Raw genomic sequence first — 275338 nt, 5'->3', positions numbered from 1 at the left:
CTTTTCAACCCAGGCCATTCTATGATTCTGAAACATCCTGATTGGCCCTGGGTGTGTGACCAGGAGCTCCACCAGCTCCCAGAGTGCCCCGAGTTTCACCTTCCTCCCCTTTGTGCTGAGGACAGCCCAGACAGACCTCAAAACTTGATCCCTCATGTTGCCACCATTCCTTCTATGGCATATTCTGTTTTTCCACTTTGTGACAGGGAGATTTTTGCTCTAATTCACTTCAATGCATACTTTTTTTTTCACATTAAGTAGATTCCTAAATCATGCTGACGTGTAGATAAATGAGAATAATTCTAATTATCTCTGGTGTTTCAAAGTGGAAAATTAAATTGCACTGGTAAATATTTCACTTCTGCACTTGCCTCTGGACCCTTTCACCCGCTCTGTTTTAAAGATAAACCTATGCTTCATATTTTCATTTCTCTCATTTGATGATATACTCAGTATCTGTAACACAAAGAGGATCTTTGGCAAACATAAATGGAACTCTTTGCTGGCTTAATTAGTTCAGCATATTAGCCTGTAATTCCAACAATTAATTCGAGTTCCATCATTATTCATGTTTAAAATCTTTACTCTTGGATTTGACTGAAAGCGATTTTGGAAACAAATGACTGTCCCTTTTACACTGCAAATCAATTTCATAATAACTTCAATTCACCGCCTCTTTAATTCAAGGATCTGAAAATATTTTCCAGATGTCGATGCAGAAAGCTTCACAATACACAGCGATGAAGGGATTACTACTATCTTCCAATAAAGAAACTGAGGCATAGAGCGGCTCATTACCAGGATTATTCTGTTAGATTGATGTCTTCCAAAAACTGGGTAAATACTGATGCCAAACAAAACATGAAAGTGAGCCGGAGCTGTAGTGGAAATTAAAAACCAGTCACACACAGTTGAATAAATCTGTGTGAAATTACTAATTTCCACATAATAAAATTAATTTAACGAGGAATAATTCCAAGTTGCTGGGTATCTGTAGACATGAGACAGATCCTACGAATGCCATGAATAGGCGGGTGGCATTATTTAAAACTATATCAAAAAAGAATTTGAAAGAATGAAATAGTCTTTAAAAAAATAAACACCTTCAAAGTTATCAGTGTGAAGCTCACTGTTCAGTTTCAGTCTGAGCCCCATCGCAGTGTGGGACATGCAGTTATTCACTACATGACCAGAAGCTGTTTCCCCCGATCCTGGAGGTGTTCAAGGCCAGATTGGATGGGGCCCTGGGCAGCCTGGTCTAGTATTAAATGGGAGGTTGGTGGCCCTGCATGTGGGGGGGTTGGAGATTCATGATCCTTGAGGTCCCTTCCAGCCCTGGCCATTCTGTGATTCTGTGATTCTGTTTTTGCTTGCTGATTGCTTACTACATTCAGTTCACAGAACAGAGAATACCAAAGGAATGAAAAATGCTGCTTTTACTTTCCTTTGGTTCCCTGTGGGATCCATCCTGTGCATCACCCAGGGGATGCACAGCAGATAAAACGCCATGCATTTTGCAGTCCTTTCAACTTATCCCCACTGTACTCTCTCTTCCCTTGCCCTGTCCCACAAATTATCAGATCCAGAAATGCTATCAATTCCTTTTACAGATGCGGAATGGAGACATCTTTCAGCTACAATGAAAAGAATTTACAGGCAGGAGATCTGTTCAAAGCTGTCAAAAGCTGTAAGCAGCCCTTCTGCAGGGGTGTGTGGGACAAAATGGGGGGAGCAGGCATCAGGCAGCAGAGGGCCCTCCTGACCCTCCTGGCTGTGAAAACATTTGGAGACAGTGGAGCAGAGAAGTATTCCAATTTGAGTACAACACTGACACAAATCTATTCTATTCTAATGCATCAAAAACTTCTACCTGCATCAATGCTAAGGACAAACCCACCTACTGTAATAGATAAAACAAGAAGCGTTTTACTTTGCTATTAGCTTTATACTTTTTTTTTCTGTGTAATTACTGGAGAAGTTTAAATGCAAGCTTTCTTCCTTACAAGCAGATTTTTTTAAAACGTTTAATTCTATGCTTAGAGAAAAAAGTTTTCTCTAGAATTTCCTTTTGAAACCTGCATTGAATACTTAATCCTGTCTTCTGAGAATAAAAGCTGCTGCTATGGATACAGTGAGGTCAACTTTTCATCATTATTTTACTGTGAAGGGTTGGAGGAGATGGTAAGATAACATTTTTTGTTTCCAGAAAAATAACTTAAAGTGTGATATATTTTAAACATATGTAAAGCATTTCATTTAATATTTCTCTTTTCAATATGAACCTAGGATTTAGAACAAGGTGCAGACTGGCAGCATTGAAGAAACACCCTGTCTGCACTAGAACGGTACTTCCATTTTCACCTGACACTCTTGCAGTGTTTTGCAAATACTCATTAACCTGCACAAACCTCCTATGATAATCCTCAAGGTGACTCCAAAAAAAAAAAAAAAGAATGCTTTTCACAGAGCAAAAGGAGCTTTTTGAAAGAGCCACAAATTTCTACTTGTTTCTTGCAACAGAAGAATGAGTAATGTCAATTTTTATCTTTCCTCCTTTTTTTAAGAACTCCAGAACTAGAAATTCTTTTAACTGAAAGGCTATTGCTGAGGAAAATCTCCTCCAAATTGGCTGTTAGGCAGCTGAGTTAAATTACCATTCAAACTCAGTTTTAAAATTGTCACATAGAAACACCTTCCCTTTCCATTACTCTGTTTTTCACTTTCTTTTTATCATGTTATCTCAATCCTTCTAATTTTTCTGCTATCCACAACATTACAGAAAAGGAGAGACAAACTTAAATAGCACAGATTTTTAAAAGCCACACGCAGCACAATATATTCAGACATTTCTCTTGTATAGGAATAAGAACAAACTGTGGAACACGTAACTGTTTCTCCGTTTTTTCCTGTTACTGAACACATTTAAGATGCACACTGTGTTGAATCTTCTCTCCCCCTCTTCTTCTCTCCTCCCTTAGCACTCCCCCCCACCTTACAGCATTTTCTTATTCAGCCTTGTTCAACTGTTCTGTACCAAATTCCCCATCTGGGACAAATATATATCCTCAGGTGGTTGTTGATAGGACTCAGTACAGTTTCTTCAGAACTTTAAAATTCTATTTACCATAGTGACAACATACGTAGAGGATTTGTTGGCATTTTAGAATGATGTGTAAAAATGTTGTTTATAGTACCGTCATACTTATTTTTTAAACTGGCTTTTTTCAGACCAAGGAAGTTCTGGAGACATTTGAACAATAATTTTCACCCTCAACAATCTGCAATGTGTTTTTCTTTGGCAGAAGTTAGAGCAGTCTCAAATACTAGCTTCCACATGGAAGTGTAAAAGAACAAACACAGTGATGATTTTAGGCAAAAAAAAAAAAAAAAAGAAAATCATAGAATCACAAATTAGAATGATAGAATCTTTGAGTCGGAAGAAACCCTTAAAGTCCATCTGATCCAACTCCCTTGCAATGAGCAGGGACACCTACAGTTGATCAAAGTGCTCAGAGCCCCTCCAGCCTGATCTTGTATGTCTCCAGGGATGGGGCATCCACCACCTGTCTGGGCAAACTGCTCCAGTGCTTCCTCCCCTTTATGGTAAAAAAAATCTTCCTTATGTCCAATCTTGTATCCCCTCTTTAATTTGAAACCATTTCCCCTTGTCCTATCACAACAGACCCTGCTAAAGAGTCTCTCCTCTTCTTTCTTGTAACCCCTCTTTAGATCCTGAAAGGCTGCTCTCAGGTCTCCCCAGAGCATTCCCTTCTCTACGCTGAACAGCCCCAACTCTCTCAATCTGTCCTTACAGGGAGGTGTTCCATCCCTTGGATTATTTCTGTGGCCCTCCTTTGGGCACACTCCCACAGGTCCCTGTCCCTCCTGTGCTGAGGACTCCACAGCTGGATGCAGTACTCCAGGTGACATCTCACCAGCACAGAGTAGAGGGGCAGGATCACCTTCCTCACCCTGCTGGCCACACTGCTTACGATGCAGCTCAGGGTACAGGTGGCTTTCTGGGCTGCACCGGCACATTGCTGCCTCATGTCCAGCTGCCATCCACCAGTACCCCCAAGTCCTTTGCAGCAGGGCTGTGCTCAAATCCTTGTGTTCATTCAGACATTAAGCCATTGACAACCATTCTCTGGGCAAATCTCAGTCTCAAAACCAAAAACTCCTTTTTGTAATTACAAAACCAATTTTAAAATTGCTCATAATGCCCTGTCCCTGGAGGTGATTAAGGCCAACTTGGATGGGGCTCTGGGCAATCTGATCTAGTACTTGATCTAGCGTTTGGCAATCCTTCCTGTGGCAGGAGGGTTGGAACTTGATGATCCTTGGGAGTCTCTTCCAACCCAAGCCATTCTATGATTCTATGAGAATAAAACTCTAGGATAAAGCACTATCTCTTAAAGAGATGCTAGAACACTACAAGCCTATCTACTTTTCTAATCAATAAGAAATTTTTGAAAAGCTAGAAAATTCCCAACAAGCAAACTCAAGATTCTTAATCTCCTTCTTAAGAAAGTACCTTTAGTACATTTAATTCCTAAATACACATTTTAATTTTTAAAATTTAATTTTCAAATAGTTGAAAATGACCTAAAAATGAAAATGATAAAACACATTAGAAGTTAAATGAAGTTGTTTAGTTAAGACCAGAACTGAAATCAAAATGTTTAACAACCAGCAATTGATTGAGTTATTGCAAAAACAGAATTTAGTGGAAAAGAGATATGATCCAACTGAAAAGACTTTCTTCAGTTATTGTACATCCATTTGCAAGATCAAACATATCTTCCAAACTTGCTATTGATTGCAAAGTAATGTCAAATGGAATCTGAAAAACAGGAAAATAAATATCCAAGAAGTAACTTTATTAAGTGCATAGCTACGAGAAAGTACATACATACAATATTCAAATATCTCATATTAAAGATGTACAAGCAAAGAAATAGAAATGTTTACTGCCTCAATATAAGTTTGTGATTGATTTATCACATTTCTAACTTGCAATTAGAAGCTTAGGGTTAAGAGGAGGAAAATTCTGTGAGTGGTCTACTCACAAAGTTTCTTTGGATCATCTGTAGGTAAAATGAAAATATTAGAAAAGAGCAGAAAGAATGATGAGCTATTTGGAAGGTTTTTCCGAGGATGAGAAATAGGAAGAACTGAGGTAGCTGTAACCAGTGAAACAGTGGGCACTGATAAGTTGTGTTGTGTGCCCACCAGACATGGAAAAGAGCTATTTAGCTGATTTTACAGCAAAAATGATTATTATGATATTAAAAAAACTAACTGTAGGAAGAGAAACATTAAAAGAAGCTATCCAGGGAGGTTAATTTTTAATGCAATTATTTTATTGAGACATTTGCTTTTAACAGTTAAAATTGGAACTCCCAAGCATAATACTTTATTATCTCCCTCAAGGACATAGTTATTCATTAACTAGCTTTAAAAACAAGCTAGTGAATCAATTTTTATCCTTAGAACATGAACAGTAAAATAATTTTAAATGAATAATTCAATGAAAAGGCATATTTTCTCCTTAGGAATGTAACTCAGTGCTAAAGCAAAAGCACCAGAAGACACATGAAGAGAAAAAAGAGAATCAAAGAAGAGAAACTGGAAACATGAGAGAAGTTGAAGTGTGACAGCTGAGAGAATGAGAAAACAAATACCACAAATTAGAACCGACTTTGCCCAATTAATTCACAAAAGATCAGCAACAAAAAAAGTGTACAGTGAGAAAAAATCAATGTAAAACTGCATATAAGCAATGTATTTTCTGCTTTTTCCTGTGTGTTTGAAAACAAAGGGAACGTATTGCCCTATAGCATACATAACTCTATGGTGAGATTTCCACCCTTTGCAAAGAAGGCTGGGTAGTGCACACACACAGCTTATTTGAAAATTTGGAGACAGTACATAGAAATATTCTATACATAACAAATTGCTAAGGAATCTACTACTTCAGCTGGCTCCAGAGAAGAATGAAGATACTCCAAGTTTTTAATGATAAGGCTTCACTGGCTCAATCAAATCCCCCATATGTAATAGACAGAATAAAACAGAGCACATAACACCATGTCCTTACTGGAAGGACACTGCTAAATCTTGCTCTCTCATTTTCATTACAGACCCACAAAAAGAATCTATGTGAAGGATTCATGAGAATTTACAAGTCTGGGAGGTCCATCGGGTTCTAGGGAAGCTCAGCTGCACCTTTGCCTAGGCTTTTGTCAAATCCATACCATGGGAGGTGTTTCAGTGGGACTGTAGAAAGTACAGCTTTGCACAATGAATGTGCATGGACTTGGGTGAACAGAGTGATATGAAGGTCTGGGAGACAGGTGGGAGAGACCTCCAGGATAGATAAAATAGCAAGAATGGTGCGATATATGTAACAGGGGAATAGAAAACTTGCAAGACCAGCCTGCGGGATGCACAGAGCAGCATGACTGATTTTCTCTTCAATAACAGGCCACTAGCCAAACTCTAGATATAACTAGGTATTTCCTTTCGGTAAAAAAGAGCTACCTGACTACAAAGGAGTATAGTTGAAGCCTTATCTATTATCATTCTATTTTGAACAATTATAGGCAAGATATTTGAGGATTACTCAGGTGGTATCATAGGTTATGGGTTCAAAAATCTCCCTTGGATCTTCTTGAGCCTTAGCAGCTCTTCTCTACTGATCTTCTGGAATGGCTGAGAACACTGAGCAGAATTGTTGCTGCTATGGGCCAGGTCCCATCATCTCCTGTTCCCATGGACTACTCTGGGATACTCAACTAAAATAAGAATTTGAATACAACAGCATGGACAAAAAAATGGTTTGCTGACTCTGTGGACATGTCATTGAAAAGGCAGAAAAAGCTAGAGAAAATAGATGGAAAACCCAAATAACTGAAAAAAGACAGGGATGGAAGTAAATTGTGTTTGGCAATTGCATCATGGAAATTCAATGGAGGCCATGTAAACAATGACCAGAGAATGGTGGATAAACTAGATAAATTCATTGTGAGTGAGATTAATTTTGAATGCATTTTTGTATGTATAAAAAGGTGGCTCTAACAGTGACAGTATTCACAGTTGGTAATCATGCACATTTATATTTTATTTGTAAAGATAGAAAAAGAACGGAAAGCCCAACAATGTATGAGAAAAGAACTGAAAGATACTTAACCGGTAAAACCCATGCTTCAGCCTAGCTAAATAATTGTTTTTACTTTAGAAAACACATTTTTACTATTAGTGGGAATAGCATACCTCAGTTAATGGCAAGGTCATGACTGGAACAGCAGAGAGCAGGGCTTTGACTTCAGATAAGCACTTTATAGCCATTTCCTGGTGGAATACACAAGAAAAAATGGACCTACTATCAGTCTCTTCTGCTAAGCTAACAAATGGTTTGGGTTTACAACATTTTCCAGAATGAATAAGATTTTCCTTTTTCTAGTTGAATTCACGGAAAAAAAATTGTATATTTTCTTTTAAAAATTAAATTTAAAAAAAAATGTGTTTGTTGTTCAAAGATAAGACCCCAAAACTCACTGTTTTTAGTCAGGTAAAATTACTTCTGGCTCAGATATAAAATCCAACACACATACTTCTGCTACTTGTTTACTGAAGATGTTATAAACTCTCTGACAAGATGTTGTTTATACACGTCTAATACATGGCATGCCAATCTTATTAGTATTCAAAATGTTGCTTTTCCAATTACTGACATATATTAGTGAAAGTTTGAGCAAAAACCTTCAGGTAATCAGAAATATCCATTAAAGGACAGCTCTGTCTAGTCTCCCGAAAACACTATATGCTGTGATTGGCCAAAACATCATTTGTTCTCCAAGCTGGTAAAAAATACAGCTTCGTAATAATGGCACAGTGCACAATTGTCACTGTTTCATAGCATCCATCAGACCAAATGACAGCCTCTACATCATTAATCATTTCATATAATAGATATAAAGAGAATCCTGTCACATGATAAATGTCTCTCACTTTGAAAATAAACGTCTATTTTGCCTTGGCATTTATCAAGCAGCAGTTATGCTGTGGCAACATTCTATTCCATTGACATTATCTCAAAGAGACCACATGGAAAATTCTGAAATTACCTCTTTTGTGTATGTATGTTGGGGGAGTTATTTGGTTGCGGACCATATTCAACCTTTTTAATAATAAAAAAAAGAGGAAGGTGGCATAGAGAAAATGGAAATAAATTCACTGCCAATTTTACTTCACTCTCAATAGTGTTGTTACAAGGTTCCTATTTCAGAAACCATCACTGCCCACTTTGCATTGAAGATGCATAACTGATTTTTAAAAACCACTTTTGGGTTGATCTCCATGCTAATTTAACACCATGCCAAGCATTTTCAAATGTAGATTGCTCTAAATTAGGCATGATTTTCCAATTTCTCTCCCTGAAGATGTAGCTTGTATTTTCAAGGGGAAGGCTGAACACGCCTGGTATTTCTGTAAAGCACTGAGCAATATGTGAGGAGAAGAAAAAGTAAAACAGTAAATGAAAAGTGAAAATATTTCAACATTTCTTGAAAAGAGAGAGGCAAATTTAATCTTCTATGTCTGCCTTCCAAGTTACCTGTCATTTATTTTCCCAAAATAGACATTTTAAATAAAACTGTCAGACATATTTAAGAGCAGAACTCTTCTTACATACTTCTGTTTTTTCATCAAGATGCACTCTTGCAATATTCATTTCAGTTTTCTCTGAAGGAGTTCTTTTCAGGGTTTCATTTTGTTCAAGAAAACCTGTAGGTTCTGCAGCTGAAGAGTTTCCCAAACTTTGCATCAGTTTTTCAACTTGATGTTTCAGATTTGATAATTTCTCTTTCAAAGAAATAATTCTGAAATACAAGATTTTTTAAAATTGTTTTAATAAATCAATGGATTGCAATTAAACTGGCCTAGCTTGAATTATGTATTGATTAGGTCGTAGATTTTCCTTCATTTAAAGATTGATCTCGTAGTTTTACAATAAGATTTACATTAAAGGGAGTGGAAATAAGGAATGTATTATCTTTTTTGCATTAAAACAGTAGGAAGCAGCATTTTAAGAAAGTCTCTCTAATGAAAAACAAACAAACAAACAAAAAACCCTCATTCAACCAGCACAAGGTGGGTTGGCAAAGGGCTGGCTGGGTGGCAGAGGCAGCTGTTAGTTCTTGTCCCATTAGTCCTTCCGCTCCATCTGTTGAACAGTTCCAAAAATTCTGGGGTAGATGAGTGACAAGAAAGAAGTCAAGAAAAATGCCATTGAATATTCAAAAAAGGGCTTTATCTGGGGCTACAGCTGAGATAAACTCTTGCAAACTGAGAACTGTATGGGAAGAAGAGAGTGGCTGATCCTATGAGAGACTGGCAATAACTGCTTGGACTGGTTCTTAAATTTACTAGCGTTTTCTTCGGTTGCTATGCCAGTGTAATATAATTAACATATGCTGCTCAGTTCCTTGAGAAACCAATCTAAAAGACTGCAATACTCTGAAGACACATGTTTGGACAGGTTTAATTCAGTGCACGCCTTACATTTTTATAGACAAAGTCTCCAAAAAGCTAGAATGGATGCTTTTAGAAGACTTACAGCTCTTTGATATTTTGTATTTTATCTTTTCTAGTCCTGAATCATTGTCTGATATTTAATATGGCATGAAATATCAGGACAAAGTCAGTGATTACTTACCTCGCTAATGGAATCCACAACTGACCTGAAAACACAGACATTGAACTGAAAAACTTGACATTGCTGATCTTGACAGGCTCTGTATTATAAGCATAAAGCAGCAAAATCTGTAAAAGAGATGAAATAGGTAAGCTATAATGTCCTATGGTGTAGTAGACCTGAGCTATTTCAGTGATACTGGATCATAATTACTATCAAATTCAGTGTACTGATAAAGATTTAGATAACTGACTTTCATAAAAAAAGGTAGTGGCTGGGATCCTCTGAATTTGTACTACACAGTTTTTATAGATGCTAAAGCAATTTATTAAGGGATATAATTTATATGGCTTTGAAAATGAGGTGTACTCTATAGAGTTGCCATTAAAATCTCAGTCTAGTCCTGATCCTAGTCAATCAATTCTACTTACATTCAATTCAAAAGTTCCTGTTTCAAGTAAGCTGAACGGAGAGCTTTTACTGAGTTTCAAAGGGCAATTATTTATGTTTCCCATATGACCTTGTGCATGGCTGTCATCACACTAAAATTAAATCCATGAACTGCATGTAACTCACCAGCCTAATACAGCACTATCAAGATCAGAGCAAAAGATGATAAACTAGAATGTTCTATTCTTTCACTGAATTAATCTTCTGTACGATTAAATGTATGCTCCTCGTAGTAGCTGAATATATTGGCTATATGGACAGTGTCAAGAATATGGCATTTATAAGCAAGTTATTTTCAAGGGTTGTCTCCAGATCTCTACTGATCTGTAAGGCCCAGTTGAAATAACTTAGAAAACTTAGAAAACAAAGAATAGGATAGAATTGCATAACTTCACATAGCTTTAAATAGCTATGCTATTAGCCAAATTTCGAAGAGGGGAGATCTCATCCAAATTTCACATAGTGGAGGTCTTAAAGACTTCAATGTCTTGCAAAAGGCATGAATACAGTATGGCCTGGAGGCTCTGCATCACCTCCAATATTTTCCTTTGGCCTGTCACCAAATGATCGTCAGAGCGTTCTGCGTCTTGGATAGCAGTTTTGTGTCAGAGTAAATTAATAGCTCCCTGCTGTCCAGCTTGATAACTGACATAGGTATAACTCAGTTAAAAAGCTGATCGTTCATGGCACAATATTGATTAGAAATGAGACTTAATTTGTTTTAATACATAAGGAACTGCTTTTGTGTAGTTGTACCTTAGTCTCTGTATCATTGGTTGGCTTTGCCAGAGAAGGAATATACCACTGAATGCTAATTTCTTTATTTGAAGCATTTGTTGCCCTACTCTCCATCTGACTGGCTGCTTCTGTGATGGCAGAAACTGAAGAAGCTATCTTCACACACAAAATTCCAGAATTTTCAAGAGACACCTGAAACACACATACACAAAATAGTACTAGTAATGTTGATGATAACTTTTTTGGTGTAGCATGCATTTGTTTATAATAATTTACCATCCCTTAGTATCAGTATGACTTTCAGTCCTGCACAAACATATGCTTATTTAGATAAACAGGTCATTTTAAAAGGTGTCAATTTTACCAAGTGAGAGCTTTGCAAAGTTCACACGAAGAGATGTTTCTAGTGAAAATACAAAGGACCTCTGGGCTGACTTAGACAGCTACGGTACCTGTGATTGCTATATCTGACTTGTTTTCCTTATGATTTTATCCTTTTTGTTAAAAAGTAAGATATGGCACATTCACCATACCAGAGTTATTGCTAAGAAAGCAGTTGGGCTGCTAACCATATTGATAATTAAAAAACAGATCTGAATGCCAGATGTCTTATTTATGCTTAACTTTCTTTTTTTTTTTTTTTTTTTTTTTTTTGGTCATTAGCTGTACTACTAACAAACAGTGATATGTGTGATATTTACAAAATTGCAGTCATTTAATTTGTGAGGATTTTTCTTATATACTAAAATACTTGTGGAACATTAGCAGGCATCACCATTTGGACATCATTTACCAAGGAAACAATTGGAGGAATATTGGCAGCCAACATTCATTTATGAATAAAAATCTTTAAAAATTGCTAAATATTTTATTTAAAGGCTGACCAGTGCCATGCCATTTTTAGTTTTAAAAGTGTTTTGCAGGTTTGCAAAGAGTAGAGGAGGCTAAAAAATGACATTTTGGGGAGAATACTCTTTGAAGACATAGCGTTGCCATCACTGATTCCAAAATATGAATACACCTGCCTGGGGCATTAGTTCTGGTTTTTGAATACTTTGAATATTCATTGCTGAAAAAGCCTGAAGAATTTTACCCAACTCATTTTCAGAAAAATGCAGCTCATGACTGACATAAGGCAATAAATCTAAATGAGTGGAAGATGGATTTTTCACTCTGACCTAATCTTACTTCATTGATGTGGCTTTATGAACTGAAGATAAAGATGGAGTCATGCATGCTATTGTCATGCATTTGAGCACATCCATAGACCTTCATTATGGCACGGTGCAATTAACTGGGGTTGATCCATGCTGCATAGACTGAGAATACCAAGGCAGTGATAACAGTGGCTGTATCCCATAGCCCATCACAAGTAGTGCTAGGTAATCCATCTAGAACAGGAATATTTTGTATTCAGGATCTTAGATTTTAGCTTTGGCAATGAATCACCCATGATCCTACTAACATGGAATGTGAAGAAAATTATACGAAATAGACATACATCTACATGAAGGTGGAACAATATCATCTGAGACACATCCTTCAATTAAAGGTCTCAAAAGTTCATTTTATGATATATAGAATCATAGAATGGCCTGGGTTGAAAAGGACCACAATGATCATGTAGTTTCAACCCCCCTGCTATGTGCAGAGTCACCAATCACCAGACCAGGCTGCCCAGAGCCACATCCAGCCTGGCCTTGAATGCCTCCAGGGATGGGGCATCCACAACCTCCTTGGGCATATTTGTTTCTAAAATATGTGGTAGACTTTCTTTCTTCATGGAACTACATCTTTTGTTATTTATATCAGATTGACTCTTTTTGAGGAAAGATACTGTAACTGCTCTGGTCAAACTGGAGGGTTGCTGAACTACATACAACTATATCTATTCCACCCTCTTGAAAGTCTGAGAACAACTAGCTGACTTCAATTCCTACACGCTATCATGAATTGGAAGGGGAAAAAAAAAAAAAAAAGTATGTGAAATGCCACTGGCACACAATTTTAATTGTAAACACCCTAACATACTTGGATTCTTTGTCCAGTAGAAAAAAAAAGTGAGTCAAAAGCAGTTACAAGACACATGTAAGTGAAACAATTTCGTACATAAAATTTACTCTTTCTGAAATTATTTGTACTGTTAAAAATACCAGTATCAAATTACAGTAACATTAAAAGAAAATAAAAAAAACTTATACAGTTTTCAGAATAGTTAAAGGTTCTAAAAATATTGTGATAAAAATCAATGAAGCTTAGAATTTAAAAAAGTAAGAGCTTTGTGCTTGTTAGCTGTCTGCAACAGTGAAGCTAACACGCGATTATGCGGCTTGCACCTGTCACGAACATGACAGCAAGCTCTGAAGCTTATTATTCCAGGACAGTGTAATACTAATTATGTCAAAAGAAGAGCAGACAGAGTAAAATAATTTTTGATATATGACGGCTGTTACAAATGTCACATACCATATATTTACAATATATTCAGTGGCACAGTCAGCTCTTTGTTGGAAAATGAGTAATGATATGCTGTCCAACACTGCAGAAAGTTCACCAACTCTAGAAGAGTAACTTTCAAAAAAGTGTTTTTATTCACTTTGATAAAATAAAAAGTTCTCAATACGCAAGGCTCCCCTGCCTCCATCTAACCCTGAGCAAAGTAGACAGAAACTAAACCATAGAGAGTAAGCTGTCATTTTAATTTTTTTTTTAGTATTAAGATACTTATTAATATGAGAAGTGGAATGGAGAAACTTGGAAGCAACTTATTTTGAAATTGAATCTTCAAAGTCTTTTCCCATTCAATGTTCAATAAATATGCCATGGTCAGCGTAGACTCCAGAATTTCAATTTAGTATTTCTCTCAGTGGCATAGCCTGAGGTGCTTACGTATTTGAAAGCTCAGATAGGCTGTTTGGAAGCCAGAAAAGACTGATTTTCTCATCCATCACTAGACAGTGAAAAAATTCAAACATGAATTAAATTTGAGACACACGGCTCCACCAAATTTTGAGAAAATATACCTTCTGGATAATTAATTTCTTTCCTCAGCAGTGCTCCCAGAAACATCACCCCTGGAACTTGCGAGAATCTGAAGTTACAACTGTAATACATACTTCTAAAAAATCCATGAGAACAGCAAATACCTTTGAAGAATCAGGTGGACTACCATGTGACACTTCTAAATCTTGTAGCTGTTCTGGGAAGCTCTCGAGACAACACACTGAATATTCAAATAAGTGTTTTTTGAGAAAGGAATGCATTTCTGCAACACGTAGAACAATCCACGAGTCAAAAAGAGAATTCAAGTGTCCATCTCTTTCAGAAAGTGATCCAAGTCCTGATTTATGGGCAGCTTTGAAAAGAGATTATTTTTATTACGTTATCATTTGCCATTTAAAAGTAAATTCTTTAAAAGTAAATTCATACCTTTTAAAATACAGTAAAATGTGTAGATTATATAAATCAATTCAATAGCAAATAAATGCATTTCCAACAATTATACTGATTGTCCTTGAATATTGCTACAGTTTTTGTACTGCAGATTTTCAATGGAGATTTGATCATTAACAAAGCTCTGCCTAGATGCAGTAAGCAGTGTAAAGAGGAAGATGCATATTTGGGGTTTAGCAACTTAAATTAAATGTGTAAGCATCAGTGTATTCACTAGACTTCTAAGCACCAACTAGTATAAAGGCATATTTAGTCATGATCATGAAAAGTAGCTCTTATGCTCACCCAAATTTAGATAGCTAGTGGCTGATGAGCAACTCTTCAGGCTGCATCAACAGTAACTGCAGCTGAGATACATACACACATTTTGATGCTTACCTGTAGACACCTTACTGTCCTTATAGTTCTGTGGTGAGGCACAATACTATTCTTTCATATGATGCTACAAGGAAAAGATTCCAACCCTCTCTGTAATGATTAATTCAGAGTTGCTAAGTTTCTCTCCAGAGAAAGTCTACTACTGAAGCCTCAAACAAATCCCTGTATGTACAATCTGGTCTGATTCTTAGTTATCAAAGCACCACTTCCATATCCAGCTCTGAAAGTAATAGATTCTTACTCATTTAAAAGGTTCTGTCTAGGTTTGTAGCAAAATAAACCAAGCACATAACATCTGGGCATTTAGCCCAAATGCTCAGTAATGTTCAGCATTCAATTTAAACTACAGTCACTTTCCATCTTCACAAACAGACCTCCAGACTGAACTACTCTATTTCTGATCTGATTTAAGGCTGACGTACCTAGAATTAAAATAATACACAGCTTAAGTTTGTGTTTATTGTTTTTTTAATGCTCCAGAGATAGTGCAATGCTATAGTATGATGGAGAACAAAGCAATGACAGCAGGTAGCAGAGCCCCAGGCTGCAGCAAGTGAGGATAAGCCCAACTGCAGCAGCTGTAAAAGGAAAAAAGCTGTTTACCTTCAGAAGGGCTCAGGTGGGCAGAGATCTCCAGCAAGATCCCCTTGCCTCCACTGCCAGCCATTACAGGAAATGTGGGAAGGGATAGATCCTGGCTCCACTCCTTCCAGTCACACAGGTAAAATTGCATGCACCTGAACTCCCCTAGGTTGGCCCGCCTTCCCACCAGGTGTTCAATCACTGCTTCAAGCCCTGACTTAGCATTTCTGCTACAGATAGTAACAGAAATTAAGTTTTGAAGGATTCTTTCCATGGTATCCTTAAGGTCTGTGAATAACTATTAAAAAAGGCAACGATACCTTTACCTACAACACTTGTACACTGATATAAGTCGTGACTTCAGTGAAGACTTTTCACTCTTATACAATTTAAAGGAAATAAAAATGAAACTTTCTCAGATTTTGGACTTAAAATCTGATACTTTAGGCCCATAAAAACATTGTGTCATCTACAGCAGTTTTCCAGAAGGAAGAAAAAAATCATACCAAATAGTTTTGTGTGACAAAGCCCTTTTATATAACTATGGTATCGAATTAGGTGAACCCATGTTATTATCTCTTTCTTCTGGCTGGAGCTGGTGTCAAGACATTCTGTTCCTTCATTTTGGTTCTGCTCCTTTATGATTTGTTTATTTTCAGTAAAAGATGCTGTATGACTTCCACAAACAACATTGTATCCATCTGCAAAGCCAGTAACAGATCAAAAATAGATGTTAAGCCAAAGGTTGCAATTCAAAACCTGTTTCTGCATTGTGTTGGAACTGGCTGCCTGCAACTAAAAAGGGAACTTGTGAACTCAATTATGTTTTTCATTAGAGGAATATTCTTCATATTGTTTCAGCACTTTTTGAGCATTGTAAAGAAAATATTTCTCTGATCATAGCCAAGAATCTGAGTGATCCTGGCAAGAAAGATAGAAGGGCAGAGAGAAACAGCTTTCCTCCCTCTCTCTCTCTCTGAGCTGTGGAAGAGCCAAGCAAATGCAGAAGTCACAGTGCTTTGTCTCCAATCTGTGGGCCACACAGCCATCCATCTGCATCACAGTGTTCTGACTCATTAACAGTATAGCTATACATCGTGTTTAGATCTATTTACAAATCTTTGTTAATTGAAACATTTAAATAAACCATTTAACTTAAATTGAGATCTGTGTCTACTCTATGTCATCTAACATTTACCCTGAATCCTTGAAATCCACAGCAAAATGCAATCCTACTCCTCTCTATTAGTGGAATCACAAAAGGCCAAATTAATTACACTACGTGCTCTCCTGTACAACTGGAGCCCGACACCACAAGTGAAGTTCAGACAAAAACCTATAAAAAATCTGTGTATGTTTTGCCAGCACAAAATCTTTGCAAAGACTGGATTCCTCACTTCTTGTTCCAATCCTGAGCCAAACTGAAGTTCCTAAGGGACACGATGTTTTAGGTTTTTTTTTACACATTCTTTTTCCCTCCAAGCAAGATAAAAACCAAGAGACAGTAAAGCTTAGCAGGTAGCACTGTTACTCGCTGAGGAGCAAACCAACATGATCAGCCTGAGTGGGAAGGATTTCTGTTGCTCTTATGCGGAAGAAAAAGGTCTTGTAAGATCTAAGGAAAGCTCAGTAGTGTAGAACGAGGATCCAAGCACTGATAACTCTGCTCCACTCAAAAGAAATGTCTTACATTATACACGTAACAACATGTGAACTGGAGTAGTAAAAACATGATGAGCACTTAGTGAATCACAGGCATCCTTGCAGATGCCATCAATTGCAGCTTTAGCAGATGAACATCCCAATTAGCCTGATCTCAACTTAGAACAGTTAGGCACTCAAAAATGTTTATTGTCAACTTCAATCCAATCCAGTTCCTTTTAGATATTAGTGGATTATCAATTAAATAATTTCTTTTTGACTATGTACTAAAAAATTGTCTTTGTTTGATGCTGCCTAAAAATCATACACAAAAAGAGGGGGAAAAAAGCAGTACAATTATCATTATACTGTAAACTGTGATTTATACAATTTTATACTGTATCAGTATTTCTCTCTCAAAAGCCTACATACCTCTTCTGATCTGTTTCTCATTTCAAATTGAACAAATATTTTATTATTGTAATTCCTAATAGTAAACTCCCAGAAAATCGTGTGTGCTTCTACAAAATCTGAATGCCTTTGTTATTCCTGACATTTCACAGGTAATTGTAAAAGCAGAATTTACTTAAAATATCTACATTGTATATTAACAAAACTTAAACATTGTGTTTCATTAATGGCTTTAAACAAAATATTTGTCATGCTGTGCTGATGGTTTCCATTTCAATTTGTGTTTGTATGTTTTGGCCTACTTTGCTTTCCTACAGTTTCATTTTTCCCTGGACTGCCCAACAGTACTATCAGGATAAACACCTGCTGCATTTGCTACAATAAAAAAAAAGTAGCTGTAATTATAAGCAAATGGTGCTAGCACTAGGCAATCAGATTGATGGGAGGTCTTAGCATAAAACACTTGATTTCATAAACCAATCAAAACACATATGTTTAAATGCTGTAAAGTAAGCAGTCATCGCTCAGCTTTGCCAACAACCATCAGGCAGAACAGTTCAATCAAGTTGTCAGCCATTTGAGATGACTGAAATGAAGCCATAGAACCAAAATTTTGTTACTAAATGTTTCCAGGTGTAAAAATAAACAGAATTCCTAATTGCATTCAATTTATATTTTCTGAAAAACTTTCATTCCATCAAATCCAGTCATTATAAAACAACTGTTGCAGTTGGAAATAAACTAGGCAAAGACAGAGTTCCACAGAAAAGCAAGTGGAACTGTTTCTAGTAGATAATACATTGAACCTGAAAGGCACACTCTTATTAGTCCGAGTTTGACTTGTAAAATGATGTATTAGCAAGAGGTGGGGTTGTTTGTTTGGTTTGGTTGGTTTGCTGTTTTTTGTTGTTGTTTTGTTTTATTTTAGTGGAGAGTTATTCAACATTAACATTTCTTTGTAAAACCATAAGAAAAAGTGAAAATCTCCAAGGAAAAGCTATATAGCTACGGAAAAAAATACATTCTAACTGAGTGCTTGATTAATAAAACTGTGATGACTGACTGGGGGCCAAGAGCTAGTAGAAGCCTAGGGAAGCCTTGTAACAAAAGTCCATCTGCTTTCTTAAAAGATGTGCTCTATTCCTTTCACTTTCTTTCTCTGATCCACAGGATGCAACCAGTGCCATTCTTAACCTATCAAACACATACAATGGCTGATATTGAGGATCCAAATAGAGGATTAGTCAGGTCACCTAAACTGCTTATTTCATGCTGTCAAGATTCAGCTTTTCCTTTCTAAATCTGACTTGCAGTTTTTATAAATGAAAATTAGGTGACAAATATATTACTAGATTATAAGGCATATATTATTTCTTATTTAATGTTCTAATATTACTAGGCAGAAAATAATACCAGACAAGTAATCTCTGTATGAAGCAAGGAGATCCATCAAAGCAAATTCTGGGATTTTCTGCTGTACTGTATCCTCCACGTTGTTTTCTTTAATGCTCTCCATTCCAGTTAATAGCTGAGAGGCAACCACTGCTTCACTGACCTAAAAATAATATTTATTTTATTTAAGACCTGTTCACTGTGATATTTATACAGATTTTAAAATGTGAGACCAGCAAGCTAACAATGAAAAATTAATTACCCAACATATTATATTTTTTAAAGCATCTGTCATATGGTACATACTGTATTTAAATAAATCATTATTGCTGGCAGCTTAATTACTCCACAAGTGATTTCAAATCAGATATCTTCACCTGGGTGCCACTGATGTCTACCCACACGTCAAATACATATGCACATATCAGGCACTGTGCTGTTATATTTGCATTTAATCAACATAGAGGCAAACAGGGTCATATCTGTCCATGAGAGATTAAATGCACCACTCACACAGTGTCCATTCTAATTTCCTCAAATTAAGACCCATGCCAGAAATTTCAGAGAGCCTTAATTCTTGTCTTGTTTTTGTGTGTACGTTGTATGAGATAAAACTAGACAAAAAAATTAACTCTTTAGAACCTTGTACCAACCTGTCTGGCTGCTCTTACTGCAATCCAAGCTCGTACTTTGTAGCCTTCTGATTTCAGAGCCTCACCAGCAGAGGAAGAAAGTTCTCCAGCAGGGATCTAAGGTTATACACACATTCTTAATTTTGATTCTAAATGTATTCTGGTAAAATATACTTTGATGGTAGCAAAAGTTCTCAGACTTACAGAATTGTTTCATTTAAAACTAAAAATCAGCATTAATTTTGTAAATCCATGGATTGAATGCTAAAATTTAAAAATTTGCTCCTCTAAAAGTTTTCTCAGAGCAGCTTATACTATTACCCTCATTGTTCTATGGATTTTTGGTATAATTTTCCATTTTATACAATCTTAATTATTCTTTTATTTTAAACATTGCACACTTAAAATGGTTACTAGCTGCTTTAATGTGGTTAAAACCTTTTATATTCCTCATGTTTGTACTGGAAAAAAATGAAATCTAGTAAAGTATAAGTATTACTACATAAAAATCATGTTAGAATGTTCCATGTTCTTTGCAAAGATAAAATTAACTAGTACAGAATCAGGAGTGAAACCACTTGATTCTGTTTCTTCCCATTTTATAACAAAAAAAAAAAAAATGTTTAAAATGTTATCATATTCAGTAAAAAATGACAAATCACATCAGACATTATATAATTCTACTGCTGTACTACGTGATTTCCTCATGTGGTTTTTCTAGTAGGATTTTCATACCAGTATTTTTTACAGGTCACACTAAGTAATAGCTTGGCAAGATGAACAGTGCTCTAACAGAAAGATGCTTCCTGCTTTGAAGAGGCCACTATGCAAAAGACAGAAAACATACCTCTGATTTTGAAGCTACCATCTTATCTCTTTGTGACAAATTCTCATTATTTGTGGCAAAATGCAAATATAATAGTGCTATTTCAAGATATGATCTTCTTATTAACCTGTAAGAGACAACACACAGGTTAATCAGTGTTACTATGAAAGAAAGTATTCTGATGATAAGTCTTGTCAGGCAGCATCACCATATAAATCATTTATCCAGTCCAAATCACCTACTTAAAACATATCTCCTTTCAGAGAGCCAAGTAGTCTTGCTTTGAAGTCTCAGTGAGTCTAGAACATCCCTACAGTATGCTTAACATATAACACAATGGTTTATGAGTTTGACAAATACAATTTGTGCCATGAGCAACAAGTAGTCAATAAATAAATGGCAAATGTTTAGTAAGAAAACTGTAATTCTAAAAGAAAAGTGATCTTTCAGTATAGAACTGACAAGGGTTGCTCTTCCTTTCTCAAGTCAAGGCATATATCTGTTGTCCTGGTTTCCTTGACGTATGTATGGCAGAATTTGGATGTGGGTCTTCAGTCAACCCATAAAAAATTTTTCTCTCTTCCAAGAACCAGCAAAAATGCTAAGGGTGATCAAAATAATCTTTGGACTCAACCGAAGAACCTTCTTAGTTCTTAGTTCTACACCAGAATATTCTACATCTTCAGACAAACTGCCCTTATCAGCTCCTTCCAGTACTTCTTTCTCCTTTGTTCACTTTTACAGTAGTATTATAAACCAGGCCAAAATAAATGTATCTGCAGAACTTCTTCTACATTTATATTCACTGTATGTTTCTACGTCTTTTTATGTAGATTCCTCCCAGCACTGCAGAACTCTGCAGATTTCCCCTAAGAATTGGCTTCCTTAATCTTAGCAACAAACTCCTGCACATGCAGTTACTCTTTTGGACAGACGTATTGCACAGAGTTGGCTGCTGAGACAGTCCCATAAATTCCAGTGTGTGTGACTTGTTGAAGCAAAATATGAAAGTTACAGAATGATGTACAGTTCAGGAAGAGGAAAAGTAAGTGTGAAGATGACAAGTTCTACACTTGGTTGGCCACAATTTAATTAACTTTCTTGTCTCACTAATAAAAAAAAAGTATTTCAGGCATGAAGACATGACAATTCCATAGATATCTGAGGGCTTATATGAAGATGATTGGGATGTTTCATTATCTAAAGTAAGACAGTCAGGGTTCACTGATGTTGTTGTACAGAATTTTAGAAAGAGTGTAGCAAATTAAGTAAGAGTGTAGCAAATTAAACTTGGAGAACATCACCACAGCCCTTTTCTCTACCATCCTCTATCATGCTGATGGCTTGTAGAGGATTTCACTTTGCTACTGCTCTGGTGTTCAGAGTTCTGGTTCATTAACATAAGTAACAGAATACCCCACACAATCAAGGTAAATTGCTGTCTTTACACTGTCTGTAAACATACATGGCACATTATTCATTAAAACTGGTCGAGAATCTAAAAAAACACTAAAGTACAATATGTCAGAGTTGCTTGAAAGAATTTATTGGCTGGCTTGCCTCAGTTCTTCAGGCATCTTCTATGCAGATAACTAATGCCAAAGTCAATGTCCTGATATCTGTTACAAACATATTTCCTACACTCCTCCTGCCTCTGTTCTGCTTTTTTTCTGGCTGCTAACCTTTTCAAGCTGGATTTCTATTATCTGGAAGGGGGCAGACCACAGCTCATGTTCTGAAATATGAATAAAACTCCTCTTTTACTAGCACTGTCTCTGGTCTTGAGAGAAGGAGAAGAAAATTGGAAATAAAAGCAAAAGCCATAGATTCATATACTCAAAAATATGCTTTAAAATTGTCTTCACATTTGTTTTAAGTAAGAGAATGAATATACTGTAGTTTTACGCTACAACAGTAAAGTAAACAGTCCAAAACCACAAGAAATCCAACATCAAATCTTACAAAAGGGTCATATTTTGATAATTATATATATTTTCTTACTCAAAGTTTTGATCATGTTTCTGGCTCAGTTTTATAGCTTCCAGCAGGGTTTCAACAGCTCGATATGACTTGTTATTTCCTGCTTTGGCTATCTGACATTCCACCTTACCTAAGAAAGAAATATAGAAAACTAGTTTGCAAGATTTTTCTGGTTTTTGTTTGTTTGTTTTCTGTAAGATCTAACCCACTTGCCTCCTAGGAAAATTCAACAATGGATTGCATTATGATTTTCTTCCCGATAAGCAAAATCCTTTCCAGATTTTTTAAAATGTTATGCACAAATCCTGTATTAGAAGTTATTTCTTAAAGTAGCTAAAATAATCAATCTTTGGAACCATAATGACACCTAATATGCAGCAATCTTAACCAGAAGATCATTGTACATTGTGGGGTTAGAGATCCACATAACAGTCATGTAGGCCTGTACATGGCCAGAAGGATGTCCCCTGGCCACAGGATGAACTTAGCCAGTCAGAACAAAGAGAGCCTGTTGGCATCAGCTTTTTCCCACCAATGATTATCCCACCTGCAGACCCTTTCCTTTTTGTAAAATTGTAGGAAAAAAGTTATGTGAACGTGCTTTTTGTTTGATAGTAGAAACAATGAATATAATTGTTTTCTTTTAAGAAAATTCTTTAACTGTTCCAAAAGACAAAAATTAGGTAATCCTTTCACTGATAAGATGTTTATGGTGTACTACACCTTGACCGAAGGCCCACTCAATAAAGAACAACTTGAGATTCTCAGCATGTGAATGGATGTAAGCTCATTTGCACTATTCTCATCTTTATAGTGTTAATTCTTGCAAATGGCATTTTAAGTGTTACTTTATAGAGTCTGAGTGCCTTTCTGGCTAAGATCCTAACAAACCAGCTCTTCATGGTGGAAAACATAATGCCAGTGAAGTCCAAATGCATGCAGACATTGTGTAACTCGTTAGCTTTGTTAAGTCATTTAGAAATACTATATGAAGCTCTCATCTTCTTTACTTCAGACTGATGCAAATAAGCTAATTAGCTTTCTACAGTGTCTTAAACCTCATCAGCTATGCCCTTTGATCCCTGATAACACAGAGATGGAAAAAGTTCTACTGCAGTTTTGAAATTATTCATTGCATAATGCACCTTGAATATGCTATCATGATATGAAACACAGGAAAGAAATCTGCAATTACAGGGATACGTATCCACATCTGTTCTATTTTGACAGGAAAACATCTCCCTTTTAGGAAAGCCCACAAGTATAAGATTATCATACAAATGCTATCATGATGAACAAACAGGATTTTATTTACCTATCTGAAAAAGAAGTTGAGCTTCCATATCTAGTGCTTTTGTTGCAGATGCTCTGCAAAGCTTCAGTGCTGTTTCTAAATGTTTGAGAGCATGTAACCATTGCAGCGGATCTTCTCTTTCAGGTGTGCAAGCTACTCTTTCAGCTAATGTGTTTCCTAAGGAAAAACAAATAGACATCTCTTAGTAAATGATTTAATAAAAAAACAACTTATGCAAAACAAAGTTAATTTCCTAGAACAAATACTGTTATATATTTGCCATTACAATCCAATTCTCAAAAATTTAAGTGATTAATGGACATAGATGTGGAAGTATCATACTATTTCACTACTTCACAATGCTAATAAGGTTTACTTAGACAATTCAAAATAAGTTTAGGCTACACAAATCAATCTGTCACAAATGATCTGTAAGTACTGGCAGTAAGCCACTTCCTACCACTGTTCCACCTGACAGTTGCAGGTAGAACCCACCCCTCTGTCAGCATTAACAAACTCCAAAATTCCTTATCTACTAACCAGATCCAAAGGCTTCTCTGAAATAATTGGTTCATTATCTTTACTTCTGACATATCAGCTTATCTTATCTGCTGATGTATAAAATATGAATGAAAATGAATGAAAAAATATATATATTAATAAATTGCATTTTTTCTTACCAATTCTCATTTTGACTTGGGCCAGAAGGTTTATATAGGGCAAGTAGATATTTTTTGCAGGTAGAACAAGGCAGGTCATTGTACTGTCTTCTATCTGCTGTTCAATATATTCTCCACAAAAAAAAATCTATGAAAAGAATATGTTTTGTAAAACTGAGTTACAGATAGCAAATTAAATCCTTTGAAGAAGTAAGTTAGGTACTTGTAAAACCCTAGAACTCAAGAGTTTCTTATAAAAGAGCACTAGAAGATGATCTGATACTCTTGAACTCCTTTACTTCAATTTGTGATTGTCTTCTTTGCAGAGAAGTTTGGTATCAAACGGAGAATTTCAATGAACTCTTAATCAGATTTATTAACACCATTTTGGTTTCTAAGAGTAAATTCACTCAAAACAAGTTGTCTTTCAGAAGCAGAACTCCCAAGTAACCTTATTATTAGAAAGAAGCTGTTATGTCTGGAAAGAAATCTGACATTCAACAAAAGCCAGAGGCCAGAAAGGAAAAATAACGTACCTATGGACCAGTCAAACTTTTCATTCATAAAAATAAAGCAATGGGGAACGCATTATAAATTGCTATGTCTGTAAGGATTTTCTAAGTCAGATGACTCTAAGTTAAGGAATAAAGCTAAATTCTTAAACTTCAGTGCTCAGAAGTCAGGAATTTTATGAGATGTACATTTTCCCTGAGGTGCTCAGCATAATGTATCCCTCAGATTCAAGTGGGAAAACTGAGCCTTCAGCACCTATGAAAAATGAAACTCCCTATTTCAGTTTTCACATATGAATATACATTTGCAAGTATTCAGGATTTTTTAAGCCACAAAAATATCAGGCTACTTAGGACCATGAATATGCAAGATGAGTATACAAAATAAGCTTGGCAAGGTGAATTACTTCTTTATACTACATAATCTTGGGAAAATTCCCAATTAATGGGAATAGCCCTTTAAATAAATTGTTAGAAGAGTTACCAGAATCGTTGTAAGAATTTGCAAATGCTGTATAAATTGTATACTCACTTCCTTCAAGGTGATTTCATGTGCCAAATTTAGTAAGTTTAATGGTTCCACTGAAGAAGAACAATTTTCCATATTCTCTATTGTTTGCAGCGCTAGTACATCTGTCATCAGAAGCATACTTTTCACAAGAGTCAAAGAAGCTGGAGGAGAAATAAATTTATCCTCTTGGAGTAAACTGATGATATTCTGTTTGGACATAGATAACAAAAACCAATGTAGTTACTACTTTTGATGTCTCTTTATGAGGACAAATCGCACAAAGTGAAAAAAAAAATCTACTGTGGAGTCACTATTTCAAGTTTATTTAATGCTGGCATCAGCTGTTCTGACTCTACCAAAAAAAAAAAAAAAAAAAGTATCAAAGAAAAGCCAACAGTTTCTCTTTTGTGCTCAAACCTGCAAAAGAAGTTTAATGTCAGCTGTGGGACATCCTTCTTGCAGGTCAAGAATTGCTGCTTGCACCATCATTTCAGCCTGAGTCTCAATATCACCAAAGGCTTCTGCCTCTAATATTACTTCTTTTATAATACTTCTGCATTCGGCCACATAATTTTCTAAAACAAGGAAATATGTGATTAATAAAATATAACAGAAAAGACCACATTGTCTTCTTCCATTTTAACAAGTTGATTCTTCTCTAAAAATTTACAGGAAATCTGAAAATATGGATTCCACATTTTCCACTTCATAAATTCTGTGCCAAATTTGCTCTCAGAAAAGAAGAGAAAAATTATAGTGTTTAAATCATACATTCCTTAAATTCATCAAAATGCATTTTTAATATGTAAGTCACCAGCAATTAATAATTAAATTTTGCAGAGTAGATGTCATATTCAAAAATCTGATCTTAGTTAGTTAGCATTCCAAAATAGTATCACAGAAGAGATTAATATAAAAGTTTGTCTGCAGACCTGGACTGTGATTTTGATACTAGAGCAAGCTTCAGAATTTATACTGTTTATAGAACTAAGTAGGAAAAACTTTTTCTTTCATCATCAAACAAATCTTTAAATGTACTTCATAGGATCTCATTTAAAATCTTAAAAAGAATCAAGAACATGATATTTTCATTTATAGGCAATATAAAAAGTGAAAGAAGAAAGCTTTTATATTTTTAAGACTAGTGGCTTGTATTTTTAAAACAGACATAACTATTTAATTTGATTTCACTTTTAATTACCTTTGAACCTTTTTACTACATGATTATCAAAAGATAATAAACACCAATGTAATGGTTTGTGTTTTCAACGCTCTGAGGAGAGATTATACTCAGAAATACAGTACAGTATCCTTGCTGCACAGGATGAATTTATTACAAATAATTGCACAGGACTGTTAGTATTTTTATTTATGAAAAATAATTGAGTCTTCCCATTATACTCCAAAAGTCTAAATCAAAAAAGGTTAATACCTTCCTTATCACCAGCACTGCGTAGCTGTGTTGCTAGTGTAGTCACTAACATTTTACGACACCTTAGCCACAGATGTATATTCAGATGATCTTCTGCTACAGTACTATGAGCCTGTTGAACAACTTCAACACAAGAATCCTAATATTTCCAAAAGCAAGAGAAACGTTAATTATGGAATCGATTGCTTTACTACAAACAAAGCAACAGGACAGTATCAGTTTAAAATAAATCAAGTTAATGCAAATATATTAAACATAAATTCATAATCATAACTAAAATTTTATTTGAAGAATAGATACTGTTACTTGCTTGTTTTTTTTATATATATAGCAGGAGTCCATTTATTATTTAAATTAAAATCTATGGAAAAATTGAAACATTAACTAATTAAACCAGTTTTTATGGGTGTGTGCATAAATATATATTACTTGTAAGTGAAAAAAACTGAAGCACCACATGATGAGCAGCTCATGGAGAATAATTCTAAGAGTCTGGACTTTGCTGGTATCAAAAAGAAACCATTGCACTGAACTCTAAGGTACAGAATGGCCTACTGTAACTGTTCAGTGGGGTAATATTGAGTTCTGATACATAAGTAAAGATTAGAAACAAATTTCTAGTCTTTGATTTCTAGTTCTAAGCATTTCTAATGATTAGAAACAAACACCAATTTAATGTAGTATTGGAAACACCTAGCAGAATTCTCAGCTCAGCTCCCTGTGCCATTTTCACATACTATAAGCAGTCTTTTTATTACTAAAGCTCTGCAGTCCATAGCTAAGATTTGCCTCAGATATGCTCCAGAAAGCAATAAAATGACACTTTCTCTGTTCATAGGATTCTATTTGCCTTATTGTGCAAATGTAAATGTGTGGTGTATAATGAATAGGTTTTGCACACTGGTTTCCCAAAGCATAAGTCAGTATCTTTCCACGCTAGCCAACAGAATTTCACTGATACCTTGCTAAATTTGGAATACAGCAATAATGAGAAGTGTTCTGTTTGTCTCTTAAATTAGAGAATACTCTGTGGAAGGTTTTCAATTAAAAAAAAAAAAAAAAAAACATAAATTATCTCAATTGAATTGTACACCTGCTATCTATTTTTTCATTTTGTATCTTGTTTTTTATAAAATAAAAGGAGATTTTCAATGCTGTCACAGGAAACTATTCATACAAAGAATGCAATTCCTAACCACATACAACAGAAATGGTGATTATAGAGATATGTTGAATATAGTACAGCTAATCAAGCAATTGAATCACATCATATACCATTTTCTCCCCAAAATAACAGCAACCGTGTGATATGGGTGACTGCTGTGTTCCAACATTCTGAAAATCTCCAAACACTTAGTACAAGACTTCATATAACAAAAAACAATATAAATACTAAATCCACACATACCAAACTCTCCCTTTTATCCTTTTTTTCTTGAAAATTTGTCGCTGTCATCCTAAAAATATCTGCATCTTGGAGAAGTCGAATTGCAGAGAAAGCCAAAGCAACGCTATGAGACGGAAGAATATTATTAAAATCCACTCGTTATACTTGTCATTATGTTTTCATTATAAGAGATATTTCACTTCTGACTCTATCAGAGATATTTATAAGCAATTTTTAATGATTGCTTCATTTGAACATAAAACTTGCATTAAAAGTATATTCTGAATTTGTATGAAAGTGAGAAAAGAGTAGGAAGAGAAACTGTGTTGCCAAGAACAGATATAACCTGATAATAATGGGTAAGTTAAGAAATACAATCTTCTGTTGGAGCAATTAAAATGTAACTCCAGTCAAAATTTCTGTTATCCACATCTATCTCCAGGGATAGGCTTTTAGAAATTAACAGATGTAAAAATGAAAATTATGAACTGGGAGAGTTTTCCAGACTATATATTTTTCCTTTTGTTACATCCCCATAACTAAATAATCACAGAATTTCAGTAAACACCATCTATCAAAACTTGAACAAGGTGCCATGCTGGGATAACTTCATCAGAAAGCAATCATGTGATATTGACTCTGAGTTCCCACTGCCCCATCACAAATCCTTTTCTGGAGCTCTCCAAACAGCATCTTGAATGATACAGGCATTACTAGGACTACTGCAGCAATTAGCTGAACCTCACATGACTCCGAAAAGTTATGACTTGGGATGTCAATATATTGCCAGTTTTCTTAAAATACTTACTGCCATGCTTTTATCCATTTTCACAGTTTTTTTGAAGCTTTCAGATACAATTTTCAACTTTTATGACATCTATGAAAATGTAATGCTGTAACATAGACTTGGTGAATAAAATTATTTTCAGGGTACACAGACACTTGCAAAACCAACATAATGAGAACTTTTGAACAGGACTTTTTCCCAAAGAAAATGCTGCTCCATATATTCTGAGACTGAAAAAAAAAATAGCAGTGTCTCACAGTATTAACTTTCCATCTGTAATTGTACATTTTCCCCTGAATCTGTATCTCCTCTTTTCTTGTTTTGCAATGCTACTTATTCTTCACCCACTGAAGCACATTCTCCTAATGATGCAAAAGTACTTGGGGGTATCTCTAGGTCACCTCAAAGATTTTTCAGTTAATTGTTAAAGATGTATAACCAAAATCCAAATCTATACTGAAGTCTCTTTACATAGAGAGATTTTACATACAGAGACTCTATACAGAGACTGGCTGCTATAGAGCAAAAGGAAAAAATAATTTATGAATGCCTTCAGGTCTTCTTACTTACACTACCAGGGTAGTATAAAGAGCTTACAATGCAAGAAGGATTCAGATTGCTTGAATGTATTGCTTTTGAGAAGTATTAGATTAATTGCTATAAAGGCAAAGTTCTTGATTCATGAAGAGTTCACTGCTCTGAAATTACTCACATTTAAACTCACTACTCACAAATTACTCACATTGTTCTGCCAACATGTACATGACCACAGGATATATAAGCTCCAGAGGGTATTGAGAAGCCCTCCTGCCATTTCTAACTCTATCCTCCTTGTTGTTTTTGTGATGCAGAATCGGATGGATTACACCAATTCACCACAAATAGGTCCAAAAGTAGCAGTGAGAACCACAACTGTTAATATCTTGTCTTTCAGCTTTCAGAATTCAGTCCTTATGAATCTCCTTCATCATCCTTTTACCTCAGTTTTATTCACTGATGTGAAACTAGAATAAATCAGTGTTGAATTTGATGACAACTCTCTCTCAAAAAAAAAATGGAAAAGATGAAACAAAATTTGCTTATAAAAGCAAAACGAACACTATGGATATTGCAATGAAATATCCCAGATGCTTTTCTTTCTTTTTATTAAGAAGAGTTTCCTCCTGAAACCAGACATCAAAGTTAAAATTACGGCAAAAACTGACATTATTCAAAACGTTTTTTGAGGTGCTGTGACTAACTTTTCTCATATAAAATGGAGAAGGTGCCGCACTCAAGAGTATATGCAAGCTTCTAAGAAATATTAACCTACCTTCCCAAGCCCTATGGCCCCCAGCTAACTGTGTTGTCAACACTCAGAAATTCTGAAAATGAAGTGATTTATTTTAACATGCTTACATACAAATCACAACGTTAAAACGTTAAAAAGGCCTCAAGACCAAGACTTCATATACATACTCTTTTAAGTAGTAGTTTATTCACATAAACAGACAAGTACATATTTAGATAATCAGAAACCTCACAAACTTGGGGGAGATACTGTCTAGGTATTTTCATTGAGGCCAAATATTCTTATACATACAGTTATACTGAGGGATTAATTTTGTGCAAGGCAGAGGCTGTAATGTAGAAGTTTCCCTTGATGAAATTTTTGTGATCCTCTTTTGCTGCCAACAAGAGTGATGTGTCTATATATTTCCCCTGACAAAATACACATCCTGTCATCAGCCAACTCAGAAAGTGGCAAGATGATCAAAATAGGAAAGTACAGCTGACTGTATCAATTTCACCACTAAATCATTTCACCAAAGGAAAAAAAAATGATGAATTTCTGAAATATCATGCAAAGTTTGATTTCTAGTTTGGCAGGTAGGAAACATTTAGCTGTCCAAAGGAATGTTTCATTTCTATCTGAGGCAGATAGATCAGCAGTTTCCATGGAAGGCATTGCAATAAAGTTGTAAAATAGTGTAAAAACAACAACAACAATAACAACAAAAACTCTTGCTTTGTCTGTAGATTTTTGGGTTCTTCTCTGCTATCTGACCACTGTCAATATATAAGGCCCATTAAACAGCCTTCAAAAATTTGCGAGCCCTAAAAAAAATTGTCCATAAAATGCTTCACATTTATTGGAACCACCGATACTGTGAAAAAATGTCTTCAATCTTAGGCAAGTTACAAGACAGGAGAGAAACTACATTGTAGTATATACCTACATGTCAAAAAGAAGGGAGCCAATTTAGCAGGATGAGTATGCTAGAGCCAGTGTTCTATTAACACAGATTTTTACCAAGCCTAGTATCAAGATAAGCCAGGATTATTTACAAAATATTGCATATATCTATGCATTGGTCCTTAGTTGCTAATACGAAAACTTTATAAAATCCACATTCAAAAACATGATGAGACTACTGTTCAGTGATTTGTTGTTTTCTCTTTGACAAATGACAAACTAGTGTAATTCAAAGAGCACTCAAATAAATTAATATTTCATGGTGAGAAATGTAGAAATGCCTACAATAGCCTACAAGCTCTTACTTCTCATCTTCACTAATGGCATTACTAGCTTTGATATAAATTATTGTAGTCCTAATTTGTGAACTTTAAGGAGACCTCTAGGTTTTAAAATAACGTAACAGAAACTCAGGTGATAGATTGAGCAGCAGTACTATTTTACTGCTTTCATTTTACTGCTCCATACAGCACTCTGAAGCTCCTGTCCTCATTAATGTTTTTTATTGCTATAATATAACAGCTCAAAAGGAACTGTGCTACTTAAAAGCTATCTGATTTGGAGCTATGTTTGTTTGCTTAAGATAGCTGGGTGAAACAAAGTAGTTTGCCTTTGACATAGTAGAAAACTTTTTTTTTAATTGGGCATAAAGGGAAAAAAACTCCTTTGAGATTGATTGGCCACCTGAAAAATCTACAGCTTCAGCAAGAGTGTTGCAGGAATCCTCACGATAAGAGTATTCTAACGATAAAAGGAAACATTAATTTGCTTTTTGGCTGGTGCTCACTGTAATGTTTGATTTTATGTAATACTTTTGGTGTTGTTTAGCCAGACTAGACCTAACGAAAGTGACAAACAGGGATTACTTCCTATCTAAACTCAGTACAGGCTGACAAGTAACAGTGCTGTGCCTCTATAAGTTGCTTGTATCCTCAAAGAGTTTTTACTTTAATAAAAAATGCCCAGAAGGAGCTCGTCACTACTGAAAATGATGTATTTTTAAAGTATTATCCTTTTTATACAAATTAAAATTACAAGTATACTAAGCAGAAGAATCCTCCTAGACGAAAGATCAAAACAATGGTCAGATTCAACATCTGTAAGTAGTTAATATATTTATGTATGCTCCGTATATTCAAAGAACAGCAAAAAAAACTGTTGTTTCTTGAAGTTCTCCAAAATAATTGAAAACCTCAAAACACTTTAAAATAGTAAAAAATGCAGGACCTAACAAATCCAGACTCTAAACAAAGAGAAAACTTCAACTTTTTCTTTGATTTTGTACAAAACTGTATCACAGAAACACCTCACAGAGAAATCACAGGCTTATATCTGATGACCTTTAAAAAAGTAAGATAAAGCAATAATGAAAAATAAAATACCAGTATAAATTATATTTGTGAGTGCATTAATGGGCTTATTATGGTTAGCTACTAAAATTTAGAAAATTACTGTAACTTTGTAGACATAAAGGATTTAAAGAAGAAGTTGCTAGATTTTTATTTATTCAGTTAGTTTACATAAGCAAGGCTGTATAATACACGGTTGTTCATAAGGATGTTTACCTGAAAGCTGCTCGGTGCCATTGCTGAGAAATACCTGCAAGCTGAAGTTTGGCTTCAATAAGAACCTCTAAATCTTCTGCAGAACACAGAGATATCTTCCCATCATATTTGTCCTGTATGTTCTGCACAAGACGGTTAAGACTTTCTTCAGCTTCTGTTAACAAAATTCCCTAGAGAAGAACACAGCATTGTATAACTTAAAAAAAAAAAAAAACCCGAAACTTTTCTTAAAAAGTGTTCTATTCCATTATAGCCTACTACCACTACACCCTGGAAGAAACTAACATTAAGACAACGTCCTTTTTCTATAAGTAGCTAGGGCTTGTAATTTTGATTTTGCAGATTTATAGGTTCTAGGTGCTGAAAATAGCAACATCTTAACTGTGCCTGTACTGTTTTAATTTATGAGCAACTGCATTATATACCATAAGAGAGTACTTTATAGCTTAACAGCAGTGCTCAATAATTTTAATTCCTCTCATTATCTCATAGCTATACTTGATAATTTTATAGTGTACTTTTTACATGCTTAGTAATTTTAAACAATAAAATACAATATCAAAATACAATATGAAAGACACTGCAAGACATATTACAGTCTTTTCTATCTGTACTCTGATAGATCTTTGAGCACAGTATGTATACTGAAATTTCAGCTGTAATTTGCAGTCTTTCTAACAAACAGAGTTGTAAGAAGCCGGGAAAGCCAAGTCTAAAACAAAGTAAACTTTAAATAAAAGCTCAATCATGGAACTTTCAGAAGAATTCTTTGGCTTTTTTTAGGTGACTTCTCTGATAAATTCGGAGCTCTACTGTAAGAGAAAGAATCAAACAATTAAAGAAAAATCAAGAGCCTAAGAAATATATTATGTCTCTTAAATGAGCCCGATTCAAATTAATTTAACATTTCTATTGTAGTTATCTTCGAGATGCTATGTTCACATAATTTTAAAGCTATACTAAAACTTCTAAGTTTCTAATTCACAGCATGTAGCAACTGCCATTCAAAACCAATCCCCATTTCACCAGATGTATTTCACATACTACTCTGTTTGTTAGAATGGCTAAAAGCAGATACTTCTGAAGTGGAAAGCCACTCTGAAAGAGGAATATGTTAGCTTTTGACTTTTCATGACGTGGATCTACCAAGCATGAAAGTTACAATTTATCAACAAACAAACCACCTAAAAAAAATAACCTACACTATTTTTCTCTAAATAAATTATTGGAGAGAGCAAGGTAAAAAATTTGAGACATTTCATATATGATAGAGAATTCATTTCCATTTATTTGTAGAGCATACTGCTCCATCAAAGTCTCTGACATGTTCTACAACTGCCACCTCTGAAAGGAGATAGTTTGTTCCTGAAAATTCATTCAGTCTCTACTCTTGTTGCTGAAACCGCCATACTGAGATCTGATTGTGAAAATACGGACATCTATGTCATAAATTTAGTTACACTGAAAACATTAATAATGTTTTAGGAACCATCTGAAGTTTATTAAGCCCTTTTTCTAGAAAAAAAAATTACCTTCAGCATGGTCATATTTAATTCAGCTTTACAGTCAATGAGCTGCATCACTGTGTCTCTTTGTTCCCGTTGTCTTGAATTCTTAACAGCATCAACTGTCAAATGCATTTCAAATGAAATTTCAGATAACAGAAGCAGAATCAAAGCTATATTTAGATATATTAGCTAAAATTACTTGAAAGGTCTTAATGTTGTTTATTATTTCCATAAAGATTGATATGATCAGCAACAATTAACATTAATATTGTTTAAAATGTGACAGTTTAATGCATGTGCAATTGTTAAAAGTAAAAAAACAATGTTTCATAATTTGCAGAATAAATCCACTTTTTCAGCACCCTTAAATTATTACCTTTTACATTTGATGGTGTAACTCCATCTGGCTTGTTATCAACAGAATATATGTATTTTTCCACTTTTTCAGGTATATAATTTATTGTGGCAGAAAGGCAAATGATGAAATGCATTTTGGCTAAGATTAATTTGTTCATAATTTGTTGGTCGCACAGTGGCACTACTGTTAAAGACAGACTCCAATTAAATATGTCCTCCAGTACCTAAAAAAAAAATCAGTAATTGTGATCATTTCAAATGACATATTTTATATTTTTATTTTTCAAGGGATATTTTACTTCTAATAATAATAATGTTTATCAACAATTAATATGAGCAGCATTAGCAATGTGATCTTGGTCATAGTCATAGTTGATTTTTTTCTTCCCAAACTTAATTCTCTCCCTAGCAGCTACTGCTGAGGCTATAGCCTCAGTGATCAATTTTCCCACAGAAGATGCATTTAACCCTTTGTGTGGGTTCTAGTTTTCTACATTGTCCGTAGCACTCTTTTAGCTAAAGCTACAAAAAGCACGTAGGTAAAATGTAGTTCATAAAACAAAGTCAAAGGAAACTCTGCTACAACTTCCCCTAACTAGAAAGGTGAGGCAAAGAAAAAATGTTCATCATTCTATCTAGAGCTCATTACCCTCACTTCAGATTAATACATTTAGAAGTACGAAGTCTATACAGCTTTGCAAAATGAGGAGACCAATAAGAACTGCGTATAGACTGTGAAGTGTTCAAATCAAAATCTCAGGAAAAAACACAATTTAGAAATAAATCTGAAACAAGTGAAATTGAAAGCTGTCAAGATAGACATTTCATTTCTATCTTCTAATATCAACTGTTGTAAGAGACACATAACCTTGCTGTAAATAAGAGATGAAAGTGAAGGGAAAAAGTTGTTGTTCTTTTTTCTATTTTATCAGTTTGGTTATATGGTATGGCTTTTTTGCTGTTTTCTGCTAGCATCTACTTCTACTTGCTCAACGGATCTGTGACAAAGCAATTAAAAATGGAAAACAAAAAAATCACTGATAAACATATAATTTTAATTAAAATGAGAATTAATTAATTTTCAGATTCACCTTTTTCTTTCAGCTTCAATCTAAATTAGGATAAGCCTATGAAGAGAACTCAGAAGGTCAAACAGCTGATGTTCTTGCTATTTTAGTAGGATGAAAAACAGTTGCTATTTGTTGCAATGAAACTGTTGAGGAGAATAGGTTTTCTATTAACTTGTGTTTACCAAAATATGTTTTCTGAACCAAATAATCTCTAACTAAAGCCACTGAAATAAATCTATATGTCCAGCATTAAAATTTTGGTACTTTCAGGTTATTTTTTTACCTGTAAATTTGTAAAAGTCAGGAGAGATTTTGAGGAGTCAAAGTACAGTAAGGTCTGTAAAAATCAACAGAATAAAAAATTAGTAATGCGTTATAATAGAAGTATGAGATAAGCATGTCAGCAGAGAAGCAGACAAGTATAATGCATTTCCAACTATTTTTTTATGGCCCGGAAAATATCAACAATTGGTATCTATGGGTTTCACATTTCTGAACAACAACCTGAAACCAAGATCTACCCCTACATCTCCTATGACATTCACCAGGACTCTTCAACGTGAATCGAAAGAAGGCAGAGAAGTAAACCAGCAAAAATCCTCTTCCAACAAAGATATTGGCCACCATTTGCCATATATATTCTTCACATTCCTGAGTCCCAAAGCTAACTCTAGACTTAGCACATACCTCCACTGCTATTCAGCAGAACACAGACCTGTGAATGTAATGAAAGGGCAAAATACAGATTAAGACAAACTGAAGACTTCCAACTCCTTTTGAGGGCTATAAAAACAACAGATATTCCTTGACTTACACACACTTTGTTTTCAGAATCCTAACCCGAATTCCAATCCCTGCTCAAAAACTCTTTACTTTTTCACTAATCTGTCTACAGAGGGGAAGGAAAAGATAGAAATAATTTCCAGCCTTCATCCTTACTGAGAGCTCTGTCTAACAGTCACTTGTGTTTTATGTGATTTTTATTAATTCTTTCATAAAATCTAACTCCAAATGTAGCCCTACACTATCTCTGTCAATGCCTGAAAAGTGGGCCCTTCTCCTCAGTCTGAGAGTCTTACAGAAGTCCAGCAAGAATTTCTACTTGAACCACATTGTAACAAGAGTCCTAATGCTGAATTTTAATCTCATTAGCATCAGTAAGGATTAAATACATTCCTTACTGTAGCCATGAAGAAGGGAGATTTGCAGAATGAATTCCAGTGAGGGTGTTAATAACTCTGTATGGCTCAACTTTGTGAAAATGGAAAGAAGCTTGCGCTCTAAGGAAAAAGACTGAGTTTCAGGTTTTTATCTTTTCTTGTAGTTTGTACAAAAGAATTATTGGTAGGTTCAAAAAGTCTGACTGCTTATCAAATATATTAAATGTAAATATTTGACATCATAAACTTAGTTGCAATTTCCCCTATTAGTTCAGACAGTTGGCTACTGTGAAAAAAAGATACTGCTGCTTTGTGCTCATTCTAGCCATTGCAAGGCTGCAGGATAAGGCCAGTCAGGCCATTGATCTCACTGGCCCCATGTCACCCCAGGTTCCATCAGCCCCTGTCCCAGTGAGGCCACAGGAGGACCAGACACCAGCTCCACACAGCCCTGCCCTGCCCAGCCTGGGCTCAGCCCATTCCCAGGGAGTTGCCCAGTGCCTCTGGTGTCCTGTCCCTGCCTGGGTGATGGGAATTTTGCTATCCACCTTAAATGGGCTGAGAACTGAATCAATCATATCTGAATCAATTATATTTCAATGTTACATTTAACTGGTGTTTACCTTCATTTCTTCGGGTTTTTTGTACCCTGCCGGTATTTTCCATGGGATTCTTTCTCCACAATTAAGTAAACACAGTTCATGAAAGGCCTCTGTAAAAAATCCTATATCTGTAAGTACTTTAATCTGTGAAAAAACAACAGAGGCTTGTGTTTAAAAAAAAATTTTAAATCCAGCTTTTTTTTTTTTCCTCTATATGAAATATATTTAAAGGTAATTTTCAAGAAGATTTGACTACTGAAATAATACACTGATGGAGAATGTTCTGTAATGAAAAGAAATCACTAAGCAAAAACTCAAATATGGGTCTTAAAAGAAAAATGAGGTAAAAAAAACCCATAACCTTCTTCAAAAACTCCTGAGAAAGGAAAAGGTCTTAATTCATGCAGTTATAACTATGAATCATAGTCCAAGATCAGCCACTTATTCCTGTTAATCTCATAGTACTCAGCTAGTCTCCCTAATCCATTTCAGCATTTCCTGAAAATATCTAAAAGCAATAATATTTTGACTCTTAAAAGTTACATTCCTTGAAAAAAGAGAAAAAAAGTGAAAACATTAGTGAAATCATAAAAGTCTGACAACTGGGTTCCACTATGAGACTGATAACAAATCTGAAAGTGAACATTATGAGTAAGTAATTTATGTTTTGCACTTAGGAAAACATAAGAGAACAACACAAGAAGATAAAGCATGAAACAATGAGTATGGATTTAGGAGAGAAAAATCTTATATCTTTAATGTTAATATCTGCTAAATGGAAAGTAGAAAAATGATATTTAGCACTTACTGTAAGTCACCAATAATAAAACTTTCTAAATAACTCTACATCCTACAAAAAATGAGAATATTAATATTGTTCATTTAGAAAGTATTCCTATTCTGCAATCTGTTTTATTAAGAAATACTGAGGATCAGCTCCACTTTAAAGCACCATTTTTCACAGTGGTTGTATATCGAGACATATTTCATCAAATATATTTAACAAAGAAGTGAAAAGTTTATTTCATTTACAATGTGCCATGAAAAAAATAAAACTTCTTTGATTACCTTGAAGATTCTTCCTTCAATGCATTTAGCAGGGTCCTTACAAATCTCAGAAACAAAGTATTGGTATAATGTGAACAAAGGTAAAATCTGTAGGAAAATATTAGGTCATCTAGTTATGAATGGTATAAGGGGTTCAATTACAGAAATGTATATCACAAGTTTATATCACAAATAGATTGATAATAAAGCAGTACTGCTTTCACTGCCACATGCTAGGATGTCACCACTATTTCCCTTGCGCTGTATGAAGGACAAAGATTTTACAAAGTTTTTCAGCTGGCTAAATGCAACCCCTAATTGTTTAGCACTATGTTACGTGAGATTTACAAAGTGCAATGTAAAGTTTCTCCAAAACTTCAGATTTTTGTTCTGCTTTTTGATACTGTTGGTGAGTAAATCTACTGGAAAGATACTGATATAAGGGGTTTCTAAAACTGTCTGCATATTTATGCCACAATTGTTTCCATATAAGCAGTAAAATGATGGAATGCTGTGAGCTTTAGAATATAAACACTATGGTGTCTAGCAATTGTGTAGGTGAAAATATATCAATTGTAAAATAAACTAGATGATGAGGAGGCTTTTTGACCAATTCGTTTCTGTTCAATTAAATGCTTTTGTGGGGAAAAATTACATGAATGTTAAAAAAAAAAAAACTTTCTAGTAAGCACACTGTATAAAAGCCTTCAGAAAAGACAAATTATAACATCCTTGTTACTTTCTTGTGAAATGTGCTTTTATTTTTTCATAGAATAGCTTCAAAATTTGGATTACAAGAGCTTCAGACAAACATTTTAGTTGTAGCCATACTGTTTCTAACTGACATTTCTAGTGCTTCTACAAAATTAGTATTTGAAGTCTTTTTTTTTTTAAATAAAATTTTAATATTGATATATTATGATTTACGTCAAATCATCTCAATGCTCATCATCCAAAACATTCCTACACATTAAGCATTCAGTGGAAAAGAAGCTCTCATTCTGCAGAATTTGTTATTGCTTTGATTATACTCTATGGCCTGGATCTATAATCTGCCAGAGCAGGTGCAAAAATGCAAGCAGCCAAATTAAGTATCCCTGCCTCCAGGTAAAGTTCGTTCCTTGATCTCACCCCATCTCCCATAGTGAGGGCAAGTTAGATTAAGATGACTAACAAAGTGAGCTCTAGTAAAGAAAGGTAGAAAAAATCATCAACCAGAGACAAAACAGACACTCTGCCTGAAGAAATCAATCCAGTGAATGGTTTGCTGACAAGAAGGAGTAACATGTTGTCACCTCACCTCCTCTCTAACCTCTCTTCTATCTCCACCTCCAAACTAGTCACAAAATCTTATCCCCTCACACTGGCTCTGCCACTTGTAGGACCCTTATCTAATTGGATTCAGCTCATTAAAACAGCAGCAAACTATCTGTATATATATAATTGTTTTGATTCAAAGGTTTTTTTCCAGCTGGAAGTTGATTTATAAAGGTATCAAATTGACAAGATGTAAGAAAATCTATTGGACCATACAGGTGCTAATAGGAACAGATACAGAACTGCCCCTTTTCAGTACTAGTAAGCAACAGAATCTATTTATTCCACTGTATGGTACTGCACCCTCAAAAGAAGTTAGATTAAACCAGAAGAGGTCAGTCATTAAATGAAGGCAATAGCCACATGATCAACATAAGAAGGAAAGTATAAAAGTAGTCCATACAGAGAAATAACAGAATGTGAGAAAGTTGCCGTAGAGCATAATGCAGAGATATTTTACTAGAGCTTCCATGGCTTGTCATAAGTACATCCAATAATATAATAAAATGTTATAAACTTATAAATAAATAAATAAATGCTATTAAATTATACTTACTGTTAAATTTTGTTTTGCACAGTGCAATTCAAACATAAGGAAATTCAGACTTGCAACTACGGTGGAGATGTCAGCTCTGTAGCGATCAGAGAACAAGTCAATTCCAGGAATAAGTGTGTGTGTTTCATACTGTGCAAAGTCACAGTCAGACGTGGGATGTGGGAGAGAGGCCCTAAACAGAGTCTAAAAGAAAGCAATGAACTATATATGAAAAGAAGTATAGTCATTAAGTGAGACATTAAGAATCTCTAACTCCTGAGACTCATAAATGACTTCATAAATGAAACTAAGTCAGTGACAAAGTATCTAGTTGTTTCAGGATAAAAACATGAAAAATATACATTTTTAAATGGTTATTGATTTGTATGTGAACTTGATGGAGAAGAAGAAAAAAAAAAAGAGGCTGTAACAAGTTTATGGGCAGCATTTCATGGCACAGGCAGAAATTAAAAACTGATCTAGGTGCAAAAAAATAATCATGAAAGATTCCTTAGCAAGTGCTCCCCAAGCAATGAGAAATCTCCCTAAAAAGCCAATTGCATTTCTCTCAGATTCCTAGTGAAAGTATCCCAAATAAACCTTTTGAAGTACTGGAAAAAAACTAGGAAGTCACTAGGGGTTCTTAAAGACTCATTTGATAATGCTTAGGATAAGATTCTGATCAGCACACTGAAATAATACAGTGATGTATTCAGACATCTCCACAGTCAAGGAAAATACCAAGGAAAAATTCACTGCAATGAGTTTGGAGAAATATTCAACCTCTTTATCAGTACACAGATGTTTCATGCAAATGTCTTCTATCACAAGAAAAATATTTTTCTTTTTTTTTTTCTTTTTTTCTTTTTTTTTTTTGCCTTAAGCTAAGAGCAGTAGTTTGATTTTACTTTTTACTTACCCTTAAGCACTTGCTCAGTCATCACCTCAATCATTATTTCTGAGATACACTATTCAAGTCCAATTAGAGGCTGGTGACTTTAAATGCACAATTAGTGCATTTAAAGTCATTCTGAATAAAATGTATTTCAGATTGTATATAATAGGACATTTCCTCTGAAATATGCCTAAATAGAGTGAACTATGTACTGTTATCTTTCTGAATTCATAAGTACCCTGCATACTATAAAAATTGTAGGAAGCAGGTTCCACCTTGCCACTACCTCTGTGCCATATAACTTGACCAGAGTATACTAAAATACTTCTTTATCTAGGTGTAGTGCTTAAGTGATATAACTTAAACATTCATCTCTGTGAAGGCAGGAACATTAACATTGTCTCTGATGTTGGATATTCCTTCCCAATTGTGTTTATCATATCATAGTTAGCAAAGATATGCTAGACAGACACACTCAGATCTCAGATATTAATAAGCCTGAAGTCAATACCAGAGGTGGAATTTAAATAAGGTTTAAAAGATCTTTCCACATCACAGAACAAATTATGGGCTTGAACTTGGCAAAGTTCAGTAACTGTTTGTATTTTTCAAGACTCTCACCCTGCAAGGTGCTCCTATCTCAATTAATATCAGTCTCAATTCAGTCAAGTCACAATTATTTCTACCATTATACAGCTGTAACAAACTGTTAGTACTACTTTTGTCAAAAAGAGGAATCAAAATTGTTCAGCTTTGTACCACCTGCATTTTACAGAGCTAGAAGCTAATCATAATTCTCCTATACCTCTGTTTCTTCAACTTGTTTCTCCCCTTGCTGAAATTAACAAGGCTTTAAATATGACCTAGAATAGGTCACACAGTCACAATCACAGCTGGTGCGAGATGTTAGAAACTGGCATTGGTTTGCTTCTGTAGAGGCCAACTAACTTCCTGTTGCTGCATTGAGATGAGTTAGCATTGACCCCAGTGTGTGGAGTCAGACTGGCAGAATACCTGCAATTATTTTTTTCCAATATCACTTCAATTACTGATGTTTTAAAGCCTCATTTTAGAAGTAAAATGAAACACTTCTATTTCCTCCCTAGTTCGTTCCTGAAAGTTTGCAAACTTAATAAGCTTACTTTCTTAGTAAATGAAATTAAATCATTTTGACTACCCACTACTAGAGCAAATTTCTTTTGTATATTAGGAATATAAAAAAAAATACTTTTCAATGCTAAAAAATACAAAAAGATTTTTTCTAAAGAGTCTGTTCTCCTGTTTGAACATGTATGACAATCTGTGAAGACTTTGTTCAATGTACATCATCTCAATGACTGAGTATCCTGTTGATACTATCCACCTCTTCTTGTGCAAAACACTTCAAGAGAAAAAGATACATATTTGACTGCCAAATACTTCAGTCATCTTCACTTTTTCAATATTTCTTTATTTCTTGGAGAGATCCAAGTCTTATTGAAGTGATAATTTTTAGGCTTTAGAATTGGAATATTTTTAAAAACAGAGAATAAATACATCTAATGTGCATAAATTGTCAGTTACCTCTGATCTTCAGTTTTCTGTTACAATCAGAATGAGAAAAGAAATAGGATGTCATTGAGATTTAAATATTAGAAGCAAATTTGTCATCTTTGTGAATTCTGACTGAAATTGTATCCTTACCTTAAAGAGTATAGCAGAAAAGTGGCAATATTTAGTTCTTAATCTCACATTTGATGTTGTTATATACCTAAAGTACAACAAATAATAAGAGATATTAATGTGTCCATCAATATAAATTATTTAAACCCTTTTTTTAATGTAGTATAATGATGGTACTAACAAAATCTAGATGTTTTCCATCTTGGAAAACAGCTGTCTCTTTTGCAGATAGGTGCTCAGCCATGTCATGCAAAGAAAGAATCATCTGACCAAAGGCATACCTAGATAAAAGGAGTTGTCTAGATTCCCTTTAAAGTTAAGAAAGAAAAATATGCAATTTAAGAGCAAAATTAATCTCATCTCAAACTGGAAAGACAAAGCATGTTTATAAGGTGCATTTCTTTCCATAAAGGAAGCCTAGCACACATGGACTTTCACATGGTAGCTGTTCACCTAGATTAAATGAAACCCACACACTACCTCACCAGTTTTAAACCATCATTGTAGCATGCTGTGATCCATAATATTCAGAATCTTTAATTCAATACTGGAGTCCTCTAACGTGCATTTTACAGTCATAATAAGTAATTATAAAAAGAGCAACTTAAGGATGGCTAACAGCCCAATGTGTGTCTGAGAAAAGATCTACCTAAGGGAGAAGCTGAGAGGATACTCCATCCAGATCCCTACAAGGATTTGGAATGGATATAGTAGAAGTAGAGTCATAGTATAAAGTGCAGCAAACATGTATCACAAGCACCTTAAGTAGCTCAGGATTGGGTCCTGCTGTGTGCCTGAGGCTGCATCACAGCTGAGAATTAGAAGAGGACGAAGGTGGTGTAGAATCCACATAAACTGATTCCTTTTCATAGGAGTGCTAATTCTGTGCTGCACAATGCCATTTCATGCTGAAAGACCCATGTTAATGCTTTCAAAAGTATTTTAGTTTACAGATATTTTGCAGTGCTATTACTAGGACCTGCTTGCCAGCTAACACACTTCACTTAGATAAAGCTCTGCCTTTTCATGGGTCTAACAGTTCTAAGGTCACTTGGAACTGGCTTAGATAATACTTCTAAGTTTTAAATTTTGTACATTCTACATAATACATGATATACTGAGGAACAGCTCAGAGTTACATCCGTAGTGTTTTACCAGCAGCCAAGCAGTACCGGACTGAAATGTTTATTGATGGCAGACTTTCATACAGTAACTCAAATTTTATTTAGTTGTAATTCACCAGAAAATGAGTACTTCAGGCAGCAAATCTGTCCTTAGGATACATTAATATTTAATACGTACAATGACTTGCGGGATGTGATATTTCAACTGAAAATCAATGAGACTGTGAAATCCTTGTGCTTATGACTCTTTATCATTTTGTTTTATTTCCAAGATCTCTCCATATAATATACAGCTGCAATTGTGATCAAAGATGAGCACTACAGGAAAGGGAACAAACACTATTCTACAAAAGAGGAACTTTCTTCCTGATTTTTTTTTCTTTGTTGAGTATTTTTTACAGCAACTCTTTAGTATTTTAAATTAATTTCAAGTTGCCAAATATCCTGGATGAGCAGTTCTTTTAAAATATGGAAGAAATATATACACCTATATAGATACTTACAAATATAATAATAAAATACTTACTGAGCTATCTTAGCTACTAAAACTGCTGCATGCAAACATCCCCAAATTCCAGCCTGAGATAGAAATTTCTGACTAATATCAGTAGATCTTCCAACTGCAAAGAACTCCGTAGCATTTTTTGGAAAGCCTAACTCTTGCCAGGTGTTAAGAATATCAGTAATGTTGAGTGTTTCATCAAGGGCTTGACACCAGTGTTTAAAAGCGGCTCTGTAACACATAAAAAAATTTACTCATCATATCACTGACATTTTCTAAAGCAGAAGATAAGACTAGATTCATATTGCCTCCACTGTACAAGTTATAACTAATTCTGATTAGGTCAAAAACAGAAATAACAGTTTGACAGAAAGACACCATTCATGGTCAACATGTTCATTTGGACATTTACTAAGATTAAATTGGCACAAGATAAATGTTACTTCCTAAACACACAGCAATGGCTTAATCTTAAAATTAGTCAGCAAAGAAAGATAAACCATTGCCAGAGAAAAATCTCTCAAAATATAGCTAGTAGTGAGATAGATAAAAGAAGTGATACAGACCTCAAAACAGCACGGGTACTTACAAGACAGTTTGTGTGAGTAAGAAAGACAATTTAAAAAAAATGAATCTATGCTTCTTTTTAATCCAAGAGTTATATACCTTTTGTTTCCAGCATAAAAGTGAAGATTTCCAAGTTCATGTAGAGCCTGAACTTTGAGGTCTCTCTGGTTGTTCATTTCAAGGATTTCTGTTATTCATTATATAATGAAGAAGAAAAAAATATCATCCCATCATTAAATCAGTTACTGAATCTTGAACTAATTTTGCATAAAAAGTAGACATGCATTGGCATACAATTCATTGCATAAATACGTTTTAAAGATTTACTAAGCTTGAATATTTTGTCTTCAAATGTATAATTTCTTATTTCTACTAAAACTAAAAACTAGATTACTACATATTTACAGATCTGTTTACCTAAACTGTTGTATTTTTGTTTTCATAGACTGAAAAAATATTCTCAAGCTGAGCTGTAAATATATGAGTAAAGCATTATTAGCAAGTAATATACACACAAACTAACAGGTTCTCATATTCCAATGTAAAGAACACAAAAGATCTGCTTCCTAGGGAAAATATATATATATACATATATATAATATATATAATATATATATATATATATAATGAAATTAAAATGACTTTCTTGAACATGACAGATTTTTAATGTGGGATCAATCAGCGTGACACCACAGAAGTAATACTTTTTCATAAGAAAAGATACTGTAGAGGTGATAACCAACAAATGCTTTGTTTTGGAGCTAATATACATTTTCAGAATTAAGAAAGAAGCTTTTGTACTTCTGGAGACTATTTTCCACACAGTTATAGCTGTCTGATAAAGGAAACACTGGAAAAAAACAGATAGTGAGCCCAAGTAGGAAGAAAGGTGATAAGTGTTAGCAGTAAACGGAAATGTATAAAAAGCAATTACCAATTGTTTGTTCATAGGAAGAGACAATTAATGAAAGCTGTGACTGTGGTATTGGTTTACTCTCAATGCTACTGGAGAAATTAAATTTTTCTTGAGAAGGGTCACTCGGTGTTGGTAGAAACACCAATTCGGCTCCCACATTAAATTCCAGCCTTCTATCTGGAGAGATTTGACTGATTGTTCTTCCAACATTTTCTAGATCAGGAAAGCAATTTATATGAACAGTTCAGTAAAGTATTGTACTATTTCTAATACCAAAAATATTTCCATGTTGCATTATTCAAAGAAATACATGATTCCTTTGTGCCCTCTTCCAATCTAGTTTCCTATCTTTTGATTCTGTCAGTGTGTCTTCTAATCAAGCTCATTGGTCATAACTCATTGCGGAGCACATCAAAATGAAAATGCAGGGCCACGCAGAGAAAATAAGCTTGATAAGAGCTGCCAGGCAGTCCTCCAATGGAGGTCTGACAACAGAAAGACAAGTTACATATTTGTATGAGAAAAATTTTTATCATCCAATTGAGAGGCACAAATCATGTGAAATCCAGCTTAATCCCTACATTTAAAGAATTTCATGCATAATATTATATGTTAGTTCTGACTCTCAATAATGATTATAATTCATTTTTTAAAGAACTTTCTTCTGCTCTGTAATATATTAACTGCAAACACACTTCACTGCTGAGTGAGAAACACTTCAATTAAGTACTCACCTTGTGTGTATGCGAGAAAAAGTGAAAGCAGTTTTCTGCTGTGTTTCAATGCTCTGCTGTGATATTTAGACTTTTTTAGAGTTTCCCTAAAACATTTCAGTGTGTCCTTTACATCAAGAGGTACATAAACTACAGGTTTAACTTGAGTGCCATCTAAAAGAAAATAACAATTACGGAGAATAATTTTGGTATATAAACATATATTTTTAGGAAAGCAACCCATATCTGCACACGTATTCCATAAACTAACACCAAAACTATCTTAATGTAATTGTCACTTTTGTTTCCTGTTGGATTATGAACTAAAGCAAAATACTATCAATCAGGAACAACACTTCTGAGCATTTGTGTCTTTTTCAGTGTTAAATTGTCACATGACACCTACATTCCATGAATTCCATGCATCTCAAGCTGACATCTCTTAGGATTCTGATGTCTTTAGTATGGGAATAAAGATTTATTTACAACTGCTGGTCCTGCTTACTACAATTCCTGTAGCTTCTACATACCAAACTTGTCAGCTGGCATGATCTCTCCTCTGCATGCATAATATTATCTACTCTGCAGCATTATTTACCATTTAATGACTTTCCTTCACTGAATTGCACACAAAGCCTTCTGTGCAATGTTCTGACATCTCTGTAGTATGAGGAGCTATGTTTTACAAACTTACATCAGTAGTTAAAACATTTTAATCCTGACTGGAAATAACATCCTTGCATGTGAAAAAGGTGCTCCATCACTTCATACTTCATCTCAATTTTTGTATTGTTTCTACCAGTAACAGTGAAGGTTTCACATTAACTTCTGGGTATGTTGTTTGAAATTCAACAACACCCTCAGAAAACTGAGTAAAGACCACCAAGCTTACTCAACATCCCATGGCCATCTTGCAGCTGGACAACAAATGCTCTTCTCTGCTTTCAGATGCAGTCTGAATGTATTTGGAAAGGTCTTCACAGCATTATTATCCAATCAAAATATCAACAATAATAATTTAAAGACTATGCTGATCTTAGGATATGATTCAAAGGAACATATGATAAGAACAATGGAAGGCCTACAGTAAGGAGGAAAATAAATTACACAATATCCAGTAGGATTTAAAAAAAAAAAAAAAGGTTTTGGGAAAAAACATAACTCATGACGTTGAAATGTGCTCTGACCTGCATAATCATTTTTCATCTCAGGATAGAAAAAGCAGTCAGGAAAGACCAGTACACTAGCAGAATGGGCAACAGGTAGCTGTAGATTCTTCCCTATGTAGTCTCTGCAGCTCATCTGAAAAACAAGTTTATTTTCAGAATCACTGAACAATATTTAGAAAAAAAAAAACACAAATGTTTCATGTTTATATAAACATCTAAACAGTCATATATCACAAAATCAAAGAGGATTAACTTACAAAAACACTAATGATTCATTACTAGTATCCAGGTTAATAAGAGGTAAAATATTCACAATATTTAAATAGTAGATATATCATGTAAGTGTGAAATTTTATATCTTTAGGGATCAGAGTTGGAAAATACAAACAATTCATATTAATTAATTAAACTTAACTTTCATATAGTGTTTGCCATAATCGTAAGCAAGCTATTGATATTCAGCAAACACTCTACCTTTCTTAATCTAGACAAATGCATGTGCACAAATAACCTAGAAGTGTATGTATGCCTGAAGAGCACACTACCTTTAAAGCACAATGTCATCCCAAGGAAGGATACCCAAAATAACTCTAAGCAAATAACAGGATCTAACCCTGTGAGAAAGGCAAATTTCCATAAAAGTGCATTTAGCTTCTATACTAAATGCTAGTCTAGCATTTAGTTGTGTTGATGTAGCCACGTCACTTCAGGAAAGAAGAAATCAATTCAAAGCTAGTTCCAGTCTCCCTGAATAGCATTGCAAAATGTTGCCATACTCTCTTCATTTCCAACTTGATGCTGTCTTATTTACTATTAAAGGACATTAGTCTTCATTCTGTAAATTAAGATGTTTTCGTAACTATGATTGCTTTTCCACATTGCTCAGATCACAATTGATTGGTATACAATCAGAGAATCATAGAATATCTTCAGCTCCCTTTGTAAGCCCTGAATGCCTTCTGAATGCCTTGCAGGTATTATGCAGAAGTTGTCGCTAGGCAAGGCAGTAGATCCCAAACCTGAAACAAATTCAGAACTATGCCGAGTTGGATTTCCAAATCACACTTTCCCATTCTTCTTCGTGTCCTGTGTTTATATTAGTTAATAGAAATATATCAAAAATATAAATCATGCAACTTCTTAAAAATAAAGTTAAGAAAAAATCCTGATTTTCAATAGGTAATTCCAGAAAAATGGAAATAGGGATATCAGTTTAGTAAACATAGAAAGCCATGTCTTCTAGTGAAAGGAACATGCTGAGCAGCTGCTTTTGTTTGTTTGTTTGTTTTAATAAGGTATTGCATGTTTTTTCTTGGTGTTGTCAATGCTTGAGATAACTTCGTGCAATTAATTGAAAAGCAGTCTTCCAATGCAGAAAGAAAGCAATTTCTTTGATTTAATTTTAATTAATCACAAAGATTATGCAACATCCAAATAAACATTTTCCGGTTAAAAGAGCAGCATCAAGAACTAACATGAAATTAGATTTAGGCTGATAATATGGAATGAGTACATAATGCATGGAAGAAATGTTCTCTGGGTCAGCAAGTGCAGACCTCTGCTGTTGTGGAATCATATCATGAAAGCCCTCTCATGAACTTCAATCAGTTACGTTCATTATTTCTTATTTTAATTTTCTATTTGTGAACATTATGGAAAACCATATTAATCAGATCAGCAAACATATTTTTCTATATCTAGTTGGCATTAACAGTACCCAAAAAAGAAATCTGCGGTTCACCTTATTTGCATTATCGGATAGATATTTTGTGAAATGAGATCCATGACTGTCAGGACCACTGAATTGCTGTATCCTTTCCAGTAGTTGCCTCTGAGCATACACCAGCAATGGACTCACTTGTTCTGTATATCTCTCACTGAAAGAAAAAGCAAAGCATAGTAATTAATCAAAATAATATTACGTCGAAATGTATAATGCTGCTTTTTAGTTTTTGTCAAAGTTGGTGTAACTTACTGTGTAAATACATTAAACTGAACAGCTATGTGTACCAGTGCTTCCCATCTCTTCATTTGATACAAAAATTCTAATGTTTTAAGAATCAGATTACATATCCATTTCAAGTCAACCACATTCACATCATCCAAGGGAGACTGTGGATGGAGATTCGAACCACCATTCTCATCAGTAATACCTCCTAAGCAACTGGGAATGCAGAAATCTCCTTCAGGCTCCACAATCTACAGGAAAAAAAAAAAAAAAAAAAAAAAAAAAAACCCACACACATTATTCTACTTGTTACTGTCAAAACTGTTTTTGGTAGAAATCAAATTATAAAGATTAGAAAATACTGTGCTTGTCTGAAAACATTTAACAGAAAATAACTTGGAGATATGAGGATGTAAAAAAAAAGAAAATTGTCTCTACAGAAGGCATGAATATAAAGGGTATATCGTCTTCATATTTTTACCTTAAGAGAATTGCTTGCTTGTAGTTCAGTTATCATATCAATAATCATGTCCGATGCCAAATAAAATGGCAACCAAACTGTGTTTCTAAGAAACTCCCTGGTAATGGGAAATGCATCCTTGTGGGAATGGGAATGGTTAGCAATTGACTGTGATTCTTGAGTATAGTTCCACAGTTCTCTGCATGCATTTTGAAGCAATGTCCAATGGCCTCCACGGTGAGCAAGAACCTATGCATATTGTTCAGAATTATACTTTGAAAATACAGAAATAAAAAGCTTCATTTTTTCACTGCAGAGCCTGGGCAGGATTAATCTTTCAAAATTACACTCAACAAACCAGCCTTAGTAACAGATTCTTTCTCAAAGTTTCAATTTATATAAGGCATTGCAAAAACTTAGTTTGGAATTTTTCATGGAAGCGCTAATTAATAATAGCATTTAATTGTTGCTTCTGGTGTGAGAATAAGCAAACAAATTAATTCATATCACATAAAAATATATTTTTTACGTGGTGTCAGGAAGGTTTATGGGAAGACTAGGCAGACTACTTTTCCTTTCAATCACTGGTCTTTCTGTTTATACTAGCAAGGTATCCACTATGGCCTATAAAGAGCAAAATAAGCCCACCAGTACTTGAGAAAGATTTAACAAACATGAAAGGGAAAGTTGCAAAGACTTAAGAAAAATAAAACATATATAAGTTATTATATATTTGATAGGGATACATTATCATATCATATCATATCATATCATAGAATGGCCTGGGTTGAAAAGGACCACAATGATCATTTAGTTTCAACCCCCCTGCTATGTACAGGGTCACCAACCACCAGACCAGGCTGCTCAGAGCAACATCCAGTCTGGCCTGACATTTGATACATTGTACTTTGACATCTTGCAGAAAATGAGAAATCATTGCTTTTTCCCCCTCAAAAAAGTTTTCTGAAGTGTCTTAGGATTTTTTACATGTAAAAAGTAGTAAGTTTTGTAATGCAGTGTTTAGTAGAAAATAAAATTTTTAGTAAGAAAATATATCTTACTGCTGCTCTTCTTAAATGTAGAAAGATTTTTGTAAAATGGTCCAATAAAATGGTATCTGATGGAAACTGCTTCTGTTCTTTGGGAGAAAGTGAGATGGATGTTTCCATAACTTTTGTCATTTGAGTTTGAGGAGTATCTCTTCCCCACAATGTAGTGTTGTGCTCAGAAGATCTATCTGAAGACAGAAAGTTCACTGGTTAATAATGAGTTAAAGTTCTCAAAAACATAAGAAAGAAAATGTTATCAGGCAGCTAGGATTTTTGTGCCAGCTAAACACTTCAGTATTAGGAAATGCCAAAGTTAGGGTTATCATATTTATAAGGTTATGATATTTAAAATATAAGATGGTTTTACTTAAGAGGAGGAAGGATCAGAAAGCACAGTAATATGTACCAACTAGTTTTCAGTCTCAAAGCCAAATCACAACTAATCCTAGAAGTTACCAAATTTAAGGAAGAAATCACCATTCGGCCACCTCACAAGAATCTTTCTGAAACCAAAGTCTCTTAAAAAGAAAAGTTAGGAAGAAGGGTGTTTTTTTTTAAAAAAAAAAAAAAAAAAAAAAAACTGTGATATGTGTAGAATTGTTTCATTATTTTTTTCTTTACCAACTATCATTCATCCATTAAAAGTTCTTACATGTTTGTTTTTTGGTCAGCTCTGAAGGTGACTTCTGAAGAGGAAGAGGATTTGACGTTCTTCTGTTACTCTCCAAAGCTTCTCTCACCACTACAGTTCCAGAATTATTTAATGAGAATATCTCAGGATCCAGAATATTGTAACTGCAGAATGGAAGAAAAGAGAATTAAAAGTATTAATACAAAAGAATTTTTATATAAACACACACAAAATTCAGTTTCTCAAAAGTGAGTTTTCATTGTTTTTTAGCTTTAGCTACCAGCTGAACAACAGCTGAAAGGTACAAACAACCAAAAAAAGACTGCAGTATATTACATTCCAAAACTTTCAGAAGTCATAAAACCTGACCAGTCAAATAAGCAATCAAAAATGTCCATGCCGCCTGTCACACATATGTCAAAATGTAAATTCATTTGTATGTGGAAGATGAACTGTGTATAAGGCAAGCTGACAGATGATATTATTATTCAAATCTATTTGTATTAATGGCAATAATACAATAATCAACATTAATAGCAAACACTGATACCTCAGTAAGATATACCTGTCTTGATGATGTGAACCACAAATTCCAATGTTATATTGTTCTTCTAGCTTCTTTTTAAATAAGTTGTAGTGTGCAATTGCCAGATAAATATTCATCTGGGACCTCCAGGGCATCTCTTCAAGACATATTTGATGAAACTTCTTTTGGTTTAAGTAATTACTCACAATTGGTTTCAGCAGTACCACTAAGGTGTTGTGAGCTACTTTTCGTAATTCTTCTTTATGTTTCCTAGAATAAATTTTAAAAAGCAGTAGCAAAAAAAATGAAACTGTGTTTTCTCAAAGATCTGAATTTTGAAGAATGATAAGGATACACGGAAATATCTCATTACATATCCAGACTTGTATTTAACTCAGAAGTCATATTTCTAGCAAAATGGTTCTTGCTTCAGTCAAGAAAATCAATTCTGCTTTTCATCTTAAGGGTGCTTAACACACTCTAAATCCTACATTCTACAAACTTCAGTAAGATATTTATTTTGGTACTTAAAAGTAAGTTTAGTTCTATGTCTGAAGTTACTTATAGTTCAATCATTCAAACAGATTATTATACAAAATGCAGTGTGTGCCTTCACACAGTCTGCTCAGGAGATGAAGGATCTACTATTTTACTGTAAATTTGGTTAATTCTTTTTATTGCTTTGTTTTAGCAGCTAACCACCCTCAATTTGAAGAAAGCATTCCATGTCAAATGTGGATGCTTGGATTTAATTTCCAGCCACAGATTTTTTTGGTTGTTGTTTCTCTGCCAGACCAATTCTGCATAACCAGGTATTTTCTCCTTATGAAGATGCATAGTGACACTGTAGTCAAATCACATCTCAATTTTTTTCTTTTTGATAAACTATAAACAGATCTCTTTAACATTCCAAAATAATTTTCTGCCTTGTGTTTTTTGTTTGTTTGTTTGTTTCCTATAAGTTAACCTGACAGTTTATATTTGTTTACCTTTGTGCTTCTGGAGATTTCATTATGTTTGGATGTTTCACTAAATATTGTCTAAGAGTCTGCCTTTTTCTAGTAGGACTTGAGGTTCCTTTTCTTTGTTTCTTCAAAGCTGATGCTTCCTGCTTCTTTAAAGGTGAGGTCTCCGTACTCTTTGAAAAAAATATCCCATGACAATCTTAAATAAAATTCAAATATTTATTTATGTCTATATTATCAATTACTTGAAGTATACAGCAGTTTGGGTTATGCAGTAATGCAACAGAACTGAAAATAAATTCTCAAATTGCTTTTCAAAATATGGCAGGAAAAGGAATTTTTCTGTAAGGGATGTATCAAATACTGATGCTAAGATCTAGACAGGTATCCAAATTTTCTTTCATATGCCATTCTTTTCTATCTCATAAATAATGTTTTTTTTGTTGTTGTTGTTGTCCTTTTTTTACTGTTATAAATAGTAAATACTAAAAATCTGTAATGCAAAAACAGACAGAAGATTTTCCCTCATCTATCTGAGATGCTAGCAGCATTACAGCTTCACTAGAAGGTTATGAGGCAAAAACCTCTTCCTCAAAAATAATACAAATCCATTAGGATTTAGAATAAAAGCAAAAAATGTCTTTTAAAAGAATTCTAAACAAAACACCAGTGAATGTCTGCAAGGGAGTTAATAATGAACAACTATTCATAAAATGTAAACATATTGCACACAAAAAAAAGCCCAAACTGATCTCTCTTTCTTAATGTGATGGTACCCAAGTCATTTCATATTAACTTGTTTTTCTAAAATGGGAAAATTAAAGCTTTCATTGATTTTGGAATTCAATGCTCTGACTGAAATGCCTCACAACAGTTGGTCTTTCAGAGAAATCCAATGTGAACTTTTCTGCCTGTGCAGAGGTTTACTGAGGGCTAGAGTTTATATCTCAAGTCTTAGCAATTACACGTCTCCATCTGTAGTTTTTATAAGACAGCTTTTAAAACAATACATTTGTGCTTATAGCATTGCTGCCAAGTTAAGACAAACATGACTCTTAATAAGTAAAACTCACTTTCTCCTTAATTCCTACAGTGTACTTCTTGGTGCCCTCAGGCTCACTGGGAGAGCTTGTTTGACATCTTGGAGTTTCGTTGATACAGAGAATGTGGTTGTTCCTCCTGACAAATAATAATGATAAAATTATCATCATCATGTTAAATTCCTTTGATATTTAACAGGTTATCGTTGGGAACAGGTAAGGCACATGCAATTCATATTTCACTAGAATTTGTAAATTCATCAGCTTTTCTTTCTTCCCATTCAGAAAGAGAGAGCGCTCACCATCAAAATTCTGATGGAATCTGAATTGATAGGTAACAACTATCTCACTTTCCTAACATCTAGCTATGGAAGACTGATGAGAAATTCCTTATATCCAATCCTCCAATCATTTTGGGTTTTTTTTGTAATTCTTTTCCTGTTGCCTACAATATGTGAGGGCTGCTCCAGAAGTAACACTTCCTACACTATTACTTTGGCCCACAGTGTCAGAGATGTTGGTGGTATGGCAGCAGAGATTGAACCTTCCCACCAGTATTCTGTGAAATTTTGTTGTTGTGCAACAGATGGCAGCAGAGAGGCAGTGTGACAGGGTGGTGTTTGATACGGAAGTGTATATGAAGGAAAGCTGTGTCATCGAATTCCTACATGAAGGAAAGCTGTGTCATTGAATTCCTACATGCAGAAAAAGTGACACCCATTGACATTCACTGATGCTTGCTGAATGTTTATGAAGCAAATACTGGATATAAGCACACGGAAAGTTGTATTGAATGGGCAACATTTTTGCAGCAACATTGCCATTATAGTAGTTGTTATAAACAGTGGGTCACCTCCACCAAATTGTTATGACTGTGGCATGCGGACTCTTGTTCATTGCTGGTGAAAATGCATAGCTAATAGTGGTGGCTATGTTGAAAAAGAGTGTTTTGTAGCCAAGAATTTGTCCTATCAAATATTGTTATTCTGCTCTTTATATCTGTTGTCATTTCCATGGACAGAGTGACCTACATACAATTCACATTTTCTGTTGTAACTGTGACATGGATGAAACTAAGTAATAATTTAACCATAACAGGGACCTACCTTTTCAAGTAAGTTTGCACATTTTCTGCCCATTCCAGAACACTGTGAAATTTCTCTTCATTCAGGATTTTGTGCAAAACTTGAATAAAGAACTCAAGAAAACGTGATTTCTTTCTGAATTTCATCACTGCAATACAGTAGTAATAAAGAACTTTTAAGTATACTTAAGTATTTTAGTTTTTTAGAATTTAGTATTTAAGTTTTAAGTATTCCTCATATTTCTAAATGTGCCATATTAAAGATTTTTTAAGCTATGTTTTAATTCATTCTAAATATATGAAAATAAAAAGATGAAAAGGTTTCTAAGAGTTTATTCCAAGCAGTAAAAAGATTGTTTTCTTGGAAACTATCTAAAGAAAGCAAGTCTTTACAACTAAAATATATGCCAATTATCCTACCTTCTCGATAAGCAGTGTTTGATGTCCAACATGAAATTATAGGGTAGAGGAACAAAGGATCTTCGTGTCCTGCAAGCTCTGATCCACGAGCTACAACAATAAACAGATAAAATCCATTCTGACAACTAGTGACAGTGTTCAACAGAAATTGAACATGGAATCATAACTGAAGCAAAATCCTTCTTTGGCATACTTTGCTTTTAAATCTCTCCATCTAGAGAGAAATTCAGAAGTTTGCTCTCCTCTGTGCTGCTAGGGCATTAAGAGCTTATGGATGAGACTGGTGAACTTCCAGCTATTTCGCTAATGAGTAAATGTCTGGAGTTCACCACATGTCTTACAAAGTTCCATATATGTCATTTATGAAGGAGATCACTTGTGCAGTAAGGAAATGTCCAGACATTATTTTTAAAGATGTACAGCTTGAACTTAACACATGCTGCTATTAGCGACTAGCACACTTACTTATGTAAATGTTTGCAAGTTCCATGGTTGAAAAAGATGAACGCAGCTAGTCCCTGAAAAAAGTGAGATTAAAAATGGACTCTGGAACAACCATTTGAGATAGTGGATCAATAATTGCATCCTCCAGTGGCAATAGTCTGTTGTATGTAAATAGTGTGAAATCAAATACGACAGACAAAAAGATAAGCAGATTTTTAACTATTTTTAGGCCAAGCCACAACTTATGTTAGTATTTTCTCCTATTTGACAAGTTTGACAAGATAGTATTTCAAACAAGCATTTTAACAAAATAAAGTAATTCCCAAAAAATTTTAAATAGGAAAACATCTGAAATTTCAAACTGTAAAATTGCAATGTGTATGAAACATTTTGTTTTCCTGCATTTTCTACAAAAGATGCAGATTCAGCTCTTTTTCATTTTTCTCTTAGGTTATCATCAATGGAATAGTAAGTATTGATTCACTTTAAGGATATCCCACAGAAAGGCTTTCGCTGATATTCTTTTCAACAGCATGCCCTACAAGCACGCTCTTTTTTCTAAATCACCTATACATATTTGTAAGGATGGCTGTAAGCTTTGTTATTTGTTATGCATAGTCTCACCAGAAGGTTCTTGTATTGATTGGTATAAAATTATCCTATTTTAGTAACAGACCAGACTTCAGCAATCAAGTATCTGTCAGTTAATGAAAACTCGTTCTTCTCTAACTGATAAACCCATTAGTTTAACTTTCTATTAAGTAAGAATGGAAGATCATTTTGTTAACTAATCAATGCAATTTTCAGTTAACTTACAGAATTCATTCATCCTGTGACTTGCCCTGCAGGAATGCAGGCATCATTGTCAGTAGCAAAAACAGAAGGATCAGAGGAACAAAAGTTTTGCATCATGGTTTTTATTCTGTTCATTACAGAAGTGCTTCCTCTTCCAGGACTTATGCATGTATACACAGAGAAGTGGATGACAAAGCGCACTCACCTGGTTGTGTCAGTCTTAGGAGATTCGATTCAAGAGCACTTAGATTTTCTGTTGCTTTTTCCATTGCAGCTAAATGGGATGTCTTTGCAGAAGTCTTCTGAAATATCAAATAATCAGCTTTTAAAGAAAATAGCTTTTACCTAACTGAAAAGAGCACATCAAAGTGGAATTTGGATTCTATTCCAAATCTTCTAATTCTTTATTTTATATCTTAATATTGCTAACTCCTCTCCAGTTCAACTAAATGAGATCCTGTACCTACTGCAGTCTGCAACTGGTCCTAACAGATGGCTACAAAAAGAAGCTTCTCAGCTGTCTGTATTCTTGGGAACTCCTACTCTACAACAAAACTCCTATTCCATACAATCTAAACAGGAAGTTAATAAATATGGTCCTTAAAATAAAAGAATAGCATATTGAGATAAAAGAAAAAAAAAAAAGAATATCAGAGTAGTTACCTTAATTTTATGTGTTTCTTCACTTTCTATAGCTCCTGACTGGCCAGGTGAGGTTCTCTGTGAGGAATCCAACAATTTTTTCCCATAGTTAATAATAATTACTGCTAGTTCATATTCCTTCAATGAACGTAGAACCTATTAAGGAATCATCAGTTACATTTTTTTTGTTTTGCATAACACGTTTAATTATTATCCACTTACAGTTGACAAAACGTATGAATATTATAAATAGACATTAATTACTTAATACTTAGGTTTCCTTTAAAAAAACAACAGAACTATAAACCTGTAAAATATTTGGAATAACAGATAATCTGTCTATTCGTTCTATTTCTGCTTACCCATAGACTGTTCCTCAAAGAATAGAAATACTTAACAAGAAGTATCTATAGCAGTGCTTGACATTCTTCCTGTTCTTAGGCAGCACTGCTATCAAAGAATATAAAAGGTAACTACATTATCCTCATTTATCTCTCTGATATCAAGTGCACACCTGAACAACTCAACTGTACTGGTAAAACTTATTTAATAAAATAGAGTGGTGAAATTTATTTTGAAAAATATGAAGTTGTAACTGAACATTACGGGTTACATTTTTTAGGTGTTTTCATCTCCCTCAGTTAGAGCTTTAAAGGTCAAGTAATTCTACTATATGCACTGTAATTTCAAATTAAGATGTTTGGTTTTGGAATAGAAAATAATTGTACACAGCGTGACTGAAACTCAGTAGAAAACTTTATAAAATGGATTAATTAGAAACTTTTGCAATTAACTTGTTCTGTTTGCTGTTCTGCATGCTATTCTGCCTCAATGCTGTCTCTAAGGAAAAAAAATCTGCAGTACCAACAGACAATCATTTAATTTGGGAATCTAACAACAAACAAGCACTATACTAAGATTCCAAGAAAAAGAATCATCTGATATTGAAGGAATCAAGGTAACTAGTCTTGTAAAATATGTTGACCCTGGTAGGAAAAAAAGAAAAAAAAAAGAATTTTTTGGGACTGATAATATTTCCATAGAAAAAGTCACAAGGAAACATCTATAGATCATATTATTATTTCAGCTTTCTTAAAGATGGGAGTTACTTAAGAATATAAGTATTGTACTTGTTGAGAACAGATTTTACTGTAAAAGACTTAACAGAAGCATCTTCACTAGTATAACACCAGTCATGGAATATTGTCTTCACTAAATCAGAATATTCAGGACATTTAAATAATATATATTTTTTCAACATATTAACTAAAGTCTAGCCAGAATACTATACATACACTGAAACAAGAGACAGTGGGGCTTTGGAATTCCTGAAAAGTTGTTGAAAGCAGGGAGAGATATTGGATGCCTCACGGGTCAGACTTTTTTGATTCTGAAATCAGCTTTGCCTTGCTGGTTGAGTCACTTTAGCTTTATCTATTTGTTATTTTGAATTGGCATTCAAGATTAAAGACACAAAAGAGAATCAGTGACATTGGACATGTTATATCCACTCTCAGATAATAATGAGTTCATCAGTTAGTTCAACTCCAAAATCTAGATAAGGAATGTTACGGCATGAAAGTTATTTTGCAAACTGAGATACAAGGTGATGTTTAAGAATATGCTTCCTCAAATAAGTGCTTTTTCAGATTTCAGCCATCTGTTATGAATGTCTCATTGATAACCTCCAAAAAATCATCGTATGACACCAAACACACTATTTTCTTGGAATTGTTGATTCTACCTCTTAATGAATCTGGGCTCACTTTTGCAATAGCATGTCCTCCATTTGGTAAGCTCCTAAATGCTGACAAGTCAGGGATTCTATGATGAACAACCTTTTAGTACTAAGTTTGGAGATGAGTATATAAATATTTCATAGTAATAGCTTCATTAGTCGTGATGCCACAGCAGTGATTCAGATACAACAGAATTACATTTCCTAGTGCCATACTTCCAAAACTGTGACATTGAGTGGACAGCTCTGAGGTTACAATCCTCTCCCAAAGCCCTTTCCCCATGGGCCCAGGATCTTCCTTTCAGCTTGGGCCTGAGAGTACATTCCCTGAGCTACACTACTGGAGTCCCAGTCTTTAGCATACTCAAAACTCGTGCCTGTGCTTGGCTATGGATTCACTGATCTGGAGTGCTGACCCATGACCTAACTCCTCAACTTGATTTCAGACTGCTCCCATCATGGCAGACCCACCTGCTGGGCTGTGCCTGACCCCCGCTACCTTCATGAGACCTGATCCTGATCTGCAGACTTCCCAACTTGACCTGCTTGCCATCACATGCTCTCCCAATGACCTGTACCCCAGGCTGAACCTGACCACCACCTCTGGCCTGCCCCTCTCCTGGGCTGGGGCAGTGGGCTTGGCTGGCGAGGTGTTGCCCTGCTGACTTTCAGCTCCTAACTTCTAAGCCTTCTTTGTGCCCTAACACTGCTCCCACAGCCATGAAGCAATTAATTAATGTCAAGAAAATAGTATTAATTTTAGGACTTTATACATTCTTTAAAAATCTGATCTTTGAAGGTGAGTACAGAGATCCTGCTCTAACAACTCATGTGAGAGCTGCCAAAAGCAGGGGAATCCTTCAAAGCAGCAGCCACAGCTCTGCTTCAGCATAACTTGTTGCTGAGGTGCACTCAGAGATAAAGGAAATCTAGCTTGTTCAAGGTCATACGTTTACCACGGCAGGTACTTTGACTCTAACATGGCTGTAATTAACATATCCTACAAGTACCATGTTTCTCCTAATCTCAGAAAACTTAGTATTGGAAATATAAATGTCATTTACAGATACGTATTATATTTAAAAATCAACATGTTTATGTTTCTATCAACACACGGAATGAAATAGAATAAAATCTCTCATATCTAATTAGGAAATATGATATGTATGTTAACCAAATTAAAACTAAAAATATGAGTTTGCAGTAAATAAATTTTTAGATTTATATATATATATGCATGCCTTGCTGAAAATAATACTACCTGAAATGTAAACTCACATGATCACATGAAATACAGATTTCATGTCAAGGACTAATAATTATTTTTTATTTTGTGGAGAAATAACATTATTTTATTTAAAATTCTAAATGTTATTATTATATAAAATGCACTAATACGAAGGTGAGAATAAATATTTCCATAATATTTAATAGTGCCAATTCTCTAAGACATCACACTGAAATATCTGAAGATATCGCAGCTTTTTTTTTTTTTCTGTATGAGAGAAGCTGTGACTTAAAGTTGTAAAAAACAATAATTTATACCATACCTTTGCTGTATAAAATGAAGTGCAAGCTATCATATGCTGAATACTCTCATAACAGCCTGCCTGTCTCCTCTGCAAAGTAGCACTTGGAATTTCTTGAAGGACGGCCAAGCACTTAATGAGAATCTGTAAATACAAGGGTTAAATAAAAGTTATGAATCTGCAACACAATTTCAACTTTGTACCTCTGTTCAGTGTATTTGATAGTGAACTTTAAAAATACTTTAAAATGTAGCAGCTATGATGAAATGCTTGCTCTACAAAAACTAATAATAAAATTTCCATTGAATTTAATAGTGTCAAAATTTCATCCACAGCCCTTTGATATAAATGACAAGTTCACACAATATCTTAGATATTAAATTATAGATACATGATGGATATTTTTGCTGATTTAATTAACATGAAATCAAAGAATGTTTAATTCAGTGAGATGACATACTCCTAGTAGAGAACTGCTTAAAAATATATTGAGCTGATCAGAATTTTAAAAGAAAGAAAAATCTTTTTAGTATGTTCTAAAAATAAAAGACTATAAAAATGTTGCAAGTTTCTTCTGTATACTTGTCGAATCTAAAAAGCCTGGTGTTTTAGAAATGGCAGAAAAGCATTCAGGTACTCTGTTTTCAAGGAGAAGATAATTGCTTCTGGAAAGGGACTTAAAACTAAAGACTGTATTATCAAAACATTGAACAGCCTTCTTTTCGGAAGGACAAAATTGTACATAAACCAAACATTTAAAAAAAAAAAGAGAGAGAGAGAATGCTGCTTTTCTTTCCTCAAAATTGCTATTTGCAAATGGCGTACGAGTAGAAGTTGTAGCACATTATAGTTTAAAAATACCAATGAATCATCCTGAAGAAATAATCAATATTCTATCAATAATCAATATCAGAGCAGAACCTAAACAGCTCACATTGAACATATGCACTAAGAACACATAAAACCAATAAAGGCTTTTGTTTCAGCAGTTTCTCTAGAAGTAGAAGCTTAGATATTTGGCTGTCTTACCATACACTCCATTTTAAGTTTAAATTGAATTACAGGAATTGGGTGTAAGAAGCTCTGTCTCAAATGCTCTCACCTGAACTACTGGCACTGCAGAAATCTTGTGATAAATAATTGGAGCAAGGAGACCATAGCATTGTACAACAGACTGCAGTGCATAACTTGCATCATTCAAGAAATTACTAAGTTCAATTGCCACAGTCATTCTCTCACATTCTGCTAATCTACCAACCTGTAGGTGAAAAAATAAATAAATAAATAAAATTGATTCAAATATAAACACCATTGATTAAAATCATTTAAAATCATTAAGAGAGAGTGAAAGAAGACAGACATTGGACTAGATGTCAGGAAGAAATTCAGACAGACGTTGGAGAAGATGTCAGGAAGAAAGAGGGTGGTAAGACACTGGAACAGGTTGCCCAGTGCAGTTGTGAATGCCCCCTCTCTGGAAGCACTCAAGGCCAGTCGGGATGGGGCTCTGAGCAACCTGGTCTAGAGGGAGGTGTCCCTGCCTATAGCAGAGGGTTGGAACTAGAGATCTTAATGGCCCCTTCCAACCCAAACCACTCTATGATTCTATGATTATTACAATTTAAAAAGCAGTGTAAGCAGCAAAAAAGATAAAGGTTTAAAAATCATGCAATCATAGAATTACTAAGGTTAGAAAAGGCCTCAAAGATCATCTAGTTCAGTTGTCCACCCACCACCAATACTGTCCACTAAATCGTGTCCCTAAGTACTACACCTCCCCTTTCAGTAAACACCTGCAGGGAAAGTGACTCCAGCACCCCTGTGGGCAACTTGTTCCAATGCATCACCACTCTCACAAAGAAGAAATTTCAACCCAAACCTCTCCTGGTGCAACTTGAGGCCATTCCCTCTTGCCCTGTCACTGTTACCTGGGAGAGGAGGCTGATCACCAATGAATTTTCAGTTAGAAGTATGTAAACAAAAGCAACTGTATTAGTGATTCTAAAAGAAAATGCTTGTCTTGAATTAATTTTTCCCTCTGAATTTATCAATATAATGCCTTGATAGCTATCCTCATAGTGGTTGGAGTGGAAATTTCACATGCTAAGATCTCTGAGTAGGTAAGGGGAAGATAACAACACCTTCCAATAATCTGCTACAGTTTATTGTACATGTGAACAGATCCAGTAAAGCTACACTGTAACTGAATACTCACCTGTGTAAGAGACAAACACTTAGCTAAGAGTGGAATAGTAATAGAATAATACAGAAAGCAAAAAAATAGAAACTTAACATGCATAAGAAAGCCTGAAATAAGCAAAAAGAAGGTTAGCATATTAAAACCATGAAAATTCGTTAGAAATTCAATAACAATGAAAATATAAATTTTGAATAAATATTAAAAATTAAAGGACCTGGAAGCCAGTTTGTGGACAAAACCAACAATGATTATACCTGTTTCATAAAACACAGTCTAACAACACTGAAGTTAAGAAAAAAAACTTCCTCAGTTGGAATCAGTGGGCTTTGGATTAGGATATTAATGAGCAAGTAACTACTCAGAATTTTTCCTCTAGGATACAAAGTAACCAAGAGCAACTAAAATATTTCAGAAAGGAAGACAATAATGCAACAGAAAATGAAGTACTCTGCAAATTAAGACTAGTACATTGCAGTATTTTGGAATTATGAAATTATGCTCATCAGAAAGGGAAAAAAAGTACAGTATATTATTTTATGCTACACATACTTGTTCCTTATAAAGTATCTCATTGCAATAAATGGAATCACAGAAGAGTGCTCCTTCCATGATATTAATGTCACAGACGGCAAATATATTCCTCAGAAAGAGATACAAGGTGATCGAAGAGGTCTGAAATATAGCCTCGAAACGTAACCTACAAAACAAAAAGGCAAAAGAATGGTAAAAGCAGGATAGTGATGATTCAGACATCTCATGCCTGAAATTACATTATACAAAAATGCAATCTTTAATAGTAGAATGATAGACAAAATGGATTGCTGTAGCTGCTGCTGAAAATGAGACTTACACATAAAACTGAAAAAAATTGCTTCATATTTCTAGCTTCAAAATAAATAAAAGGAATAAAGTTTATTTTCAAATTGTCGCCCTCCTTCTACTATACTAAAGTACCTTTTCCTGAGTAGGTTCATCTGATACAGTGAAACTTACTTTGAATTTGCTTTGGAAACTTGGGATGCTATACCTTATTTAACTGTCTTCTTTAACATGCTATTTTTCTGTACTGACAATGATGGATGCAGTTGTAAAGTACACTTCTGATATTAATAACAGACTCCTTTTCATCACCGAGGTCTGTATTACAAGTCTCAAAATGCTATTTTTTTTCTTCTGCCTTTTTTTTTCCTTTTGGTTTGTTTTGTGCGTTTTTTTTCTTCCCTAGCATAGGGATGTATTTGTCCTTTTTATTATTCTTGATTTTTTTCCTCTGTGTTGTTGTTCTGTTACTTATTACAGCAACAATTCCATCATTTTGAAGTATAAGAATCAAATTTCTACTTCTCCTTGACCACATTTCCTAAAAGAGACTAGTACTCAAAAAGGAATAACAAATAGACACATTCCCATATTTGACATTACCAAGATATTAACAGGGCTTCTGCCTGGAAACAGGAATCTTCCTTTCCTTCCAGCTCCCTCTACTGTCTCTTTATGCTCCCTGTGCTCTCAAGTTAGTCTAGTCAATTTCCTAGCTATCAAGCAGTAAAACTGAAACTATCTTGTTTCAGGTCCCATAATGTAACTTTGAGATTCTATCCTGTTGTAAAAATCATAAAATAATAATAATAATAATAATAATAATAATAATAATAATAATGTTCCAGCTTAACTATCAGAAAAGCAAAATCCCTGAGCTTTTTTGCATTTAAAGTTTGTTCTTTGTTTGAGCAGACTTTAATTCAAATGTTACTTCTACAGTAGTATGTGCTTAAAAGTAAAAATAAATAAATAAATAAATAAATTTAAATGGAGAAAATGGTTAGTAGAAAGATAAGTAACGAAAAACAAGAATAAAAAAGTCATATTCATCTATGCAGACTGCATAGACTGCCCACAGTCTATGGGCTGCCTGTAAATCCCCAATGGTATGTAACATCAAGACCCTCAAAGTCAATTTGTATGGCTGGTATCAGACACAATGATAGCATCAATGAAGACAGAGGAGATGATACCAGAGATATGGTTGAAGCCCACATAGCAAGTACACTTAAATGCATTACCTGTAACATGACTCAAGCACATACAAACCTTTTCTATCAGCTCACATTCAAACAGCAGAGAAAACAGTGGGCTCTTACGCAAGTTTAACAAAGCAAAATCTCCAAATGTATTACATGCCTCACAACAGATGATTATTGGTTATTCTGTCTATAAGGTAAAAGTGGAAGCATTATGGCCAAACTGCTAAAAAATTGCCGTAATATCTATTTCTTGAAACTAAGATCAGTGTTTCACAGAACTATTAAAAACATATGCAGCAAGGATGTTTTTTGTTGTTATAGTTTTAGAACTGAGGCTGTCTGTTAAAACTGAAACTCAGAAGCTGCAAGATTAGTTATCTCCTTCACCAGGCTGCCAAAGCTTCCCTAATGAAAGAATTAGTCTTAGAAGAATTCAACGCAAGCAAAGAGGATTATTTGCAATCAGATACGTTGATGCTAATTTATCATTAAATTATAAGCAGCTGACCAACATTTTAAAGTAATATTTTTATTACTGTATTTCATATCTATTATTTCATACAAGTCTCTTTTTTCTAACCAGGAATTAATTAAGTCTTGATTTGTTTTTGTGTTTTTATCTATAGAATTGCAGTGAGTTTAACCACAGTATTTCCAGCTTGGCTTTGCTATCACAAAAATCCATATTACGGCTAAATATTTGAATTTTTTTTTTAAGAGAAAAAAGAAAATTATGTCTTTTCTAACGTACAATAGTATATTTTAAAATTAGTAACATTATTTATAATCAGCTCATTTATAGTAATTTATATAATCAGCTCAAAACAACATTAGCAAGCATTTACCCAATTTGGGTGGTGTTCCAAGCAAAATATTTATAGTTTCTGAACACTACTGCTTCCATTATTGGAACTGAAAGTCAAGAACCCAGTTAATATTACATATTTTACATAGAATAATTCATTGTATGGTATGAATGGCCACTTTATAAGTATTTCCCAATTATCTAAAGCAATAAAACAACCATTATAAAGAATTAGGTGTGTAAATGCTACCATTTCCATAAATAACAAAAAACCTCCTCTAATTATACAACACTGTATCTTTACAACACATTTCACACCTTTTTTTTGTAGAATGTTTTTCATATGAGGAGGCTGAACAAAATTTCACACCCTGGTACACTTTAAAATAAAATACGCACATCTATAATTAACTATTATTTTAATTTTGATTTCACCAGTTACCTCTTTTCAGATATAGTCGAAGTACTTCTTGCAGAAATAATAGCTGCATTGGTGGGAAGTGGAGAAGAATTTGAAACAAAATAATCCCACATCGGTGAAAATGCTCCTCTGGCTAACGTGTAGTTGCCAGTCTGATAGGCTACCTATAAACATATATATATATATTTATTCAACTTTTTACAGGAAAAAATAATATTAGATTTCATTTTATATACTAACCGCTAATTAAAACTAATCTACCACGTTTCTGTGGTCTTCAGATAAGCAAATATGATTACAGGAAAAAGAAAGGCTTTAAAACTCCCTCCCTTCAACACGTGAGCTTACAACAGCTATAAGAATATTATGATGTATTTGAATAAAATACATGCAGTAGCCATTCGATTATGCTAACATTAGTTTCTCTTTAGAAGTAGCATCAGGGAAGGCAAAAATTGACTGTTAACCAAGGATTTAATATTATTTTGTGGAATACTTAACATATATTATATTATATATCATATAAATATTATTTCATCTAGACTCATTTTACCTTTGTTACTTCTGCAGAATATTGAAATTCTGATGGTGCTTTTTGCAGGAAAATATTGAGTAATGGCTAGAAATTTTAGGGTTACCAATGAAAAAAAAGTAATTACAATCATGTTAAAGCTTATTACCAAACATTATAACCCTACCTGAGTTAGATAAGCTCGAACAGTAGTAGCAGAAAGAGGTGGATATGCGAGGATTGGCCTAGTTGTTTCCCCAATAGCATCACCAATAAGTTTTCCATCAGAAGAATATGCTGCAACAGCAAATATGTATTTCTCATTGGGATCTAAGCCTTGTATTTCCAAGAGGCTTTTTCCATCAGCCGGTATCTATGAATAAAAATATTTCCTGCTTACATCCTCAGAGTATGTCAAAAACAAAACTCTATGCTTTGTCCTTAAACAATTTATTTAATATTCCTGGATACAATCAAAATACAACCAGCACATTTCCACACAATATTGAGCTCTTGAAAACAATGATAAAACAATGAAATGAGAGGAGGAAAAGTATCAGTTCTCTCTGAAATGCAATTGGTTGTACAAAGCACATAACCTAAAAGTTAATTACAAAGGTCTTTTGTCCAAGAGATTGCTATACATAAAAATTACATATCTATATACATAAACTACATATAGTTTTCCAAATTTACACTATGAGTGTGCATGCTTGCAGAGATCACACTGGAAACATTCTTGGCCTGTGCTGTGCTTTCAGAGAAAAAGCATGTGGCTCTCCGCCTTACATGCCACGTGGATATAATAGATAAGGGCAGAGGATGGTTCAAGTTCTCTAAACATATGAATATAGAAGTCAATCATGTCTGAACACCTAAGTTATTGAAGAATTTATATTACCTAGTTGCCAGAATGAAGAAAGACATGTTCTTACTATGGAGAAATAGCTGATAGATGTTAGAAAATTAACCAACATGTTAAAATTTTATATTTATCTTTTTCTGACTTCTTGAAAACAGAATAATGTCCAAGGTTCACTATAAATACATCATAAAGATTCATTTGCTTTTCTATTTCTTAGCTCTCTCTCAAAGAAAACAAAACACACACATGCACACCAAAAAAAAAAGTGACAGAATTTTTAACAGGAAGCCCTTGAAAGCATTTAATTCCTTATCAAAGGCTTCCAGAATATATAATGCCTTCCGCCTAGCAAAGTTTCAGTATCTTAAAAAAATATCAAAATGTTTGTCAAAGACTTGGCTAGTTACCTAATTTAAAAAAGACATAGATATATACACTTATAAAAGACATGTGCAGAGGAGTCTCTTTTTGTTGCAGTTATTGTTTGGTTTTTTTTGTTAGTTGATTGGTTGATTTGTTTTTAAGAATGAGAGAATGACCTGAATGGATTTGAGCTCTGTCTTACCTCTTCTCCAGCATTTGGAAGTTTATTGTTATTTAATCTTACTTTCGTATTATTTTCTCCTGCTACACAGCCCAAAATACTGTACCATGCAACCTTTAAAGAAAATGAGGACATGATGAGTTGTTTTAAAAACAAGAATACTACAGTGATGATGAAAGCAGAAGACCTACTGTCCTGTCTTCTACCTTGTTCTATTCTATACCTCAAACATATCACGAAGTATAAATTCAGTAAGTCATCTTGCTGATGTAAATTACTAAAGATCCCCTATTTGAGTTTTGTAATGGTTTTCTTCTAAAATTGACATCTCAATCTGATTCAGCAAATCACTTAAGGAAAAATCATTAAAAGAAAGCAAGATAAATGCACACGCAAACCTAGCAATCAAAAATGTCCATGTTCTTAATTCATATTGAAATCAATGTTTTTTTCATGCTGTTGAGATGCTGATAATCTCCTTTGGTATATCAATCTAAATTGTTTAATATCTTTAATCAAGTGAGTATGTATACCTTGATCAGACTTGCCCACTGAATTCAAACATTACCATTTTGATGCAGCTCTGCAGAATTGGGCAGATGGCTTTCAGTAACTTCTCTTAAATTAAACTTCTACTAAGTTGTACTAAATCGATTTGTTTTCAGTAGACCTCAGGTGGGACAGATGAGATCATTTATCAACATAAAAAATATCTGAACAACTGGAATGTTCATTTTTCTCATGTTACATGTAATTTGTCTTGTAACAAATCCAGACTATTTTTTCAAAATGTCATATTGAAGTAGAGGAGATTACTTTCAGCAAAAGAATAGCTATAATATCAGGAAGTTTTAGAGATACTTTGACTTCCAATACAAGAACTATATATGCTTCACTTAATCCTAGGTATCCATTTTCAATTAATAAGTTTATCATTAAAAAACAACTTTTCATGTTTGCTTAACAGCTACATAACTTTAGGAAAAAAAAAAATCCTACAATAATGGAGTCTCAAATTATAAGAATAATAATCACATTGCACCATCTGCTGGCCCAATGCATTATATTCAGTGCTCTGTATCAAACAAAATAAAAGCTTTAACAGTTATTAATAAAGAACACCCCGACTTTAAGGAGTACCTATTTTGTTTTTAATTTACCTATTTTGTTTTTAATTTATGTGCTTTAAGAATAAAAATGAAAGATTTTTTCCTTATCAATTTGTTTGAAATTTTCTAACCAAGCTGCAATTAAATTGTAAGTTTTAAAACAACTGTTCACAGAGGCATCCTTAGTATTCTTGTTTTTATTGGTTTTATACATGTTACAAAGCATGCTACTATTTTAAAGTAGCTTGCAAAATCAGTATGAAAAATTCTCTTTCAGAAAAACTGCAACTAACGGAATTTCCATACATTACCTATTTGGGCATTCTGGCATATGAAGAAGAATAACATGATCCAGAGCAGTCAGCATGGATTTACAAAGGGCAAATCATTGCAGACCATCATGATTGGTCTCTAAATGGCTGGATTTACAGATGAGATAGATGAGGGAAGAGGAGTAGCTGGCCTTTACCGAGACCTTAGAATCATAGAGTCATAGAATTGCTCAGGTTGGAAAAGATCTTAAAGATCATCAAGTCCAACCACAACCTAACCATACTACCCTACCTCTAACAACCCTCTGCTAAACCATGTCCCTGAGCACCACATCCAAATGGTTTTTACACCCATCCAGGGATGGGACTCAATCACCTCCCCAGAAAGCCCATTCCAGTGCTTAACCACCCTTTATGTAAAGAAGTTTTTCCTGATATCCAACCTAAACTTACCCTGATGCAACTTGAGGCCATTTCCCCTCGTCCTGTCACTTGTCACCAGTAAGAAGAGACCAACCCCACTCCTGCTGTAAGCACCTTTCAGATATTGGAAGAGAGCAATAAGGTCTCCCCTCAGCCTCCTTTTCCCCAGACTAAACAGCCCCAGTTCCTTCAGTCTCTCCTTGTAGGGCATATTCTCCAAGCCTTTCACCAGCCTTGATGCCCTTCTTTGGACCTGCTCCGACCACCTCAATGTCCTTTCTGTACTGAGGTGCCCAAAACTGATCACAGTAGTTGAGGAAAGGCCTCACCAATGCTGAGTACAGGGGCAGGATTACTTCCCTAGTCCTGCTCACCACATCGTTCCTGATACAAGCCAGGATACCATTGGCCTTCTTGGCCACCAAGGCACACTGCTGGCTCATGTTCAGCCGACTGTCCATCAGTACACCAAGATCCCTTTCCATCAGGCAGCTGATACTGCAAGGCTTTCAGAAGTCTTCTATTATTCTTATGACGAAGATAGGATGACATGGATGTACCAAAAGATAGATGGGTAAAATAACAGTTGAATATTATGCTCCGAGTATTTGTTAAGCATTCATACTCAAAAGATAGTAGCAAGCAGAGCACTTCATGAGACTATCCCAGGACCTCTCTTGTTCAATATGTTCAGCAGTGACCTGAGAAGAATCAGAAAGTTTGCAGGTGATGCCAAAACTGATGGAAACAGTTGATACGTTGAAACTTGAGGGTAGGGTTGATATATAGTTCCCAAATCAATGGACCAAGAAGAAGCTCATGGAATTTAAAAGGGTGCTGGACAAAAAGCTGAACATGAGCCAAAGGTGGGCCATGGCCTCAAAGCAGTCTAAAATCATATTGGGCTATCTTAATAGAAATACAGTTAGGAAATTGAGGAACAAGATCATCTCTGACTGCTCATAACTTGTTAGACTACATTTAGATACTACAAGCAGGTTCCCTGCTGCCCCCCCTATTCTAATTACAAAGATGTTGAAAAACTAACTTGAGTGATTACAGCAGAGGGCCAGCTCAGGAGATGGAGAATTAGCCCTGCAGGAAGAGTCTGGGAGAGCTGGGCTTATTCAGCTCAGCAGATCTATCAGGAGTCACTCAATGCTTGCAAGAAGGTTATGAAGATGTAGTCAGGCTTTTCACAGTAGTGCATGGTAAGATAATGAAAAACAACAGTCCTGAATTGAAGCAAGAGAGATTCCAGTTTTTCTTAAGGAAAAAAAAATTTCCCACGAACAGGCTGACCACAGAAGTTGTGCAGTCTCCATCCTTAGAGATTTTCAGAACGGATTTGACAGAGCCCAGCAACATGGTCTAATTTCACAGCTGACTCTCTTTTGAGGAAAAGTTTGGACTAAAGAACTCTCCAAAGATACCTTCTGGTCTGAGCTGTTCTGACTCTACATATACGATAGGAGTTGATTTTCTTCCTGAGCTGTAGCACATTAACACTTCATTAGTAGAGCTTTGACTGTGGTACTTCCTTGCATCACATGACACAACAGTTTTTCTTCTCTTCAGAGAGTGATTAGGCATATGTCAATCTCCAGAAAAAGAGTGAGCTTCTGACAATTACAGTAAGTGAGGATTATAAAGCAGAAAAACCAAAGATGATATGCGAGGTAAAGAAAGTTCAACGTAAATGTGAAGATCAAAACAGTGAGTCATGACTGAGTCACAGGATATAAAAAAATGCATACTTAATTAAGTCAGGGTAGCATAATCTTCTTGAGACTAACAGAAAAACTCTGATGGTACAGCACTGCTGAAACAACTTTTTCTCTCATGCATTATTTAATATATTTCTTCCACAGTCATTATGAAAACCGTTACCTGAACATCTGAGGAGAATGAGGCTGGTTTAAATGTCATGGAGCAATGTGATCTAGAAAGTAATAGAGGAGGAGGGGGAATCTTGCTTTTTTTCTTGCTGCTCATAAATTCTTTGAGACTGTGATACAATGCAGTTTGTTCAGCTTCAACTTGTTCAATTAAAGTTAGTGCCTCCTACGATTTGAATTAAAACAAAAGAGAAAAACTTTTAAAACAACAGCAGATGTAATAAATTGTTTTCAGAAAAAAATCTCATCAGAGAAAAAATCACTGCTACATAGAGAAATTTTTATAGTTTCACATTCTCTTATATCTTATATTAGTATGAATGGTATGTTGTGTATGCCTTACATAAACAGATTAATTATACATTGTACAATAAAGTGAATGCAGAGTTGTGTCTAAAAGAGGGAGGGATGAGGCATCTCCAATTTGAAAGAATCTACAGGAAAAAAAATCAGTTACAACAAATGATGATTAGCAGTTTAAGGTGAAGAGTGATTAGCTCCAAGAAGATATGAAAAAAGATAAACAACTTTTCTTTAGGAGAGAGCTGAGGACCTACCTGTGGCATTTTTGAAGACTCACCTTCTAGAAAGAAAAGAAATAATGAAAAGGGAGGACGATGCAGTCATGAAATAATTAGGGTTATGCCAGTTCTCTTGGTTAGCCAGAGATAGCTGAAAGCTGACTGATGGTCCTAATTGCCATCATAATCTACTAGTATTAGTCCAAAAATGTGTGGACCTCCTGCACATAGCAATTACCTGGCTTACAGGGTACATTTTTTCCTAACTGGACTGAATGGCAAATTGGTAGTTTTCTTTACTTTGTCTGCATCAACACAATAAAAGAAACGTTGCTTCGAAATTTAATATTAAGAACTTGCTACATTTATATCTTTACTTGTAGTATCTATTCAACGCAAATTAAAATCAAAAAGGTCAGCTCCCAGAGATGAAGAAATCAAGAAAGTCTTGGACAAATTACATTTTTTTGGGAAAAATGCAACATCTTCTCATAATTAGAGTTTTTGTTTGTACATTTATAGTACTGTCTATACACTGGACAAAAAGTTTAGGCTGAACTGATTCTGGATGATGAACTGAAAAAAAAAATCCCAAGTTATTGGTAATTCAGAGAGAGTCCTATAAACTTGCATCTTAACAGTTCCTTGCTTCTGTCCTCAGACACTGATAAAGTCATAAGAACTTAGCCTTGTACCTCATGTCCACAAATGATCAAAAACTAAACTTACAGCAAAATGGGGAGTTAAAATTTAATAGTCTTAATCAGATCGTATAGATCCATGGGATGGTTTGAGTTGGAAGGAATCTTTAAGATCTCTAGTTCCAATCCCCTTGCTACAGGCAGGGACATCTCCCTCTAGACCAGATTGCTTAAAGCCCCATCCAGCCTGGCCTTTAATGCTTCCACGGATGGAGCATTCACAACCTCGCTGGGCAACCTGTTCCAGTGTTCACAGTGTTCACAGTAAAGAATTTCTTCCTAAAATCTAGTCTAACTTTCAGTTTAAAACCATTTCCCCTCATCCTGTCACTACATGCCCTTATAAAAAGTCCCTCCCCAGCTTTCCAGTAGGACCCCTTCAGGTACTGGAAGGCCACTATAACGTGCCCATAGAGCCTTCTCTTCTTCTTCCTCCTAGAGAAGGTGCTCTAGCCTTCTGATCATCTTTTTGGCCCTCCTCTGAACCTGCTCCAATAGCTCAATGTCCTACTTGTGTTGAGTGCCCCAGAACTGTAAGCAATACTGCAGTGGGTTCTCATAAGAGCAGAGCAGAGGGGCAGAATTACCTCCCTTGACCTGCTGGTCACACTTCTCTTGACGCAACCCAGGATACAGTTGGCCATCCAGGCTGCAAGCACACACTGACAGCTGATACTGAGTCTTCAATCCCCAACATCTCCAAATCCTTTTCCACAGGGGAAATACAGCTCATTCCCTTCTCCCCACTCCCTCCGCTTTCAGATTAGGGCTGCATCAACCCTAGCAGGAAATGTCTAAGGAAGAATATAAGATAAACAAGAAATTTAGTGATTCTTCCTCTTACATAACCAGTCAACTTCTGGAGAGACTTCACTGCTTGCTTAAAAATGATACTTCTTTATGGCAAACTGTACTATGATAGAAATTTTAATTAAAAGGATCACAGAATCATTCTTCCCTGAGGACATAATTCTTATTAGGGCAATCCACACTATCCCAATGTGAATAAAGATAGTGCTGTGACTGCAAGTGGCACTGCATGACCTCTACATCATTAACTGACGAACAGAAGGCAATAAATGTGGCAGTGTTACAAGAGGAAAAATAGTCTTATGATTGAAGAAGCTTCTATCACAGACCTGCTCTGTGGCATAGCTTGATCTTATTTATTCAGTTTAGAGCTGGACAACAAGAACTGTTAACGTATCCATCTGTAAAGGCTTGGATATCCAAATAGCCGTAGAGGACAGGAAGGAAGAATGAAACAAGGGAGAGGAATCAAACAAAACGAAAGACACATAGCAATTTAAGTAGTTAAATATTGTGATGTGGATGAGCATACACATACTACTCAGAGGTTTCCATACCTGTCCAATGGTTTGATAAATATTAAGAGGTTATATGCATGATTTCCCAATAAACAGCAGAAAGAGTATTTTTCTATTTTGCAACATAAGTAAAGCTCTGTATCATATTGTTATAAACATCAAAATATACAAGTGATTCTGTCTAAAGCTCTTGGATGTTCCACAATAAAAAGGCAAAAACTTCTATACAAAAGCACGAAAACAAAAATATAAATTTGCTGTTCATGAAGTGAGTACTCTCTACCTCAAGGAAAAGTAATTGAGTATATCACAGTACAAATATCTAAAATCATCATGTTAAATTTGTCCAAACTTAATCTGGTGTTTTCTTGTAACCAGCTGCAAATATATAATCTTACCTACTCCCTTCTCTGTAAAGAGTGCATATAACAAAAATATAGGGAAGGTCAACATAAGGCCTATGCAAACATTTGTTTGGGATAACCATACATTTCTTGGGAATTCCTTGTAAGTCTTCATTGGTAGGTACAGTTATAACTTTCATACCATATTACTACATCTGATATTCTTGCTAATTTAATGTATTTTGCAAATACATTAGACTTTCAGTGTGTCTTTTCTGAATGCAGTTTTTTCATTCAAATGAAATTAGCAACTGTTTTAATTATCATACCTCCAAATTTGTAGCACTTGTAAGAAAAACACTTCCTTTTAACTTCTTGTTTAATATACTTCTTCACATATCATATAACTGAATATTTCAGACATGTATTGTACAGGCTATAGATATATTTTGTGCCTCACTGATGAATAGTCATTTTCATGGATAGACACAGGTTAAAAAAAGTCACTAAGGTCACAAATTGCGGAAAGACTTCCATTAATTTTAGAAGACTTTGGAGGGAACCCATGCACAATCTACCTTTAATCTCCATAGATTCCAAAACCTCCATAAATTCCAAAACCTCCAAATTCTAAAATGTTTTTTTAGTAAGTTTAAATAAAGCTAATTTCATCATCACCAGACAGTAATCTAAAAAACTTATAGATTTTTAAAAAGAATAATGTTGAAGGCTGCAGTGAGAAGAAGAAAACCTTCACGACATTTTGGCAAGGCATAGGTGATGAAGTGTAGAAAATGGCAAAGTCTAGGTGATTAAGTGTAGAAACAAAAGTCATCCCTTTCAGGTTTCCTGTAACCTGCACATACGCACAAAATTTGAGGATATCCTCTCTCCTAGTTTAAGTCCCTTTATTTTTTCACCATGATGAAGTTTCTCAAAGAAAATCTGGCAACAAAAGTTGCCAGAAACATTGTCCTTAGAGTTCCTTCAATTTTTCTTCTGTTTGTAAGAAGGAGTAATTCAAGTCTTAATTTCACAGAACATGGAAAATTGTGATATTGTGGGTTTTTTTAATTACCTTCAGTAGCTGCCTTTGGGAGTAAGTACTTAGGTCTTCAGGGAACATCTGTACAGCTTTTTCCATCAAAAAGATTGCTCTGGATAGCTTATTCTTTTTTATTTTTCCCATTATATCTGCCTCTGTAAAACAGATATTTTAAGACATTTATAAAACAGCAGTAATCATTTATTATACTCCTAAAATCTTATTTAATAGGCCTCACCTGTTAAATAATGGGAATCTTCAATATTCTTCACGTGATACTCGCCAGACTTAAGATTTCTGCCATCCTTTTGAACACCTATCCAGGAAGCAAATCTTGAGTAATTCATTCTGAGAGTGCCATTGAAAAGATTTCAGTAAGAAGGGTTAATACATAGCTCTGTAGAAAAGCTCTGTTCTACCATATGCTCTTTATGTTGGTTCAAGGAGAACTTACTGAAAAGACCACGCCAGTAACCCAGTCACTCCCTTATGCTCTGGCAACTTTAGTAGTTATGCTAACATCACATGAAAAGAGGGATCTTGTCTGATCATAGAGTACAATTCACAGGGGAACTCTTTTGTGTCAAGCTAATAGTAACTTTTAATTTAAAAAAAAATACAAGAACAGAAGACGAAGTAACATTATTTGCAGGAGGCAGTTGGCAGGAGTTGGTATCTGCTGAAGAGATAAGAATCACTTCATAGGAGTAGAAACTGAGATTACAAAGAGCACAGACAAGGGCCATAAAGATGATCAGAGGACTGGAACGTTGGTCCTATGAAGAGAGGCTGAGGGAGCTGTGTTTTGTTAGCTTGGAGAAGGCTCTGAAGAGATCTCATTGCAGCCTTCCACTACTTGAGAGGAGCCTATAATCAGGAGGGAGATCGACCTTTCAAACAGTCAGATAGCAGGGGGATGGCTTTAAACTAAAAGAGGAGAAATTTAAGTTAGAATTTTGGAGGGAATTCTTTACTCAGAAGGCAGTGAGGCACTGGCACAGACTGCCAGAGCAGCTGTGGATGCCCCATTACTGGAGGTGTTCAAGGCCAGGTTGGATGGGGCCCTGGGCAGCTTGATCTGGTAAGTGGCAGCCCTGTTCATGGCCAGGAGTTGGAACTGGATGATCTTTAAAAGTCTCTTCCAACCAACCTAAGCCATCCTCTGATTCTATGATTCCACAATTCTATGAAAGTATCCAAGTATAATCCTCCTGAGAAAATTTCCGATATCACAGAAAAAAGAACATCTGCACAGTGTCTCTTACTGACACTGTAACTGAAAATATATTGACACTGGGGGGAAAAAAAAAAGACTATATAGGAATCAAATCTAGTAGATCTTAGCAAAGTTTAACTCCCTTCAGCTGACTATGGATTAGAGATAAATATGTGGTAAACTGAAATGCTTAAAATGTGGTATGCTATGTCTGTCGGCATAGGGCACACAAATTGCCCTATGTTGGCTCCTCTTTGGAAAGGAGATACTCTGTTATTTATTAGTATTACAAAATATATTAACAGAGAACTGTAATCAAGCTATGATTATCATTTAGCTTTACTGCAACTTACCTTGCGTCAGTTTAAGAAGTTTCACAGCTATTCGATGTTGGGCTTGAATGAGCTCCAAGTGTAAATCCATTAAAAAAATATTTCCTGTTCTTGTCTTATCATTACTCCATTCCAAAACAGAACTCAAATTCTGGCCATGTGAGTCCACGTAGTAAACAAAAAATGGTAAATAAGCAAACATGAGCTAATATCAAATGATTTACTACATTTACCTTGATGTTTATACTGTTATTTCAGTAAGCTGACAAACACTTTGAAATTATTCTTAACTGTAGTGTGCAATCATAAAAGAAAGCATAGAAGGACAATGTCTAGACAGAGAAGAGCATGGATAATGGACAAGGAGTATACAAAAACTAATAATCAATAGGATATAGGATTAATAATAAACAGGAAACTGTAGAAGATTTTGGTTTATTTTGTTACCAGACCATGAAACAAAGATTGAGTTGGCATAGAATGATAAAATTTAGAAAATCTAGATTCCTTCCAACAACGAAAATTACTTATAGTAATGAAAATGTGCAAACAGTACAAATGAAAATGATTTATTTTTCTGCAATATAGGAGAAAGTTACAAGCTATACTATCTCCAAACAAAAATTGCAAAACCTGAAAGAGTTTGTAGCTTATTATGGAATGAGAAAATACTATGTCTCCCACACAGTGATTTATTCTTTCTATCCTCTTCTTACAGGAGACCAGAAGATGAAGTTCATTTAATAATGCAAAGATTTCTAAGTAGAAAATATGAGTTTTGTGACAAGAAAATCCAATATACTATTTCTAGATTTAGTTGCAATACAGCTTTCTGTAGAATTTACCTTTGTACAGCAGTTGTCAAATACTGACTTTCCATCTGGTAGGAAGGTCATTAAGCGAGATTTGTTCATTTTGTTAATTGTTTTTTCAAGATTTTCATAAGCAAGCTGCAGTTGTTCTGTAGGACTTCTCTGAGATGAACATAAAACTTTAATTAATTTAGAATTTTCCTAAGCTCTTAAAAAGAAATTTACTATATCACAGAGCCTAGTTCATAGCAGAATGAAACTGAACTTAGAGAACTTTTTCCTTTGACATCCCAGCACAGTGCTGAGCACTGAGTACACTGAACAAAGCAAGGATGTTCCATCTGCTCCACACCAGTCTTACAAAACAAACTAACAAAAGCACAACTCTAAATATTTCCCCAAATAACACAAAAACTAAAGTCTGTGTGATGCTAATAATAAGTGTTATTAAACCTTTAAAAGCAGGTACTAAGCATTGGCATGAAAGAGTATAAAGTGGAAATCAGTGTGATCATGCTGTAAAAAACATTTCAAATAAGATTTCATTCATATTACTGTTTACTAAAAAAGATGACACAAATATTTATGAATTTTATTTCATTTAAAAAATCTTTACTTTTTCTTCCTCTTTACTATTATCACTATATGAATCATTTCAACTTTATGAAATTTAAAATGAGACGTTATGAGGATGCTACAAGTGGAAATAAGCGTTCTTATGCTATTCAAAAACATTATATTAGTGAAAATAAATTAGACATTACCATTAATATTTCAGGAATGTCACAGGTTTCATCTACAGAGAGAATTACACTTCTTCTTCCTTTTTTTATAGAGAAAGTAAAAATGAATATAGAGAGTAAAAATGAAACATGCTCAACTTTCATACTGTTCAATTAAATTTACCACTAATTTAAGATCTTGGCAATTCAATTCTTCAGTACTTGACCATTAATTATACTGTTTCTCGACAAGGTTTTGAGAGTTTAAACACCATAGTTACCTATGTACAATTATAATAATTTAGTATATGATTACTGAATAAGGTAGTATTTTTAAGTATGCCCCATATTTCATAGTAACATTACATCCAAGCCAATGAGAACTGGACTCATTCCATAGTTCCTCTCACTACTCTATGATCCACATTGGTATTTTATCTTTAAATCAATCCTAATCCATTTTTATTTAATTCACAAAAGTTCGATTTCTAAATATGCAAGGTCACATTTTTATGATAATGCGAATCATGTCTTCCATTCTTTCCTCTCGGATAGAGCCCTTAACTCTGTAAAATCTGTATCCATTCAGAATTCACTCAGTAAAAAAAGACTTCTCAGCTTATTTATGAGTATGACTGACTTTTCACCTGTTTTGTGCAACAGTTCCCAACCATTCAGCCTTTTTTCCCTCCAAAAAAGACATATTTAGAATGAGTGAAAATATGCTGCAATGATAATTCATCAGTTTCCATCACAACTGTCTGATTTTCATAACATTAACCTAAAACAATACCTACTTGACCTTACAGTAGAATAGTAGTGTCCCAATATTCTCTTACTTTCAAAAAAAGCAAAATGTACTGCCATTCTCTTCTGTTCCTAAATATGCCTTAAGAATCTGTAACATCTACTCTCTAGGTGTTGTAAAATAATTATGAAAAATATGATTCATAATACAAGATCATACATCAAAAGCAACAGAGAAGTTTTAAAAGATGTACATATATTCATATTCTACATCACTAGTAAGGTCTTTTTAGGAAATCTGTTTAATATTATTGCATTATCCTAACCACATCAGTAGAGTTAAGTTCAACTTCAGAGACAATTAAATTCCAATATTAAAAAGATCTGTGTAGACAAGATCCAAATTAATGACATAATAAAAGCAAAACCTTCAGTATGACCTCAGTATTTCCCTCTTTTGTTTTTTGTGTCACTAGTCAATCAGCAATTCAACTCTCCAAATGAGCCACAGCACATGCTGCCTTCTGTCTAGCCAATATCCAAAGAGCATAAGAATAATCCGAAGCTACTAAGAAGGGGCTAAAAGAAACGTAAAAAGAACTGTGGGGAAGGTGAGTCAAAAAAGATGTGATTCAAAATGGAAACACTTCAGGAGAACTGGAAATGTAGGAAATAAGACACAAATCCCTTGAAAAGCAGGTTTCATTAGTTCTATCTAATTCAGGAGCTGCATTTACAAAATTGTATCATACTATTTTAAACATTTTTTGTTGTTTACCTGCTTTTTTCTTAGATTTACTTGCAGAATCAGCCATATTTTCCAGTACTGCAGTTAGACATAAGGTTATCTCTGCTACCATTACAATGTCAGTGTCTGCCACATTACTTTGCAGAATTACTTCATTTATTATCCAGAGTACATAAACCCACTAAAAAAGGAGATAATAAAAACAGGATCAAGATAGAGTTAAGACATTTTTTAAGATATTTATATATTAGAGGCAGGTAGGGTTTTGCACTCAACTTTGTTTAAATACATTCATAAACCTGAACACAACTTGTACTTGACATTTATTTTTTAGTGCCACCAGACTAAGATGCAAGCCACTATAAAATTAGAAATAATTAAAAAAAAAATTAGAAAGTTATTAGTTATTATTACTCTGGAAAGGGAAAAGATTACGAACATTCATACTTTGTCATAGTATAGTAAGCCTTGCAGCAGATATGATCATCTGCCACTCAATTATCTCCATATCTTCCCACTTAACCAGTGTAAAAGATACATCATTGCTTCTGATGTACATGTGCAGGACATTAACTGTAAGCTACCTTCTGGTGAATCTGTCAACAATTTTTTTTAGAAATCGAAGTTACAAAAGGCACTTCTACAGAAACTTTTTGGTCTACATCAACTGTTTACTGGAAGCCCTGAGAAACTACCATAAATCATCCTCTATGTGACAATATTTCAACAATAGTTTGTCAGTCTCCGGAAAAGTCCAAGAGAAGGCTGCGGCTTTGTCTAGTGGGCCAAATCCTGTTGAGTTGCAACTCCCTTCTCTTAAGCTGTAAGGTTTCTGCTACTGTCATTTCTATTGTGGCCTACTGCCAGACAGCGGGTTACTTTACTGGGAAAAGGCTGAGATGACATATGAGAGCACAATTTGTCCAGAGTGTACATACAATTCACATTCTTCAGTGAATGTGATTTATCTGCATTTTACCATAAGAAAATGCACTTAGACTGGAAACCAGTATTTTTTCTTGGCTTTACTATAACAGATGACAGTTGTATTAAGAGAAACATATCATAATAAAGGAGTACTTTGGAAGCTTTGTATTTGTGGTTATATTTAAAGTAGCCACTTCCATTCATCTGGATTAACTGAAGTCCTGTTTTACACTTCTGCCACAAAAACATTAGGACATCAAAAAGTATTTCCTTGTCAGGTAGGATATTCTGGAAAGAAAAAAAAAAAGCACACAATCCCACAATTGTAGAAATAGATTTGCATCCACATTACATAAACACTATTAAAAGTTTCCAAAGTAAGTAAATAATCATTATCATATTTAGCTGTATGATAAGGAGTGACAACATCTTGAAAGCTTAAGAAATATTTTTTAAAGTAGTTTTCTGGTCATACAAATTTTCTTCTGCTGGCAATATGTGTAGCTTTAGAAGCTTATTATTATTTCCTTCTTTATTGTCAAGCTTTTAAAAGCCATACAAAGAAAATAGTGAGATGAAAAATTCATGGAAGAAACAAGTAAATTAACTGTCGCTAAAATGTTATAGTAGTCAATAAACCTTTTGAAAACTGTAATGTAGTTTAACTGTCACATTATCCTTGGAAATTTTTTTATTGGAGTATTTATATATTTGCAGAAGGTCAAAATTAGTAGGTTTTATTTCGTATTGACAGAGTACTTCCACAGGTTGTTGGTTCACTGAATGGAACACTGAAGAACAACTTAACTAAAAAAAAACTAAAAAAAACTTGCAGTGGAACAGCTGATAAAAATGTTAAAACATATCTACATCTTATGAAGAGAATAATTAACAAATTCAAAACTCCATTCAGTTAACCTTCCAAGTAACACAGTTAATAAGGCAAAAGAGCATGTCTATTACCACGTTAAACACCTAAAGAGTGATTAAGGACTACTATATTAAATACAAATTTACTGTCATTTATACCAGTTTTGGACTACTGCCTCATGTATATGAAGCTTAAGCCCGGTATTTGCACAGTATCTGTGCACCTATATGTGCATCAGCATAAGATTTCATCGGTGTTGGTACTGCGAATTGACAAAGAAAAATACTGTAAAAGAAGTAAATGAAGACCCTTTTGATGCTATGTCACTGCTGTGTGGCAGCAAGTTCTTAGATTGGATCATCTATATATTACATAACTCCATAATCAGTGGATTCTCTGCTGTTAAAGGGACAAATTTTCTTCCTTCCATCAAGCAGATAAGGTACAGAGATTTGTGGAAAGGAGTAGAAGAATCAGAAAAGTTTAAATTCAGTGATCAGTGAAGAAAAAAAAAAAAATTACACTATCCAAACATAAGATCACTTCATAGGCAAGATTTTTTGTCTGAAAATACTATAATAAATCTAAAAAAATGTGTGTGCTCCACTTGCATTCAAATTGGAGCAATATTCAAATATGACTAGAATTAATTTTGCAGTGAAATCATATGGTATTAGCATAAAAATTTTTTCTAAGGATAGTTTTTCATTAATTACTGGGAAAACAATCCTAGTTTAAATGCTAGTGGAGACAATTCACTGCAATTTATTTTTTTTTTTTTTTCTCAAGTACGGCTTTCAGGAAAAATTTCAGTTTGAACAAGTAAGCTACAAGTAGTTATTCTAGGAATTAACTATTAGACGTATAGTGGCATTATTCTGTAGTAGAGCTTTCAGTACAAGAAAGTCCAACTCATCTTGGTTTTGCTGATGCCGATTCTCTATGAGAATTTACCACAAACTGCAGGCATATTGCTGCAATAAATGTATTTTTATTTCTCAGGATCACTGTTCTCATTTGTAAAAATATTGCAGGAATGCTTTCTATAGCTGAGTGTATTCACTCAACTCTATCAAATATACTAAAAGAAATATTGTCTTTGCTTGTTCGGAAAATATGCAACTAGTCTTATGGTTTTCCAAATGGATTTAGTATCTGTTAAATTTTTGTAGCCTAATTGCATTTAATAAATAACAATCTTTTTTAAAAACTCACAATAGATCATACTTTAGAGACTTTTTTTTTTTTTTTTTTCCATTTTTACTATTTCATTTTTGTAGTTTGTTAATGCCCCGGATTCCTTTGGTCTTAAATTACATACATTCTGTACAGATTGAGCAATTAATAAGATACATCTCTAATTTTGTTGTACCTGCTTAGATGTAGAGACACAGGAAAACACTGCTGTTGCCAAAATGATAAGATCATGAGAAGGCTCTCCATACTTTAAGGAACCTGCTATATTGAGTATTTATACAGAGGAGAAAAAAAGGAAAGGGAAGACATTATTTCTGGTTACAAACCTACATTTGAAAACATTTGAATGAATCAACTTACAAAGTTATACCAGCAGATAATGTGGTCTAAGAAAAAGTAAATACAAAGAAGACAGATATTCCTAAGTTAATTCACTTACTGTGAAAAGCAAACACTATTATTTTTGCAAATAGAAAGTTGTCAAGATTTTGCATTTCTTTGAATTTCATTGAATTAAATTAGTTACTTAAACAAGTTTTTTCTTGCTTCAATGGCAAGAATTTTAAAATGAACAAAGTAAAAGTGCAAAGTAAAATGAGCAAAAGAAAGTGCTACATGTTTTTCCTAAAAACCTGTTCCAAAATATCCATTCATTTTACATATTTGCATATAATAATATATATACCTAACAGAGGTCATTTCATGTGAGGGAAACAGTATGAAGTCAGGTTTTGGCAAATGACAACTGGACAAAAGTCAGTAGGTGGCAAGTTATCACTGCTGTTTTTTTCACAGAATACTGCATGCAACATATTACATCATTTTTAATCAATAAACAATATTTCTTGCTTCAAAAATATTTGAAATGCAAACAGAGCTGTAACCAAAAACTCACTTCTGACTGTACTCTTCTTATCAGAAATACAAGGCAAATGATCTCTCCTAGTATTACTTTCACCAACAGAAAAACCACGCCTAAATTTTCCTGGAAATAGTAACGGTCGCATCAAGGTAAGAAGTTTGAGTTCCATTTCTGCCTTCTTCCACTTTGGGTCATTCTGAGCCTAATTGACAGAAACAATCAATAGAAATTTGTCTTAGAATTTGCAGATTGAATATTGCTCCTCAACCTCACAGGAATAGACTACATAAAGATTGTCTAAATAGTATAATAGTTACCTGAAGAAAACTAGTAACAAATACAATAGCAGAATCAAATGCATCCCACTCCTCATAGTTGAAAGCTAATTTTACAAACTTCACAGCAGCCTCTCCAGACACTCTCTTTTCTCCTATAATGATGACAAAACATTTAATATTTAATACTTCATACACATATATATATTTAGAAGTTTAACTTCAGCAATAATTTGGTGTTCATAAATACAAAGGTAAAATTGTGTTTTTGTACATTCAGCATAATCCTGAAGGATTTCTTAACAACTCTACAATGCAATGAATAGCTTTATCATTTTGCCATAATGTCTACACTTGCATACTACTATAATGATGTATTTGCAGTGTCCTGCTTCACTGTAAAGAGGCTGTACTCATTGATATTGATTTGCCTGTGTAGAGAGCATCAAGAATTTAGTCCTTTCTGCTGCAGAAAGAGATTAAATCTAGATATGTTCTCAAGGCAACTCTCTTCACCAGCAATTCTCTTGAAAAATAATGCATAGAAACATGAACAACTTCTTGCAAGATAGCCGAGCATTTCTCATTGCTGTGTCAGAAAACATGTAATGTATACAGAGAGAGTCTATTTTTCCCACTCTCCAAGTTTATCTGAAGTACAAACAAGTGTAAAAGAAATTTCCTGATCCTGGGAACTCTAAGCAAGTGGCTTAGTATCTTCAATAGTGTTATACAACCTTAAGAAAGTGCCACTGCCATTGTATCACCTGGGCACATGGCACATGGGAAAAAGATATATTGACTTAACGAGGGCTGTTATGTTCTGAAACAGCACAGTGATTTGTTCTAGGATCTCAAGAAGCTTATGGCAGTCCTAATGTTGTTACATCTCACTTCTCTTTTGCAAGAATATTTCAGGACATCGCTGTAGAGGTTGGACTTTAAATGGCTTAAGGACATTAACATATCTTAACAGTATGTGATTATCACAATGCTCATATATTTTAATGTTAGTTAGGTAGTATTTGTTTCAAGGAAATTGCAACGATTTCTATAAATAATTCATTTTTAATGCCTTAGCATTATATATATATATATGTATAAAACTCACCTAAAAAGGACAGTGCTTTGCAATACCTTTATGCATATAAGTGCAACTTGTGAAAATGAATTCTGCACACCGAGCATGAGTGCAACTGCTGGGCACTCTCAAAATTCAAAGCTAGCTTACCTGTTAGTATCAACTGCAGAAGAGTTGATGATGCATTAATCATACCAAATTTATCAGAGCAATCATCTCCTTGAATATCAGTACTGCTCACTCCACCTTTAAAACAGACAATTCATTACACTACTTTATATTGTATTTGACCTGCTATATGCCAATTAGCCAATGGTCATAAAGTAAATATGATACTGAAGTGCATTTAGTTCCTCCAGATAATTTTGTTAACAAAGTATCTTTATACCTGTAGCTATGCTCAGTCTATAGCATAGAAAAGATGGTTAGGAAGGAATCATTGAGTCCAAAGCTTTTCTCAAGTTTTAAATCTAACTTTGAGTAAACTTAAAAAAAAAAAAAATGAATCACTGTGGTGGGTTGACCTTGACTGTCCGTCACATTGCCACCCAATCACTTTGCCATTTCCTCTCCTTGTTAGAATATATGCCTTCAGGCAAGCTTTCTTTCACAGCAAGGAAAAAACTAAGAAAATGGAGGTCCGTGCTCCTCACCAACTTTTTTTTTGTTGTTGTTCTTTATGCTGTCACCTGAGAGGATTTCCAGGCCCGCAAAAAAAAGCTCTGAAATCACATCATGAATTTCAGGTTCATCGGGAACAGGTGGAGTAGGGTGCAGCACATGCCTACTGCTATCAGACAGAGCTTCCAGGATGGCAAGGAACTGAGCTGCAGTACCATCAAACATTTCCATCAGCAGCTGTTCAGTAGTTGTGCGAGGCCATGGCAACTGTGTAAGAAAAAGTAATGTGAGCCTTGTAACATCTAAAGCAAGCCACATAAAAAAGCAAGACTTCTTTCAAAACAGTTCTCTTTCAGAATGAAAGAACATATCTGAAACATTAAAAAATATATGGTAAAATACATTGTTTTTACGAACTTCGTGTTTCAGAGGCATAGCAAAGCCTCATGCTAAGTGAGTACAGTACTTAAGAAGTTCTATAATTTCTTTGCAATCACACAGTTCTCCATGCTATTACACTTAGAAAATACTAGAGTAGAAATTATGAGTGAAAGACGTCACATAGTTCAAAGCCATCCAGATCTCTCCTTACAATGATACAAACTGGATCATTACAAATCAAATTCTGCATACTTCAAAGAAAATCAGGGAAAGATTAAGATGCTCTGCGCTGCAGAGAAAGCATTACCTTCATTGACTAGTACATTTGCAAGCAGCATAACATAAAATACAGTACAGAACACACAAAAATGTATTTTCACTATTGATAATTAGGAAATTAGAGATCTATATAAGAAAATACTTTAAAATTTTATTTCAGTATTCTAAGTGATTATTAATTTTCCTAACTAAACAGTGACCAGACAAAGTAAATCAGAAACACAGTACCTGAAAAAAGTTGCTTATTATTCCAGCAACGTTCCAGTTCTATTTATTTGGTGCTTCCCCACATAAAAACACATCTGAATGGTTTCTAGGCACATTTAGCTAGACAAAAATTTGGGAATTTCCTTCTCATTTTCCTGCACTAGCATCTTATATCTTTGCTTCCAGTGAATGCTTAAAGAAAAGCTGAGATCTGTATCTGATGAAAATAAAGCTGATCTGTTCAATATTAAATAATATTCAAAATATTAAAGCTGTTTCAGTTTCCAAATGAACTTATATAACAAGTGAACCTCATCAATACTATTTGTCTTTTCCAAAGGAAGAGGAACTATTTTGATGCTGTAAAAAACACACAAAACAAACACAGAAAGGCATTTAATACTGGATATTAATGGAGATAATCTTTGAAACCTTTTTCCATGCACATCAAGGCCAAGAAAATCTTTAGGAGTAACTAGCATAGAATCACCGAGGGGAAGTCACACTTGACCGATATGATAAACTTCTGTGATAAAATGACTCATCTGGCAAACAAGGTGAGAGCAGTGATTATTGTCTAGCTGGTCTTTGGTATGGCCTTTCACACTGTCTCCCATAAGATCCTCATAAAGCTGTTGATGCCTGGGCTGGGTAAGCAGACAGTGAGGTGAATTGAAAACTGGCTGAACAGCCACATCAGAGGGTAGTGACAAGTGGTAGAAAGTCTAGCTGGAGCACAGTTAGTAGCAGTGTACTCCAGAGATGATTGCTGGGTCCGGTTTGGCTTATCCATTGATCTTCATTACTGACATTGATGATGGGACAGAGCATACCAATAGCAGGTTTGTAGTCACTGCAAACAGGGAAGTGCAGCTGATATACGAGAAGGCTGTGCTGGCATCCAGGGGGACCTCAACAGGCTGGAGAAATGGGCTTACAGGAGCTTGATGAGGCAATCTCATATAGAAGCAGAAATGTATGCTGGGGGCCACCCAGCTGGAAAGCAGGTTGGCAGAAAATGACCTAGGGATTCTGGTGGACATCAGATTGAACATAAGTCAACAAAGTACCCTTGCCACAAAGGCTATTGGTATTCAAGGTTGCATTAGGCAAAGTACTGTTATCAGGTCAAGAGAGGTAATCAATTCCTTATGATTAGCACTGGTGAAGTCACATCTGAACTATTATGTCCAGTTCTGAGCTCCCAAGTACATGAGAGACATGGACATGTTGGAGAGAGTCCAGCAAAGGGCCTCCAAGATGATGAATTACTTCTTCTATGGAAAGGTTGAGAGCTGGGACTATTTAGCTTGGAGAAGGCTCAAGGGGATCTTACCAGTGTCTATAAATATCCAAAGGGAGGGTGCAAAGACAAAGCCACGTTCTGGTCAGTGTGCCCAGAACCAGGACAAAACACATGTGCACACACTGGAACACAGGAGGTTCCATTTGGATATCAGGAAATACTTTGTCAGTGAGAAGGCACTAGCATAGGTTTACCCAGAGAGGCTGTGCAATCTCCTCCTTGGAGATCTTCAAAAGCCACCTGGACATGGGCCTGAGCACCTTTTTCTTGGTTTGTCACTGCTTGAATGGAGGGTTAGACCACATGACCTCCAAAGGTCAAGCTCAGCCATTCTGGGATTCTAACATTCTCCTAAAAAAATAACTCCAAAATAAATTTTCAACACTTCTTGCTTTTTTTCCCCCCCCTAAATCTTCGTAACAATGTTTGAAGCAAGCTATACAAAACTACAGCAAGCTATTTAATATACCATGCTGTTGCATTCAACATATCTGTGGATTCATTTTCATCAAATTCATTTAGGAATCTAATCTATACAAGTAGAAAGCAATATACTTCACATATATTCTAGGACAGGCTAATCTCAAACTGCAGGTTTCATTTAAATATTTTTGTTAAGATGCAGAGTAGAATGGTAAGTAATCTACTAATAGTAGAATTTCACATAACCATTGCCCTTTCATGTTTAAAAAACAAGCATTGAAAAGAACCTTAAAAGTGAAAGCTAAATAAAAATAAATAGATATGACTAGCCTATTTCTATTTTCAAGGTGATTTAAGTGTAGAAATAATTTGTACTGCACACATGCTAAAAGGAAGAGTGTTAATTCTTTGCTAATTCAAGAATTAAGAGCTTTATAACATGATGGAATGAGCTCTAAATGCAACTGCTCTACCTGTTATAATACCCTTGTGAATATTCTATAAATAAAAGAGGAAATTGTTTTTAAAGTCAGAACATCAAGCAAAAACAAATGTCCTCCATTTTCGCATTTACTTGACACAATAAATCTACAAAATATTCTCAAAGAAGTATAGAATAGTGCTTTCAAATTTTACAACACTTAAGAAATTTTCTAAAACTACTAAACACATGCAGAAACAAATATGAAAATTCAAAATTATTGCTTCTTGCATAAATTCATTAAAATCATCAGAGAACATTTTAGAAGCAAAAGAATTTTGGTGGACGAACCATACAATTTCTAACAGTTTGTTGTTAATGTCAGGCAATCAATCACAAAGTGCAGAACAAAATTAATTAGTGACAATTATTCCAGAGTATGGACATCAGAGACATGAGGCTTATCCTATGCGACTGACATAATAACATTGTGAATGCCTGATGAACAAACAATAAAAGAGTATGCTGAGTTCCCAACATCCTGATCGCAAAACTTTTAAATGATCACCATTCAGTGGTACTTAAGTCTTCTAGAATCAGTTGACCTAAAGAAGTTAACCAACAACTCCATATGTGCAAACCACACATATTCAAACATACTGAGAGGTTTGACCCCATCTTGGATAACAGGAAATTTCTAGTAAGTGAAGCTTGGGACAAAATGATTGTGCTGTCCACACAGCAATTCAATATCAATTGTGATTCAAGTCAGTGATTCAAAACTGAGGTATCAGACAATCTTCTGTGAAGCTTAAATGAATAAGTTATGTAAAAAAAGTGTTCAACACAATCAAATTGCATCTGTAACATATCAGTATAACTTCATTATAATTTTATTAGCCATTAGTAGCATAAAATGAGCAATCTCAGTTACTTCTGATCAGCCTTTCTAATACCAAAAAGCAATTTTCTTTAAATGAAAAAAAGAGGAACAATGCAATCACATACCAAAAACCATCATCTCAATATTTTATAATTCTTATGCCAGTGGATTACCTATTTTATGATGTTGGCTGTAAAGAACACAAAGACAGAATGGTATTTAGGGGAATTCGTTACTTCCTTAAATTACTACTTTGTATTCTGAATTCCTTTCTTTAACTAATGGTATCTTTTAGAAAATTGGTCTTAATAAGCAAATTAAAAATAAATAAATAAAAATAAAACCACTGCAACTTTTTTTCAAGGTATCCCTTCATCATCAGAGTAATTGAATATAGCAGGGCAATGAAATTGAGCAAGATTTTTCTTAGTTTTAATGCTAAGGAAAAAAAAAAAAAGGTACAAAAGTCAGTATTTCTCATATTGCTACATTTTCTCTCTTTTTCAAGTCTATTCTGCATTTTTATGATAAACTGCATTAATAAAAAACTGAAAGACTAATACTTTCTCTTTGTAAATAGCACCATATGCATTAAGCAGAACTATATCACATACTCATCACCTGCAAAGAATAAGCAAAGAGAAGGATTATACAAAATGTTAAACTTACTTTTTGTACTTCTTTCAAGCTAGCTCTTAACTTAGGTCGAAAATAGCTTTTTGGCTTTCTTCTGGATTCATATACTGCTCTTTTGAAAATCATTACTGACATCTAGCAAAAGAAAAAAGCAAGTACTTATGTTATATCCTCTGCACAGAGATTGTTTAGATACTGTAACTGTTAATAATTACTTGCAGAATTATACCTTTATAGTCGCCTCTCTAAAAATCTTTCCTGTTTCTGATCTTTTCTGTGAAGAACTAATATTTTCTAATTGCTTCAGTTCATCAATTTGAATCAGGCCACGGCGAGCAAATACCTGTCCAAAGTACAAAAACCAAAATTCTGACTAGGTTTTCCTTTTCTGTTTGCAGGTATGTAATTTTAGAGTCACATCATTCTTGAATTTGGGAAACGGCGAAGGAGTTCAGTGAAAGTCAATTGAAAATAAGAAGAAAACTTTTGCAAAATATATTTTGTACATCTATATTGGGGTTTGCCACCTCTCAATGCTAGAAATCTGTAACTAGTATTAGAATGCAAAGTATTAATTTAATTGATTACTCATTTACAAGTCAAAACACTTCCACACTGCAGTTAAATTCTGGAGTACAGGAAGAATTCTAAATGCATATGATCTGATAAGCTGGCATATTTAAAGAGACAAATCAAGATACCTCTCCATGAATGCCAGCTTGACAGTCAAAATAACACTGAGAAACTGCAGCATATAGCGTGGCTCTCCATGTCAAATAATGTACAGATAAGAGTGGAATGGATAATTCCATACATATACTGGCCCACAGTAGATATTCCAGCACCTGTAATGAAAAATCCAGTTTCAAACTGAATGCATTTTCTACTGTATCAACATACTTTCTGTCAAGTAAGGAGAATTCTTCTCCTGGTAGGACTAATTCAAAGAGGAAAAAAAGGCACAGAATTTATACTGATTTTTAACATATTTTGTTGATTACAAAGTAATCTTCCTGCTTATTATTGTTTTCCATCTGAAGCTATGGGCAAGCATTCTATTTTAACCTCTGAGCTACTTTGCCATTTTACTTCACTGTAGACTAGCCATCAGACAGTGGTGCCACTCTTCTCTCTTGTCTACTCTTACTATGAGAGTTCTCCCTCTCTTTTGTGCCACCTCTAGTGATCATTATTTTCTAAGTTACATTTCAACTAGATCAGCAAGCTGACTCATGACACAACGGAGTCTGCCTTCTTTGGTGACAGCCTGCACTGAGATCAATTTATAACCATGGAACCACATTACCAGCTCTTAATCTTAAGTTATATCTGTCTCTTCTAACATAGTCGTTGCAACAATCACTTTGTTTAAAGAATTAGCCCTACTACAATGGTTGGTCTTGTTGGTCTTCCCTTCCATGCAGTGCTCCACAACATGCACTAAATACACACAACTTTAGTCCCAAACTAAATCAATAAGCATTTGTATGTTAAATATCTGTACATCATGTTGGGCCGTTACATACAAGGCAGATGTTGATGGTACAGCAGTAGAGATTGATTATAACAACATTACTTTCTGTTGCTGTGCAACAGATGGCAGCAGAGGGGCAGTCTGACAGAATGGAGTCTGACAGAAAAGTGTATATGAAGCAAAGCTGTGGAACTGAATTCCTCCACATGAAAAAAATGGTGCCCATTGATAGTCATTGACAATTGCTGGATGTTTATGGAGACCAAACAATGGACATGAGCACAGTAAGGCAGTGACTGGTGCATTTCAGTAGCGGCAGCAGCAACGCAAAAGATAAGTCACATTCCAGACAGTCACGCAGATTTTTAGTGTGGTGTGCACATCCATCCCTGGCAAAAACCTACAGCTAACAGTGGTGACTGAGTCGAAAAAAAGTGTTTTGTGAGAATTTGCTCTGTCAAAGAGTGTTATTGTGCTGTTTGCAGCTACTGTAGCTTCCATGGAAATAAATTAGGAGACATTACTTTGGAGCACCCTACATAAATTAAAATAATCTGAAATGCCAGCAATTAGTCTCTCTGGATCCTGTACAATAAGACTAAAAGTTAAAGGAGGTCCTAACTCACTTATATTAGGATATTCAAGGAGAAAATTTTTGTTCAGTGAACTGATAAAAAAAAAAAAAAGAATCTATCCACCAGGTGTCAGCATATCTCCACTTTTTAAGAAACAAAAACAATCCTTGGATTCTGATGGAGTGGCTCAGAGAAAAAAAAACAAACATCCAGAGCACTCTAAAATTGTCAAACACTCCATCTCAGTATCCAGCAAAACATTGTGCTGAGCTCCATTCCACTCCACTCTGAAGAGACGCAGAGGCATCAAGGCACAAAGAATTTTGAATTGGCCATTCTGCCATTTAGACTGTTTATTCGAGTGTAACAAGCACTACTGCTGGCAAAGACAATAAAATAGCTAAGTCAGGCTACAGTGTTATGCAAGACACAGAAGCATTTTCTAATCTTTTGTGCAATTTTCAAATATTTCTGTTTTCCATACCTGAGCAGACTGACCTATCATCATCAAATGTCTGCATATGGTATAAATATGAATTGTACCTGCAAAAATAAAATAAAGGAACAGGTAAGTTCTGGATTCCTAGATGAAATATGTTATGTTAACTAACTGGAACTTCCTAATATCTGGGCTGGTATTTCCAAATAATCTTTCTCTGACTATTTTTAACTTAGAGAAGATGAAACCAACAAATTATTGAGCAATATCAACTTTAAAAGTAACTATATAATAAAGTAGCATCATAAAAGAATTGAATACAAAAATTCAATACACTGATTTTTTATTAAATGAACTGATAAGAGAAACAGTTGTGTTTTTTTTATCCCTAGATGCAATTTTATTTTATTTTAATGTAATCAGCAGACTTCTCCTCACATCTTAGCTTGCGGGAATCTTTTAGTTTGTCGTGGCACTGTCCTGGCAGACAGCAACACAATTCATTATGATAGTGTGATAAGTGAAATGAAGCAAACTGATTGTGAATAGAATTTTCAAAAGCATCAAAGCCATTTATGAATAAAATCCTGTCAAAAAAAAATTAATTTAGGCTATGTCACAAAACTGCTTTAAAAAAAAAAAACCTTGAAGTATAAAAGACACAAAAGTTCTTAGGAAACAATCTTAGGGAAAAGAAAAAAGTCTATTCTTCTGTCTGTGTGACTGTTCAAAAAGGGACACCTGTGGCATCACAACGCATCACAACGCCAATTGTAATAGCTTGAAGGGTGTTATTATCCCAGTGAACAAGAATTTAGCAAGCACTTTTAAGATTCATTTTTGTTAATCAGTCAAATGTAGTAAGACAAAATCTGTTGCCACAAATTGCAGGAAAGTGCTTGGGAACTGGGCAGACTTATTACCTAACATTAACTCTATTCAGAGGAAAAAATTCCTTATTGTCTAGGCTTGGTACAGAGGCCTATAATTGAACTTAATAATGGCAAGTGATTATATTTCAATTTTAATTATTTACCCATAGAACAAAATAAACAAAAACACATCTTAGATAGGATGAAGGTAATAAGGCCCAGGAAAACACATGTAAGAATTTCAACTGTTTATAGCTGAGATAAATATCAGTATTTTTGATAAATTAAACTAAAAATAAATTATATCTTCAATTTATATTACAACAACTAGCCATAATAGAACAATATGATAGTCCAAAGTTTTGACTAAGTAGAATGATCTTTCAAAGTACATATATATTTTGGTAGTCGTCTTGAAGTAAGAGTCTTGATACACTATTCACTGTATTTAGTCCATAGAAGCTCCATTTTCTGCCTCAAAATTTTCCTAATTCAGGTATTTATTCACATTAAAATCATATACAGATATATTCAAATTTGTAAATGTGGTAATATTATGTGGCAATTTTTGAAAGGGTTTTGTTATTAACCGCAAACTTGAAGAACATTTTTTTAAAAATACAAAGATTTCATTTTGTATTCATTCACCTGCAATTCCCTTTTCAAAAAAAAAAAATCATCAATACAAATATCTTACTGATAGGAATTCTTATGAGCTTTTTTTAATCTCAATTTCCAAAAATGCCTATTGCACACTCTCAGATTTCATTTCATTAATACGCTCAAACAACAGCTATGATGAAAGAGCTATTATTTTTCTGACTGTCCATTTGATAAAAAGCACACCATAGAAACTTAGAACTCTGTTATTTTAGAACAAGAAACATCTTAAAAAATTCACTGCTAAACTAAAAACTAACTAGAGATTTATTCTCAACCCCCTTGTTGACCTTAAAAATACGTCCAAGATGACTTGTTTAGCAAAGAAATGCAAAGATACCATTGTAGATAAGCCAACACAAATTCTGCTGAGGTAGAGCCACTTGCATGGTGAGTCGTAATGATGACAAGACTTTGAAACAAGTCTGCAGGGACTCTTGTTTCTGAAGATTTCTGTCACTGCTACAAACAATCTGATAAATGCAAACATTCCTCTCTTGCAAAGCATGGAACTAAAACACATGGAAACACACGTAAAATATACATGCACATATTTAAAATAGATACACATTTTTTACATCAGTTAAGTATCATAAAATGTTGAGCATGAAAAGATCAAGTATGCACAAACACACACAAAACAAAGCAAAAAAAATATCAGCATAATATTTAAATGAGAATTAGACTATGGAAAAAAGAGTCAAAGCTATTAGGTTTATTTACTATTAGGTTGGATCAGTTTCTACTGTACCACAACGTGAAAATGCACTAGTCTGCGAACCATTGAAATAGTTGAGGGAAGGAATGTTAAGACATAAACTGTACTCAAAAGACTGGGATTTAATTTGTTCATCTTCAACACAGGCCTCCTACACCTCCAGGGACTGGGTTTCTATAGCTTCTCTGGCCAATCTATTCTATTACTTGCATTACTTTTTTTATTTCAAAATATCCGCCATGTACTGAAAATAGAGTTTCTCAGCAAAGCACTGGTTAAGATAAAATCCAGTACGTCTTTAGCACTCCCCCTGTACCAACTGAAACATTTTCTTTTTTGGATAACAAGCAATAAATTGCAGACACCTATCCCTAAAAAGAAAGTTAATACAAAAGATTGTCAACATAATCTTGAGATCATTTATCTCCCCAAGAGCTTAGAACACTTACAAAACCTCTTTTTTTTTTTTATTTTTTTTCCATACTGAGCAAATAATCTATTGATTGTAATGCAAAGTTACTCTCAGGCGTATTCTTGCATATATACGATAAAAAATATAGTATGAAGTTTTAATTCTCTTGCATTCTGACCATTTCTTAGATCACACCATATGGAAATTTACACAACAATTAAAAGACAGTTATCAACTTTGATCCATACCCTGATTCTGACAGTGGTTATTAGCAACTATTTCAGAACAAAACCTGTTCAGAGAAAATTGCCTTTTTAGCATCAACAGAGGTTGGCTTATGCCATAAAAGCATAAACACTTATTCATATAACTTAACTCTGTGTAATCCATACAGCCAAGGTATGAAAGATGCATTAATATTTAATTAATTGAGTAACATGAAGCACATTTATGGGTTATAAAACACACTACCTATTTTGAAACTGAATGTCTTTGACAAGAAAAATAATCAGCATCCTACCGTAAGAGGTGCATTTCTGTCCCTGAAACCATTTGGAAAAAAGGTGGATTTAAATTGATTTTCATCATCTGTGATATCATCAGGGTTTACAGAACAGAACTGCTGAAGGTATCTTCCATAGCACTGTGTAAGTGCCAACTTATACTCCTGAAAAGTGAAGAAATAGTTACTTTTATAGTTTACATATTACATCTGTTTCTATAAAACGTGTCATTTTTTTATATTTACGTAAGAACTATCAACATCAGCTGGAAGTAAAACAAGAAGGTTTCACGCAAACATTCAGCAATATTATTTCAAATGTGAAAACCCTTAGCATACAAAGGCTAAAATGCTTAAAAGAAGAGTTCGTGATTAGAGAGTTTGTTAATTTTAGTCATAAATATGTGCAACATTGTAACATGATGGAAAACACAGCAATAACAGCAGAGTAGCAAAGTCTCAGGCTACAGCAAGTGAGGACTTGCTCAAATACAACAGCTCTGGGCACAGAAACAAAAGAACGGATCTCCTTATCTTCAGAAGGCCTCAGGTATACAGGGATCTCCAACAGAAAATTCCCCTGCCTCCACTGCTAACCCTTCAATAAAGTCTGGAAGGAGTGCATCCTGATTACATCCCTTCTGGTCACTCAGGTGCACTGCATGCACCTGAGCTCTCCTGGGTTGGACCTGCCTTCCTGACAGGTGCTCAATCACTGCTTCAAGCCCTGACTTAGCATTTCTGTTACAATATGACAATTAGAGAACAAGTGTAGAGTATGGTCTTAGGCTAATATCAAAATAACAAAATCAAATCAAAATCAAACAAAATTCCTGGAATATCCTGCAGCTTGTGAACAGTAATGACAATGGTGCTACACTTCTGAGAAATGTCATAAAGCCTTATTTATAAAAAATATCAGATATCATTTCTCTCCCCCTTTTCCCCAGTGTCAAAGCTCATTTTTTTCAATAAGATGCAGGAGAAGAAAAACACAGCCAGTGAATACTGAAACTACAAGCAGCCAAGAGGTCAGCATTAATGTAGCAGAAGTCGAACTGACACTTTAAGAACTGTTAAGAAACAGGATGCTGAGCTTTGTGTCATGCAGCACTCAGCTCCCCGGCAGCACTCTGATCCATTCTAACATCATACTTACCGAGACAGTGAGCTGTGACTCAGCTGCCCAAGTGCCACTTACTTACTGAATCACCTCTGTCACTTCCTACAGCAAGCACTATTTAGAGGTTTCTCTACCAACTTCACTAATGCTAGACCACACAAACACCAATCATGATAAATTCTAGAAAGAACAAAAATAGCTAATTTGTATTTGTAGAAAACGGTCCTTTGATGTGTAATCACAGAAAATCCAAAAGTATTTCCTTATACTATTTTCCATTCAAATTCCCACCACCACACTTCCCCTGAATTTTTTTAATGTCTAAGGAATCTTACTCACATTACCCTATTACCTTTGCTGGGTAAAAGGAGTGGTGATGAACAGAAACTTTTACTTTCCACGGGCAGTTGTGACAACAGTGCTAATGGATCAGAACCATGCATCAGCTGCTAACTAATAAAATCTGATTCCTCTCCCAGACAGTTTAAAATACATGTGTAAGACTGGAGATAAGAGACAGATAGAAGCAGAGGGAGGGGGCAAAAAAATGAGTCAGTACTGATTAGTATGATGACTAACAGGTATCTAATTTCAATATATGTAACATAATGAATTTAGGTGTGTCCTAAAAGCAGATGTGTAATAGAAAGGAATTCAGTGTGAGATAGCATTAAAACAAACAGCTGAAGGGACAGAAAGTTAAGCTGGTGCTCAATCACCAATAACTCATTTTAAAAGACCACGTATCATTAAGCATTACAGAACATAAAGGAAGATTCAATTTTAAAATAACCGTCAACAGTTTCCAACTAAGAATCAAGAGGGACCAAAAGAATGCTTCATTATGGAAAAGACTCTAGCCTGCATTCAGAACTTATTACAGAACTTGCTGTTACACCACATTTGTCTTTCCCATAATGCACTGAAATTTGTGACTAACACCCATCACATGTTTTTTCCCTCTTTTCTCCTGAGAAGAATGTGGATACAGTGAAAACTAAATCTGTAAAAATGTCAAAGCAACACACTTAAAAATGGGAGTTCTGAGGACAGCTCATTTCAAAGTCTTAGCCTAGCCAACAAGACAATTTTTTCTATGACACTGAAAACTTTAAAGTAGAACACCACATTACAACAGAGGAATTAATCTGTAATCACTTCTAGATTAATTTAGGTAATACTGGGCCATGCCAAGAAGCCCCTTGAATACAAGGACCAAACTATCATCTTTGAGTCATGCTATAGGAAGTCAATGAAAAACAAAGATGGTAAGGTTTGATTTATTTGAAGTAACTTTTTACTGACTGCATTGTGAGAGCAGCAGTTCCAAGCTCTAAAATCACTGCATAATACTCAAATCAATTCCTAGGCCCAGAAGCTATGAGAGCTTAAGGAAAATGTGAATATGAAGAAAATATGAATGGAATTGCCCAGGCAATGAAGGAGCTATTAACAAATGCTGTTATTCAAGAACTTCCATGAGAATTTCTGTGAATACTTCTAAATCTATACCATGAGCCTTTATCTTCGTTTATAATAGTACCAGAGTTACAAATTCTTCTATGTGCTTTCAACGTACCAGTGAGTGTTCAGCATTGCTACAGTTCAGCTATAGCTTACTGTTCTCTATTTAGGAGGCAGGCCACTACTATGCAATTCTCTAGGGCAGATAAGACTTTGCAACATTTACATGGTCGTCATTTCTTTCTCCAGGTCTTCAGTAAAGGTGGCCCAATAGCCACATATGAACATATAAACACTGTCCATAAGTAACATCAATAGCATTTATCCCTGTTGGACACCATAAGCAAAGGGTATAATAGGAGAATAGTTTCAGGGGATACATTCCTCCAAAAACTGGCTCATAAAAATGTCTTGATGCATTTCCAATGATGCCTGCTATTTTTCTAGGTGAAATCTAGGGGAATCTGATTGTGTCAGAGAATAAATGCCTAACAGCAGCATGATAATAAAAATAAAAAGCATGACAATAGGTATTTAACTGCTTTCTTAATAGAAAAGTCAATAGGGTGATCTTAAAAATTATTTTCAGTTTAAACACAGTACCAATTACCTATTTTTCTTTTGCTGGTGGGGACAGAACAAGAATACCACATTTCTTCAACAGGAAACAAATCTAAATATATTTTTTCTTCAATATTGTCATAAAAATCAAAATAACATTTCATCTAAAAAAGTTTACAATAACTATTTAGGAACCCACAAAATATAATTATTTAAACAATAGGGTCAGGTTTGTTGCAAGACACAATCTCAGATGCTTATCATACAGAGTGGAACAATATAGAGACTTGATCATATTAAAATTACATTTGTTAATAGTAAGCTGAATATCAAGCATAAAGCAAATGAAATCATGCTGACATTTCAGTAATATTTAACATTTCATTTATATTAAAAAAAAAAAAAATTGGTCTAATCTATTTTTTATTGCCATTATATTAAAAAAATAAAGAAGTTACAGAACCATTCCAAAACCATGGAAAAGTTTTATAAATAAATTATAGGCTTTGGTAGCTTTTGAGCTATAAATACAATTTTTCTATTACAAACAATGCTTTAAAAGAATAATATAAAAAAATCTGTGTCTGAAACAAGCCTGAAAGATTGAAGGACATAATCAAAATATCTCCTAATGTCTCCTAATACAGGCTCACTAAATAGGCAGAATTATAACCTAGAAACATAGTATTGATCAAAGATCTTCTAAAACATTCCTAGGAAAAAAGTAGGAAAATCCACTGATGGGTCATTATAAACACAAAGTCACACTAAGCAGATAGCATCTATTAATGAGCTGTACTCTTCTCTAAATTATGCAAATTCTCATTGAGCTTTAGGTATATTTTCTCAAGCAACTTATTAAGAACTGAATCTTTATAATCAACAAGCTATTCTGTAATCCCTTAGCATTTCTGCTCCATAATTGTATCACACAGAACTACACTACTTACTCTTAGAATGACTTGCAATTAGTTTTCAACAGTACATATCTGAGCTCTCTCTCAATTTTCTTTTTAACTGCTACCCTTGGAAGTCCCAGACGGTATGTCATGATCTTCTGATACAAGTATCACTGAGGTAATAAGTGTACCTTGGCAGATGTATTTTTCCCAGCAGACACAAAAGACAAATATTATAAAAGAGCATAACACAGTAAGTGCCTTCCTGAGTCAGGGCAGTAGTTACTAGCCCAGTATCCCAGCTCCAAGAGCAGTCAGTAAAACATGACTAGGTAAGAATTACCATGCCCTAAAATATCCCCCAGATACTCTCAGAATCTTCAGTAATCTACAGATTGCAGTGTGAACGACTGTTTACTAGGATGGATAGTGATAGGACAAGGGGGAATGGTTTTAAACTGAGACAGGAGAGGTTTAGGTTGCATATTAGGAGGAAGTTTTTCACACAGAGGGTGGTGACACACTGGAACAGGTTGCCAGGAGGTTGTGATGCCCCATCCCTGGAGGCATTCAAGGCCAGGCTGGATGTGGCTCTGGGCAGCCTGGTCTGGTGGCTGACGACCCTGCACGTAGCAGGGGGGTTGAAACTAGATGATCACTGTGGTCCTTTTTCAACCCAGGCCATTCTATGTTTCTCTGATTCAATGAATCTGTCTTATTTCCTCTTGAACACAAACTTTCAGCACTCATACTATCCTGTAGCAAAAAACTCCATGGTTAAGTATGTATTCAGAGAATAGTCAGCCTGCTTTTCCTCTGAACTTGTTACCTACTAACTTCATTTAGTGTTCTTATACTGGAAGTGAATTCAATCTGTCCTTACTCAGCCTCTTTCACTCCAGAATTCAGAGGCCTGCATCACACTCCGGTCAATGATCTCTGCTCCTAATTTTATAGTTTTAGCCAACTTTTGTTCATTATGTGGAAGCTGTTTCATGTTTTTAGTTATTCTCATTACTCTCTCCTCAGTCTTTTCTTGTTGCAATTCTAGTCTTCTCAAAAAAGATAAATTACATCCATATGTGCATACTGAATTCAAGACTGTAAGAGCACCACTAATACATACAGCTGTCTAATTGAAATCTGATTTTTGTTCTCTGTTCTCCTCCTCCCTGACAATTCTTTACATTCACTTTTGTTTAACTGAGCACTGAATTGACATTTCTGTGCTGCAAATCACCACTACAAACAAGTACTGTATAAAGATTTTGAGTGTTAAACCTTTAAAAAGCAACATAGGTGCATAGAAAATACAGATACAGCAAATATTAAAAAAAAAAAAAAAAATGGGGAGATTTTACAATAATAATTAAGAGATATAAATTACCTACTCTCATTGGCATTATTTTGCAAAAGTTTTTGCAACTTTCTAAATAGCTTCCTATGAAATATGATTAAAAATTTAAGTAACACAGAAACATAATGAAACAAAAATTGTGATCGAACCATTTCTGTTTTGATATGACTTACTTTGATCTGAGCAAGGGAATCACCAACTTTCAAAAGTTTGTCATTGTAATACCAGTCTGGCAGTTGAGGCTTGTATTTGATCCAAATCTTAAACAGAGTATTTGCTCTAAAAAAAATACAGGAGAAAAAAGTTCCAGATTAAACTGGCAGTAGAGCCATCATAACAAGTAAACAAATCAAGAAAGCTTCAAATTGTGAAAACCTCCTTCTTCCAAATGTATTTGAACTTCCTAATATTTCAAAACAAGTGTTCATTAAAGCTAGATTTAACAAGCAGACAAGGACATTTCTGGGTTTCATGTCTGTCAACTGCCTTTATTGCACAGATTTTTAAAAAGGATGAATTGTCTCATATATAAATACTTATTGGAATGTATTAATATCAATTCTTTTGTAATGTTGAAACAAGGTCGTAAGTGTAAAATCTGTCCCACTTTTCAGATAGAATTTGAAAAGTTTTGACGAAACTCTTTGGTATTTTAAGGATTAACTCAATGGATTGCAACTCAGAGCAATTGTTGGACAAGAAGCTACAGACACTTTGAACAGGGGGAAAAGATCTCAAAATAACAATGCTTATCCAGAAGCAGCAGACTTAAGAACTTGTAACTGTGAAATAAACTATAGAACTGTACCATGAATCCCAAAAAGAGGCCTATTAGAAAGCCTCGGCCTATTAAAAAGCCTCTAGCATTGAACTGCATCTATCATGAAAAGTTCACAAATATTAAATCATGTAATGTGGAACTCTATGAAAGAACAAGTAAATGACACATTTGTTAAAAAAGAAAGGATTTTATGGCTATAGCTGCTTTGCTCTTCTGTTGCCTCTGTCTGTTATCCTAAGAGATCCTACTTTCAGAGCAACCCATGTATCTTCTAGAAGAATCCGTGCCATGATTTCTGAGGCCCAGATATGAGGTTCACCAGTCTGTAGTTCCCTGGGTCTTTCACTTTTTCTTAAAAAAGAGAGTAATGTTTCCCTTTTGCAATTCGCCAGAGATTTTACCTGAGCCACAAATTTTCAAACACGATTGAGAGTAGCTTGGTAACCACATCAGCCAATTCCTTAGGGAGACTGAGATGCATGTTGTCTGACCCCATAGACTTGAACACTTTCAGCCTCATGATGCAGTCTTAAACTTGCCCTGCTTTTACAGTGGGAGGGATTTTGCTTCCCCAACTCCCACCTAGAGGTTTAGGGACATGAGAGATGTGGGAAGACTGATTGCAAGTGAAGACTGAGGCAAAGAACTCGTGAGTACCTTCTACCTTCTCCTGTTGTAGCCAGTTCTCCCTTCTCATTTATCAGAGGGGGTATACTCTCCTTTGACTACTTCTTCTGACCAACATACCTCATATCAGTATATACCAGGTCCTTGCTCAGCCATGCTGGTTTCCTGCCTCCTCTGCTTGATTTCTTATGCAGGACAGAGAGCGCTTGTACGCTCAGAGAAGTGTCCTTAAAGATCTGCCAGCTCTGTTTTGTTCCCATGTTCCTTATGGAGAATTTCCCAGGAGACCTCATCTAATAATTCCTTAAACAGCCTGAAGTTCACTCTCTTGAAGTTCAGGGTCATGACTACTCTTTGCCTGGCCCATATCGTTGAGATCACAAACTCAACCAGGGTATAGTCGCTACAGTCCAAACTGCCTCCAATCTCAATTTCTTTAATGATCTCCTCCGCACTGGCGAGCACCAGGTCCAGTGACACTTCACCTCTGGTTTATGTGTCCAATTCCTGAACTAGAAAGTTATCCTCAATTGACTCCAGGAATCTCCTGGATTGCTTGCAGCTTGCTGTGTTGTTCCTGCTGACTGCCTTTGACATCTTAGTGCCTTTGTACTACTTTGCTGACTTAGATTTTTTAAAGAAATCTATATTCAAGCTTAGAAACAATAACCGATCAGACAGACTGCTAATAAGCACAGGGATTTTTCTGAAAAGAATCCTGTTACAGAATTAACAATACTGACAGTGTACATAGTGCCAGGCATCTCTTGCATTTAATCACTTAACTAATTGTTTCTACAGGAACCTCAGCAAAGACTGCCTGTGAAACCACAATGGCTAAATTATTCATAGGTAGCAATTTATAAGAAAGGGAAACAACTGGAAGGAGAGGAATTATTGTTTGAAAATAACCTTCTAGCTGAATTTACACATCTAAGCTTTGAGGTTTTTGGTGTGAGATATCAGGACTTTTTCACTCTCCTAAGATAGTGATGGTAGGCTAGAATGCAAGACACTTTCTTCAGCTGTTTCCTGACATTCAGGAACTTCAAATTCACTTTTACAGTTTCCTAGACAGCTTTTCATTTTATCTTATGATAAGACTCCCAGTAAAAGAAAGAAAGAAAAAAAAACCATAACCAGAAACATCAATTTTCCTACACAAAAAGCTACAAGTCACCTTCACATTTCAAGGTGAAACAGATGGCTGTATGAGCAACTTGTCAAAATGATCTCTACACCAAAGAATTACAACACTTTTTTCTTCGTAAAAGTATCATCTTGGCACGATTCTCAGTTCTTCAAAGTAAATAGCAAAGAAATAAATGGGACATTCTAGAGGTGTATTCTAAAGAGAAAATGCAATAAAAGCATAAACCAGGCCAAAAGCAACAACCTGAATAAAATCTTCTTGCACATTATGTCTTTATAGAAAATCATAGCCCTGTATAGTAAAATATGCCTTCTATTTGGGGTCTGTATTTCTCATGGTCCATCTGTAAGCAATTAAAAACCTGTGTGGCTATTGATCTCTTACACTGAGAGACGACTACCAGTCCAGTCAGAGGCTCCACAGGAAAGAATCCATTGAGTTTCTGAGCAGGGCTCCCTAGACTACCAAGGGAAGAAGCTCAGGAAAAGATTCTTGAATACTAGAAGTTTGATAGACACTACTTGAGGGAGAAGAAAGCTAATTATCAGTCTGTAAAGTAACTGACAGTAATGGCTGTGGAAAAAGGTCTGGAAGGTAAGTTTACAAACCCCTTTAGGACTGATCGGATGAAAAACCCCCAGAGAAGGTCATCTTCATTTTTTATTGTTTTGAATACTCTATTAATGAGTGAGATTCTTCATTGCAGCAATAAACTAGTGACAAATCTCACTAGACTGTCAATATCAAGGGGGAGATTAAGGTAAAAATCTATCTGCTACAATGTCATAACTAAATAGAAGTGAGTGCATGACACAGGAATGTTTCTTACACAAACAAAGGAAAGCAAGATGCTTTCCAAACAGCTAATAAGTCTCTCTTTTAAAGAGGCTGTAGAACTCAGAAGAACATGTTGAGCAGCAAGTGAATTCTCAGAAAAATTGGGCTGTTCAGGCTCAAAGGTGTAACTTCTTCATTTCCAGCCATTCTATGGATAATAAAAGTCTTTTCCTGAAAGCTCAATCCATAATATTTTGTACAGCGTAAGGCCCATGAGGATTTATTTCTGGGTGAAATGTCTTTACTAGAATTAGTAAAGGATTTTCTGATACAGATCAAAAAATGTCATACTGAATGAGGGTATCTAAACCACACAATATGAAAACAAAATCAATAGGTCACAGAAATTCTCTGATATTGCTCAGATAAATGGGTTAAAACAGCTTCTCATTTACCTGATGGAAAAAAAAAAATCTTTTTACTGCTTCTTCCAATGGAAAATATTCATAATTGCAGTACAAGGCAAACATTCAGTGTTTTTATTTCTTACATTAGGACATTATAAGTACCTAACCTATGGCCTTAATATTAACTTATCAACATCAAAGCTGACAGCACTGGAACAATGAAACTGAAAGTCTTCTAAACTGCACCATGTGGAAGCTCATTTTCTTGCTCCTCTAATAGCAAGCACTTTGATCACCAACCCATGCCAGAAAACGTAGCTTGACAAATGACAAAGCAAGAACCTTCAGAGCATTTAGGAAACCATCTGTAACAGCTATTACCTTCAGAAATTCTTAGAAACAACTAGACTATGGTTGGTTCTGCAAGCAGCACATATTCCAAACTTGAGCAATAAGAGGAAAAGGAAAAACAATGCATAAATTTCACAATCAAATATCTGTAAATTTGCTAGCTACCTGAGTGTGTGAGCTAATTATCAGAATTACAGCCTTCCATCTCTGCATTGCCTGTGTACATACGAAGAACGTTAGAAGATGCAGAGCCATGGGGAGTTTGATATTGTGTAACTTTCTCAATGCCTTGGAGTTCCAGCATGAATCACTGCTATCAGCAGCTTCTGGAATCAAGCCCAGGTAGTGCTAGTTCTCATCTTCGTGATGAATGCTGCAAAATTCTTTAAATTGGGAAACGTTCTCATATCAGCTGAGCCAGCATGGACATGGGAAACATCTACAAAATACCAGTTTTAAAAAGATAGAGCCTATTCACATCAAAATATTCCACAGGAGAAAGTAAAGTATGGCTTGGAGACACTGGATGCAGAAACCAATTACTTGGCATTATATCTGCAAACAGATCAGATTCAGTATGCCCAATTCACAACTAGAAGTTAAAATGGATGTGTTCATTATCAGCAGTTTTCTGCTGAATTGGTGCTGTGTGGAGCAGCTGAGTGGCACTCCTTCCTCTGAGGGGCCTGCAGGGAATACTTTCAAACTAAGAATACAGATCAGCTAAAGCAAAAAAAAACAGTCTGAAGCTGTAAATGAAAGGCTTAAAAATACCAAAGCACAGAAATCAGTTGCTGAAGCAATATATAAAACGCTAGAGACAAAAGCCCAAAGACTCCTGTCTGTGTGACAGATGTAGGCCTGGACCTAGGGACAAACGCACCACATAAACCAATTAGAAATCCAGTATATTTAGAAAACAAAAGATCTCCGTGCAGACAAATCAATGACTGCCAAATTTGTGTACCACCTAAAATATGTACAGCTCCTTAAGAGAAGAAATGTTTGCAGACTGCATCTCAGAAAGTACCAAGCAAAATATGTAAGGTCAGAAGTTGCACATAGTGATAAGCTAACCACCCTTACAGCTAGCTGCTGTGCTCCTTTTGAATGAATTTTGTTAACCTGGAAGATTTTCATATTAATGTTAAAAATCTGTAAATTTAGAATAGAACATTGTTCCAATAATAAGTGTGGAAAATTAACAATTAGTTTAAAAGAAGCAGTTGAACATTTGTGTCATAATGTACCTAACAGTAGAAAGAGCTACATGAGAAAATGCACAGTCTCTATAAGACATATGCATGAACTGTGAATCATTCTCCAATTTTAGTTGCTCTACATTAGCTGCATTAGAAAATTTAGACTTATGCATACCCACAGATATGCATGTATGTGAGCAAACAAATATGCACAAATACACTTGCCATATGTTCTGCCTGCATTGATGGATATAAAAATATACCTACATAGACGCAGACACATGCACAAAAAGAGTTGTGTGGGCTTGTCCTCATGTTGCCTTGCCACAGGCACAGCTCTCAATGCATGTGCATGCCATCCACATCGTGCTTGCACCTGCAGCACTTACTGGTGGGCTGCCAACTGCTCTGGCATAGCAAGAGGGGTTCCCTGCTGAAAAGCTCCAGCAGCTCTGACACAGCCAATAGTGGCACTGCCAACAGCCACAGCACCTCATGTTTTCTTCCAACAGTGTTAAATGCTAGGAAGTGCAGAAACATGAGCTGTTCATGTTTGAGAGAGAGGATTTTAATTAGGAAAAGATAATTAGGGCATGACCTCCTGGAGAGGAGCTCCGCAGAGAAGGACTTAGATGTCCTGGTGGACAAGTTGGCCACAATCCAGCAGTGTGCCGTAGTGGCCAAAAAGGCCAATGGTATCTTAGGGTGTATTAAAAAGAGTGTGGCCAGCAGATCAAGAGAGATGATCCTCCTCCTCTCTACGCTGTGGTGAGGCCACATGTAAAGAACTGCATCCAGTTCAAGAAAGAGAGAGAACTTCTTTCAAGAGGGCCATGAAGAAGGAGCCTGGGACATCTCCATGGCTGAAAGATCTGGGGCTGTTCAGCCTAGAGAAGAGAAAGTTGAGAAAAGATCTTATCCGTGCTTATAACTATCTATAAGTCAAGTCAAACAGAGGAGATCAGGTTCTTCTTAGTGGTACACAGTAATGAGACGAGGGGCAATGGGCACAAACTACATCAGAACTACAAACAGGATGAAGAACTGCTTTACTGTGAGGCTGACAGAGCTGAACAGGCTGCCCAGATTGGTGCTGGAGCCTCCTTCTCTGGAAAGATTCAAGACCTGCCTGCACTCCTTCCTATGTAACTAGGGAACCTGCTTTAACAGAGGGGAGGACTAGATCCCCACAGGTCTCTTCCAACCCCTACGATTCTGTGATTCTATGATAATAAAGCAGAAAAAGCGAAAATAAAAAGCAAAGCTAAAAAGATTTGAGCAGCTTGCCACACCACTAGAGAAACTGAGAGGGAAGTGCCCCCTGCCCCGTGGCTGCTCTGTAAGGGGAGTCTGGGAAGGGATGGGGGCGGGGGTGAGGCTGGAGGGGGGCGGCGACGACAGCGGGGAAGAACCGAAGGGAGAGGGGCTCCCCGGATCAGGCTGGACGCTGCCCTACCCGCGGCGGTGCAGCTCGTGCCGCTGCGGCTCGGTCTCCCCTGTGCCTCTCAGCCGCCGCAGGAAGCCCAGGACGTTCTGCAACTCGGCATCCAGGCTGTCCACCACCGGGTTGCCCGACGCCACGGCCCCGAAGAAAGCAGCCGGCCGCGGCGGCTCTGCGGGTTCCGCCATGCTCCGGCCCGGCCGCGGAGGGGACGCGGCGGCGTCGCCAGGCAACGGCGGCGGGGAGATGGCGGCCCGACGGGGCCCGGCAGAGGCAGCTCTGGCGGCTGGAGCAGCCCGTTGGCCCAGCGTGTCCCGGCTGTGCGTCACGGCACCCCGGTGTCAGCGGTGCCATACGGCAGCTGGCTTACAGGAGCTGTTTGAAATGGATGTTTGGCTCGGGACGTTGCTTTGAACTTGCTGATTGCATCGCATAGCAGGCTTCCCGCACTGCCACAGAGAAAAGAGCAAAAAAGCCCTTCTCTGCTAGCCCTCTGAACAGCGTTATCTGCCTGTAAAAACAACGGCGGCACGCTGGGAAACAACCTGGCTGAGTCGATCAGCCCTGCTGGAGGCAGCCATGGCAACCGGGGTTCTTTCAGCTTCTCTGTAGGCACTACTGTAAAGGCGTTTGGGAAGGAGGGGAAAGAAACCAGGCCAATATCTGCATTCCTGGACATGAGGGACGTGATCCTTAACTGCAAAAGCTGAGGAGCGATTGGTGTGCAGTGAGCACCAGTCTGCAGCTGGCCCTGGCTGCCATTTTGTGGCAAGGACTGACAAAGGATGGGCAGTACAGGGTGGCCAAAGAAGCACCTGAATGGTGCATACCATAGCTCATAGTAAGCATCAGCATGAGGAACCAGAAAACAGTGCATTTTGCAGGCCAGCAAAATGACACAGGAATCACTCAAATGCTATGGGAAATGTGCACAAATTTAAATTACGTTCTGACTAATGCATCTGACTCATTTCACACACCAATTTCATATTGTTACCCTCTGAGAGCTGTGTGTCTCCACCATCCAACCAGAATCACGTGGCATGGAGAAGATGGTACCAGGAGCCACGAGAGGCTGCTCATGTATACAGAGTCATTTGGAAGACAATGGCATTTAGGTGGGAGCAAAGGGCTGAGTTCCTGGGATTTCTGTGGAGGAAGCAGAAAACAAAGCCTGTCATGAAAAGACAGGGCACGAAGGCGCTGATGCTGGGATTTAGAAATCAGTGGGTACAGAGACACATTTCATAAAACATCTGAAATTTGAGAACTTGGCTTGAAGAGCGTTTACCACTGCTTTTAAAGATTTTGTCTCTGCTTTGCCACAGTAACCAGAGCACTTCCTGTGATGGACTCCAGCTGACTGACACACCCTTTGGAAAAGCTGCTTATGCCACTGGCTTTGTCCACAAGTCCCCCGGAGCTGAGCTGTTTCACCTCACTAGGTGGTGCTGTATCCCAAAGGGCTGATATTCAGACTCAGGGCTGAGGTAGGATGTGCCCTTATGAGGCAGCAGTACCTAAAAGCTTGAGGAGTGCTCGAGAAGCAATAAACGAGACTCTTGAGTGAAACTTTGTGCATCTCTTAACATTTGGCTAGCAGATGGTAGACTGGATGTAATATTAGCAAGTTTAAATCAGTGTTTGCAGCCATAGAAACAATTGGAGTCAAAGAAAACAATGAGAGAAATGGAGTAGAGTCATTTCCCAGAGGGAAAGATTAGAGAGCTAAGTAAAGATAAAGTTTTAACTGCTGGGAAGTTAAGTAGGGCGTAGCTGACCAGCCAGCTCGTGAAGAATGTTCAGGCTAAAATTCCTCCGTCAGATCTCAACAGGGTCCAACATCTTCTCCCTCCTATAAACAGAAGGAAGTTGAGTGTAGGGAGGACAGCTCAGACCCTTTCAGCACCCAGTGCAAAATCCCCTGGAGAGCCATAGCAAAGAGCAGCAGCAACCATCATATTATGAATGTTTTTCATTGTTTTGTGTTTATAGTATTGATTGCTGTTTTTCCATTCTGGAGAAGACTCCAAAGATAGTCTGCATCTAACATTTAATCTCTCTAATATTTAGTGGACCCAATAGTCTAAAGGACTTCTAGTTAAATGAATAGAGTTTTTAACTTCAGAAAGATTATCAGTTCTTCTGAAGCCTTAATGTTTACAGAGAAAAGTTTTAGTGTTTGCAAAACAATAAGGGATGAGTATTGAAATTGCAGCCACAAGAGGAGAATTTCCTCCAAAAAAAATTGAGCATGCTTAACTGACTGAATCTGAGAGCTTATCACAGTTCTTTGAATTACATGTCCTTATATCTTAAAAAAAAAAAAAAAAAAAAAAAAGTGATTTTATTAATTGGAAGACTAGTGAATTTGTCATTGGTAGGTGAGTATTTAGATTGTAATCTGAATTAAGGTAAAGTCAGAGAGAAACAAGACAACATAAAGGTCTCATAGGAGTGCTGGCACAGTGGAACTTAGGTAAATCCATTGACTCAAGCACAGAGGTCATAGACTCTGTGTCAAATATGAGGAAGGTCCCTCAGAAATTAAGTCAAAGAAGGGCCCACAAAGAGTTAACTTAGTAAAAACCCATATCAGAAACATCTGCTGTAATGGTTATGGGACCAAGATTATGCTTGAGTCAGAAAGGGGAAAATCTCTGTTGCTAAGTCATCAAGCTGCATTTACTTCTGCTGTGTCACTTCCACTTGTGTGAACTACAGTGAAGTTATAAAGAACAAAGGAGGGAAAACATTGTGTGATCACAATAAAGTCAGACAGGAAGAGTGTACAGTGGTTTCAGGGTGCAGGGGCTGAGGTAATGTCTCCTGAGCCCTTTTAGTGTAACAGTAAAATTTGTTCCCAGTAAGTAATTCTGAGGTGCACATTCAGATCCCTTCCTAGGATGCTTGTAGCAAATGCACACCTGAATTAGGATGATTAAAGATTTTTTTTTTTGTATGCAAGAGGCAACCGTGGGTGCTGTGTTTCCAATAGGGTAACTTGGCAGACCTCAGAGACCAAAGATCTAAATTTACATGATACCTTTCTTGATGCTTTTAGAAAAGGAAAAAAAAAAGATTTGAGTTGAAGTGATTCTAGGTCACTGCTTAGCAATTTCAAGCTGATAGGATAATAAAGACATGGGACTTTAAAATAATGCTGAGCATTTATGGACCAGTAGACTTAGAAGTGGGGGTTCACGTCTGCTCTATCCATAGTGTGCCTGCCCGGTCTACGTTAGAGTTAGGCAGTGCTAGAGAAAGAAGCAGTAGCAGCAATGTGCTGATTTTTGTGGAGTAATTCACAGTTCATGAAATAGCCAGGGAAGACATAATCGAGGAGCAATAGAAACAAAATATCTTATATGGCAGTACAACATTTGCTATTCACGTGGTATAGAGGAATCAGATATTGTGAAGAAAAAAAAAATAGCTCTGTGCTGCCTCATATACGTCCTTAAAAAGCCATCAGATAGCTGGAAAAAGTGAACTGAGTTGTTGAATGCCACATTATAAATGAGATGAAAGTTGCTCAATGGGAGGAGGAAAGGAAGAATTTGTATTAAACATACAAGAGGAACTCTTTTTGCTGGAAGTAACGTATATTTCAATAACTAACTTCATAAGGAAGAAGAGAGGCAACAGACATGCAAGTTCATTGCTGTCAGAATGCGTGGCACCTGTCTAAACCTATAACTGATGAGACGGATATGAGATTACAGAGCAGCTATGAGAGATTACACTGTCATTATTTCCTTCCCATTATTCTATGCTTTTTGTTTTAGGGCTGTTTGCTACAGTTACTTGTGGCTTAGTAATTAGTGAGTATCTTTAGACTCAGATGCTTTACATAAATCTATCTTAACAGTTCAAACAGAATCTCAGGGCTACCTGCTCCCTTTCAATCGAAAGGTTAGTAGTGCTGTTCCTATCGCTGATTGATATACGAAGTTTGTTAAACACAGTCTCTAATACTCTAAAACATACATTAGCAAAGTAATCATCTAGTGATTGGAACTAAATGATCTTTAAGGTCCCCTGTAACCCAAGCCATTCTATGAAAGTAGCTGAAGCTTACACATTTTGACAAACAGCTGATGGTCTTTTCAGATACTCTGAGTGCAGATCTGGAACAGTTTTAATATAAGTGAAGGCTCAAAGAAAGAAAATACTCTGGTTTTACTTGAGAAGCGTACCTGGCTTCATTTTGAGCTGGTGCTGAGTAGTAAGAGGAAGGGAAAAGAATGATCAGCATAAGGAAGGATGGCAGCTAATGAGAACTGCACAGATGTCAGGCCATATATTATACGGAAGAAATGATCTTTTTATAGTTGAATTTTTCTTTTTTCCAAGTAAAATGTGGAATATTATGTGAACAATCTGAGATATGGCTGTATTGTTATGTGTTGTTATGCAGTGAATGGGTCAACTGGTCTTTGGGGAGGCAGATGCAGCAGGGTTGTTATACAGATGCTTGAGTTCCTAAGAGGTTTAAGTTGAAACACAACAGCTTCTCAGATCTGCTTTACAGACTTAAGTACCTAAGGCAGCAGCTGGACACATAAAAGTCCATTAGGGATTTTCAAAAGATGCAGCTATTTCTTCAATGAAATACTGTGCCTAAAATTTGTGGTTCTTTCTTTATTTGATTCAGGTATGTTTTATTCCAGTTTACATGCACATTCTACTGAACTAGATATCAATTGATCGAGCTTGTTTTGGAAAGACTTCCAGGGATCTGCAAATATATCTATTGGGGATGCACTAATTTTGGCTCACTGTACAGATTGCAAAGGTAAACTATTTCTCTTATTCAAAGGTTGTCTCAAATCTCAGGAAGCTGGAGTGGCTCTTCTAACAAAGAAGCCAAGCGTAAGGCTAGTTTAAAGCAATAATAAAGAACTCTTGAGCAAAAATCCTGTACATCCTTTCCCATCGTGAAAAGAAGAAAGTCTGAGCAAGGTTTTTAGTGATGTGCTTGAAAGTCACACCTTAAAAACATGCTAAAAAAAGTACAATGCTTAGCTATATGCATGAAAACATAGAGGCCCAAACTAAAGATGACATCTAAATTATGAACAGAGACACAGGTAAAATGTCGGTATTTTTCTATGGTATGTGAGAAAAGAAACAGCTGAGATAGGACAGGGAAATTAATTCAATTTTAGCTGTGTTTGGCTTAAGCTAACTGCTAGGCATCTAATAGTTAAGATTCCAGTTTGTGAAAAAAACACTAATGTACTTTCTTTAAACCATTGCGCATTTTCTTCATTTCATGATGATTCTCAAGACAAACATTAAATGAAAGGAAGTATAGATTAATCCAAGAAATAAATTAGTACTGAAGCTTTTCCCAAATCTCTCTTGAAGCCAAATGTGACAGTGCATTTTTGTTCATATTCTCCTGATGTGTGTTTGTTGTTATAATTCTGAGCTACTACATATGCTGTAGATAGAAATCATCTCAGGAAAATAACTCTGCTGTTTGTATATATAGTTTCTGAATAGCCAAATGAATCCTTATCATAACACTTTCTCTGTTGTGTGTTTGGTCAGGGAGTGCTCAGAGGATCAAAATAAACTGTTCTAGGAATTAACCATTGGCAACAAACAAAGGGAGAGCTGAAATAATCTGGTGATGACCTCCTGTATTTTTAGATCAATGCATTTCAGTTTTTGGCCATTTCTTATTGCAGTACAGTATGATTTTTGACACTTTTTTGCATCGTTGCCTCTACATTCCATTTATATTACTTTTTTACTCACTTGCCAGAATATTTCACTCCAAGGTCAAAGTGTCTGCTGATTGAGGTTTGAGTAAGCAGCTGACAGAAGTTGTTTTGAGTGATAGCCTGACCTTGGACTAGGAGATTTAGCAGCTTGGAAGTCAGCAGTAGAAAGTTACACAGTGTGTAAGAGCAGCTATTTTTTTTTGTTAATAAGCCTTGCTTATTCAAGGAAGTAGAAAAAAAATCTTTAACTTCACATAATTATTTGGATGGTTTACATTTTTCAATAATACTTTTTTATTATTCTATGTCATATTTTCTAGATCATTATTTCTAATAGTAGATATCATTCTGAGCTTTTGGTACATATTATTGTATTATCTTGGCATATATTACTCTTAATAAAATATACTGTTACAACCAAACATAATAATGATAAACATAATATATGTCATTGTGAGCCTTTATGTGATTATTTTAGAAATTTAGAAAATCATATTTAAGCAAAAGTAATTGTTTTGTGTTCTGCATACATGTGGGAAGTTTATTTAGCTATTGTCTAGAACAGTGAAGTTGGTGCATGTTGCCTTTATTTCAGTTCAAGTAAAAAAATACAATGATTTATTTTTAGAGCAACTGGTGCTGTTGCCTGATTACATTATGTGAAATAAATACTCACCAGGAATAGCATTACATATCTGTATCTATAGAAATGCAGATACAGGATCATTAAATCCATACTAGGTCTGTGGGAAAAGCCACAATATCCAAAAGTACAATGACAGTAAAGAAAAGTAAATAGAAGGAAGATTAAAATTTTAAGCTTGCAGTCTGCTGCTAACAAGAGTGAGAAGAAATCCAGGTGTTTCCCACAGGAATTCTGACTTCTTTCAGTGATTAACCACTGATTGCCAATGATAGGTAAGCCTTTAGAAATTGAGCTGGACAGCAGAAGTAGGTCTGTTATAGCTAGTATGGTTTAAGTAAGCTTTCTTTAGGCTTTTTCTTAATGTTGCAAAAGACAGACCATTATTTTCAGGATTACTTTCAAGAGGAATAGGAATATGCAAATGCTAAACAGGAGTGGAGAAACAATGGTGTGATTTCTGAAGTTATATGATTGAAGAATCTTCCAGTCATTCTGAATCAGATTCAGAGATCTTATACATCCCGTTGAGATGGGATGTCATTATAGATGACATTTTAGTGGTTTGTTTCCAATATCTTTTTTATCGTTTAAAGACATAAATTTAATAAATCCTAATTCTTGCAGTTTTATCATTCTGCCAAGCCAACAATTCTGCTAATGAACAGAAGGTCCTCCTATTCTCCAAAGGTTACACTGAACCCATGCCAGTAGCTTATCACAAATATACAGGGATAAATTTCTATTGCAATTTTATAGATACAATTATATACAAGTATATTCATATCTGATCAGCAACCTATTAATCTGTTCTGTACATTTTTTATTTTTACCCAGAATATGCTCTAAATAAAATTGCAACCCTTACCCTTTTTTCCCTTAGAATTTTAATTTCCAAGATCAAACTATTGCCTTCTATCTACAACATGGCAGTTCGGAAAAAATAGACTTTTCTACCAGTACTTTTACTTGTTTAATTGATGAAATAATAAAAATCATGCAGAACTTGGCCACACAACGTAGATGAAATATCAGAAACAAATTTTGAAAATTTTGCTAAAATGCTTTCAAGTGGATGTATGGCTCTTCATCTCTTAGAGATGGATATGTTCAAGTGGCTATTTTTACATAGTGGTTCTACTTTGTATATCCTGGGATGTCTATTAAATTTAGAGATGGCACATTTTTTACCTATATGGAACTAAAATAAGTCAACTCGATTTTATTCTTTCTTCTGCATCATTACCAATATTGCTGCTTAAATAAGTTATCACCACAGGAACAATTTTTGTTGTGCTGCACCTGTATAATCTCACTGGAAAAGACTGTTAGAACGATTACTTGTATGTAGGCACAACTTCATTGAAACCAAGCATTATACACCCATGTGAGTTTGCACAAATGTAAAATGATTAAAATTTAGTAATCAGAATCATAATCACTAGGTAGGAAACATAAATAAAAATCCAAGCTAATTTGTAGATCCGAGCTAATGGATGCATCTACATAAGCAATTTAGTTCAGTGCACTTTTGAAGCATCCCCAGCTCCTGCACTTGCCTCATGTTATGGAGTTGATCTTGAGTGCATGGGTTGAATTCCTTGTGAATGGAACTGAGCTGAAAGCTGTGCTCCAGGAGCACACCCAGCATCTTCCATCTGGTACTGGAGATACAGCCTGTAGGAACAGACTAGAACAAGTCCAAAGCAAAGCCCCCAAAACATGCAATATGTGAACATATGGTCCCTGGGAGTAACTGTTTCACTGTACAGATCTCCAATTGCACTGCTTTGCTTGTTAGTATCGCCGTGGCCTACTTTGCTAGTCAGTAAACAACATTTACTGAAGTAATATGAAAAAGCAATTATGCCACTTCTGAAGAAAAGTTTTTAAAGTATCTGCACTTGAAGAAAAAAGTGTCACTTGTAAGACAACAAAGCAACCTACATGGCTTTTTGGGTGGGGTTTGTATGTGTGTGGGTTTTTTTTTTGGGAGGGGGGAGTTCTTTTTTTTTGCTGTTGTTGGTTGGTTGGTTGTTGTTGTGGGGGTTTTTTGCAGAGAGAGGAGAGAGAAATTTCATACAGACTTTGTGCAAGCTAAGCATGATTCTTTACATGTCCCAGAATTGTATCTTCTGTTTGTCTTAAAGAGTTAAAGAGACGATTTTGAGTGTTTCCTTAATGCCAACACCACAGATGACAAACCTGCTGTAATTGTAAGTACCTAAGAAAAAACATGTCAGAGCATTCCATATGGTTTTTTATCTGTTTCAAAGATTACAAGTAGTTCATGCCCCAGGTTTGTTAGGATTTATTTAAGATTCAGTTAAGAAAAAAGAACCACGTCATTAAGCTCAGCCACAAAAAGTATTCTCCATCTCTGGGACTACAAAAATCTTCTTCTTTAGATCTTTGGTTTATTTTCTTAAGATAATAAACTTGGTATATATCATGTGCTTTTCTAGGTGCCTCTATTTTTGCAGGCTGCTCTCCATAGTTCATCTATGTGAGCTGTCCCTTGCTCAGAGACACTTGTCTGTGCAGCTGTCTAGGCAGCAGGTCAGTCAGACTGCACAAAGGCCAGGCTCCCATTGGAAGATTCATGACAATGGCTCTTTTTACACAAAGCCTGCAGATATATGCATGGTCCTTCCAGATAACTCATAATAATTTCCTTGAAACACAAATAAGGAAGCATGTTTCAGCATAATATCTATCTCAGTGTAACGTTTTTCAGACTGTTATTTCAAATATCCCAGCAATATCCCACCTAGCGTGATCTTTCAGCAATATGCAGGCTCAGAAGCACACGGTTCACTTCTGCATATTTCATGGTCGCTGCTCATAGTAGCACAGGTGCACAAAGTGCAGAAATTGAAGACGTAAAAATATGGAGATGACAAGATGAGAGAGACTTGCTACAGGGATGTGGTGAGAGACTGCAATTTGGCTTTGAAAGTTCAAGGGCCATAAGGTGTGGTGTGCCATAAATGGAGGATAAACTAGTAGGTGATAGTACACCTGTTGTAGTTGAACAGGATGGAAATGAGCATGCAGGTGGCATTTGATTTGGGGGGAGGAAAACAAGGGAGCAGAGGGGCAGAGGATACAGGAATTCACAGAAAGGGGAAGAGGCAAAGAGGGAATAAGGGGATAAAGAGGAGAAAAAAGAAGGAAAAAAGAGGAAAATGGACATCTTGGGTGTCTATGATATTTGAGAGTCTGGTTTCAAGAGGAGTGTCTTCTCTTAAGGGAAAAGTAATCCTGCTGTGAATGGTGATGGAAAAAAGTCTCTCCAGTACAGCCTCAGAGGCTGCTCAGGAGAACAGAAGCAGTCAGGCTGGACAGGAGAGTGAAATGAGAAAGAAAAAATAATTCATTGTTCAGAACTTTCCTGAAAAGAGACACTTTCACTTCTGTGTGTTTTTGTTGTGGTTTAGGTTTTTGGGCAAGGGACAAGATGCAGCAGATCTTAGGTCTTGGTTTCTCAAATCTGAAATTGGCAAACTTCTCTATAATAGCAGCAACTCTGACTAGTATCTAGCTCCAGTTCTCAATGTGTTACTGACACTTACTGCCTTCTCACATCTAAGAGGTGATTCCAGCTCACTTTCTAGGGGAAAAAAAACCTTAATTTGTATTACAGAAAATATGGTATCGTGAGCATCCTGACCTGTTTCTTTTTTTGTCTGTGGAGCAGCTTTTGCACAATTTAGAAATAAAAATGAAGACTCTCAGCAGAGGTGGGTGGGGGAGAATGTTACAGCTCCTACAATTTCCATCATCTGAAACATTTTTAGGAAAAGCAATTGGAGTAGAAGAGAGTGGGAGGGCTGCATGGGAAGGTGAGGGTGTCGGGGTGATTCTCTGTGGGATGGGTGGAGCTCCCTCAAGCCTCTGACTTACATTTTCTGAGTCAGAGCGTTCAGAGTTGTTGGTGGCAATTATATATGCTGGGTACAGCAGAGATCTGAGATAATGGGATAATGGTTTTCCTTAGGAGAAGAGCAAGGTAGTAACTAAGAGCCATAGAAGAGAGCAAGAAGCAAAGAAAAACACAAAACTGGAGTAGGTCAAGGCAAATGTTTTAGCAACGGTGCCGGAATTTCAGGTCTTCAAACCTCTTCAACAGGTGATGCTCCCTCTCTGGGGCTCTGCAGCTATTAATATGGAAGAGAGACATTAAAATACAGGGAGACAGTCTGGCGCTTAATCCCTGAGAAGTCTGCAGATGGGGACGTGTGGGAAACTTCCTTAAGGAAAGTACTTTACCCTGAGGGTGGAAATGGTGGAGCATTACTTCAGAGTTGTTCTTAGGCAGAGGGAAATAGGGAGGACTGGGCCAAGACGATCTTCTCTTCATTAGTCAGCTATGAGTGAGTTTTGGAAGCTTTGGAGGGATTGGTGTTCATAAGTAGCAAAGGGTGACTTTTCGTGTTCACGCTGCTATAGAGCGAATGATTTGATAATGCCTTGTCTACACAACATTTCTGTTACAGTTTAAGGATATCTCTGGTCTTTATTATTGTCTTGTAATAAGGTTGTTACCCAGATTTGGACTGGCGATTTTCTTTTGTGTCCTTTTCTATTTATTTTATCTTACTTTATTTTTTCCCTTATTTAATTATTTATTTATTTTTAAGGTGGTCACTGCATTTTAGTAACTGAAATTATTGTAGGATTTTAGAACTAAACAGTTCATCACTGACTAGGCTAAATTTGATTCCCTTTAAAAAGCCAGTTGGCCAATGACAAGTTACATGGGGAGTTAAGTATACCAACATTAGCCTGAAACTATGCCTAACTGAACTAGTCAATGAGAAGAACAATTTGTTAGATTTTAATAATGATAGATTTTTGAGGCATCACTAGCTATAAATGAATTCATTTTTTCCTGCTCTGTGCATTTGTAGCACTTCTGTTACATCTGTATCATTTCCTCTGACAGATTTATTTTACGTACAGAATACCTGGAAAGCAGACACAATTAGGTTACTAAATAATGCAAACCACAAAAGAGATTTACAGAGAAGAAGAGAATAGAAAGTAATTACTAGTTCAATTTCCATTATATATACACTGCAACATTTATTATCAGTTTTCCAAATTCCTGTATATCATATGGCCTTTGCTTCAGCCCTAGGACTGTACAGACCCTGTTCAAAGTTGCAGTAATTGTTCAGAGTAAGGGACATTTTCACATTTAAAGATGCATGGATACACGTGCATTCTGTAAAATGGAGTTTCCAGCAAACTGCTGAATAAAATTCCAATTTGCCGGATCACTGTTACCACAGTGGGGACCTGCAGAGCTTAAAAATGCATGGATTTCTGAATCCCCTTTGAAATCTCACTCTGATGTCAGAGACATTCTTTCTTCATCTCAGACCTACTTGTTCTAGTCAGCACCTCAGCCACCTTCTCTTTTCTATTTATTTGACAGCCACCACTAGTGTACACTATCAGGATGTTCTAGTTCATATCATTGCAAAGCTCTAAAATCATTATGATCAATGCTTGTATCACTCCAGAACACTTCAGGATTTAAAAGACTGGACATGCTACTCCATTGTATGCAGAAAGAGTTTTATTGATTGCACAGCCATTTCCAGGTATGTCTCTCTTCAGAGTGCATGTGACACAGGTATGTTTCAACAGGATAAATTAAAGCAAAACAAATCCCCATTCCACAGATCTCTCAATATTACTTCTCTGTTTTTTACGAGAAACCAGAAATCCAAAAGGAAATCAACGTGGATTTGCACTTTTGGACAATAATTACCATAGAAATGTGAAGAAAAGTCATATAGAGAAGAATATATGCAGAATCAGAGGCCACCGTGACCTCCCACACTGCATGGTTCTTTAGAGTTACTGAAATTATAAACAAAGTAAAAGCTCTTTTTTACCAAACGGCTGCCTTGATGTCACTTGTTTCCACATTCCAGCTTCTGTCACTGCATCCCACACTCTCCCCGTTGCTAAGTGCTTTAGGCTTCTGCAATATGTTCCAGCAGCTTCTTGTCTCTCTCGGATCTCCAAATGTGCTATCATGTGAGAGCAGAATGTCTTGGTTTATCTGACCTGGTTAAAAAAAAAAGGTTAAATTATACAAATTACAGATTCCTAAAGAACACAAGAATTTTTCATACCAAAAATGTCTTTCTAATCTTACATGCCCTTTCATAAGACTTTGTTACCACACACTTTCAACTCACAGTAGGATATATGAGGGATGGGGACATGTTATACCTCCTAGGAGCTGCTGTAACTAAACTTTGACTGTAAGTAACAATAGCAGCACAGAACAGAGTGTTTGCTAGAGGCTTAAATCAGTTTCCTCACTGTGCTATGCAAATAAACTCACAAGTGCTTAGAAATCACAGGAAAAGTGAAAAAAAGAAAGCAACACATCACTTAGAAATTTATATCATTTTTTAATTTTATTTGTAAATATTGACTATTCCATCATTCTGGGTTAAATGTTGTTTGACTTCTTCTACCCTTCTAGCAAGCATGTAGTAGCTTCTGTTCAGGAAAGAATGATATTGTCACAGTTCTTCACCCAGTTACTCCACTCCTTTTGTTTTCTGGTGGTGGATAGATACCTTACTGAGTGCACTTTACAGGCTGTGTGCCTTTACCCATCCTGTGGTATAGTTCCACAGCTTTCCCTATATCTTTGGCTATGTGGTAGCAGCATACCTGCTACTCCACTTGACAGCATGTTTTGCTATATTTCTTCTGCTCAAGTTAAGACAAGAAACATCAGTAGCAATAAAAGAGCTTTCTTGAAAGCTAACATATGTATTTCATACACCATGAACATTTTAGGTACATATTCATCTTGCATTTGCTATATCCCAGAGCCAGTTTGAGGTGCAACCAAAGTAGGCTGTATTTACATGAGAAAGTAATTCAGCACATTAGGGCTAGATCAGTAGATTGAAACAGTTGATAGTGAGGCATCTCATTTTTCCATTGTATGTGTTTTGGGGGTTATTCTGGATTATACTTAGCTTGGTCCCTGGAGCCAATCACATCTGCTACATATATGGTACAAAGCTTTCTTAAGAGAAAAAGTGTTTGATATGTGCTAGAGGACCTTGTGGTGATGCAGCTCGCACACTATTTTGGAACCTACTGTCCCCATTAGCACTAGGGTGCATTTGGAACACATTTCAAGCAGAGCTTCTGTTTTCAATTCTTCCTTAAAGAAATTACTTTGTATGCACCAAAACCACTCTGAGAACAGAAACAACACATGGTAAATGGAGACAATGACAGTATTTTTCTCAGAGCTGCACAATTGCTTTGAAACAAATTGTTAGTGTAGACACAGCCCTTTGACAGCTGCTAAGGGCAGAATTTTCTGCCAACTCCATTAGAGCCCAGAAGAGGAGATCAACTGCTTTGGGCTGAACCCCTTCCCTCTGCATAGACCACTTTTCAACATCACTTTAGACCTTTCTATCAGTGCTCTTCTTCCTTTTTCCACATGCATTCTCAGCACCAGGAGAAGGTCCCAGATCTGCCCCATTACCATCCATCTGGAAGACAAAGGAAGCAAACTGAGGCTGCTAAAGATAGTGCATGCTGTAGAGTGAGAACTGACAATTACACAAGGCCTGAGCATGGAGATGCCATAGCCAAAGAGAACAAAGGAAGAGTCTCTCTATGGGCATACAGTGGTTGTGAGAGAGAGCAATAGAAAAGCCCAGGTGGCTTCTAAAATGCTGCCTTTTCTTGTCACACCTCAGAGTCCTCTTCTTCCATCCTCCTCAAGCATCTCTCACAGTTCATAGTACCCTAGCATTCACCTGGAACAAAAAGACCTTTCCTGGCACTCCTGTTTTGAATTCTGAAATTTCTCACCTCCTACTGCTGCAGAATTTAATCAGCTACACAAACAGAGAATTTTCAAAACCATGTTTCAGCAGATGCTTTCTTTCTGCTTCATTCTCCCCACATGGGGAAAAAGAAATTCTTTTGAAATCTGCCTGGTTTCTTCTGGTTTCTAGGCCTCTTCTTTGCCTCCAGTCATATATTTTAATAACTGCGTGTTGAGACAAAGAGTATCTTGACTCTGTCTTCAGTCCCTCAGCCTGGGCTTGAAACCAAAGCTGATAACCAGTCTTTCCCTTAATCAAAACCCAGGATAGGATGTTCCATCTCTTGAGATCCTAAAAGACTCTTTGGAGGGACTCTTTAGAGTCTGTTGTTTTAGATCACTCAGGTTATTTTGATACAGGACAGGATAACAGCCAGACCAGACATTGGTATCAGCTAGGATGCAACAGTTAACAACTGAACAGGGGTGTAAGAATCAGTCAAAAATTATGCCTCATCCCTATTAACTGTACAAAATAACAGCATGGCTCCCATCAAGACTGGGGCTAAGGCCCAGGCCAAGCATGCAAGGCACACACAGCCTTGAACCATTCTTTATTGCTTCCATCTTTTCTTCTGAAGCACTAGTTAAACTAAGGAGATTTTACAGCATAGGATTATGCTTAATTTGTGATCAGCTCTATGTAAATATCGGAGAGCTACAGAGAAGCTCAAATGTCATCATGGCTGTTCCCTTGGATCACTTCAGAGAGGCAGGGCGCGCGGGAGGAGGAGAGCAAAGCTGTGTGCCAGAGGAGGCAAAATGGCGAGGGGACAACAAGGCCAGGTCACCTGGAGCCGCCTGGTGTGACTGCAACTAGCAGGAAAGGAGTGCCTGATGGAGCAGAGGATGAGCAGAACAAGGTGACACCAGAGATAACATTCTCAAGATTATTCTATCAAGGAAGACCGGAAAAAAAATATCAGGGGCAGTATCCAAAACAGTTTTAATTCAATTGGCAAGGGTCAGAAGTCATTACCAGCTGACAGCTGTATCTGTGATCCATGTGAAACAGAGTGCTCGTGTAGTTCATTGGCTTGAGTCCAATTTAAACAAAATATGCTGAAAAAACTGATATGCTCCTGCAAAGGCCAAGGCGTAATGCAGGTGGAAGTGACCTACACCTCCCACGTAAGGAGATTAATCTGGGAAGCACCAAGATGTGCTGCAGTGCTGTGCCAGCTTACTAGCATGGAAACAGAGTTCCCGTATTAACTATGAATGTCTCTTTAAAGGTAGTATACAGATGCAGTGTATTCCCTGTACTCTATTCTTGGTATGTTACTAAGAGACGGTTGTTTCTATGGAGAGCTCATTGGTGAGCAAAATAAACCATTTTGATGAATTATAAAAAAGGTAAATTATTCTTTTAAACAAAATAATGCATGAGAATGCTAATGATATAAAGCCACACTAATGCACAATTATATAGAGTATTATGCAGAGTACATACTTCCTTTCTCTTTTTTTATTATTTAATTTCTAGTGGACATATATCCTAAATTCTGTATTGTCTATAAACTGATATAAATTAGTATCTGTCCTGCAAAGTACTTAACGGACGAAACAGCCACCTATGGCTACAAAAGCTTCAGTTGAATATTTGTTTGTTTTAAAGCTATGTATGATGTTACAGCAGTTTATTGTTGTTTATAAGTATCTGCATGACCATGAATATGCTGTGTTGTGAAGTGAACAAAAGAGCTTTGAAATAAGAATTATAAAGGCAAAGAAGGAGAGAATAAAGTACAGCATTTAATTTTAACGTGCTTCTCTGATAACAACTGGGCTCTACAGATGACAACCATTAGATATGTGGGGGTTTGTAGCATTCCTGCTTCTTTCTTGTTTATAGCTCTAATTATTTTACACTGTGCTGAAACAGACTGAAAAACACTGTGCTTGACTTAGAGAACAGTTTAGTTGATTGGTCAACAACTGGCAAAGTAAATAACAAGAAGCTACACAAAAAGAATTCAGTGAGGAATTCTACAATTAAACCAGTCGGAATTTATGTGAATAACCTTTTTCTTTCTCTATCTTTGCATCTGAAAGAAATTATTCATCTCTTTTGAAGAGTCACTGAGACATTTTCTGTGTCAGACTCAGAAAAATTCCGTATGTACTGGTTAGTTCAATCATCATCATCCACAATGTGTTAATTACTCTGCTTGTTCAACAGTTGGCTACTAGCGAGATTTCAGTGATGCTAACACTGAAAAGAAGGCATTGCTAAAGCTGGATCATGTGTAACTGACAGGATCCCTTCAGGCCCTCAGTGACTCAAAGAAGGTGAACTAACAAAATAATAATCACAAGACTTCTGAAAGTCAGGATTTTGTTAAAACTTCTGAGATTTAGATCAGGAAACTGTTTTCTTCAAACACACATGCAAAAATGCAAAGTTTATCACCAGCACCTAAAAGGAGCTTTTTTTTTTTTTTTTTCCCTTCTTCTTTGGTTGCTTGCAGTCTTTCAAGTCCAACACCAACATATGAATATATATCTGGCTACGTAAGGCAGGAGGGTTTGTGGTGCAGCAAAAATGACTTAACAGAAGACTGATGTGGCTGTGCTGATGCAGGAAACAACAGACCGCACCTCTTTGTCCCTCCCATCTGCCAGAGGGTGCTGTCCTTGCAGGAAGTGTGGCAGAAGAAATGCAGGCATGTGACTCACCGCCCCGATGTCCTCTCTAGTGGTTAGAGCTAATTGCCACACTACGCAAGGGAGCAGGCCAGGCTCCAGTCCTCTCTCCCTCGGGCTGTAACAACTTGCAGCAGAAGGGTAGGGTGATAAGCACGAGCAGTGATACATTAAACAGCAACATCTTAATTCTCCCCACCTACCCTGCATAGTCAGCACACCAAGATTATAAAACAGAAGACATTAGCCTAGGTGAATCTCTGCATCTGCTTACCTTGTCGTTTCCTGCATTTGTCTTCTATAGCTTAACTCTAACACTGTCTTTCATCGTCAGCTCTCCTCACATACCCCTTATCTTATCTTTGTGCCTGTTCTGAATAGACTATCTGCCACTCGCATCTCAAAGGCTGCCATTATAAATTTGCAAGCAGTCCTGTCAGCTAGCTGCCCGTGCATAGAAAACTATATAAGGAATTCTCTGAATTCTCTGCACATCAGCAATACACCCAATACATCTGACTGGCTGCGCACTGAACCTTTCCACAATTACCCACATTTCTCTCAACTCACTTTATTCTGTCCCCAAACTTGCTTTACCCCTTTTAATCTCTAACATTTACTATGGATGCTGGTTCCACTCTCGTGCACTTTCTCATAGTCTTCATACTTTCTACACTGAATTTTAGCTCCAGATCCACTTATTTTATTCCCATGTCTCTTCACAAGTTCCTGCTCAGTCATATAAACATAAACTTGAGAACTGTTTTCATCTTCATGGCAACAGATACTATCTTTCCTAGAAGAAACTTCATTTTTAAATAAAAAGTTTACAAGAAAGAAACTATAGCTTGTCGTGGTTGAAAGCCATGCAACGTAAGTCAGAAAATTCTCTGGAGATAGCAGTCATTAAAAAAGAAGGAATCGTAATTTTGACACCTATAATCTTGTAACTGCAGGAGTCGCTGTGTTTTTTTGTGCTTTATTTTCAAATCTGCTAACTGTTTTGATTTGGCAATGGTTCAAATGTTCAGAGACTAACTGATGGTATTTCTAATCAGTTCAAGGAGTAATGACTGCAAAATTCTATGAAGCAATTTACTTGCAAAGAAGAAGGAAAATAGATGCTTGCTATTCTGTCCCAGATACTGAACCTGAAAGAAACAGGAGAAGAATAGAAGCCTCTTTCCCTGACATTTCATTATTTGTCTCACAAAAGAGAGATGTGCATCCCCAAGTATATACCTAAGAAGGAGAAGCAGCAGAGATGCATATACCCAAGCGACCTGATTTCATTACCTGCAGATTTTCATTGCTCCATTCAAATTCTTTACACCAGTTTTAGTTTGCAACACTATATTTAAACAAAATATTAAATTAAAAAAAAAAAATCTTTTAACAGCCTTAGGCTTGAGTTTCATAGCAACCTATCTTCCACTGCAGAAACCTACCATTTGTAGGCAATCTATAGAAAATACCTCACCATTTCCTACCTGAGCAGGATAACTGTATGGGGTTGGGGCAGGCCTCATGTTTTTGGCTTTAAAAAACAGGATGTCCTGCATTTCAGAGCAGGAGCAGAGAAATAAAGGAGTGCCTAGCCATTTGTTTGCTAAGCAGAGCAGAAATGCATGGGAAGAGCTTCTCTCCCTGCTATTAATTTCTCTGTCAAAGGACTAACCGCTTACTGAAGTCAATTGAAAGACTTCATTGTTATTAGTTGGAGATGATTTATACAGGGAATTAAACTAGATATTGCTCCCTCCACCAAAACAATGGCCTATGTCCCAAAATACCATGTATACCATGTACTGTATATGTCCATGTCCCAGAAATGCTTGATACAAATAAAAATATCTCCTCAGATGTTGTAAAGACATAAATGCTTATCTGCATGAATGATGAATAATCTTCAAAATTTGTAATGAGTTATAACCAGATGAGAAATAATATTTAAGTAGGATTTTGATAGGATGTTATGAAATTAGGAATGGGAACTGAAAAATTAATCAACATAAAGGAATAGAAAGAAGAAAATGGCCAATAACATGCCATATATATATATATATGTTATATATTATATTCATATGCTAGAAAATGTCAATAATATAAAATACATACAGGAAGACAGAATTTTCGGTAATGGTAATTTCTGCAGTAGTTGATCAATCTCTAGAGGCCACTATAGCACATGAATGCAAATCTCAAGTGCAGACAACAAACACATCAATATTTGCACTATGGGAACTCTCTCCTGCTTGCCAAGCAAGTAAGGTTTACCAGAGCAAGCAGTAGCTTTCCCTATTACTGTCCAGAACATGCAGTGCAGCTATGTCAATGATCAGTCATCAGTTATTCAAATCAAGGTAGAAATAAATGGCTATATTTCTGTTAACAGAAAGAGTGTATAGCTTTTTGTTTCTTGAAAGGGTGAACTTCTTGCTGCTGTTTCCTGCTTCCATTCATTCCAAGAGGAAGGGGTTTGGTCTCCCAGTGACGTTAAGAATTATTTTTTTTTAGCCTAGAGGTCTGCAAGTCGTACTTTGCACTAAATCCAAGTAACCTGGAAAAAATATATGAATACCAGCTTGGTATAAGAAAGCAAGAAACTATCCTAATTTAAGATTGTTAAGTGGACAGGAATTTTGTGTAGGTAGAAGAAGATTATTACAGAAAGGAGTGCTACACAAACTAACATATAAATAGCTCTTTGCAGAGCAGAACAATAGCTCTGTTTCTTCTCTCAGAACACAGATACAATTAGTTAGAGGATATTGCATTCTTTAGAAATTTTTGGCATCCAATAGAAAAAAACAATTGCATTTCAGAAAAAAAATATTGTATTTGAAAATCATTTCCCCTTTTAATTACCTGCCAAGACTTTCAGTCTTTCCCCTGCAAATGAACACATCCCTCATACTGGAGCACAATGCTTTCCCACACTGATGGGTGGCAGGGAGGGCACTGATCCCTGCTGCTGCGACTCACCATCCTGAACTGGTGGTTCTTGGCAGGAAAGTAGATGCCTTCCACACACATTGTTTTAAAAATACATATGGTTCTGTAATGTTTCCATCTACCAGCATGTGCACTTCCCTGATTTAACTCCTATACTTTTACTGTCACAAAACAACTACATCCTTCTGTTCTATAAACGCTGAGGCAAAGCCAGTGTATTCATGTTTGAGGCAGGAAATCTTGGTCCCCTGACAATGCAGTATTCCTACTGCTGCCTCTATGCTCTAATGGCTGATGCAGATTTCATCAGATCATCCAGAGGTAATAATTCATGCCATGGAACTTGGGCATACTCTATTCTTGCTGTCTTCATAATAGACCTATTGTACTCACCAGCCAATCCATTTCAAAACTAGTTTAAAATATTAATAATCACGGTTAGTTGGATGGAAATATGATTGATTGCTACGTATTCCACTAAATAATAAAAAAATCAATAGCTAGAGTTATAAAAACAGCCTCGTGGGATACATTAATCAAAATCAGTTCTTACATTTCAAACTTTAGTCTGTCACTCTTTCTTGCTTTGGTACTGTCTTTTGCACAGACACGAGAATCTTTCTCTGAGGGCACAAGGCAGATGCAGCACACAAAAGCTAGATAGGGAAAAGGTAATACACTGGTACTGACTCTCCCCTATTAACTCATTATTCTTCTTAGCACAAGTGAAAACCATAAAATGTTCTCATTGCTGCAACTACTGTTCACACCTTGGTTTTTGGGTAGTTCATCCTAAACACTCAGTTTTTAGTTTCTCATCTTGTCACGACTACTTATGCTGTCATAACTGAATTGTAAGTGGCAGACATGAATGTGTATAAAATAAAATAAGCACAGCAGAAGCATTACTATCTTACTAATATTTTAGTACTTGAAAACAAAGCATAGCTTCATGAACTTCCAGCCCACCTCCTTTTAAACATAGTTTACTTGGGTGTGCTGCAGTAAGCGCACTTGTTGCTGTACCGTCCCAGGAACTTGTTCTACAATTCATGTATGTAATAACAAACCTGCACACAATCATTTATAATGATATTACTTAGCCAAAATAGCCTTCAAATTGAATAAGATAAAACAAAGCACAGATCATCTCGTTAGCAGTCAGAGATGAGAAGAACTGGCAGGTCTAGCAAGAACTGGTAGGTCCTGAGCTGCAGAAGAGATCAGTAAGGGATATCTTTGCATTGTCAGAAGTTCAAAGCACAAATGTCTGCTTTCTCTGTCATTAAAAATCCCACATATTTTGCAAAGGTAAGGCTGCTATCCTATGTCTTGAACGCATTCAGAATGAGCTCAATAATCATGTTTTGTCTACGTAGACTTCAAGTGTGCTTCTGAGTCATATTTACTGCTTTTTATCCTCAACTGATTTCACTAGGAGCATACATCAGCATGAGCAAAGTGAATCTGTATGCACTAATAAGTGGCTTGATGCTTGCATTCCTTTTTAGGCAAGAGCAAGTTACTTCTGTTTACTGGGAAACGTTCGTCAGTGTTCTGGTTCATTTGCACTGCTGGAAGGGTGCAACTGAGCTGAAAGCAAGGGAAATTTTTGCTGGCACTGCTTTTGCAAGTACAGCTCCCTCTGCCCCACTGTGGAGAAAGACTGGCTGGAATGAGCTGCACATGGAGCTCCTTAAGCTCAGGAGCTTGCTGCTGCAGCCTCCACCTTAGCACAGAGCTGCCTGCAGAGCTTGGTCTCCCTCTGTGTGCCTGGGCATACCACAAAACATGAACATGGATGTCCCACCAGCTTTCCTGAGGAGACCACAGTTTGGTTTCGCGTATTCAGCCAGAGGACTGGGGTCTGCTTGGGCAAAAAGCCTTGTGGCTGTGACACTGAATTTTGGCCAACAAAATAAAAGCAAAAATCAGAACGTGTCCAAAATGAAAGAAAAAAAAAAAAATCAAACAATTGGCCAGAGTGCGCCCTAAGCATATCTGTGACCTGGTACTTGAAGCTCAAACACACATCATTGAGATTGCTTCAGATTTGGACATATTGTTCTATTTTGTTCTTTATGTGGTGGAAACACGACAAGAAGATATAGCGCAGAACAAATTGCTTGTAAGGGTAACTTGTAGATTTTGCTCCGTAGTACAGGAAGGTTGAGACATTTTGGGGCAGAAAAGACTGAGAATTGAGGGAATGCAAACTGGATCATTTTGAACAAGAAAAAAAGGATTATAAATGGAAGAGCGAGGAGGAAGCGTGGTTATTGCGGGCAGGATGAGCACAGGGATGGCACACGGACTGTGAATGCAGCAGAAGTAAGGGCATAATGGAAAGGATGTTTTCATCGCTACTGAGCAAGAAACCTGCAGAAGCTACACAGCCACCCCTAACTCCAGCAACAGGCGAGGGGGGCGGCTGCTCCTTCACAGACGGCCTCCACCCTCCCGCAAGCCCCAGGCGAAGCACCACAGGGGCCGCCGTCGGCAGCTGCTACACCTGGAGCGAGCGGAGGCCCCTCCCCACGCTCACACAGCCCCGGGGGAGCCCCGCAGGCCGCGCCCCGCAGGCCAGGCCGCGCACTGCCGCGCGGGAAGCAGCAGCGCCCCCTGCGTCCGGCTGGGCCCGGCTCCCCCGGCCCAGGAAAGGCGGCCCAAGCTCCCCTCCGCCGCTCAGGGGCATTTCCCGAGGCCGCGGCCCAGCGCCCGGCTCTCTCTGGCCGCCCCCCCTCAGCGCTCTACGCAGCCGCTAGGTGTCGCCGGCGTCCGGCCTCCCCCGCGGCCCCTCCTGCGCTCGGGCTGCTGGCGGGGCTGGCTCAGTGCGCTGCGAGCGGGCGGAGGCGGCAGCCCGCAGCGGAGACGCGTAGCCCGGCTCGGCTCGTCGGCGCGCGGCGCTCGGCCCGGCCCGGCCCGGCTGACGGGAGGCTCCGCGCTCGGCACCGGTAGCTTTCGGCTCCCGGCACGGCCCGCGGCCGCGCTCCGCTGGGGAGCCGCGGAAAGGCGACGGCGGGGGAAGCAGCCATGTTGGAGCGGGGAATAAAGTGACTTCGCTCGGGGAGGTGGCGCGGCCGGCGGCTCTCGGAGCGGCGAGGGGAGGAGGGGGCTCGGCTCCCGGCGTGTCCGGATATCGCTCCTGGGCGGAGGAGGAGAGGAAGGAGAAGGGGCAGGAGATCCGCCCCCGGACCCGCGGAGCCCCGGCGCTGCTGGTGAGTTGGGGCCGCTCATTGTCTGCGTGCCCGGGCTGCGGGGCCGGCCGCCGGAGCGGGGCCTCGGCCTGCGGGGCGAGGGGAAGCCGCGGAGGCTCGGGAGCCGGGTTGGGGGCGCCCGGCGTGGCCGGGGCCGCCCGGGGACCCGCAGGCGCCGCGGAGGGGCTGCGGGGGATTTCCGCCGCCCAAGGGCGGCCCCGGGGCCCGAGCGGGGGCGGCTCCCGGGGGCTGCCGTCGCTCCTCGGCCCTGGCCCGAACGCGAGGCCTGGGGGCGGCGGGGCGGTCCGGGTTGTGCCCGCGATCCCGGCCGCGCTTGTAGCCTCCCTCCCTCCCCGCCGCCCCCTCTGCCAGCGAGGCTGCTTTCTTCTGACAGCTCCGCGCTTCGCAGCCTCCGCACAGATGACACATTCGATCCTATTGCGGTCCCCCCTCCCCCCACACGCACGCACACCCAAAATCTGTCGGTTGTGTGTGTGGCATAAGAGCTTTTGTGCCCTGCGCTCCTCCGTGTTGCTGCATGACAGGATACGTGAACACTGGCTGACCGTGAACTTCGGTGAACTCCTCTTCTTCTTCCCCTTCCTCTGCCAGATATGTGATGGCACGAGGCCAGTGGGAGCAGAGCGGTGCTTCCCTCCTCAGGAAGGTGGGGTGGATGCCTGGGGGTGCCCATGGGTGCCTTTGGTGCCCTGTAAATCCCCTGGAACTGTACCCACGCTCCGGTTCTGCTGCTGTGAATCTGCTGCTGAGCTGTGTGCTGACCTCAGTCCTCTTTGTCTCTTTTCTGCACCAATTTCAGCAGCAAAACAGAGTTGTGTTCCACTCTGGGCTGTCTTTGGCACTTTTATAATGGTGGTTACTGGTATTATGGGTACAGTGAGGGAAACAGGGCTGAAATGTATCACACTCCAAATTAGTTCATGTCAAAGACCTCTATTTCGTTCATTTTATTTCAGTAAATAACTTATGTGTGTGTGGTTTCTTCCTTTTATAATTTAACAGAAGATCAATAATAACTTGCTCATATCTATTGTGGTTTATATATGAGGAGAAGAAGCCGGGTTTGATATCCTTCCATTCCCTTCCTTCCTGAATGGTACTAATTGAGCTGCAGATCAGATGAGCAGAGGTTAAATACATGGAAGACACGGGTCAGAAGAAAGCTTATCAAATCAAAAGACGATGCCGGATTCGGGTTTGTTTTCACACGAGAACTATGTAAAAGTGAAGTAGGTGACCTGTTATTTTATGTGCATAAGATACTAAAGAAATTGCCATATTGCTTTGTTGTAGGAATCCTGGGTGCTCATTGCACAGCCCTTGTTATTTGTATCTGCACTCGACGTGATGTGAGAAAGGCCTGTTTTGAATAATTAACGCAGAAGTAACAGATACGAAAACATGGAATCATATGTTTGAAATGCAGAGTGAAAAAATTTCCTTAAAAATCATTTATACTTGAAAGAACAAACCCAATCTCCTCCTCCAACAGAGAAGTCATTACAGTGTTAACTTGGCGTTAAAAAGGCCACTTGAATTTGAGAGATGAAAGCATCCCTTTTTGATGGCATTATGTAAATCCTGCCTGTCGATGTGCAGTCTGGCTTACAGCACCTATAATGGGATAGCGTGTGGCTGCTCAGACCTGGGCTTTGCATGTTGCTGCATCCTGGTGTTCTCCCAGGATGGAATTCCGCACAGATCAGTAGGGGTCTGCCTGCATCCATGCTGCTTGCGAATCAGAGCTTGTGTTGTCTGCAGCAAATGGTAGTTGGGAAGCACGGGGTCATTTATTTTTAGCTTGGCCAAGGATGTCGTGCATTAATTCATCAGTTTAATATGGAAAACACCTCTGACGTGTAGTGAAAAATTAATTAATTGAAATAAAGAATTAGAGTAATTTAAAAACAGCTGTTTTTCCCCCGAATGGGAAAAACGTCTTCAATTTCTGCATAGTGCTGCAGCATAAAAATAGGAGATTGCTTATGGCATAGTTATCCTGTATGCCTGTTGTGCCACATAGTACCAACGACTAATAATATGCCAAGATTTCTGGCTGGATTGTTAACATACGCATTCTTCCGATTTCTTAAATACGTATCTGCTGTTGGAGGAAAAAAAAATGTTTCACTAATCTTAGTAAGTTCTGGTTCAATGCAGTGTATTTGAGTAAGCCAACATAAGCGCCGTCAGGAAGGGCTTCGCCAGAGACTCATTCTATGAGCACTGCATTAAAACCTTTCCTGAAAATTGCTCCTTCCACGTGGCCTGGAAGAAGTGGGTGATCTGTGGACTGGTTTGCTTTCATTTGTAGCTAGGGAGGAAAAAAAAAGTCTTAGAATCTGAAAATTGTCTAAAAATCAGGCTTTTGTAGTGTACATTCAGTATTTGTAAACACACTGATTGTTAGTTACAATTCTTAAGTTATCCGCTATGTGGTTTTTAAGTTTTTATTTTTATTGCAGCAAGTTTCACTTATATGTCTCATGACTCAGCTGCACACCGCTACCATTGGTGACACTTCAGAATCTGATACAAAACTCTCCTCCACAACTTTTGCTGTAGAAATGGTTTCAAAACGCCAGATGTTTGCTCGATGGTTCCACAGTCTTCATTCTGTTTCTGCTGCCCAGTGCTGTGCTTCACATTTAAAGAACAGACTGACACGCTGTACTGCTGGTGACCATTGTCTTTTTTGCAGTGCATGTCATTGTAGTGATGACATTCTCATTCTGAATGTGGAACTTGAATTATTTTGGTGCCAGTTCACACACTGATACAGAGATCATTGTACTTGGATGTTAAAATCAGAAGTGTTTTATATTTGAATGCTTTTATTACTAGGCAGTAATTTCAATTGAATTCTTAAAAACTTTTAAGAAATCTGAGGCTACGTTTTATGTTAATAAACTTAGTAAATGTGTTTTACCCTTTCAGAGCCTAGTCGTGTTTTTCCCCTATAAACGAGAATAACAGATAATACTTCCAGAAATAGTAATTTCACAGAAATATCATTAATGATGAGAGGTGTTTTCTTTTTTCTGTGTATTTTGTAGAGAATTGTGATCCAGTTTTGGTAGGTGTTTCTCTACAGAGTGAGAGTTAATGATCATTTAGTCACATGACTAGCAATAACTGTATCAAATACAAATCCCTGCTTAATGTAGGGATACTGCAGTGTACTGATACTGCGCTGTTAACTAACTTTGTGGATTGGTACTTCCTATAGAGCTGTTGGTTTCCTGGCCTCGTTTTAGCGGAAGTGTCAGCTGTGGAGTTCAGCTGAGCTGCCTTACTCGTATATCTCACTGCAGTGGTTCAGCTTCTGTTCTCTGATCCAGTTATATGGAGAATGGTAACTTGCATCTAGCTAGCTTTTGGTAATTTTTTTTTTCTTTTTGCATAATGCAATATCCTGCATGTATTAAAAAAAAAATGCAAAGTTCCAATGGAAGAACCAGTGAATGCTTTATCTGTAATGGAAATGGCAAGTTTGGGCTTTGATTATGACAGCATGAAGAAAGAATGTAGCCTTGAAAAGGTGATTTCTTGTGCAAGTTTTACAGTATTTTTGTAATCTTATATTGTTGGAAAGCCATAGTTATTGAAGAAAGCATGAAGTCATGCAGGAATACAGATCCCTGTTTAGGATTTGACTACTTTCTGGAACCATGCAATTTATGCTGACAACATGAAATTAGAAAGATAGGTTAATTTGGTTATTTCCATGCCAAGGAAGAATTCTTATTTTATATTTTCTAATGTGTTTTCTGATCCATTGTAAATCCTCAAACAATAAGGCTTTTGCCACTTCTTAATGGAGATTATTAAACCCCATGAATGACTGTATTATAAAATCCTTTAAACGCACCAATTCTGGAAATCATCGTAACTGTTTTACTGACATGTTTGGGCTTTTGAGGTCTAGTGCCTGTTTTTAAAAGATTAGAAATTTGTTTTGTTGGGACCATCGGGTTTTCGGGGGGTTCTGTACAGAAACAATACGGAGAGGAAAAAACATGAATAACATGGCCAAAAAACTACAGCAGTGAAAGTATTTTTATTTTTTGTATGATGGGGCAGAATTAGAAAAAAGAGATAAAGTACTTTCTGAATGCTTTTTAAGTAAGTACATGAAGGCTTCAGTGAATGTAAGGGCAAATTTGTGATTGTTCTTTCTCTAATGCCTTGAAAATATAGTAAGTTGAAGAACACAGTTTTAGCCAAGTGTTTGACTATCATCCCATCCCCCCTTTTTTTTTTAATATTCTCTGGAACAATGAATTCTGCATATATTATGATGAACAAGGCTGTGTTATTATACCACAACAAAGAGAAACGTCTTGTTTATCCTCCTAGACACAGTTCTCACTTGTTTTCATATTTTAGGTTGGGCTTGCTAGATATCTTGTGTAAGTGAAAGTTACTGCGTGCTCTCTAATCATATTTCATTTAATTATAGCCTATTCCTTATAACTGTATGCCTTCCCCTGCTGCTGTTTTCAAGGCGTGCTGGAGTTGCATGACGGTCTCTGATTTTTAGCGGCTGTGCCTTGTCAGCCTCACTTTCTGTTCATGCTGGAGCTGGCAGGATCCTGGCTTTCCCCTCTGTGGACGTCGTATCTTCACCTGAGCTTTCATAACCGGAAGTCTTCTTTCAGGAATGTCCCTTTGCAAGTGTTTTTGACTCCTTATTCACACATTACTAGTGTGGAATATCTTGATTTGTTTGAATTTTGTTCAGATACATGGAAGATGTTTTTATACAGCAAGCATTAAAGATATTTTTAGTGAGGTTTATAGTAATGGAGCTGAATTGGCATGAATTGGCATTCATGAAAATAAAGATCTTTTGGAGATGGGAATTACCAAGACTGATCAAAGATCATTAAAAACAGCAAACCCGTTGTAACTAAGAGAAACCTGTTTGAGTTTCTCTCTATAGAAGCCAGTTCACAAAAATGTATAGAAGTTGAAGTGGATGTGGTTGACAAGCAAAGTCAAAGACTGCAATGAGGAAAAAGTTGCGACCAAAAGGCAGGATGTGTTTTGAAAAGAAAATGAATTCTAACAAGGCTATTAGCCCATGAAAACACTAAAGAAAATGGTAGTATTTGATGCTATTCAGGAGAGGTCAGCAATGTTCATTAAATACTCTTATGTTCATAAGTAAAACCAGATGATAGTCATACACACGATGCCTTGAAGTGTTTCTTAAAATAGCGTGAAGATGTTGAACAGCAGCCCCTGGAGTTGTATGGTAAGAATTGTAAAATGTTGATGGGGCATTTTCTGGGGTATTGATACAGTTGGTGTTTGTCGGTAGGTCTTAGAATACTGAGGAAATTTGTGATGAGCACAACTGAAGTGTGCTAAGAGTTGATAAAGAGCATTGTAAAGGGTATTTACTGAGCTAAAGTTTAAGTTGAGGTGAAAATTATCATGGTCCATCACAAGTTTATAGAAAATTGATCTTGTGAAAATAACTTTCAAGTCTCTTGATAAATGACAAACTTTGTGATACGTGACTATTGATACTGCAGAACAGACTTGTAAAAACTTTGGTTGGTTGTTACATGGCATTTTGATTAAGGAGCTGCAACGGTTGCTCACGTGTCTGCGTGTGACAGAGTAAAACCTGGCTGCCGATGGCACGAGCCAAGCAGCCCCTATAAATACCGCAGTTACGTCACGGTGTGCCGTGTGGGCTCAGCAATGTCAGGGTGTCTGAGGGGCTGGTCAGTGCCGGCTGCCTGGCGTGTTTGTCAGGGGAGCAAGAGAAAGTGAAAATTGCTCACCCTTTTTGTACGTAGATCCCAGAGAACTTAGCCAGAATGGGTCGTTGGCGCAGTTTTGGAAGTTTCAGCAATCACAAGTCGTACGCAAGAGGTCTAAAATCAAATGTAAAATAATGTATTACATTTTACTGGGCTTCCAGCATAGCTGAAAGCTGAATTTCCGATTGTAGAATTCATAAACGCTCTGCATAGGCCAAAGCAGTGGTGGCTGTGGGTTTTAACTGAGGAACGCTAAGATCCCTGTTTCTTGTCTGTTCCTAGCTTGTTGCAAGAGCCACATCCTCTGTTTTTTCTCTGTCTGTGAAGATCCAGTTGTCATAAACAGCAGCGGGGTGTTTAAAAGTGCAGGAAGGTTGTTTCCTTCTTAACTACCACTCAGTCTTAAAAGCCTTGTCATAAATATCTAACTAAACAGTTTAAGTGCCTCCTTGCAAAAGTATTTTATAATAATTTACCTTATTTATAGGCTCATTGAAAACCAAATGCGAAGCTCAGATGGCTGCAGGAGGCTGCGCTTGGCCCTGTGCTGCCTGGCACCAGCAGCTCCCTCTGACAATGTGGAATTGAGTGCTATGGGCCGTGCTGCTTTTGGCTGCTCCAGGATGTCAGTGGAGCTTAAAATAGGCACTGGGGTGCAACCTCAGGTTTGTTGGTTGAGTTGTTTTTTTCTTTTTCACGTATGTAATAATCACCTTCTGCAGGATCGTGGAAAAACAGCAGTTTGCAATTATTTATTTTCCTAAATATCCTGAGCAGATGGGAGGGGAAACTTCCTCTTGCACGGAGAGGAAAGGAGGTCCTTGACTGCTAAATATATCAAGCGTGTATGCTTTATTAAAGTCTTTTGAAAGCGTGGTGCAAAATGGCAGCTCAACCTTTATTTTGGTAATGAAAAAAAGAGGCAGTGGGAAATAGTTACTGGTAAATCATACATATTATTTGTTTTGATGCAGGTCTATCTTTGAGATGGGAACTGTGAGGTTCTTAGTATTGCAGGACAGAAATCTGAAGAAGCTGAAATTTTTTTTTCTTGAAAATAGTGTTTAAAAATTGAACAATTTGATCTGAAATTGAGTTCAGAACAAATGTCTGACTAGACAGCAACAAAAAGTGAATAGTGGTCATATTTTAAAGGGACTTCAGTAGGGCATTTGTGCAGAATCCACGTCCTTTCCAAAGAATTGGTCACCTGAGGAGAAGATGAGATCTTTGGCTTTACTGAAGCTACAGCTTGGATTTACATTGCTGGTATTGCTGCTGAGTGTTCTTGACAATAATTTCCTGTATTTCTTATCTGTACAATAATACAATTTCAGAGACAATTCCAGAACTTTAAGATTCTCTATAATATTTCATTAGCTTTGTCAGTATGATTCAATAGGTTATGGCAAAGCAAAATATTTGAAAGCTTATGCTATTTACCTTCAGGATTAAACAAGATAAACAGCTTACAGTGTTCCCATTTGCACAAGTCACAGTATTTTTAAACCTGCTGCTTGTAACACTGGGTTGTTTATCAGGGAATGCAGTTAACCTAAATGTTGTATTGTGGCTTCTTTCTGATTCATCTGGATATAATTCTCAAAAGCAAAACGTTTGATCCATAAGTCAAAAAATAGCTTTTAAAATGTATTTAGGGAGAGGAAGTCATTTTGGTACTAAACATACTCCCTTTTTCCTGGACAACTTGGGAAATACAACATAGCTGCGCATGGTAGTAAATAGCTTCCATAGCTATATGCTTTTCTTCTTGAATTTTGCAGTTTTCCTATTTTAGGAACGGTGCCAAGTAGATTATGAGTTCTGAAGTTATGGACTTGACGTGCTTTCATACCTAGCTTAGCTGTTGCATTTCCAAATGTGTTTTTACTTTGTGTATGAAATGTACTTTGATGATAAGAAAGTATTCTGAACCCACTTCCTTTAAAATGGGATTTTGTTTTGGTATTCTTACCTAATAGGAGTTTTGTTTTCCTGCTATTTAAGATTGTTTCTGTTGGTGGAAGAGGTGGACATTAGTTGAAGGATTTAAGCTGTACATTGTTTGTCATTGTTAAGTTATTTTGGGGGTGTATGAATGGGCAGTGGCGATTTGCACCTGTGACTATGACCTGTGTCATTGCAAAATGCCCACATTGTCTTTAATCATCTGTTTCTAGAATGAGTTGTTAAAACTTGGGAACTATTTTCTCAAATAATCTTATCTAAAATATTATTTGTGCCAGACTGGCTGATTTGAGTGCTGGTGTTAGTTCATTTGTTTTCTACTACTTGTATCTATAATCAGTAGAGTAACGCTTTCAAAGGACAGCACTGACATCTTAATACAGAACTGCCTCTCCTTCCATATTTTCAGGAGCCCACTGCAGTCCTTGTTATGCATCCCAGTTTGAGTTGAATTAAGTGCTTGCTTCAGAAGTTCTTACTGCATTAGTAAACTGAGTAGGTTTCCACTTAATGTGTGGGAGGGAAGAGAGTTGGAGGAAGAGGGAAGACTTACATGGCTGTTGGTGATGAAGAAAGAGTGGCTGGGGAACAAAGTATTTTCGTATTGGTGCTGCAGAGCTGATATTTGACTCCACAATTGATATGAAACTGTCTGCAAAGTGCCTGGAGACAAATAATGTGCTCCCTTCCCCTTCCGCCTTGCTATTCATACAGTTGGGTCTTTAATATGTAAGCAAGAAACACTGATTATTTTTTTTTTATTCTTCCCTTCTAGTTACATATGCCTAGGACAAATTAAAATTCCAGCAGCATCAGTAGCAGTGATAGTGATATTATGTTTGAATATGGAGATAGATACCTGAACAATCTGTTTTCATTTTGTGTCTCATGGTAATTTCAGAAATGAAGGTTGCAGGAAAAGTGAAAATCATCTTTTTTGTATTTCAGAAACTGTTTTTTAGATGCGTTTTTTAGATGTGGTAAAAGATAAAACAAGCCTCCTCAAGATGTGAACATATACTGAACTTGCTTTTGATGCTCATTACAAACTTAATGGCACTACAGAGTATAGTCGGTACTCAGTTTGCATCTTTCCGTGATAGGGCTGCCATAGTTGCTCATGGCAACTGAAATTGCAGTTCATTCCAGAGGTTTTTTGCTGGTTTTGCTTGGAAGATATATTTCTATTTTACTGTATATTGAGAATGATTTTCTTGAGTTTCATTATTTGCAAAGGATATTTCTTGTTTTTCTTTTTTTTTATACATCTTAAATAACCTTGTTGAAGGTTATTTTAGTAGTTGCTGTTAACATCAGCCAGTTTTCATGGGAAGCAGTATATCAGTAGCTAAAGAAGTATGTAGGGAAAGATTATGTATGTTGAGTTTTGTGTTCTTAACTGGACAGTCATTTAAGATGCTAATCCTCAAGGTGTGAGCGTCAGGGCATTTTGTAAATCAGACTTAACAGGGTCTGCTGCAGACAGCTGCTAAGAGAAGTAATGCCCCAGCAGACTTGGAAAAATCTTGTGGTATAGATTTGTTGGTAAACATGTAGACTTTTCTAAGAAACAAGTGGATGAGAAGTACAGAGGTGGTGCATCTGTAAAATGAATACTTTGGGGCCAGCTTTGTGCTGACACGATGCAATAGCTTTCCCCACGTTTGGGGCTAGCTGGTGTCTTGCTGCCAGTATTTTTATACCTAGGTAAGTGGATCTGTCCTGAACTGCTTAACCCACATTACTGCTTTACGTCGCAGTCTAGGTGATTGTACTGGTGCCTTTTCCAGCTGCGCGTCAGACAGAGCTAATACACACATAACCTTGCAGAGGGAAGTATCCTGCCTTGTCTGTATTGGGTGTACAGAGCTCCTGGTACCAGACTGCAATAAAAAGTCTTTGTCACTTCAGGAGGTTTAAAAAAAAAAAAAAAAACCTCACCAAAAACGAAAGCAACAAAACTCTCTGATAAAGCACAGGAAGCAAAATTGTTGACGGAGAAAATTCCTTTTCTGTATCGTCACTTTTATGAGAAGAGCCACACCCCAAAGGTAATGCATTTAACTGTTAGTGGATCCCAATGACAAATACTTTTTTCTCTTGTATTCAGGGATTTAACAGAGGTTGAAAGAATATTAAACGATGTAACTTTCACTAAGTTATTTGTGGTAGTTGCTATATTATTCTAATTTATATTTTTTCAAGAGACTTCAGAAAGCTGTGTTCCATTTTGTTTAATAAATGGTAGGTGTTTCAGATGGTTCATTCTTTTCTTAACTCCTGACAGTGCTCCTTGTGCAGTGTGCACCAGCCTCGCTTTTTTTGTTGGATAATAGTGTTATTCTACTATTCCAGTGGGATTTAGTGTTTGTGAGTCTTACAGCTGAGCAAGCTTTTTGCTACACAGCGTGGAATAAAGGGAAGCTGCGCCCTGTGTCAGAGCAGAGAGGTGAGCCTTTTTTACACTACTGTTCCTCTTCCCTCCCTATCTGTATGACTGAGCAGCTTTGTTAAGCCCAATTTCTGAGCCAAACCTTGGGGTTAGCAGCAGTTGTGTCGGGTAGGAAGGGCAATGAATACAGATTTCACAAGTGAGTGATTGAGTCTGTAGCAGTGACCAAATGAGCCTGGGTGTGTCACTTCAGCAAGCTGCGTGTCAGACTGGAGACTTAGTGAAGTTCTTGTGGGACAGTGGAGGTCTGCTGCTTTTGGTTTGTTTTAAGCCAAAGAGGAGAGTCTAGAGATTGTCTTAGGGCTTTGCTTAATGTGCCGTCAGCAGTATTTTGGTGTAAAAACTCAGTCAGTCGTGTTTATCCACTGACACACCATGTATGCGGATCTGCCCCTGAGTTGGTGCGTACAGCATTGCTGATGGTATGTGCTTATTACGTGTGCTGTGGATAATGAAATGCTTTCAGCTCTTCATAGGTCATGGGAATGTCCTCAGCTCTTTCAAATTCTGGTCTTGAAACGCTGTAGGCTGAATGCAGTGGTGTTGTAGACAACGTAGAGATGATTACTGGTTGGTGCTGAAGGGTCAGAAGTATTACAATAAAGAAGATTGAACTGAAGCTAAGAGGTGTTTGGAATGCCCTGGCACACTGTATTCTGGTGACACTGCTTTGTTGCTCTACCTGGTTCAGAAACAATTTTTCTTTGATCAGCACCTCTGAACACTGTTTGCTTCTGCGCCTTTGTGCTCATAACTGGATTGCTGTCTTCAGAATTTCAGGGCCATGAAATGCCTCTACTACTTTTCTACTTGTTCTTTTTTTTTTTTTTTTTCTTTTCATTGAATACCTTGAATCTTTAAATATGTATGTTGTACACAGGCAATGCCCCGAATAAGGTTTAAACAGACAAGAAGCAACTATTATCCTTGGCTTCCAATATAGTTTCACTTCATTTCTGTCCATCAGTATTGTGGGAAATGCTGTTTAAAAAGCAATGTGCAGGGAGCATCCCGACATCACAAGATGTATGCAGTGTTGTTCTTGGGCATGTTTGTATACATAAATCTTCACAGGCTTTTTTTTGGGGGGGGGGGGGGTCGTCTTTTTTTTTTTTAAGTAATTTGGATGCTACTTTGACCTCGAATTTTAAACTTCTAAACTTTTGAAGTTCAGAGAATAATTTTAGTTTGTGTTGCTCTTCAGATGGCAAGTTGGTATTGCTTCAAACATCCAAAGTCACTAAGTTGCAAAATCAGCCTAATTCCCAGCTCAGGGTTTTATTGTTATTTTCTGTCCTGGAAATTCTTACTTATGTGTGTAGTTCAGAAATTTATTTACTCAAATAATTTTGCTAATATTTATTGAGTAAAATTAAAGAAAATCATGGAGATTTCAAAATAAAAACAGAGAATAGCTGTAAGAATTTGTATTGCTATAATTGAGACTTGTAGATTCTGATTTATAATTTTACTAGTTTATTTTTTTATTAATTTAAAAACATTGACATTTCTGTATGCAGTAATACGGTGTTTATACATCTTTGCTTTTTTACAGTTAATGCAGGTTTAATTTTTTTCATAGATACATAGCAGTAGTTGGAAACAAGATATACTTTTTGTAAGTACTGATGAATGCTGGAGTCTTCTTCTGAAAATGTTGTATTTTTGGTTAAATTTAATACTGATTATGTGTGTTTCTCCTACCATAAGTAAATTCCTTGAAGATCAAGGTAATGTTTGGAAGGAAAAAAAAAGTAGAAAATTGCCTAAAGAATGATTTAAATCAGTGTGATTTTGGGACACTGCTTGGAGACAGTGTATCTATTATATTGGGGTTTTTAAAAATAAATTTTATTTTACAGGTGATGTGCAATTTAACTTAAATAAAAATGGGAAGTATGTTCTATTTTAAATGTTAATTAAATTCATGGAAAATAGAAAGGCAGGTGATGAATAGAAGGCTGTTATGACCTTTTTGGAAAACAGAAGGTATTTAGGATTCTTATAAGCATTGGTAGCATTTCTATACCATGGGCTTTTCTGTTTTGTTTAAGATGTCTTGAAGTAATATTAATAATTGTGATGTATTTTTAGGTTTGGTGTGTCTTCTGGACAATTGAAAATCCTGTATGTGTTGCATATGAAACCTTTCTTACTTTAAAGATGTGAGGAAAGTTTTGGGCTTCTCTGAAGAGACACATTCACATATTGAGAGAAAAAGATTATAATTGCAATTTTATGGCTGAGCAAAATTTGTATGTAGCAAATGAGATGTAAAGAAAGGTAACCACATCTTCTTCACATGTGCAAGGCCTCTGTATGCAATTTCTTTACTTCCATTCGTTGTGCACTCCATGGTTAGTTAATGTACGTTGGGCACGTTAGAAATGCGTGTCTGGCATATGAGAATATGATTTATACTATGTAAATCATAAATACTTTATTCAGTGTTTTCACTGCTCGTTACACAGACTCTTCTAGCAGCACTTGAGAGGGTAAATGAATTCTCTTAAGACCTAAATGCTGTCATCAGCGATATCTACCTGTTTACATTTTGTATGGGCTGTACACGGAGTGCTTTTTGAAGGAATAATCCACTGCATGCATAAAGAATATTCATGTCTTTGTCGAGCTGAAGTTTATTATAAATTCTAAATCAAGTAAAAATACTGTTGTTTTTTTTTTTTTCTTAGTGAAACAGCCTTTGGAACTTAAACATCTTGTCTCAAAACAGCAGTATTAATAATTTAGTAGGGTTAAAAGAGAGGCTTGCTTTCTGACAGTTCGTAATTATTCAAAGTCAGTTGAGTTTAAAGGAGGAAGAGAACTTTCTTTGTATGAATTGGCATGCTGAAATTAACCTGCCGTGTTCCGTAGCGTGGGATGCACTGTTTTATCACAACGGTGCAGCATAATGTGATAAGCTTCTAAAATTCGACTGAATGAAATAGTGCGTCTTTAAAGTGTTTTTGTTTGTACAGTATATCGATCGAGATGGTCTCTGGAACTGAAAGCAAAGGCAGAGGCCTTGTCACACAAGGTCGTGGACTGGCTGGTGGCAGCTGTCGTGCTGTGGCAGCTGGGCAGGCCTATTGCTGGGAGTAGGCCTCTTGTGTGATAGCTGTGCCAGGGAGCACCATGCCCAGAGCAGGCTGTAGTTGGAGAGTAAAAATACTTTGAGGTGAGTGCCTATTTACTGCAGCCTCCAAAAGCCGTGCTTATGTGTATGTAATTGTAGCTTGCCATACATGAATATTTCACATGACAGTTTGGAGGCCATGCCCAAGAAAAACGTTACAGAATATATATGGTATATGTAAAAGTAATATATATATATATATATATATATTTATATTTATATTTATATATATATATATTATTAGTGTTACGTATTAAAGGTTAATACTAATAATATTCTCATTAACAAATTTGTAAATATTGTATAATTAAGATGCTGGCAAACATTATATGTAAACTGCTAAAAAGTCAAACACAATCTTAGTCTTTTTGCAGTGTTCTTTAAAGACCAACGCGATATAATGCTGTCTGAAAAAAGAGAAGTTTCCCATGTGTTTTATATACCAATACGAAATGGCTCTTTTTATGCTAAGACATTTCCTTAATTAAATCCAAATGTAGAATAAAATCTAGTACATTTGTGTTGTTCTGATACTTACTTTTATTCATAAAGTTGTTACATGATACATGAACAAGAGATTGCCTTTGCTGTGTTGGAAAGGATCTTGAATAGAAGATTTATATGTGGCATTATCCTCTGCAGATCCATGTGGAAATTCGATTGTAAACCAGCTGTGGTGGCACAGATAAATGTTTTTTGGAGAAAATTTGGATCAATTTGTGAGTGTGCAGTACCAGGCTGTTCTGAAGCTGAACAGACTTGAGTAATTGTTATTATTTTTTCCCTACTGGACTGTACCAGTTTGAACATAAAGGTAGATTTTTGGAAACGTAAACTGGAAGTGGCTGTGTGTGGCACTGACTATGCTTTCTTTAGCCTTATCCCAAATGCTACATTTTCCATGTGGTTCAGTTGTGAGACTGGAGTAGAAGGATGGCACTGCTGTCCCCAGACACTTCCCTTCTCTCTTAACTTCACTGGAGGAGCTGTCCCAGGGTAGAACTGCACGCAGCATGCCGAGTAAATAGGATTTCTCCCTCTTACCTCAGTTATTTGCTTGGAAAGTATCTGCTGTTTGTGCTCGTAGACTTGAATGTTAAATGTGTTGAACTGTTTGTTGTTCATCAAATATGTATGTACAAAAGAATTGCGTGGTTTTGATTTATTCTCAGTGATAAACTACAATGTGTCTGTGCTGTTAACATAATGAATGGGAGATGGCTAAGTCCTTCAGTAGTCTCGAGGAGTAAGTTGGTAATTCAGACGGAGGATACTTACTGAAGTTAGAAGTGATAAGTCATTGGAATTGATTCATTAAAAGCCTAATTAATAAGAAGTCTTTATTATGTACTTACCCATTATACCCTCGTTGTGTTTCACTAAATGTCAGTACGATATATGACTGAAGCATTTTGAACGATTTCTCAAGTAAACTGTGAAACACAAAATGCCAACCCTGTGTGCTATAGCAAAACTTGTTGATTTTTGAGCTTCTTAGGCAAATTCATTCAATATGAGTTTTTGCTGGTGAACTACAATAGCAATGCATTTCCAGGAATAGTTTGTTGAGCAGTAGAATAATACCTTCTGTTTGTTTTGGTAGTACTGGAGAGATTTTGATCCTTATTCTTGTTTTTACTTTGTTGTGAACATCCTGGTATAGGGGTTTAGCACAGTGATTAAACTGTGCATGAGAAATAGGAAGTTCAGCCTTAGCTGGTATGAAAGCCACTGTCTGTCCTCAGGTTATTTCTCTCCTTGTTTATTTTTTTGTTTTTTTTTTTTGTGTGTGTGTGTGTATTCACTTTGCTCTGTGTTATATTGAAGAAAATACATTGCATATTTTGAAAAAGGGATGCAAAATGTAGGGTATATTTCAAGTGTTCAGAAATCATCAGATTTGGCTTAGAAAGTGTACTTGGCTTCAGTGCATACTACCAGCTTTGGTTTCCAGTGTCTGTGTAGTTTAATTTAGTAGTCTTTAGATTCCAGTCTGATACTTTTTTCCTCCAAAAGCTTTGTTCGTTCTACCAAAAACAGTTTAATTTGATCTGCTGTATTTTTGATATTTTGTATCATCTTGCTGTGATATATACATTTGCCTTTTTAAAGGTTAATTTGCTTTATATTGAAATCTTTAATCCACTAAATGTCTCTCTTGCTTGACTTTTGTACTCATCTGTTACACTCTCATGTTGAATGGTAAGTAAGAACAAACCTAGTCTGGTAGGAAACTGGATATGTGGTTTATGTAAGTTTATTATAATAGATTGGTGCAGCATGCAGAAAGTATGTGTAGCAAGAATAGACTTTAGAATTGTTGGTCCCGATATTTCTTCCTTTGTGAATCAGATTATAATGTTTATTGTAAAAATTTAGTAGTAACATGTATTTGAACAATAAATCGGTGATAATCTTTTAACCCCAATAATTGCAGATTCTTTAAGGGGATACTAAGATCTTTATTGTGGATAGTCACTGAGCGAGCAAGAGTTGTGGACAGTGTGCATAGGGGAAAAAGAGCAGCTCCTATGAGGATGCCCTGGGGATGGCATTGTGTCTGTCTGACATTCAGCCTGTGAACTTAGCTTTTTTTCTTCCTCTGATAAGTACATGGGGGATAAGTAATAAGTTTTGTGCTAATTTTCAAAATTTTCAGGTTCAGTAATTAGATCTTTTTTCTAACGGGCTGTCTGTATGCAGAGAGCTGTATACCTAGTTACTTCAGCTCAGAAGTCAAGTTTGCAAACATCTTAATTTGTTCTGAGCCCTGCTCAAGGGAGCAGGTGCTTCAGGCATCACTTTTCCAAGTGCAGTATGAATGTATTGACGCAAATCCTCCTGTGTGGATCTAGCTGAAGACCTAGCAAGTGGGGAGGCATGCGAGCTGTCTAGAGTTGTCTTTGCATATTCAGTGTATATTTTTGTCTAGTCACTAACACTTCTTGGAGCTCTCTTAAGCTTATTCCAGGTACAGACTGGTTCTTGGGAAGGCACTCGATCTATTTATACAGAACTGATGTTGCATGGGGGAAGTGTAAGTGAGATTCTTCTTACGGAGTTAATTAGAGTTGATGGAAGCATATCATGGGGAAATTAGGTACTGGGAAAAAAAGGTATCTTCATGCTTCATTTATTTCAGATTTGCCTTGGTAACGTTTGAATGCCTTTGCTTTTTTTTGCTGTCAAAATGTCACTATTTGGATCTTTCCCAATGTTTTCATTCTACTGATAGGAAACAGAAGGGAAGGAACTAATTGGTATTCGTCTGGAAAACATGTTCTGAATACAAGTACAAGCATTTGTGTATTCTCATCCAGATTTCCAGGGTGTGAGATACGTGACAACAGGAGCATCATTCTGGGAATGCAGTTAGATCTCTTGGGAGGCCAAAATGAGTTTCCTTCCTTACTGTGCTACCAAAGGAAAGTGCTCATACTTCTCTTGTTACAGATTCTCTTAAATTGTTGCTTTATAATAAAAAGCTTGTCTTGCTAGCTCATTAGTAATTTCTACCTCCTACTCTCTTGTCAGCAGGTGGTAGGATTGCCTCCTACACCCAAGAAAAAAAAAAAAACATGAAAACTAGATTGTGATAGAAGCTAAATTTAAAAGGAATTTGAGAAGAAATAGGCCAGGCTAATGTTTAATTCTGCAAGAGACCAATTCTTTCTGTACGTACTAAATGAAAAAAAAAAAAAAAAGACCAACAAACGAACCCATCATTTTCATTACAGTGGTATCTTTGGGGGGCCAGGCAACTCCCATGTTAACGGACAGAGAACATTTTGAAATAGGTTGAGTTTGCTAACATGTGCTGGCATTCCATATTTGATTAAGGCTTTTTGAAGTGGAAAGCTTTCTGCAGTTTGGAAGCAGTTGCACATGATACCTGATTGCCTCACAGAAAGAAGGGAAGGTGCTTCTGAACTTTAGGAAGAGCATAAGCTGTGAAAGCTTGTGGATGTTTGTGCTTTGGCACTGGGACAGTATAGGCAATGACACTTCAAACAAAAACATGGGAGGAAAGTTTGTCAAAACTCTGCTGTGATGACTCATGCATCTTTTTTATCATCTCAGATTCTGTCTGCGCTGCAGTCACAGCAGTGAAAATACGATGGTAGCTGTTAAGTATTGGTTTGCATGCTGCTACCCACAGCAGCCGTTCCCTGAAATTAGTTGTGAAAAATGTTATAAATCTTTCTGTGAAGTCTTCCAGTCTTTCCCCTCCATTACTTGAATTTTTTTATTCCCTGCAGATTGAAAGCATTTCCCTTGCACTTTTTCACATTCCATTTAACTTTAACGTTCAGTGACTATGGCAAATGTTTTTGTTTTTTCAACAATTAATCTGATTCTCAGTCTGTGTCTGTGACTGATCAGTGAATATTTATTCCCCCTTCCTGTCAATTTGCTGCTTTAACTGTAGGATACAATATACACATACAGAATAAAACTAACGTATAGAATTCAAGTTTGGGTACTTGACTGGCATGTTGTGGTTGAGGCTTTGTGAAGCAGTGTCTTATTTTGAAACCATGGGTTTTGTTACATGTGGTCACCTGTTGTCGTGGTTGTTCAGAACTAATATGAATATATTCCACTGTCGTATTGAAATAAGTGTATGATTTATGGGAAATAATATTTGATGATCCTTGTAATATTCCTTGCCTTCCATTGTGTGTAGCGTGTTTTTTTTTTCTTGTGGGAGGAGACAGCTTGTAACTTCCTTATATATTCAGGTGAATATGTGAGCTTAAGTGGTCACAATCTGTTTGAATCATCAGTGAGACTTATGTTATAAAACAGGTTGTGTGGCATTACTGACACTTAATTCTGTTGAACTAGAAAATTGCTTGTGAATTCTTGCCTTCAGACCAAGCCTTCCTTTTTCAGCATCTGGAAAATTAAGTCACTGGTTCTCAACAATTCACTTTTGTCTTTTTTTTCCTTTAATAATTTGATTATTTTGCCTATTTTATAGATACTGAGTGTCTACAAGTATATGGACAGTTAGCATGAATTAACTTCTTTGCTGTCAGTTAGATGGTAATGCTGAGATGAAAGATAATATAGAGAAGACGAGTAATGCTCATCAGAAGGAGCACTGTCCAAGTGTGCAGAATAGGACTTCTACTTATTTGCAATCAAATGACTTCTGAAAAATGTTCAGGTTAAGATTTAATGCTAATAAATTTCTTTTGACTCTCCAGTTTATTCAGTAGATAAATTCATAGGAATGGTGGCTGATAAAGAAATTGTTTCAGTAATTCCAATTTGCTATTTATGTTCAAACTACAGAGTTAAACTGTGCTTTAGTTTTTCCAGCCAATCTTAATGATTTTATTATGTGCATCTTTGCTGTGATCCGTGTTCGTGTCTTCAACTGTTCTCAAAGACAGTTTACTTGTTTCAAGTTTAAGAACTTCAGAAGAATAATATGGAGTTTTATGTATTTTCTGTATGTCCTGAAAAGAATAACGTTTCCTACGTAGTTCATTTAGCAACTCTGTTAAATACAGATCTGTGCAGTTCTTTGAAAAAATCAGCTCTAGAAGTATTTGTCAAGATTTCTGCCATATAGTAGATCATTCTTAATGCTTTCAATCAAATCCTCAGTCACTAAGTACTGCGTAGTTCTTTGGATGTCAGGTCTTTGTTTGCCTTTATCTGCTTGGCTGTAGGTACTTTTTTTTTTTTTTCTTTTACATACAGATATTTGATCCTGGGCAGAGCTGGAAAACTGGTATTTCACGTATTTTGTGCAATTGCAGATCAGCTGTCACACACGCAAGGAAGAGTAAACTGAAGAACACAAATGCATGTTGAAGTACACTCATATTTTAAAACTATTCTAGCTTTGTGATGTGGATTTTATACAGGCATTCTTACATCATCTTATAAACATACGCAGTTAAGAAAACAACATGGTCTTATCCTGAATGTGAGCCTTCTGATTCTGTAGAGATTGTGAACAGATAAGAGATTTAAATCCATTGTCAACGTTTTTTCTAATTTTGCTTGAAAGATTTAGGGTTTTTTGTTGTCATTGTTTTTACTGCAGAATGTCAAGCTATACTTGCATGTGGTTTGGAGGAGCTTTATGGTTTTCCTTTTTGAATGCTGTAATAGGGCAACTTCAAAAAAAAAAAAAAAAGAAAAAGATAAAGAAGAAAAGGGAAGTGAGAAAGAGAAACACAGCACAGAAAGTCCCTCTACCTTGATGGCATAATTAAGATTTTGCAAGCTTGCTTAGTAGAATCTGGATCAGAGCAGAAGCAACTGAGAAGGGTTTTGATGGGCTCCTGTTGATGGAATACAAAACGGTAACTTCTAGGTATGGCTTTAGTGTTTGATTATTCAGTTATACAAGATAAAATAATTATAGGTGAGATAACAGGGGAACAAGATGGAAAAAAAAGATCCTAAATCCAAGTTCATGTGTTATGTTTTAATGTTGGGATTTTAGTTGAACTTAAATCATTATAAACTGTGCTAAAATAATCAGGACAAAAGTAGTTTTGATGTTACACACCACAATATACTACATGTAGATGTTATAATACTACACTGTACGTGTTTGATTATTGTGCTTAACTGTCCTGAACATATGTTTCAACTCCACGAAAACTTCTCATTTGAGCTTAAGGATTGTGTGAAGCTGTTAAGTGTATTTCTCTTATTTTAAGGATTTTAAAAAATTGTTGCAGGTTAGTGATTTATAATACTTGAAATTTGAATTATAATTGCTTCAGAACAAAATATGAGCATGCATCGTGACAACTGAATTATGTAAAATATCAAATTTTCCTGTCAAACTGGCTGAGTCACATATTTCACTCATTTTTTTTTAATTTTATTTTTTTGAAGGTATTTGAAATGGAAGAAACTCCTATGCAGAGATAATTAGAAATAATAGCACACTTCAGTATTTCTACTTGAATAGTTTCAGCTGCATGATTTTTAAATTGGCCATCTAGTTTAAGGGGCTGAATGCACGTGCTGAAGTCATTAAATGGCTGTCTAGTGATCTTCTTCATAGCTGAGAGAACTAGCTTAATTTCATGTGCGAAATGAAACAGAGTCTAAAAAAATGTAGATAAGAGCAGTTCAAAATTTATTTCTAGCAAACTGCTTATAAAATAGAATACATTATAATGAAGAAGTTTGGGTCAGTGAAACTGAATTCATAGCCTAAAGTGATCTGCTTTCGAATATGTCTGATTTTATAAATAGAACAATGCAATACAATTTTTTACAACATGTTGAAAATGTTAGCTAGACTGTGGAAGAAAAAAGTTGTGTTTCTCATTGTGTGCAAGAGTTATCTTCCTATGCTTCCTCATGGAAATTATGGCATTTCTTTTGTTCTTCCTGAGAAGTAAAGGAATTATCAATTTACCTGCAGGGGATCAGTAAAGATGAATACTCAACTGCTTTGAATATTACCTTATTTCTGTTTGGGTTTGGATGACTTTTGAGAAGTTGTTCTTAGATTTTATTCTTCAGTTTCCATGGCCCAACTTCTGGTTCTATCATACTTCTGCTCCCTCTGTCTCTGAGGATTGGATAAGTGCACAGAGAACCACGACTTGCATGGTGAATTTGTGTCTCTGAAGAATGAGACCAATTTCAGTTGTCTCAGTAGATAATATTCCTTTGCTAAAAAGATTTTCGGATAGTAACTCTTCTTTGACATAAAGTTTCCTATATGTAATAGAGGAAACTGGAGGTTTTTTAAGCTGTAGAGGTCTTATCTCATTGCCTTTAAAGATTAAAAACTGGCATGTGCACGTGAGTGTTCTCTAATTGGATGTTGAAAATCACTAGCATACTTTGTGATAGAGCAAAAGTGATAATAAACCTTCAACCTTTCTCGGATATTTTTTTTTATAAGAAGATTTCACAGTGGCAATTTCATTCATTACTCTTATGTGTCCTCCCTCATGGACACACAGAATGGCCTAGGTAGGTTGGAAGGGACCTTAAAGATCATCCAGTTCCATTCCAGCTTTTCCATTGTCAGGGCTGCCATCCACCAGCTCGGGCTGCCCAGGGCCCTGTCCAACCTGGCCTTGAGCACCTCCAGGGATTGGGCACCCACAGCTTCTCTGAGCAACATATTCCAGTGCCTCACCGTCCTGTGAGTAGAGAACTTCTGCCTAACACCTAACCTGACTCTCCCCTTGTTTAGATTAAAGCCATTCTGCCTTGTCCTGTCGCTATCAGACGGTGTTGAAAGTCTGTCCCCCTCCTGTTTATAAGCTCCTCTCAAGTACCTCTGAATTAACAACCTCTTGAAGCTATACGTTTTACAGATACACGGCTAATGTTGGCAGTTAAGTAAAAAGTCGTAATCTTCACAGTGAATGGAGGAGAAGATGATGTCTTGATTGAATGCATGAATTTTTGCTAAGACAAAGCCTGAGTTTCAGGATAGTCCTGTGAAATAATAGGCACCATTTTTAAACATTTCTTTCTTTTAAAATTGTGAAAACTGCAATATACAGGTTTGGAAAGTAAAAAAAAAATCTTATTTTACTATGAATCTATGTGAGTATATGCAAATTTCAGAAAACTTCCATTCACAGATGAAATTTGAAGCAAGCCTTTCGGTCTCTGAGGTGTGTTATGTTGGCGTAATGGTGCTCCTGGGATTTGGTGGAGTTCTTATGTCTTCAGTGAAAAAATAATTAGGTCAATAATAGGAGCTTTAAAAATAATAATATTAATAATAAAGCATAAAGCATTTACTAAATCACATAATGGTGTAAAGATTTCTTTATGCAGATTAAAAAGTAAGGATATTTACCTGTAATTGGCTGAAGTGAAGTGAAAACACTTCATTTCTGTGATGCCTGTAGTAAAATTGTTTTGTTCTTGTTTGTGCTCCAGAGCTCTGTACAGCCAGTCCTACACCAACTGCCTGTACCTTGGATCGCAGCTCCACCTCTACTAATAGCAGATTTGTTCTTAATGCTCACTGCAGCATCACCCATCAGTGCCAACTTGATCTAGATCAAGCATATGATAGCACTTCTGTTGACTTGATCAGAACACACCATCCTGTTGCTTTTCATCCTTGGGGTGGCTGTGTTTGGATGGGTGATTCTCTGTTCCTTGTGGGTTTGGAACAGAATTGCAGTTACAGCGTGTTTGGAAGAGATTTGTACAGGGAAGCCAGAGAGCTCTGGTGCTCTGTATCATGTGAGTGTATGGGGCTTTGATCTAGTAATTAAACAGCCTAATAACCAGGACAGCCTTAAGATTTAGACTAAGTCTCTGTCATAGTTTTCTGCTTTTATGGGTGAGAGAACTTGCTGCATGTAGCTTAGTCTAGTCCTTTCTCTCTTTTGTTTTAATTACTTTGTGAATCGTCTCTACTTCTTTCTCCTCTCTTGACTTTTTACAGTTTGTATGTGTCTTCCATTCATTGCCAGTTGCAGCTCAGTGCTGAAACATTGTTCTCCAGTGGATTTAGTAGCTTCATAGTGGAAGCATCAATTTATTTTTAGCCATAAAAATTCTTTTGTTACAACTTTTTTTTTTTTTAAACCTGCGTATTCTGGAGTGACTTCCCCAACAAAAGCAAGCTTTTCTGTACTGCTTCTGACTTTTTTTTCTTCTTTTTTTTTTTTTTTCCTTTTGTAGAGGTAGTACTGGTCAGATGAAATGAAAATAACTGATACATTTTTTTTTTTTTTCCCCCTAGGGCTGCATGATGATAGAAGTACATTTCTCTTCAGTAGCTCTTAAGCTTTAATTGAATACCAATGAGCGGAACGGGCATTTGAAGTAGCTTTTACATAAATTGTAATGTGGGCAGTGAAGAACAAATTAGAGCTGTTAAACACTAATCTTTGAAATGGGGTTAGTGTTGTGTTTTGGTCTTTGTAACCTGTGTGGTTTTTGTATGCTCACTTGGTTGCTTGCCACTTCCATAGATTACTGTATCAGATTTCTTTGACTTATCAGTGTTCTTTTATCTTTCTTTGATTTTTAGTGACAGTACACCAAGATAGTATGTATTTGGGCTTGTTATTTTTCTGGAAATTGAAATTATTTAACAACATCTAATTTAGCAAAATCAGCCTCAATTCTCAAAAAACACCTTTGTTTTCAATAACTGAATATGCTTTATATATTTGTGTGTGTTAAAGCAAAAGTGATTGCACTTCTGCAGTGTCAGAGGGCACTTCATATGTACCATATTTGCTGCCATCAACAGTTTCTTGTTAGAGCTCTTTTCTCAATGTTAATGAATTAAGAAGGGAAGTCTTTTATGATCAGATAAAAATTGCTGTCTACCTTCTTCCTTCATGTTCAATAACTACATTTTTGACACTGTTTCATGTAGCAGGGATAGTTATGCTGTGAAGAACATGGTTCTCTTAATTTATGAAATAATTCTGTAAACATTTGTCTTTTCATTATTATATTATGACATCTTTATAGTTCTGCAGTCGATTTTATTGCCCACTTCTAGATTCTCATAATTTGGCCGATATCCTGAGCTTTTCATCAGCTTTTTATTGGAGCCTCAACCCTCAAATAAGAATCAATTCATAAAGGTAGAAAGCGTAGTTATTGGGACAGTCTCGAGAATTAACAAAACTTATTGTAGGAGTATCTGTAAGTACCTCCTTAGAAGTCTTGAAATTGTCTCACTAGTGTTTTGAGTGCAGCAGAAACAATTGGGTTAAAGTGATTCTGTTGAAGATCCAAAATGAGGAGTTCTTGATTGTAGTAAAAGAAGAAAGTCTAAAAAACCCTTTGGTGGGATCAGTTGTCATGCAGAATGTATGCCTGATCAAATAAAGGGAAGATGATCCTGTAACCCCACAGTCCTTCTCTCACAAGGAGTCTTACAGTCTCTGGGCACCATAACTTTATGGTGAAAGAGTTGCTGAGGTGGTGATGATCATCTAGAAGAGCCAGGAAGCTTCCAGATTATATCAGGTTATCTTATGTAAATACCATTTTTGTGATACTCTGGTCAAAATCCCTTCAAAAAGTGTTCCTTGAGTCCCCTGTTATGATCAGAAACAGACACTGGAGGAACGGTATCATAACTTGATTATTTTGGGCTTTTACGAATTGCTAATGAGGCTTAGATGACAATTCCTTTTAAAGACCTTCTCTTGAGTTTCCTTTTATTAAACAGAAATGTAGACTGCTTTTCAAGAAAATGAAACTGCAGAAGTACAAGCACTGAAAATGAAAACTGTGTTACTCCTTAGAAACTTCTGGGAGTATTTAATTTCAGTCTTACTGATCCTAGTCGTTAAAACAAAATGAACTGCAGTGGAGGGGTTTCCTCTGCTTGCTCTTCAGCAGTAGCATACTTGGCTGGTAAAACAGATTTTATAGTATGTGCATCTCCTGGCACAGAGACTGCAGACAGAAAATAGCAATATGGGTGCCAGGTTGCTTCAAGAGCGTTTTTGGAGAAAGGGTGAAGGAGTTAGAGGAGCTTGGACTGCTCTTTCTCTAGCAAAACAGAGATGCTCCATGGCCTCAGGCAACTCTGCTGGAGTGTTCTGAGGCCTTTGTCATTTGGTAACATTTTAAAAATGGTTAGGGCTCCTTTATTTTCTGCCCTGGAGTTTTACAGCAAAACAGGTTTGGTATTTCTCTGAGAGAGAAAGTTGCTTTCAAGGTGAATCTATATTAGACTCTGACATTAAATATTTCTGAAATAATATTCTCTAGGGAATGCTGAGTATCTTTCTGTATAGGCAGCAGTTCAGATTTACCTTTTCACAAAGGATTTTCTCTTTGTGAGACAAATCTTGCAGCTTGACAGCATTACCCAGGTCACTGACAGCAGGCAGCAATCTCAGCCTCTGCAAGGCGATTGAGATGGAGAATGTGAATCAGTTTGCTGGGGGAAGTGCTCACCTTCTGCTAGGCTGTGGCAGGATGAGGCTGCCTCACAGCTGGGTTCTAACAGCAGAGTGATCATGTTAGTGGACAAATTATTTTGAAGACAAATAAAAAATTGCACTTCCTCCTTCTGCCACGCAAACAAAAGAGAGCAAATGGGTCTGCTCAGCACAGTGATGCATTTGTTAGCAGCTCTCGGTATAGACGGGGATCCTTTTACTGCTTTCTTTTCATAATAAAATACCTGGTTATGTTTACGCAGGCTTAAAGGATCCCAGAGAGATTCCAATCACCAATGTGTGTGCCTGGTTTTGTTGACTTTATCTGTTTCAGTTCTGTTTAAAACATTTTCTGGAGAGTAACTGTCGCTCCGTTTTTGTTTGCTAATTACTCATGTCTAGTTTAGTATTATTTGTTAATGTTAATAGTTGCTACTCTCCCAGTTTCCCTATATCCTAATACCACCTTATTGACCCGTCATTTACTTACAGATTAGCCTGTTTCCATGTGACTGGTTGTTGCCATGTCTCCACTTCCCTGACTCTGGCTGACTTCTTGTCAGTGCCAGGGGACATATTCTGTAGTCCTGGCTTTGCTGCAGGTCCTGAGGACTTGCTGCCATCAGGCAGAGAATGGCCTGTACCAAGAGAGTGACAAGAAATGTGAGGAGTGTCCTCTGCTGTGTTGCCTGCCCTGCCTGGAGCAGGAGAGGCTTCTCCAGCTGATTTGCCAGATTCACCCAAATTAAAAGTTGTAGTTCTGCTGAGTTCCAGGATTTGGAAATCCTTGTCTAGATGGCATCTGTTAGTCTCCATGTAGGCTTCTTGTCTTTACACCAATGGTGACAGCTGTTACAGCTTGATCCATGGCAGTTGCCTTAGTTTGCATGCTTAAATGAAGAGGTACTATTCTTTATCTGTTCCTGGAAAGTACCCTGGGAAGTACTGTTGTGAGATGTGGTAGGATGGCTTAATGAGGGAGTGGGATGTAACTGCAGGAGAAGCACAGAGACTGAAAGGGAAAAACCTGCATGTGGTTATTACATGGTAGGAACAGTCTGAACTATTGGAGAGTGAAGGTGCATGCTGAGTGCTTGTTTTTCATTTCATGTGCATTTGTTCTTATCAGATGTCATCTTTCCTTAACAACATTTGCCGTTGTCCTTTATTTTATTCACAAATTCCATTTATGACATCTCTCAGTTTTTCTTTAACTAGGCTAAAATTAGCTAAAGGTAAAAATCTTGGAGTTCTTCAGTCTATTTTTCTAGTACTCAACCGTAATACCACAGTACTCCTGGTGCAGACAGTATGACATTGCATTCGATGCACATCAGTGATCAGTGCTCTACCTCCAAGAAGGTATTAAGATGGCTTAAGCATGTTCTTGTTCTTTCTCCTCTGCCTTGCACTACATATTACCACCACCTTGCTGCTGCCAATGTAACTGTTTGTGAATCCACTCCACAAACATATTTCAGAACTCTTCTTTCTTTCTCAGGTTGTCAGCTAGATCATCATTTGCATAGTGTCTTGTGTGTTCAGTATCTTTGGCACTGGGTGCTGAAATGAGTGAGCACTCTGAGTCCCTGTGTGCATATCCAGTTGACTCTTTAATGGCAGCGTGAACATCAGGCAGATGTAGCAGCATTTGTCTGAATGTTGTAACAGAACAAATTGGTCCCATGCTGGGACAACTTGACTACTATGTAAAAATTAATACAGCAGAAAAAATTGTAATTGACTTGTTCAGAGCTTTGCTGTTAGTGAGGAATTTTGGGAGCTGTATCAATTACAAGACTGGAGAAGGGAAGAAAATACAGTAACCAGCCTGGATTTGGCTCTGGGCAGCCTGGTCTAGTGGTTGGCGACCCTGCACATAGCAGGGGTTTGAAACTGGATGGACATTATGGTCCTTTTCAACCCATAAAAAAGAAAAAAAATTATAAATTTATTTAGGTAATACACATTAACTCAAATGTGTTTTGGAGCCATAGTTGAGAGAGAGTGCGTTGCCAGAATGAGTTTATTTACTCTCTCTTTGGAATTGTCTTGACAGTACCTCTGTGGAGATGTTAGACATACTCAACTTGACTATGAGAAACTCTTTTAGTCGTTGTTTCTGTCAGGAATGACTTATTTTGTTTTAGCCAAAGTATTCCATCACTGTATTGTTTTAGAAATAGAAATTTTACCACAGCTCGCTGTTGTCAGAAATCTCTAGAAAAACACAGAACACTTCTTCTGTGTTAAATAAGACTCCATACAGTCAATTCTGTTACGCCAGCGTTTTCTTAATATCTTGCTTTGTGTCTCTTTGTAATGCATCAGTGCATCCGATATTAAATGTGGCCTACTGTTCTTAGTAGAGAAAATATCACGGACGTTGGCAGTACTGCAGAATGTGCTGCCTATGTTGTCTCTTTTTCACTAACGGAAAATCATTGCTGTGTTTTTATGTTGTGCTTTCTTTGAAAAAAAGGAAAACAAAACAACTCATAATTACACTGAAACAGCTAAGTGTTGGGGTTTTTTTTTTGAGTTGCTTTCTGCATGTATGTAGAGGTGAGAGGAATGCATCCAAATTTGTTTTAAAATCATTCCTGACTTTCTGATATTACTTGTGTAGAAAGGAATACATACAATAATTATGAGATAGTTTGGTTTTACTTCATTTGTTATGGATTCGAATGTAAAGTCTTTATGGATGTGTTTGTGTGTGTGTGTGTGTTCACATAGTACAGATACTGAGAACGTGTACTGAGTTTCAGCATTTAATGAACCCAAATGTAATTAATTTCTGGTTTAAGAGCAAAAGATCAACACATTTTCAGATTTGGTTAGAAATTTGTACTGCAGTTACTTGCTTAGCCATATCAGTGTTTTCTTTTGGTTTTTCTCTTCACTTATATTGCTGCTATGTTTCTACATGCTTGATTCAATAATATCAAAGTGAGTTGAAAGCTCATCATCATCCTAAGTCTTGGGTTGTAAATATGCGTTTTTGTGTGTGCACAACAAAAGCCAGATGTTGAGGCCTGGTTATGAAAGTTCAGATGCTTCAAGGACAGGTGATGGCAGATTGAGAGCTGTGGAGATGAAGCAAAGGTCCTCTTATGTGAGACTCTTCAATTTTTACTTGAATCTTGGTAATAAAGGATACCTTCAGCATTTGAAAGTCTATGTCTTCTACAGATAACGTTGTTTGGGCCCTCAAAAGAGTGCAGTTCTTTTACAATGTTAGAAGTAGCATTCCTGAGCTTAGAAGAAGATTTCTGCTCAGTTTTCTTCCCAAGGCTGGCTCATTACAAGGCTGAAGAAGGTGGTCCCAGAAGAGATGAGTGCACCATTGTAGATCAGTTACTAAATCAATCTCTATATTAGGGGATAACAAGCTTTCTGTGCACAATTTTTGAAGATACTTTTTTTTCTGAAGCCATGTTAAGGCAATTTATGCATATTAATCAGAATCCAGTAAAACTGCAGACATCTTGTATTCCAGTGCTCTTTACATCTTTTAAGGTGGAAAGTTCCATTGGTTGTTGGTAATATGTTACATTCAAGTAGCATTCTGGCTTTTGTCGTTTTGTCCAAGAGGAAAAAGGATTTTCAGTTTATGGGTCCAACAGCAAGTGTAAGAGGCTTTGCCTGTCAGCTCATTCATTTTGTTGGCTTAAATGTCAGCTAGTTTAACCAGAGTCGTACTGTGTTTTTTCACTTGGCTGGTGAGAGAACAGAACCTTTGATAATTAACATGAAGCTATTCATTAGTAGAGTGTATCTAATCTAGGGAGATATAAAATACAATGTCTTTATTGATTTTTTTTGCTATTTGATATCGCTTGTATCTTTGCGGGGGAGAATGTGTGTGTACATTTGAAAACATGTAAACTTGCTATGATAGACTAAGGAAAGCTGAGTCCAGGAGAAAGGTAAGTATATGATATGAAAGAGGACTGCCAGAGTTAACCCTTTTGGAAAACCTAGGAGATTTGTTTCATTATTTTCTGTACCAATTGTATAGTTAAATACATGTATAGCAGTGATTCAAGTTTTGTTTTATTTTTTAATTTAAAGATTGTGTGATTTATTTTTTTTTGTTTTTATTTCCATTCTTCCTTACATTTTAAAGGTAAAGGGATTATGAGGAGGAGGCAGAATATAAATTCAATTAGGACTGGCTAATTTCCATGCATTTCCTCTGTATGCAAATATTCTTCCAGTTGATGTAGATCAGGAGCTGAATGTAGATATGCTCTTACTCACTTTGGGAGGAGTCTTTGTCTATATTATAAACCTCTGATAAGAAGTACAGCTTTGTGAATACATTTCTGCTTGCAGCTTTCAGTAATTAATTTTCTGTGATCTGTAAATATATAAAAGGGCCTCACCTCAGAAGATTAATTTCATGTGGAATATTGTTTCGTTAATAAGGAAAAGGCGGTGAGAGTCCTTTTGCCCTTATTATTTCGGGGAGTTCAACTGGGCTGTTATATTTGACTTCGTAATTATTGTTTTTTTAATCAGTAACAGGGCTCTTGTTTCTCAGATCTATCACTTGGATCTGTGCTGTGTCATTTATTTGACCAAGTGCAGCATAAGAGATAACCTCTGAAGTGGTTCTGTTCCTAACAAGAGAGTCTAGTTGGCCAGTCATGTTCTGAGGGCAAGTAAAAATGCTGTAGTTTTTTTTCACAGATGTGAACAAATGTGAGTTGAAAAAACTAACAGATGCAGTGAGTAAGATGCCATATTTATAATCTATTATTTTCAAGTAGACTTGTGATTATAAGCAAGTATTGTATGTGAATTTTACAATTATAGAACTGTTGGTTTATGATCCTAGATAAATTAGCCATATATTTTTCATTAGTGTAATTTAGTTTGTTTTGTATTTGATGGGCAAGATGCTTGAATTATCAGTTGCTTTTCTCTATCTTCTTTTTTTTAATTCATGTAAATCGGGAATAATAGATAGGTACACTATAGAAAGCTGTTCTTTAGATTAAGAGGATGGTATCCTTGACAGACTTTTCCTTGTTTGTGTTTTTAATTAACATTGTTTACATTAGTCCAGGTTTTTCTTTCTGACACAAGCAGGGGTTATCACCTTCAGAAATGCTCATGAATGATAAGCATCTAAAGTTATTTGTGCAAACAAATGACACACAGTTTATTGCGTGCTTGAAAATAAGACATTTAACTGGTATAATTAAGACGCTAGTGGAAGTTTAAATGATGAGCTGCTCAGATTTGAAAGACAGACTGAACGACACTGCATTTTGAGAGTCACTGAGAACTGAGACGCTGAGGATCACACCAGAGGAATTTTCATGGTTCTTGCTATTCTTTTTTTCTAGGAATATTTCTATTTCTCAACCAGTAATACTGTGCTCGATTTTTCCTAAAAAAAAATGGAAGTCCCAAGAGCTCATTCTGAGCTCCAGGGTGGACAGCTAGCCTTGTGGCTGTGGTGGTATCTTCTTGCCCTGAGGTTCCCCATCTGTGGCTCTTGAGCACCTCAGTAAGGCCTGTCCCATGTTCGTGCTGTTCTTAGGCTGTTGTTACATGAAGTTTCTGGGCTTGTCTTTCCCTTCCACTGCAGCTGCTCTCCTCAGATAATGAGTTTTTCTTTCCACCTTCAGATGTTTAGGAAACACCTCTCCCTCTTGTAAAGCAGCTTGTAAAAATAGTCAAGTAGTAACTTCATTTTGCGCCTAAGTAGGAAAGTAAATGTTAAAATGCTTAATGTCACTGTAAATGCACTTTAATGCAATTTAACATATGGAAACTGGAGAGTCAGCATTTAGTCTGATCCAAAACTTACTGAAGTGGAAGGGCAGGTTCCCATTGGCTTCAAAGGGCTTTGAATCAGCCAGATCTTGGTCAGCCACCAGAATCTGTGACCCTCTTGAAATAGATGGCTAACATGTAAGCAATTAAATAACTTCAGCAGTTCTGAAAACTTTATCTGAATTTGGTTAAGCTTACAAGGATTAAGTGCACAGTGTATGTTAATTGCAAGTAAAGATCTTAATTCCTTTTCTTTACTTCAGCATGGCAGGGGGCTGGGAGCTTAAGGGAAGTAGTGAGGGTTTATTTTGAGGATTTCGATGATCAGCATTACAAGGCCTTGATTTTTACTGAGTAGATGAGTGCAGAATCTAGTTGAGTTATTACTTTAGAATGAAGACGCTTTGATGTGTGCCTGCGATATATCCAAGGTGTTACCTTGAATCTGGTTTAGCCAAAGAAAAAGTGCCATATTACAGGCATTACGAAAGGGATTGGTTTGATACAGGACAAAGGAGCCAGAACTCGCGTGTTTGAATCTGATTTCACCTAGGTGATTTTAAAAATGTGATGTTTGTTTTTAAAACTGTATTGTGGAGATTACTTTCAAATGACGTGGAGAGGGTAAAGTGGGAGCTTGAGGCTGTTGAAGCAAACAGTCAATGATAATGATTATTGAAAACGTGTGTTTTTTTTTATTGTAGGGAGAAAAATATGTATGAAAGATAAATTTTAGTATCATTTCTGAGGATTTAGTTGTGCTGCTTCCAAAGACAAAAGTACCAACTATTCTGGGTTAGACTGGAGGTCATTCATAAGATGTAGCAGCAATATGTTGTTTTTCCTTCATTTCCTATCAGTTTAAGGACAGAACAAATACATTTCTGCCAGTTTTTCTGACTTGTAACAGATAGTATCATGTCAGATTGCTTGTCCTCATTCTGTCTGCAGAAGACTAGAATTTGCATTAGTTGCATTCAGCTGTATGCATCTATACATCCTGACATCTAAAATAGTTGGTTTGGATACATCTTTGAAATTTAGAGTAGATAAATCTACAGAACAGAGTAGTGAGGTCCTCAGCTCCTTTCTAAAGTTTCAAAATAAAAATAACTGTGCACATTCATCTCACAGTAAGAACCTAGGAGAAAATAATGAGTCTTGCTTCATCTAATTATAGCTGTTACATGTATATTACTAATCAAGTAACTCCATTTTAGGTTTGAATCAGGCTACATACTAAAAAGAGGAAATAAGTATGCACCTGTTATGAACTGTTGAAAGCGAATTCAGACTGTTTCCTTGTAATTTTAATTAAAGTGAATTAAAATCAGCCTGTCTCTGATATTTCTGATGTTTTAGACATTTTGGAGAACCAGTTCTAGCTTTGAATTGTAGTTTGTTTTTTTTTTAAAATTTTGTTCTCGAGACTTTTTCTCGAGAGAATGCAGAAGTAGGAGAGTCAGGACATTCCCAAATGCTGGAGACAGTCACTCCTTATACACTGCCTTCCATTTCTAGATGTATGTATAATACATATTTCTACATGACTGAAACCAAGAATATTGGTACTCATAGAAGGAAAATTTGGTTTCATGTAAATGAGCATCCTTTAAAAAAAATCTGAATTGTTTCAGAGGAAGAGAAAGCATTTATGCACATGTTGATTTGCACTCCTCATTCTTCTTCTAAATTATTTCAAAATCAAGTCCTGAACTTACTCAGAATCTTGATAATAATGGTGCTTCAACGCCCCATGAAAACCTCATGTAGCAAGGAGAATTTGGAACTGTAGTTAACAAAATATTTACTTCTCTGCTATTTTGAAGTGTAAAATCTCTCTCAAATTTTCTAATCTGTGTCTGTTAATTTGTATGTAATATTTCTTTGTGGTAGACCTTTTCGATTAAAAAAATGTGTAGGCTTAAATATTTGCAAGATTAAAAGCCAGGAATGGCCTGTTTCCATATAAAAGCATCTGTTTTTGCAGTTACTGCCCAAGTGGAAAATTGGAAAGAAATTGTTGTGCTTTCCGTTAGCTTTAGGGCATTACATAGCTAAAAATTCCGTGTATGCTTTTTGAGAGTAGTACATGTAGGGAGATGCAGGTTTCAAAAACACTGAAGGAGAGTTTAATAAAACCAAAATAAAAGGATGTGTCCTGATTTTGTTGTTGTTGTTGTTTTTATTTTTTCTTTAGTTTTTAAGAAGAATCATAGGCCGTCATTTTGGAAAAGGTAAGCATAACAGTCTCAGATAACTTCTTCAGAGCAAGTTCTGAACAGGAGAAGTACCCTTGGAACATTCTCTGTGTTTGGTTCTTTAACAATTAGAATATCGCGCTGTTGAGTGAGAAGAGATGAAATTATTCATGCTAAGGTGTGGTTTTATTGCATGGGCAGAAATGCATTTAAAAGAAAAGAACTCTTTTTGCTGACCTAACTGAATCTCCAGAAGTTCTATTTTTATTTCCTACATATTTCCTACCCAGCGCCTGACTATTTCTGCCTACTCCTATAGTAGCTATGGTTGCCTAAAGTGTTAACCCTGTGTTGTAACCTACCTTTTTCCCCTTAGACACCATTCCTTCTTTGTCACTTTTTGTATTTATTTGCCATTAGACTCAAATCCCAAAGAATCACAGAATAGTCAGGGTTGGAAGGGACCTCAAGGATCATGAATCTCCAACCCCCCTGCCACATATAGGGCCACCAACCTCCCCATTTAATACTAGACCAGGCTGCCCAGGGCCTCATCCGATCTGGCCTTGAGAAAGGTCATTTTTTGTTATCTGTTGTTACTTACTGCAATGAGCAGTGTGCTCTTACAATGATTTAGGCTGTATCTGCATTATCCTACTGCCAATTGCCACATCCAACCTCTGCCACTAATTTCTTCTCCTTTTTGTAATCTAACATCTAAAAAGTAAGCTATGCACTTGAAAAGTGTGTATTTTGAGGGGTTCTGTCAATGTAATAAAAGAAGTCATATTCACAATTTGTTTTTAAATGTAGATATTTAGAGTACTGCTTTTCTTGTATTTCTCTATTTCGAGGTGGATATCAAGGAGAATCTGGTTTTTTATTTTTCTATGTGAATTATGGATTTAGGAGTGTGAAGAGGCTGACAGAAGCAGGACAAAACAGATGAGCAGCTCAGCAAAGTGTGTTGTGCTTGTGTGTGACAGTGCCTGTGTGAGTCTTGGAGGCTCTGAGCAGATGAAGGAGTTGCTGAGAAGTAACATCTAGGGCGAGCCGTCCATATGGGGAAATGAAAGACAGCAGTGTGCTTATTGCAGTGCACCATGTGTTTGCCCTTACGTGACAAAGTTCACTTACCGGCTTAGACTTGTGGCAACCTGTTTATCTGCCTGTTCTTTTGATATTATTGCTTCTTTGTTTGCTTACCGCTTCCCACAGAGAAAGCGCCTCCTGCTTTGTTCTCAGTTTATTCCTGTTGCCTGGTTGGAGAGAGGCATCCATTCGAGGTGTTGTTATCGGGCCTTGGCTGTCAACTTGGGAATTGTTTTTGTGTTTTAAGAGTCCTAATGTTGTCTTCCTCCTCATTTGGTGAAAAGGGTAAAATAGAGAGGTCAGTAGCCTGTCGTCCTTAAACAGATGGGCTGAAAGAGACAGAAGGTTCCAACGTCACTGTCTCCAGCAGCTTTGGAGAGAGACTGCAGCAGGGGTGCAGTGAAGTAGGCAACAAGAGCGTCATCGAGTTTTCAAATAACTGCTATTTTTATTATTGTAAAATCAAATAGTGTTCAAATTAACTGTTGTGGTTTTTCTTAAGCAGTGATTCTTACTTTCTCTAATATAAAACAAAATAGCAGAAGTGTATGTCTCAAGGCATTGAGTCATTGCAAAACAACGTCTTGACATTCTTCTTCAGACTAGTAGAGAAACCTTGGTCTAAGGATGGTGAATGTTTTGTGGATTACTTGCTTAGTGACTATAATTTCTGTGCTTCTTTCTTCATTTTTATGTAAGTTAATTTGTTTTCTGATTAAATAATTTTGTTCTTGCTTTTTAATCTTTCTTTTTAGGCTTCCTTAAGCCAGCCGTAATATTGATAGAATGAAAAAGTTTAAGAGGAGACTTTCCTTAACCTTGCGTGGAAGTCAGACCATTGATGAGTCGCTGTCTGAGCTAGCAGAGCAAATGACAATTGAAGAAAGTAGCAGCAAAGATAATGGTAAGCTTGTCTTTCACTGAAATGTAAGAATTTTGATCAGATCTCGCATGAGGGAATGATGTTGGGTTTTACTTCAGGTTTCATAATTGCATGGACATCTTTATCAAGCTGTTCTTTTAATTTACCTTACATTTGACTAGTCTGGTTCTTGTAACAGACTGATACCTTGTTACATACTGGTTTACTTTAATATCAAATTATTACACATATTTATCAAGAATTATCTAAATTGCTTTTTTAATGTGTTGAGCAGCAAGGATTGTAGATGATCTATCAGTAAACAAACCCATTATTGTATGAATTTAGTGGGTCTTGCAACAACCTCATATTGCTTCAAATTAAGTTTATTTCCCCAAATCATTATTCTGTAATATGTTAAAAATAATTGCCTAGGTACTATAAATGTAACTGTTTACCTTATCATTGGTGATGTAGCTAGCCTGAGTTACTCAGACTAAGTACTACTTTTCCGCAATAGGAAGGTATTTAGAAGTATCAGAGATAACTAGCTTGTCTATGTATTCTTATGCAAGTCTTTGTCTGATCCCATAAGCATACTGGCTGCTGTGAAGTCTGCAGTAGTGATAGTACTGCTTCTGAATCCGCGTTGCAATAATAATGACTAGAAGAGATTTTATTTGCTTTGTTCTGTTTTCTTGGCTGTGGCATTGAAGTCACATTGCATTTTCTGTGCTGGTTAGTATTATTTATTGCTCTACTGACATCTAAGATTTTCTCAAGTATCAAGAGATCTGATTTATTTTTTTTTCACCTCACACCAGTAAATGATTCTTAATATTCCTGTTGAATATTCAAAATTGGCAGGACAGGGAAGTTTCAACAGAAGTAGAGGCAGAGTGGAATTTGCCCTGGAGACTTGTAAGTTCATTCCAAGATCTGTTGCATACCAAGCTGAGTTTACGTTTGACAAAACAAAACAATTCATATTTCTCATTTTTACACTTAATCCCTGGTTTGTTCATTGCTGTTGTCTTCATCATGGGCCATGCCTGAGAGTTTTGGAAACTATGTCTGTTATAACTTTTTATGTCTATTCAGCAGATTTACTCCAAAACAATAATTGTAGTATTTTCTCACTAATGTGTTTAAAACACTTTCTGAAACATTCTAAATAACAGTCCCTCATGGTTTCATTTGTATTAGCCTTTACTGAAGCATGTTTTCTTCAGACCTGTATATACTTCTGATAGGTTGATTCCGTTGTGCAAGTAAATGTTAAGAAACATTATGTTCATGCTGGGAAATAAGCATCAAAAATTGCACCGTCATCAGTGAGTCTACTGAACTGGGTTGCTGAAGTGACTCATTTGAAAACTGGATCCAGAAAGTTTCATCTGTGTGACATTCTGGATGCTAGCTCAAGGGAGAGAAGACACAGTAACTAGTTTATGAAGGTGTGAGCTTATGCCATCCTAGACCATGTATTGGCAGTTTTTAATATTTGAGAATTATCTCAATCAGCAACTTAGATGTCTTCTGCATGTTTATCATCAAACCTTGACAAACTTAACTTGTCTGTAGGTATTTTAAATGTTTCTAATTGCAGATGAAGGACTTGGCTTTCAGTGCTCATTTTACTTTGCTTTCCACGTTATTTCATTGGCTCAAAGGAAGCTTATATGCTAATGTTGTGTGGTACAATGCTTAGAACTGCAAGATGTTAATGCTATAGTAGAATTCCTTTGGATACATTTGAGTGTTGTCGATCCTTTTCAAAGAGGAACAATTGCAAATACAATTGTACTGTTGCTATGTTATCTTTAATTCATAACTTCTAATCATTTTACAAAGTTATACCACCATTTTCTTCACTTTTCTGATAGTTTTAGAACGCTTATATTAGTATCAGTTCAAACTCTGATATTGCAGAGATGAACAGGATACAATTTGGGGTATTTTTATTTTCCTTTGAAAACTAGAAAGTTAGAAAAATGCTTGCTACACAATTTAGGAGATCTTGGTTTTCATGAAGGTCATAGGAGTCAAGATTTGGACAAGTGCTGTCATATATATGTGTGTATATATATATGATATATATACAAATATAATGGGAGAGATTTGCCTCAATCTCTTTATATATATGCGTGTGTATATACATATATATGTAGTGTGTGTGTGTGTATGTGTGTGTATATATATATATATATATACATATACACACCATATATGTATATAGTGTAAAAAAGCCTGTACTGGTTGTAAATATTAAATTGAAACATGAGAGAATGTAGTGTCTTAAAGAACAGCTTATGAGTTGGTAGATACATGAAGATCATGAAAAGTACATCTTTTGCTGCAGTAGTGATGATCCCAGAAGGCAGAAGTAACCTTCTATGCCAGTCCAACTTTTAAAAAGAACAAACAGCTCTTTAACCCTACATACAGAGAAACACAAATATGAGTAGTTGCAGGCTCTGGATTTCTTCTTAATAGAACTTTAAAAGCTCTGTCTAGTAAATCAAAGGCAAACCAATATTTTGATCTACAGAGAATCAAAGTCAAGGACACAGCCAGTCTTCAGAAAGTTTCATCATGTATCTCTTCAGCTATATTTCTTATGCCAAAAGACAAGGTACTGCCTCAATACTGAAGGCTGTAAACAATTTTCTTCCACTGCTGTTGTGCAGTTTTTTGTTCTTATTTTTTTCTTCCTAGAGAATAACCTGTCTTGCCTCTTGTGATACCCTTCTGGTAGCCATACTCACTGAAACATGTATATTGTTGTACAAGCTAGCTCTTTTCCTTCCTGAAAAAACGTCTGGTTTACAGCACCTTGGGGGCTGCTGAGGCTACATCCGTAAAAATCCACTTAACTGCTGACCTACAATCCACACTCATTGACATGTTTTTTCATAATATTGTTCTATAAAATCTTTATTAGAAAGTTCCAGTTCAGCTTTGTGATTCTGGATGTAGATGACAAGCACATCGTACCACGGACCTTTCACCATGGTCCCCTTTTGCAGTAGACTGTCCTATTCAGCCCACCACCAAACCTGTCCTCTCCTAGAACAATTGCCTCTGATTCCAAATAGCTGCAGCACTCTATAGACCTACCTTCATTAACTCCAACTTATGAGTGGGTTGTTTGAAGACTGGTTTAAAAGAACATTACTGCTATGCAGAACAAATCGTCCCGTCTGTAGTTCACAAATGTAAAATTAGATACATAACTTTTGATTTCTTTGCAATGCATTGATACCACAGAATCAACTGACCTTTTGTATGCAGTTCCATTTCACACGCAGCCTCCTTCATCGTGTTATGTCAGTACAGTCTCAGCATGCAGCACTTACCCATCAGCAGCAAAATGGGATTTGCAGGGATCAACCCGCATTGTTCAGTGCAATAGCAATGTCGTAGCACAGAGATATTGCACTGAACATAGAATAATAGTATTCTTTCTAGAACACCATCAGATTACTTTGTGACCAGAAACCTATATATGATTAAATCTGCCTTACAAATTACTTTCATAATAATTGGCTTTTGGGTGAGAAAGTGTCACATAATCAGATGCATAAGCCGTAAAAGTAGATTGACCAATGAAATAGCTAATATGAATCTGAAGCCTTATGTACTGTGGGCTGAAACAGAATCTTTTTTGTGGTCTCTAATGCTTCAACATATAAAACTAACTAGTTGGATTTGCTGTGTATTTTTTAATTCTGTCTTGATTCTAGCACAATAACAATTTGCTGCCTATTTCTTTTTATTCTAGGTACATTAACATATATGTATTCAGATTAATATTAAAAATACTAAATGGTAATTTGTAGCACATGAGAACTAAATTCGCTTCTGAAATTTTTCCTTGCCAATGTCGTACTAATGAAATTTGGCCAGAAGTAACATCCAAATCATGCATATTTAGAGCTCAATTAAGTGTAAAATTTATGCAAATGCTTTAAGCACATATGAGTATGCTCTCTAATGAAAGTGAAAAACGGGGCTGTATTGTCTAGTTTTATAAAATGCATTATTATAAGCTCCAAGCATGCTTTTAAGATTAATTATAATATATATTCATAAATACATCCATAGCTCATGTTAATATATAGGTAACAAATCAGTTGGAGTGCCATTATATAATGCCATCTTGTTCTTTATATGTATGTATACATACATGCTAAAACAAAACAAGGGAGGTTCCGATATAATTGACTTCCTGAATATCATAGAGTAACGTTTATCTCCATTTAATCTGCTTTAGCTCAGTGATATGATCGTAGGATACGGTTTCACAAACACTTCCATAATTTTTTTGTAATTTTACAGGTGTGAGTAATAATGGAAGGATCAGCTACAGTAAAGTGCGTAAGTGTTTTTTAGGTTTAAGGCATTAATGACTAGCTTCTGCTCTGATAAAAAGAATCAATGTTCGTAAAAATTGACACATTGCAGTACTGTTGTAGAGCATCCAAATCTTTATGTGGTTGTCATCATTTCATATCATCTTCCATACAGCTGAGAAGTTCCCATCTGCTGTGTGTGATTCCTTGTATGTAAGGAAAACAGTGTGTTGCAATGTATTTTCAAGACAGTGTGCTTGAATTGAAAATATGAGCACAAAAATACTTACCAGTAATAAATCAGTAATTTTTTTTGTTGGTTTTGGAGGAAAGGATCAGTATAAGCATCTCGAGTAGCGGGGGGGGGGAAACACCAAAGTGATAGAGCTCATTCTAGAGCTACAGATTACTGTAAATAACTAACTGGGAGTTGTGACGATTAAATACTGAACCACATACCCTTCCTTACACTATTCTGACAGTGGTTTTATTATGTCTGTATGTACCCTTTTGTGCTGTGGCATACATCAATTTTTGTTATCACTTATCAGTATGTTTTTCACATCTCACATGTGTCACACAGCATAGTGTTCTTTCCTCCCTTCTGTTTTCATTTGCTTCATCCCACAAAACCTGGAGGCTCTGTTCATATGTGGAAGTGCTTATAAGTAGAAATCAGCATGAACATTCAGTACCTGAAAGCATGCTTCAGAGACCTGTAGACTTGAGGGGGTTTTGTCCACTCGTCTTTTCCTTCACAACTGGAGAACAGGTTTGGCAGAAGAATGTGGTGTGTGGATGCAGAAGTGGACTCTGTGTATATGTAACACATTTCTGCTAGCGTAGTCTCACTGATGAATATGTAGAAATCTCTTCTTAAATGGCATTCAGATGGATTTGTGGAGTATGGAAACATAAAATGAATGTGTGGTGGTTGTTTTTTTCCTGAAAGTAGGACAAGTAGGCAACTAGATCCTCTCTTTCCTGATTTGGTTGGCAGTGTGGCCTCACAGGTATTTGTGTTGGGAGCTACAGGGAGGGTAGCTGTGTGCGGGAAGGCAAGAACGGAGACAAGGGATGCTTTTATCTTGACCGAGTGCTGACATGTTGATTTAAATTGTACCTGAAACAGTGTGTGAGGGATTTCTTGTTAGGTGATGCCTTCTGGAACTGTGTGTTTTAAAGGGAAGATTAGTACTTGTGATAGGTCATGCATATGTGATAGGAAGGTGCAGTGCTACCATGCTTGTGTTCAAATAATGGTAGCCACAAGTATTTTCTTGAGAAGTGTTTTTTAAGCAAAAAGAAATAAATCTGAAAAGGCAGATTTTCGGCTTTGTGTATCTTTTCATTTGATTGTGATCTCCTTCATCTGGACTAAGGCAAAAAGTCATTGTATATAAATTCACCTTTGAAATACTTTTTCTTGTGCATTTTAGGTGTCCTGATCTTATTTTTGCCTTGTATATTGTCTGTTGTTTTTGTGGTTTAAAAAAGCCCGTGGTAAAATTCACCATTTTCATGGCAAAATGTAAAAATAAAAACAAACAGGATCCTTATGTGCCATTTTATTATTAATTAAGATATTTTATCTTCATTTCCAGGAGAAACTCAAAGACTAGCCTTGTGTCAGCATTATAAAACATTTCAAATGTTTTATATTTTTTGCCAAATATCTTCCACGTGACAAAACTTGCTCTAAACTTGATTTCTGTAATCAAATGGATTAACTTTGAGCAATGGGTGGAATCCTTCTAGAGTTATGGTTAGTTTGTAATGTTCTTATAGTCACATTTGAAGCTTTCATTTTTAAAGAATAAATACAGTTTTGATTGTTTTTGAGTGATTGTTCTATTTTTTAGAGCTCTTTAATGTTTTCTTAGTTATCACATAATGGAGTCTGTGGAATCAATCCCATAAAATAATGCATAAGTTTACATTAGTTCATACACTGCTCTACAAGAGTGCAGATAACAGGAAGTGTACAGCTACTTCAAGTTATCTAAATATTTCTTCTATGACAGCCATCACCTGCAATCAACTAATTTTACTAAGTGAATCTGACAACCTTCCAGCAGTATAATTAAGTATTGTATCATGCAGAATACCAGCTCTACAATGTCAGAAATTCACGTGCTTACATTCTAGACTTGTTTTCTTCAGAAAAGCAGTTTATTCATAATATTTCGTATCGTGAGTCTTAAAAATAGGTCACTATTGCCAACATAAAAATTGAGTGGTCATTAATACAGAATACATTCAGATTAGTTAAATGAACACGTACTAGATAATGCTGAAATATAATTAAAGTATACAGCAGTAGCACTTATGACTTTGAATCAGTTGGTAATATTTTTTAAAGGTTGTGATAGATCAGGCTTGCTGAAAGCAGAGCTGTCTAGAGATTGAAAATATCATTCCACTTTTGTAGAGTTCTGATGCTTCTCTGCTCTTTATTAAAATGGGAAGGAAAAGAAAAAAAAAAAAAACAACAAAGAAAACAACCTAGAAATTTTCTGGAGCAAGGGTAAGGTCAAGGTGGGTGGAAAAGAATGCGTATTGTCCTACAAAAACCAGTAGCTGATTCTCAAGGCATTTAGTGAGCCCTTGCTGTAGTTGAGCCAATCCCGAGTCAGGCTCTGCAGCTAAAAGTGACGAGTGAGGTTCTGCCTTCTCCCCTGTGTTAGGACTAGCACTGTGATGGCCTAGTTCAGAAGTCTAAATCAAAGTTGTTACTCTTTTTGCTGGAGGAGGATCTAGGACGATTTTTTGGTAGCATCAGTGAATTGTGTCATGCTTGCTGTCATGTAAGTTTATCTTTACTTAAAATATGGAGCACACCTGGTTTCATTCCTCATTATAAACCAAATTCAGAGGTCATAGGTCCTTGAGTCTGGGTTTCCAGACTAACTTATTTTTATTAGCAGAAACTCCAATTGTTTACTTTATTTGTATGAAATTTAAATATATGTTTATTCATTAGTATGTTTTTTATCTCCAGAATGGAGAGCAGTTACTGAATAATGCATTTTCCTGTAGACTTATTCAGCTCTATCAGTGATGCCTGATTTAAAGGGAAGATGTTATCATGTATGACAGGTGATTTTGATTCTTTAATAAAGCTAGCTGAAGAAAATATTCCAAAACTTAGACAGTGGAATATGAAAGCCAGCCTGGTCTTTCAGTCACATAATAGAGATACTCATGGGACATGAAAAAAATAAAAAGAGACAGTTGAATATCTGCTATTAGATATTCATAAAATGTATTTTAAAATGCATTTGCATTCCTAATGAAAACACTTTCCTTTTTTAATCCACCAACTGAGTGACATGTGACAGTGGCTGAGGTTTTGCATAGAAATGCCAAGCAATTTGCAGTCTCTCTGGAACTCAGATTAAATAAATCCAGTTAAATAAATCCAGCATAGGAAAGAAAGAAGTGGTACAGCCCTTTGTTAAGACAGATGGATAAGAAGAAGAAAAATTGAGGTTTTATTGAAAAAATACTGAATTTGGGAGTAATTTCAGGGCAGAATTTGCGGTAACTTTAAATTACAGTTAAAGGAAAAGATTAGACATCTTTATAGCCTCATAATATAGTTGGTTTTAATTAATTCCTTGGATGGCATTCTTGATTATATAGTCTATAGTTCTAATCTATACTGGCAATGCTTATAGTTATGAGCATAAATTTATATTGCTTTGTAATTGAAAATTTTGAGTAACTTGAGTTATTTTCTGTTCTCAGATGTTCGTTAGCACTTATGTAATTTCAAATGTAGCAAGACAGCGGTACCTTTCTGGGTACTGTATGTTAAAATATATGCATGTGCTCGACAACAAGTCAGCTGTGTGGTTTAGCAGCTTTTAAAACATCAGTAAGCCAGACTGCTGGTGTGTGGAAGAGTATTTACTTTTGATAGTGCTGTTGTAGTTAATTTGTGCTGTGCCAGAAGGAACAGAAGTTTAAGTGATAGGATGCAAGCAGTATGACAAAATGATCCAAATTGCATAAAACAGCTCAGCATAAACCAAACTTGAAAATCAAGTAGTACAATAGTATATAGGCATAAAAATTGTGTTGCCCAATTTTTAACTGAGAGACTTTCTGAGATGTATACCTAACACAATAGCATGCATATGGCTTTATAAAAAAGTTGTGTGTATAAATACAAATACATTATTATATATTTATATGTAGATATATGAATGCATATATTGTACATATATTTTGTATATATAATTCTTTCAAAAGCAGGTAAACTCGCGTTTCAAGAAGTACCACTGAGGATGATTCAGTTAACTTTTTTCTTATTTGAATAAAATATTTGCATGATTAGTGTAATGTATGAGTAGTACATTTCTTAATGAAATGAAATTTGTTAAGAAATTTAAGAGTTAAACTGAATTTGGTCATTACTTCTTGAAAGACTAGCTGAAACTGGGGTGATTTTGTGGCCAGAATACAAAGAGAATATAGTACTTACTGAGAAAACATGATTCAAAAAGAACTACTTAGCCATCTCTGTTTCAGCTTGCTTTTCCCATTAGGAGGTTTATCAGTTTGGAATTAAAGTTTCCAGAGTCAAGTGAGGAAAGGGTGCTAGAGATGATTACTTAGGCCTGTGCAGGAATGGCTGTGGCAGGAGGAGCAAACTCTCACAGCTGCACCCTTGCAGCGGAGGTCTTGCCATGTGAGGATGGATGGAGTTGTGGATAGCTGTTCTCTTGCCTCTGGAGGTGATGTTTGAGGGAGAATTTAAGATTAAACTTCCCGAACTAGGCGTGTTTCTGTGTGTTTAGTAATCTTGAGGTCTCAGTCTCCCCTGGTGTCTTGTATGCTTTGGTACTCGTCACATCCTGTGTGGTGAGGAGTTTCCAGAGACGTGTGTAGTGAAGAACCACTTCCGTGTGTTTTACATCAGCTTTTGCAGAGGCCTGCTCTTGTGCTGGAGAAGGTGGGTACAGCTGATGAAGTTGCTCTCTGAGAAGCCTGAGGGTTGTGCCACGTCTTCTCCAGTTGGTACTTCTTGAGGAGGACGAGTCCTACGCTGCGCAGGCATTCACACAGCAACTGTTTTCCACCTTTGGTCATCCTTATTGTTGTTCTGAGAGCCCTCTTTTTATAGTTTTAATTTATTTAGGAGTGTATGATACTCAGAGTGCAATAGATCAGTACATTTCCATGGTGATTTTTATTCTGTTTCTCTACTCCCTTATTATTTTGATTATTCAAAATATTAAACGAATAGTGCCGTGAAAATTTCTCCTGTTCTACCAGAAATTCATGTCAGCTAAACCTCTGGGGAGTTACTGAGTTACATTTATTGAGTACAGTGATGCTAACTTAAGGAATATGAGTTTTATTTAGTGAAGCACTTTTTTTAAAGACAAACCAAACCTATAACCACGGAGATAAAGTTACATGAGGCAGTTTATAAATGTGTGTAATAAAAGCTTACAACTTTTACAGATAGTTTTGTCTCATCTAATTCAAAAAGAATGAGTTACACTAGATTCTCACCATAAAAGCTGCAGTGTTACCCTACAGATATAATGATTCAAAATATTAATAGCTGTGCAAAAAATGAATTATCAGGGTAGGTGAAATTTAGTATTACCTTTGGGATCTTTGTGACTGTTGGAGAAAGCTAATACATTTTTTTGAAGGCACTTTCTTTAAGTGCTTGTATCTTAAAAATATGCAAAAATTATAAGTAACAGTCTTGTAAATTAATTCCCAGCAAGACTTTGCTGATCATTTTCAGTATTTATTCCAGTTCTTACATGTTAACGTCAATTTTACATGGAAGAGGCAGCACACAGTGGTGAATTCACATGGACATTATTCTAGATTTGATAGCATACCACAGTGCAAATTAAACTACATATGTTATCTGTAACAATATACTTATCAGACTGCAAGTATTTGTTATTCCTTTGTAAAAAGAAAACTCCGTATGATTCTTTTTCCTAAATTAATGTTGTTGGGACTGTAAAAAAAAAAAAATAAAAGATAAAAATAAAAAAAAAAAATTAGTAGTTAGGTACTATTAATACTTTTTTTAGTCATGATAATACTAATAGTTCATTTCATTGTTTGAGGGTAGTTACATTTGGCCTGCTACGTGACTTAAATTAATTTTGCTAAATTTTATAGCGGTCTCCATGATTTAGAACAGTACTTGATTATTACACAGAAAGATAATAGTTGCCTATGATGAGAAAAGTTATTTCTGTATAATTTGCAGTTTGTTAGTTTTGTCTGTGTTTATCATCAAGCAGAGTGTTTATATGTTAAGATGCTAGCTTTGTTTTAAACTGTCAGATATATGCAAAGTTAGCAGTGCCGTGACAAAAGCACGTTGTTGAAATAAACATATCTCATTCATCACACTTTCATGCTTGTAATGAGCATAAAACTTAATCTCTACTTAACGCCATGTGGTGTGTTTGTAAATTCTGACCTTTTTTGGAGCTCACTCGTGCTCCATGGTTCCTGCAGATTAATTTTGGTACAAGTAAACAAAACGGTAACATACAGTGGAGATTACTGACTCTGTACATACGTGAATGCAAATATAGTCCTCATGTGTGGGTATACTGCAAAGTGATTAATGATACCAGAATCATCAGTGAATGCAAATGTAGTGATGCTGGTTGCGATTTGACAAGACTGAGATGATGCACTGTCTTGCTTGTAAGCATTTTTGCCTCCAGTCATGTGGCCCTGCCCCTTCCTTGTCACTCCTTCACTGCTTTCTGACCCTTCATGAGGTACATCCTAGCATCTTACCTTTCTCCATGTAATGAGAAACTCCACTGTTTTGATGCAAAGTTTACACTTTTGTATGTAAGACATGTTGACATGTCCTTTCACATTCTGTTTTCTGACTGAAGCCTTTTTTTAGTTTGGTTTCCTGCAGCAGCTGGGTTAAAGCTGTTTTTGTCTTAATGTATTATTCATGTTATATGCAAACATTTCTTGTATAATTTCTTCTTAAAGTCTCTGGCCTTTTTGTCTGTACTTTAGTCTCTTCCTTCAGACCAATCTTGGTAATGTATCTGCAAGGTACATGTGTGGGAGTTGTGGGGGAAGGAGGGGACTCCCTTCAAAGTCCCATTTTAATTGCCTAGGTTGTGAATTATTTGTTGTTGTGTTCCTTCCTCGTTGAAATTCTGCTTGCTATAAAATTCTGTCTCCTAGCTGTATGTTGCTTATTTTGGAAGGAAAAAGAAGGCTTTGGGATCCCTGCGTGTACAGATATAAGTCAGGGTGATGAAATAGCATCCCAGGTTGCTCCTTGTCACAGCAGTGGCCCCAGAAGCATCAGTGAGGCTCTGCTCAGCAGCACTCACTTGCCGTTGCTCTGTGCAGGGGTGCTGGTTTTTCTGTTCTCCAGGTGACGCCAAACCAGCTATATATGTAATGGTGGCAAGAATCAAATGGTAGAAAAATAAAATCATTTCAATCTGAAGCATCCTTTTGACACATTTAATCTCAAATTCTTTGGTTTTAAGCATTTCCCTAATGTATGGTGTTAGTGCTCGTAGGTAGCTTCCTTTCCCCTGTGCACATTTTCTGCAGTGATAGTGTTAAGATCTTGTTTGAGTGGCTTCATCAGTGGCTGATGGGTCTAGTTTTGTGACCAGGCAATGCGACTTGCTTTCTGTTCTGCTTCTTGCTGGAGTGGGAAAGCCTAAAGTTTTTAGAGGAGGCTGCTTCAGATCCTGAGCCTTCCCTTGCATCCAGTTCATGTGTGCCATCAGGAGAACACGAACATTTGATTTGTGTATGCATTTGTGTATCAAATTTTAAAATTTCTCCTGTTACCTCTTTTCTAGAAAATGTAATCATCAGTAATTACAATTAAAAAAGCACATCTTACAATCCTGGTTTTGAGTCTAAGTGCACTCAGCTATTAAAGACATAATCCAAGAAAGCCAAAATAACTGTTTTAATACTTAAATGATATCAGAATAACAAATAACCTTAATTATGGCATAACTCCCTGTGGTGTGTGTATGGATAGGTATGTTTCTTTCTAAGGACTTCCAGTAGCAAAAGACCTCACTTCGAGTGACTCTCAAGAATATTGAGAGCGTGAGTATTTCTAAAGGCTTGCTGTTGAATTTGCTTATTGTGAGAGTTGATCTAACAGCTGGTTTATTTAAATTATAGTGACGATGAGACATTGTGCAATCAAACAAATCATTAATTCGGAAGGAAAAAAAGCAAAGGCTACTTTTTGCTCTTATTTACATTTTCAGATTTTTATGTTCAGATTGTTTACTGATCCTGCAGTAGAGTGACAGAATGTAATAGATGAAATTTGGGAAACATTTAATGCCATGTTTAGTATTAATCTGTTAATAGAGAAATGGCTGTAGTATAGTGGTCTACTGTTAGTATGAACAACAGTCTTACCAGAATGGTGATTTCCTGTCTAGTAACTGTTTTTTTTCTTTTCTTTTTTTTTTTCCTTCTGGCACGTTCCTGACACTCCTACTTGCTTGTGGGAATGAATATTTTGATCCTTGTGAATTCTAGAGCCTATTGTGAAGAATGGCAGGCCTCCAACGTCTCACAGTATGCACTCATTTCTCCACCAATACACGGGATCTTTCAAGAAACCCCCTTTACGAAGACCACATAGCGTCATAGGGGGAAGCCTCGGCTCTTTCATGGCAATGCCCAGAAATGGGAGCAGACTAGGTAATTTACTACATCGTTTGTTTAAATTCTTTTTTTTTTTTTTTTCTTCTGTGGAAAAATAATGTCTGTATTGATTCTTAGCAAGGGACACAGTTATTCTAATGCTTAATTAATAAATCTCAGGGAATGCATTTTATTTTTTTTTCTGGTGTTGCTAGGAAAACTTTCTTTTAAGGTACTGAATATCTCAAAGAATTTTAGAAAGAGAGCAATTAAAAGAACCCATGAATTTTTGACAAGTTAAAAAGTTACAAAAGCTGCAAAGTACTCTTAATATTTTACGAGGAAACTTGTGTCCAGCTCAGTTAAAAGCATTAGTGAGAACTACAACTGAATATATAAAAATGGAAGATAATCACTGTATCTGGAATTGAAAAATGTGATGCATTACTTAGACCTTTCAATAACACAAGAAAAAAAATGTTTTTCAGTGACAAAATAAGGCTAATCAACAATAACTGTCTTTTGTTGGTGTCTTGAGCTATATTTGTGGGGCAAATGAGTTACAAATATGTTTTGTTCTCTATCAATTAATTTGCCTCCAGTCAGTGTTAATATTTTACCCTGCTTTTATGTTGTTTTAAATTCCGCGTAATTAATTGAAGGAGAGCAAGTCAGTTCAATTAGAATTTTATGAATTTGTTTCAAAGTGTGTGACATTTAAACTGATCTTGTTCAAGATTAAGCTATGAGTTTTCAAGATACTCATCAAACCACTTACATCTTACATCCTCCCTTCCTTGTTATCACTCATGCAAATTTTGACTGCAGTATTAATTCCTGATTTCACTCAGCTACTTTACGGTACTTTTTCTCTTTTTTTTTTTTTTTTCCTGACAGTTATTTAATAGGGAGACAAAGTTGTTGGGGTTTTTTTGTTTTTTTAAGCAAAGAAGATCTCTCTGTTAAGGAATATTTCATCTTTTATGGGCGATTTGTTAAATCAGGTGTATGTGAAATGTGTACAGAAAGAGCAGCATAGTATAGTTTTGTATTGTGTGTTGCCTTTAAATAAGGCGGTAGCATTTTTTTAAGGTCAGATTTGTCAATAACTTATTCCTTGTCAGATTTTCACTATAAACTTCAACTTCAAGGGGGAGTGTGTTGGGGGGGGGGGGGGAATTCTGAATATGTTGTGTTTTTTTAATGATCTTCCAGTTTTCTCAATTTTTCACAAAAAAAAAAAACACAAAACAGAAACTAGTACATGAGTAATACAGAAGAATGGCATTTATTTTCTTCTTAAGGTGATCAAGTTTCGCGTGTTTAATACTCACAATTTGTAGAAAGTGTTGTAGTGCCACATATTAAATACCTACAGATTCCTATAGAATTGTCATTTCATTGATGGTGTACAGAATAGATTTAGTGAGTGTGCTACTTATTCATCACGTGTTTTCCCTCTTTCTCTCTAGAATGATTAGTCATTCAAAGCTTGATATTTCACTTATTTACCATCTCATTTAATGAAAATTTAACCTATCAGTTAGTAGCATTTTTCCATTTGTCTGTGCAAGCAAAATTACTAATATCCTCTCTGGTACTTCTTTGCATCCTTTCTCCCTTTGTTCCTGGCATATGGGAATGGTTATTACTCAGCAGGATGCTGAAGTGTTCTCCATTGGGATGACATCAGAAACGAAATGGTCAAATATCCCACGCTACACGCTACATGCGGCTTTTGTGTGTGTGTTTTTATTCATTCTATTTTCTTTCATTTCTTTTCTATTCTGGTGATGGGAATGTGCTATTAGATTCTTGGAATAGCACAAAGTGGTAGCAGTAAAAGGATGACTTGGTTAAAAAAAAATAATCACAGAATAAAACTAGATCTGCCACAAGTACAGCTTCAAACAGTTTCCTTTTGAATGAGATTATCACTATAAGAATTTGCTGAGAGCCTTGGGAGGGATTTCTCGTTTGTTTTCTGAGCACTGAACATGCTATAGAGTTCCTGCTGTTGTGGTAACATGTAAAGTGCCAAAACATTTTTTAAGACCTTTGTATGTGAAAATATTTTGGTTAATTTGAGGTATTGTAAAGACAGAACTGTGTCTTTGTTTAATGTTTCACATTCAGTTATTTTTATAGTTTTTCAATAATAGAGATGACCCTCAGGGCAAACTGTGACTTATCGATGCCACTGATGCAGGTCCAGATGAGTTTTTCTCACTTGCAAATACCTCATAACTGTAGGGCTCCTGCAGTCCTGTACCTCCAGAAATATTTAACTGCTGTAGACCCTTAAAGAGCCAGAATTAATAAACAGTTTGCATACCTTGTCTGGCTTAATACAGGGCCAATTTCAGGTGTCCTTGATCCATATTTATATTACTGGGAATACTGAAGAGGTACTTGGGATCCCCAAAGCCAATTCTGACCAGCATGGGCCTCAAGCTAGTCATCTTCAACAGCAGCAGCAACTCGCCCATGCTTTAGCCAGTTGTCACAATACAGTAATGAGGATCTGTTTCCTTGTCATAAATATCTGAATTGAAAGGAATTATGTTTTCATAGTGTTTTCATAGTTTGATATTGTTAACAGCAGAAGTAATTTCTCAATATTGCCTTCCTCAATTTGAATTACTGGGGAAATTAATAATAAAATTTAGCCACTTAGCAAAGTAGGCTTTAGAAAAGTGCATCTTGGAAGTGCACAATTTTTTTTTTAACAGTTATAATATATAAAGATCATGGAATCTGACTACAGACTAATTTGTGGATATTGCTTTAGCTCACACAGACGAATTTTCGTTTGTTGCATTAAAGGTTCCCCACATGCAGTTTCTTTTGGTGGTCCTCAACTGAAATGAGGATAGCCTTTTCTTTAGAATTTGCTTCCATGGTTTTCTTGTTATATTGTAGTGTTCTACACCTTTTCATAGCACAGCCATGCTGGGTATTCACTTAGATATGTAGAGTACACTAAAACATCTTTGTAAGAGAATGGCTGTGTTGTTAAATGATGGCAATTGAATACATTATTAAACATTATTATTAAACATTATTAAGACCTCTGAAGACCATGCAAGTTGGCTTTGATGCAGATGAACTTGTCTTAGAAAAGGTTACTGTAATTAAATAAGTATTTGCATGATTTTCAGCTTTGCTAATCAAATATTATTGTCATGCACACCTATATAAAAATATCAGAATGCTTCATTCTGATTCTTATGCTATTAAAACAATGAATATAAAGTATATAGAATATACTAGTATAAAGAATAGAAATATAAAAAAACAACCTTTATAAATATAAAAAAAACAACCTTAACGTATCCCTCTTTAGAATACAATTAAAACATATGCAGACCTTTCTAGGAGCAGTTGGATAGTCAGCAAATCAGAAATTCAGTCACGTGTTTCACAATAGGATACTTTCTGTAACACCAGTAAATAATCTACTTAGAACATTTTTTTCCATCATGGCTATGTAGCTTCTCCAAACATATCAGAATTAGTCACGTCTCAATAGTTTTGAACATGGATTGGTCATCATTACCATATGTAAGTCTGAAATGCTACATTTTAGGCTTAAATGAGGCAGACTCACTTTGTCTTCTCATTACTGATTTGTAAAAAGCAGAGTCTTGCATTTCTATTATCTGTCCCAAATGCATGGTTCTCTATTACTTGTTCTTGAAATATTTCTTAGTTGTGTATTACTGCATTCTTTTTGGTAGGTGTTCTTTTAAGTAGAAGTGTTATCTCTGTCAATTAGAGTACTCTTCATAATTGTGAATGCTGCTTTTTGAAGTGTAAAGTTTTTTAAAACAATTTCATAATACATTCTCTTTCACAAATGGAACATTGTGTATTTTAAAAGTATGACAGTGTCAATCATATGATTACTTCCATGTAACTGTTAGGGTTTTTTCCTTTCTTTTTAATGATGTAATTGCTTCACAGCGTAAAATACAGTAGTTGTTTGGTTTCATGGAAATTGTCCAAAGAACTGTCTCTTGTCTAGCATCTGTTGCTGTCCCCACGATGCAGAGCTCTGCGCTGCCCCTCCGCTCCCTGTGAGGAGCTGCAGCTGCCATGAGGCCTCCCCTCATGGGAGCAAACCAGGGGACCTCAGCTGCTCTTCACGTCTCTTGCTTTCTCGGGCCCTCCACCATCTTCGTAGTCCTCCTTTGAACACTTTCTGATAGTTTATGTCCTTCTTGTATTGTGGGTCTGCTCTTCAGCTTCTCATTCCCCAGCCTGTGCATTAGTGCTTCATCCCGGATGTAGTCTGGCACTTGCCGTTAAAACTTCATGCCACTGGTGATTGCTTAGCCTTATCTCTTCTTAGGGGAGTCAGCAGCTCCTCACAATTTAGTATTGTCTGCAAACTTTCCTTTAACTAGAACCCTTTGAGCATAGCTCATCAGCCAGTTGTTCACTCATTGCATTATGCTTTTGTCTAGCTGTATGCTAGGCATTTGTCCAGAAGGATACTGTCAGAAACAGTAGCAAAGGCTTTGCTGAAATCCAAAAGATCTCATCCACTTGGTCATGTATGTCGGTCACCCTGTCATAAAAGGAGATTAAGCTTACAAAGATTTGACAAAAAGGAGTAATATTTTATCATGTTAGCCTAAGGTTAAAGTTGATATTTGGGAGTCAATTTCTAAGTCTTTCCCTCATGTTCAAACTAACATGTCTCTAGAAGTACTTTAGTAGTACTTCTAGAGGTAGAAGAACCTTTGGTAGAGCAAAGGTTCTACTTCGAACCTTTGGTTCAAAACCAAGCTTCGAGGAATGCAGATTATTTATTTTCTCTCTTGTTCAAGATCTGAGCATGTCTTCCTGAGAAAATTCTGATACACTGTGAACTTTAATCAAAATCCAATTTAGACCCACGCTGCTGCTGAAAATTGTGCTTTGTATATGGGATTTGTACTTAAAGAATTGTAATTAAACACAAATTAAGTTAAAATAATGAGTACATTATGAGTAGTTACTCTTTTTATATCCTTTATGCTTTCTGTAAAAAGAATTCATAGTACTAAGAAAGAATTCAGTGCTTTGAAGTTTGTGATCCTGCATGAGCTAAACAGGACAAATGTTTTAGAAGATGTATTGATATCCAAACTTTGGCTTGAAGGGCTTTTTTTTTTTTCTTGAAAAGCCAGTTTTCTTTCTTGTTGATAGTGATAAAACATGCAGATTCTCTCTCTCTCTCTCCCTCTCACCCTCTCTCCTCCTTTCCCCTTCCCCCTCCCCCCTTTCAGTTTGTGCTGTGTGGTATTTGTTTGTTTTTGTTTAAATTGCTGTAGTTCTGAGCAAATGCTAAATATTTTGAGGTATATTGAACTTAGTGTGTTTTGTTTATGTAAGTTTTTTTTCAGAGTTGAGTTTGTTTGTCAGATTCTCTTTTACACTGTCCAAGATAATGCTTAGTAATAGGAGCAGAAAAGGTCAGGGAATCACAGAATCACAGAATCGTAGGTGTTGGAAGGGACTTCCAGAGATCATCGAGTCCAGCCTCCCTGCCAAAGCAGGTTCCCTACCCCAGGAAGTTCATGTCTTTTGTCACCTCTTAGACTCGTGCATGTATTTATTCTGCAACCTTGCCCGCAATAGGGAGTTGGAACTAGACGATCTTTAAGATCCCTTCCAACCCAAGACATTCTATGATTCTATGTAGCAATTTGGAGCTCAAATATTTTAGAGGTGAGAATGGAACATTACTCAAAGTAACTTGCTTGTATGACCAATTTCACACTGCGTGTACTTTTGCATGTCATTTGTTTCTTTATGCTGTTAATGATGCCACTTCAGTTCTTCTCATTTTTTACAGTAATAGTTTTGCAAAGTCTGGCAGATACTGTGGCAGTAAAGATAAGTGATGTGTTTGGTACATACATGACATGTGAACTGTTTTGTGTGGATGAATCTACAGGATTATATTAAAAGTGCTAATTACAGTTTTCATAACGATCCTACAACAGCATGTAACTCAACAGGACTATTACCTAAGCTTCTCCCATAAAAACATAAATTTCACTGAAAGGCTTCTGAATCTCAGGTCTTTTTCTGAATCTACTTACACATTATAGACGTTTGTTCAAGCAGTCAGAATACATCCTATTCCTCCACATGAGTGTGTTTTCTATAGCTGGAGTTTCCACATCTAGCACTTCTGAAAATGATACCTATACTTTTCAGTTGTTTTGTGTGTTGATTTATTTAAAGTTTTCTATTAGGCGCTTGCAAGGCAAGTAGTCTGAAAATCTTAAATATTTTCATATTTTATATATTTTCTAGTGAATCTTAGCTTCCTATTGCAAACACAAGTTTTTCTAATCCAATAATAGAAGGAGGAGATAATGAGGAAAGTCAGGAGCTGAAATCCTGATGGGAAGATGGCTTGTAGGAATTAAAATAGGAATTTGACAGTCTTTTGTTTTGAAAAATTCTGTTCTTCTGAAAGCTAAGAAAAGTAACGTTAAAGTTTGTGTGTGAATTTTATGAAGTATTCCTTTTTCATTTTGGGATCCCTGAGCCATGAAAAGTGTATTACTGTATTACTATTGTTACTGTGGTGAGCCTTTGAAATAAAAATCATTGCACAGTTGTTTTCTTCTTGGACAAGAGAGATCATTTAGCGGAAAACTGATTGACTGTTTGTTTGTTTGTTTTTTAACTATCTTTAAGATATTGTTCATGAAAATCTGAAAATGGGGTCAGATGGTGAAAGTGACCAAGCTTCTGGAACATCATCTGATGAAGTTCAGTCTCCCACGGGTGTTTGTCTCAGAAACCGAATACACAGACGAATCTCAATGGAGGTAATTTACTTTTCATATAAGGATTGTTTAAATTGACAAGAGAGAATGGAGTTGTTCTCGTTCTTTGTAACTGGTTGTCTTCTCAAACATCTTTAAACATTTTGACATACTTAGTGTGGAGAGGATTAATATAATAGTGCTTAAATGTCTAGCTCCATTTGTCACACACAAATAAGACAGTTGTCTTGCTTGCATTGTTTATGAGCTGCTTATTTTGCAAGTTAAATATGTTTTGAAACTTGAATCTAGGTAGAATTTATTGTATGTAGTTTTTAGAATATCTGCACATTCTATACAATTCATTAAGTATGTTGAAGAAGGAATGGTGTTCAGATATTTTTTTTTTCTTAAAACTGTTGTGTAATCTTTCTAAAATGAATGTTGCAGAAGCAGAGGTCCAGACTGCTTGAGCCTTTCTCTCTCTTCCTGTTTTTTAATGAACGGAACTTTACATGATGGTAAACAAAAGGAGGAAAAAGTACCTTACAAATAACTGTGCACATAATTTCCTTTATTTATGAGTCTCATTATGAATACTAGCCACCCTTGTGCTTGCTTTGTCATTTCCCTTGGCAAAGAAAAACAAAATGCTTCCCTGTTTCTCGAATGTATAAAAGTGATAATGGTCCCTTTGTTACAGAAGCATGCAAAATTTTGCAGTTTCTCCATAACAGCATGTATATCGATACGAATAGTTTGTAAGATTTTTAGATCTTCTTTCAAAGCATGATATGAAGTATAGGACTAGGAAAGCAGATCTGTGTAAGTTACAGTAGGGTGAAAATGCCAAAAAATTTTGATTGGTGAGGCATTCTGCTGTGCTTGGAATTCCAGGACTCCAAGCATGTAATGCTGGTCTGATTCCAGGAACTTACAAATTATTTGTATTAATTATTTATATAATTTTTTTTTTTCTAGAAATTCCTGATTTTTTTTTTTAATATTAGTCTCAGGTTTAATCTAAATACTGTTAAAAGCTGGACCTTTTACGTGGGAGATCTAATTTAGGTATGTTTATCTATGCAGGAGGCTTTAAAAAAATCTTTAAAGCTTGTATATCAGAGCGTATTCTGGATAAACTCAAAACTGAAGAAATTTTCAGACGAGTTTATTTACTTTTTTTTGCTTAATATCTATTTCCTCTGCATTTCATCTGAAATACACATTTTTAGATCAGGAAAGAAATAAGAAAGTTAATGACAGATCATGAAATTAATTAACTGAAAGGAAAAATGCTGAGACTTACGGAGAAAGAGCCACCAAAGGGTTCTCATTTAAATTAGGATTAATGTATCTCTAAAAGAAACTATAAAAGAACTCAGGAGAAGTCATAGAAATTTAGGACATCCGTGCGTAATTTTTTCAAGAGATATCAAATAAAAGTGGCTTTTTAGTGGATTCCTAAAGGTGTGAAGAAGTTCCAATATTACTCTTCCAGTGGCTTTCGGAAGTTTTTATTTCAGTTTGGTTTATTCAGTGCTGATATTCTCATTTTTCTCCACATTCCAAGTGCTTGTTTGTAGTTCCTGAACATTATTTTTTTTCAATTAATTGACCCAGTCAATGAGAGCATTTGTTTTTTGGCAGCTATTCCTGTATGTTCTGTGAGAGTTTTAATGTTTCCCCCAAATTACTTCGGTGTTAATTTAGCAGGTTTTAAAATAAGGTTTCAAGATAATGAATTCACTTCTTCACTAAAATTCACTTCTGAATTTTAGGAATGCTGTCACTGGTGGATATTTTTAGCTGACGTAAGTTTACACTTTTGAAGTGGTCTGTAGCATGGTAGGTGCAGTTTTAAACCTGTTTGTACATGCCACAGAAAAGGAGCTGCAACAATCTTTATATCCTTGATTAAAAAGCCTTTCTAATCGTGATCATTTCAGTGCAATTTATCTGGTTTCTTAAGCAAAAAAGCCTTAAGTGATTATATCGTCTACCTGTCATTCCCTCATCCAATTTTTCCCGTGGGCTTTTTTCAGTCAGTTTTGATGGATGAGAATCTCAGATGATAATTTTCTGCTCATTTCTGAGGGAAAAAAAACCTTCTGAATCAGGATAGACTACTAATCTATACACTGCTGGGAAAGATGCAGCCTCTTTTAAATACTGCAGAATCCACAGTTTTTCCTGGCTCTGCTGCCCATCAAATAGCAACAATTGCTTCCTTGGTCTTCAAGGGAACCAAATAATAGGTTTCCTTCTTAGTCCAAATATTGCCTGCCTGCCTTGAGTGGTTTGTATCATGGAGCTGGCTAGTTCAGTACTGGTAATGTCATTATATAAAGAAATGGTCTTTGCTCAGAAGTAAGTGTCTGTTATTTCAATTTTATTTTGTTAGTGTGTGGAAATCTGTCATTTTTAGAACATGATTTGGTAGCTTGAGGCTGTATTCCCTTTATATTCCGTATATGTGTATACATATATATACATACACACTATGTTGCACACAGGGGCTAGAGTAAATTAGTATGTGTGATAGTTTTTTATTTGCTGTAGTCTGCTGAAGTCATTATTCATATATTAAATCCACTGCAAAAAAATATATATATATGTGTATATATACATATATGTGTGTGTGTATGTGTGTGTATGTATGTATATATATATATATATATATATACACAGAGTTGGCTAAACTCAACAAACCAATATTCTTTGTTCTTCTGTGTTAGAATGAATGTACCTGTCTCAATATGACTATATCCTGGTGCTTATTTTGGCTAATAATTACTGTATTTGTAATATTTTTTAATATAATTTCTTATATGTTTGTTTCTACTGAATTGGCAGAAGTCCTGCTTTGTTTGTTTTCTTTTGTTCGGTTTTTTGTTTTGTTTTTAAGGAAACTAATCAGGTAAAGCTGAAACTCTGGAAAAAAATCTTTTTTTATATTTAAGAACTTTATATATCAAGATTTTATGCACAACTTCCTTAAAATTCTGCAAATCAGCAACCCATTAAAAATAATATTAATAATAATAATAAATGCTTGCTAAAAACATTCTTTAATAGGTGCTGATTACCGAGTCTGTGTCCTAGTGTTCTTGGGATGTTTTTTGCATGTCAGAATATACATTTTGATCTTTAGTGTCCACCATATTACTGTTTTCTCTGTAATTGTTAAATAATTCTGAGCTAGAGTAAAATCAAAAAGTTGCAGGATAGCAGACAGATTCTCCTGTCAAGAGTATTTGGAAGAGAACATGCCAGAATCTCATTTTGTTGTCTAGATAAAAAATGTATTGCAAGTAACCTATAGACTACTAGTGGTCCATAGGACAGTTGCTTCCCCCTTTCAGTAACCATACTGACAGTAGTTGCAAATATATATTATGTGGGGAATTTGATTTCCAACAGCAAGTGTTCATTGGAGGCCCTGTGCCCATGCATTGGGTAGTGAATTCTTCATTAAGTCCAGTACTGGGTAAAAAATAGGGAGATACAGTCTGTGCAAATTGAAACATCTGTTTTACTTTCCCAGAAATCCAAAGTCTGAAAGCTGTCTTCCTATGTGAACTGGCAGAAGGCCATAACCCACTGTTCACCAGCCTGTTTCCCAGATATTTTATCCTGTGAAACAGTTCTTATCCATCTGACTGTCACATTAGTGGCAGGAGTTTGTTCCAGATCAGACTGCTCCTACCACGTTGCTCTAGGGTATAATTTTCCCCTGGGAGGATTAGCTGCAGATGTAATGCTTTTAGCTCAAAGGAGAAACAGAAAGGCTGTAAAGTAATCTTATAGTTAGGTGTGAGTTGTACTGATTACTTTCAGAAAAAAGAATGCATGTAGTTGAAAAATAAGGTTTTGGTGAGCCTACACTTCTACCAGGATTATGACTGCTGCACAAGTCTTGACTGATACAGCTTGAATAACTGAGTTGGCTTTTGGTCCTGGTTAGGGAAATGTACCTGCTTCAGAGAAACACACAAAATAAATTTACCTTTAAGCAGATACAGTGCTATAGTTTTCTCTTTGTAGGCTTCAAGTTAGAACATGGTTCAGAGGTTCCCATTCCAATGTGTTGTAAATAGGGCATAATGAGCCTCCATTCAAGTTCTTGAACAGTAGGCTGGATAGCAGTACTGATTCAGGCTTTAAGTTAGAGGCAGTACAGTATTTTCTCCTCTCATTAGTTTTGGGAGCAGAAAAAAACTGCAGGAAGCACTGCAGAGCATGAGCATTCACCCCAGCATCTCTTACTACTTGGCAGGGTGCTGTGGATCTCTGGAACAGTGCCTCTTGGGTAAGGCTTCAGTGAGCAAAAATTCTTCCTGCTTCTCCGGCTGTCAGCTGTATAATCCTTTCTGCCTTATTTACTGGATTTTGTCTAATTTCCTTCTCTGTGCGTTCTGAGATGATATAGATCTCCTGCTCACCTCTTCCATGAGTCTGTGTGATAACCTACCAGTAGGTAGAGAGGAAAAAAATAAAGTGAAGCTGAGTACCATCGAGATGTTTACTTCCTTTAACATGGTCACTGTATTATCCGTTCTCAGTTGCACTTGGAAACTGTCTGATCTTATGCAACATTACACAAGAAAATGTGCTGTTATGTTTGTAGGCTCCTACTTTGAGGCTCGCATAAAACTTGATTCTTTGGAAATCCCACTTCAAAAAATGCAAGTCCAGATTCTAAATGGCTTGTATGGCATTGATGAAAGTGATGGGGCTCCTTTTGATCTTTTTGATTAGCTGACTTTCATTTCTTCCCCTGTCAAAAACGGTTACTGCTATAAGAAAAATAATTTCATCCGGGACTTCTGGAACTTTCCTTTTAGTAGATTTTTTTAGGAATAGGGATTACTGTCAGGTAACAGCAGAAAATACCTTTTTGCCCTTCTCTTAGGAGCCTCTATAATCCTAAAAGTCCTGGCATTCCCCTTGCAAATGCTGTTTCCTTAGAAAAGTTGCTTCATTTTGTGATACCCATTTTATAAGGATGGAATATCTGCTTTTTTGCTTTTTCTCATCAATAACTCGGCTCCTCTTTTAAGTTCCTTCCTTTCTGAGTTCCCTTTAGAAGTAATTTGGTATCGTATTAGATGTATTCAGCCATCTACAAATCAGATCTCACTTGGATTACTGGTACACAGCAGAAAAAGTTAGAATTTGAATGCAGCTTCCTACCCTGCATTCCAGACTCTCTGTTACATCCAGGAAAGTCAGATTTTCAGTTCCTGATTTCAGTTTATTTTGAATAATTGAATTTTCTATGCGACCTTCCGCTGATAGTTGCTGCTTTATCTTGACACGAATGTTTGATGATAGGGGTTAACAATAGAAAGTTACTCTGTTAGACTGCTCATGTTAACATTAAATACGTTACTGTTTTTGCTGTAACTTCCTTTGGTTTGCTGGTTCTTCTTTTGGTATTTCTTGAGACTCTTGCAATTTAGAAGTGAGAGTTTTGCAGGAAGAGTTGCATTTGAAGAAAAAGATGCTTTTACCTCTCAGAATTTTGACTTGTGCCATCAAGGCTCCAACCTTGATTTTTATAGTGATCTGTTTCTCTCCATTTTTTTCCAGTTCCATTTCCCTTGCTTTGCATGCTTCATCAGCTTATCTTTTTCTTTGGGGTGCTTTGTCCTACTGGTCTGTTAGAGAAATTGATCAAAACATATAGAAAACTACTCTTAATAATCAGGAAGATTAAAGAGTAAAAGGAGCAGAGTTTGCTTTATTACATCTGTTACCTCCCGGCACCTACCACTGAGTCAAATAGCCACTAGATCCCAGGTATCAGCAGGGTCTATGTTAAGAGGCTAACGTGGTATCTTGTTAGGTGATAAAGGCAGACACACAAACTCAGAAGATTGGCTTTTTTCTTATTATTTATTCTTCCCTGTGCTCCAAGTTCACTTTTTCATGAGTACTTTGAATTAATGACAAAAAAAACCTACAAGAGAAGAATTCTTGTGTATTTATACACTTAACTAAAATGAGGTAATATCTCGCATCCGTATTTTATTTATCTTCAGATTTTTTATCACACTTACCTGTTTCATTTTCATTAGTTGTGAATGGAAACTCCTGGAATGCACTTTATGAATGCTGTATTAGTGCTAAATAGTTTCAGCCTTTCACCATAAACTGCTTCACTGACATCTGAGGTGTGAAATAAATCACAAACTTTCTTGTATTGTTTGTTTAAAGCCAATTTTTATTCATCTTATCAGTAGTCTGAAATGTGCATCCATGGAATAAAGATTCTTTTTAAAATTATTTTGGTGAGGAAATGGTTCAAAATGCCAAATCTTTGATTGTGTGGGAAAAAAAAAAATGCTTTTTGATCTAGGTAGCTAATTCCATTATTTCAAAAACACTACAAATATTACTTGAAAAATGTGTATAAGATTTCACTGCACTGAAGGAAATAAAAGCAAAACTAGCTGCTAGCACTTCTGGTTTCTGGTCTTGGAAAATTCATTACATATTTTTATTTCAGTGGCTGTAGCTGCTGTGGAGGTTGGTGATAACTTTCTTGAACTGGCAGTGAAGTCCTTGCTCTGTTGATTGATGAAAATAGATGTGCTGGGAAACTGTGACCCCCAGTCCCAAAATAGAGGTTAAATCTTTGCCTTTTTAGTAATACTGATATTTCATTGATTACAATTGTATGTTCATTTTTGCCTAGCAGCCCACCATAAAAACTGATAAATTTTGTTATGCTGGGAGTGGAGGGAGGGACTAAGAAATGTCTGTGGTCATTGGTATTCTGAGTATGCAGCTGCATGTGGGCTTCCTGATACGATGATATTCCTGAGAATATTTTGAGTTCTTGATCTGAGGAAAATAAAGAAAAATCTTTTGTTATTTAATTGACTGATTAATTTCATTTCTTACATCATTTCTGAATGCTTTCTTAGAATAATAGAATCCTTAGAGTTGGACGAGATCTCTGAAGGCCATCTAGTCCAACACCCCTGCAATAAACAGGTACATCCACAATCAGATCAGGTTGCCCAGGGCCTTATCCAGCCTCACCTTGAAGGTCTCCAGGGATGAGGCATCGACCACATAACTGGACAGCCTGTTCCAGTGCCTCACCATCCACACCGTAAAAGATTTTTACCTTATATCTAAATCTACCCTCCCTGAGCATGAATCGTTTCCTCTTGTTCTGTCTCCACAGACCCTGCTAAAGAGTCTGTCCCTTCTTTCCTGTAGCTCCCCTTTAGATACTGAAAGGCTGCCATCAGGTCACCTCAGAGCCTTCTCTTCTCCAGGCTGAAGAACCCCAGCTCTCTCAGTCTCTCCTCGTAGGAGAGGTCTTCCCTTCCAGGGATAAATGAATTGTGCTGAATTTGAATTGTGTTGAATTTCAGTAGACTGGCTGAAAACTGCAGATTTGTGGAGTGAGAAATAGCAGTGTTCCTTTATAAATGGATCTTAAGGTTCTATTTTTGCTACTGATTCTAACAGAAGAAAGGATACTTTGACCCTTTCCTCAAATTTAACAGCGTAGAAATTGATTCCTTGCTTAATGTTTTTAGAGGAAAAATATTTATCAGTAATAGCATTCAAATGTAAAGGAAGAACATAGTATTCAAGTGCAAAATGCTGCAGGAGAGAGAAAAAACACACTTTCTGCATTGCAGTTGCACCTGTGCATTGCTATGTAGTCCATGTTTTTGCATTCAGGATTTTTTGAGACTGAGAGTCAGATACTTGTCCAGCTACTTGTACATTTTTTGAGTAGTCCTTTTAAAAAAAAAAAGTTTTACAGTTTGTTAGAAGAATTTTTGCTCTCAATATGCTGTGGAACTAGAACAGAAACAATAGCCTGTTTCTGCATACTTTCAGAATGTACAGAGCAGTTAAATCTTTTGTCCTTATGTTTGCTGTCTCTATTAGCCCCACGATAAATGGTGGTATATTGAGACAATTGTTTGTATTATGGTATATTTAGAAAGTTGCACTCTTAATTCTCTTAAGCACTAAAGATGTGCAAAGCCATCTTTTATGTGAGGTTATGAATAATTGGAAAAAGAAATCTTAGTAAGCTGTCATCAACTCACAGTACATAATATTAAAAAAATAATTTAAAAGAAAAAAGATAAGTAATTAGGATTTATATACCTAGTAGGAAAACTCATGTCAGCTGTTAGAAGAGTGGCTCTGGTTATAGTAATTGAGTAATTATTTATAAAGTTGAGAAAATAGCATGCTGCATGAATGATGTCAGTTTTTTTGGTGGTTGTGTATGCCAGTGTATTGCTTCAGGACCTTGCCAGTCTCTTAAGTCTGCAGCGCTGTCACCAAATGAGAAAAATCTGTACAAATATATTCTGTGATTAGAGGCTGGTTTTTTCCATTTGCTTTTGCCTCTAGCAGTCTTGTAGTATGTCATAATACTGTACAGGATAAAGTTGGCTTAACTGTGCTGTCATTTGGGAAAAAAAAAAAAAAAAAGGCGCTGAAATTTGATAAAGCAGCATTCAGGGGGGAAAAAAATCTACATGGTATTCAAAACTGAAGTGGTGTAGCATGTTTACATTCTCATAGGCATAAGCAAATGTGTTTCGACTTGTTTGCTTTGCGTAGCATGTAGTATACCATACACAATTTTGTTTAAAATCTGCAAGGAAAATGTACTGTATAAAGTAGGTTTTTTTCATAGTAAGCTTGAAGCTGAATTGTGTTGCATAGAGGATTATATGATGTAGCATTTTAGATTTCGTTAAGCATTCCCTAGAAAAAAAATTAAAAAAGCACTGTGACTTATTAGTAAACATCTTGTGGTTGCAGCTGACACGTCTTGCTATTGCTTGCTAAAAGCAATGAGAGGGCTAATTCAAACTGGTGCTTACACGAGAGCAGATTGTACTTGTTTGATCTGTAGTAGATTGTTTGGGATATCAGAATGATGTCTGTAGACTCAGAAGACGAATTATATTTTTTCAGTAATGTTAATTATTTAGCAGTATCAACTCCTGAAAGATAAGCTAAAATCTTTGGGGGAGTTGGGAGCTTGTTGTTTGTTAGAATATAGTAATTGTGTTCTGGAAATTTAACTATCAAGATTGAGCTGAAGAACCAAACCAATAAGGGTCTTCATATAATGGTGCAGCTTGGCAGTATTAGGCTGACCAGCTATTCCTGACAGAGCTAACTTCCTTCTTGTCTTGGCTCTTTAACTTGAATCAGCAGGTAATGACTCATGTTGTTTGAAAGGGGTAGTAGTTTTCTGCCAGGTGAGTTGCTCAAACCACATTGCTGTGTCATTAGCTTTGAGCCTGTTCTCCAAGGAACGTGTGGCCACAGGCAGTGGAATATCAGTTCTGGAGATAGTTGGCTGTTAGATTGTCTAAATGAAGTATTTAAGAAATAACTGAGGATGGTCAGACAACATATCATAGGTTTTGCTTCTGGCTTTTTTGACCTACTTCTTGATAATATAGGACTGCCTTTTTTTTTCCCCACTTCTTTCTACTTCACTGGCAGAAGGCCAAATCTCTTTTCTCTCACTGCTGTTGTGAGCAGAGTATCAGCCTGAAGGAAGCAGTCCAGAAGTTGAAAGATTGGCAGCATTTGTAGTCTGAAAAATTTGGAAAAGAATTCTTGTTGCTAGAAACAGTCTACAAATTGGCACAACCATGAATGGTAAAGGTCTCTGTTTTTTCTGGTTTTCCAGCTAAGATACTCTACACTGCAGTGAGAATTGAACTTACGAATACCTCAACAAGTTCTTCCAACCTTCTGTTTGGTTGGGTTTGATTCTTGGTATTCTATTTTGTGCTAAATTTTCATCTTTAATGTCTGAATGTGCTGTGTAAGTCATAAGACATAATGTAGTTGAGTACTAGCCAGACTCAAGAAAAGGCTCCACACAGTGTAGCTCTTCTCAGAGCATTTGATTTATCTAGTGCTGGAAATAGTAAAGATAAGCACAAGTTGGGGTAGTTTATCTCTGTAGACAACACAGTAATACTAATGTCACGAGTACTTACATGTTTATCTCCCATCACACAGAGTAGAACAAATATATTTCACATTTCAGGCAAATTATAAAAGTAGTAAGCCAGCAATAAAGCAAGACTGAGAAATAAGCATTGTACATGAGGATAGAAAATGTGTTTTTAAAATATAGAGGGAAGGGGAAACGCCATTAGCATTTTGGTTAAGGTAGCAAAGCAACTGATGCTTGAATGTGTTCTCCAGAATATATTCTGAAGATGGATCAAAAAATAGCTCACTAGTAGCATACAGTTTACTTTAGGCATTAGAACATTTAGCAGTTGTATTTTTACTCCATTCTGATTTATACTGTTGCAAGTTGACCCTAAAGATACAATTTTAAAAAAATTAAACTAGAAAATATACAGATTGTCAACAGCTTTTTCATAAATCAGATGTGCATACAGGTAAATGCTATCATTTTAGTTTTCTAGAAGATAATTTGAAACACTTTGTTTTCCCTGAAAGCAAATGTTTTGCATTCTGGTAGTCCTTCACTTGCTGGAGTTACAAAGGAATGCATGTAGATTCCCCTGCATAGCTGCGGAGGTACGTAAATGTACATAAGATAGGGAGTCATTCTAGTTTCCTACCTTAAAAATGAAACAAATTTAAAATATTCTTAGAGGGATACCAGTATTAGAGTGCTAAACAGACAAGTTTAAATGTCTTAAGAATCAAAAATTAATGTTGGGAAAATAATCCTGCAATTAATTTTACACTTCCTTATTAATACTTTAAACGGCATTGTGGCAGGATCTTGTAACAGCCTACATATTTAACAGCCTGCTGATAATTTCCATTTTAAAAGGTTTTTTTGGTCATAGTCTTTGTGTTTTAGGGTTTTTTTCCTCTTCTGAGAAATGCTAACATGTCATTAAGTTCAGTTAGCCACTGAAATTAGTCTGGACAAAGTCCTCTTTCTGAAAAGTGTCCTTTTTATTGCTTCATGGAATTCCATAAACATTTAAGAGAATTAGAAATTCTTAAAAATCACCATTTCCTACTGTTGCTTGCGTTCCACGGGTGCAGCCTGGCATCGTACCAAAATGACAGCAAGCAGCCCAGCTGGAGAGGGCAGGTTTGTCTGCAGCTGAAGTAACAGTTAGGGCTGTTAATGGGCACGTCTGGGCACAGCTGCAGGAGTGGCATGAGGGAGTGAAGATGGCGACTGTGTGTAATGCACAGCCTTCACACACTGAGGCTCGAGCTTTGGCCGCCCTGTTACGTACAGCCCCATGAGAGAGGAACAGGCTGCCTTCCCTCAGCAGCTCTCCGCCTGGTACATAATGCTGCCTTGTGGGTGTGCTGGGGTGAGTGGAGGCCGCTTCCATCACAGCAGCCCCTATCTGTGGAGCTGCACAGTAGCTGTGCCACTGGCTGACATGGAGGCGATAGTCCCTGTGGGTTTGGGGCAGGTGCTGAGCCCTGCTGGCACAATGTCAGGACTATCTCAATTCCCCATGCTGCCCCTTATAGCAAGTCAGCGCTGGGTGAGTGAGAGCTGGGATAGGGCATGGTGGGACAGCTGGCTGTGGGGATTTTTTGTGCTGTTTACATTGTGCTCTGAGAAAAATGGTGGGGAAGAGGAGGAGGAAAGGAGACGTTTGTGGTCACGGTGTTTGTCTTTTGCTCTCCAGCAGCCACTGGGTAAGCTGAGGCCCAGCTTTCCAGGAAGTGGCTGGACATCTGCCTGCTGGTAGACAGCAGCAAATGAATTAGTTCTTTCATTTTGTTTGTGCGCACAGCTTTTGCTTCCCTTATTAAAGCGGTGGACCCGCGATTCACAAGTCTGCTCACCTTCCTTCTGTTTTCTCTCCATCCTGCTGGTGTGGGCGGTGAGTGTGTGGCCGACACACATCCGGCCCAGGGCAGCAGGCATGTCTTGCTGGCAGCCAGCAAGTTGCCTTTACATCTCATCCTTGTCTGTGAGCTATAAAGGCCTGCACTTGACTGGTAGGGTTGCTCTTGGACTTCTTTTTAGCATCTCCTAAGTGAGTTTTTTAGCTGTATCGAAATGATAAATTTCAGTTTTCAGCTTTGCTACTTAGCCAGTAGGAAACGTGCTTATTTGCACATCTGATGGATCCCACTTCATGTTGCACTGCAGCATTTAATTATCATAGCTTTTTTTTTTCCCTAATGAGGTGATTGCTTCAATTATTACAAAAAGTGGGAAGATTAAGGTGACACAGGCAGACAAAATGCATTAATTCCTTTCAGCCATCTGGGTTTGCAATCTAAGTGACTTTCTTTAATTTTGTCTATATTAGGTAGTTAAGTAAAGGATAATTACAATGCTGAAAAGACTTTCTCTGTCGAACTATATATATGATCTTTCAGACATTGGTGCCATAAAAGGCTTCTGACTGTGGTAGGTAACGATTTTAATATAAGGTTTAAAAAAATGTTGTGGCTTAGTAGGCATTTCAACACAGCCAAATACGTGTATAACAAATAGAAGCGCAGTGCAGATCATTAGAGGGAAAATATCTGTAAAGTGCCTGCTGTAGTTTCCGTGAAGTCATTATGTTTCCATGTAGAAAAGAGACTTTCTTCAGCTCTGCAAATTTAAGGAGAACAGATAGGGGGTTTTTGTTGTTGTTGGTTTTTTTTGTTGTTTTTTTTTTTTTTTATATATATGATATGCCAAAATGTTACGCCTCTAGCAAAAAATAGTAAACTGGGGGGGGGAAGAGAGTTTTAAAGCTATGTATCAGAAGCGCTGAAATGATGTTTAAAAAAACTGATACCTTACTCCTGAAGAAATCTTCTCTCTGCTGTTTCCATAAGGTTCTGTTAATGTTTTTTAAAGAAGCTCACAGGGGGCTGTAGATTGTTGTTGATTAGGGGTTTTTTGCTAACTGGATCAAGTTTTGGCCTTTACATCATTAAGTCCTTATATTCAAAACAATATTTGTGTTACGCACTGTGGAGCACAAAGCACAAGGTTGCAGCTTAAGGTCAGTTGAGAGCTGAGGATGTCACATGGGATCTCTGGAGTAAGTCATGGGGAGTTTTGCAGTTACTTATTGCAGTAGTGCCACTGCTGGAACTTTACAAACTATGAAGGGAGAATGCTTATATGTAAGTGCTAGCTGCCATTATAATATTTTCTGGTACTTAAAATGTTGTCTCCAGTTTTTATAGTGGCTGAACTCCAAACTGACAAATTTGTAAGAGCTACAAAGAACCTTAGATTTGTTTCCTTTCCCTTCCTCTCCATTTGGAAAAGTATGTGTTTATTGACAGCAGGCCTTGTGTACAGTAGGGGCGTATTTTTCAAGTTATTGTCAGAGCTTAAGGATACCTTGGCTTTGTTCTTCCCACGTACTGACCAACTTTGTATGCTTGAAATGCTTCTTCAGGGCTGTGGATCTAGCTATGAAGCACCACTTCTGTTACCTCAAAGATGGGCGCTGTGGGCGAAGATACAGACTGAGAGCTCTGGGGTACAGTCAGTTTGGTATTCCACAAGGCCTTTGAATTGTGGCCTATAATTTGAGTACTCCGATAAACAGATGCTATTAAAATTCTTATTATCAAATAAGTACTACAAGAACAGTAATAAGAACACTGCAGCAGATTGTTGTAGCGATAATAGCTAGGAGTAGGATAGAGCTATTTTGCTGTGGGGCATACAGGATAATGATGATATCTACTGTTTTCAGCAAATTACATTAAAAACAACACAGTGTTCTTTCCGTCTCTTGGCTTGGAATTTCTGTTTCAGTATGTGTTCCTCAGCAACGGGAAAAAGAAAATTAGGACATTGTCCCACAGTTTGATCTGGAATCATAAGAAGGTGGAGTAGAAGCTGATACTGGTCCTCTTCTTGGCTTCCCTGTCTGTTCCAGCAGTTGCAAAGGTTCCCAGTACAGTGAGATGATCCAGTTTTTTCCTTTGTGCTCATCTGTTTTGATGAGCTACCTGAATTTTCTGAAGAATACAATGAATATTAGGGTGAAATGCTTTTTTGTTAATTTTTTTTTTTTTAATTTTTAATAATTTGAAACCCTCTGAAACAGAGGAGTAGGGCAGTTCTCTCTTCAGATGACTCTAGTACTACTGAATTTGAGTTGCCTGTTACAAAAATAATAGCAGACCTCATCGAAAAGAAGGAAAGTTCTTTAGTGGAAAACACAGTTTTACTGAAGGATTACAGCTTGCTCTCATTATAATTAATTAGTTCCTCCACTATTCCCAAAACCACATAGGCACTTTTAACATTGCCAATATTTTAACATTTTTGAAATGCCAAAGTTGAAAATTAGTAAAGAAACGGTAAGCTGCCAGAAGTGAGGGTTCTTTTTGTTTTCTTTTAATTGATCTTCAAAATGTTGGTCGAAGCTACCATTCTGTGAACAGTACTCCTTTTGTTTGGATGCTGTGGTTCCAATTTGAAAATTTTGTACAGAGTACAAAATGCAGACACTGAATTTTCCAGTTTTGCAGAGAGGCTACTGTTGAGCAACAAAGCAGAAGCTAACAGAGACTTTGTGCTCTATGCTGAAGCAGGTATGAGGAGTGAAAGGAAAATAAGAGGGTCAAATGCCAGAAGTTAAACCTTTCTTGACAGCTGTCCAAAAACTTGTCTGTATGCGATGGCTGTAGTGAAATAGCACACATAGGTCAATCACTTTGGAGGTTAAAGGGGTTGTGAGTTAGCACTTCTGTCTGGCCTGAAATTCAGTTAATTGCAAAATAAATTTTTCTTTAATATATTTTAAATTACATTTTTTACTCAGCTCTTGTTCCAGGTACACATACAGATCATATGTAGACGTGGATCAAATGCAGAGCCAATGCTGAAAGCTTAGTAAGTTGTCTACTCAGATCTCAAGACCTGAGAAGTCTGATGATCCAGTTCTTTGGCAGCCTAAGCCAATTTAGCTGCTGGCTTCCTGGGATTGCCCTGCTGCCTCCTTTGCCCTCTGTTCAGGCTGTGAGCTTGTCTGACCTTACACTGAACCTTTTTTGAGCACAAAGTTGGCAGGAAGCTATGCACTTTGTGTGAGATAGTTTCTCAATGATTTAGCATGCTGAAATAGTTCAAAGCTGCTGCAAAGACACGAGTAGAAACACATGGCCAAGGCCAAGGGGAACAGAATGGGGTTGTCATTAGAATCTAGAAGTTTATAACCTTCAGTAATCAGAGAAAGTAATGTAGTTTGAATTGTGGCGGTATCTCGTTACTGTAATTGTAATATCAAAATAAATGTGTTAACTACTCTTTAAATTCTCATTTTCCAGCATTCCAGGTATTTATAAGTATTCTAGTAAAGTCAATGGATGTGTCCACAATGCAGTTAATTACATTTTAGTATTTCATTCTTCTTGGTAAAATAAGTTAGATTTTTTATTAAACAATTTGAAGTATTATTAGAAGAGAGTGTAGTTTTAAAAAACAATTTCATTTCAGCTTTATAGTTCAGTTTTAAGCGGTAACGCCATAGTAACGATAACACTAACCAGTGTAAAAACATGCTTTGGAAAATCCTGAATTATACTTGACACTTCTCTTTTTAATGTTTCTTACTGCAGGATTTGAACAAGCGTTTGTCCCTGCCTGCTGATATCAGGATACCCGATGGCTATCTTGAAAAGTTACAGATTAACAGCCCACCGTTTGATCAGCCTATGAGCAGACGATCTCGTAGAGCATCTCTAGTAAGTGTAATGCATCTCCTTGACCTCCTGGGTCTTAAGATTCCATTTAATGCAGATGTCCTTGTATTAGAAATGTAATTCAACTTCATTTGCACCTTGACTTTTATGTCCTGAAGGACAGGGCAAATTGGTGTGTACTGAGCACCTTTAAAATCCATTTAAACACACTTTCCTTTATTCTCTTCCCCTTCTCCCTTCTGCAAACTTTTCCCTGTCATTTCCTAGTGAGGGTCTTGAGCTGTTGAAATCTGTGGCTAAATTTTACTCCCATAATACATCCTTATACTGTTTTGAACAGTAAAGATCATTTGATCCAAGAGCCTCTCTAGTCTTAGGTCCACACTGTGTGTCTTGTCACAGAGTAGGAGGGCTCTGAAGTAGAATAATGTGAAGACAGCTATTCACTTTTCTTTCTGTATTTTTTAACAATTTTTTTTTCTCAAATTTGCTGTTGAAATGATTATGTTTTTTGGGAAGTATATATGAATTCATAAGAATATTAATAAATTCATATTTACCTTTTCAGGTACATCTTTTTATTGGGTTATTTCAAATAATAAGTCTTTCTTTGTGAACGGCAGAAGGAAGATTCCTACATACTGATAAAAATACCATAAATCCTGGTTAAATGTTAAATATGCACGACCCTGAAATAGTCCAAAAACTAGCTTTTTCTTGTTTTTGCAAAGGCCATTCAATTTTAGCCATTATTCTATTATAATTGTTGTGGTAGACTAAAGCCCTGATCTGCATGTTATCTTTTGCAAGACCATTACTAAGAGAAGGGATGATTGGATCAAAGCACTGAAAGTAATAGTAATGTAGCAAGCTTAAAACTACTTACTGATGTAGCATTGAATAGGGGATTGTATTTTCCAGAATCTTCTCTTCTCAGACGTTACTGTACTGAAGTACCTTTCAAAAGAGTCTTTTTGGTGGTGGAATGTAATATTTGAAGGCTCAGGGAGTTCCCTGTGTATCTTATTTTTGTTGCTCTTTTAACATTGAGCAGTTGGAGTCCCCTCCTCTTTCCATTCTAGAAGAATGAAAGAAAAACACTGCCCTCTAATGAATATGATGTGTGTATGGAATCAACTTCCTGTCACAAGGTTGTTTTGTTTTGAATTTTGAAAATGATTTTTGGGGCTTGAAGGTCCAAGTTAAATCTGCCAGCAGTGCTGGATTCTCTGCATTGTTATTTTGAAATAATGAGAGAACCTAGAATCATTATTCTGAGATCGTCACTGAAAGCTTGCTAGCAGGCTAGTATTTACAATATATGAATATTATTTGCTGCTTTAAAATGTACATCTCTCTTGAAGGCTTAGCAGGTATCAAAATAGGAAAACAGTAAAAACTATTGAGAACTTGTTATGCTTTAGGTCTGGTCAATTTCTTTGGAAAAATGAGCTTTTACAGTAATTTTATTTTGTGTATACTGGTACAGTATTGTGTTCACAGCAGTAAAGATGCTTCTCTTATGCACCAACCTCCTTAAATAAGAGACCATAAATAGAATCTGTCCGTTTTTCTGGGTAAATCAAGATGAGCAGATGATTTTTACATGAGAAATTTTTTTTTCTCAGAAATTACTAGCATTAAAGATTCTAAGAAATCAAGCTTTGAGATTGTATTTCCAATTTTCTTGCAGTAATAAGACTAATGGGTTAGTCAAGGTCTCATTTATTTTCTCCTTTCAATTCAGAGTCCTATCTTCTAATTCTGATACCACTTCACAATATATCTGTAGGTCAAAATACACTTTGCAAACATTATTCCTGCATTAAATGGTACATTTAAAATCTCACTGGAGTAGTAAGAATTGTCAGTATCAACTTTGCTTGTATTCTGAGATAAACAGGCTTCACACCAAGCTTCTAAATAAGCTTGATGCTAAAATATCCTTGTGCAGCATTAAAACAGTTCAATCTTAACTCTAATTTAAGAAACCAGAATTACTTTGTACTTTCATGTTAACTAAATTATGTGCCCATTTTTTCTCTTAGATACGTCAAAAGCATTTGTAGACAAGATCTTAAATTTACTTCGTGTTTTCGTGTTCTGAAAACGAACAGGGTATTTTTGTTAGTACACCGTTGTAGTATGTTGCTGTCAAGTTTTAGTCCAGTCAACAGTATTTGTGTTGCACACAGTGATATAACATAGAATTCTAACATTCTTTGGATTTTAGGAGCAAATCAACTTTCTCTGACCTGCGGATATAATTGCTGAAACCAGTCAGGGACCAGAGTATCTTTCCTTAGAAAGAAATATTATGTGTGGAAGTGGAAGGAGGAGGTGATGCTAGAAAACTTGGCTTTTTTGTGTTACAGTGTGTTCGTTCGTCTGTAAGGCAAATCCTCATGAAACCAGTGGGTTTGGGATTTTGGCATGCTACAGGCTACATACACTTTGTAAATCAGTTTTAAAAGTGTCATGTTTTATATCTGTTTCAACATTCTTATGTTGTAAGAGCAATATAAAAATTCGGAGTAACTGAGAATGGTCTTAAATAGAAAGAGCTTTAATAGATGGCTATTAAATATGAGAGTAACAATAGGTTTAAATGGAAAGAAAATAATTATCTTTGAGGCTGTCTTCCAAAGGCATAGACAGATAAGCTATCTTGACATGTGTTATAGAGGTAAGTCCTTGACCAAAAATAAAGAAAGTGAATAGATCCAAATAAAATACTTGAGGACTTGAAATTATGAGCCATGAAATGTAAATTGTTGGAAAAAAAAGCTATCCAAGGAGGGATGATGTTTAAGGATTTTACTGGTGGAATGTTAGACTGAAAAGGCTTTGAGAGGTCAAAATGGAAGAGGAGACCAGCAGCAGAGATCTTCAGTGTATTCCATGTATTTGTAGAGAGAAAATAAATAATGAAAATTAGTTTGAAAGAAGCAGCTGCATATGGATATACTAATCAAGAGAAAGGATGGAATTGAGATAACTTCTGTGCCTTAAGTATAATAGACTCATTAGTAATCAGATCAGAAGAGTGAGGACAATTTACAGGTAGGTAAAGTGAGGGTAGTTTTTCCAGGACGTGCAGTAGACTGACTAATGGTCTGAATATTAGCCTTGGATACTGGGATGCTTTTATATCATAATATGCTGAATCATTTTTAAAATAACTGGATTTCTTGAAGTTTGCTGTAATACTGTCAGATATTTTTCTGAAAGAAAATTCAGTTTGTTGATTAAATTATGTAAATGACAGATGATTAAATGAATAAAGGTGTCAAATTTTCATTTTTTATTTTTTTGGTCAATTTTCATTTATTTTCTTTGCAGTCGGAAATTGGATTTGGAAAAATGGAAACCTATATCAAGTTAGAAAAACTTGGAGAGGTATGTATAGATTTCTTTTGAAATGACTCCTTCTTTGCTTACATTTCATTATTGGGTAAATGAGTGAGCACTTGCAGAGGGTACCCAGAGAGTCCCCTTCTTCGGAGATCTCCAAAAACCATCTGGATGTGGTCCTAAGCTATCTCCTCTGGGTGTCTCTGCTTGGATTAAGGGGGTTGGACCGGATAACTTCCAGAGGTCCCATCCAGTCTCAGCCATTTTGTGATTCTGTGATCTGATAGCAGTGATTTATGTGAAATTGATATAAATGTTAACTGAAAATCTCTATAACCTTGGAGATATCTGTTCAATTTCTCTTTGCAGTAAGTCAGACATTTGACATTGCGTACCAGCGTCACTATCACAGAAATGTTCTATGCATATATAATAATAAAAAAAGCAGGAAAAACATCACTGAGTTGGGGAAGGGCAAGATTTAAGTAATACTGAGTTTTATTTGCCTTTCCTTTTGGGAGGGCAGTAATATGGCCTATTTCTACTCTAACCAGCCAGTGATTTTCAGAGAAAATATAAGATGCAGGAGGGATCTGTTTGAGAGTGACCAGTAGTATCAAAAAAGGATACAGATGGGACACACAGAATATTGCAGAAGCAACCATAGTGTGAATATTGCAGTTAGTCCTCCATTTGCAGCGTTCTCATTCCCAAATGCTTTTTTTTTTTTTCCTCAAGTACTTATTAGGTGCCTCACTAGGCATAATGTTGCCCAGCTTTGGAGAAATATTAATCTAGTAGTAGCTATCAAGTCCTAATTGTGCATTTTATCCCACTCACGTTACAAATGGAAAGTACAGGATGTACTGTGGTAATGCAGGGCACTTTCCCTAACTTGTTTCTTTCTCTTGCAATTCATGACATTAGTTATGCTTACTCACTGTTTTGTTGGAATTTCTTGTTGTGTTTGAGTTTTTTATTGTCTGCAAAAACTGAAAAAGATGAGCTTCATGATTTTCATGTTCAGGATGTCAGCAAAAACAAAACTTTGACTTGTTCTCTTCCCAAAACATTCTCATGTAAAACACGTAGCAAAGACAAGAAACAATGACCAGAAGGAATTATGGTTTTCTAAAAATAGTGATAGAATTTGTCAGCTGCCATTGGAAACTTAACTGAAGCACAGTATAGCCATACCTGGGATAGTTTTAATCATAGACTCATAGAATGGCTTGTGCTGGAAGAGATCTTAAACACCATCTAGTTCCAGCTCCTCTGGATAGGGTTGCCAACCACTAAATCAGACACTAGAACAGGTTGCCTATGGCCCCATTCAATGTGGCCTTGGAACATCTCCAGGGATGGGGCATCCACAGCTTCTCTATGCAACCTTTTCTCTGTTCCAGTGCCTCACAACCCTGGGAGTAAGGAATTTCTTCCTTATTTCTCATCTGAACCTACCGCATTTTAGTTTAAGGCCGTTACTCCTTGTACTATCACTGTCAGACTGTAAAACATCAGGCTCCCTCCTGGCTATGAACTCACAGCTGCAGGCTCATACTTCTGGCTGTGATAAGTTATAACAGCAATAAACTTAATACAAGTTGATCAAACTTCTTTGGTAGGTATATGATGTACATCTTTGTGTAATTTCAGAGTTAGTAAGTATATGCATCCCTTGTTGTCTTCTGTGTGTTCAGATGTTTACAAAATATTTTTCTAGTTTAACCTCTAATTAAAAAAAAATTTTTTTAAAAAAAGGAAAAGCTAGTCTTAGCCCAAATGAAAGCAATTTCAACCTTAAAGGGAAGTTTCTTTTCTTTTTGATCTTTCACTGAAGAAGCAACTTCTTTTTCTATTTTGTAGGGTACTTATGCAACAGTTTATAAGGGGAGAAGTAAATTGACAGAGAACCTGGTGGCTCTGAAAGAAATTCGCTTGGAACACGAAGAGGGAGCACCTTGTACAGCCATAAGAGAAGGTGATAACTTTTGTTGCTCTTTAGAATATCAGATACTTCCAGCTTTCTTTTTGAATTAAGCACTGTTAGTGCTTGGAAATATATCAGCTATATGGGATGTTAAAAAAACTGATACTTGTTTTGATGAGGAAAATTTTAATCTTAGCCATGTTAAGAGTTAATGTTTCAAACAATATGGGAGATGTTTGTGTTTTCAAGCATAGTATTATAAATGGATGAATTTATACTGAATTAGACTAATACTGTCATTTTCAGGGATTCTGAATACATTGTATGAAATGACTGCTTCTGCTCAAACAGTATTGTGTAGGAAATAATTATTTTTTTTTACCTAAATGTGCGTGATATTTTGATTAAGTACATTTCCTTTACTAGGATTAAATTAATGCCATATGAATATTATAGTCTCAAAAATAGCTTTTTTTTTTTTTTGCAAAATTAACTTATATGTGTGAACTTACTAGAAATGCATTTATTGCATCTTTTGTATTAGCTTGCTTTATATTTAAAATTCTTCTTTGCAGTGTCATTATTAAAAGACCTGAAGCATGCGAACATTGTTACGTTACATGACATTGTTCACACAGACAAGTCTTTGACTCTTGTTTTCGAATATCTGGTAAGCCTTAAAAACAACTAGTGAGCTTTATATTCCATTTATTTCCTTAAAAATACTGAGTAACACAAACACAGCTTTTTTTTTTTTTAATACTGTTTTTATCCTGCATATAGACTTATTAGACTGAAAATTATACAGCTGTATTCAGTTCTCAGAGCGCTGTAAATTGGCAGAAACTGTTCTGATTCATACCAACTCATACCAAATTCAGTAACTATTAAAGGATAATTATGCTGTTATCTCACAAGGATTTTTTCACAACTTTTGCAAATGGTCTTAGTCTCTTAAGACAGATGATACTACTCAAGGGTAGAGAGGCCATACAGAGAGATGTTGACAAATTTAAGGGTAGGACAATCACCAACTCATGAAGATTAACGAGAGCAAGTGCTAGATTCTGTACCTGGGATGGAGCAACCCTGAATACATTTACAGGGTGAGGGATGAAAGGCTGGAGAGCAGCCCTGCAGAAAGGGGTATGGGGGCTCTGGTTGAACATGGGGGTTCAGCAGGTGCCCTGGCAGCCGAAAGGGCCAACTACATCCTGGGGTGCACCAGGCACAGCACTGTCAGCCAGGCAGACCTCGAGTACTGGGTGCAGGTTTAGGCACCACACTTATAAGGAGGACATAAAGCTATTAGAGAGCCTCCAGAGGAGGAGAAAGGTGGTGAAAGGTCTAGAGGGCAGTGCATATTGGGAGCAGGTTAGGTTCCTTGGTTTGTTCAGCCCAGAGAAGAGGAGCTGAGGGGAGGCCTTTATGTCAGCCTACAGCTCCTCACAAGGTGGGTTGAGGGGACAGCTCTGAGCTCTGCTCTCTCTAGTGACAGCAACAGGACCCAAGGAAACAGCATGGAGCTGAGTCAGTGGAGAGTAAGGTTGTATGTCAGGAAAAGGCTCTTCATCAGAGGATGATCAGGCACTGATGTAGGCTCCCCAGGGCAGTGATCACAGCAGTGGTCACAGACCTGATGGAGTTCAGAGTGACTTGTCCAAACACTTCTTGACAGTATGTAAGCATAGTAAGAGGATTGAAAAAAATTTACTTCCAGTGTAAGTGGAGAATGTAGCAGTTTCACTTAAAAGAAGAAAAAACATCAAAATACAAATTGTGGCACACATTGGGCGGAAGGTAAAGAAATAACAAGTAACATTGCCTAGAATAATGCACCTCGATGGAAAGCGTGGGTGGTTTTGCCCTCTGAAAAGACAGTTTTCTCCATGTACAGACTTCTGTGGTTTGGTTGTTTTTTTGTTTGTTTTTGGGGTTTGGTTTTGTTTTGTTTTTTGTTTTTGTTTTTTACCAAATACTGAACTTCAAAAAACTCAAGTTTTCTGATGAATGATTTCTTGTAATAAAAAATAATGCTCACATAATCTGTTGTCCATAATTTTATTGAAAAGTAATGATCTTTTGACAGGACAAGGATCTGAAGCAGTACATGGATGACTGTGGTAATATCATGAGTATGCACAATGTAAAGGTGAGTATTCTAGTGAGCTTTCCAACTTTCTCTGTTCTGACTGAAGAATTTCAGATAACTTAATAATCAGGAGCTGTAAGATTTAGAGCTTTCAAAAAAAAAAACCACCCTTCTTTCGACCATTGGACCTGACTCAACTATATTTAATCAAATGGAGTCTTTCTTTTTGCTTTTGATAACCTTTAAGTGTTTAAAGCAATAAAAAGAATTTATATAACTTTATATAGGATTTCATCCTCTTTGACATTACATATTTAAAACAAAAATTTTCTTAAAAATAATATATTCATAACTGTATTGACATCTTTCCATTATTGTGTACTCATTGAGGTAAGTCCTTATTTTGGTCCTCAAAGTCTGTGTACTCAGCAAGGAAAATGTGACCTCAGTCATGATCGTTGGTTTGGATTCCTGTGTTACTGTCTGTAACACAAGGAAGATGCTTTAATTTGTATTTAACAATAAATTCTCCTCTCCATTGGTAATAAAACAAATTATTTTATTTAAGATTTAATTGACGGTCACTTTTAACTGTAGCTGTGGCTGCGTCCCATGACTCAGTTCCAAATCTGGCCTGGTGAGACTGACTCAGTTTCAAATGTCTCTTCTAAAAGCAGTTTGTCATTTGGAAATCTAGGATATCTGTTTATGTTTTTTAATACTACAGCTTTATGAGCAGGATAAGAGAGGATAAGTGGGCAGTAAGAAACCGGATGAGGTTCAACAAAAGCAAGTGTAGCGTCTTACACCTAGGGAGGAATAATTGCATGCACCAATACAGGCTGGGGGATGAGCTGCTGGAGAGGAGCTCTGCAGAGAGGGACCTGGGTGTCCTGGTGGACAACAGGTTGGCCATGAGCCAGCAGTGTGCCCTCGTGGCCAAAAAGGCCAATGGCATTCTGGGGTGCATTAAAAAGAGCGTGTATTCTGTTGTCACATTAAATACTCCTAGAGAAAAAAAATCCTCCTGGCCTAATCTGTTGCTTCCTTTGAGAATCTGTGAAAGGAAATTATTTAATTTATATCTACTTCAGAGAGACAACATAAAATATAATTAAGCTTGTAAGAAGTAGTGCTTTGAGCAGAAAAAGTAAAAAAGAGCTGTGAATGGGAAGCTGACTGCTTACAGGAGTGCATTTAAGAGTTCAGGTAGAATCTGCTTGTGATGATCTGAGCTAAGTGGAGAAAACTGTTTTTCCATGTTTGCCTGAGGTTTAAACTGTGCTCTAAGACCATATTGATATGGTCACTACCTTTGGCACCAAAACAGCTGCTTAACTATGGTAGCTGTAAATGCTTAGAACACAATAGAATCACAGAATGGCCCAGGATGGAAGGGACCTCAAGGATCATGAATCTCCAACCCCCCTGCTACATGCAGGGCCACCAATCTCCCCATTTAATACTAGACCAGGCTGCCCAGGGCCCCATCCAACCTGGCCTTGAACACCTCTCTGGGCAGCCTGTTCCAGCACCTCACCACTCTCTCTGTAAAGAACTTCCCCCTGACATCCAACCTAAATCTTCCTTCCTTCAACTTAAAACCATTTCCCCTTGTCCTTCTGTTATCTACCCTTTCAAAGAGTTGATGTGATAACTGTGGCAGTTGGGTTTATTATTAATATTCAAGAGACTTCCTTGTCACTCTTTCTGTCACATTTCTCACCTAATTTTATATTTCCGAGTTGCAACAAAATGAGGATGTATAATAAAAAAATGTGTGTGATCTCAGCAGATACTGCTGTTTGAAACAAAATTATGAGCTTGTATGTATTGTCCTGTGAATTTAAAGAAAAATCCATGCCAACTGTCAGGAAGATCCACAATTTCTGTAAAATAATCTGCATTACCCTCTTGACCAGCCCTTGCTGTCTCAGTGCACGCTAGGAATGGCTATTGATGTCTACAGCAGGTCTGTAATACCACGTGGGAGTGGCTATCCTTGCAACAGTATAGTCTTGAGTAGGTTGAACAAAGCTATTTGATTTCTCTTCAAAAAAAGGAAGAGAGACGAAATCACTACAAATTTCATTTTTTCTCAGGTAAGCAGATCTGCTGAGAACAGATGCATGTAAACTACACCTGCTGTGTGTATTTGTCCAGCTTAGAGAAAAAAGAATTTTTAGTGTTACCTGGTACAAAAATAAGCTGAAATGTTAGGAAATGGTCATATAAAAAATTGATGCTGGCAAAAGCTACCCAAAAGTCTCATGTTTGAATTCAGACTTTTTATATCTGCAGAAACTGTAATGCTAAAATAAACTGCTTTGGCTACCATTGCTAAACCTTTCTTCATCCCTTAGTACCTCTAAGTCTACATATATGCAGCATTAATATGTATGACTGGAGTTGCTTGGCTGGCTGGCTTTTGCAAAGGACCAAAACAAACCTGTGTGTATCTAGGTGAGGGGATGAATATAAATGCCAGAGGCAGTGGGGTTGTGTCAGTAATCTTAATTTCTCCACATTTCATGAGCTTGTGAATCCTGTTGTATTTTTCCAGTAGCCTGCCAAAATATTCTTTGCACAGTGTCGCACAGTTGGATGGAAAGAGGGCTGAGCTGCATTTTAATAAGGGATCCTGTGGCAGAAAGTAACTTGAATATAGTCAGAGACGGTTACCTTTGAAGACATTAGTGTGGGAAACAGCATTGGTAAATGCTTAAAAAAATAAATAGCCCTGTGGTTCTCTTCAATTATGCAGAACAAATCTCTCAAAATCTTTGTTGTAAAGTATCATGGAAAAGCAGAACATTAGCATAAAAGGATTTTAAATCTGATACTCAAGAGTGTGCTCATATGGGAAGTTAATTCACTTCTTGAGAAGTATTTTTGTCTTGCTTACAGTACAACGACTTAACTCTGCAGTGCCCAAGTAGAGTTCTATAGTTAATGTAATCTGAGGATTAATGTTTATGGTCTTATTTATTTAAATGTTCTCTTTTATAGCTATTTTTATACCAAATTCTTCGTGGTTTGGCATACTGTCATAGGAGAAAGGTGCTACATCGAGATCTGAAGCCACAAAATCTACTAATTAATGAGAAAGGAGAACTGAAGCTAGCAGACTTTGGTATGGACTGGAATTCTTCTGTAATAAATACTTTCTTTATTAAGCATTGGGAAAACACTGAATGTAAACTATATAGAACTTCGAAATCTTTTGAAACTGGGAATGTGTATTTGCACATTTGCACTGTGAAGACTGGGAATATGAACCTAGGAAGTGTATTAATCTTCTTTGTGCATCCCTGTCAGTTTAGAAGGCTGAGATTCAGGACCTTGTTGCCGTATCTCAGGAACCAGAAAAAGGCATGTTCCCTAGTCAGAATCAGTAGGGAAGAGATTTGCTGTCTGTGATGTAAAGTAGCTGCACTGTCTTTCTTGTAATAGCTTCTCAACTGTAGCTGTGAGATCAGCATTGATGCACATGGTTGCTACCCAAGACTCTGTCAGTTTTAGTGTTCTTTAGAAGATGATAATTAGTCTGTTTATTACTTCAGTCATGAATACAGATATATTCCACAAACTGTTTTAGTTTTAGTTCCTGTCTTTCCTTTGAATAAGTTGAAACAGTCATCATGGTTGCTGGAATTCGTTTGAATGAGGCAAAGGAGAGAAGAGTATGCGATTGCACCTACAAAGAAAAGATAAGAACATCAAGTCTGTAGTAAATTTGTGTTCTCCAAAAGTGAAAGTCTTTTACAGGATATTAGAAAATGTACTTATAGATCAGACTGTTGCTTGAGGTTTGAAATTAGTCTTACTGCTTTGAAATTGGCACTTAGTCACATCCTTAAGTAGGAGCTCAAGTTCTTTTTCCTCACGCTACATGGTAACTCCAAAGCATAGGAGTAACCAAAGTGAGCAAGAGAAAAGGTCTGTCTTCATTTGATATTGTTAGGTGCTGCTCTATCACTTGAGTGGTGCAACAAGTTCTTTGGGGATTTCCAGTGAGTGCTTGCAGTAGAGCATGACCTTCACAGTTTTCTTTTATTTTTTATGTCAGGAAAGTTCTTAAAGAATTGGGTGCCACAAGGGGTTTCACAGATCATGAGGGATGATGCTTTGTTGACATAATGCTTTGTTGTTTTGATGTAATGTATAGAATTAGTGCAGGTTTTGATCTGCTTACTTATCTTCTATGCTTAAAAACACTTCCCATTATGTTAATGCACATAGTGGGAGACAAATGACAGAAGTTAGGACTCTTTAATTGAATATAATTCAGAAGGTATTTAATGGGTATATTAAGGTTGATTTCTCTCGTAAAAATCCTTTGTTAATTCCATGCAGAATAAGATTTAAGCAAAGTAGCATTGCATAAAAGCAGCACATTACCCCTTATTTTCTTTTTTATCAAGGATTGGCTAGAGCAAAATCTGTTCCTACGAAGACCTATTCCAATGAAGTTGTCACATTATGGTACAGACCACCTGATGTTCTTCTCGGATCTTCAGAGTATTCAACTCAAATTGACATGTGGTTTGTGCAACTTTGTCAAGTTTCAAGTTTTCTTCTCACTCCAGCTGAAAAGATGCCAACTCTTCATTTCTATATAGTAGCATTCAAATACTAATTCTTTGAATTTTAGAAGCCTATAATCAAGTTAGGTTTCAGAGAAATTCTGAATGCTGAGTAACTTTTTATTACTTCGAGTTAACATGCATCAGGCTGACATTTCTAAGGAAAAAAAATCACACATAATGCATGGTATTTACTGTGAGCTACAATACAATTGACTAACTTGACATCTGAAGGTATATTTGGTCTTTGGCAGTTCTTTTGTTGATGTATATCTTCTTTCAAAACTATATTTTTAATAGCAACATTTTTAATTATTTGCTTATATTTAAGATCTAAGTTACAGAAGACTTTAAGAACCGAAAATTGCTGGTTTTTTTCTGATTTATCTTTGTCTGTGTTTCTGTAAAGGGGTGTTGGATGCATATTTTTTGAAATGGCATCAGGAAGGCCTCTCTTCCCAGGTTCGACTGTTGAAGACGAACTGCACTTAATTTTCAGGCTTCTGGGTAAATACGTATTTCTAACAATACATATTGTTAGGGCTGTAAGTTTATTCTTCTAAATGCTCTTTCTGTGAGAACTGTACATCTGTAAAAAAAAAAAAAATGGTATTTTACATTCCATTGTATTTAAGGTGAATGACTGTATGCTTGATGAAAATTATCAAGCTGAGTGCATAGATGAGCTTGTACAGCATTGCTGTCTCTTTTCCTGTTCAAACTACAGGATTAAAGTGTTTATTTATGTAGAAGTTGTTTCTTTTACAGTTTGGTGTGTTTTGTTTTCTAAGTTTAATTTGTTGTTTCTTTTAAATACAGGAACCCCATGTCAAGAAACATGGCCAGGCATTTCTTCCAGTGATGAATTTAGAAACTACAACTTTCCCAAATATAAACCACAACCCCTGATCAACCATGCACCAAGGTACTTTGTGTTTTACTAACAGAATGTATGCATCCCTGTGTCTTTGAATATTTGTAAATGTGTGAACAAATTTCCAAGTATGATACACCAGTTGCATTACTGTGGGCAGATATTAATGCAGAGCATAATCCTGGTACTCTGTGCTTACTTTGTCAAATATCACTCAAGGCACCACAGCTCCATAATGACCTATAGAACTATAAAATCCCATTAATAATGCCTGCATAGTGGGAGTATTCACTCAGCACTTCCAAATTCTCCTCTGTTATATAATAGGCTCATTGTTAAAATGGCAAGGTTTCTTTGAGCAGTCTCTTGAAATCATTCTAAACGTTATGAAGAATTTGCAGGGTCTGCATCAGTATTGTTAACACCACAGAGATTATAAATAAACTGTATAACAAAGCCTAACACATTTTTAATGACTCAGAAGAAAAAGATCTAACATTGTGTCCTTACAGTAAATGACCTGGGTTGACCTACTAAACCACAATGCAGAGCTCAAGAGTTTTCTGTTCCCAGTGTTTTCCAGATAGTCTTGTTCTGAGATACTGCTACTTGTGTGTATATGTATTCACAAGCAAAAAAGTTGTTCAGATGAAAACATTCTTGTGTTCAAATTTAATTTTAGTTTTAATATCATTTAATGAAATCAGTTACTTTGCAGATTGGCTTTTGTAAATATAGTTCAACAACTGTTCTAATTTTTTTTTTAAATATTTTTCTTTTTAGGCTAGACACTGAAGGAATTGAATTGATAGCAAAGTTCCTTCAAGTAAGATGTGTTTGTGGCTTTACTTTATATATGTGCAAGTTTAGAATGTTAATATATTATGTTTAAAAAAACATGTATTGCAAGCATGGCAACTGTCAGACGTAAGTTGAAGTGAAGCATGCTGCTGAGTCTGGAGTGGATACAGATATGGGAAGAATGAGTGTTAGGCTGTATGTTTACAGGAATTTAAAAGCTGATGATTTTGGTTGTAGTTTTTGTTGGTGGTGGGATTTTTTTTGCTTTTGCCAGAGGCAATTTTTTCTCTGATTACTGTTAGTAAAAACGTAAAATCTGTAAAATTCTGTGTTAGCCATTCTCTGAAAAACTGAAGCACTTTTGAACTTATATTTGAACAGGATTTTTGAATATAGATGTTACGTTTCTGTAAAGACAGACTTAGCTTACCACTAGAGAAGCAGATACTAAGGTGTAGGGATACTCTTTGATCTGTCAAACTGTCTGTATTAAAAAGGTAAAGTAGTATGTGGCTTTAATTTTTGAATCTTCATTAAAAAAGAGCCTGAAGCAAAAGGAGGGGAAGCAAGATGGAGGACTGACTCTTAAGTGTTTGAATAGTTGGAGAAGTCCTGTAGCTTCACTGTGTTAAAAAGCATTAGTCTATTAGGAATTTGGTTACCTTGTTTTGCAGCCATTCTATATCAGGACTTCATCTATTTGCATGTTGTGTTGAACAGCACTTGCAGTTGCTGTTTGAACTTCGTTCTTAATTGTGTGCACCTTTTTTAATGTCTGCATCTTTGTCCAAATGTGCCAAACGCAAGGTTTCAGTGCACTGACAAGACCATGTTGTCTAGAGTTTCTTCTTATGCAAAATACCGTAGCATAGTCCATCTGAAGTAGAAAACTTTTGTGATCTCTTGCAATAGCATTTCACTCCCGTTTAATATATAATCTAATCAGTGTTACAGCTCTAAAAAAAAGTATATTTTTAATTTGTATCCATTTATAGCAGTTTAATTTTTAAAGTATTTTGTCAACCATGCATGTATGTTGATAATTCTAATCTAGACAGCATATGCTAGGTGTTTCATGTGTGAAATAAAAGTGGAGAAAACAAAGATGTCCCAGTGAGTTGGTAGGAAAGATTTGAGCAAGTTGAACTCTTCCTTTGGTCAAATGACTTAATGCAAAGAGTTCTTTAATGAAAACCAACACACGTCCTTTTATGTTAATAGTATGAATCAAAGAAGAGAATTTCAGCAGAAGAGGCCATGAAACATGCATACTTCAGGAGTCTTGGAACAAGGATACACACTTTGCCTGAAAGTAAGAAGAGTAATAAAGTAGCAGAATATTGTTGAGATAGTACGTGAAAGCTGACTGTGTTACTGTACTGGATCTTGGTGGGGTGGAGTTAGTTTGTGTGATAGCAGCTTGTATGATGTTATGTTTTATGTATTTGTCACAGAAACATGGCTGATAACACACCAATGTTTTATCTCTAGCTAAATGATGTTTGCACAGCATTGAGGCCTTTTCTGTTTCTCAGTTTCTCCAAGGCTGGGGATAGGAGGGTGTGTAAAAAGTGAGGGGACATGTGAGACAGATTACCTCAGTTAAGTAAAGAGATATTCCATGCCATAGAACGTCACGCTCAGCAACAAATAGGAGAAAGGGCAGGGGAGTTGTTAGGGAAGTTAACCTTCTCTTGCATAGGAACTGGCCAGGCACAGGTCTGCACGAGAGGTGGCAAGTGATTGCCTTTGCATAGCTTGTTTTGTTCTCTTTTCTTTCTCTCTTCTTCAGCTTCTCTTTCCCTTATTAAACAATTCTAACCTCAGTCCACAAGTTTTCTTGCTTCTAATCTTTCCTCATCCCCAGAGTGGAAGTGTGGGGAACTGAGCAAGCAGCTCTATGAACCCTAGCTATCTATCAGAATTAACTCACAAGAACTTAATGGAAAACTCTTTATCTTTTACAGATGACCAGTGTATATTGACTTAAATGTGCAAATAGAAAAGGGATTTTTTTCACAGAAGCTGCTAAATTAAAAATAGAATTTGCTCAGTTAAAGCATTGTTGTGTTTGAATATAAATTAATTTATTTCTTACACTCCAGGTGTTTCAATATTCAGTCTAAAAGAGATTCAGCTGCAGAAAGACCCTGGCTTTCGAAATTCCACTTATCCAGAGACAGGTATGGAAAGATAAATATCTTCTCATAGCTGCAAGTTGCTTGCTAATTCAATGAATGCAGGTAGGAGGGAAAAAAAAATTAAAAAAGATCCTGCAATGGTTGCAAAAGGCAGAAGGAAAGGCTGTTGTCTTGATGTAGAAAGCCAGAAGAATAGTGATTGAATACTCTGTTGTGCGAATGTTTAAGTTTCTCACCATGGTCCACGTTCTGTTGTAGGACATGGGAAGAACAGAAGGCAGAGCATGCTTTTTTAAAGTGGGCGGTCCAGAGTCAAGCCCAAGCCTATCCTCTCAATCAAGGACTCGGATCTGAAGGCAGTGCTCTCTTCTGGTGGACTTGGAATCGCAGTTTGTCTACACTGTCCTCTTCACAGTGGAGTCTTTTTATTTCCAACCTGCAGATTATGTTTTTATATTTGTTGTCACAGTGTGACAATTTTTTGTACAGTTGGTTTTAAGGTCTCCTCTGCCACTAGAGCCAGTAGGTTACAGCTGTTGATGTAACTGTAGCTGCAATTTTTGTGCAGGACTGAGAAACACAGTGCATTATTTATTGCGGAATCATTGCTGCTAAATAACTACTGTCTGTATAGTTAACACAACAGTTCCATGCCTGAAGAAGTTGCAGTGGCTTTATAATATGTGAATGCATCTGTTTCTCTTCATAAAATGTTCTACTGCTGCGGGGTTTTTTTGTATTTCGTAAACTGCAGTGTTTCCTGGAATGTAAGCATAGCTTTGCTTGGCTATAGGTGAACCATCTTTAATGCTCTGAGTTCATGGCACTTAATTCCTTATTTAACATTGAAAGTATGTGTTGAAATAGTTGAAAAATTATAATGCATATTATGTTTTTGAAAAGCACACGGTGTGAAAGTTGATTCAAACAAGTGAAAAGTAACTGTTATTTGCTCTCAAATCCTATACTAGTTATTGATGAATTAGAGCATGGAGACTGGATGATATATTTTGTCAGGCTTACTCCAGCATAAGGTATTTGCACGTTGTTGTGCATATTGGGCCTGGCAGAAGCAATGACTTGCAGAAGCAATGACTTTTTTTACCTTGTTTTTAACTTAGGAATACAAATAGTAGAAAAAAAAGAAAAAAAAGAAAAAAAAAAAAAAAAAGATTCATACATGTTGGACCCTGACTTACTTTTAAAATTTTGAATCTTTTCATTACAGAGGAACGGGACGACTAATTACAAGAATATGGGAATAATGTGATGTTTTCCCACCTCGTTTCTCTCCCGTTTGTGCATTATTCACTTGAAATCAACTGGAAAGATGCAAAAGATGCAAGTTTGTACTTGATAAGAACTCACTATGCTAGAAAACTTTTAAAATGGGAACTTAGAGAGTTTTTCAGATCTTAGGTGTTATCTGTTTACCAGAGACAGTAAACATGTTACTACTATGCTTATGCATCTCAGTGAGTATCATAAGTACACCCTTGGTGATGGTTACAGTATTTTTAAGCATTTGTGTTCACCTTTATGAACCTATTTGTTTAGTGCATCTTAAAGAGACTGTAAATCTTTATTGGTATATTTTGAAATGGTCATGTAAATCTTTGGCTGGTATATCATGAAAATTGTCATAGGTAACTTAATTTTTCCTGACATTCACTGTAAAACATTCAGGGGTCCTACCATTTCTGTTCAGGAAATCTTGTAGTTTATTGTTATTTAACAGTATTAAGTGAATTTTTGTATATTTCATTTTAACTTTATTTGTGAATAGTGATCGTGGCATGTTTGGGGGTGTTTTATTAATATTTCATCGATACTGGTAAATTTGAATTGGGATTTTTTTTTTTTATTTTCTGAAAGAGAGGAATTCACGTGTAATGGTGACTGTTGGACCACTACTGCTTTTCAGCATTTGTAAACCGGTTTTACGTTAAATCTTGTAGACCTAACAAACTGCTGTTATTTCTAACTGACCGACCTGTATTAATATTGTACTTTTGAAAGTATAAATATTATGTGGAATTCTTTGGTTTTGTTTTGAAATTTATAATAACAAAGGCCCTGTGTTGTTAAAAATACAGACTAGTGAACTTGCAGTTCCTGGGGCGTTGTTGGAAACTTAGCTAGATCCATGTGCTTTGGGAGTCAGCGGTTTCACTTGAGCTGCTTACGAATTCTTGCAACAAAGAAGTGGCAGTGAAGGTGGCATGACTCACCTGCATTTGAGGCCGTTCAGGATCGTACCATAATCATGGTCCATAGTCTAATTACTAGCAGTCAAGTCCTGCATGTCACCTGGGTTCGTAAGTCTTGCCTAGCTCTAGGGAGGTGATACGTGTCTGGGATACATGGATTGGTCTCACTGATAGCAGTGGGAGCATCTTGTGTGTGTGTGTCAGGGGCAGATTTGGCACCAATGAGAAACCTTTGTCCTGAAATAGTTGTTAATATATTTTTTATAGTTGATACGGATCTGATCTAGATTTTATACTGATTAACTTTGTAGGAGATACGCTGTAGATGTGATGGTGTTGAAGGAAGAAGTATCTGAAAAACAGCTTTTTTTTTCTACAGAAGTAGTGATGATATAGAGTAAATGTTCATTGTGAATAAATGTGGGGTTTAGCATTTCTAGAACACAATAATATTTTCTAGGTCATAAAAGAACAACGATAATGTGATGCTAATGAGTAAAGGACTTAAAGGTTTAACTGGTAAAATGAAGTGCATTAACAAATTTGGAAAGGGATCAGCTGCAGCTAACAGAAGGAGGTGTCCATTTTAAGTAGGCAGTCAGGTTTGTTGTTACAGGTGAAAAGATATTCCATAAAATTAGAGCATTCTGCATATGTAGAGATTTTTCAAAGGACCTACAAGTGAATTGGTTTGCTTCGTTGGGAGGTAGCCTTAAGGAATGCAACTTGGCATCTGCAGTCAAGCCAGTTTTGTTGGAGTCTTTTTTTTTTTTTTTTGTGGTCCATAATTCCTGCATCAGCAGAGACAATTGTGTGGCAGATGCCTGTTTGGGGCAATAGTGAGTGAGTCTGAAGTCACTGGGCACTTCTCTGACATTGTTTTGGTGTAATTCAGCACTCTGTCACCTGTCTGACTGCATCAGGCACTACAGGCTTGGTTCCACTGTCGCTGGGAATGCAGGGAGTGCTGATCATTTGGGAAGAACCTCAGCCATGATGAGAACCAGGCAGATGCTCTGTAAAAGTAGTTGACTGTCAAGATTTGGTGCGTCGTCTTCTGCCTGAAGATGGGTGATCAGTTAAGGAGAAATGGCCTGCGAGTTGTCGCTGATCTAAAATAATCATCTGTAGAAGATACCCGTTGTATCCCTCTACCTGGAGGTAGAAAGGGTGAGGTGCGTGTGTAGGGGTGTGTAGGAAGAAGGTGGCTTTAGAGACCAGAAAGAAGCAGGTGGTAGGAGGTTGTGTGCTCATGGCAGGTGAGGGCTGAAGGGGAGAAAGGGTGGGTGGAGGATGGGGATTTACAGGCTGGGAAAGAGTGAGAAATGGAAGGGAACAACCCAGCTGCACGGCAATGCTCTAGTGAAACATGCATCTCAGCACAGCTGTGTTATTTTTGTGCTGCTTTACCACAGCATTAAGTAGCCAGAGTGTATCCCTGAATTGGGCAATAAAAGTTAAAATAAACAATTATTAAAGAATCAGCGTACTTTGTATCTGCAAATCATTTGAAAAGCTGCAAGGTAGCATTCTTGGGGCTGCTTGCTTGTTCGCGTGAGTTTTTCGATTCAATAAAAGCACATTGTTTCTGTTTTGCAGTGTTAAGATGGAATTAAGGTTAAGAATACATTCAGTTATTGAGGACAAAATATATGAAAGGCATGTTGTAAATATCCACAAGCTAAGTATTACAGAGCCAAGAAATACCCAGAATGCAAGTCAGACTTGAAAGAAGTCCAAACAAATTAGGGTATGGAAATGCAGAGCTGTAGCCTATGGCAACACTGAGAAAAATCACACCTTAGTTGGACAGCGTGTCCCGGATATGTTCATTTTGTCTGGTCACTGAAAGGCAGAGATTAAATTATTTTTTGTACCTTGTTCGTGCATTTCAGTTCCCTTTTTTCCCTTTTGTGATGTTTGGATCTTTATGAAACAAATGCAGGATCTTTATGAATTTAACTTCGGGCTTTCTTTCTACACTTTTTCCCTCCCCTTCCACAGACTGGACTGATAGAGATCTACTGTTGCTCTGTGGCCCACAAGGGTCAGCACTTGTATCTCACCAGCAACTAATTTAAAAGCTTGACATGAGAACAAACACAGGCTGTAAAACAGAATGGAAACACTGTACAGGTGTTTAGCTAATTAGCCCAGGTTTGATTTTGGAAAGTATGATAGACTAGGTAGATACATGGCCTTGCCTGTGCAGTTTAGTCACGGCGACCAATCTCTTGTTGTAGGCTGCTGTGGAAGTTTTTGTTGGCAGGACTGGGTTTAGAGTTCAGCTATTCCAGATTTTTTTAATCTTCCATGTTTTTCACTAGCCCGTACTGCCTTTCCCTCATTAACCAGGAAGATTGATGTCAGTGGAAAAGTGCATACATACATTTTTCCATTATTTTCACGTGCTCTCTGAAATGCCGTAACTCATTCAAGTCCTGTGATTTCTGAGCCAACTTAAGATGCGAATACGCACACGTGCACAGACTTACTGATGTAAATAGCTGCTCCATTTCTCATCCTGGCTGCATCCTCCAAAGTCAGTTAAGAAGCAGTCCTGCCGAAGCAGATTGCTTTTATGGTCCTCCTAATGAAATGCAAGTCTTGCTTGGCTCTCAGGCCATACCTCGAAACAATTTATTTCTCCTTCATTGTTGCAGTGGGATCTTCTTGCTGACGGAGATGCTGTGGGTTGCAAACCTGGGAGGATACACTTCTCTGTCCAACATGCTCTTGCAGAACACCTCCCTCCATGCCTCACACAGCAGTGCCAACGCTGCTCGCTCCTCCTCTTCACACCTCAAGCTCATTTTTTCAAAGGCTTAATTTTTTTTCCCACTTTTCCATGTCCTTTTCTTTAATCTGCAAAAGGTGGAAGCTGGCCTGGAGCTAGATTAGGAATAATTAAGGTTGCATTTATCCCTATGCACTTCCTGCAGAGTGATGGGAATCTCTCAGGAGAAGAAATTGCAGTCATACCTCCTAGAGACCTGTCCTGTAAGAAGCTGTTCACAGATACCCTGCTGGGCAGGCTGTGGCATTGCTTGCTCCAGAGCTGTTGCCTCAGGTTCATTCTCCTTTTCTCATTTAAATAAACGTATGTTCCTCTTCACTAATGCTGTCAATCTCTTTGCCCTCAAGAAATAGGCTTTTGCTCCATCTGTGTAGGCTGAGCACTTATGTATTAGTTGGAAAGAGCAGCTACAATTAAACTAAGGTGAACAGGGATTTCAAAAGTTGTAGCTTTGTAGAGGTATGCTTACATCTGAATGACCTGTGTATATCACAAAAGATGTGTAGACAACTTCAAGATGAGAAGGGATCAGTGATGCCTTTACATACAAAAACATCTGTACTTACTGTGCCTTTTCTAAATTTATTTGCTGGCCACGATAGCTTTAGAAGATGCTTCCTACAGGCACAGGATCACGCAGCCTCTCAATGCAGAAACTCAATGCCTGTTAAATCCCATTGCTTGTTTTAATGGCTGTCTCACCTTTAAACACTCATCTTGTTGATTGCTTCCAGGTTGGCAAGCATCTGCCCCATGGAACTACTTTTATTCAGACAAAACAAATTGTTGTATGTTGATGTAACGGACACATTTCCAATCTTTCTGTAGTTTATCACCCATCACTGTTTTCCCTGCCTTGGCAGTACTCCTTGGAAGACCTGGATGCATCCCCCAGTGCCACAGAATTGCAGGCTGAGAGTAGGGCTGGTGCTGTGTGTAGTTTCATTTCATGTTAGGCTTTTTTGAAAGAATAATTTTGTCTCATTAACAGTAAAACCTTGGAAGAAATAAAGCGATGAGAACCTGGATGCTTCGTCTTTCAAGAATCTCTTCTGTTACCTACTTTCTCCTCTCATTTTTAATCTGTTTCTTTTTCTCAGTGTGGTATTCAGTATCTTTATGGATTGAAAGACTAAATTTTCATGAATAACTGAGCAGTGAGAAGAGCTTCATCTTTATGCTTTGCTCACCCATTAGCTGTCTTGGTATATGTCAGGTGAGAGTACTGAAGTGGGCTTTTCTGCTTTTCTGAAATTGAGAAAAGAGAGTTGGCTCTGGAGTGTGAACAGCTGCCTCCATGTAACTTTCAGTTACTGCAAAATATTCCGCCTAGCTGCTGTTGAAAGGGGAATGTCTGATCTGCAAACCCTTGTGATGTAATCTGTGCTAGACCAGCCAACCCCATTACTTATATGCTGCCTTTTCTTCCAATCTACTCTGGTTTTAGTTAGTATAAAATCACCCTTCACACATACATGCTGCATCTTCTGGTTTTGGGATGGTTCCTCTCAGAGCTCTTAAAACACTGAATCAAGCAAATGACAGCGCTGCTGTTCTGTTCTTTTTCCTTACATCTTGCATCTAATTGCCCTGGTTATCAGCACTGGTGTTGCATGTAGATGCAGAGGTTTTTGATTCAGGTAATTATTCTGAGTGAAACTGAGGAGCCCCAGGAAAATTCCTGCTTACTCTTGCCAGAATTCCTCTGCCCCAAAAATGGCTTTTCAACATCAGAGCTGCAGTAATAAAATGTTTATTTAGCACCTTTCAGTTTGAAGGATCCAAAAGCACTTTACAATTAGCTACACACATCATCAATGAAATGCATCCAAGCAGAGAATCAGCAGACAACTCACTGCATAGGTTTCAAAACGCACAGACTTGCGACCAGCTGCTTGGCTAGGAAATAAGGCAAAGGCTCTACCGACCTGGAGCAAACGTGATTCTCATTTTGGTTTGGTTTCGGGAGGTCTCATCTGAAAGACCTAAGAAGCAAAACAGCATTCAACCCAATTTAGCCGCCTCAGAAAACGGGATGATTTGCATGAGCCCTGCCAAGATTAGTATCTGCGGTGCCAGGGAGTCTGGCCTCATCCTAACCTGGCATTTAGATGACTCAGCCATCACCTCAAGGCAGAGGACATACCTACTAAGTTCAGATTGCAAGTATATGGTAACACAGTGCTGCTTTTTTTCATCCGGAATTGAGATGTTTCTACATAAACACGCCAGATGTGCACAGTATAGTATGCCTCTTGACAAGCAGCAGACATTTGCAGTCCTCTAACTTCTTCAGCTGCGGGGGAAGGGGAAGTGCGACCCTCGAGCCTTTAGCAAGAAGGATCCTTCAGGGAAGTGGTAGAAGGCACTTGGCACGTCGAAACAAAGCACCGGGGAACTGGTGGGAGTGATCCTCACTGTTGGAGGACACAGACTACCTGCAGGCTTTCCAGCTGTAGCGCTGATGCTTCGTAAGACATATGGGCCAGATAGATTCTGAGCCACGTCTCCTTTCCGACAGAAGGACTTTCAGATGCTGGCGACGTCTCACGAGTACACACGGCCTGGTTCTTCCCTGCTGCAATTCCACAGAAGAATTCATGTGTAAATGTGGCTTTGTTACTCCCGAGCACATCTCCTGACTGTAACGTGTATTACATTTTTCACTTCAGCAAAGAAAAATTATAAGGCTATTTTTATACAACTTGAAAGCACTTAATACAAAGTTACATGAATACGCTGCATCGTATGGCCTATCCGTGGAGAAAATACTGACATCCTACCATAGGGCTGCTCAATACTAGTTTTGTCTTCCAACTTTTCATCTTAATACTAGAAAATATATAAATCATTTACATGACATTATGCAAAAGAAGGCACAGCCGGTTATAGTTTACACAAGCACAATGCGTAATAGGCAGAAAAAGGTATTAAAAAGAAGCTTCACATCCTTATTAGATACATTGTTGCAATCCATTACGGAAAAGTACTTCATCGACAACAGAAGTGTTCAACACTTGAGAGCTATGATATAAAAAAATTATAATTCATTTAATGCAAAACAGATTTATATATACTTTTATATATAAACACTGTTTAAAAACACTAACGTAATAAAAGTAGACTATCCATGTAATGAAAAGTGCAAACCAAAGTAATAGAGGGTTTCACGATGTCCTTCTCATGACACAGGAATAAACTAGCCCATAGGAATGAAGTGTTAAATCCACCAAACGTCCTTAACACGTGAGGCACCATCAGGATTTCTGGGCGTTCGGTGAAAGCAGTACTGGAGAAGAGGCTCCGTCCAGACTGGGGAGTGGCACTGGGATGTGACCATTTAGCAGAGTTGGAAACTGCAAAAGGCCAAAAGGGAAGAATTACTCTCTTATCTTGCAGTGCTCAGCCTCAAAGCACATGCCTTTCCCGCTAGCAGCCGACCCCAGATGTTTTCGAGAGCGCTGATTTCTGTACAGTAGGATGGATACCACATGCCTGCGTCAGACACCAGGAATGCAAAGCAAGGGATGAAACCTGAATCACTTCTAAAGTACATGGATGGGTAAGCCTATTATTGGCTGTACTTTATATGAAAGCTGACACACGGCAGCTGTAATCGCACTGGAAAAGTGAATATCATGGAGAAGTGGGTGCCCTCCGTTCCGTTTCCAAAAATCCTTCTCAGCCTACAGAACATTAATTACAACCCACGCTTTTCATCTGATTAAAGCCGCGCAGGGAAGATCCTAACAAAAGTGAAAGTCAGGGTGCAGTTTTAGGATCGAAAAAGCTCAACTGTGAGCACAGAACACTGGGAAAAGGACGCTCGAGCAGTTACGATTCATCTAAGAAACAGTCCAGTCGCTATGCCAGATCATTTAGTCCTTGAAGCAGAGTCTTCTGCCCAGTTTGTCCTACCAAACACTTTCTGAACTGCTGTGCAAAGAGTACTTACTCACCTCTTGCCCCCATGCCCCAGCCCATGCCCACGCCCTGCCTGCAGTCCACTGCCACGCGGGCGCTGACGCCTTCCTAACACGCCCAGGCCAGCAGCTGGGTGGGGCTGCGGCACCAGGCCCCCATTGCACAACATCAGCCCTGCTGTAATTAACTGTGCAACAGTGTGACTTCAAAGGGAAGACCTTCCAGGTAGGCCCGCGTATCGAGGCGATCTGTGTGAAAGGAGGCTGTGAGGGTGCATGGGCGCCGGTGTGCGGGAGCTGCTTTCAACTCGTAAGCATGGAACTAGAGCTTTCACCAGGTAATGAGCATCCACGAGCTCACCAAAGCAGGGACTGCACTACCCCCATAGGCTCATCCCAGGCTTGCTCTGTCGATGAATTCTATCCCCGGTCCTATAAAAACGCTAACACTGTAGACCTAGAGCCAGGGCTGAGCACGGTACTGCTGAGAAAGCAGCACAGGCCTGAAAGATGATGTACAGAGCCTGCTCCCACCTCCCTGTGAGTCAGCAGGCAAGGGGGTGAGGCAGGCAGTTGCAGAGCAGTGCTGGCCTCTGGCTGCCGGCAGCGTTTTGGCTCCTTTATCAGCAAGTAAATGTTCATTTCAACTCAGGTGAAAACCAAACAGCTCCGGGGCTCCGTGCTTTGCATCTGGAAGTGAAAGGACTGCCACTCAACCCAGTGCAGCTACCCCGAGGGTTCAGAGCACCCTCTGATGCTGGTGCCAGCCACAGCACTCAGGGCCTTCACTCCCAGACTTTCCCTGTGTTCTTCAGCTGCTCGGCTGACCGTGGGCTTCTTGTGCTTGCTGCCAATTAGCTGCTCAGCTTCGCTCCTCCTGTGACTCACTCAATCAACTGCAGCTGGAGCTGCTCAGGCCATGCCCGCCATCCCTTCCTCAGCCTCAGAGCACTGCCCCGGAGCTCCACAGCCATTGCTGTTTGCTTCATGCCTTTGATATTTATGACATCTCCGTAAAGCAGATTTCCACAATCCCAGTATCCATAAAAGTGGACAGTGCTGCTTTTCTCCTGGTAAATACAGAGAAGTGGTGCTCAGAGGGGTAAGCGACCCGTCTGCAGCCAATCTTCTTGAGAGAAAAGGATAAGCTGGGCCTTGCATAGTGAGGTGGTGTGGAACTGCTCTTGGTTTTCCCATGCTCTCCTGCTCTGCACTCTCTCCTCAGAGCTCTGAGGGCTCTCTTCTTCCTACCAGTGCACAGCACTTACTCTGTTTCCTTCATGCAATGTGTATGTTTCTACCTCAGAGTAGACACTGGCCAGGAGAGTCTGGCTGTGCTGCCAGTGCTCTAAAGGTGGTGCAGGCAAACACACTTCTCTTAAAAATGCTCATCAACTCCCATGTTTTCTCAAACCATTTGAAAAGCTCCAGACCAATATGAGATGTTCCCCTGACACAACTTCTACATGTGCTTCCAGAAGTGAAACCTGCGTGTTAGACAGACCTACCTGGAACAGAGTGTTGGGTCCCTGCAGCCTGGCAGGACTCAAAGGAGCAACGGGGCTGAGGCTGCTCCAGAAATGGATGCTGGACAGCAGCGGGCTCGGGGTCAGCAATAATCCACTTGGGGTCTGCAAGACAGAAAAGGTCAATATTCTGTCATATGTGGAGTGGTTTTACCTCTGCTGACTTTATAATACATAAGGAAAGAATAAGGAAATACTAAAGAAAACCTGGAGGTGTTCTTTCATACCTAGGTACAGCCACAGCGAGAGGATGTGAGGCTGAGCTGTGCTCCGTTCAGATCTGCAGGTGTGAAAATGTGCTCGATGCCAGTGCTGAGCCAAAGCTCACACCGTGATGGCCAGCGCTTGTACCTGTGAGCTGTGACACAGCCAAGTGCCAGTCAGAGCAAGCCACTGAACCTCTTCACATTTCCTTCATGCAAATAGAGCATATCACCATCAGACATGCATCAGAACTACTCGAGGAAACCTAAGTGCAGACAGCATAGGCTGGCCTCACGTTACATGTGGAAATTCATGTATCCTCATTTTCTGCCCTCGCACCACTATACAGCTGGTGCTGGATGTGAAAAACCTTCCTTATGATCTAAGCACAGCAAGTCTGAACTGGGGCAGCTCACTGCAGTGATGCTCAAGGAAGAGACAGCACCTGAGCCCATTTCCAGCCTATATTACAGCTGTCATGCCGAGATTTTACAGTTAGATGAACACAGCTGCTGTACAGTTTTTATTTAATTCTTTATATTGCAGGATGCTTCTTATCCACACTGGAAACAGACAGTTAAAGCCACACTGCTGCATAACCAAACATTAAAATAAACAGACCCAGGGCTACCCTATGAGGGTGCCATCTGCCTCTTCTGAGATGGGACAACCTGCCAAAAAAGCCATGTAATGGCATTCAGTTGGATGATGGCCATCAGTGCCATCATCCAACTGAAAGGGGTCACACGTGTACAGTCATACATGTCCAGCCTGCCAGGTTTGTGTTTTGTTGCCCTCTCTTTTTTATATATATTTTAATGAAAAAAATTAAAATGAGGTTTTGTTACTTTTATACAAGTGCGTTGTGTATTTTTTACTTGGCCCAAGACAATTCCTCTTCACTCAGCATCTCCCAGACAAGCCAAAAGGTTGGACACCTATAATTCCCTTCTATGACTTTCAGGGTAGGAAGTACTCTGATTCAGAGATGAATGAGAAAATGAAGTGTTCAAAGAAATGATTACAAAATGAGGAGAGAAATCGCTCTTTATCCTGAGTTCTGTGGCAGCAGTAGATTAAAGCAAGCCTGTAATAACTCACGCTGTCATTCTGTCTAGCTGGCATCTGATAGGATTTGTCAAATTTGCTGCCTACAAGCAAAACACTTACTGTGGTTATAGCATAGATAGAGGCTGTATGGGCCTGCCAATGCACCTCATCTTTGGTTTGCCACACTCCCGTTCTTCCTGCCATTCATCAAATCACTCAGAGGCTTTATGATGCACAAAATGACTGATAGCAGCCCACAGATTCCTCTTTCTTTGTGGCACAGCCCTGTATCTCGGTGACCTGCAGGTATGCCCGAGTCACAGTGGCTTTGCACAAACCTCTGCATCCTGCTGAAAGGCACAGGTAGAGCAAGCACCATGCTGGCTAAGCACATGTTCTGCTCCCCTGTCCCCATGAGGGCTCCAAGCTGAGCAGGCACAGCACGTGCCCTGGGCATCCCAGCTGTGTCATGCCTTCATGGGAAGGCCTGTGGGTCCCTCTGGGCACAGTTTGATCCCCGACAAACAACTGGTTGAACTGTCTCATTCAATGCCAGCGTTTGCACCAACTTTCTTTAATATTTTTTTTCCCCACCAGGATTTTTTTGATGAAATGGCCGCACAGAACAAAACTCACTGATGAACACACTGGATCATTTTCTGTTATGTGATTTTTTTCTCTTAACCTCTGAATAAACAGATTTTTTTCCACAGACTTGCTTAACAATCAGAACTGTACAGTGACATTACCACAGATATGTGATTAACTGGCAGTTATTTTATAGAGAACAGAAGAACCTACCAGTTATTCAGGTCTGTACTGAAAGGGAGCTCCACCAAGTACTTTCTGGACCTGCAAAACTTTGCAAATCAAAGCTGGCTTAAAAGCCTGTCGTAGACACCAATCAGAATCACAAAATTGTTTGAGTTGGAAGGGACTCTTAAGGGCCACCTGGTCCTACTCCCCTGCAGGGACACTTACAGCTGATCAGGGTCCTCAGAGCCCCTCCAGCCTGATCTTGGATGTCTTCAAGGATGGGACATCCACCAGATTTTTAACTTACTCCCTGTTTGAAACCTAGTATCACAATTTCAAGGGCTACAACACCTAACACAGAGCTCTGACCAAGCATCTCACGGTACCTATGCTCAGTTTCCAACCTACAAGAACCCCTGTCCTCCCTTTCTTTCATTCTCCCCACAACCACATGGAAACCCCAGGAGTGCAGTGCCACAAGGAACCCTCTCTCCTCACATCACTCTTCCACTGGCTGACAACACGTCCCGAGCGTTAAAACCCTTGGCCAAACTGAGAGAGAGCTGGCTATGGAAAGAGCATGTGAGGCTGGCCAGCCGTACCTGTGCAGTGAAGAAAGCTGGAGTCAGAGATCCCGAAGGAAGAGCAGGGCTGTTGAGGGCAATGGAACCGATATCGGTGCTGGAAAGAACCATAGGTGGGGCTGAGATTTCCAAGCCTTTGGGTTTCTTAGCCTTTGGGGGAAGAGATGGCGACTTCGCCTTGGAGCCCGAGGAGAGGTTCAGCGGCTCGAGGGAATCTGAGTCGTGGCAACTGGACTCAAAGAAGAGGCTCCTGTGCTCAGAGGGGAGGGGTGAGGTGGGAGACAGCGACGGCGACCTGGAGGAGGATGATGATGGAGATGAGATGCTGGCACTGTTGGGTAGCATTAAGGAGGAGATTTTGGCTGATACGGGTGAGTTGAGAAAAGCAGAGGCAACTGCTGTTTCGGAGGTGGAAGGCAATGACACCATGGGCCTCATGACTTGTTTGTCTGTTTTGTTTGTCACAAATCTTATAACAGTCCGCACTTCCTCGACCGGTGTGCTTCCTTCCGACTTCTCCTCCAGTTTTTCTGTTTTGATTGGCTTGTAAGCGTCTGGCTGGTTCTGCAGAGAGTTGATGGTGAAGGAGGAGTACAGGCCGGAGTGGATGTACTCATTGCGGCTTGTGCTCTTCAGTGCCGACAAGCTGTGCTTGTGCACATCCCTGCTCTCGGCGGCCATCTTACAGTCGCTGTCCTGCAGCAAAAGGCTCTCTCTGCTGATTTCCACGGCGTGTGGATCCATCTTTAAAATGTCAGGGAAGGACACAAACTTGTACACAAATTTTTGTCCAATCACCTTCTTGATGATGTTCTGCAAATACAAAAGCAGATGCTAGGAAGATCAGTATCACGGAGGCACTGAGTACTGCAAACACAAAGGGCAGAGGAGCATGGAGGCTTCCTCCAGCCGCTCAGGACCTTCAGAGAAACAAAGGGCAGTATTTCCTGAGATTTCAAGCGATCTCACTTTTCCTGGAGCCCCTGGTAGAGGCTTTGTCTGGAAGTCTCCTCTTAAAAACTCTCCCCAAACAGTGACCCTGTTGTGGGGCCCACGCCTGCAGCCCCTCCTGCTTGCACTCTACGAACAGACCTGCCTTATTGTACACAGGGAAATGTGAACATTTACATTATTCCTAAAATGCTATTTGTTTTTCATTCAGGCACAGATTCTCAGAACTGTTGAGAAAACACACATTCATTAAAAAAAAAAAAAAAAAGGAACGTAAGCATCCTCCCTATTTATATATGGACAGGGCTCAATTCTGGGTGCTTGCAGAGCCTGAACAACACCTTTCTTCTGCCACAAAAGCAGAGTTGATCTGGGGGGAGAGAGGCATGCAATTCTGTATTGGGTCATAGAATCACTAAGGTTGGAAAAGACCTCCAACACTATCCAGTCCAACTGTCCACTTACCACCAATATTTCCTCACTAATCATGTCCCTCAGTACCACATCTAAATGTTCCTTGGCTGGCACTTCATTCAGACACCTTGAATACAAAATGAATCTCAGGAAGAGATTTGCTCCACAGGTTAGAGCTTCAGCACAGAGAAAGTTTCTTCTCAAGTTTGCAGCACGGATGCATGGTGCAGGAGGAGAACCAACTTTGGCAAGCTCAGGCTGGAAGCACAGAGCTGTTCTCTCCCAAGCCGAGCTGAACACATGTTCTGCCCACCTGGCTGATCCCTCAGTGCCTATTTTTGCAGTCCTAAAGTTCAGGACATATATTTAGCCCATGGAATATGTCTGCATGAGCTTTAATTCCCATGGCTTTGGCCTTGGCCTAGATTTTTCTGTTAATTAGGTGAAACATTAGATGAATGCACTTCTTCCATACTGTTTCATTTATGTACTATATTTTCCATCATAAACACAGAACCTTCTAATTATTCACATATGAGAAGAAACATTCCAACTGGATTTTGATTTGTCTATTTCTTTTAATATATATATTTTAATTTAAAATAATCTCTCCTCTTAAGAGTTACTGTTCCACCAAGCACCAGAGCAACTTGTAGATGGATGCAGGCTTAAAACAGGGAACCACTGCTATAAAAGGCAGCCAAACGAGTTGAAGAGTTTATATATCCTCCATCATTATTAAACATATTTTCAGAAGGTCTCTCAGTGCAGCTCCTCTGTCTCCATGTGCCTGAAGCAAGCCTACTTAATGATGGCTGCAGATGAAAAGGATTCAAGTGCAGACCCCTTGAGCACTTTGCAGGCTTCTCTCAAATGAAGAGCCCCAGGAAATCTCCATCAGCATTTAAGAGAAAATAAGGACACAAATTAACTAACTGCCTCTCAAATGACGCTGTCACTTCAAGCATTTTTTGATGAACAATTGATGTGAAGGTTAAGGAGCAGCTTATTTTTACATCACTTTGGTGATCTGTCAGAATTATTCTGAGCTGCAGAAGATGGTTCCAACCAGGGAGGACTGCGACAGGCATTATGACAAGCAAGGCTCAGTTTCAAAGAACAAGGAGGTTTCCCGATACTGACTGCTTCTGCAGGCAGACTAGGCCTCTCAGTGGCAGGCCAGTGGGTGTACATGCTCCTCCAGCCCCTTTGTGCTATTGGTTGGATTTTCTAGGTATACCACCTGGCATCACACTGCTCTTTGAAGGCTCCGATGCCAGCTGGGTGCTGCTGCCTGATGGCTGCACTGGCCCACCAGTGTGTTGGGGAGCTCAGGCATATTTGCACCACAGCGCTTCGGGCTCTCTGCCCACAGTTCTCCAAAGACCAGTTCAGACCAGGTGGGCCCCACGTCCTCCAACCTGGAGGGATAGGGATTGTCTTTCTACACAGACGAGATGAGCTGGATGCCAAAGGCTTGGTGGCCTGGCTTCTCCTGCACCTGAAACCAAGCTTGTAGTGCAGTTGAAGGTTTTACATTGCCTTACGTCCATATCTCCCTTATCGAGTCATTTAGAGCTAAGGTGTAACTACCTATCAACATGACGTCAGGATTTTAGCAGCTTGGCTCAGATCTGTCAGCTCACAAGTATGCAGGAGCCACTTGGAGCATGAGCTGGAACTGAGACCTGCTTCCCAGCAGAACTTCAGACTGAGAAGGCCAAGGGACAAGAAGACACATTGGGACATTTTTTCTCCTCCCAGGGAAAGAACTATGATCAGGGTGCTTAAAATCCCCAAACCTGTGGCAGAATGGGATGAACTTGCCCTTAGACGCTGAAAGGACCCTGCTTGGGAAAGAAGGACCAAGATCTGTAGCAGCTGCACTTAGCTTCCACTTTAATGTGTGGCAAGTTCCAGAGCTCTGAGAGTACCCAGGGATGCCACACCCACAGCTATGAGTTCTCCATCCTGTCTTCCACTTGAATAGGATTCTACGAGAACCTGCAAGTGAAATAATTGCCTCCTCTTTCCAAATAGTAAAATTACTGTGACCTTTACAAAAACAAGGCAGGAGGAAATATTCACACTCCCATATCTGAAGAATGTAAGCTGGCAGAAGACAGCTGAGCTGAAATACTCCAAAACACAGGGCATCAGCATGTGCAGGCAGGCAGACTGTTAACATCACACTTCATGCCTTTATGCTTATCGTACTGCATATGTACATGCCAAATTCTGTAAAGTTTTTGACAGAGGCACAGGTATTACTAAATCATGCACCTGTTCTGACCTTTGGCAGAGCAAGGCTCTCAGCAGTTGGACATCTGCTATTCCTCACCCACCTCCACCAGGAACACAGACCACTCTCCTGCCAGGCGGCTTTGGCCAGGCTCCCTGCTCTCTCTGCTGCTGTTCACTGGGCTTCCCTTTCCCTCAAATCAAACATTAATTATTTGCCAGTTTTTTGTGGGTTTCTTGGGTTTTCTCCTCTATGCATTATCTCAGTGCCATATTCTTTACTCTCATCTTTCAGTAAAGACAGCATCAACTAACTATTTTTATGCTATTTCAGATAAACTATTACTTGACTTCCATCCACCACTCCCAAAAGAAGCTCTTTTCAATTCTCCAAAAAGGTATTTCCTAATGCTCCTTCAAATATTTCCTTAAGATCCCTCTCACCTCTACCACTACAAAACATACAGCTGGTAATCTAGTGCTATCATACTGCTATAGTTTCACTGCCATCTTCCATCTTTCTATGAATAAAACTCAAGACTCAAGTAGAATAATTTCTGCTCTCACTTTATATCCTGAAATTTTGGAAGCAGACCAAGCAAATGGACCTTTTCCCAAGAGAATTGTTCCACACTGCCACACATACTTGGGCATTAAATACCAGAACTGGTAACCAGGCTATGGGGTCTGACATGTTCTTACAGGCAAGGATGGAGGCCTGAGGGCACTTCAGAAGCTTCTGAGTACCTGAGAAGCACTGTCCCCTCTGCTGCATCAAGAACAAACAAGAACCCACGTTATTTATGTACTACACATTGTGCTGCCATCTATATCTAAATAAGAGAGCAGCCATTAACTGAAGTTAAAATGATTTATTCTGTTTTTAGAAGACAGACTGAATAGCAGTTGCTGAGTAAAGCCTGAAGGCACATGCTCTTCAGAGAAGACTCAAAAATATTGAATAGTTGCTTGTTGCAATGGTATACGATTGTGTAATTAAAGCAGCATAACTCATGCAAACATTATGCAGGGAACTATGACTTTTGCATTGCCTAACTTCTGATGTGACTTCCACAACTCTAATGACCTATTGATGTGGATATCTGGATGCATTTCCCTGGTTTTGTCCCTCAAAACTTCTATCATGTGGTGTCATCTTGAAATATTGATTGGGAGCTTTAGCAGTCTGGAAACCTCTATAGAGAATTCCAAAAAGTATCCATCATTTCAGTTATCGGCAAAAAAAAAAAGCAACTGGGTGACTTCAACAACAAGAAAAGTACTAATCCTTCTTAAATAGGGATTTTGTTTCTACACACCAAGAAAAAGTACTCTGCTCGGGAACTGAAGGGTTTCCTTGCCTGAAAGCATTACAAGAGCATTTTGATTGGCAGCATATAAGATGGACAAGATGCTCAGGTTGTAGGTTGTGCAGGATTCCTTTCCTTAGTGCTGTTTGTTGTTTGTGTATTGCTCTGTTAAGGCAACATAGGAAATGCATAAAACACAGAGTGAAGGGAAATTTGGGTAACAAATGAAGCAGGAAATGGAAAGTCTTCAGATTATCTACAAACCTTTAGCAACCAGAATTACAGTAACAAACGGAGACATGCCACACCATACATTTCCTGGGGTGCTTTATATGTGAATTTAACATAAACCCAGCCATCAGCCTCAACGGCACATCATCTGCTTCAAAGCCAAGCTAAGGAACTTGCCCTAATTGTGTTATTTTTCTCCAGCACTGGAATTAATTTACTTTTAACTTCAGATGAATCAGATGATGAATTTTAACAAGCCAGCGTTCCCCCCAAGCACAATGGCAGAGCTTATAAACCTCCACTTATCCAGTGATCTGCTTTTATTTCTCCACAGTGAATAATTTAAAAGACAAACTCACTTGGTGTCAGCTGCATACAGCAGCAGAGGGTGGCCCAAGAAAGGAAAGCCCAGCCCATGGCCCACCATCACCTCTCAAAGGTCAGTGCACTTGCCTCAAACTCACATGCTGCCACATCAGTGGAGTTAAAGGTGGAGAAGACCCTGTAGATACACAAGGCCACAATATATGGAGAAAGAAGAGCTTATCCTTCTCTCCACCAAGGAGCTATGAACTCCACTGGGCTGCAGAACTGAAAAAAATGGCCCAAATCCCTATGCCACACCTAGATAAAATGAGCAGATGGAGGAGAGCACATAGGTCAAGAAAGCAGCAGTAAGAACAGTGAGCAACAACCATACTATGCTGAAGACTGTACAGCCACTTCTCTGGCAGATGGTGAGTAGTGGAGACAATAGAGATGACAAAGGTGTGTGTGTGATGGGGGTGGCAGCAGGCAAGCAACCAGAAACAGAATAAGAAGAAAGGAAGGCTCAAGTAAAGAGCCATTACATTGCTTTGATTTGAAGAGATCAGAGAGATCTTAGAGGATGAGTGCTACAAATATCCTGTCCCCTATTTTCAAGCAGTGCCTGCTCAGACAATAATGGTGTATTTGTACTTTGTCTGCATGTGCTGCTCATCCACCAGCAGGCTCTCTGTCCCCACTGATCCCAGTTAAGTTTATAATTGGAGAGGCTGGAGTCAAATAATGAAGCGAATTTCCCCATGCTGAGCAGAAGCCTTTTTAGCATTTTGTGAAGGGGAATTCATCATACCAGCTGCTTGGAACAGCCACTGCAGTGTCCTCTGAATCCCTTTGTGCCTTCTAAGCCAGGCCACCTTTGAAAGATGTTACGTGGAAAAATCCAACTTCTGGCAGTCAGAATACTAAAAACATTTTACTGTAACACTCAGAGCTCTAAATCTGCATCTAAAAAATTCCTACAGTTTCATACAGTCTTCCAAATTCCAATGTGAGGAACAAAAAGGCTGGTCAGAAAATTGCACAAAGTCAATTTGCAATCAACATGGGTTTTGGTTGCTGTGGTGGACTGGCTGCACAGTGCCCAGTCACACTGTGCCTCCAAGATTTAGCGCACTACAAATAATGCAAGAGAACAGTATTCTGAGTTCAGTTCTGCAGTATCAAGTTCCCCTACCACGTGCAGGTAGCACATGTGCCATAACTGTGTTGAGCATCAGTTTTACTCACCATATAATCTCACCTCACTGTCCTTTCTCTAAACCAAGATGAGAACAGACCACTAAGCATGGCTGTGAAGTATTCCTTTCTAATACACAAAATCTAATGGTTCTTTTTTTTAAATGTAATCTTCAAGAATACAAGGAACAGTAAAAACAAAGAATTCAGACATATTACTAAAAGCATCCATTTAAGGGGAAATAATTCCAAAATGATTTAATATTAATAGAAACAATAAATTGTCATCCAAAAAAGGTTGGAAACAATTTGTAAACTCCTTGAATTTGGTAAAATTGCAGGTGAATATGCTAGTAATTTTAGCAGCTCAAAAGTTGTGCTCTGTAATTCTCCCTTTTTAGTACCCTGTCACATCTCAGACTGCCTTCAAACATCTTTCTGTTGCAGTAATCTAACACAAATTCTGTTTACTCCCTGTTCTCATCTTTGCATTCTGTTGCCACCATGCTGCTGTCAAAGAGTAAGACCAAGGACTAAATGTCCAAGTGAAGGATGGTTTCATGAGAATCATCTTACCAACTCCCGCAATACTGCACAAGTTTGATTTTCACAGGTGCCAGCCAACAGTACCCTCTACTGACTTCTTCTAGATTACAAGCATGGTCACAATCCCTGAAAATCAGAAGCAAGCTGGTTGATCTAAATGCTTCCAGATTAGTATGGTCAAGTTTTTCTTTCAGATTTCAGTTTTTTAAAAAGAGGTTGAAAATGGACCTCTAACAGCCAATGTTAAGTGTGTGCCTACACTACCCATCTGTCACCAGCTTCTGAGGGGGGCAAATAAACACAGCTTGCCAGTTACAAGGTTGCTGCCGGAACAATGCTGACTCCTTAGGGTCTGATTAGTTCTATCAAACCTCAACAGATGTATTTCTGAGCCTTCTTGTCAGCATGAAGGAGGGGAAAAATTCAACAAGTTTTGCAAGGGCAAATAAATCAGACAATAAAGCATACACTCTGTTATTTTGAGTTCAGATACCCTGAAGATAAACTCACAAGTCAAGTCAGAGTAAATTTAACACCCTACTGCAAGCATAGTCTTCAACTGTAATGAGCTCAGCATGAAACTGCTACCTACCCAAACATTGCCCTGCTCTGACACCCACCATCTGATCCGTTGCTTGTCTTTCTGTTTGCTACTCTTATTCTGCACTTTCATCCAGTTAAACACCACATCACTGCTCATTCACATATATTAATGCTAATTAAATAACAACAACATATAAGGTAGACTACTGCTGAAGCTAATGTGGATTGTGTCCTAAAATAATACGGTGGCAAAATTCCCAACCCTTGGAAATGCTTAGCATTAACAACTGATGAGCTACAGAGAGATTCTTGCAAGGTAATGCTGCTCTGTCAAAATATTTCTAAATGTTTTTCAGTGCTGTATTCCCAGATAAACATTATTGTGATCCAACACAATTATAAAAAAGAAAATCAACTACAAAGCTCAAGCAAGACTCGTTAAAACATGGGCCAACAGCATCCAGGTTCCAAAAGTTGTGTCCCACAAAAACTTTGAAAACTCATGCCCACCCACTGTGATGTTGGGTTGTCTGTGTGTTCTTTCCTTGCTCTAGCATAGGGGGTACCTGCTGGCATAGCTGCCAGTACCTGCTGCACTGGAGCATCACTGCTTTCTACCACCTCCCTGCATTCTGAAGATCCTGTGCAGGCTGCAATAATCAAACAGTTCTCCATTATCAACAGTTATTTTATTATTGTCAAAAGCTACAGAAAATATCAGGTAGCCAAACACAGAAGCATACGAAAGCATCAGTAAGAGTAAGCCTAAATCAAAACTTCGCCCCAACCCTGCCCCAGGAAATGGGCATGCAGTGTTTTCCTGTCCATCTTGGCTGCACTCTTACCTCCACCACAATTGCCTTTGGAAGTACTGTCTATTGTAAAAACTAATTGGGAGAACTTTAAAAAGCATCAACAACAGGGTTGAAATGTTAAATGGTAGTGTTTCTACTTTCTTAGTCTGCATGAGAATAACAAAATTTACCTTGTCATAATAGTATCTGAGCGCTCGACTCAGCTTGTCATAGTTCATATTAGTTTTGTTTTTTCTGAGTCCCCACAGCTTAGCCACTTCTTCTGCCTTGAGTAGCTTGAATTCGCCATCATTAGACGTCCAGCAAATCAGGTGCTCATGTTTCTGGTCTAGCAGCAACTGCAAAAGGAACTGCCACAGTGTGATTGCACTCTCCATACCTACAAGGGACAAAGGAGAGCAACGGTGTGAAAAACATTTGGGAGCAGGTGTTTCAGCCAACACTCAGTTCAGTAATAAGCTCTGTGTGAGAATCATATGACATAATTTAGCAAAGGAAACCACGCTGTTCACAACCTAACTTCTATAAAACCAACAAGTCTCAAACACCCATTTCAGTATGATGAAACACATAAAAATACAGCAAGTATTTAGCAAAGCATTGACCACTTAGTTTAGATGGTACAGGCTCATCTTCAGGCAAGGTCTACATCACAGTGCACGCAGCTACCCTTGAAAGGAATGTACAACAAACAAACAAACAAACAACAACAACAAAAAACAGATTTTATATAACCCATGCTGGAAGCATCTACAAAACTGCTACTTACTGTCATGACAGGTATACTAAACCTGCTTGGATGTTCCCTCATCCAAAAAGAACAGAAAGAGAAGGAAAAAATGGAGAAGTTCCTTTATTTTGAGGACCAGAAACCACACTTTCCCTTCCCACCACAGCCTACCTTTCCTATTTCATACAGCCTTTATATCTTTTGCTTGTTGCAGGGCCTCAAATGGTTCTTGCTGTTCCTGTCAGCCAATTTAAACAGCTCTAAAGCTACAACCTACTCTGCAGGCATGATGAAAGTTCAGTATTACTTAAGCACACTCTCAAACTTTCTCTAACAATGACCTTTCCTTTTATGATTACACATACAACTGAGAGCAATGAATACTGCTAACAATACCTGACTCTCACTTCTACGGTTGTCCTTGTTAAGTACCCATGCTACTGAGCCCTTTGAATATTTTTTTCAGGCACTGCAAGAGAAGAATAAATGTAAGAATGAATAAATTCTAGTTCAGCACAGGCACATATACAACTGAACCTGAGCGTCTTACCACTAAAGACAACTTATTGCAATAAAGATATAGCTGCAACTGGCTTTTTGAACTACAGAACTAAAAAATATTTCTCCTCACTTTCTACAACACTGACAGCCTTAGCACGTTTAGCACTGCCTTAAATCATTTTTTTCTTGGCCTCTTCTGACCTTTAATTCTGACATATGGAGGGTGCTGATTCTCCTCCTCTACTCTGCCTTCATAAGGCCCCTACACTGTTCAGCTCTGGGGCCTGCAGCATATGAAGGACATGGACTTGTTCAAGTAGGTCCAGAGGAAAGCCATAAGGATGATCAGAGGGCTGGAGTACTCCTACAAACAGAGGCTAAAAGAGTTGGGGTTGCTCAGCCTGAAGAATAGAAAGCTCCAAGGAGACCTCACTGTGGCCTTCCAGTACCTAAAGGGGCCTACAGGAAAGCTGGAGAGGGACCCTTTATCAGAGTTGTGATAACACAAGGAGTAACAGTTTTAAACAGAAAAAGGATAGGTTCTGATCAGGTATAAGGACAAAGTTCTTAACTACAAGGGTGGTGAGGCACTGGAACAATGTAGATTCCCCATCCCTGGAGGTGCTCAAGGCCGGGTTGGATGGGACCCTGGACAGCCTGAGCTGGTGGGAAGTGTCCTTGCTCATGGTAGGGAACTGGAACCAGATGATATTTAAGGTCCCTTCCAACCCCTCTATGATTCTACATTATCTCTAACTAATGCAGATTCAGAGATGCCAGCACTACTGGGTGAATTCACTCTGCTGTGAAGGGGGTCAGTTATTACTTGACTTAACTTTGTGTAACAAGAGATATTTTTGTCTTTATCAAAACAAACTCTTGATTTTTAATTTCCCTGATCATTTTGGTTCCCAGTATATTACTCTCACATATCAGGATCCCTGCCTCAGCTTGCCTTTGGTGTGCTGACCACCAGAGGGCAGGAGACCTCCAGCTATCCCTGCAGGCAGCAGTGGACTGCTTTCCCTCTTCAGTCTGCCCCAGAGCTACAGAAACCCTTTCTTTCTCTCACTAATTCATTAGATGCTGCTGTATGCTTGTCTTCACCACGCACTAGTTGAAAAGGAAAATAAATGACATATGCTTCACTTGGTAGAAACAAGATAAAGATACTCAAAAAGGTTGCAGTGTTGCAGAAAAACAGAATTTGGAGTTTTGCTCCAAACAATTTCCACTGGCCAAACAAGGTTTTGCAGAATTAATTGTGGTGTTACTATCTTTACAAAAGCCTCGTTTCTCTACCTGACTGAGAATGCAGTGGGAATGATGGAAGGACAAATATATATCCACAACAGCCAGCTGTGTAACACAACTTCATAGCACCTTCAAAAGACAGCAAAGGCTCACAGGGCTGTTAGGTATTCTTGAAACAAAACTGCCTCTTATGGGTGCTTTGGCACTTTCAAAGGGTTTGCATTTGCTTTGTTGCATTATTTTTATCACTTTATAGCCAGGGTTAGGCAAGAAAGATATATTCAGCTAGAATTCAAATATACCTGGAAGTTATATATTTGTTTTACAACCCTATAGTATAAAGTTCCTTTAAATTACACCATCTGTGCAAGTGTTAACATCCTTCATAGATCATTTATCTCTAATGTCATAATTATTAAAGTGGCCCTATTCATCTGGCACATATATACATATTTTTCATTAATATTTAAAGCTTTATAACGTATATTACCATACATGGTAGGTATATGCAGGCACATTACTCTAAAACAATCAGTTTCTATACACTATGTATTACACAGAGATACTTGCATAATTTCAGCTTGAATCATACCGCTTACTTGAACAAGAAATCATAAACAGACTTTTTTTTTTTTTACTCCAGAAAATTGTTAGCAGTGGTAAATAACTTCCTTCAAAACTTTTTTTAAAATGCTTACAAGTATCCTAGGCTACAAACCTGTGTAAGTAATGTCACAGAATGGAAAGGGATGGTAGGGACCTCTGGAGATCATCAACCACCCCTCTAAAGCAGGTTCCCTACAATACTTTACACATGAGAGCATCCAGGCAGATCTTTAATATCTCCTGAGAAGGAGCCTCCACAACCTCTCTGGGCAGTCTGTTCCAGTGCTCCGTCACCATCACAGTAAAGAATGTCTTCCTAAGGATCATATGGAACTTCCTGTGTTCCAGCTTGTGCCCATTGCCCCTTGTCCTGTTGCTGGGCACTGCTAAAAAGAGCCTGGCCCAGGCTCTTCTGCTACTGAGGAAATTAAAGATGGAAGAGTTATACAATCACCAACAACAGCTCCATCTCCACGATATTACTCAAAACAGTCCTCAGAGATGCAATTCTTCCCTTTCAGACTATTAATGACATCTTCTTTCAGATGATCAGCAATCATGTCTCTTCAGAGAGTTCAGGTGGCACTGATCCCACACAGTGGAGCATACTTTGCTGCAGGTTCCCTCATCCCCACTCACCTCTGGCTAAGAAGGTAACCTCATGGGTAACCTACAGCTAACACTGCACTACACTTGCCATTATGAGCCTATTTTTCGATGCTTATCACCTCACCAAACATAAACAGTTTTGGATTCCTCTGTATTCACCAAGTATGGGCCTCAGGGTGACTCAGCCGTAGGTGGATCAGCACAAGGCTTTGTGAGCAGAACATCCTACACAGGCACCCACTCAGTGCTACTATCCTGGTAACAAAGGAGAGGTTTCTTCCAACAAGCAACATCTATAAAAGGTGACTGCAACCATTTTTAAAGGAAAAGGTGGGTCCTGATCAGTTATTTAACCACCTGGGAAGCATGCATGACCTCTGGGGGCAATCCAGGTGCTGGATCCAGGGCAGATGCTTGTGATAGGAATCGATTTAGTCAGCTCCTCACCAACCTGTTTGCCTTATCTTCTGCCCAGCAAAAGTTGTAGGTCAGGTCTCCATGCTTATGGCTCTGAATACACTTCATACAGAACCTGCACAACTAAAAATTTGATATCCGTGTGCGTAAGTGGTACCTGTATAAGTCTGCTCTTGGATACAAGCCAAGCCTGTGCATACTGAAATGAGATTAAGAGAGCTCAATGCAGCAATGCACTCCAACCCTCTGTCTGCCACAGAGTTCCTATGTAAAGCTTCCCATATTGCTCACAAACTTACAGCAACTATATATGCATAATTCCTGCATGAGGCAAATCAGGTAAATTACATTTTCAGATGATCATTACTCATATGCCCCTTTTCTTCCAAGCATCCAACTTGATGCCATCAGTTCTGAAGTGCTGAGCACTGAATATTCCCAGCTGTAACCACTTTAAATGGAAACTTTGTGCTCAGCATAAATGATGATGTAAAACCTTAAATATTATGACAAAAGAGGCTTTGGGCATTTCAAATGGACTACCTTGTAGGTGGTAAACTGGTGTTAATGTTGGTGCCCTGCTTTCATACCTTAAAATGACTCATAGGGGATTGGTAAAAACTTTCATCCTCTTCTTCAAATGGTCCAAAATTCTTGATTTTCAGTCAGCTCAACCACAATGTGAAACTCGCCTTTCTTTCTGGGAACCATTTTGGGGTTTCACAAATTATTAATTCCTCCTTCCGGGAGGACAACATGGCCCCACAGTGCATGTGCACCTGATTTGAGTGGTGGATCAGTAGAATCATCTGAAAGAAGCATTACAGGCCATGTAATTTAACCACTAAGCTATTATAAATTATAACTGGGAAGAATCAGAAATCTTCAGAAAATTTTGTATACCATTTATGTATTTTTTACTTCCTTTGAACTACTGATTGAAAAGGAATCCATCCTTTCTCTTTAATATGACATGAATGTGTATAAGAATGGTCACTTCCTATGGGGCATATATTTCACATTTCATTCAACTATTTATTAGTATCAAAATGTAACAATAAATATTCCTCTTACTTCTGTGTTCTGTACAGGATTTGAATGCTGGGCAGAAAATAATACACAGAATTATACACTGAGTTTACATGGATTAAAAGAAAAATAGTTTTTAAAAAGCAGTTATTTAGTGGCGTTCATCTATGGTACAGAATGAAACAGGCAACCTATGAAACAGAAACATATATTCTGTGCCACAGAAAGACTAACCTCAGTTCATATAGACAACAGGATCAGAATTTATTTCTTCATGTTATTTTTAACGTGGTTTTGCAACTTTGCCATTTTTTTTAATATTTATACAGTGAATTTGAGGCTCAGTTATTTTCTGAGCCAGGAAACAAAATCTGCTAGACTTGAAATAGTATGGTAATTTTACTTTGTCATCAGTTTCACTATCACTGATGCAAAGAAGTCAGTGGCTGAGCTAAAATGAATTACACTTGGAAGTGCATACAATGTCAAAAGGATGTTTCAGGTCTGAAAATCCATTTCTCAGGCAATGGTGACAGCCAACCATGTTAACACCCTGCCTGCATTCCTAAGGTGCATGCTTTCCAATGGACCCCTATACGAATCCTACCGACTGCACGGCCAGTGTGACACAATGTGACCTCCGTGCATCAGATGTTACATTCAGGACTGGTGTGGGAAGAAGGCAACTCAAGATACCTGTGCTGCTAACACTGCCCCTATTTGTTTCAAACAAACTCCTCAGTTTCCTGACTGATAGGCATGAACTTGGAGCAGCAACGAAGTCAGAACTGAAAGCTCTCCCTGAAGGGCGGACATCCACAGAGGAAAGCATCCTACCCAAGATCTGACTTTCCTATACAGTGAGGGGGGGAGCAAAGGAAGCCAAAGCCTGCCTGTCTGTTCAGTGTAAGGAGATCAGCTTCTACCATTACCAGCAAGAACTGCAAAAACTTTATCTAAGTCGCACTAGAAATAGTTAAGACATACAAAAGAAATGTGTGTGCAGATGGGCTGTGTTGCTAATTCCTGACCATGACAATACATATCAAATTCTATGGGATAAAATGTCAGTAAGGTGGCATTAAGGCTTCAAAAATAAGTCATTTATCTACTGGGAAAAAATTACACAACTATGCAAGCCATCTCCAGGCATCAGAAAACCAGGAAGCTCAGAGACAAAGCTAGCTAAAGAAGGAGTTCCCTATCAGATTTATGACATGAGCAGTGAGATAAGCAGAATGCTCTTTGAAGCATTAAGTTTTATAAGACTATTGCATAAGAAAAGCTAGAAGGCGGCAAAGAAGCCAGAAAGCAGCCCTGTAGCATTATGGATGCCTGCACAGTTCCTCAGCTTCCACATGAAGAAAGAGCATGTTAGAGCTGCACACTCGTCCTTCATTCCCCCAGACATGCCAGGCCTCCTAACTGAAATCCTTTATCTCCACTCAACATTTAGCTCCTCTTGGCCTAAGAGACATTCTGCTGATCCTGGACAATCTATACAAACAAGCTCTGAAGCCTAAAACCAGAGAGCATTCCAAGCATGAGGATCATAACCAGCTCCTTGTGACTTCAGAGGGCTTGCAGAGTACAGCTGGTGCTTCAAGCCATAAAGCAGGGCACCGCACTTGGGGTACAGGGGGGATGGATGGGTGGGAAAGAGGACCATGGGAGCCTGGGGGGCAGAAAAAATTCAATTGGGGATCAATTAAATGAGGAAGGTGTCAGCCAGCATTATGCACTTTAGGTAGTCACAGAGAGCTGGTGATCAGACATTGTATGTGAAAAGGATTAAGACGCAGACTCAGGGCACGGAAATGAATGTCACTTGACGTCTGAAAAACACAGCCTTTTCCTTCTGCAGCCAAAGCAGCTGTAGAAGATCCAGCTTCTTTTCTTACACTCGGCCATAGCAGGCACACACCTCCATTTACACTGCTCTCACAGGGAAGTCAGTGCTTCTCCAAGCACACAGCACTTCTCCGTAATAAATGCTGAATTTTTCATTCTCAACCAGTCCAGGAAACGCGTGTATATTTTTTGTGCATCCATTTGCTGCTTTTGTACCCTAATTCTGGCGAGCAGAACATTTTTTGGAGCAGTGCGACGTGGGGCATTGTTAGGTTCTCATTCACGTTCGCATTCAGCTTCCTTTATTTCTGCAGGTTGCAGCCAGGAAACTGGAAAATGGGCCACAGGAAACCTGGCCTCCTACATCTGTCCCAGTTTGTAATAGCAGCTCTGGTTTTATTTTTCTAACTGTCTCAGGTTCATTTTAACCCTTGAGAGGACTGCAACAACATGTGAAAGAACATGCCCACTCTCTTTTTTAACAAGTTTCTCCGTATTAGAAATTGAGATGTTGCTAATTACGCTCATTTTTAAAATATAGTAATATTTATGAGCAGTTAGGTGAGTTTTAAAAAACTTCATTAGAAATCACCAAAATAATTCAATTCCGCAAGAGCGCATATCAAAGACAAAATAATGTGTTTAGGGAATAAAACCGCAGAGTAAGGCCACCTCTAGCTGCTTCAGCCATATATATTTTACACATTGCTCTACGATTAATATTTGTATGGAAATCTGAACAGCTTACAAATGCTCTATGCTGAGCATTTTTTTCCCTTTACGTTTTAGTTTCTAAGAGAAAAAGGAAAAAGCAAAAGAAAAAAAAGAAAAAGAAAAAGAAAAAAGAAAAAGAAAAAGAAAAAGAAAAAGAAAAAGAAAAAGAAAAAGAAAAAGAAAAAGAAAAAGAAAAAGAAAAAGAAAAAGAAAAAGAAAAAGAAAAAGAAAAAGAAAAAGAAAAAGAAAAAAGGGCATGTATTTCCTTTATACTTGATTACAGAAGAAAAAGAAAGCTGATCATGAAAAGGTATTTTTGTAAAATCACAGAATCACAGAATGGCCCTGCTTGGAAGGGACCTTAAGGATCATGAATCTCCAACCCCCCTGCCACGTGCAGAGCCACCAACCTCCCCATTTCATACTAGACCAGGCTGCCCAGGGCCCCATCCAATCTGACCTTGAACACCTCCAGGGATGTGGCATCCACAGCCTCTCTGGGCAGCCTGTTCCAGCACCTCACCACTCTCTCTGTAAAGAACTTCCCCATGACATACAACCTAAATCTTCCCTCCCTCAACTTAAAACCATTTCCCCTTGTCCTGCTGCTATCTACCCTTTAAAAGAGTTGACTCCCCTCCTGTTTATAGGCTCCCTCTAGGTACTGAAAGGTACCTGCAATTAGGTCACCCCACAGCCTTCTTTTCTCCAGTCTGAACAAGCCCAGAATAATCAAGAAATCAAAAATCCATTGAAAATCAGTCTGCAGAGCAACACATATACCATGGGAGCTTACGGAGCACTGCCAAATCTGTCCAAACTTCTGCTAAGAAACATTTGAAAGCACAAGGCAAAAGCCTGAGTCAGTCCTTACACTTTGTTTCTCAACAGAGATGCCTCCAGAGTGATAAATAGGATGTGGTTGGTGAAAAGTCAATGATTCTGCCAGAAAGGAGGAAAAACAAATATCGGTTTGTTTACTTAGGAAGTTTTCAACTATTCATCATCCAAGGAGATCCTGCTGCTAATTTAATTGGCCTGGAAAAAATAAGCTCACATCTAAGTGTGTAAATATACCTGTTTTAATATGATGCAGAACTTTCTCTGTTAAAAGTTAATAAATCAAACCAAAGGTATGATCTGCATCCAAGGCACTTGAGGGACCTGGCTGGGTGCATGAGACAGAGCGCTGGTCAATTTTCCACATCCAGCAACCAGGACATTTCCTGCCAGAGCATCCTCTAAGTTCATCTATTGTGTTGAAACTGCAAAAACTTTCTAAATCAGGACTTCCTCCTATTATACTTTAGAGGCGTCTTTCTGGGAAATGCAGATTCAACTGAAAAAAAAAAAAAAAAATAGGAATTCCTGCAGCACCACCCAGTGGAAACGTTAGAAAAAGTTGGAGAGTGCCACAGCACAGAAGTTCCAATACGCACTATAGTAATACTGCCACATAAATCCAAACTGGTCTAAGGATGTGCCAAAAAAGCAAAGGGTTTTGCTGGCTCATGTCCTCAGCAAAGCCATACAAGCTATGCCTGCTCTACCCCTCCTGTGTAATAGTCCTTTCTATGTGATAGTTTAAGAGATTATTGACAGTAAAGTGTAGCAATTTATGGGCTCTCCTACTCAAGCGAGAATGCCCACTGCTACATCCTCTGTACATTTTAAAAAAAATAAACAGACTCCTGCAGCTAACAGCAACACGAGAGACAGTCGTGAGACCCAGCAAAATACAACATGCTAACGTGAAGAAAAGAAAGCTCTCGTGTTGTAACACACATCCAGAAATGGTTCTAGTAGGCATATTTGGAAATACAGCGTTTTCAGTTTTTCACTTTTTTAATTAATTAAAGAAAGGCTGAGGCGGGCATCCAAAGGAGTTCAGTTCCACTGCCTACACAATAATATCAGGAAGGACTGATCGCCTGCCAAGGAGGTGTGATGATGCTGTCCCTAAAACAGGGCTGTTTGCAGAGTCTCCACAAGGATGCAATTCTCCAGTTCCTTACATAAGGATGCAAGAAACCATTTTAATCAGACTGAGCAGAAGCCCACAGCAGGAGGAAATACAGCTAGGCTAGCGGCCTCCCCATGAAAGGCTTGAAAAACAACCTGCTCAACTATTTGTAAAGCTAGTCAAAAACAGAACAACATAAATCCACAGTGGCCCCAGCCATGCACCTCGGGAAAGATGTAAAATGAGTGCAGGCTCCTCACACTGCTTTCTGTCTCCTCATGTGGCGCACATCTGTGGCACGCTGGCAACACACTACGGTGCAATCGGAGGGATTTCTGGTTCCAAAGCCAGTTCTATATGTTTATTTTCCCCACAGGACTTCCTCTTAGATTTCTGCCAAAATTGGTAGGATGCAGTTCACGGTTACTGGACTGTCCAATATAAAATTTCTGAAGTCTCTTTGATAAATTCAGAGATAATAAGTACAGAGAAACAATGAAAAACAACAACAAAAAACAGCTTAAGACACAAGAGGACAGATAGAATCATAAAATCAGTAAGGCTGGAAGACTACTAGAGCACCTAGTCCAACTGTCAGCCCACCAGCGCCATGCCCACTAAACCATGTCCCTAAGATAATGCAGCCTTTGGGAACAGTGGCTATTCCAAAAGTCCATTTGACATCCCAAGTCATGATCATTCCTAAATGCTCTTTCCTTATCAGTATTCCTATCTTAAACCAAAGTACCGAAATTTCCAGTGCTGCAACAGCAGACCGAATGCTCTGTAAGTTATAGTGGCTGTAAGATATTAAATGGTATATTAATATTATCAGCTGGATCAAATGGTGCTTTTTAAAAGATTTCATATTTCAGGTTTTTTAAATCATCTTCCCCTATTAATGGATTTTTCTGATATTCAGACAAGCAGGTCTCTTTAATACTGTGCTGACAGGGGAGGCTGGTCAAAATGACAGGAAATGCAAGCTCTGCTCAGGCTCATTGAGGCAGCTGGCCGTCTCTGCAAGACCCACAGCTCAGCAAGGTTATAGCCAGAGCTCCCCTTCCCCTTCCTTTTGCGCTGAATTTTCAGAACACGCAGGATTAGCACTAGGAGTCACTGAACTAGTCAGTAACATAACCAGCTCACCCATACATTCTCACATTGCAAGAGGATTCAGTCACAGTATTATACTGAAAGTGGTGTCATGCAACTGGGCAGATGGTAATATATGTGTGTATATACGGACATTTTACCTAGACAATCCCTTTCCAAATAGTACTATTTTAACAGTTCATGGAGCACGAGCCATGGTACAAGTTCCTTAATCATAACTAATGAACAACTAGTTGCAATGCCAGTAAAGGCTTATTATTTTTCACTTTAAGTGATATTAATTCTGAAAGGTCTCATCTGAAAACACAAATTAAGAATTTCTCTTACATGTCAAAATCTCAATAATCTGGTATTCTCCCTTCTCAGTGCTAATCAAAATTCTGTTATGCATGTTTACCACGCGCTAAGCTAAACTGAAACCCAATTGAAAGACTATTTTAGCTTCTAAGATTACTCACTTGTCTAGAACACCAGCAAGAACTTGAAGGTCACACCCACACACTTCCCCTATCATCACCCCATCAGCCACTGGAATACCCAACAGAATGTACCTTAGAATACATGAGATGTCAGCCAACAGAAGATTTGGCTGCTGGCCTCCTGTACTGTCCATGTCCTGTCTATCTGAACTAACTGCCATGGCTGCGGCAAGCTATGAAGGAGAGAGGGAAACAAGAGAGTATTTCAATTACTACAGCAAACTTCAGAAGAACAACCTAGACTGCTTGTGTTTAAAATGACATCAATAAACCAACTGGGCTGTTTGTGTCTCTGCTGCTCTGGAGAACCAACAACAGCCTCGATTTTGTCCTGCACACTGATTCCAGGATGAGAGTTCGCATTTAAATAAAGATTATATCCCTTCTCCTCAACTTGGACCAGACTGCACAACCTGTCTTAATGCATCCCGCTCCCAGGAAAGAGCAGAAATCAGTCCAGCTTTGATACTCTTTGGTGGAAGTATGTGCACCAGAGAGCATCCAAATGAAAGCGCTGTTGGGAGCAAGGAGGGCAGGACAGACACACTGCCTGTACCAGCCCCACAGGACACCAGCAGAGTGCACCAAACTACACACTGGCTGCTCTGAGCCCACTCTGAGTCACCAGGCTTCATGGGGCCTGTATCTCTATGTTAATCCCAATTCCCGTCTCAACCATATTAGCATGTCACAAAAGAAATGCTCTGAACACAGTCAACTTTCTCCAGATATTGCTAACAGCACCAATAGGAATCTGCTCTTAAAGTGCTTTTTAAAGATTATTTCTTCTCGTGAATTACCGTAAATTGCTGAGAAGAGATAATAGTAGTGCTCAAGTCTCTAAACTTTTTGTTTATGCTGTACCATGGCTTGATACAACAGAGGCCACTCAACGTTACCACAAGATAAGCATTTACAACAATAACTCTCATTAGCATCCTTCTCCAAAAGCTCACAATAAAATATATCTGCTCAATTTGCTACAAAAAAAAAAAAAAAAGACAAAGAGGGAGACAGAGACACAGTGAAGAGGTGCTGTCACCACATTAGAGGCAAATGGGTGTGTAATAGAAATGTTTTCCAGATGAGCTGTAAACTGTTTGCAAGATGAGAGTGGGAAACATACAGGAGAACATTCAACTGTAGATATTTTGATTCTTTAGATGAGTCCTTTACATGTGTTGAAGCACTGGAACAGGTTGCCCATGGAGGTTGTGGATGCCCCATCCCTGGAGGCATTCAAGTCCAGGCTGGATGTGGCTCTGGGCAGCCTGGTCTGATGGTTGGCAACCCTGCATGTAGTAGGAGGGTTGAAACTAGATGATCTTTGTGGTCCTTTTCAACTCAGGCCATTCTATGATTCCATGAGTTCTATAACAAAAGTCTATTCTTATTGGCACAACAGCAGAAATGTTATTTTACAGATTTCTTTGCTGCTTCACCAGCATTTTTGGAGGAAGACCCATCTAGTAAAATCACACTATCAGGATTTAATATTTAGGTTAGTGCTTAGAAAGCCCTTACCAATTTGGAATGACTGGTAAGAATCAAAACAATTACAATCAAATGATTCACTATATAATTTAAAGACAGTTAAAACAGGGAGAGAATGAGAAGAGGAAAAATTGCACCCCACACCATTGATCCAGTTAGGATCCACAAGATTTAAAATATAAAAAGTATCCCTTAAAGCCGAAGAAACTAAGTGTTGTTTGCAAATATGTTAAAGTGCAGTAATTAGTATAAGATTATCCAAGCTACATTTTCAGTCTCCAATGACAGCAGAGTAAATTGGCAAGCAGAGACTCAGGCATGACTTAAATGATCCTGAAATGAGTCTGGGGGAAATCTCACAGAACAGGCAGCATCGTTTGCATGCTTAGTACACGTAGACACTGCCAAATTTAAAGCAAGGCTATGACAGAGCAGAAGGACTTGCTCAGAGCAGGCAAACGGCACAAAGCTAGCAGGAGCCGCACACTAATGCCCTAGTGACACTCAAGGCCCAACCTAGGAATGCATATCAATGCTTGCAACATGCATTCACGAAAGCACTGACACACTCAAAAATAAAGACACATCTAACTGCTTTAAAGAATCAAAACACAGCTTGTGGCTTCCTTCAGAAATTCTTCTCCTGAAGGGTCTAAGCTATATCTAACTCCCCACATGTAGGAAGAGAATGCGGCAGAGTTTAGGAAACTTTCTTTACATGGTTTATAGACATTCATCTTGGAAGTTCATAGGTGTAATCACTGCAGGTGAGCAGTTTCCAACATGCAGTTCATGCATGCAGACTCCTCCCAAAGGAGGGGCAGAATGCAGGCACCAAGGCATTGCTACAGGCTGCTCCACACCACTGCTCAAAGACAACTATGGATCCCCAAACCACAACAACGGTTGCAGCAGGGCAAAGGCAGAGGTGGTGCTGCTAACCGTAACGCCAGAGAAGAGAAAAAGAAAAGTTTCAGAGGAGCTCTATCTGCTAACGGCATGGCAGAATTTGGTGCAGTGTTCATAAGTATAAAACAACTTAAAATAATGACCTGAATATTTAGTTATTCAATAACCTGTGAGATACTGACCATGAATTACATTGATCAGACACACCGGCAGTTCCAGAGCACTTTTTGGTACTGCAAAAACCACCACAGTACCATGCAAAATTAAAACATGCAGAATGCCTGCACAGTTACCAATCAGTGCTGAATTAACTGGCATGTGATATTTTCGTATCAATATATTTCCATGCCAATGCTTACAGCAGGAATTTTGTTTAGTTCTTGCTACTAGAAAGGCACCAACTCTCCCTCCAAAAGCTCGCAGGTTAAAATCCACTCTTAAAAGTAAACCCTTCAGAACCTGAGCTGTGGTCTGATTGCTGGTATATATAAATCCACAAGCAGCTTACAAAATGTAAAGACAATGATGCACTTACTTTGCATGGAGCACAGAGATGGGGAGTACCCGGTGCTCCATCTGCTTTGTCTGCAGACACGTGGCCGAGCGCCTTGCAGAGCACTGAGCTGGCCTTCCTGTACCCACACCTTGACATTCTCCTGAAAATCATGACTAACTCTTTAATCATTCCTTACTCAACAAAACACTTCAACATGAGAACAGATACATTCAGTCTTTCATGAGCTCTCAACAGCTTCCAGAATATTAGTTGATTCACTTCAGAAGCCGCACACCAAGTAAACATCTGCCTCATGATTCAAGACTGCAAGATTCCCTCTTGTGGACAGCACGGAGGGGAGAGTCATGACGAATCACCCCTCGCATGTACAGCACAGGATGGCTTCCAAGGGCCCAGAAGTGACAGCCTCTGCAGGAACCATCGGGTGTGGTTACAAAGACAGCAGCTCAAAACCAACAGCACTCTTTGAAACCGGCCTGGGCTCAACACATCCTATAATCAGTGTCCCTTCCTGTAATCAGACTCACAGCTCTACGAGGGATGCAGAAAGCTGCCTCTGGACGCACTGCACACTGGAGCCACCAAACAGAGATAACTGCAACTACACAAACATACAAACTTTGCACGAGGTCACCATGATGCACCATATACACGCATCAAAAACAGCCAGACATTGGTTCTTCCAGTCCCATCCCACTCCCTCCAATCTTCAGTGGCCAAACATCTTTTCATTTCAACATTACTTCTTTCCTTTGATTTGCTGAAGCAACACAGTGTCATGTAATTGCACTCCCAAAGCTAAGATTCACATTTGTTATGCAACTGTGGAAACCCTGTGTCCATAAGCACTGTGAGTACGTGTAAGAGTATGACCCGCAGGGCAAGCCAAGGGCAGGAGAATGTCAAGGTGTGGGTACAGGAAGGCCAGTTCAGTGCTCCAATGCACCTTGGTGAACATGCCAGGAGACCTCCCTTCTGCAGCAAATCCTCTGATACAGATTTTTAAATGAAAGCAGGTTTCAGCTTCTGTTACACTGTCACTCCATCAGTAATACTTTCCTATAGGAATACCTTGACCGTAATACACCCTGAAGTTGGCCTCTGTCCCAGGAACAACGTAACAAAAAAGTGAAGTTTAGACCATCAGACCTAGAACACAGCAAAGGGGAATTCTTCCGCCTTCAGAGTGAGACAGTTGATTTGTTTTCATGATTTAAGCTTAACTAAATATTAAGTAATACCAGTAAGCACTGAGAATTGATCATGGGTAAAGGCAAAGTTTTATTTCTACATATGAAAGCATCCGTGTGCGTTGTGTTTTGTAAACAGAGTTACAAGGAAAGCTGTGCTGAGTTTCTCCCCCTGCGCTTGTTTTAGCTGCTGCGTATAAGAGTTGGTGGTATCTAAAAGGATAAAGGCCTGTCATTTTTTATTCTTAGGAACAACTCACAGAAGTAATGAGAAAACTGAGATATACGCAATTATGACAGTACCTCACCCCTTAGCCAGTAGCATGTAACCCTTTCACACATGATAGATTTCATAAATTAAAACAGGGAAAGAACAAAATCATACTTTTAGTGAAAAACATCTATGGAATTTGCATTATTTGAGTCGAAAACCATCGTGCTCTATTGGATACTGGGATTTTTTTCTCTTCTGAACAGAACGTATGCTGAGTGAATACTATACACCTACACTACATAAATTTCCTATCTGTCCAGACAAATGTGCATGATTCATCCGCATTGATTCAGCAGATGGCACACTGAAATCCCACCAACATTTAACACAGCAGTGGACAATAAATGTGCCTATTACAGAGGCAGTATTTCAAGGAAAGCCTCTTCACTAAAAGTGTTAGTGCTGTAAAGACAATGGTGCACTTGCTCCATCACGTATCCCACAATTACTTTTAATATTCTTCCCATTAATGCTCCTCTCTCTCTCTAAAACCTTACAGAAGAAATAAAACTCCAAAAACAGAAGACAGCCCTCACTACCAGATGACTGCATTCACCTGGAAGAGTTTAGGCGTTTTCTGTTTCATGTATTCTTTTTAATTTTTTCCCTGCTTAACCATGAAACCAAGAACCATCCAGGTCTGAAGGCTGTGACACCAATCTACTAATAGAACTGCTCCGTTTAGCAACATTAATGAAGAACTGTTTTGTGCAGCTTGAATACAGAAAGTACAGGAAACATTGAAGATCCTCAAAGGTAAACACGTGGTGCGCAGCAATTAGTTCTCCATCCAGCTACGACTTCTTCGCACAACACTTGCTAGGTTTAATGGTATCACATGATAATTCAATTAAGTAGTTAAGTGTTATTTCCTATTACTTGCAATTTTAGTCACATTTTTTGGACATGAAGGAAAAAAAAACACAAGCGAGACTCCATTTTCAGTTTGCTCCAGACCATTCTCCACCCCCCTGAAAAGCTAAAACTGAAGATCACTGGGATATAACAAAAACCTTTCTAATTCTGAACACGGGTGCTTTTTCATAACTACCATGGAAATAAATTACCACAAACTAATTACGCAAAGCACCGACTCAAAAGCGATGTGTACAAAATAAATACCGCCTGACAATGCAACGTGCAAAGTGCCGATAGGGTGATCTTATAGGACTGAATGCACAGTTCAGACATGCTCACAGCCTCAGCACCTGGGCACAGGAGTGTCTTTTTACAGTGCAACCACATTGACTGTCATGGATGCAGAGCGCGTCTGCCTTGAGCTGCATTGCACGGACCCCACTTCTTGCATTACGCCTTCTGCAAGCATTTACTGCATCGCATCCAATCCAAACTGATCGAAAAGTCTGTAAGAGCAAAATACAACGCGAACCACAACCTTCTGCTTGAAATGGGACGCAACCACTGTCTTTTCAAGTCCCCGTGACTGAAAAGACGCTGCACCGTGCATACTTGTCTCAGCACTGCGCCCCTGAGTAAATAAAGATGTAACTTGTCTCCCTTTCAACTGCAACGCTAGAAGGGCTGTCAGGGCTTCACAAAACCCTCCTGTGTTAGGGAACGGAAACTCCTAATGAGATTAGTTGGTGTGTGTGCAGACATTACTTAGCCATGACTAAATGGGCTCTCTTCCTGCAGCCAGTGGAAAATTCAGGGAACTTTTTCCCCCTGCAGCATCAGAGTCCCTCTAACCTTCAGCACAGCCAGATCCAAAAACAACTCTCCACTTTCTCTCCCTTTCTCTCTCTCTCTCTCTCTCTCTCTCCCTCTCTCTCCTCACAAACATTAGCAGTGTTTTTAGGCTGGTGGTGGAAACTACCGACGGCGGCCAAGGGGTCTCGGGACAGAGCGGGAGGGGGAGGGCCGGCACAACGCAGAGGACTACAAAGGAAACTGTAAAAAGAGCAAATACATAAACCTGAGAGGGAGAAAACCACAGAGTTTCTTTGTGAGCAGCAGTGACTCATTTTCAAGATGTTGTCTGCTGCCAGTTTCAAACCGGAAGCGCATGGCAATTAGTCTTGCTGTTTCCAGACGAGCCAGAAACTCTCCCGACACTTTTTTTTTTTTTTTTTTTTTTAAAGCCCCTCGTGCAGTTCCCGCTGCAGCCTTTCCCCCCAACCCCCCTCCGGCCTCCTTCGCCCTCACGGCGGCTCCGGGGGACCCCTCCTGAGCCCCATATCCGCCGTGACACCGCCCCGCCGCCGCCAGCGCGACGCTGCCTGGGGGAGCCGCGCCGTGAGGCCGGGGGGGACGCGATGAGCCGCGGGGAGCTCGGGGCTCGCCTACCCCCGGGACAGCCTCCGGCTCCGCGGAGCCCCCGAGGCGGCGCTCCCCGCTCCCCTCACTCACAGCGCCCGACCCCGGGGCAGCAGCCGGATCCGCGCGGGGCTCCTCGCCGCCCCCTCCCGCCCCCCGCCCGGACCCGCGCGCTCCCCGCAGACCCCCGAAACTTTGCAGTTGCTGTCCCGGCGCTGCGGCGCTGTACCTACCCAGAGCGTGCGGGTCCCTCCCGCTGCCTCGCGGTGTTCAGAGGGAGCCTGGTAAAACCCCCCGCTTTCCCATGCTGACAGCCTTCTGCAAACGCTCTGTTGCTGTTGTAATGAGATCCTGATTTTTTTCCCCGTTTTTTTTTTTTTTTTTTTTTTTCGGTCGGGGTGTGTGTGTGTGTGTGTGTGTGTGTGTGTGTGTGTCTGTGTGAGCAGGAAGTCGGAGCAGTCAGACAGAGAGCCGGCTCACTTCCTTTCCTGCATTATTCCCCAGGCGGTTTGCAGTCTGTGTAAACAGGCTTTTCCTCCCCTCTCCCCTCTCTCTGGCCACTGATGTGCGGCATGGCTGTAACATAAGACACACACATAGCACGGCGCTAACGGGAACTCCGAGCACTCACGAGGAGCTCCCCCGACCTCCACCTCTTCCTGTGCTACACCCCCGGGGAGGAGCCTCGGCCCGGCCCGGCTGCGGGGGGCGGCCCCGGAGCGGCCCCGCAGGTGGCACCGCGGTGTCCGGATGCGGAGCTCGGGGGCCGTGCGGGATGTCCCCGGGGTGGACCTCAAGTTGGTACTGAAGTACAGAAGGCAGCAGAACGGTGTGGTGCAAAATCGAGGAAAAGTGCGCGCTAAAAGTCAAGGGCTGCTCAAATCATCGAATCTGAGCAGAGTGTTCCCGCTCCAGGTAGCACAGACCAGCAGAAAGGCACTGAGCGGGATTTAAGTTTTGACCGGTGACTTTCAGACCTCGGTTCTCAACTGTGTGTTTGGATTTGTTAGAATGAACACGTTTCCCAAGGCGTTTATATCTTTATGTGGCTTCTCTTCTATCTTGTATATCTGCATTATTGAATACTGTGTTCGTTCTGGGTCCCTCACTGCAAGAAAGACAAGAAGGCTCTGGAGTGTGTCCAGAGAAGGGTGACACAGCTGTGAGGTGTCTGGAGCACAAGTCTGATGGGGAGCGGCTGAGGGAACTGGGGAACTAGTATGGTCTGGAGAAAAGGAGGCTCAGGGGAGAGTTTATTGCCTTCAACAATGACCAGAAAGGAGGTTGTGGTGAGGCGGGGGTCTCCCTTTTCTCCCACATAACAGTGATAGAACAAAAGGGAATGGCCTCAAGTTGCATCAGGAAAGGTTCAGGCATTGGAATAGGCTGCCCAGGGAGGTGGTGGTGTCACATCCCTGGAGGGGCTCAAGACCAGTGCAGACGTGGCACTGAGGGGCATGGTTAGTGGGCATGGTGGTCATGGGCTGATGGTTGGGCTGGATGATGTTAGTGCTCCTTTCCAAACTTAAAAGATTCATTGATTCTATGATTACACAGTCCGTTTCTAAATTTATTTGGAAATTCTCCAAATGAGGACATGCTTTCTGACTGCGGAGTGTAAAATGCAGGGATGCTACTAAAGACAGAATGTGTTACCATCAGTAAGTACTACACTGTTCTTTAACAGTTACACCATTTATTGTTCAAACACTAATCACAGCTCAAAAATGTTCTCAACATGAAACAACACAGAAGCTATGCTGATTTTTTACTGCCCTGTGGGAATGTTACTGACAGTGTCACTGGGAACAAAAGTATGCTCCACGTTCTGATGAAATTACAAAGATTGCCACGGTTGGCCACTACTCATGAGTCAACAGCACCCCAACAGCTGGCAGAGAGCAAGTGGGGTCTAGGGAAGTTGGTCGGGTCCACTGGCGGTGTGGAGATCCGAGATAATAAACTCTCAAAGCCGGTATTACTTTTTCAAACCAAGTCTGTGACTTCTTTTCTTTTACAGAAATAATGTTATGTCCCTAAAAAGAAAGCCAACATGTTCTTTTTATTTACTGTGAGCCCTAGGAATCTGTCTGCAGCACTTGTCCCTCTTTGTCATATAGAAGCTGAGACCTAAATGAAGGTGCCATGCTCAGGGCTGGGCAGCCACCATACGAGAGCTTCGTACCACCTGGGGGATGGTGAGGCAAGTGAGGATGCTGTTCAACTGAAAGAAGCCACCGGGATATGTTGGAAACATGAAGAATTCAGAAAGCTCTGCTGAAGGTGGAAGAAGATGTGAACTTTTTGGCTACTGATTCTTGTAATATGGATGTCATCTGGAAAATATTTTTTTGAAGCTGCATCTATGCACTTGATAAAAATACTGTGTTTTACAGAGTTGCTATTAAAATTCTCTCATCCATGATACCTGCCTAGCTCAATTAATGCAGACTTATGGCTGTCTTTAAGAATTGGCTGATGCGAGAATACAAGATGATGAATGAAGAAAATTGCAGGTTTGCACTGTGTAGGAGCTCTTTTGTTCTACAAAAGCAGTTCCATTCAGGAAGCCTGTTGGTTGATGTAGTCATAAAAATGCTAGTTATGTGTTTGGTAGGGACTCCAGTCAACTTGTCTCTGCCTATGCCCACCCATTAGCACATATTACAACTGTCAATTCTAAAGCCTGAGTCCTGTCCTCAAGCTGTGAAGATTTGGGGGTTTAACATCACAACTGTTGTTTGTTGCTCAAAGTTGGTCCAGACAACAACTGTCACACTCAGAAGGAGTGGGGAGTGGCTGGAGATAGCTTTTCTTCTGGGGAGGCACAGCACCACGGCTCAGAGTCCTGATTTGATGGGTTCAGATCAACCCTAAACAAACATGTGGACCCAAGTTGTCTCTGTGATCTGTTCATCCTGCAATGGTACAGTCCGTGAAGGAGCCCATGTTTATAAAGCTGGCTTTTTGCAGAAAAAAATATGCCCCAAAGCATTCCTAAGCATAGTGACTGCAATTCTGCCTCATTTTCATTAGATTGCATCAATTAAGAAATCAGGCTTTTTCTGTCCTTTCAGGTCATTTCTGCTGTATTTTTACACTGTTCACAAATCTCATGTGCTTCTATAATTAACCTATCTAAAGCAAAGAAAGAAAAAAATAAAGGCAGATTTGCTGCTCTGCAGAGCTCCATCTAAGCTCTTCAGGCTGAGGTTCATGTCTGTGCTGGTCAAGGCTTTAGTGTAAATTCGCTCAGTCTTGAGCCCACATTAGTTTAATCTAAGTAATTACAAGGTCACTTTGCAGCACACCTTTTTCTTTAAAAGTACATCCGTGTTTATAATTGTGTGTATTTATCAAATATGAAGTTGAAAGTAGATGGAAATAATGGTCATTTCATTTACTAATTTAACTGCAAGTATATTCAGTGCATGTATATATTATATTGCTCTCTCTAAATACTTCGTGTTTTTCCCAGATTGCAGGCTCTGTGGTGAAGAGGTTTCAGATTTGTATCTGTGTTTCTGATAGCACCGTAAGTTGTGAGGCAGAATCAGCAGTGACCATTCTTGCTTATTTCGTTGTAGTTCAGGCTTGAGGAACCGCCTGCCTGGTTTCATGGAGATTCCCAGGGGATTTTGGAAAGCGAGTGTACAGAAATGGATCACCTGAGTTGGAACAGCAGCCTAATTTGTGCAGAATTTCAGATCGCCCTTCACAACACTCTTGTTTAAACGCCTTAAAAATGTTGCATGGGTATTGATGAACGTTCTTCCTGCAGGTTTGGCTTTCCTCTTTCACACTTCCCCGTAGCTGGACAAACATGGGCTTCAGAGCCAATAACTTCAATACTGCAAAAAGTCCCAGAGGATCCATTCTGCTCACAGAGTGGCCAGGTCCTCAGTTTTATCTCATCTTGCAGACAGCTTCACTGGCAAGCAGAGCAGTCTGCAGTACTGTACAGCGTTACCTCCAGGGTGTAATGCTGACTGTAAGCCCTTGGAAACTCAAAAGAATGGACTGTACATTGTTCCCCTTCAAGTGTTCTTTCTTCCAGGGCTTTGTTGAGCTGTCTTAAGTAAAACTGCGAGCTTTAGAAAAGGGTTAAACAGCAGACAATGACAAAACTGTGCGTGCTGTTGGAAATCGGATCTGATTAGTGGGAAGAAAAAAATTGCATGTCAGCATCAAATGGTTGAAAATCTCGTGTCACATTTTCTAGAGCAAATTCTGCAAGTTTCAACCTAAAAAGTTTCCTGTCAGAGGCAGGAGACAGGCTAAATGCTTCTTCACACAATGAAGCAAATATCCTGTGCAGACCTCGACCAAGGAGTCCCTGGGGACTTCTATTTCCTCTGGGAGCACCTTCCAGTCCCTCATGGCAGAGGCTGTGAATGAGCACTTCTGCTGGGCTGCAATTAGAAGTCTGCCTTCAGTCTTTAGAGAATGATGTTTTGAGACCCTGAGGTGTTTATCCTGTTCTCTGCGCAGCCCAAGAAGGCTGTGGTGCTGGATCAGGAAGGAGCGTTTGGGGAAATTACTGCTTTTACATTCCTTTTCCTCTGGCACATTTTTTCTTCCCTGAATGTTTTGTGTTCCCTGTATGTTGCTGTGGAAGAAAGCACATGACCCAACATGTTTAGATTAAAAGCATCACTTACATCTGCTATTTCATTAGGTTTGCCTTCTTAGTGAAAGATTTATATGGAATTACCTCCTGTGTGCAATGTAATTGCCTATGATTTTTTGTCATTTCAGGAATGTCACGCTGTGGTGTGCTGGAGGAGCCCATAGCACCTAAGTCAGCATTCCCTGAAAACAGGGAAAGAGGATTTCGCGAATCTCTGAATATCCCCATGATCAAATCCGGCTGCAAAGATTAACTAATTGAGTGGTCACTGTGTGTCTCTTAAACCTTTCAATATGTTCTACTGCAGGTTTTTTTCCCGGGCTAATTAACTAAAGGTCTGAGCTAAAAGTTTAGTTGTATTTTATCCCTTTTTTCTTCTGTCTTCCATCTGTCTATTTTACTCTAAGTTAATCTCTAAATATAACTTAACCAAGGTACTGCTGCTGCCCAGTATCACCATAGCACCTGAATATAATTAAACAGCTTTTACTGTTTTTCAATATTTTTGACCCAGAGGAACACAACTCACTGCTGCTTCTGTTCAGTCCACACTAATTCTGAAAGTTTTAGATGGCAAGTGATGTGCAGATTTTGTCTTCAACATGTGACCCTAAAACTTTTTTGTTTCCTTGTATGGCCCGTGCCTGGAGAGACATTTTTCCTCAACAGTGTTCAGTTAGGTACAAATGCTGATGTTTGTTTCTCTTTTGATTACCATGTGTTTGATGATGATGTTCCAATGATTGCATTGTCATGTTTGTAGTTACAAAGTTAATTATCCATGGTCTTCGTAATGTGCATTTTCTAATAAAGTAATCAACATTGTTTTAAAGCCTTCTCTGTTCTCATACCCAATAGTCACAATTATAAAACTCATAGAAAAGACTAGAAAAGCAAATAAATCTTCCAAATATCTTTGCGTTTTTACAGCCAAAATTATCCCTTAGCCAGACACTGGTGCAGACCATGAAGTATATACATTATGTGTTTCTTATGGGACGTGATTTCCACTAGCATAAGCATAATATTGCTTGCAAGCAAGTGAATTTTTTTCAGTCACATTACACAAAACAATTTAAAAAACAAATATGTCTGAATACTTTTACCCTACATGTGCTTTTACACTCATTTTTCTTGATGTGCAGTAAAGGATAGAAAAACAATTAAAAGAATGTAGTTAGGTTCTTGCCATGGATAGTGTGGAGGTGCTCACATCTCCCTGCTTCCCGCACAGGGACCATAGGAAGCCTTCCCAGCTTGTGCAGCTTCCCAAGGAGGTCCTTCAAGGTAGGAAATACAGACACCTCTTAGCTTCATATTTTTCCTTCAGTACAGCTAAAATATGGACTTCCTTGTCTAATGCTATGGAGTATGGCTCAATAAGAAGGGGGAAATCATGCAAAACAGGAGAACAGGATGGGGTGTAGGTCTGTTAGCCATGCTCTGGTTGAAAACAAGTGCAGTGCATGTCAGATAAGGCTGTAGCAATGCTTCTGTCACTCTTCTCACCTCCAAGCACCTCCACTCACCTTATCTATGCCCAACCACATGCAGCCTAGTGCTGATGTCAAGGGCCTAAGCTATGACCAGAAGTTGTCAAGGAAAAGAGAAAGTGCCACCTTTGGCAAAAACATGGAGACCACAAAACCATGTGATGATTAGCATACAAACAAGTCTTCATGGTTTTGGAAACTGTAAATAAAGTCTTAACAAACCAGCAGAATTTTCTCTGCTGTTCTGCACAGGTCATGTTACTCAAACCCTTGCTTATATCTTAGTTTGCATACTTTTTTTTAGTTGGGTCCTCCTTGCTTATTATGGCAAATCACATGTAAAAATGTTATCAAATCAGGACAATGGAGGACAGCTTTCAGAGCTCCCCTCAGCCACCTGGAGACATCCCCAAGACACGTGATCCCAGCTCACTACAGATGCATTGACAAGACAGGTCATGTCTTGTCAATATAACCTTTCCTACCCTAACTTAGCTTCCCTGGAATTTCTATTACTCTACCCAACCTAACTTACCCTTACCTACCCTTATTCACCTCCTCCTCCCCACCCTAGAATACTGATTAATCATAGGCTGATACATTGCTTACTTAGAATAATGTGATTGTAGATCATATGTACAACAGCTTGCTCAGAATGCATTTAATACAACTGTTTTGGTGCACCTGATCTGTGTTGGTGAAGTATGCCATAGCAGCTGTCTTCTTGCTGGGCAAAACAAACCAGGGAACAGGGTTGGAAAGATGTCTATGGTGGGATTTTATTCTAAAAACTCCCAGTCCATGAATCTTTCTTATACCAGTTTGCTATGTATTAGTCCAGGACAGCTCTCGTGCCTGTACCTTAAGTATACACAACGTTGAAAATCTGATGTGTATTTGCCTGTATGCTCCTCCTTTACCATGTACTAGTGATAGCTGTCATTCTAAGAAGACTACCAATTAGCAGCAAAAACTAGAGTTATATAAATATTGTCCTGTCTTTTTGTCATGTGCAGTTGTCTGGCTGCTATCAACGGATGCCACATTTACATTAAAACCTTTTTTGACACAAACAGTAGGCTTGTGATATCCAGACATAAACACAAGTCTAAGTCCACCCTTCTTAAACAAACCCTGAAGAGATAACCATGGGCTCTCGTTTCTGTGCTTAAGACAAAAACAAATTTGAGCAATGATGTTACGAGGATGGCTAACGTGGCTGTAGCCCACCATCTGCATCATCTGGTGAAGCACGGCCACTCCAGACAGCTCTCATCCACATTCCAGTTGTACGCAATAATAGATTTAAGCACATTCTTGGCTTTGCTTCCTATCCATGTTCAAAAGGTGTTGAGGTTACAGCAAATTTCCTTTGACTTCAGATTTCAGTTGAGCATCTAATGTGCAAGTGCTCTTTAGGATGATCTTGTTTTAATACCAAGTTTCTTCAAAGTTTCACAGAGATTGCAGTATAAATTTATTAGTCCAACGCTTGCTTATTCTGCTACAAGAAGAATGCTCTCCCAAACAGATTGTCGCTTACTTTAGTCCACAGAATATAGCTTCTATAATTCACATTACGATCTTATTAAGAAATTGCAAAAATGCATACAGATGGGGATATATAGTGAACTGTAATATAAGTGGCGTTAAACATTTTAACACTGTTGGTAAATTTTTTGGATGCTGTTTATGTTTGAACTTTTCTCCGTTTTCCTGTAGAGACTTCCGTATCCTCTTCCTGTGTCCCTACAAAGTTTTGTACAATGCAGAACAAGAAATGCTACAGGGATTGTGCTCCACCTTTCTCCTTCCTGCTGGGATATCCTTTCTGTAGAGAAGTGTAAAGTATGTAATATTCAAGTAAGAATGTTGTATTATTCTTTATCTCAGTCATTTTCTGTTATCTACAGCATATCAAGCTGAGTCTACACTGGTTGCAGAAGTACACCAACTATTTTCATATTTTTATGACATATGAGTTACTCAGCCAAAGGTAGCTAAAATCTACTACAAACTTTCTTGTTTTCCAAAGCCTTATCAAGGGTTCATGTCTAAGTCAAACAAGACAAGGGTGGGTTGGGTTTTTCTCTTCATTGTTCAGATTGAATTAACAGGAAGGGGGGAGTACTTTACCTGTCTGACACCAGAGCAATATTCATTAGCTCCCACTTCTCACTTGCCTGTCTGCCCAGACTGTCTGCATCCTTGTGGGAATTGTGCAGGATAGATTTCTTGACTCCCAGTAATAAATAAGAAAATTAGTAAGGGCCAATGCCTCAATTCATTCTTAAAAAGTCAATACTTACAACAACAAGAAAAAGATTAAGACTTTAAAAGCTTAGTTAATGTTAATGGAACATATTCCTGAGCAGTCAGGGTAGGCTTTCACCACTGTGTTATACCAAGGAATGTCAAAAGCCTGTTTTATAACCCTACATGCATATAAATGCATATGTATACATGTGTATGCTTCTTCTTTAGATCATTTAGCAGTCCTTCTCCTGCAGTAGCATCAGGGCATGACGGTGGTCAGCACTGAAGAGAATCGTTCTGTAATCTTGTCGACTATGATTGATTATTCATTTCAAATGAAGTTAAGTATGTAAAATAATAAATGATCCACAGGGATGTCAAATTCAAATAATGTAAAAAGACAGAGTCTTTTGTAGATGTTTCAGACAATTTACTGAAATAGCAAATAGGAAGCAGATGTTTTAAAAATTATCTTTAGAAAAACAGAGTACAACAAAATTTATTTCTCTGCATGGATAAGATCTGCTGAATTAAAAGTTTCTTATAGTTACCAGCTTTTTAATTTCCTCTTCACCTTTTCTGATAACACATATTTCACTGATTTCTTTATCTTTCATGACAGATAGAACAGGTAAATAGAATAAAGCGAAATGTTTAGACTATAGGAAGTTAATAGTATGAAGAGCAAAATAGGGATGTGGTCAACAAAATTATTTATTTAAAAATTGTGCCTTTACTGATTACCAAACTAGTTAAGAAGTATATATTAATTTAGCCTTTACTATACTTAAATTGTATTTATTTGTTTATGTCATAAAGTTCTTGCTTGACCTTTATTTCTATAAAAACTATTTATATAATCACAAAAAATTTAGTGCAAGGTTAGTATGCAGCAATGAATGGTCACAAAAAAATCTGCATGTTTAAAACTAATACAATGCGACTGTAAATTATTAGGGTGATGGTTTTCCAAGCAAATGACAAGATCACAGATAGCAGTGGGAACTATACTTTTGCATGTGACAATCAATTATGATTATGTTAGAGAATTCTGCTTCTGTGGTTAATGGATTTTACTCCAGTTCCTGTTCTGCTCGAGCTCCCTTATGTCTAAATGAACAGACTTGTGCTGAACTCATTGGTAGTACTCAGAAATTTCACTGGTCTAATTATGAAAAATGTCAGGCTCTTATCGGTTTTACAGAAGGAAATAGTGACCTTCCCAATCCCAAAAGGAGAAAAATATCTTTGGTACATTTTCTTAAAGAAATAAGGTTTTGTGATCACACACCTTAAGTTGATGACTTGAAGATCTCTCTGTTGATTCATAGATTTTAACAAGTTTGCAAGGAAATGCCTGCCATTTCTCCTTAATAATTCAGCTTTCCCATTTCAGCCAAATTGACAGAAATTATCTTGAAAGTCCAACACTAAGTTCTGAGAATATTTCATGAATATCAGCTCTTGGGAAGAAGACAATGCTAGATCAGGAGGATGCATTACTGGACTCAACAAGCCATGGACACCCAAGAGTCCTCGTGGTAAGCTGTTAGGAACTTTAAAAATCCTGAGATTAGGGTCAGTTGTAGTTTGCATTTAGTAAGAACCAGAAAAGTCAGTCACAATATGTTAGGCAGTGTGAAGCCAGACTTCATTAGCTCTTCTTTTCTACAAGAACTTGGGGGCTTTTTTTGCACAGCACCACAGAAACATAAATTCTCTCCTTGTTCAACACACGCAAGAGGCTACAAGGAAAGACTGGACTGTTACATTATCCAGTTATACTATCCAGTATAACATAGATTATCGAAAAGGCTTTTTTGTTTCTTTTCCCTCATCTCTCTCCTCTTTGGTCTTTCTGGTTCTCTAGATAATCTTGGTTTGATTATTGGAGCATCATGAGACCTTATTTCAGAAGATGTAGATAACTCTGTTGTACTCCCTGGATTAACCTCAAAAGCAGTGCAGACTGTTTGATACCTTCCCCCAGAGGTTGCAAGAGTCTTCCTTTCTTGAAAACATCTGTGTAAAATTACATGTGCTACTGATTTTAACAAGAACAGTGTTTGTTAAAAACCAAGTGAAAATTCACTGAAAACAAAAGAAATGTGTATTTTACTCTAATTTATCAGTTACCCTTCTGATCAACTCTATTAGATAAGAAAGTCTCAGCTGAGTTTTATAGAAAAAAAAACAAAACAGAGAAATAAGTAGTTTAGTGAGCAGCTTGCTCTAGTCTCCAGAGGGTTCTCTTGTTGCACAGCCAGACTGACAGTGCTGAGGCCAGGGGCTCTCTGAACTAGCTTCCCCCATTACCTACACACTGAAGGCTGTAAACTCATTGCTTCCTCTAGGACAAGTACAAACCTTTGTGCTCCCAAACTTACGTTAGTACAAGTGGAGTTATGAGCAGGCAGCTGGTTTTATTTGATTATTTCTCAATCCCAGAAATAAAAACTGCTTTTCAATTTGAAAAGATTTTTTTTTAAAATCCTCATGTTTGTTTCTATGAGGATTTTACTGGGGGAAAGACACATCAAAAAGATGAGTGCTCTGTCTAATTCTGAAAGCAGTAAAGCTAGAATCATTTCTTGGGTCTCCTGTGGGAGCAAGCCAAGTTGGACATTTACCATGATGCTGAAAAGGTTTCCTTCTTCTTCCTCGTACTTCCCCAGTTATCATAGCCTGATACACTCCACACACTCACGGGTCACATCACTAAATCATGACCATAAGTCATATTTAGAGCAGGGCTGCATCTACCCTTGGAGGTTCCAGAGTCTCCACTTCTATTTCTTTCCCACATGCAAAAACCTTCCTTTGGGGTCTGACAGTCTCCTCCATTGAGCAGAACAGCTGTCAAGGGAGTTTATGTTTGTGAAGAAACAAAAATTAGTAACAGGCTGAAGATTAATTTAATAATCTAGAAACAGATGCCCATGAGGATGTGTAGTATAGTAGAGGAAACAGCAACTTCTATGACGCCTGTCTTTCTTCCAGGAAAAATAACCTCTGTCTTGCTTCTGTACAGCTTTGCCAGCTTGTCTTAAGGTAAGTGCAGGTTTTGCCCATTTGGAGACCCCTGTGCACAAAACAAAACTGGAATTGTAGCATTTCGGTCTTTTATAATGAGTTTTTCTGCTTACGAAAGTCCTTAATTTCCATAGAGTTTTAACAAAACATTTTTTCCAAAATGCTTTTTTTTCCCCATCACCTCTCTTCAGAGTTCTGCATAATCACTGAGTGAAATGAAAGAAAGAAGTGAGATGTTGTGAGTCTCATAGGAAGAGTGCCAGGAACTGACGAGCAGTTATTGGTAATGGTCCTCTGCTTCGGGAGTGGAGAACTTAGCTATTTCGAGGTATTTTCTGAATGGGGAAAATGTTTCTTTCTTTCAAGAGGATCTATTATTTTGCAGAGATTTGGAAATTACTGTATTGTCAATCTCCTTGGGTCTGTGGGAAAAGGTCATCTGCCTGAAAATAGGTATTTGTACATACCTATACATCAGGAATAGAAAAGAGTCCTGGGAGACTAAGTAAGGGCTTCTGGGGTTATATGTTAACCTTTCCAATTACACTGCTTAGAAGAATGGGGAGGGGGAGTCGATCTCTGGTGGTGGTGAGATATCATCATGTTATTGCTCCATAAGTTATATGCTAGTTGAGTGACTTCGTGCAAGACTTATACTTAAAGAGCTATCTGTCTTTGAGAGGAAGATGGGATATAGGATATAGAGGATATAGAAGAGAAAATGCTAAAGATGGAAAGGGCATAAAAACTGTTTAATATCTCCAGTTTTCTTGTGTGTAGCATGAAAAAGGTCTGCTCAGAAAGACTGTAAAGCAAAAGGAAAAGAGAGAAGAGAAAGGGAAAAGAATAATCAAAGGATTTAAAAATATGTTCAGCTAGATCTGATAACTTACATCTTATATTCATATCCTAAAGCAGGAGTTACACCTTCAAATATAGCTACTTGTGGCCTTAGACAGACAATAGAAACTCTGTTCACTAACATTAACGATTACGTACAACACTGCTGTGTACTGATTGTGCTATTATTATGTAAGATAACAGTACAACTCTGCTGCCAACATTAGGAGTTGTTGAAATTTGATGATGTTCAAAGTGCGAACTGAAGAAAGTTTAGAAGTGGCTGCTTTGGGCTGTCATTGTTGCTGAAGTAATTTCATCAAGACCTTGCAGTGATGTCTTAACCAAAGGACTCAGCCTTTTTTTTTTGTCAAGGTCACCAGTGAAATCACTGCCAAAAAAATCAACGCTGCTGCCACATTTTCATTCCAGTTTTTCAGCAGTCGACATCTCATGTGTTATAAGCCAAATGCATTGAAGAATTAGAATCTCTAACTGCACAACCTCTTATAAGTTTTACAATTGGGAAGAAGAAAAAAAAATCAGATAACAACTAACAGATTTTATCCAGATACATATTTGGGATTTTTTGAGCGAGACTACATTTTGAACATCAAAGTTCACTGAGCATGAAGATTAATTTGCTAGTGGGAATAAAAATTGGAGGTGCTCATCAGGTATGAATGAGGCCTCTAATCTCATGTTTTTCTCTATGTGGGTTTTCAGGTGTGGCTTTTACTATGCTCTTTCTCAAAACAGCAAGAACAGTTTCTGTTATCCATATTAAACTGATTACTTTATAGATCTCATTAGGAGAAATTTTATGCTCGGCAGATCAGCTGTGCATTTTCCTAAAACTTTCAGCCTGGAAGAAACCTACATACTTAGGTGAGGTGTATGTGGTGTTAATATCTGAAAACCTCAAAGAGGCCTTCATCTCTGACTTATAAAAAACAAACAAACATCCTTTTAAGTAACATGATGATCAGCTGAAGAAAATTTATACTACGGCCTCATTATCGTGAAAACTTAGCATGGCAAATCTTGTGGAAGATAATAGAGCATCTTTAAAGTGCCATCTTTGCCTTTTTTTTAACTATAATGCAGACATCTTATTTAGCCAGCTAGAATTATTTTAGTTGTTCTTTTCAAGCTGTATTAGCATTTATTTGGCTTCTGCAGTTCTATTAGTCCTTTTCTCTGTTCTTCTCAGACGTATGGTGCTGTATTTTCCCTTTATTTTTTCCTTTTTCAAATACATGTTTTCCATATTTTGAGGATGTATCAGGGTATATCAACGAGTCTGGCTTTCTTTGCAAAAAATAAAATTGCTTTTAAAGGTCTGGATTTTATTTTATATTCACATTTTGATTTTTTTTTTCACATCTGTTTCTTTTTTTGCAAGTATTCTGAGGGAATCGCTTTGCTTACATTTTTTTTTCCTTTATAAAAGCACGCAAATTCTGTTCCTATTTATTACAAATATTTTCATGTTCAGCTATCTGCAAAATAAAATTCATCTGCAACTCATTCCTGTTTCAGAATAAAAGAGACAGAGGGTTTAGGAGGCAGACAGGAAGTTGTGCCCTTTTGACCCAAAGGACTAAGAGGAAGGTTGGAAGGAAGATGATAAAGAAAAAGCAAAGGAGGAGGTGACTTGTATGCACAGCTCATAGATCTTCTAAGTTTTAAGTTATCCCATTAGGAGGTACAATGTGGAAACACTGTAGTCTACTACTGCTGACTTTTTCTCCCTGTCTCCTAAATCATAACTTGGAGATAGCTTTTCCAGCACATTTCATAGAGAGGCTTTCTCCAGCTTAGGTTTTGTGATGCTTTTAGGAGGTTCTGTGTGAAATCAGTGTTTCTGAACACAAAATGCTTTTGCACAGATGTGCTGATCCAGGAAATGCACATGATAAGTGGAGGCTTCATCTATTCAGATACTTGGGACTGTGATTTCTTTTCTGTACCTCCCTCTTCTTCACACTTTCTCATTCTTGTTAGCTGCATATTTCTCTATCTTGCAACTCTTTCCCTTTTTTTCTTAATTATATTTATTCTTTTTACATCTTCCCAGCTCTCTTGGTAATCTTCCAGTTCCTGTTGGAAAGGAAAACAGGGCAAACCTTATCTTTTTTTCCTTTCTGCAGATGCAAATTGAGAGGATGCAGGCAGAGAGACACAGAGAGATGGAGAGAGATGGAAGGAAAGAGTGCTGCTGCTATCAGAGCCTTCTCTGCATTTCCGCTTCTGCAAGAGATTATCCTTGCAGAGCGCTGCAGGATCCTGGGGACTAGGAACAGGACAGGACTCTGAAACTCTGCCTGAAATAGAAAACAGGTAACATAATCCTCCTTTTTTCCCACAGGAACCTGAGGATGAATGGGTGTGCCCAGCAAGTGTGACAGCGAGGCAAGAAATTAAAAACAGAGTCCCATGTAGTTCCCACACAACAAGCTTCAACAAGAGGCTAAAAGTGAAAAATGGTCAGAGATGTCAAGAGTTTGTTTTGTACATCTCTTCAGCATGGAGGAGGACAGGGAAAGGCAAAGAGTAGTGCTGGTCCCCTCCTACGTTGCCCAGAAGGTATTGATGGCCAGTAAGACAACTCACTCCCACCACTGCCATTCATCAAGAGATTAGGATGGGGGCAAGAAGACTTGCTGTCAGGGTATCCCCTTACCCCTGCTGGCTGGGACACCTGAGAGCAGAGTCCTCCTGAGACCTCGGAATAGGCAGAAAGGCCCAGCCAGTAACACAAACCAACAAATATAAGTGCCTTTCCTGTAAACTTAGTGAGATATTTAAAGTGACACTTTGTGCTTTGCCACAGATTTCTCTCAATGAGTCAAATGTCTTATACAAACAAATCATGAGCTGCACTTGCCTTTAATTAGAACTTCTTCCAAACATATCAGATGATTGAATTTTTGAGCCTTATATTTATTAAACCAACCTTTCATTCATCCATTGGATTGCAGCGTTATCAGAACTTTCATTTTCAGGCACATACACCAGACAAATTCAAGTTCAGCAGGCGTGCCAATGCTGTGATGACACTGCAGTAAGATTGAAGTCAGTCTGGTCTCTTTAGAATCAAGAAATATGTAGCCAGGTATGATAACCCTACATCATACTTACGTGGGTAAATGTACACAGGTTTCTCATAAATTCAGTGAGTTCGTACTTGTTGATTATATTTGACAGCTTTTACATATACTTGTCTACTTAATGTCTTCCCAATACATATGACTCTTGGCAATGAATAAAATGTAAAGCTGCCGATAAGCTGAATTGCATGTTTCCACTTAAATCTGCATTCCTTGTTGAGCTCTTTTGTTGGTTTTCTTAAGAAATGTCCCAGTATTTTGCCTACCATGTTCGCAGTATACCTGTACTTAATGCTCTTTCATTTCCTTTGTCTAGCACAAGACGCTGTTATTCCAGGGAATTTCCCACTCAGGGAGAGTGGGAAAAACAGAGGAAAAAAACGTTAATTTAGGAAGTAAATCTGCTCAGCGTTTTATCCCAACATCCTGTCCTCCTGCTGCTTTTCATATGACCTTTTGCACTGCACAGAATTCATTACTGTTGTAGAAAAAACATGGTTTTGTTTCTTAGAAAATTTCAAGAAATGTATGATCTGTTTTAAAGTAGATAGGATTCATAAGTGGCAAAAATATGTATTCTTCCAAATCCTTTTCCTTCAGTATCAGATCCAGAAGTTTGCTAATTAGACCCACTAAGCAAAAACATCTCAGCAATAACACAGTGCAGAAGGAATGGAGAAAACTTCATTATCACAATTTTATTTACTATTTCTCTGCAAGACAGCACAGGAACCTTAACCAGGTCAAGACTTCATTGTGTCAGGTGCTGTACACAAAAAAATAGCAGTTCCTGCTCCAGGAAATATGAAATTTGTGCATGTATTTATAGCCAAGCTTGTGGCCCCATGGTAACTCATTTAGTGATTACCTCCACAAATGTTAGAGTAGGCACCCAGAAACATATTTTGCAGGGTACAAACATCTGTGGTTTCCCTGAGGCTGAAACCCAGTGTATTTTCCCTTCCACAGAAGGGTAATAGGGCCTTAGAATAAATGGAGTGGAATAAGACCCAAAACACTTGGTGTTCTTTAAATGAAAGGCACTTTATACATACACGTATGTTTACTGAAAGGCCTTTCAAAGAGGCATAATTATGCAGGCATCTCTGTGTAATTCGCCTGGGTCAATGCTAATGTTGGAAAGTACTTATTCTGTGGGTCAGACGAATTACTGCAGTGCTCAGCCCCTGGCCTGTGTGCATGTAATAAATCACTCTGCAGAAGAACTCGACTAACCTGTATCTGTCTTAGCTTTTTTAACTGCAGACCACAAACACTGATAGAACCTAAAATGTTTTACTCAGTCTAGACTGAATGGGGAAATGCTGCGTCGTCTCTTCAGGGATTACTTTCTGCTCCTTCCAGAGAGGCAAAGTCTATGCGTGACACCAGAAATAACTAATTGCATACAAAAGCAACAAATGCTAATTGTCCCAAATGCTTCTTTAAAAATAATTTAGGAATAAAGTAGTCAGGACTCTGTGTGTGCTTTCAGGTCCACAGGGAGTTTGGGAGACTCTGAAATTGCCTGGCTGACTGTCAGGTCGACTGCCAGCCCACTGGCCAAAGCAGCAGGTGGGACAGCACTGTGGCCTCTCCTGTCTCTTGCTACAGAGGACATGATACTCTGCTGGATGAAATGGGCCACAGAGCTGCAGAAGATGCCATTAGAGATGTGTCTAGCAGGGTCCAATGGCATGCTGGCACCAGCATCCTTTCCTGTGCCATAGCTTCTGCCAGGACAGCCATACAGGAAAAGCCACCTGGCCATCCAGCAAATCTGCAGCATGAACCCTCTGGTGAGGATCACCTTGCTGCCATAAGATCTTTTCCTGCAGACAGACAAATGCAGTGAGAGGAGGGACATCAACCCGCTCCTCCAGAGGCAAGGTTTCTGGGAGCTGGGGCAAGTGGGACTGCTTGGCTGCTGCTTTCCCCTCTCTCCACTAATGGCCACTCCTCTCTCCCCTAACACTGGACATCTCCATGCCACTGGGACAGTGAGACCCTTCTCACCTCTGCAGGAAAGCTGGGTTTCCTATTTTGCTGGCACTGCATTAAAGATGGCAGCCATGGGAATCAGAAGTATCCCATAGGTGGTGCCAGGAGGCCACTGCCTGCCAGTCTGCAGGAACCTGCAGGGAACACTGAGGCAGGAGGTCCAGCAGAGAGGATCCCCCAGGGGCTCCCTCACAGCTCCAGGCCTTCACCATGATCCTTTTTCCACTCC

General features: G+C 37.6%; 3 protein-coding genes and 1 pseudogene across 13 annotated transcripts; 1 reads left to right on the top strand and 3 right to left on the bottom strand.

The window, feature by feature from the left end:
- Window positions 1-3366: 3366 nt before the first annotated feature.
- On the bottom strand, window positions 3367-108977 carry CFAP54 (cilia and flagella associated protein 54). Of its 10 annotated transcripts, none has more exons than XM_085223458.1 (69): window positions 108747-108976; window positions 102166-102271; window positions 96607-96753; window positions 95297-95468; window positions 93470-93528; window positions 91638-91781; window positions 91166-91279; window positions 90970-91071; window positions 86433-86667; window positions 85930-86025; window positions 84741-84853; window positions 84457-84625; window positions 83737-83822; window positions 81647-81781; window positions 80597-80747; window positions 79114-79172; window positions 78383-78511; window positions 77559-77688; window positions 76228-76305; window positions 76023-76144; window positions 72043-72216; window positions 68370-68462; window positions 67127-67312; window positions 66450-66592; window positions 63728-63875; window positions 62081-62236; window positions 61000-61122; window positions 57733-57867; window positions 57275-57371; window positions 55831-55920; window positions 55433-55559; window positions 54360-54465; window positions 53311-53459; window positions 52361-52591; window positions 51817-51959; window positions 51177-51352; window positions 50137-50364; window positions 49683-49906; window positions 49449-49584; window positions 47726-47840; window positions 46560-46712; window positions 45844-46038; window positions 45009-45096; window positions 44367-44573; window positions 42738-42804; window positions 40181-40363; window positions 38329-38415; window positions 37282-37404; window positions 35782-35835; window positions 34448-34652; window positions 34096-34190; window positions 32564-32733; window positions 27997-28099; window positions 26589-26727; window positions 25574-25731; window positions 25178-25363; window positions 24155-24281; window positions 23496-23651; window positions 22202-22310; window positions 20222-20327; window positions 19396-19491; window positions 18764-18905; window positions 15805-15999; window positions 14032-14240; window positions 10904-11077; window positions 9719-9825; window positions 8696-8882; window positions 7276-7353; window positions 3367-4843 (listed from the first exon to the last, which is right to left on the bottom strand). In XM_085223458.1, exons 1-69 carry the CDS (start codon window positions 108917-108919, stop codon window positions 4724-4726), a joined length of 9519 nt encoding a protein of 3172 aa, XP_085079584.1. In that variant the 5' UTR covers window positions 108920-108976; the 3' UTR covers window positions 3367-4723. The 10 variants fall into 10 exon arrangements, with proteins under 10 accessions (XP_085079584.1, XP_085079591.1, XP_085079597.1 ...); XM_085223465.1 differs by having other exon boundaries at window positions 83737-83819; XM_085223471.1 differs by having other exon boundaries at window positions 86469-86667.
- An 11851-nt stretch (window positions 108978-120828) lies between these two features.
- Window positions 120829-132492, bottom strand: LOC146545278 (uncharacterized; annotated as a pseudogene).
- Window positions 131677-222024, top strand: CDK17 (cyclin dependent kinase 17). Of its 2 annotated transcripts, XM_085223436.1 has the most exons (18): window positions 131677-131819; window positions 166882-167030; window positions 171330-171368; window positions 179897-180061; window positions 186707-186840; window positions 202348-202473; window positions 205774-205830; window positions 207652-207766; window positions 208291-208385; window positions 209805-209867; window positions 212817-212940; window positions 214232-214352; window positions 214803-214900; window positions 215213-215318; window positions 216051-216093; window positions 217290-217380; window positions 218174-218251; window positions 218468-222024. In XM_085223436.1, the coding sequence occupies exons 2-18, from the start codon at window positions 166913-166915 to the stop codon at window positions 218503-218505; spliced, it is 1611 nt and encodes a 536-aa protein (XP_085079562.1). In that variant the 5' UTR covers window positions 131677-131819; window positions 166882-166912; the 3' UTR covers window positions 218506-222024. The 2 variants fall into 2 exon arrangements, with proteins under 2 accessions (XP_085079562.1, XP_085079569.1); XM_085223443.1 differs by lacking the exon at window positions 171330-171368.
- Window positions 222025-224953: 2929 nt separating this feature from the next.
- On the bottom strand, window positions 224954-258380 carry ELK3 (ETS transcription factor ELK3). The gene is made up of 5 exons (XM_085223450.1): window positions 257977-258380; window positions 239984-240192; window positions 231278-232072; window positions 228648-228770; window positions 224954-226572 (listed from the first exon to the last, which is right to left on the bottom strand). The coding sequence occupies exons 2-5, from the start codon at window positions 240188-240190 to the stop codon at window positions 226474-226476; spliced, it is 1224 nt and encodes a 407-aa protein (XP_085079576.1). The 5' UTR covers window positions 240191-240192; window positions 257977-258380; the 3' UTR covers window positions 224954-226473.
- Window positions 258381-275338: the final 16958 nt, after the last annotated feature.

Source organism: Meleagris gallopavo, chromosome 1 (assembly GCF_905368555.1).
Source record: "Meleagris gallopavo chromosome 1, MGAL_WU_HG_1.1, whole genome shotgun sequence".
NCBI classification, from domain to species: Eukaryota; Metazoa; Chordata; class Aves; order Galliformes; family Phasianidae; genus Meleagris; species Meleagris gallopavo.
The sequence above is the reverse complement of the archived record's forward strand: the minus strand, read 5'-3'. Positions and strand labels throughout refer to the sequence as shown.

Coding starts and splice junctions, on each gene's coding strand:
- ELK3 (XM_085223450.1), bottom strand. CDS start 240,190: ATGGAGAGTGCAATCACACTGTGGCAGTTCCTTTTGCAGTTGCTGCTA. Junction 232,073..239,983: donor TCAGATACTATTATGACAAG/GTAAATTTTGTT, acceptor TTGTATTTGCAG/AACATCATCAAGAAGGTGAT. Junction 228,771..231,277: donor CAGCTTTCTTCACTGCACAG/GTACGGCTGGCC, acceptor TCTGTCTTGCAG/ACCCCAAGTGGATTATTGCT.
- CFAP54 (XM_085223458.1), bottom strand. CDS start 108,919: ATGGCGGAACCCGCAGAGCCGCCGCGGCCGGCTGCTTTCTTCGGGGCC. Junction 67,313..68,369: donor TTCCAAATGCTGGAGAAGAG/GTAAGACAGAGC, acceptor TTTTATTCATAG/ATACCGGCTGATGGAAAAAG. Junction 11,078..14,031: donor GTCCACCTGATTCTTCAAAG/GTATTTGCTGTT, acceptor TGTGTGTTTCAG/GTGTCTCTTGAAAATTCTGG.
- CDK17 (XM_085223436.1), top strand. CDS start 166,913: ATGAAAAAGTTTAAGAGGAGACTTTCCTTAACCTTGCGTGGAAGTCAG. Junction 209,868..212,816: donor TGAGTATGCACAATGTAAAG/GTGAGTATTCTA, acceptor TCTCTTTTATAG/CTATTTTTATACCAAATTCT. Junction 216,094..217,289: donor TGATAGCAAAGTTCCTTCAA/GTAAGATGTGTT, acceptor TTATGTTAATAG/TATGAATCAAAGAAGAGAAT.